This window comes from Colius striatus, chromosome 30 (assembly GCF_028858725.1).
Source record: "Colius striatus isolate bColStr4 chromosome 30, bColStr4.1.hap1, whole genome shotgun sequence".
Classification (NCBI taxonomy): Eukaryota; Metazoa; Chordata; class Aves; order Coliiformes; family Coliidae; genus Colius; species Colius striatus.
This window is the reverse complement of record NC_084788.1, coordinates 350,738-639,095: the sequence shown is the minus strand read 5'-3', so window position 1 is coordinate 639,095 and position 288,358 is coordinate 350,738. Positions and strand designations below refer to the sequence as shown.

At 38.4% G+C, this 288,358-nt stretch overlaps 2 protein-coding genes across 4 annotated transcripts; one reads left to right on the top strand and one right to left on the bottom strand.

Moving 5' to 3' along the window:
- Positions 1-60,108: 60,108 nt before the first annotated feature.
- FBN2 (fibrillin 2) lies at positions 60,109-211,857 on the top strand. Its single transcript, XM_062016448.1, has 65 exons — positions 60,109-60,323; positions 61,155-61,237; positions 65,669-65,767; positions 66,329-66,424; positions 68,714-68,809; positions 87,166-87,363; positions 97,193-97,318; positions 108,436-108,561; positions 111,313-111,465; positions 112,233-112,460; positions 113,280-113,417; positions 120,685-120,804; positions 121,376-121,501; positions 122,140-122,262; positions 123,300-123,422; positions 129,025-129,177; positions 130,075-130,128; positions 133,908-134,033; positions 136,858-136,983; positions 146,447-146,566; positions 151,174-151,311; positions 152,565-152,615; positions 153,045-153,170; positions 156,019-156,246; positions 157,238-157,363; positions 159,817-159,945; positions 161,642-161,767; positions 162,412-162,537; positions 163,300-163,422; positions 163,550-163,675; positions 164,797-164,922; positions 166,082-166,204; positions 167,381-167,503; positions 167,981-168,106; positions 172,012-172,134; positions 172,540-172,662; positions 177,361-177,522; positions 178,528-178,596; positions 179,228-179,353; positions 180,457-180,582; positions 181,126-181,278; positions 184,588-184,656; positions 185,190-185,315; positions 186,143-186,268; positions 186,677-186,802; positions 188,364-188,480; positions 190,399-190,527; positions 190,830-190,949; positions 194,350-194,475; positions 194,684-194,836; positions 195,401-195,466; positions 195,736-195,861; positions 195,968-196,087; positions 197,235-197,357; positions 197,794-197,925; positions 199,143-199,268; positions 201,358-201,564; positions 202,226-202,351; positions 202,914-203,036; positions 203,188-203,304; positions 203,966-204,094; positions 205,755-205,874; positions 207,996-208,227; positions 208,946-209,105; positions 211,483-211,857. Exons 1-65 carry the CDS (start codon positions 60,109-60,111, stop codon positions 211,855-211,857), a joined length of 8,682 nt encoding a protein of 2,893 aa, XP_061872432.1.
- Positions 211,858-225,438: 13,581 nt separating this feature from the next.
- SLC12A2 (solute carrier family 12 member 2) lies at positions 225,439-286,644 on the bottom strand. 3 transcript variants are annotated; one of them, XM_062016463.1, is made up of 27 exons: positions 285,973-286,644; positions 270,286-270,405; positions 268,416-268,491; positions 267,713-267,808; positions 265,839-265,978; positions 264,268-264,378; positions 258,680-258,788; positions 258,112-258,239; positions 257,940-258,024; positions 254,858-255,006; positions 251,231-251,338; positions 250,138-250,261; positions 248,666-248,767; positions 246,625-246,780; positions 245,516-245,615; positions 242,446-242,557; positions 240,269-240,409; positions 239,945-240,051; positions 237,982-238,061; positions 237,455-237,592; positions 236,731-236,778; positions 235,097-235,216; positions 234,811-234,922; positions 234,338-234,424; positions 230,709-230,844; positions 229,153-229,220; positions 225,439-228,252 (listed from the first exon to the last, which is right to left on the bottom strand). In XM_062016463.1, exons 1-27 carry the CDS (start codon positions 286,537-286,539, stop codon positions 228,117-228,119), a joined length of 3,456 nt encoding a protein of 1,151 aa, XP_061872447.1. In that variant the 5' UTR covers positions 286,540-286,644; the 3' UTR covers positions 225,439-228,116. The 3 variants fall into 3 exon arrangements, with proteins under 3 accessions (XP_061872447.1, XP_061872448.1, XP_061872449.1); XM_062016464.1 differs by having other exon boundaries at positions 237,455-237,589; XM_062016465.1 differs by lacking the exon at positions 267,713-267,808.
- Between the last annotated feature and the right edge of the window lie 1,714 nt (positions 286,645-288,358).

Here is a 288,358-nt window from a genome sequence, read left to right as displayed (position 1 = left end):
CGTGAGTAAGTTCTCTCTTTGACTTGGACAGAGCTTCCATATGACCATCCATCAGCTTTCTCTCAGGTAAAAGAATTGTTATCTTTCTTGTAAAACATTTTGCTCTTTCAGAGTGTTTGTTAACCAAAGTCTTCAGTTAAACTTAATTTTAATTCTCTGCAACCATGTCCCTTATTTAGAGCTTCCATTTTGAGTAACCACAATGTCAGTCTAACATAATTTGAGAATAAGTACTTTCCTTCACTATTACAGTGGATATAGTAAGACGCATTAGATGATTACATGAATAAAATTGGTTGAAGAAAGCCCTTGTATCTTAAAAAGTTAAATACCTTCGTCATGTCTTACTCAACCTATAATAGTAGTCCAAAACCATGGCTGTTTCTTTCCATTACATTATTTACAGCAGCTCAGTGTGCTTATTTTCTATTTTGTTCCAGGGGATTTGGTTTACCAAAGCAGTAGGTGCATATTAGTGAGCTGGAAAATGTTTATGCTTACTCTTTCTAACACATCAGGCTAAACTACTCTGGTCCAACATACAGAAAGTGGTTTCAAAACTAAAAAGTTTATGCAATGTTGGAATGCAGTGATACATGATAGAGTGATCCCATATCAAACATTGTCTGGTTTGGGTTTTTTTCAACCTCACATTGAGGTAGCTTTCGATCTACTGTGGGTAGCACATTAGTGTCTTGATTATCTGTTATGAAGAGATTGTTTTAGTGAAGACTCTCATTGCTTCAGTGCACTGTTAAAAAAGGAGCTGCTGTTTGAAAACTACTGCCAAGGTCTTGTGAGATCTGGAGACATGGTGTCGTCACTGAATTGTGTGAGACATTTGTGTGTGTTTCCCTCATCAACCAGATGAGGATAGAGAACTAATATTGACCATAGGTCTAAAGGAAGTAGATACCCACTCTTGTTTACTGAGTCTAGCAGTTGCAGACAAAAGATTCTTCGTCCATAGACAACAATGTAAACATTTTTAGGTGAGATACATCATTCTATATTTTACCTGTTTTCACAACAATATCCTACAGATTCAGTTGGGCTTTATTGTAGTATTTTTTCACTTTAAGATTATTCCCATAGTGAAACAATATCTTAGAATAATATTGTATCTTTGAGAGGTTCCATTAGAAAATAGAAAATAAAAGCAGCTTACTTTGAAGCATAAGCCTGTGCTGCCAACTAACATAAACACAAATCCAGATGTTTCAGCAAGCAAATGTGAAGAAAAAGCTCTACAGTGTTTATTTACACTTTATAGCAAATATTTTACTAGGAAGAAGTGAGGAATGTTGACATTCCACCACATAGACCCCAGGCAGAACAATGTCATGAATGCCAAACTGTCAACATTCATTGCAGAGTTTCCCTCACATCAGTATCCTTATTTATTTATTTATTTATTTCCTGATGGCTGTTGTACAAGTGAAAAAGTGAAGGCAAGATAATTCTCATTTCTGTTAGCTACACATCTGTTTTCAGCTGTCTTTTCACCTATTTGGGAAAAAAAACCCACCAAAAAACAATTACAAAAACCCCAAAGCATAACCTCAGGTGTACATATTATGCTAAAATCCATATTTGTTAGCTGTAATCTATAAGTCATACATTCCTTGTAGACTGCAGATTTTTTCTTACAATCTTCATTCCTTATTAAGTTTTGTAATTCCTAGATACTCTAAAATTCTTCTGGATTATAAGCAAAATTTATTTTCTCTTTGTTTTCCTCTGCATGACAATGTCATGGTCAATACTCTAACAAGAAGTCCATGTCACAGACACAGGTTAGGAAAGAGGCTGAACTGTATGCTCCAAAGCTATCAGAAAAACACTTTGGTTTTGGTTCAATTCTTCATGAAACTCACACAAGACAGACGTTCTATTTTTCCAGGATCATCTGGTACCAAATAGAAGAATAGTAGGAGACCCCTTTTCTATGAAAATCTTTACTGTTTTGGAGAGCATGTAATTTTCCACCTTTGCTCTAATTCTATAGTTTTGAAATACAAGATACTAGCACTAATTTTGGAGTAAAATTCTCCTGGTTTGAAGAGGAAGAGAGAAAAGAAGCTTCCTGCTTCTTTATGAGCCATAAAAATGAAGACATGAGGTTTGGTGTTTAGTCTAGCTTTTTGTTATGAATGGATTACCTTTGTCTGTATTTTCCCTGATAACCTGACTGCCCGAAGAGCCAGTTAATAGTATCTGTGTTTCTGAAAAGTCACTATTCTATTTGCAAACAAAGTAGAAAGAGACGCAAAGAACTCATTATTGTATTGTCATTACCATATGCTGTCTCATTGCTCATTTCCAACAGACCATTTCTGTTTCTCTCATATGATGAAAGGCTGAGGGAGCTGGGGCTCTTTAGCTTGGAGAAGAGGAGACTGAGGGATTACCTCATTAATGTTTATAAATATGTTAAGGGCAAGTGTCAGGAGGATGGAGCCAGGCTGGTCTCAATGATGTCCAGTGATAGGACAAGGGGCAACTGGTACAAGCTGGAACACAAGAGGTTCCAAAGAAATACAAGGAAGAATTTCTTCACTGTGAGTGTGAGGGAGCACTGGAACAGGCTGCGCAGCTGGGTTGTGGAGTCTCCTTCTCTGGAGACATTCAAAACCCACCTGGACGAGTTCCTGTGTGACCTACTCTTGGAGGTCCTGCTCCGGCAGGAGGGTTGGATTAGATGATCTTTCAAGGTCCCTTCCAGCCCTTAAGATTCTATGATTCTGTGATTCTATGATAGGTAGAAATTCTTCTGAATTCTTCTTCAGGACTCCTTTTTTCTAACTGTGGGAAGTCTCCAGAAAGAAAAAGAAATCCAATCATGGTATGTCAGGTTTGTGTCTAGCATTTTAAAACCAGAAAATGTTATGAGAAATATCTATCTTTTTCTCCTTCAGAATTTCATTAACACTTGTTTTCCTTTGCGTGTCTGCAGGTTGGGAAAAAAATATACAATGTAAAATATTGCCTCATAACAGAAATTTCTGTGGGGAAAAAAACCCAAACTACCCCACCAAAAAAAAAAAGGAAAGAAAAAGCAAAATAGTTAAAACTAAACCCCACCACTTCACATAAAAGGTAGCAATTTTAAGATTTTTGACTTATGAGTCTAGAACATAGCCTGTGAACGCTGTCTGCCAAGAGCTGGTAGTTGCAATCTTATGAAAGCTTTGAATGGTTTTATTTTCTTTTAAAGAGAAACTATCTGGATGCTTAAGGAAAATATATATTCTGTCTCACCCCTCTGTCCATGGCTACCCTCAGAGATGGTTTTCAACCTTTGATATTCAGCAAGGCCAGAGATCAATGTCAGCCAAACACTGTCCATGCAGTTGCCACTTCTCATGCTGGTATTGCAGAGCGCAGCTTGGGGTGATTTGCACAGATAGTAAACATTGCTGTGATGAGAGTTTGAATTGCTGAGGATGTCTGGGCAGCAGAGGAAGATGTGACTGTACCAAGAACTTGTGTACCTGCACAAGCCTGACTGATGAGGTGTTAGCAGGACATAGATCTTGCACTGCAGTGTAGCTGGTTAGCACATGCTAAATGGCATACACAAACAAATATCTGCCATTATGCACTCTAGCTTTTTATGTTATACCTCACTTCAGTTCTGCTCAAGCCCAAGCTGTCCACACATTTCAAGGCTTATTGTAGTTTCGGTGTTTTTCTCAAGCATGCCACTCTCACATCTTCTTTAGAAGGACATTGAGACCTCAGCCTCCTCCTGCCTTCTTTGTCTCTAGATTTGCTTTTATCCTAGGCTCAGAAACAAGGAGGATAGACTTTTCAAGTTAGGATAATAGTTGCTCTTTGTTGGTATCCTCATTGCTTTCTCAGTGACTCTTGATATTCTCAGCCCAGCCCTCAGTGTTTTGTTTTATCATAGTCATTACTCATTGTTGATTTGCTGAATGTTTCATCCCACAAGAGCCCCTGTTGAATTAAGATACAAAATAGATCATTTGCATAACCTTTTCATAAAAATAAACAACATATAGTTCATTCCTGTCTTTGCCACAGAAGCCTTCCTTACTTAGAAGTTCTGACATCACTACTGGTCTTCCTCGTGATCAGTATCTCATTTAAGTAGAATAAGCAGCCTGGGGAAATGTCATGTAAACTGGCTAGTTGATTATTTCTCAGCTTGTGCTTTTCAAACAGAACTGTTGTATCACCACAACAATAAACCAAGTGGATGTCTGCCATTCCTCTTAGTCATCTGAAGATTCTTGTCTGAGTCTGAAATACGTTAATTTGTTTTAATATCCCTTTTGCTTGTCACAACGAACTGTGAGAGGTTCAGGAAGTTCTCAGAGCCTTTTTCATGTATTTCATAAAATTGTTGGTTACCTTACCTTACCTCACTGTTAATGTTTGCAAAGTATTTTGTATTTGCAGGATTTTATTAAGGTCTTAGCAAATTTGACATTTTTCAAGGCCCAGAAACTTTGCCTACCTTGTCTTTAGAAGAAAGTAATATCAGGTTTCCTACACTTCAGTATGAGTATTTTTCTAAAATTTATATGTGATTGTTTTACCAATACATAATTTAATCTAAAAACTGTTTTAATTCCCTTGTAGATAAACAAAGCAAAGAAAAATTACATTGAAAGTTCTGGAGATGTAGAATAAGATCTTGCTCACTCCTGTAACTGGAGATAACTACTTTTAAAATGTCAAAATTCAGATTACTATATATTTATTAATTTCATTCTAAATGCAGTACAATTTATCATGTGCTAGTAAATAATAAGACAAATTTTGTAGCTGATTTTTTTTTAAGTTAGCAAATCCATAATCTTTGAATGATCTAGAGAACAAATCTGAAAAAGAGTGACTGAGAGAGCTGGGGATAATTAGCCTGGAGAAGAAGAGGCTCAGAGAGACATGATCACTCTCTACAACTACCTGAAGAGGAGTCAGAGTGAGGTGGAGGTCAGTCTCTTCTCTCAAGTAATGAATGATAGAACACAAGGAAATGTGTTTAAGTTGTGCCAGTGGAGGTTTAGTTTGGACATTAGGAAGAACTGTTTCACTGAGAGGGTTATTAAGCATTGGAATGGGCTGCTCGGGGAGGTGATGGTGTCACAATCCTTGGAGATATTCAAAAGATGCGTAGATGAGGTGCTGAGGGGATATGGTTGTGTTCCAACTACATCCCATTACCCCTTGTCCTGTTGCTATCTGCAATAGAAAAAAATGGACGCCCCAACCTCCTGACACCCACCCTTTGGATATTTATAAATGTTAATAAGATCACCCCTCAGTCTCCTCTTCTCCAGACTAAACAGCCCCCGTTCCTGCAGCCTTTCCTTGTATGAAAGATGTTCCATTCCCCTGATCATCTTGGTGTCCCTGCGCTGGACCCTCTCCAGAAGTTCTCTGTCCCCCTTGAGCTGAGGAGCCCAGAACTGGACACAGGACTCCAGATGAGGCCTCACCAGGGCAGAGGAGAGGGGGAGAAGAACCTCCCTTGACCTGCTGGCCACACCCTTCTTGATGCATCCCAGGATGCCATTGGCCTTCTTGGCCACGAGGGCACATTGCTCCCTTATATTTAGCTTATTATCAATTAGGACTCCCAGGTCTCTCTCTGCAGAGCTGCTCTTCAGCAGTTCGAGCCTCAGCCTGTCATGGTGCATGAGGTTGTTCCTTCCCAGGTGTAGGACCCTGCACTTGTCCTTGTAGAACCTCATGAGGTTCCTCTCTGCCCAGCTCTCAAGCCAGTCGAGATCCCACTGAATGGCAGCACAGCCTCTGGGGAATCAGCCAGTCCTCCCAGTTTGGTGTCATCAGCCAACTTGCTGAGGGTACACTCTGTCCCCTCATCCAGGTTGTTGATGAAGATGTTGAACAAGACTGGCCCCAGAACCAATCCCTGTGCCACAGGCCTCCAACTTGACTCTGTGCCATTGGTCACCACCCTCTGGGCTCTGTCATTCAGACAGCTCTCAATCCACTCATCCAAGCCACACTGCCTGAGCTTTCTGATGAGGATGTCCTGGGAGACAGTGTCAAAAGCCTTGCCGAAGTAAAGGTAGATGGCATCTGCTGCTCTCCCCTCATCTAGCCAGTTATGCACATTTCCCAATTTTTCCTACAGCCTGTTCCATATTTGGAATGGAGCAACACTGCTCCTGGCAGTTTTCCACAAAGGGCTGAAGCCACCTAATGCTTGAGAACTTTTCAAAGCACAAAGAGAGAGACATGAATATTTACCTCTGTAGCTTATTCCTATGCTCAGCAATGTTCTTGTGGGGCATTGGTACCAAAGATACTTTTTAGCTAGAAACTAAAGAGATTGAAGCAAATACATGGTGGATTCTCTTGTAGCTTTTAAGCCCAGCTCTAAATTTAGGCAGTGCAGGACTGCATCATCCCCAAAGGAACACTATAATGACATTTGCCTCAATAAGCTACAGTGCCTTTCAGACCTCCAAAATGTAGCGGGGAAGTGCTGTTTAATGGCCGATTTTCAGGCTGTACATAATCCACACATCTGTCGTACAGCCAAGATGTAAAGAAAATGGTGTCAATTTGGTACCTTCCAATACCTTCAACCTGTTTTTCGGTTGTGATATTTACCTGGCAAATCAGGCTTATCTTAGTATTCTTTCTCTGTCACAATTACCTGATGCATATAAATCATTCCAGAAGAAGTCTGGGTAGGTATGTTGTTCAAGATGCAAACAGAGGTCCCTGTCTTTCAGATTCTTTTCAGCATTCTTGCATTACTCATAAACTGAACCATGTAGCTTGCTCTTACCTTCTGTTTTTAGACACATACGTTGTTTTGCCTGTTGCCAACCTAGAGATACCCAGTCTTGAAGAAATGCTGGAAGCAATACGGTTGTACCATTTAACTATGACAAAGGAACTTGATCAATCTGTGGCCTAGTAAAAAAGTATGAGCAGAATTTTTAGAGGACTGCACTTGTTCTTTCTTCACTAAAAGGAAAGTCAAAGTGACCAAAACTCACTGGGAAAGATTTCTCTCAAAAAAAAAAAAAAAAAAAAGCTTCTAGAATCTTAAACATAAAATATATATGCTTTAGTTGTTTGGGTTTTTTTCCTTAGTGAAAGGGAAATTGAAAGATCACTGCATCCTGAAGGTTAGGACAGCTAAACCAGACTAATCCTCACACCAGTCCTATTGGCAATGCCTTCAGTAGTTCTGGCAGCCAAATGAGGATCCCGCCAGCAGCACAAAGAAATTCAGCCAGGAAGACAGCTATAGTCCCGTATGTTGATGCTGGAAAAAAGTGCATTCCAGAGCTTGGCGTCTGTGCTGCGCCGCTTGCCAAGCACACCCTAGGAGTGGCCACACATGTGCTGGCTTTCACAGCAGAGGCGCAGAATGAAAACGGGAGAGCTGTGTGAGCCACGGTGCAAGCAATAGGAAACACGTTGCCATAGTCCATTTCTTTCTTTTCCTGAGAAGTCAAAGTGAGCGTGCACATATTTTGGCTAATGTGCAGGAGGAAGAATACTTTTTATTTACATCCAGAAATTTTATTTTCAGTTCTACTGAAACAATTCTGATCAGTTAGGACATTAGAGCTGGGTTACCCAACATCATTTAAATGGAAATTAGTTAAGATGAAAATCCATACCTGACAAGCTGCAGCATTCAGACAGCATTCCAAATGTCTGTCTGCTGCCATTAAAAGGGATTTGACTTTTATGAAAGTTTTTACCTACATATGCATTTAAGATTATTCCAGTATAAAAGTTGGAATGGTTGCATTGTTCAGATCACAGAAGGTTCCAGTGTTTGGGCTGACTAGTATCCTGCCTCCAACACTGACCTGGCCACAAGATGATCATTGTTTGTGGAAAGTTCTGGTGCTGCATATGTATATTTTCTCTTTAATCAATCCTGCTTCACGCTCAGGAACAGACATAAACTATCCTCAGGTTAGAAACTGTGAGTCAGAAACTATAACCAGCTATCAGAAACTGAGAATGTATCCAAAAGACCAAATGACAGAGCACTGACAATATTCGACAGCATCTGCTGAGGCTCCCTCCCTGCAGAAGTGGCTGTGTCAGATGACCTGTGAAACCATCCTGCACTAATCCAAACCACAGTCTTTTTTTCTCTCTTTTTTTTTTTTTTTTTCCAGATTTGCCAGGATCATAAGCTGCACAAATATATATCAATGTAGAAGCTCCAAGTAGCTATGGTACCCATAGAGCTGTTTAAGGAGGTTGTTGTAATGTTGATGATCCATCGTGTGTTACTAAACTGTAGTTTAATAGCTCAGCTACTGAGGATCTACATCCAAGATCACAAAGGCATAATGATGGTTTAGAAGCACAGCTTTCACCGAGGTATTTAGTGAGTTACAGCTGCTGTATTGCATCTGTAAGAAACATCAACTCCAGTTGATTTTATCAACTGTATTATAATTATGGATGTTTGATCTGAAGCAACAAGGATGACAGCTATCCTCTACTGAAAAATGGAAAAGAGAGTTTGGAGTTTTTCAGAAATAAAATGCTGGCAACTTTAGGTTTCAGCCTTATACAAGGATTGCATTACATCCTATGAAGGACTGGACTGACTTTCTGTCATATATAAGGGACGTATGGGGGGCTAATAGCCATAGTCAGGAACTGGTAGAAGTTCTGATGTCAGTTTAGACTTTATAAAAAATAGAAATTATAGGGTTCATGTAATCTCAGAGAAATAGCTATCCCAGACACTCAGAAAGGCAGCCCATGAAATCTGACTATTTCCTGGGGATGAATTTGGTGTTTACATGAAGCTTATTTTTAGCTATTTTATTGCTTCAATAAACTTGAGTTTTTTGTGAACACAGACTTCTCTTTTGTTCTGAAACACTGTAAAGTGTTTTGCTAAGAACACAGTCTCTAGCTTTCCTACTGTCTTTTGCAGTCAGAACTACAGGCAAATCTCAGTGTGAACTTGATGCAGTATCAGCAGCTCTACCAAGAAGAGTTAAAAATGTATTTTTGTGTCAGCAGTTCCATATCACAAAAGTAACTTGGTTTTATTATCAGAAAATAAGTGCTCTCTCATCTACAAAAATTACATACTTCCAAGGATTCAACCTATTGTAATAAAGTCTTCACAAATTAAGCAAAAAGATACAGGCAAGCAATATTTCCCTGCAGTGCTGATTTACACACTGTCACCTCTAAATTTTGAGCATCTTAAGAGACAGTAAAGCGTAGTAAGGAAACAGGTACATTTTCAAGTATAATATCTCGCTGGGAGGCAATATGGAAATTAGAACTACTATAACAGGCCAACGTCAAGGTACGTTGAATACATCTTTATATGAAGTGGGAATCTGATTTGATGGAAAACTATTTGCAAAATGCAGAAGTTGTTTATCTACAGTGTGTGGCTTTCATTGACTTCAGAATGTAACTGAGATGGCACCCAGGGTTATTGTTACCGTAACACCACAAGCCTGGTTGGCTTGTCATACTCATAAATGACTCACATGCAAGTAACCACTCAAATCTACATTCATCCCTGGGAGTGGGCTTTCAAGTTTATAAAAGCATAATGTTGCTTCCATAATATGCATCAAAACACTGTAGTGGTTAGTTATCAAATTACTTTATGTACAAGTTCAGGAGATTGCTTTACAAATAGCACTGAGAACATTTCAGTAGAAGTGATTACCACAGCAAAAAGCCCAAATTAAGTTTTATTTGCCAAAGTACTTCTACAAGACTAATCAAGTTCTTGACAATTCTTTTCTGTCATGAAGAAAGCCTTAGTGAATTACCCCTGGCAACAGATATCAACTTACATTCATTGAACCTCAAGAATTTCTGAATGGAAAAAATATTAAATACAGACATACTTCTATTTACTTTCCTCAGGACCATAAGGGAAATAGATGGGTTTAGGCCAGTTGTGAAAGATGGCTACAGAATGCTGACCTTCAAGGGAAATCCAGAAGCTACTCTTTGTAGCTTTATGTTAGAGCTATGTAACAGTCCAATATATTTTCCTTAAAAACTATTGTATAAGAGATACTGTAGAAAGATAAATTAGAATAATGTGATGAAGTGTGATACTTACAAAAAATATGACTACAGTGAGAGCAGATATTTTTCTTGTGTGATATATGATAATGGGTATTATAAATTATTTGCATGCAAAAAGTAAAAAACAGAGGGTATGTTTGAGGAGAGAGAACAGAATACCAAAGAGTGATTTAAAATGACCATATTGAAAAGTAACTTTGAAGCTACTCAGATAGCTCTTTGTAGTCATTGATTAAGATAACCTTAGTAACATAGCAATAAAGATATAAAATTATTTTAAGAGAAAGAGAAAAGGCATCATGTTTCCACCTTTATTCAAGGCAAAGAAAATAAAGTCATAACTAAACCCATTCCATTTCAGTGATCGTACAAAGCTGAAGCTATTGTGGGGAATCTTGTCTGCTGGCAGAAGGCAGGTGGTTTTAGATGTGCTTGTTCATCAACTTCTCAGACACCTTTCCAGGAATAAAAAACTGTCTCATTTCAAGTGCTGGTAATAGTCTGTCTTGCGTGCTGGATTGTTTTGTGTTCTTCCAGATAGTCCTGGCAAACATCCATTCTCCGTACATACTCCTTGAACAGACTTAGCACTGAAAATATGTTCTTGCTCTGTGGTTTTCTTGTAAAACTATTTAAATCTCTCTACCCTGGATATACTTTTCATTAAACAGGTAGCCCAGTACTTAAAACAGCTAGAATACAGCAAATATGTTTTAATCAACTTTTTACAAGGCTAGAGTTGATAGATCTACATTCTATTTTCCCAGGGAAAAAGTATTTTCAACTACTTGACAGCTTGAAGTTTGTGTTATGCTCTAAAAATGCTTTGATCATAGCAACCAGTCACTTTCAGGATCTACCTGCTATTTTAGATTTGTGGAGATTAAGAGGCTGTTCTTTACAAGATAAAGGAGCTGATTACAGCACCGGGAGGTTTACAAGCAAGAAGTAACTCTAGTTTTAATATTTTGAGGTTTTGCTTTGGCAGATAACCAGATTGTTTGGATCCAACCAGCCTTGATGCTTTTGGAGGCTACTGAGCATGTTTAGGTGTTTTAACAATTAGGTTTGGCATGGCATGTCTCACTACAAAGAGCTATGACAGATTACTAAGAAAGAAGATGTTATTTAAAGGATTTTGCCTTTTTTTTTTTTTTTTAACAAATAAGTTATCTTTCCATATGATTGATGAAAACTTAGGCAATTAAAAAAAATACATATATTCTGCAGTTTCTGTAAATTGCTTGTCCTCTGCCTTCAGGAGAACACAAGTACACCTGGAGATGTCTGATGGAGCATAAAATTGAAAAATAGTGTGTTAGCACCTCTGTGCAGCTGCAGTCATGGCCAGTCACAATTTCAAGCTTTCCTATGTGAGTACAGCGTAATGTTATGGAACTTGATTATTGACAGAGTAGAATTTGACAGACAGAGAACAAAGGGAGATGAAGTAGGAATTATTTCAAGGCTCCATACTTTTCTCTTTTTTGGAAGTTTCAAAAATCTATTTGGAGTAGTTTCTGTAGTAATGGGAATACAAAATAATTGGACTTTGTACTTGGTATGGTACAATACTATTAGTGTGCTTTACTGATTTGGAAGAACAGCTCCAAGAACTCAAATTGACTTGTTCTGAGATGGAAAATGAAGGAAATATGAAGGCTAGTTATTTTTACAAGTTAAAATGGTGTGGATGGTCCGTGTATGTGCCTCAGTGTACATTTGTCTAGCTGGACCATAGAATCACCAGAAAGCCTGGCTTAGTTGGCAGACTGTTCAAGACTAAAACAGTTAAGTTGGTGGGAGTGAAAATACAAAGCAATAGTTACAGTGGCATCCATCATGGACACAAGTCAATGTTGTCTTTGCTGCATAATCAAAAGAACTGCCAAAATCCATTAAAATGTTTGATTTTTTAGTAAAAGACTCTTGTCCCTGAACAATTTGAAAGGAAGGTAGTTGTGTCCACAGAGGTGGATTACTTTACTTTTTTCTTAGCATTAAATAATTGTTTAATTGTCAGATTAAATACCACTGGCAAATATGGCCTCACTTCTCAAGTGAATTCCCTCAGAATTTGCTCTTGCAGTTATGTAATAAATAATGGGAGATTACACAAATTTTGAAAGCTCATGGTATCAGTTTTCTTTTTCGATAACAAGAAAAATAGCTATATCTTAACTTTTCAGATATATTTGTTTTGTGTTAAATAATAGGAGTCAAAACAGTTTCTGTCAGACAGTTTTGTTTTTCTCGATATATCCTAGGAAATTCCTAAAGAGAGAAACAAGTTTATTTTACTGGTTATAAAAACACAAGGGGTTTTTGTTGTTATCTAACAAATATATCAAATAGATTAGATCTTCACTACTATGCCTCAGTTACAATAGCTTACGATTGCAGTAGGTGTTAGTCATGCAAGACTGATATGAGAATCCTTTAGAAATTCCTCAATGGCTGGCAATTTTCATTTCATTTGTCATTTACACATCAATCTTTAGTACTAGTAGTAAGTTGTTCGTTACACAAATAGTGATGGACAGACTAGTCTGATATCAAAGGATTTTTTCTTCTCTTAACCACTATCATCTATCCCTCAGATCTTGTTCATTCAGTGTTTGCTTTCAGTCTTTCTTAGATTCTAAAGCCTTGCATTTTTCCAAATGAATTTAAGCCTACTAGCAATTACTTGCTCTTAGTTACCTTCAGTAGATCCCACAGACTGCTCACAGAATGTCAGCAAACAACAGAAAACAGCTTCATGGATGTGAGAAGGACATCTTTGTCAAACAGAGAGGTAACCTACTTCCTACATATGTTGGTGAAGGTTATCAAAATGCAGTGTTTGGTGCAGTGGAATACAATGCTTCAGGTAGATCAGAGTGTGCCCACAAACGTCTTTCCTGGTTTTGGAGTATGCATCAGGGCTCAGATTTAACAGTATGGTTTCCTTTTCTGACTAAAATTTTTTCATGTTTTGGCACTAATGGTAGTATTGCTTTGCTTTCTGGTAATAATGCTCTGAGGAGGCAAGCAAACAACATCTCTCTGTTTATTAATTTCATATTTAAATGATATTAAACTCTTAGGAAACAGAGCTTTCACAATTAATTTTAATATCTTGTTCTAAGCCTGGAACAGATGATCTCTGGTTTTATCCCATAGTCCATGTGAAACATGAAAGAGTTTAAAAAAATGTAAAACACAAATGCCAAGAACACACACAGTCATAAAAGAGCAATAAAATATACCAATTGTCTATCTGGAACAAGTCTTTCATGTAAAGATCTACTTATAGCATGCTCAATATGAAACTACAAATGTAATAAATTGCAGAGTGTGTCATTTTCTATCTAGAGCGAGTCTACTATTTACATATGTAGATGAATTACAGATAGCCTACTCTCCTTAAATCAGAGCAGGCAAGTACTATGGAAAATCTCTCTCTTGAAATCCTACAAGTTAGAAAAGAAAAGGATTTATTTAGTTTTTATGTCCATCTTCCTGGCTAATGAGTCTTTTCCTGAAGCTCAGTCTACATCTTCCCCTTTCAGTTACACCCTGATCTATGGCACTATTGATGGTCCTATGCTTCATTTATTTGCAGGCTCTTTGCCTATTTTCTGCTTAGTTAGTACTTCATCTCTTTTGTCATAGGTCAATGTTTAAGTCCTCAAGACACTTTTTTCTTGGGTTTCCTCCATTAATTTCCCAGTAGCTTTCGTCCTGTGTGTTTGTTGAACAGATTTCATGATTTCAAGAGCGGTCATCGTGGCTATGTTGAGAAGATTCACCTCCTTGATTTATGGTGTGCCACTTTCATATGTGAGGACAAACACATCATTTGTGTATTGGATGCTGTCTGTTCAAACACCTATCCAGTATAATGACAAGGTCCAGCATCATGGAAGTCACAAGAGAGTGAAGAAGGGCCAAACAAACAAATCCAAGTAAGTCTCTAGTAATTAGTCTTTGCTAGCTGTCCAAAACAAGGGACTGTTCCTGGAAACAGTAACATCAGTGTAGCTGAGAGCAAGCAACTATAGTAGTGAGTAGTGCCTTTAATAGTGTTCTTCAGCTTTTGACATGACAAACTCCAGTGCATTCATTCCAAGGAATTCAGCAGAAACACATGCATAGGATTAAGCTGGCATATAATTACATGTTTTCCCACTACAAGGAAACAATACAGCTAGTATTATATGTTAGTAGTAGTATTAATGTTCTGTGTTTGAAAAACTTGCTGGCTGGGACTTTCAGAAGCACACAGGATTGGCATCACACTGTTGCTCTCGAAATTATGTTAACTTCTACTGGATACTGCTCAAAATCCGTCCCACTGTGTTCATTTACATTTGACTGTTAGTTTAGTGTCCTGGTTTAGGCCCATCAGGGAACAAAGACCACGATTAGCCTCAAGTACCGAAGAGGCTGAGAATTGCTCAAGGGCAGGGAGGGCTTAATTGCCGCTTAAGGTCCAGGACAAAACAGACCAGGCTACTCGGTTTGGAGAAGAAAACAGAAAATAATTTAATGCAACATCAACTAAAACATACCCACAAAAACCCAAAACATAACCAAAACGAAACAACACAGAGGAATACGTCAATGAAGAGTCCAACCAGCCTTTTTAAGAACACCTTCTTGCCACACCTCCCCTCTTCCCGGGCTCAGAGCCCTGATCCCGGTGTTTTTACCTTGCCCCCCCCTGAACGGTTTGGCGGGGCAGGCAGTGGAGGTCTCAGTCAGTCTGCTCCCAATAGCTTCTGCCGTCTGTCCCTCCTCAGGACGGGTGAACTCCACACCAGTCCTCCCTGCGAGTCCGTGGGGTAACTCACACACACGGCAGCCCTGCACGGGCTGCTCCGACGTGCACCCATTCCAAAGGCTGCAGCTCCTCTCTGCCTCTCGTGTGGGGCTGCTCTGCGACGTGCAGGCCTGGGCCATGGCCGTCTCCCCACACAGTCCCTCGCCCGTCCGGGCTCACTCACATGGAGCTGCTGGTGGCTCTCAGTCCTGCCACGGATCTCCACAGGTTTCAGGGGCACAGCTTGCATTCTCGCCACGGCTTGCAGAAGGGTCTCCGGTCTACTGCTCCTCCTTCCTTCCTCCTCTGGCTGAAGGGTCCGCGTGGTCGCCTCCATCTTGTATCACTCATACACCTCCTGCCTCGCATTTCAAATTGCCATCCCCTAAATAGTGATGGCAGAGGCGCCAGATCGGCCCAGCCGGGCCGGAGGTGGGTGTGAACCCAGGAGCCGGGGGAGGGTCCGCAAACTCTTTACCGGGTCTTCACTGCAACCCGCTCCCCCTGTTACTAAGCCAAAAGCTGCTCCTTGCTAAACCAGAACATTTAGTAACAATATAGTGGTCTTTTTGTAAAGCCAATGTGAATCAGATAGCTGGCCCTAAAATGAGGCCAGTGGTAAAAATCCATCCTTAAATCTTATCTCAATCTCACTTAGAGATATCAAATGTATTAACATTACTTAAGATTCCACAATATTTTTGAAGCAGAGCTAACGGTTGAACAGGTACAGTTTCTCTTCTTTTGTAAGCATAGTATTCCTGGTAGAGTTGTAGTTACTGAAAATTTCAGAGCAGCTACACCAACACTGCATGTTCCAAGTACCATGTGTGAAGTGTTATTTAAGTTACAGAGAGTGCCAGAAAGGAGGAAGTCAGACAACAGCTGTACAAGGTTCTTAAGGCCTCACTGTGGTGGAAAGGTGCCCTAACCAAACAAAATCAAAATATTTCCAGTTAAAATAATCACAGAATCACAGGAGTTAGATCATCTTTTCCACAACGTCAGTCTTTGCTACAGTCTAGTTGATTCTAACTGACTCAAGTAAAAGAGTTTCCTTAATAAACCGTTCCACTAGTAGACTTCTCAGGAAATATTGCTTGATGTTTAGATTAGATTCTCTTTTCAATGACTTTTGTTACACTGTTTCTGCAGGTTCTTGTTTGTTGGTTACGCATTCATTTCTTTCCTTGTTTATGCCATTCAAGATCTTTCATGTTCTTACTGTACCCCTATAGTTTATGATTTCTCTAAGTCTATCCATGCCTTCTGGTCTAATCTTCCCCTGTATGGGATGTAATTAATAATTGACTTGATGCATCACCTGTCCAACTTCTTGCTATACTATTAAGAAAGTATTAACTATGCATAACTTTCAAAGAACAATGTCTTGTGCTGTAACAGAGTGAGCTGGGAGTTTTGTGTGTCAAGCTGTTAAAGCAACTTTTAATATATAACTATTTTAAAAATAAATTGAGCTGGTATTGCCATATTGTTTATTCACATTGGTAAAATTAATCCAGGAGAGTTTTCAGCAAACTGTACTTCATAGTGCTTGGGATCTCCTTGAGGACTGCATGGGCTGACTGCTCACTCTCTACAGACTGTAGATGTTACTTGCACACCACTGTGGTGACAGGAGGTTAGAAAGAGAGGCTACGGTAAATGAAGCTACATATCAATTATTTACACCTAAAGAAAAATCTGTAAGCATGTGTTTTTAAAAGATATTTCCATAGTTCAGTTTTGTTGTGTCAATTTTTTAATCATTGATATATAAACATCTTACAATCAACTTCTGATATATCTGAAAGTAGCAGTCAAATGCTGAATTGAATGCTTCTTCCATTAGATGCATTTTGAATTTACTATCTATCTGCTACACAGTGGCTATGCTTAAATAAACAATGAAAAAGTACCACTCTCTGATGCACATTCAGGTGTTTTCATAGCGGAAAACATAAAAATTTTAACACTTGATTAATGTATAAATGTAGACCTTCTTTAATCTACTGCTCATCTTTAAACTCACCATGAAGTAAACTTTCAGAAGTAGTTTTCTACAGTTTGAAGAGTTTATCAGACACATCAGTCAAATGTTGCTGACATAAAAATAACTCCCAAGAGAAAGAGATGGCTCATATGTACTCCATTCAGCCTTCACAGTGTTCACAAGCAGGCTAGAGCTGTCAGTAAGTCAGAACAGTTAGTGGAATAGCTTGTCAAAGAGCCAGATGCTGCAGTTGGAAAGATACCAAGAGCGTCTCATCTGCATGGCTCTGAGGATTGGAAAAGGAGTCAAGGCAGCCAATAAGGGAAAAAAGCTGCCTACATCTTTGGTATTGTTCAGAATTGTAATTCAAATGACAACACTAGTTAGGTAAAGCAGAGTTGTCATTTTCCTGTTCTCATAGAATCATAGAACCATAGAATGGTAGGGGTTTGAAGGGACCATTAGACATCATCTAGTCCAACCTCCCTGCAGAAGCAGGTCCACCTAGATCAGGTTGCACAGGAACACAGCCAGGTGGGTCTTGAAGACCTCCAGGGAAGGAGATTCCACACCTTCCCTGGGCAGCGTGTGCCAGGGCTCCCTCATCTGAACAATAAAGAAGTTTTTTATGTTTAAATGGAACTTTTTGTAATCCAGCTTCATCCCATTGCCCCTTGTCCTGTCACTAGATACAATAGAAAAAAGTGATGTCCCATCCTTCTACCTTCCACCATTTAGATATTTGTAAATATTAATGAGATCCCCAACTCAGTCTCCTCTTCTCGAGACCAAACATCCCCAGTTCCCACAGCCTTTCCTAATAAGGAAGATGCTCCATACCCCTGATCATCTTGGTGGCCCTGTGCTGGACTTTCTTCAGAAATTCCCTGTCCCTCTTGAGCTGGGGAGCCCAAATGGGACAAGGAACTCTGGAGAGAGTCCAGCACAGAGCCATTGTTCTGTGGATTTATATGATATTATATGAAACATAAAAGAAGCAGCAATGACAGGTGAAATGTTTCATTGAACTTTATATTCCATGACAGAAGCTTGAAATAATACTTGATTGTTCCAACCAAAGTTAGAAATTGCATCTGCTCAAAATAGCTTTCATTATTTTATTTAAGTAAGCTTTGATGCAGTGATATCACAAAGGTTTATGCCAGATTCTCAGAGAAAAATGAGGATATGGCTGATCTGTGTCTCTGAGCTTTGTCAGGCTCTGTATTTGTGGAGCAAATAGTGTAAAGCTCTATCTATGGTACTGTTCAGTGCCTGATTACAATGTGTTGTCAGTATCTTCTACTTTTGATCCATAAAGACAAGAATGCAAATGGGAAAGGAAAATAGTGAAGCATAAATCCTACAGTTTATATGCTGAAGTATTTGAGAGTCTGGTTGCACCACCAAACAGTGAGGGCCAGGGTCTCCTAATTTGCTTTGTAAATGTGGACTTTACCTAACAATGGCCTGAATGAGTGCTCACTAATGCCTGTTGGCCTTTCCTTCTTGCTTTTTAATGCTGTGTGTTCCCTCCTTGCCTTCCTAAGCACATGTTCTTCAAAACTGGGGAGAGGATCTCAGAGAGTTTTATCATCTGCTGCTCTTCAGGTGCTCTGAGAAGCTCAAGCAGTGTGCCAGAAGAACTGCATAACAAATGCAAGTGGCCTTTCTCCTTCTACAGCTTTTGAATAATTCAGGTGGTAGGAAAGTTGGTCAAAAATATAGCCCAGCTTGTTGACAGTTGCTTTCTGACTGTCTTGAAAGAGAGACTTAGTCACTCTTTTTCCACATCAAGCCATGTTTTGCTGGATGCTCCATGTTTCCTGCTTACCTGCAGACTCCATCCAGGAAAGGGTGACATAGCTAACACCTCTTTCACATATAGGAAACCCTATGACACAGTCTTCAGAGAGACAATTTAAGCAAAAAAGCAGGAACATGACTACACTTTCCTCTGTCCCCTACACTGCAGGGCCCTGTGCATACCCCACCATGCCACTAATTGCAGCCAGACTAGTATTTGTATCCACGATTTCAGATGGGGATATGAAAAGTGAGAGGAAGAAGGCACAGAGACAAAGAAGCTGAATGCATGACATGTTTTGGGAGAGTGGCACACATGTTAGCATATTGACCGAAGAGAGAAATAGTCATTTGGAGAAGTGTAGCATGGACTGGATCACACAGCTTGAACAAGCCAAGGAGACAGACTCCAGAAAAAAAAAAATTAACAAAGTTACCTTTTCTAGTACAATTTAGGATTGTCTGTCTTATTGGTGATATCTCAGCTGTCTTAGCATTACATAGAAAGGGAAGCAAAGGAATAACCTCACTTCCTTGTTGCAGTTTTTGTCAGAGTTCTTTTTTTATCTTTTGAAAGAACTCTTCTGAAACTTCTTCATTACCTCTTCTTGACAAGTTTTGAAATTCTGTTCTTCCTCTTTTGACTGTGCAGTGAGTTATGGGCCACTGCAGTTTAATCAAAAGCAAAAAATGCAATGTTTATCAATTCATCAAATTCTTTAAAATAAAAAACTTGCTCTGCTCTCTGATTCTAGAACCTGTTCTCAGCTGCCCTGCCTGGGCTCTCTATCTAGGCCTCACCAGCCGTCCTTCTACACCATATAGTAGTTGGCATTGCATGCAAGAGCATTCACTAAAGCTCATACACACCCTCAACACTGTCTGCACAAACGAGGACAAAAGGGCACAATGTGTTTTCTTATTGTAGGAGTTAACAGTTGAGATATATTAATCTATTTGAGAAACAACAAAAGGTGTAAGCTGTGTCCATTTTTAGCCTTTTCTTTTTCATGTGTTTTTTAATTGCTCTTGCAGGTGTGTGAGCATAAGCCTGGAGGTCAGTGAAAGATACATAGCTGCTCTCCTGGCTCCAGGTTGTCCAGGGTGACAGGTAGCAGATGAGCAACTGGCCAGGCAAGTGGATGCCATTAGCCTGAACACGGCCAGTGAGACACTAACCTTCTCTCAGGTCAGAAGTGACAACAATTGGAAAGAATGGTAGGTGAGGAGGTACCATTTGCTGTGTGGGCTTTTAAAACTTAAGTTCCACTGCTGTTTTGTTTGAGGTTTCTGTGTATTCTATCTTTAGGATGGTGGTAAGATTCAGCAGCTTTGGGAATGTGTATTGATTTAGGTGGCTAGCAGGGAGGGTAGCAAGGGAAGAGAAAATCCATGTGAACGAAAGTCTCACTAGGTGTAACACTTTTGCTTTTATGACACATTGCTCTACGTTCCTGTACTGTGAGACGGGTTGGAAGCTGTATATCTTTGACTGTTGTTGCTTACTGTACGTGCAATTCATTGCTTTAGCTCTATGTGACAGGCTGAAACTGCAGCAAGTAGTGACATTCTCATGCTCATTTCTCTGAACAGGTTGCCTACCAATAAAAAGTGACTTGCTGAGTGTAGTATACCAGTAGCAAGACAAGTTCAGTTGAGCTTTTCCTAGGGAATGCTTAATTTTTTTCCATTTCTTACCTCTTCCCTATGCCTTGCCTCCTTGGCTTTCCACATAGGAAGACATTTGTAGGCTTCCGAAGTGAATGTGTAGTTAGATTAGCTACCCTCTCAAGATAATAAATACAGGATGACATTTTAAAGGTTAACATTTTAAAGCATGTGAAGGAAAAACATTGCTGAGCTCTTGTTGAAATATTCACTGCTCACTCTCCTTATTAGAAAGCGGCTACACTTGTAAAATAAGGAGAATTAGTTCCCAAAGTCTCTTTTTTTTCTTCCAGTTGAGGTACCTATACATATAAAAATAGTTTGCTTTCTTCTGTCATGGTTTGTTTTGCAAAGCCATTTTATTAAGCTGTTTCTTTAACTGAAGAATAAATTCTGTCAAGCTTGATCATGTATAACAAGAGGTTTATACAAGGCTATAAACTAAATACAGATTCTTCTAAAGGACGTTGGCAGACCCTCTTTGTCATACCTGAACTACAAATTTAAAATGAAAAGCAGGGGGAAAGACTTTTATAGTCTCTTCAAATGCCTCAATGTCCTCTGCATCGAAGGGTGGCCAAAAAAAGAGAACAGTTATCTGTTTTCCAAAACCCATGTGGGAGGGATGGAATATCATAAGAAATGTTGTGTAATTCTTTTCCCTCAAACAAGGGTTTCCCCACGGAACGTTTTACTGCATTATGTACTCTGTAATCTCCATTAGTAGCTGGAAGCTAACATTTTCTTTTTCCATCATTTTTTTGTGACAGTCTACTATGTCTGAAAGCTAACATTTGCAGTTCACAGTGATAAACTCTCAAAATCTTATGTGTTTGTTTTCCAGTAGTAACTTTATGCGCACACACATATGGTTTTGTAATATTCCAGTACATTCACAGAGTTTCCAGAAAACAGTCAAACAGATATATACTGTTCTAGTAGTAGAGGAATAGACTATTCCTCTTCTGATGATGAGTTTCTGAGACTAGTCAAATTCTTCACTTTTTAATCAGTGTATATTGTTTAAACTGTGGAGGAAATCACTCTTCATAGAGGAACATTTATGAGAGACACCTGTAAATACTATACTTCTTATCAGGAAATGGCTTTCCTCTCAGTTTCTGCTATGAAATATTTATTCAGCTTATTCTTTAATTATATGAGGGGACTATTTTTCCAAAAGAACCCTTATTTATTTTTCCTGTCTACCTGAAGTCTTTAAGACGTCACAAAGAGCCACACGTTTCTAAGTGGTACCTTCCAAGGGCTCCTCACTCACTCTGCAATAAAGCAAACAGTCCCTGCTTTTATAGACATTAATGAACATCTTTCAATTGCTTCCTTGCAAGTGAAAAAATAGAATCATGTCATTTGAATAAGCAAAGTTTTTAAAGATTAATTCAGTCAGTGATTTATTTCAGGCATCTTATTCAGTGTAATCATTTGACTAGGCACAATAGGAGTTTTCTTGCTGTCAGCTTGAGCTTTTTAGACATCTGTCAATCTGGATTAAAAATGTTGGTTTCCTGTTGCATTGTACTAGTGTTTAAAGGTTTGGTTTCTGAGATTCTGTGTATTAGCATTAAGAATCTTCTTTCTTGTGTGGCAAGGGAGTGAAACAAGAGGTGATCCCTTCAACTGTGGACTTCATAAGCAAGCATCCATCTTTCTCTAAAAATAACTCCTTACAAAACAAAATACATTATATATTAGTAACTGGTGAAGGACTTGCAACATGTAGGTTTTCTTGCCTTCCTTACTTCTTCACACAAATAAGTCTCCCATGCCTTCTAGCTTTGCTTTCTCTGAAAGACTTAGATAACACCTTAAAGCACTGCTTAGGCTTCATGAAACTAAAAGAGCTTAAGGTATTATAGACAGGAACAATATGAAGTGGTATCACTACCTTTTGTTGATGCTCACAAACCATATTTACTCTGTGGTGGTGTTTTAAATCTTGCATATTTCCTCTATATGTTTGTGTTTGACAATTCAACATCTTCATCAACAACCTGGATGAGGGGACAGAGTGTACCCACAGCAAGTTGGCTGATGACACCAAACTGGGAGGAGTTTAAAAAAACTCCGATAAAAAAAAAGCCAGAAGCTAGATCTTCATACACTTCCAAGAAAAAGTTTGCAAACTGCTCCTTGATTTCTAGAGGTCCTTGGTCTCTCAATTTTCTCACAGTGGCACTTTAAGTGGTTCTGAATTTCATTACTGTAAATGTAGGAATAGCAATTTTTAAAAATGTCCTTCCTTAAATTGAATTTATACTCTCTTAACATTAAATTTGTCCTGGGATATAAAATGGGGCTTATGGTTAAAAAACATTATTTCTTTTTCACTATGTAGAAGGAGCCTAAAACTTTGAAAACTTTGCTTTAGGCTGCAAATTGAAAGTTTCATTTTATAATTTATTACTGGAAAGTGCTAAGTAGAGTTTCTTATCAGCTGTTACAATGATGATCATAGAATCATAGAAAAGTTTGGGTCATAAGGGATCTTAAAAATCATCTTGTTCCAACGCCTTTGCCATGGACAGGGACACTTTCCACTAGACTAGGTTGCTCCAAGCCCCATCCAGCCTGGCCTTTAACACTTCCAGGGATGGGGCACCCATCATTCTTTTGGAAACCCATTCTAGTGCCTCACTAACCCTCACAGTGTACAAATTCTTCCACTCATCCAGTCTAAATCTGTCCTCTTTCAGTTTAAAGCCATCACCCCTTGTCCTACCACTACATGCTCTTGTAAAAAGTCAATCTCTGGCTTTCTTGTAGGCCCCTTTAGGTGTTGGGAGGCTGCTCTAAGGTCTCCTTAGAGCCTTCTCCAGACTGAACAACCTCAACTCTCTCAGCCTGTCTTCACAGGACAGGTGCTCCAGCCTTCTAAGAATCTTTGTGTCCTTTGATCTCAATCCAACAGGTCCACATCCTTCTCATGTTGGGAGCCTCAGAGCTGAATGCAGAACTGTAGGTCGGGTGGAGAACCACATCCCTTCTTCTAGAAGACAGGTATCAGTCATATTGACATTTTTAATTTAAGTAAATATTGATTGAAGCTTATCATGGCTTCCAGAAAGAAACTAGGATGACATCTATAATTTTAATCTAAATCTAAAAAGAATTAAAGTATCTTAAGTAACGTTACTAAAAACTAAATATTTAAGAAACATAGTTTTAATTTTGCAGATAAAATTTGTCATACTTTTTTTCTCAGAGGCTAATATCTAGTCCTACTTTCAAGGAAATTATGTTCTACATAAAATTATAAGAACTAGGGACCGTATCCAGTAATGAATATTTAGTCTCTTTTCAGGTGTCCAGATTCCAAGTGGTCTAAATTCTGGAGGTAGACTAGGGTACTTCAGTGGAAGAAGAGACATGAGACCAATGAAAGTAGATGAATAGCAAACAACTCATGAGTGCAATGCCCATGCCATTTTGAGCTTCTTCCAAGTACCCTCACTGTAACAGTGAAGTAGGTGAGGTGATGCAGCTTTGGTGGATGGATGGAGACCATTTCTGTCAGAGTATGTGTCTTGCCATATCAGCAAACATATTCTTCATATTAAGCAGCAAAAACTTCTAACGTCAAACTGGTGACTTGTATTATCTGCTAAGTAGGAAGCAAGAGAATTAAACTTCATTCATGTTTGACACTGAAATAGAAAGGATTATGTATGCAGAGTAATGCTACTCATATTTTTGAGAATATTGAGAAAAATTGTGTGTTTCTGTGAGTGACAAATGTTTGGTGGCAGGCAGATATGTGTGTCATCTCCACTGCAACCCCATCCTCTCCAAAGCCTTGTTTTCCCTTAGAGAATTGGGAAAACAACTTTACATTGCTTGATGTAGTGAACCATGAGGTTATGACATTTATATCTGCTTTTGTCTGCTGATGTATTCAAGAATAAATGCCTGGGTTTGTCCACTTTTCATGTGAACGATTTACTTACTACCTGTGTTCTCTTGAAGGGTGAGATAGTACACCACTAAGACTGACAATGTGTAAAATTTGTATTTCTGTTGACTAATATGAGGTTTCTTCTACAAATGCTGTAGCAAAATAGCACTCTCATGGCCATGAGTCATTACCCCCCAAATTGTGTTCTTTATTAATTACTGGTATGTTTTGATCCCTCCACTCAGGCAAGTGTGAAATACTGTGTGTTTTTTTAAGAAATCATCAATTCAAGATCTCTGGGAATAATACTATCAAATGAACTGTGAACTAATTATTCAAGCAGACTTCTGGCAACTTTTGCCTGCCCTTCCAAAAAAAAAGCCATAGGTAGAGTTTGAGAGGATTTTATCGGGATTGTAGCAGTATCTTCAAAGCTTTATACATACAATATACAATATTGTACAATATTGTATACAATACAATATTCCCATATACAATGAGCTTTCTCACACAGTAAAAACCTTTGGAGATGCTTAGCTGGTTTCCATGGGTTACACTAACAGGCATCGTATCTGTGTGCCATTATGAAGACTGTATATTCTCTCATATTCTCACAAAACATGGTGGAATTACTAATTTCTTTCCCAGTGAAAATCTTTCTGTCCATAAAAATAGCTAGATTTCTCAATAAGTATGTTCAAGGTCAAGTAAAACATGAGATGAACTTGAAAAAGGACATGGTATATAAGGCTCTTCACACAATGGAAGCTGTAAATGGATTTTACTTCTGTCTATAAAAGATAAACATGTTGTAAACAGCAAATGTCAGCAAAGCCAGCACTAGAAAGCAATGTAAATTAAGAATGAGGGACAACTGTGATGGACAAAGTCACATTTGGATAGCCCTCACAAAAGTTTTTTGTGCTTTCCTCTGGATTTAGCCAGTATGCAGGATTGTTTTGTATCTCTTCAGTTTTCTATTAACTGCAGGAGAACACTGGAAAGTGAACCAACATACACAGGATTTTATGCAGGAATCAGTCATAGTTGTTGACTTAATGCTGCATTGAGCTCTATAGACAAACAGATTTTTGGTCTTTATGAACATATATTTAAAATATATAAAGATGTACAGACATAGATCCTAAATTTTGAATAGGCTCAGTAGACCTATCTATTTGATGAAAAAATTTGGACAATTTCTGTAGCTCGATTGAGTTCATAATAAAACAAGTAAAATGTTGGGGACCTTTTTTGTTCCTCAAAATAGCATGATGGAGATTTTTAAGAAGTACTTTTATCCGTGAGGAAGAGACATCTTAAAAGAATAAATAGTAGCCATATAGTCAAATGGTTTCAAATGCAAATTGGTACCTCTAACAGTCCTTATCGCTCAGTTGCTTGAGTAGTTTGGATGCCGGAATCAACCTTCTCACAAAGGCAGGATAAGTTCTGTGAAATATTTGTTTGCTTATGCCAAATTACTGACTTTTTTTCAGCAAGACATTCTGCTAATATTTTAATTAAAAAGTTGACAATTCAATGCCTGCTGATTATATCAAATTGTTGTGGGTTTTGAACAAGACCAAGTCTTCAATTTTTTGGCTGGTCCATGCTCTCTCTGTGCCTTTCACATAGGTTAAATACAAACAAAACCACTGACTTTGGCCAGCTGTTCATTTACTGCTGCTGGATTTCGTGATTCCAGATGTCCTTGCACTAGAAGACTATGGAGTCTACTGGAAGTCATCTGGTAACCTGTTGAGCTTCAACATACTTTTTCTGGTAATGACAGTGCTTTTTCCAAGGCACAGATGGCTCCTCACATTATCTTTTTCCTTCCTATTCTAGAATAACAATTCATTTTAAAATCAGTATTGTGACCACCTGCCAATCTCCACTCTATAACCCAGTGCCAACTCTGCCTGTGTTCCCATGATGCTGGAGTAACAGAATTCCAACAGCAGCACTGTGAAGAGTGTACCTAAATTCCTTGTTCCTAAATTCCTTGAGATTCTCATCGGCATTAGGACATCCTGTTCATCTATAGAACAGTGATGCTCCACTCTCCAAGTCAGGCTTTGGAATGGAAACTACAGCAAGAACTGAGGAAGAATACTTCTGTTTCAGTAAAGAAACAAAAATACGTACACAAGGCACCTGAATGAAAAATGATAAGTCAATGACAATCTGTTCGCTTCATAGAAGAGAGGTGGCTGCAGACAGAGACACAAATATGTTATCCATATAGATAAAATTTAGAACCAACAACCTTGGGATTTTTATAACTTCTTAAAAGGGGTAATGGAGTCAGAATCAGGGTAAGTGCATCAGACTTGGTGGTTGGAAAAAAACAAGGAGAGGAAAGTTTTTTCAAAATTAGAAATGAGTATCACCAAAATTGGAAATACATATATAAAGAACACCTTTAAAACCCTGGTGGGAGGCAGGGGCTAAGCTGATTTTGTGGCCTACTATGTTTTCAATCATAACAGCTTTTTAGTAATTCTAGGCTGTATCTGGAGCTAAATAAGTATGTTCAAGATTGAGGTGCAGTTTAATTGCAGCAGTGCACACTCTCATGATGTGAGTTTGCATTCACATGATTCAATGCATGGTCATGCAAGCCAGAAATTACTCGGTCTCTGAGCCATGCTACGCACGATGTACATGTGCCTTTGGAGTGAAGAGCAAACTGCTAAATTATAAATTGAAGTAGTTAGAGGTTCAGAGTTTTTTAATGTCTTGTGCAGTACAGAATTTTCCTATGCCTCTTGAGAAAGAAGAAAGACTTGTCATTTTAAGTTTCGTAAGGTTAAATTAAGTTTTATTACTCATTTCTTGTCAGACATCCTGATACATTTTTTGCTATCGTAAAAAATATTTAATGATATAATACTATCACAATTTTATTGCAGCAGAATGTGTAGCTGAATGCCCTGGGGAACTCAAAACCTTAAGGAAGTTTTAGCATAGACTATAAAGACTGTTACTGAGAAAGTAACAAAACAGTCAGCCTGACTCTATGATGTAGATGCAAAGCAAACTGGATGTTGTAGTTTACAGAGAGTCTAGTGAACTTTTACACTAGATATTCAACTAGATGCTGGAAAGGGAAATGCTGAAAAGGAGACAGCTAAATAAACAATATTTTATAAATACAAGCAAGGAAATTTATTGTTTTTGTGAGACAAATTGGTGTGGCAACATGTAACTTTCTTGAAAGTTAATTATTTTCTTTTTTTCCAGATTTTAACAGGTCATCAGATATTCTGTAATAACTTAGTGTTTATTTACTGTTTTCAGATTGCAAACTATATCAGCTTCTTCCAGCATTTACAGTGGCAAAGATGATTGTTAGCAAGAACTTGCTAAGGATTAGGATGCATCAATAGAAAACAGTGATGTACCTGTATATCATACCAAGGCATTGTAACTTAATAAAATTGATACGGGCTGAAAATGTGTGAGCTTATGACTTACCAATTTTTGGTGTCTGCTCAGCATGAAAAAATGAGTACAGTGGCATTACTTGTAACTGAATGTGCTTAAAGACCACAAGCTGAAACTTGGAAATATGTCCTGGACTTCAGTTATAGTTCCCTTCCATGCTATAATGAGATAGCTGAAGGGTGACCTGCGAGGACATTGTAGGTAAGGGGTAGAGGAGAGGACTTCACGTCATGATATCAGGCAGGGATTTGCTTCCCCTGTGAAACACACCAGCCTCTGGCCGTGCAGCAAGCCCAGAGGTGGGCAACACTGTCTGCCCAGGGCTTGAAAGCTGCTTTCCCTCCTCCTTTTCTCTTGCAGAAAGGCTTTGGGTGGTGTGTGTTGAGTCTTTGCTTGCTTTCATTGACTTTATGCTCTGCTGTACTAGTAGGTACTATTAAAAGGTGTTTTTAAAGTCATAAATATAATAATAACCAATAAATTGCACAAAATGCCATTTTCTTGAGGTTTTATAATTACAATCACAATTTGTTTCAATAAATGTAATTTTGCTGTAAATCATACCATCAACATCAGTCTGAAGCCTTTGGCAGCTTCATTGTAGCATTAAAAGTTTGACAATCTACTGTCTTGTTTTACAGGAAAAACTTTCCAGGGTGGAAGGGCTTGTTGGCAACTGTTTCTGAATGACTTCCTACCTTTTTTTAGTGCATCTGGCTGGCACAAGAGTGAGCAATCTCTACACTGTCCATGATTTAAATCATTCAAGGCTGTAATCCAGAAAGCAGTATCATTTATATACTGACCACATCATATAAATGAAGAAATAAAGCTTTTCTGTTCTCTTTTGTGTGTGTGAAAATTAATATGATTAGTTTCTGTCTTATCAAAGAGCCTGTTTGATGCTGAATCATTTTGCAGTTTCTGTCTGTGAAATTAAAGCTAAAAGTAGTTCAATTTTATTTGATGCTTGAGGTTTGTTTTTGGGCTTGAGTAATTTTTTGATAGTTTGTTTCTTTGTTTTTCAGGAAAGCTGCATCAATACGTGCTCCTTCTATTAAAAACTGCAGTCCAGAAGCACTAATATTTCTCTGACTCAGCAAGATTTAACCATAAAATATTAATTCCTCTGTCATTGAAGAAATGCATTTCCTTCAGCTGAAGTAGTAAACAAAAATTTTGTCAAAGAAGCTTCTTACCCACTCTGCAACTTGTGTATGCAGTAAGAGCAGTTTCTATAGCTTGCTATAGCTGTCCTGCTAGAAGTAATAGCAAATGAATTTTTAAGGAAGAAAAATGAAAACTTAAATTGCTGCGATTATGTTGTTTATTCATTCTGACAGAGACATTTTCTCTTACATTATGGGTGAAACTATATGAAGGATTTTGTGCAGGTAGTTTTTACATGAGAAAAATAAAAACCAAACCAAAACAAACAAAACAGATTTTTAGCCAGTTGTGCTGTTTTCTAGCACTACCTCTTTCCTTGGGGTTGTCTTTTTGACAAGCAAACTGACATATCAGTGTGAAAATGAGGCAAAGTGTATATGCTCCATATCTCTGCTGTGTTGCCTGGCCTGAGCAAGCTGATTCTCATTGTAGTTTCTTAGGTTTGTGTTCTGAATTACATCAGCTTGGACAATGTGGATGAAAGGCACAGCATCCCAGGAGCACTCTGAAATTCAGCCCAGTGTCAGAACCTAACAGTAGAGGTGCAACATAACAAATCCCACTCTGTATAGTGATCTTAGCAATGTGTTAAGGTGACCTTTATGATATTAAGGAATTTAGTTTTCCACAAGATAAATGTGAAAAATAACTTGTTTTGCAACTCTGCAGAACAGTTTTCCATGAAATATTGCCTCAAAAGATTAATGTAGCCTAAAACTGTTAGGGATGCTTATTTGATGTGACCACATAATATTAAGCAACCACCATAGCTGCTGTAGTGAAAAGCTTCTATATTCCCATCATTTGTGTCTCCGAGGTGAATGGTGAAACACATGACATGTTTACTGGATTATGGTTAAAGTAGTTGCCTAATTTATAAGCAGATAAGTCATACTTGCTTATGTATATCTCTCTGGATGAATTTTTTATTAATAAAATAATTTAGAAATATTCTATTTGACTTATTAACTAGATTGATCCATCCTTCCTTCCTTCCTTCCTTCCCTCCCTGAGTGCAAGGTTGTAGAAAAGCATAAGATGTGTTTTAAACAAATGCCAAATATCTGCCAATACTCATCTATATTTAGAAGTAATATGTCCAAAATGGACCTGGCAATCTTCTCTTTCCCATGATGCAAAGTTTCCTGTTCTGGCTCTGGAACACAGTGAGATGTGAAACTTTTCTGTCGTGCTATCACTTCTAAATGACAACTATTTCAGCTATTTATGAGTGTGGAAGCTTGCTATCTGTCTCCCTGAAGATGGTTTAATGGGCGCAAAATAGAAAAAACAGCTACATAGAAAAATTATCAAATGGTTTCATGTAAGATTGCAGGTGACAGTTGTGTAGTAATTTATGTATACCTCATAGCATGCCTGCAAATGTAGCCAGGCAACATATCTTTTAATTTATTTTCTTCTTTTTTAGGACATGGAGAAAAGGCAGTACACTCTCAAAATCTGGCTGTACCTGTGCTAATCACAGCTTTAAGAATACAGCTCTCTCAAACTGTAGGTCAAATATCTGTTTGAGTCTAGACTATGCAGCTGAAATAAGGACTGTCCTTATTACAAGGAAGAGTAAGTTATGGCAATCCTGTAAGGATCAAAAGTTGGGTGCATAATGTCACTACAGTGTGCAGATATTCATTGTCCATTTTTTTTTTAATTTGTTTGGAGCAGTGGAAAATTGTCAGCAAGTACTTGTCACTTTCTGCTTAGAATTCATTTATGTGGACCTGCTTCTGCAGGGGCATTGGACTAGATGATCTCTAAAGATCCCTTCTAACCCCTACTATTCCATGATGATTCAATGATGATGATTTTCTCAGAGATAGTGAGAGCATGTTGCATGCCTGTGTATGAGCCTATTTTGCTCTGCCTCAGGCTTGAACTTCGCATGACAATGACACTAATGGTACTAATGTGTGAATGAATGTTCAAAGTGTACATATAAAGACCTCTTCACAGTTACAGATGCTGTTTTCTCAGATCTGTAAGAGATGAAAGCATGTTTGGTAAAAGTTGGCCATATTAACATGGCGTTGGCTGCATCATTTTGTATGTAAAATGGCTTCAGTAGCTTGGCAAAAACACTTCCCTGGAAAATAGCTGATTAATTATTTCCTAAATGTATATATGCTTTTTCTTTGTTCAGTAATTAAGAAGAAGAAACAAGTTAACTTCAGCACATCATCACTATCAAGCAAGTTTAATAGTATGCTTACACAAAGACTAATCAGAACATACATGATGTATTTTAAAAACATGCAGGTTTTATAAATTGCTCTTAGGGCTAAACAGCTATATAACTTCTTAGAAAGTAATAATAAAGAAAGGTGTTTCATACCCAATAGCAACATGAGAATTGACTGTAGCTTTCCAGACAGTCTCAAAGTTACTAAGACTTTTCTTAGAAAACATAGTTCAAATGTAACATAAATTATTTCATAACGTTGTATTTGTGAAAGGAAGCAGTCTCTTCAAATATTCAAATATTCAAAGTCTTCAAATGTTACTGGGAATGCAAATCATTTCTCAGAAGTGATATGACCAAACTTGAGGAGTTAATAAATTTCTGGACTACAGTATTCAAGAATTTCCCAAGATTACTTTGAGTTCAGAAACTATTTTCCTTGTTATAATTGAAGACATTATTACAAAGATAGCAATTTTTTCTTTTAGAGTTAAGTACTAGCAAATTTAATTTGTCAAATTGTTCATCTTCTCTTGAAAGAGAAATTTAATATACTATATATATCCTTCAGGTTGAAAACCTGACTTATTGTTGGAGGAGATGGTATGAGTTTCTCAATTTCTTATAAGCTTGTTTTGCATCCTTCTTTGCCCTGAGTACATAAAAATTCACTGCTGATGGCTTCTCTATTTGAGCTAAGTACTATAAGCTGCATAGAAAGACTGTTATGGTGGAAGAAAAGACACCACAGGAATCCTTAAATAATTTATTGTATTACCAAAATTAGTTTAGGAGTCAGAGACTTGTATGTGACATTATTTTGTGATAGGGAGAAGGCATCTGTCCATAGTACAGTCAGATAGTTTATTGTTCACTCTCTTTTCTGGTTTCTCCAAACATATCTTTTCTTATTTTCTCATATGGTCCTGATAATCCATTATTTGTTTGAGGAGTGGCACATATTTAACAGTTTTAGTCTCAAATACATTTTCTTGAAACTCTTTACAATTCTGAATCAAGATCTGCAGTTTCAGATAAGAGAGACAAAAGTAATACAAACCTTTTCTGCAATCCTATTTCTACTACGCTGAATTTCTGACAACAGTGCTGAGTCAATCCACAACATCATATGCACAGACAGTCTATGCTAATGATAGCATCTGCTCCAGAGGAATCCTACATTTTTCATTGACTACCTTCCAATGTTACTTGTGAGACTGTGAAATCTAATTCTTATGTCTTGGGACTGCTGAAATAAAATTGCAATTAAAGGTGAGGAAAAGGTGACCCCATTACTATTCAGCAGTGTTCAGTACAATCTTCCTGGGCTTGTTTAAGCACCTGGCTCATAAAACCATCTTGAGGGGGGAAATCCTCAAGATTTTATCTTCCGGGGAAAGAGCAACACGGGCAAAACCTGCCTTTCCATCACACTTTGTGAGTCTGCATTAGATCAGCTACAGGAGTATTTCCAAGCCAGGATACAAATAACTGTTATTACAGGAACAGGAGATACTTTTTCTCTGAAGTTTGCGGTCCAACTGATCTGTGGCTTCTTGTCTATCTTTGATGGTGAGGCCAGGAGGAAGGAATGCTACAGATGGATTGAGTATGCCTCTGTTCTTCACATGCAAGGATGTTGTGCAGCTTCAGTGGGGTCTGCCTGATGGTGATTAGGAAACTCTTTGAGCCTGTGCCCAATGCAGTGGCATTTCAGGCCCCTAGCACACAGTGTGTCTCTCTTCTGCTTTCTGTGGTGCAGTATTGTGGCTAGCAACAACTCAGGGCTACAAGTTGTATTTGAAAGATTTGCTGAAGAACATTTGAGGTACTATGCCTCATTCTGCAATTAATTCTTGTGAAGGAATTTATTAGGAGCACTTTGTCATCTTTTTCATTCCTTTGTGAATGCAGAGAAGCCTTTTTGTGCCTGATTCCATAGGCTGTAACTGTTGATACTGCAAAGTTTCTTAAAGACAGAAGTCTGTGGGACTCCACAGAAAATGGAAAAAAGAAATCCTCAGATTCCTCAAGTACTTCTCAGCAGCTGCAGTAGTTGGCACTGACTATGAGAACCGTGCAACATTAAGTTTTATGGTTTTCTAAGCATTTCAGGTACCATTTGATACCATTCCATTGTATCAAGGTTTCCATTATTTTTGGCAGTACATCCTAAGGAATGTCTGCATCATTCAAAAGTAGTGCTCGTGGCGGTCTCAAACTGGGGTGAAAAGAGGAAGATAGGGTGGTTGGAGCTGTGCATGAAGGGGATACCACACTCATAAATCACCCTAGGCTTATGAAGATGCTCACTACATTCACCAGTCACCTCATGTTTAAGGAGACCCTGATTTTTGCGGCATGTTGAAGTCACTTGGGAAATTCAGTGGCTTTTATTTGCCAGAATTAAGGGCTTTGCAAAAACATTCGTTCATATAATTGCTGTGCTTTTCTTTTTTCTTTTTTTTTTTTTTTTTTTTGGCTAATATAGGAATCTAAGCATCACTTAGAGTTGGAAAACTGGCTTCACTCAATTCAAGGAAAGAAAAAAAATCTCTGAATAGCTCTATTCCTGAAGCACCTGCTTTGGGCAAAGTTGCATAACGTAAGACTTTGGCCTAAAGTGTTTTGTAACCAGCAAAACTATATTGGTTTGGATGATGTTAAAAGAACTTTTTCAAAGATGTTTCTTAGTTTTATGTCTAGACTTCAGCTCTGAGGTCACTAAGTGGCTGTATTTAGTAGCTGTTGGCACCCTTTGGTATTTCAACAGAGGCCTGGACAAGGAAACCTAAAGACAGTATACTGCTGACACTGCTTTAAGACACTGTTCTTGTCATCAATAAAGGTAAAAGGGTTAATTGTGAAAATGCTGCAACAAGAAATGCAAACACTTCTTTAGCTTAGTTACACCATCATCTTGGTAGAATCCAAGCTCCTCTAGTTCTTCTAGGTAGAACAAGAAGCTATGTACACTGATGCATGTTTAAGGTTTTGGTGGGCATTAAAAGGGAGATTTGGCTTGGAAATGGGCAGCACGGGGATGTGTAGTTGAGGTCACAGGTTGCTGGTTGTTACTTTCTCGGAAGGTTTATATCTTGCCAGTTTTCTTTATGTTAACATTTAGTTACTCTTAGAAACTGTTAGTTATTACTATACTCCAGGAGCCATCTTGTTGAAATCTTTACAACTGTTCATATAGTTACAGATCAGCTTGTGTCAGTATGCCAGCACCTGTTCCAGATAGAAAGGGGAAATGACAATGAGACGTTTCTCATTCCAGTTAAGAGCAACTAAGAGTGAGGACTGCGAGTGAAGTAAGGGAGGGTAAAGTTGATATTGCCTGATGAGGGCAGAGTCCTTGTCATCTGCAATGGACAGGATAGTCCTAAAAAAAAATCAGCTCAGACTGACTCTATTTGTTTCCCAGTTCCCCATACTTTACCAAAGTAACGGCGGTATGAAGGGGAAATATTTTATACATTGTTCTCCCTTAAAAATCTTGAACTTCTACTAGGTATGTACAAATAAAAGTTAGTATCAATTGGAAAGAAATCAAATGGATTTGTCAGAAGCTGAAGATTTCCTGTCAGTATCTTATCAATAACAGATATTAGTTGATAGTTGATTGGTCTTTAGGATCTGAAATAAGACCTCCAGGAACTCTTCTGTCTGACTTGTTTCTCTGAAATGCTGCCTTCCATGGCAATTTCATATATCTTTCATACTTGAGTAAATGAAAATAATTTATTTTTCAGGCTAAAAGCATATATTGTGAGGATTTATATGTTTGCAAAAGCTGACATCTTTTGAGTGATCAGTCCTTCCAAACCATAGATATATCCCAGGAATAATAAAATATTTTCATTAAAAACTTTTCCCTTCTAAGAATATGTATGAAAGTTTAAAATTCTTTGAAAGTATTTTGTTATTATCTAAAACACTTTCTATTAGAATAATAGTGCATATACCTTCACTTGGAAATACTGGAATGTTATCGTCTAAAGAAAGGCTATAGTTCCCTCAGAAGCTTTCCTTTAAAAGTTCTGTATGTGGATGTGATGTTATATCTCCCACCTATGATATGCTACAGCCAGGACCTCGACAGTGTCAACTTTCCCGTTCATTAGTACAGAGGGTTAAAAACATTCTAGAAATATAATTTGATATCTTAACCTTTTTCAAACTACTTGAAAGTACATTGACAAAAAATACAGACACAATCTGTAAACATCAGTGATATTTTCTGTAGGACAAGAGAATAAGAATGCTCTTCTTACCAGCTCCATTACTGTTAGCTAAGAACTGGAGTTTCTGGAAGTTGTACTTTGATGTTAGTTCAGATCTTACACTTCAAAACAGTATGTTGTTGGTAGAAAACAGCATGCTAATATTGAGTGTAAAAAACAGAATTTTCTTGAGACAAGAGTTCATGTGTCACCATTTGATAGCTGCGTCTTAAAAGGATATTTCCAAGATGGTTAAAAATGTGAAATTACTTTGGTCTATGATAGCTACATACATGACGCTGTTTTAGAAAAACTTCTTATTTAGAATTTTGGCAAAAGCATTTACAAATCCTATTATACAAACTTGCAAGTATTCTACAGCTGTTATTTTGAACAGAATCAAAAATGTCAAAAGGAAGGGCCTCCTCACAGGTACAGACTAATCTGTTGAACTCTTGTGTGTGTGCACTTTTTTCTGTGGGAACCTGGTAAGTTATTTTCTGGGGTTTTTTTTACCTATCCTTAAAGACAAAGTTTTAGAGGGTAAAGAACTTGAAGACTTTAATGATTTTAGTATCTCTCAACTACAATCACAATCACATTCACCTATTAGTAATCTCTAAATTCCAGATGTTACGCTGCTTATATGGCAAAGATTGTCTGCACTGGTTTGGCTGGATTAGATTTTCTTAATTTCCACACACATCTCCCCCCTCCACCTCCTTCCTCCCACCCACAAATCTAAAAGTAAATGAATCAGAGTACTCTAATATAGTACTGTTTACTGCAAATACAAAATCACCAAGTTTACTGCAATCACCAAATGCAAAAGGTGACCAAAGCAACATTGATAGCACCCATGTGCTAGTCATTGTTGAGCAGGCCTTTCACAGCATCAGGACCTTTTCATCTGCTTACCCTGCTCTGCCAGTGAGCAGGCTGAGGGTACACAAGAATTTGTGAGGAGATACAGCCAGGACAGTTGATCCAAGCTGACCCGACATATCACGTCATGCTTATCAATAAAAAGCTGGGGTAAAGGAGGAGGAAAGGGGGACATTTCAGAGTTATGACATTTATATTCCCAAGTAACATGTGACAGAGCTCTGCTTTCCTAGGGATGACTGAACACCTCCCTGTCCATGGGAAGTAGCAAATTAATTTTTGTGGCTTTTGCTTTCCCTATGGAACTGTTTCTACCTCAACTCAGGAGTTTTCTCACTATTACTCTTCCAATTCTCTCCCCACTCCCACTGTGGTGAAAAGAGTGAGCAGCTGTGTGGGGCTGAGCTGCCTGCTGAGGTTAAACCACAACCTTATGGAATAAAACATTACAGCATCAACTACACTGTCACTTTTCAGCTTTAACAGCCAAAGGTCCTTGAACTTCACTTAACTTTGTAGCAATGGCTCCCAAATACATTGCACCAACTTCATTCTTAAACCTCAGTACTTTCATACATCTCTTTCCAACTTTATGCTGCAACTAAAGTCAATGAAACAATTAAAATCTAGGCATTTTAGTGCTTCAAGTAGTTCTGTAGGACAGCCACAAACTAATTAGCAGTTACTTTACAGATCAAGTATGGCAATCACGGGCTTAGACAACTGTGGAGAGTTTTTTCACATTCATATTCAAAACTCTCAACATGCACTCATGCACTCAACATGCCTTTTCACTGAACACTTCAAACCAAACAGTGTGTAACAGGGGTGCAGAAGTAGCAGGGACCAAGCATGAGCTGGAATGGGGAAAGCATTCTTAAGGAACATCTTGCAGCCTGTGTTCCTGGGAAACTAGACCCTGATTTGTCTATCTTCTGATAGGTTTTTCCCTGCCTGACTTTTGTAATTCTCTCAGCTGCAGGCTCATGATTGGCTGCAACTTGTTCTTCAGGATACATGCTTTCCTGCTCTGGAATTCTCATATACACTCAGGACAAAATGCTCATCATTCCTGTCAATATATATTTAATCTCGTACTATACCTGCCTTGCCAGGGCAGTATCTCTTGTGGGGTCATCTGTTGAGCTCAGGATGTATTCTGTCAAGCAGCTGTGGGCAGCACAGTTTGTTCACATGACTGCAAGGGTAAGACAAAGTACAAGCACGATGGAATGCAGGGGAGAGCTTTAGTTTTGCTCCTTCATGAAAATGTAATTACCAAACATAAAAGGGGACAGATATTCCACCCTAAGTTCACTGGGCACTCTTAGTTGTATTCCTTACAATTTCCTAGATGCAGGGTTTGGTGAACAACAGAAATGCTCCTAGTGTGGAACACAGGCTTGTTTGACTCCTGTACATACCAGGCTTGAAGGAAGCCACAAGAAACTGGAGAAGGTGGCAGGGTCAAATTGTTTGTGGATTCTGGTCAGGTTTTGCTGGTGATCTGTTTCCTTCTGTCCTAGTGTTTATGCCCATCTAACGTGACTGCGAAGTTGCCAAACTAGGCAATGTATGAGAGACATGTAATCAGTTGCACAGCTGACTCAAATATCTGCTATACGGTGTGCATTTCACCCATTCCAGAAGTTCCAGTTGTCCTTTTTTGGTGGATTTCTCAATGTCCATCACTGAATTCCCATGCATTTAGCACATGTGAGCACGTTGAAAAGCACTGCATGTCGCTGACTCTGGAGTATTTGAAATGCCGATTTCAATGCAGTCAGCAAAAGCAACAGTTACATTGCACAATACTTCCATTAATTTATCTTAATCATGTCAAATTTTCAGAATTTTTACCCAGGGGGAAAAAGTATGGGTTTGTATGACCTTCTATTTGTTCACTTGGTTTTCTTGTTTGTTGAAGCTAAGGCAAAAAAAAAAGATGTTCTATTGACTTACAATAAAAGTACAGAGAACTTGGAATAAATATTAGACCTTGTTTTCTACCACTTGAGATCTAAATAAATTTATTTGGAGATGGGAGAAAGAAATGGTAGTTTGATACTTGCTAGCTTAAAAAGCAGTTTTACCAGATGAGTAAGACACCAGAAGACAGAAACTGAGTTTTCACTTTGCAACAAATGAACAAACAAATTAGTCCTTCAACATGCTGAAGTCAGTGGCTGACTGTTGAATAAACTTGCAAACTTCATATGTGTGTAAAATCTTAATCTGGCCCTTGGGAATGTAATCTACATTGCTAATTGCATGCATTTAAGTAGCTTCTGTGTACACCATTATTCTCAACAGGTGAGGGGCAAACGCATAAGCTCAGTTGTTTCAGTTCCCCTCATAGAAAGTCTAGAGGCCTGTGAATCTGCTCCTGACTGCATGCCTCTATCTTTTACAGACTTCATAGCTTTCCCATTTCATGTCCCTGGGATGGTGTTGAACCTCTTTCTTATAGGTCATCTTTCATAAAGCTATGAAGAAGCTTCAGTCTGTCTGCAAAAACTGCTTCTCCCACTTCAAACAAAGCTAAATACTGCTCAGGTTTTGAATACACTGCAAGATTCCTTTCAAGCTACCGAAGAAAACCTTGAAATCATGTCTTCAAATTCATTACTTGTCACTATGTGAAGATTCTTCATTACACTTTTTAAAGTGAAAACGCTTTCACTTTAAAGGTGAAAATAAAAGGGTCTACTTGGAGGCCTGGGTCTAGTGGAGTCCCTCAGGGGTTGGTGCTGGGACCAGTACTGTTCAATCTATTCATTAATGACCCTGATGAGGGAACAAAGGGCACTGTCAGCAAGTTTACTGACTATACTAAACTGGGGGCAGCAGCTGACACCCCAGAAGGCTGTGTTGCCATTCAATAAGACCTGTACAGGCTGGAGGGTTGGTCAGAGAGAAATCTAATGAAATTCAACAAGGGCAAGAGTAGAGTTTCATCTGGGAAAGGTGAACCCCATGTACCAGTACAGGTTGGGGAATGAACTCTTAGAGAGTAGTGTAGGGGAAAGGGACCTGAAGGTCTTGGTGCACAGCAGGGTGAGCATGAGCCAGCAATGTGCCCTCATGGCCAAGAAGGCGAATGCTATCCTGGGGTGTATTAGAAGGGCTGTGGGTAGTAGGTCGAGACAGGTTCTCCTGCCCCTCTACTCTGCTCTTGTGGGACAGCATCTGGAATATTGTGTCTAGTTCTGGGCCCCTCAGTTCAGGAAGGACAGAGAGCTGCTAGACTAAGTTCAGCACAGGGCCACAAAGATGATGGAGTGGAGCATCTCCCTTACAATGAAAGGCTGAGGGAGCTGGGGCTCTTTAGCTTGGAGGAGACTGAAGGGTGACCCCATTAATGTTTACAAGTATAGGAGGATGGAGCCAGGATCTTCTCAATGATGGCCAGTGACAGGACAAGGGGCAATAGGTATAAACTGGAACATAAGAGATTCTAAAGAAACACAAGGAAGAATTTCTTCACTGTGAGGGTGAGGGAGCACTGGAACAGGCTGCCCAGATGGGTTGTTGAGTCTCCTTCTTTGGAGACATTCAAACCTCATCTGAATGGGTTCCTGTGTGACCTACTCTAGGTGGCCCTGCTCTGGCAAGGCAGTTGGACTACATGTCCTACCATTAAGATTCCGTGACTCTGTGATTTACTAAATGGGAACACATCCAGTAAAAAATCTGTCAAAAATAATCCAAAACTATCTTGCTACAAGGAGATAGAAAGAATTTATTACAGATGAAATTAAAATGTCAAAGTAATTTTTAAAAAAGACTAAAAATTTGAAGATATGACTTTCTGCCTTAGTGATACACAGCAAGATAAAAGTGTTCTTCACTTTTTTTGAGACTTGCTTCACACAGAATATTGAGAAATTGTTTCCATTTTCTGTCATCTACAGATACTTTTCACTTATCCAGGCATCAAGAGTCTTAACTGGCAGTCTGATTTATTAGTATCTTCAAATTAGAATGCTTTAAGATGTAGTCAGCTGTCTAATTTGGGTGGTGTTCTTGCTGAAACTCGTCAGTCCTATTCTGTGAGTGGTGTGAAGCCACATTGAACCCAGGAAAGCAACTTTATCTCTTGCAGATATATTCCTATCTTGCAGTATCTTCCTCTTCTTTGCTAATAGCCTTTAAAATGTTTTGGTTCTCCTGCATTTCTTCTTGGATCTTAGACGCCCTAATAGAAAAGAAAAAGGCTTTTAAAGGTAACTACTCCAGAGCAGGTACAACAGATATATCATAGTAGAGCTGGCTTGTCTCTGTGCTGCCTATACAGTATTTCTTTTCACTCAGCATTGCCATGTACAGGATAGACATAATACAAACAGGAATGGAATGGAATGGAATGGAATGGAATGGAATAGAATAGAATAGAATAGAATAGAATAGAATAGAATAGAATAGAATAGAATAGAATAGCTTCATTTGGAAGGGACCTAAAATGATCAAATTTTGTGATCATTCCATTTGGTTGAACAAAAGATCATAGAATCATAGAATGGCAGGGGTTGGAAGGGACCTTTAGAGATCATCTAGTCCAACCTCCCTGCAAAAGCAGGTTCACCTAGATCAGGTTGCATAGGAACATGTCCAGGCAGGTCCTGAAGACCTCCAAGGAAGGAGACTCCACAATCCCTCTGGGCAGCCTGTGCCAGGGCTCCCTCACCCTCACAGTGACAGAGTTTTCTCTTATATTTCAATGGAACTTTTTGTGTTCCAGATTCATCCCCTTACCCCTTGTCCTGTTGCTGGCTACTAGAGAAAAAAGTGATGTCCCAACCTTCTGAAACTGACCCTTTAGATATTTGTAAATGTTTGACTCTTATGGACAACGTTCTTTGTAATAGACTTTATCTTTAGACAGGACAGGTGAGGTGCCTGAGGACTGCAGAAAGGTCAGTATCACTACAGTCTTCAAAATGGGCAGAAAGGACGACCCAGGAAACTACAGGCTGGTCAGCTTCACCTCCATCCTTGGAAAAGTGATGGAACAACTCATCCTGAATGGTATCACTGAACATATGAACGATAAGATGGTTATCAGGGGGAATCAACATGGCTTCACCAAGGGGAAATCCTGTCTGACCAACCTGATATCCTTCTATGAGTGCATAACTGGCTGGCTACATGAGGGGAGAGCAGCAGACGTCATCTACCTTGACTTCAGCAAGGCTTCTGACACTGTCTCCTAGGACATCCTCATCAGAAAGCTCAGGCAGTGTGGCTTGGATGAGTGGACAGTGAGGTGGATCAAGAGCTGTCTGAATGACAGAGCCCAGAGGGTGGTGACCAATGGCACAGAGTCAAGTTGGAGGCCTGTGGCCAGTGGAGTTCCACAGGGATCGGTTCTGGGGCCAGTCTTGTTCAACATCTTCATCAACAACCTGGAAGAGGGGGCATAGTGTACCCTCAGCAAGTTGGCTGATGACACCAAACTGGGAGGACTGGCTGATTCCCCAGAAGGCTGTGCTGCCATTCAGCGGGATCTCGACCGGCTTGAGAGCTGGGCAGAGAGGAACCTCATGAGGTTCAACAAGGACAAGTGAAGGGTCCTACACCTGGGAAGGAACAACCTAATGCACCATGACAGGCTGAGGCTCGAACTGCTGAAGAGCAGCTCTGCAGAGAGAGACCTGGGAGTCCTGATTGATAATAAGCTAAATATGAGGGAGCAATGTGCCCTCGTGGCCAAGAAGGCCAATGGCATCCTGGGATGCATCAAGAAGAGCGTGGCCAGCAGGTCAAGGGAGGTTCTTCTCCCCCTCTCCTCTGCCCTGGTGAGGCCTCATCTGGAGTCCTGTGTCCAGTTCTGGGCTCCTCAGCTCAAGCGGGACAGAGAACTTCTGGAGAGGGTCCAGCGCAGGGACACCAAGATGATCAGGGGATTGGAACATCTTTCATACAAGGAAAGGCTGCGGGAACTGGGGCTATTTAGTCTGGAGAAGAGGAGACTGAGGGGTGATCTTATTAACATTTATAATTCAATTATGATTCCATTCTGAATTCAATTACTGAAAACAGAATGCAGTAATGAAATCTCATCTGAACTGACTGTGCACTCACTATCTTGTATGATTTCAAGGTCACTAAGACAGAAGTGATGAAAGAGTTGCAATGACTCAGATCCAAGAAATCCTGATGTCCAGATGGGTTTTATCCAAGGTTGTCAAAGATACTAAGAAAGAAAAATGTAGACTGGTGGCAGTAGTCCTGGAAAACTAGATTATTGTGAAGAGGTTTTGGAAGCTACAAGAGAAATAAGACTGACGTACAAAAATGTAGTGAACAAAACAAAACTACTTAAAATGCACTCAAAATAAAGCAAGCAATTTGCATCTAGTATGAAAACATCTACTAAAAATACAGTCAGATAATAAATAAACCCCTCCATGAGATGAGGCTTAGCTAAAGCCACTCAGTAGCAGGCTTCCCACTCTGAAAAGGAGATCCTCTCCTCAACCTCATCTTCACCTTCACCCCACAACCCCCATTTCCAGCCAAGATCATCCACAACTGCTTTGAGAGAATGCAGTTGAATCCTGCCCCTGGGGCTGAAAGGAAGCAGTCTAGGACCTTCCAGGATACCTGCAAGAAAATGCATTAATAAAAAGAAGGAGGAGGACCTTTGCACTGCTGTTTGTATTTCTTCCCCAAATGATCCTCGAATTCTAGGAACGAATGTTTTAACAGTTTTAGGAGATTGTATGTGTCATATATATAAGGCACAGGAAAATCAAAGGCAGAGCCATGTGTTTTTCTAGTGTCACTTGCCATGTTTTCTTATGTAGGTTTCATTAGGTCTACCAGCATCAAAATTCTGATTTTTTAATTACAGTCTTTGATAATTACTTTCTAGAATAATAGAGAGTAAGAAAGAGCCTAGCAAATTACAGAATGGTTCCCTGATTGTTAGGCTTCCTGTGGTAAGGAATGGCAAGTTCTGACATCACATGAAGGAAACTAGTAAGAAACCTTTAAGCATATGGGAGGGACGAAGTAGGTCCAGGAAATTTTGGGAATTTGCTGTCTGTTTTCTGAGGAATGCTGAGGGTTCTCAGGACACAATGAGGAGAGTGGCACACTAGTAGAAACAAATGTGAGGTGTTTTTTTTTGGGGGATGTTGGTGGTTTGGTTCAGGTTGGGTTGGGTTGTGGCTTTGTTTTGCTGATCTCTAACTTTTATTGTAGGTTTGCATAAAATTTTGTTGCTAAGCCAAGGTAAATCTCCTGTGTCTGCTATCTTTCAAAGGACCTATATTGGTCACACAATGTGTTGCTTTCAGTATCTAGCTATTGTTCTAGTGTGTTAATGTGATAAAGCAGAGATTATACCAACAGAAAGAAATACAGAGAAAATGAGTGGTACGGAACATTTACGAGAAAATATTTACATAAAAAGCTAGAGATAATAGGAGGAAATTTAGATTTCATCAGTAATTAGAAAAATTCTGGCAATAATCTTGAGAATAATATGCAGTGATGAGATATTGCTCACTCAAAAACTGAACAGATAGATACTAAACATCATCTGCTAAAGTAGTTTCTTATATCAGTTATTTCAGAAAAGATGTACCTGAAAGTTTCAGCATGGTTAGCCTTGGCAATTTCTGCTACACTGAAAGAGCAGGGAAAGTTTAGGTCTGTAAAAAAAAAAAAAAAAGGTCAGTACTGCTGAACATAGATTCATTAGAACATACAATCCAGTGGATTTCAGGTTTAATTTCAGAGTTAAACTGAAAGTAAGCAATTTAACAGATTATGCAGATTTTGAATAATGAAGTCTACCTCAGCAATATAATTAATACTTAATGCAGTTATACATTGTACACACACTATATATAAGTAATTCTAATTGAGGTATTTATGTGGAAGACTTATTTTGGCAAGCATCATACATTGCAGAACAAATGGATAAAAGTAACTGCATGTGCAATAGTTTATCATCTGAAAGGCATCTAATGCCATACTATGTAGTATCAATCAAAAGATTTAACAAAATGTAGTGTTCATAAAGCATAGCATAACATCAGATGAAGGACTTAAAAATTCAGTTATAATGAGACTATTTTACTGAATATTAATCTGAAGTTTACTCTTTTTAATTAAGCCCTGCAAAGATCAGTGTCTGCTAAGGACTGGTACTGACACTCACACCTGACCAGGTAACAACCTGGATTTCATGTGATTAGAAGCTGTGTAACACTTACATACAAAGCATCTGGACCATACAGTAGGATGAGAATTGTACTTGGGAAAGCACAAACCAGAAAGACTGTAGGAGATAATCCTACCAATACAAATTTTCTCTGTCTGCCTACATACAAAACTATGGTGAGAATAGAGAGATCATAGCACTGTTTCGATGGCCCAGCTGAGGTTCTTGAAGGCATTTTTTACAAATTAAACAGCCTAGCAAATGGAAAGACGAGAGAGAGAGAGTTTAAAAAAAGGAACTCTGTTAGTAAAGTACTGGTTAATTTCATTTTTAAAAGATGGTGCTGATTGAGACTCAAATTTTGATTATACCTGTAATTAGATCTAAGACTGTCACAAAAGTGGGGTGGAAAGCATTCCAGGATATCGAGTACAATTTCTGATTTTTGAGGTGATAATACAAGCTTTAACAGGTTTGTTTAAACTGTCCGTGAGTTGATTTATATATCCTTTGGACTGTTTACTTCATCCTCTGAGTATTTTAATGTCTTAATCCTCTGGGTAGTTAATGTCTTTACTTTGACTTAGTAATTTCAATGTGGTATAGCTACACTTTTCTCATGTGCATTACTAGGAAAGAAAAGATTATTTAAAAAAAAATTATAGTAAAATGACCTAAAAATATATATATATATAAAGAGATTTGGGAATAGTTATAATGTCTGAAATTAAATACATTTTTTGAAATGTAGTAAATATCAATGAGATAAAAGAATAAAACCAACAAAATAACTCCATACAGACAAAGCATGAGGAAAACAGATAGAGAGTAAATGATGCTTCATATGAAAAACATGGTCTGAACATAAGTAGATTTGTATTTCCTCAGCAGAAGTGTGATAAAGTTATTTCATTATCACAGTCGGAGTATGGCTCTGGATATATCTAGCTGTTGACCAGCATAATCCCTGTAGTTCTTAGGAAAGTCTTGCTGAGCTGAAGCAAACTTGCCTGCTCCAGTAAACAGAGTTTGTAAAATATCCCAGGTCATTGTTATGTAATTGATAGGTAGATTTAAAAAGTGACGGGCATATCTAACTACAAACAAGAGATTTTCCTCCACTGCAGAAGCAATCAAAGGTAAAACCCATCAAATTAACTTCATATTTGTGTATAACAAATTGAGAACCATGTTTGCTCAATGAACTTCTATCAAGAGGATGAAGAGATTGCTCTGAACACACTCAGATAGGGATGAAGTCTGTCCTCTCTGAACTGTATAAAATAAACCATTAGGTATAAGGATATGCTATCAAAAAGCCACCAGTAAAATAATTAACTTGAAGACACAGTAAAAAAAATCCCAAACCTAGCTATTTAAACTATTTACTAAAGCAAGAATAATAAAACTTTAATTAAAACTAGCTCTCATTTCTTTTTGTACTGCTTGTAGAATCCTAAAGCAGTTTAGGTTGGGCAGGAGCTCAGGAGCTCCCTGGTCCAACATGTGACTCTCAAAAGGGTCAGCTCAAGTCAGACCAGTCTGCTCAAGGCATCCTCCCTCCAGCTTCGAAGCTTCAAAGGATGGAGCCTGTGAAACTCCTGTGGACAATGTGCTCCACTGTTGTTAAGGGAAAGACTGTGTCCTTATCCAGTGTTAAGGATTGAAGCATCACTATGCTAATGATCTGCATGAAAATAACCTCTGATATGGAAAGCACTAGCTGCCTGCTATTATCATTCTTACCATGAGTTTAAGATACACTGTCTCTGAATGCAGAAGATCAAAGCTGGTTATGCTGTTTTTGACAGAAAAGGATCATGGTAGCAGACTTAATGAGGGTCTACATTTCACAGATACAAAGCCAGCACAATCATTTAGATAAGAGCTAAAGAACATGCCAGGGATCATAGAATCATAGAATGGTAGGGGTTGGAAGGGACCTTTAGAGATCATCTAGTCTAATCCTCCTGCAGAAGCAGGTTTACCTAGATCAGGTCACATAGGAACGTGTCCAGGTGGGTCTTGAAGACCTCCAAGGAAGGAGACTCCACAACTCCTCTGGGCAGCCTGTGCCAGGGCTCCCTCACCCTCACAGTGAAATAGTTTTTTCTTATATTTAAATGGAACTTTTTGTGTTCCAGCTTCATCCCATTACTCCTTGTCCTGTTGCTAGCTACTATAGCAAAAAGGGATGTCCCAGCTTCCTGACACAAAGAGATCAAAGGACTGTTGTACAAATCAGATGAAGAACGACAGCCTCCAGTCTGGAGAGGTCCTGTGGCCTGTTACAACAAATGAGAAGAGGCAAGGATGCTTAAACTGAATGTGGGCCTTCCCAGGAAACCAACAGGAGCAGGAACTTTGGAAAGACTGCAGTGTTACTGGAGAATGGGTTCCTTCCTTTCTTTTTGTGGAGAACTCAAATCTTGCAGGAAAGAGACAGTGATGGGCATCCCTAGCTCTGAGTAACTTCGAAATAGCACAATTTATCAGAAGTAGCCCCTGGCCTCTTTTGTTAATGCTATCTGTGTCTTGCTCTGCTACTGTAAAGGCCATTTTCTCTAAGAGTTAATACTGACCTCTGTCTTTCCCTTTACAATTGGAATTTTCAGTGCCAGGAAAATAAAAAAATAAATTAATAACATTTTCCCAAAGCAACGTGTTAGATTGGAGTTACAGAAAAAAAACCCCAAACAAAACAAAGAAAAATGTTCCCCTTTCACTCTTTTAACCAAATGTTTGAAGAATATGCCCTAAATTAGTTTGTGATACTTCCCAGAAGAATGCAAGTGTATGAAGTGATACGTTACAATTTTCTTGATACTTTCCTACACAGAAAGACAATTACTTATGCTGAGACAACTGTGGATGCAATTCTATGGACATAAAACTTTTTTAAGATGTAGCTTACATCACTGTTACCTTAAAAGTAATTAATGGAAAAAAGCTAGTTTGTTTATTTCTTGTCCTCTTCCAATTTCTCTGCTGAGATGCTTTTGTAGATGACTGTCATTGTTTATGATGCATGGAGAGGGTTAATCTGCTCTTTCTCAATTGTGTATTCCAAGTTAGACAGTAAGGAGATGCAAAGGGTGCAGGGTGACAGGGCAGGGGTCAGTTTCCTGGGATTAGTATCTCAGATTTAGAGCCACCAATTTGCCCCTTGGTACTGGAGAGAGAATAAAGGAATATTTTAAACTGAACATCTAACTTTGAAGCCACATGGCTACATTTATTATAGGAATTTGTATTGTGAAATCAATCCTTAAAGTATCTTCCACTACTGAAGCTCATTTATAGATTAAAATAACTTCTCTATAATAACTGCAAGCTCTCTTTCCTAATTTCCTAATTCTGTTGTCAAAATGGGACAAAAGAATTTTATGCTGTATTAATGCAGTTGAGAATATGTTGAAATAGAATTGGGGAACATGAATCTTAACATTTCTGAGATGATGGTATCTGAGATTAGATGAGATGAAATGCACTCTTTAGCCTTCCAACTTTATTTTAAAACCTCAAAAGTCTGTTTCTAGGTTTCTTATTTTTGCATGCTCTGCCTTTCATCTATTGATTATCATTTCCTGAAGAACTGAAGCTGTAGTCTCATTTTTGGTTCTTCTCATTTCACCAAAGTCTTTGTCCTCTAAACTAAATCTAGTCCTGTTTCTCTGATTTGTTGTTTTAGAATTCAGGCTCTTAGTGCAAGGTCTGCAGGGACAAAAGAAAAGCTAGCTGCTGTTTTTCCCACCTCCTTCCTCTAACTGTTTTTAGCAGGATTGCCATCCTGCCTGTCATTCAAGCACATACTCTGGCCATCATTTGAGTTTGCATCATTTGCACTTCATGCGATGGTCCATCTGTATGACTAAAAGTGTGGTTCTGGCTGTCATCGCACATGCCAGTGATGACCACTCTTTGCCTAGTGCTTCAAAATGCAATATAGATACAGATTGCTAATATAAAGACAAATTTCTTGCATCATTTCACGGATTCTGTCTTTTATTATATCAAATATAGGTTATGTGATCTTACTTTCTGAGACTCTTGCAGTCACTCCTCTTAGGGATCAAGAGACTGACTGTGTCTGGCCTTAAAAATTTTATCTGTTTCTGCATCTGTCTTGCTCACTTTCCTCTTTAGAAAAATAAATCCTGAAGGCATCTGTCAAGCATCCTTTTCCTGCCCTTCATTCATATTTCTTATTCTTTTGCCAAGAGCTATGCCAGATGCATATTGAATCCACCTGTCAAGTTTACCAATATTTATTCTATGCAGTCTCTCATAGATAATTCCTGCCTCTTTTCTCACGATCTTAGCATTTTCCCATCAGGAAACCTTCATTCATATCTTCACCCCACGCTTGCCAAACACAATCAGGTCCAGTAATAAAGCCCCTACATGCCACTGTAATAATATTAAAACCACTCACAATTGTAAACAGTTGCAGAATTGTTTCACAATTGAGATGATCTTGAATGATGCTCAAGTAAGGTGATAATCAATGAACAGATTAGGAAAAAAAGAAAAGGTGTTTTGTAAGTGGGTGAACTTCAGGGATATTACATAGATCAGTATTTTGTGCCCTTCTACTGTTCTAGTCATTCCCATCTTTGGCTGGGTCTATGAATTTCCTCAAGCATGAAAGATGGATATTGGATCTTTTCTACTGTCGCATTCACATACATTTTCCACTACTGAAAGTCTCTTTAAGGTCTGTGCCAACGGAAATCAGTGGAGAATGTGGCTTGGTTTCAGCTGCTGATCTGAAAAGCTCTATCATTGTAGTCTTACAAGACTTTGCCCTTATTCTGTGCAAAGTGCTTTCTAGGCTAAGGTAAGTATTACCACATTTTCTGTTTGGTTTTCTTAGTTCTAACAAAGAAGTTGTTACCAAATCCTTCTAAAAAATATTTGCATTTTACATACAGAAAACCAAATTTTTATATTTGCATGTACGAAAAACCATAAATAAGATTTCTGCCTAAACAAAGGAGAGCATCCAAGAGAATAAAGCTGTTAATATTTTTCAATGTGCATATTAAAAAAAAACACCAAACCCAGAGACCCAAACAGTAAGTTTCCTAGAGTGTTAAAAATATATGATAGATGAGATGCTTGAATTAGCAAACACAGGGTTTTGATTTTAAAAAGTCAATGGCAAGTTAAAAACAGAATATAAAAACTGACCAATGAGATCTATTACTATTTTTCTCTGAATGCAAAACACATATGCAATCTGTGAAATGTTTTGCCGTAGGCTGAAGGGGAAAGGGGTGTAACTAGCATTTCCTTTTCAGTCTGAAAATTTACAGGAATGCAACAGCACATCTGTATGGAATTAGTGTGGCCTCTCTCCCTAATACATTGAGATTCATGTGACTGCAAACCTAGCGTCTAGTCTTGAGTCCAGACTGGTTGTACCTTAGGGTCTAATAGTTAAAAGGACTAAAATTATATCTTGAAGAAAGTAAAAAGTAAATCAGACAGTTGTGTAGTACTTTTAAGCCCTTGCATCTTTAGCTTTCCGTGTGAGGCTGTGTGTAGCAGGCTATATACCAAACCATGTGCCTATACTTCCAGGCAATACAGCTGGATTTGAGACCATCAGTATACTCAGAAAATTCCTTCCTTTTGGAAGGCCACATTACAAACTTTTCTAATGTCTGCCAGTTTTCTTATGGAATTTGTGTTTGAGTGAGGCCTATTCTTTCTCCTTCCATTAGTCTATTTGAAGAGCACGCTGTATATTAACATGCCGTAATTGCATCATGCTGGCATAGCACTGCTGAAATATGTTAAAGCAAAGTTTGAATTGTTCTCATTGTATGTAGTACCATCACAGATTTTTGAAGTATTCCGTAATGTTAGAATATATGTATAATGTATGTATAATATTCTACATGTATAATAGTATATATTAGACTATAAAAATAGAATATATTGCAGATGTTTCTCTATTGGCTTTGAGCATGGACCTCAGGAACCTCAGGAACAATTTTAAGTGTTTATAGATCAAGATTAGGCTGATGTGAATGTCACATAAATCTGTTTCAATCTGCACTTGAGGGGAACTTAACAGCTTTGCCTTTCATAGGTATGTGCCTACATAAGGAACTGCCATGATAGCTAAGCAGCAACTTGACATTTGCATATGTCTAATGGCAAGCCATGAATCAAAGTCTACCAGTATTTACATGCCACAATTTAACTTGGTAAAAATAAAGTTTGTTTCTAGTATGCAAAAATAATGGGCTCATGTCCATCGGAGAGGAAGAACACAAAACAAACACAAAAGAACATTGTTGTTTATTAATTTCTTGTTAAGAATTGTTTTCATTTAGATAGTGCTACTGTTTACTTAGGCGCTGAACCAACTTCACTGTTGGTTTAGACAAAGAAAACCATCTCAGTGCACAAAGTAACTGTGGAGGTGTTGTTAATGTGCTGCCTCGTAAATATTTTGTATGCTTTTAGGCAGATGAATAGCTACAGCAATGTATATTTGAACATGTCATCTCAGTGAGATTTAATATACCAGAATCCTTTCTTTTTAAAGATGTTGTTAAAGAGAAGCTGAGTCAGAAAATAATGCTTGTAGGAACCTATAAAAGAACAATTACTTTAAATCACACAGCTATAAAATTCTTAATGTATTTAAATAATTAAAACCATGTAGTCCAGGGCTTAATGCCAGATGAAACTTCTCTTGGATTACTGAGCCCTTTTATGTGCTTCACCAACAGACTCCCTAGGGTAGAGTTTCTAGAGTGAAGACAAATCAAAACAATACTAACTATGGACATCTTCCTGGAATCTAGGAAGTAGAGCAGCTTTATGTCCTTTTTTTTTTCATAGACAAAACAGATTATCCAAGAATTTGTTGTGTTTTATATTTTACTTATTTTGACTCATTTTAAAATAGATACTGAACTGTTTGAGCTCTACAAAGGGATGGTTTCAAACTCCTGTTTCACTTAAGATGAATACATAGATCTTATTTCTATTGCTAATTCTTGCACATAAAACCTGCTTAACCTTTTCTGCATCGAGGAAAAAACAAAGAGTGTGTTTCATTGTGGGTTTTTTCTTCCCTTAAAGTCTTCTCTCTGATAGATTTTGGAGCTTCATGTAGAATTTAATTTCTGGTAGCTGAGATGTCTAAATTAGGAACGTTTCAGGATTGTTTTTTCTCACTTAAAACAACCAGAAAAATGAGTACAGAGTGGTCCACTCTACCTCTCCCTTACAAATAAAAAGTAATACCCAAATAATATGAGATTTTACAGGCAAAAGGGTCAAATCAGCCCTGGAAGGATGTGCAAAGATATTCTTACAAGCTTACATTCTTGTAGGAAACATAATGGTAAAGTAGGTGTCATCTTGAAGTTGCGACTCATTTTCTCAGGAATCAGACATTCAAAACTGAGTTATCCTTTTGTAGATGAAGATTTGTAGCTCTGAAAGATTTTGTGTTTAATTGCATAGAATAGTTCTCTTATGACATGTCCCAATATTGTGATGACTTTTTTCGACGTGATGCCTTATTTTTTTATGTATCTTCCTGACTTTATTTTGTAAGTCCCACTTTTTGGTTTAATTTCTTGTTTTCAATAATCCTTGGTTAATGTATACTTTTTCCCTCCCATCTGCTGTGAAAGCATTACTTTGCAACCACTGACACACAGTTTTGAATTATATAAATGATAAACCTGCATCTCTGCGGGATGGTTCATCTCTGCTATGTGAGAGACTTTCTGTTGAGGGACAATACCCAAGGTCATAGCTGTAGAGCAACTATAAAGCGAATTAGTCAAAAACGTGAAATCAGAATTGCCTCTTAAATGGTCTAGTATCTTTTATAGGCATTGACATTTTACAGATGAACACAGACATGGAAGACATCATAGCTATTTAATTATTCCTTTTGCCTGCTAGTTTTTATTTGCTTGCCAAACCATGGGCATACACCAAACAGGGACATATGTTTAAAGAGAGGAAAAAGGAAGTTAGGCCAACTAATCTAACTTCCTGGCCTGAAATAATGCTGAAAAGAAAATAACTCAAGTTCCCATGTGAAAATAAGAATATCAAAAACAACCAAGAGATACCTGTCAACAACAACAGAATGGACAGAAAAGATAAAAACTCTTATGTTGTCTACCTGACTTTAGTAATGCTCTTGAAAGAGTCTCAACTGACATCCTTCTAGGCAAGCAAGAAATCATGGTCTACATTAAGTCACACAGTAAATATACAATTGGTTAATTAATTAGAGCAGTTATCTATAGCTATTGCCAGGGAGGAAGCAAGCACTACGTGTCAGCTTCAGACAGCCTTTTACCCATTACTTTTCAATATGTTCTTCTAAAGAGCAGATGATAGAATATGTAGCAGATCATCCACAGTTCTGCAGAATTCCCTTACCCAGGGCACAGGTTAAATGGTAAATTTGTAGGAGACAGGCTGTAGTTGGGGTCTTTTTTGCTTTTTTGCTTTGCCATGACTGAACAGGAGAAGATAGGAAACGTGTATTAGATCCAGTGGAGAAGAGGGAACAGCTGCAAAGAGATGGAGACAGTGAGCTTCTCTAGTTATATTTCTGTCAGCAGTAACCCCAAACAGGTTTGTAGAAAGAAAGGCCAGAAAGGAGAAGGCAGCGATAAGTAATATGAAGAATTGGATCCACAACATCAGGGTTTTTTTATCTAGGTAGACATTAGTGGATGAGTTCCTGTGTGATCTACTCTAGGTGGTCCTGCTCCAGCAGGGGAGTTGGACTAGATGATCTTTTGAGGTCCCTTCCAGCCCATGAGATTCTGTGACTCTGTGACTACCAACTGAATGTGTACTTTTGGGAGAGGACATAGTAAAGGATGACACAAACTAAGGAACAGAAGCCACAAAGCTAAGGAACAGAAAGTGGTAAGTTTTGTGTAGTTCTGGTTTTGTTTGTTTTCTAGAGGAAGAGGAGGATTGGCTTAAGATGACAAGTCCAAAACCTCAATTTTTACAATGTTTACTTTAACACAACAGGTAATTCACAGGAAGGTGTCTGAAGGACAAGATCATAGAATCATAGAAGGGTGGGGGTTGGAAGGGACCTTTAGAGATCATCTAGACCAATCCACCTGCAGAAGTAGGTTCACCTAGATTAAGTTGCATAGGAACATTTCCAGGCGGGTCTGGAAGACCTCCAAGGAAGGAGACTTCATAACCCCTCTGGGCAGCCTGTTCCACTGCTCTGTGACCCCCACAGTGAAATAGCTTTTTCTTATGTTTAAATGGAACTTTTTGTGTTCCAGCTTCATCCCATTATCCCCTTTTCCTGTTGCTAGCTACTAAAGAAAAAAGGGATGTCCCAACCTCCTGACACCCACCCTTTAGATATTTGTAAATGTTAATAAGATGCTCTCTCGGTCTTCTCTTTTCTAGACTAAACAGTCCCAGTTCCTGCAGCCTTTCCTCATATGAAAGATGTTCCAGTCCCTTGATCACCTTGGTGGCCCTGTGCTGGACTCTCTCCAGAAGTTCTCTGTCCCTCACAGGACTCCAGATGAGGCCTCACTGGGGCAGAATAAAGGGGGAGAAGAACCTCCCTTGACCTGTTGGCCACACTCTTCTTGATGCATCCCAGGATGCCATTGGCCTTCTTGGCCATGAGGGCACATTGCTGGCTCATGTTTAGTTTATTATCAATCGGGACTCTCAGGTCTCTCTCTGCAGAGCTGCTCTTCAGCAGTTCAACCCCCAGCCCATACTGGTGGAAGGGATTGTTCCTCCCCAGATACAGGACTTTACATTTGTCCTTGTAGAACCTCATGAGGTTCCTCTCTGCCCAGCTCTCAAGCCGGTCCAGATCCCGCTGAATGGCAGCACAGCCTCTGGGGAATCAGCCAGTCCTCCCAGTTTGGTGTCATCAGCCAACTTGCTGAGGGTACACTCTGTCCCCTCATCCAGGTTGTTGATGAAGATGTTGAACAAGACTGGCCCCAGAACCGATCCCTGTGGAACTCCACTGGCCACAGGCCTCCAACTTGACTCTGTGCCATTGATCACCACCCTCTGGGCTCTGTCATTCAGCCAGTTCTCGATCCACCTCACTGTCCACTCATCCAAGCCACACTTCTTGAGCTTTCTGATGAGGATGTCCTAGGAGACAGTGTCAAAAGCCTTGCTGAAGTCAAGGTAGATGACATCCACTGCTCTCCCCTCATCTAGCCAGCCGGTTATGCACTCATAGAAGGATATCAGGTTGGTCAAACAGGATTTCCCCTTGGTGAAGCCATGTTGACTCCCCCTGATAACCATCTTATCGTTCATATGTTCAGTGATACCATTCAGGATGAGTTGTTCCATCACTTTTCCAAGGATGGAGGTGAAGCTGACCAGCCTGTAGTTTCCTGGGTCATCCTTCCTGCCCTTTTTGAAGACTGCTGTGACATTGGCCTTTCTGCAGTTCTCGGGCACTTCGCCTGTCCTCCATGATTGTTCAAAAATGATTGAGAGAAGCTTAGCAATCACATCAGCCAGCTCCCTCAGCTCTCTAGGATGCATCCCATCAGGACCCATTGACTGATGAGCCTTAAGCTTGGCTAGCAAGTCTTTAATCTCTTCCTCTTCCACCCAGGGCAAGTCCTCTGCTGTCCAGGCCATACTGTTATCCTTGCCGGACTGGGCTTCCCAAGGGTCAGCCTTGGCTGTAAAGACTAAAGCAAAGGAGGCATTCAGTACTTCGGCCTTCTCTGCATCCTCAGACACCAGGGCACCTTCAGTGTTTAGCAGTGGGTCCACATTCCCCCTCGCCATCCTTCTGCTGCTGATGTACTTGAAAAATGCCTTATTACTGTCCTTAACATCCCTGGCTAAATTGAATTCTAGAAGGGCTCTAGCCTTCCTAGTTGCACCCCTGCATGCCCTGGAAAAGTTCCTACACTCTTCCCAAGAAGCCAGCCCCTGTTTCCACCTCTCATAGATGGCTGCTTTTTGCCTGAGTTGTCCCAACAGATCCTTGCTCATCCAAAGATGCTCATCCAATTACATGTTAAGCTAGTTGAAGGAGAATAATTTATCAGAAATGAATGGTGTTTATGAGTCAGTAGCATGCAGACAGGGGTTCACTCAGATGCCTCAGTTCTTACAGAACCCAAGATTCACTCTGGCACATTTCCCATACGATTTAGTGCATAGGAGCTGGGGGCCTATTTGGAATCAGCAACTACTTCATAGCATGCTTCATTAAAAGTGAAATAAAACAAAGGAAGTGCAAACTGCATTTCACAGACATTCCATTGAACATGTCTATAATTTCACAATGCAGTATCTCCCAGTGTTTTATTATTTCTCAGTGCCCTCTGCCACATTTCAAAAAATGTTTGTGTTTGGAATGGTCCAAAATAGTGGTGGCAAAATATCAGGTGAGATGATTTGCCCTCTTGTCCAAATAAAGTATATGGAAATTGTATTGAAATAGTATGTTTAGCAAGTGAGGAACTTGTTTGTACAGAACAATTCAGTTATACAGGTGTAATCCATGGTGCAAATAGAGAAGGAGAAAGTCGAACGTTTACACATTCTTGAATAACTAGATTTTTTGAGCTTACCTGGTCCCTTCCAACCAATTTTTGCCATTTGAACCACTTTTATCTAGAATAGAAGCAGATCATCTTCAAAAAACTATTCAAGGGGTTTTTTTGTGTAAGAGGCAGGAAGCTCGTGATGCCCCAAACCTGAATGCTTCCTTCTGTACTTGGTTTGAGAGGCACTCAGAGACATCCCTTGTTACCTCCTGAAATGTACAGAAGTTTGTAATAATACCTTTTTTACTGTAGTGTCTCACCCATGACACAAACCAATAAAAAAAGAAACAAAGAAACAAAATTGAGGAAAAACAAGAAAAAAAACCTTTCTCCTACAGAAAATCCCTTTAAGGCAGGTATATTCTTTTCTGTCAAGTATGTGTTGCAATTTATGTGACTTATGCTTTCAATTTATGGCCTTGGGTAAACAGATGGGCCCAATACTGCAGCCTCCTTCATTAAGACAAAACTCTCCATAGGAAAGAATCAATCTGCAACCGTTTCAACTCCTCTTGGAAATAAGGAAAGGAAAATAGGAAGAGAAGGAAAATAATAGCACAGCAGTTTGGAAAGCAGCATTAAGGAAACAAAAATCGTGTTTTTTAAATCTGACATTCTCTATTCATTTGTATTTTTAATACCTGCACTGACCTAGATATTCACTGGTGGGTGCTTTTAATGATTCAGGGTGATGAATAGCTGAGGATGTTTTTAATTGACAACCAAATGTGGCCATTGAAAGACATAACTTTTAGGACTAAAAGAAATTATTGACATCCAATAAGTCTAATTTACTTAGATTTCGCTTTAGCAACGTGAGAGTCCACATTTCTACTCTGTTTCCAAGCGCCAAAATAGTAGGAGTACCTTTGCTTAGGATTAACTCCCATCCTTGTTTGGAAAGAAAAATGTCAACCATATGGGAAAAATGTGGATTCTAAAATAATCCACGTTATGAGTTTTTCTCTGAGAATACTTTGTGCATGTAAATGTAGACTTATATGTTTCTTGAACATCCACCATATATAACATTTTGAACTATTTTTATCACAATTGGTCAGCTTGAAGTAGAACTTCAGCTACAGCAATGCAGACATCGTTCATCTGTGACATGCATCTGTGACATGATGTCTCTGTATCATGGCATCCTCCATAAAAGAAGCTGCTGTATTTTAGAACAGCCAGGGAATTATATGGAAGGGAACCTCTGGCACCATTGAATTCAAATGCTTTTTAAGAGGTGGGAGACACAGCCTACAACATTTTTCCTAAAGAGATCTACTTTCATCCTGAAAATATGTGTACCTTTAGGTTCTACTTTTTCTAATGCAGAGTCATGTTCCTGTCTTATCTAAGAAACTACTCTAAATGCAGCACTAGTGTGAATTAGTGTTACTTTATCTTTCCACCTCCTATTTTTCTTCACTGTTTTTTAAGAGAACTTCTGTTGGCTAAAAACACAATCCCTTTAGCTGTGATTTTCTTCCCTCAACCCTACTAGTGACTTTTACATGCAGGTATCCCAAATTTAACCTTTTTTCCAATGTGATTGATCAAATCACCACTTCACATGCCTGATCAGTATCTTGTACCCATAAAATGCATTAATGCTTCCTTTCTTAATGAAGACAGCTTTGTTGGTAAGTACTTCAGTTGTACGCGTACTTAGTTGGACTATTTACATTGCAATCTTACTAGAATTAATACTCTTTGCTAATGAATGTTTTGCTGGTTTGCGTGCTATATCCTTTCAAAATTCCAAATGTTACCTAGCCTTCTTCTGTTTTGAATGCATCAGGGCTTCTGAGTGTCAGAAATTGGTTTGCAAATCACCAGTAGCTGCTGACCATATGCTTTTGTTTCAGCATCTTAGTATCTATAGTTTCAATCTAAGAACACTTTAAAAAGTGTTGGCTTTGAACCACAACTTTTTTTGCCCTAAGTTTTAGCCTACCTCTGCTGCTTCTTTTTTGTTGTTTCTTTCCCTGGTCTTTTTTTTTTCACCTTAGGATTTTCTTCTGCCATTCTTTTCAGGATGTAGCTCTGCTTAACTTCTGGGAATTACTTCTTTATCTCTGTGCTTCCTGATATCCTAGGCCCTAAGCTTATCTCAGATCAGTTCTTCCCTTTTTGTTCTTTATAGCTTGCTGCCTTATTCTTTGCATTTTTCTGGGTAGTTAGTCACACAGGCATGGAATCCTTCTCTCTCCCTGACTGTGCCTCGTTTACTGCAGGTTTAACAGCTTCTGTTTCGAAGAAATTCCATACCTCACCTATGTTCACAAGGTTTCTGAATTATTCTCCTCAGTTGTCTTTATAACAGTTCCCTCATTAAACATTTGCCGTAATCTCAAGGTTTTCGTTTTAAAGATCCAGATCCTTCCATGCAAGCTCATTTTTGCTAACTTTCCACATCTCAATAAATCAGCTTCTTATCAATCGAAATATAGCTCTGTAAATGAAGCCTCTGTTAGTGCCACTGGACCATCAAATTAGGACCGTGGCTTGAAAAAAGGAATGGTTTCATGACCTCTTAGCTCATGGGTTTTATTTCAGATGTAACAAAACATCGCTCCTGTTACTCATTCCAGAAATGGAAATTACTCTCATAATAAGCACATGGAGCTAAAAGAAGCTGCTTCACATTTCTAAAATTGTTTTAAAGCACAAAAAAAGAGTTTTCTGTTGTCCACAGGATGCCGCTTGTGTATGAAGTGCTCAACTGTACAGTTTTAATTCAAAGGGATGGATCTTCTCTGAGGACAAAAACAGAACTGTGCCCTGTTGTCATTAGAATGACCCCCAGAGAGCACTTGGGGCCTTGAAGCAGGGAACTGTATGTCTTCAGGGTTTGTGCCCTTTTTTAGTATAGGCAGTGCTTCAGCACGTCTGGGTAAGTGCTGGGTTTGGGTCTTAAAAAGAAGAACTAACTAAGCTGGGGTTTTTCGCCTACATTTTAAGATGCCTACGTAGAGAGAAACGGCAAGAGAAAAACAAGTAAGACTTTGAGGTTTGAAACAGCAAAAACTCCTATTTAAAAGAAACTGCAAACTCCCTCAGCGCAGTGTCCCTGCTCTTGGCGCTCTCTCGCACCACGGAGACGGCTCAACACTCAGTCAAACGCGGCGGTGCCTGAGGCGGAACCGGCGCGCGAGGGCGGGAAGCCCCGGCCCCGCAGGCCTCTCTCTGCTCGGCGCTCTGTGCCGCCTGCTGCTGCTCTGGCAGCCCACGCCGCCCGCGCGCTGTGCGGCGCCCTCTCGGCGTGCTCCGAGTCCCGGTCTCACCCCGCGGGGCCGGGCTTCGTCTCGCAGCTTGGGCAAGAGCCGGGCTTTCGAGCCCCAGGCTGGACTGGTCCACCTATAAGCACACGCGGGACCCTTCGTGCGTCCCAGTGCGGTCCCGGGGGTCTGGGCGGGGAGGGGGCGCCACAGTGAAGCGCAGACTCTGCCGCACCGCTCTCCCTCGGCGTACTCCGTGCTTGCTGGCTCTCCAGCAGACTCGTCCCTTCCGTCTCCCACTGCCCCCTCTTCTCGGCCGCCGTCGCAGACCCCGTTCCCCCCGGCCCGGCCCAGGCCAGCGCGGCCCAGCGGTACCAGCGGCGGAAACGGCACCCCGAAACGGCACCCCTCACCCGCATCCCCCATCCCGAGGAGCGACTCGTACCCTCCCCTTGGGGCCGCCGCAACCCCAGCCCCGCCTCCGGCCTCTCCCGCCCCGCCAGCCCGTTGTAAAACCGCCCCTTGGGACGGGCTCGGGTGCTCGCTCTGCGCTCTGTCCCGCTCCGCGTGCTTGTCTGGAGGCGGTCGTTGTTAATTAGCAACCTGCTCTAGTTTTCTCTGAGGAAAGTCAACGCGGTTTTTTTCAGCTGGACTCCTTTCTTCGAAGGGAAGAAGGAAAATCCCACCTAGTTCGACTTTCATTTCTTGTCTTTCCCCTCTCTTTGGAGAGAGAGGAGGGGGGATGCAACGTGGACCCCGCTGCTGGTATCGCTGCGTCCCGCTGGCGGCCGCGGCGGCAGGGCAGGCTGAGGAGGAGAGAGGAGAGCGTTTCCGCGGCTGAAGCCTTCTCGCGGCGAGGAGCGGAGCCGTGCCCGCCCCGGCGCTGCGGGACAGGCGCACATCTCCCCGGCTCCGCGCCCACCTCCCCCGTTTTCCCCGGGGCAGCCACAGGATGGGGAGGCGGCCATGGCTTTGGGCGCAGCGCTGCCTCCTGTGCCTGGGCTGCCTAGCGCTCTGGGCGCCGGGAGCAGCTGGGCCGCCGAAGCCGCCGCCGGGTCGCCCCGTGGGAGGAGCGGGCGCCTCCGCCGCCGCGTACCGAGAGGACGGGGCCGGCGGCGCCGCCGCCAGCCGAGCCCGCAGGCGAGGACAGCAGGACGTGCTCCGCGGGTAGGGACGCGCAAAGGCGCGCTCGGGCCTCTCCTGCAGCAGCCGCGGGCCCCTTCCCCTGCCCTGGTCAGCGTCTGCTGCAGCTCCCCAGCCAGCAGCCCCCTCCTGTCAGCTGCCCGTGGCCCCGGCCCGCCGTCTCGCTTCAGCCGGCGGTGCTTCTCTGTCCCCTCCCCTGGTGGGGCTTAGAAACCGCGATGAATTTACCTGGGTGTTTTGTTCTGGGCGGCGAAACATGGTCTGTCAGTTTGTGGTTGTGTCCTGGGTAGACGTGATGTAGGGCTCCGTGACAACTGGCAGATGTGCCACATTGGGCTTTTTATTCAGTGTGTTACAACATTAAGAGGCTTTGACGTTCACTGTGCTTTGGCTTCTACTGAGAAACGATGTAAAACTCGGTGTTTTGTTTTTTTGGGTTTTTTTTTTTTTGAACGTCTGAGGAGTTCTTAGTGATTTGAGTAGTCTTTATGACCTTCTGTCTTGCACCGGATAGCAGCATGAAGCGAGGTTTCTAAGACTGCCTCTGACTGCAGAGCCAAGCTTATCCTGTGCGTATCCACGGTGGTTAAACCAGAGATGAATGTGGCCTGCTATTGCCTCTCCTGCTGCTTCTCTTTACGCTGACCAGTTGAGCTAACTCAAAATAAAATTTGGAACTCCTTACAATATAGGAAGGTTTTGTTCCTCTGGGGAGGACTGTAGACGATGTCTTAGCTATGTGCTGCTTTTGTTTCATGTGTTGGTTCCTTCCTTTTTATGTCCATAAAACTTTGGGTTCTATTTATGGTGATTTATATTTCTGTATAGACATTGATTTGTTTGTCTGTGTGGCAGACCAAATGTGTGTGGCTCTCGATTCCACTCGTACTGTTGCCCTGGATGGAAAACGCTCCCTGGAGGAAATCAGTGCATTGTTCGTAAGTGTCTGACTCAAGTTTCTAATGCCCTAGGGATAATAATAAAAGTGAATATTCCTCTGTGAGTTACTGCTCCATTCAGTATGAAAAAAAGAGAATTGACTTCTGTGTTTTGCCTTGTTTGTAAAAATAAGTAAAAAAAGATGAATTTACAGGTCCACATTTCTTGTAATCAAAAGGTTGGTCCATTGCTATCTTTTCCTTCATGTCTTTGTAGGAGACAAGTCTTTGCTTAGTTTTTTAAAAAGCAGAACATGGCAATGAAGAAAAATGGGAAAAAACCCTTCCATAAATAAAATAATCAACTATATAGTAACAGGAAAAACAAAGCCAAAAGGTCTTGATGTAAACAAAAAAAAATGTGAAGTTTTGTGAAACTTTGTGCTAGGCTTGGAATTACAGCCAAATGGAAAACTATTTTACATCTATGGTACTCATTCTCTGGCATGAAGCGTGTCGAGTCGGATTTTTGGCTGGTCACAATAGCTGCTGTGCTGACAGATGTGGCTGTTGATATGACTTGGCAAAAAAAAAAAAAAAAAAGAGGTGGAAATCTGCTCAATGCTCTGGTTAGGGAACGTCTACCTAGAAAGAAAACACAGAATTAAGTTCTGTCTGATAGAAAAAAGCTGGTCTTAGACACACACTTCTTACAGTCCTTAAATTTTAGTGTGAGTCTGTTCCCATTCCACCTAACCTGTCACCATCTCTTGCTCATAAGCATGCTCAGCTTCAGAATTGATGTTCATGAGCATATTGCCCTTTGTGTGTGCAATTAAGGTCTTTGTGATACTATGTCCAACAAACTAGACAGATAGGTTGATCTTCAGCTGGGGAAGGGATAGGTGGTAAGCCAAGATCTGCCCAACTTAGAGTTTAGTTTTGGGCAGTTGCCTTGTAAATGGACTCAGCCTGGTCACATGTATTTCTTTTACAGGAGTAACTTTGCCCTGCTAGTATTTCTTAGAACTGTGCCATGTGTGACTGATTTTTAGCTAAGGTTATCATAGAATCATAGGGTTGAAAGGGACCTTTAGAGATCATCTAGTCCAACCCCCGTGCAGAAGCAGATTCACCTAGATCAGGTCACATAGGAACAAATCCAGGCGGGTCTTGAAGACCTCCAAGGAAGGAGACTCTACAATCCCTCTGGGCAGCCTGTGCCAGGGCTCCCTCACCTGAACAGTAAAATAGTTTTTTTCTTATGTTTAAGTGGAACTTTTTATGTTCCAGCTGCATCCCATTACACCTTGTCCTGTTGCTAGTTACAACAGAAAAAAGGGATGTCCCAACCTCCTGACACCCACCATTTAGATATTTGTAAATATTAATAGGATCCCCCCTCAGTCTCCTCTAAACTAAACAGCCCCAGTTTCCACAGCCTTTCCTTGTATGAAAGATGTTCCAGTCCCCTGATCATCTTTGCGTTTCCTAGCAGAGGTTAACTGTGCCAATCAGAAGATACTGATATCAGTAGTGTGGAATAAGAGAAGCTTCTCAAAATATTCAGTTAACCTTTATAATTCCTTGCAATATTGGCTTCTGTAAATGTAAACCAGAGTTTTAAAAATGGATTTAGATTGCCTAATATGCTGTTCAGAGGTTTCTCAAATTCAGAGGAGTATCTAGGTCAAAGGAAATGAGTGAGAGGTGATGATTTAGGTGCTTTCAGAAATCTTAATTTATTATCCTTAAAAGATCTCAGTCTCAGGTCTCTTCACATACAGAATAGTCTTTGACTTGCTATTAATGAATGTGCACAAAGGACTCCTTCTAGTTCATGTGTACTTACTGGAGCTTAATTGCAGCTCTCTAACATGATTTTGCGAGACCATCTGTAGGATTGGCTGTAACATGTTTTTATTTGTGTTTTTTTGTGAGAGTTGAAGAGTATAGGTTTCTGTGTTCACATTAAGCACTTGCTAAGATGATGGTCCCTCTAGCTAGAGCTGTTCAGCTAGACAAAACCTGTACAGGACACCAGACAAGCTAGCATATGTGTTCCTGGAGTAGCAAGCTTATGTTCATTATAATTAGTGCAGAAACTAGTCACGTTAAAGTATTATTTGATGAAGAAAGTTGTACGATCTCATGGTAGGTCAACGAGAAACCATTCTGACCTTACTATGTTTTCAGTTGATAATGTGATGACAGTGGTTGGCAGTTTGTGACATTTATGATTAAAAGTGATCTTTTATCTTAAAAAAAAAGTCTGATTGGTTTACTTTTTCTTTAAGTAAACTGTGTGATGAAAGCATATTCTAAATAGCTATTAAGGCTTTCATCTACTACAGAATTATTCCAAAACAGATAATAAATAACAAGATGGTATACATGTAGACCTTGCTTAACCAGGAGAGTCAGCTGCATCAGTGGCCTGAACATTGATAAAAGGAAAACAGCCCTGTTCCCTACATCTGCCAAGGGCTCTGTGTCTGAGTCCTGTTTCTCACTTTTACATCTGCTAATGCTAGTGGTTTGTCTCTAATTTCCTCTAAATGATGAAACCTTGAAAAGTTTTTCACCTCTTGTGACTTGACAGGTAGGGCATAGCTCTAGAGAAACTGAGCAATAAATATAGGTGATCCAGATGGCGTCTTTTTAATGCCCAGAGAGTGGGGTCAGTGGACCACTAGTGTGGTTTTGTCTGCTCATCTGTTGTACAGAAAATATGGCCTTTATTGGTGTATGTCAAGGAGGTTGTGGGTTTATGGTATCTATTCTGGTTTAGTCATGTTTGACATCACTATAGAGCTTATGATTTGATGAGAGAAGGGGTAAAAGGGAGAATATAAAGTTTTCAGGCTGCATATCTGAATTCTCTAATGGGCCAAGAAAACAATTTGCCTCCTTAGGGGAGCTGTCTCATATATACATGTTTTTCTAAACCAGAAGCGAAGCATTCTCAGACAGATCTTCTCTCTGCTGTCTGTGTTTTGGGTTTTTTATGGTTTTTAGGTAGTTGGTATATTCTTGGGAAATTACTTACTGAAAGTATTTGTTCTTTTTTTAGCCCTTCAGTGGTGATAAGCTTCCAGATTATTGATTATTATGCAGTTATTTGCAAAGAAAACTGTTTCTTGCTTGGGTATTTTTGCTTTACCATCTGTTTTTTGCACGAGATGTGGGTTTTTTTGAGGTACTCCTGTGCTGCAGTGACTCTCCATCTTTCAGACTCTTTTGTTCCGATTGCTAAGACAGCACATTATTTAGTCATGTTCATTTGACTCCCCTTTGCCATTTGGATTTAGCCTTTCACTCTTCTCTCTCTCTCCTTCTTCTATGCAGTGGAGCTCCCTCAGCTGGTGAGGGAGAAGGGAAGGCACAACTTTGATGCATGAGAGTGCAGCTCAGCAGTGTGCACCTGATGGTTTGGGAGGTCTTCCCTGATATTTTTAGAAAGTTAGTTTCTAAGTGACAATGTGGAAATACTTGAATACAGGAAAATATATTTAGATAAAGCCTGGGCTTTGGACACTGACTTACCACACAACACCCTTGTGTAGAGTATGGATGATCTTAGAAAAAAAGTAGCGATTATAAGAGAGAAGCCATACCATAAACTGGCATTTGTGACCTATACTCACAGAATCTCAAGGGCTGGAAGGGACCTCCAAAGATTAACTAGTCCAACTCCCCTGCCAGAGCAGGACCACCTAGAGTAGGACAGGAACTAATCCAGGTAGGTTTTGAATGTCTCCAGAGAAGGAAACGTAACAACCCACCTGAGCAGTTCCAGTGCTCCGTCACCCTCATAGTCAAGAAATTCTTCCTTGTATTTCTTTGGAACCTCTTATTTTCTACCTTATACCCATTGCCTCTTGTCCTATCATTGGACATCATTGAGAGGAGTCTGGCTCCATCCTCTTGACACCTGCCCTTTACATATTTGTAAACATCAATGAGATCATCACCCCTCAATCTCCTCCAGGCTAAAGAGCCCCAGCTCCCTTCGTCATCTTGGTAGCCCTGCACTGAACTCAATCCAGCAGCTCCCTGTCCTTGAACTGAGGGCCCAGAACTGGACACAATATTCCAGACGCAGTTATGCAATCATGGATTCTTGGGAAAGTTTTCTACAGGTCTTGTGGTCTAAAATATGTAGTTTTCCTAATTTTGCATTACTTGTGTGTTAGACTGGTGTTTCTAATTAGGGAAGTTGATTGTCTGGTTTCAGTGGTTAGACCAACATTGGAATATAACATATTTGATTCTGTTTAAATTTGTGAGAGATACCAATTATACCAAAATTCAGTTTACTGTATTTAACTTAGTTACTTGTGCCTGTATGTTAATGATCCTGATGAACTGGGCATTGAAGTCTTGGTGAGCTGTGTCCTGTTTGTTAGGGTTTTTTTCTTTTTAATAAACCATTAGTTGAAGACTAAAATTACTGCTAATCACTGTCTTTTAACTTGTGTTCTTCCTCAGCAATTTGTAGAAATAGCTGTGGTGATGGATTTTGTTCCCGACCTAACATGTGCACCTGTGCAAGTGGACAGATATCACCTAGCTGCGCATCAAAGTCTAGTAAGAACTTACAGCATTTATTTTCTTTTTTGTTCTAAGTATATCTCTTTGTCAACTAAAAAATAAATACTGTGTAAATTCTTCAAAAATAACTTTTCATTCCTGTGTACATGCATATAACTTACAGATTGGTGTATCTAGGTTTTTATAAAGTTTGATATTCCATTGGTGCATGTTGAATCTTTGTGACAAAGTGAAAAAAGTAGGTGTCTAAAGAGATAAGCAAGTTTAAATATAAATGTGTGGTGTAAACTTATTGAGTATGTTTGTAAGAAATTAGATTGTACAGCCTCCAAGATAAAAAGAGTTCTGAGTCACTAAACTTAGTAATGGAAAACTCTGAAAAAACTCTTTACAGCTGCGTTTAAACTCATGGGTGACTAGCAGCAACAGTTTGGATGGACTTTGCTTACAAGAATACCTGAGCGTACACTTAACGGCATAGCAGAAAGTGTGTGAAGCACATGCCTTCTGTCTGCTGTCTCTGTTTTCATTCACATTTGCTTTTTGCTGTGGCATTTTTGTGTAACACTGGTGTCTCTCTGCCCGGCTCTGCTGTAGTCCAACAGTGCAGCATCAGGTGCCTGAATGGTGGCACCTGTACGAACGACCGGTGCCAGTGCCAGAAGGGCTACGTTGGAGCATACTGTGGGCAGCGTAAGTAGCAACATCTGAACTTAAATCCCCAGAAGTCCTGCAAATTAGCCTGCTTTCTTTGGGGAGAGTAGGAGGATAGAATGGTCAATATGTTGAAATATAATGCAATGTCTGAGAAATGTACTGCTATTTTGGGGTATAGTGTTTACCTGGAAGTCAGTTCCTGCATGAATGGTATTTGCATTCTTTAAAATTCAAGTTAGGGATCAAATTCACCAAAGAGTTTTGGAAAATCCTTTGAGAGCAATGGCAGTGTACAGCCCACTCTCCTTTTCTTAGCAGATGTTCACTGATTTTTCATTGTCTCAGAAGAACAGCCTAACTCCTAGGTTAAAGCATGTGTTTCTGTTCTGTGCTTGACTAAGGAAAAATTAAGTTCAAACTTTTGGATACCTTTTTGATATGGCAGATAAGCTAGAAAGTCAATTACTTGCACAGCTCTACCTGACACAGTACAGTGTTTTCAGGCTGTGCAAGTGTAGGAAACAGTAAAATTCACAAAAGACTGCAGGGATGAAGGACTCCAAGTGTATTCTGAGGTCAGCTGGCTACTGATTAGCCAAGAAATTAATTACTGAAGTTAGTCTGAGGGAGAGACAGACAAAGACAGCTATGCAAAGAGCAGTGAGACTGAATAGTCTGGAAGAACATCCTTTTCTCTTGTTCAATTTTTGCAAATGCTGGAGAGCAGTCTTGTTCTTACTTTGTTTCTCCTCGGATAAAATTCTCTAAAGTTTTAGGTAGTAGTTGTAATCCTCAATATGACCCGAGTCAAAGTCAGATTTACTTTCAAGAGTTGTTAACCTCTTCCTGCTACTTTTGAATTATCGGGTCAACATCTGAATACTTTCAGGCAGGTCATATTTCCAGTGGATAAAAGAAAAGAGGACTGGGTTTTCAAGCAGTGACTCTAAAGCAATGCAGAAAATCAGAACAAACTGTGGAAGCTGATCTCAGGGTATAGGATAGTTAACATTTCAAGCAAGATTGTATATTGTCTTCTAGACACAGTATGGAATAAATGTGTGAAAAATGTAAATACATCTTCCTCCCTTTTTACTAAAATGTAGTTGTGTTTTAAATCTGCTAAAGTTAGTTGTCTCACTGAAGTGTCATGGACTATTAATTCAGTAATGCTAACACATGCAGAAAAGTGTCTTCATTTTATGCAGAAGTTACACATTCTCAGTAAAAAAGAGTTTGATTTTGTAGTTCTTGATGCATTTTATTCCATATGACAGTATTCCCCATGGTGATATAGGAGGTATGTGTACATTTTTTTCCAGTTTGAAATCTTTACCTTCTCTAGGCTGCTGAGGTTGTTTTTCAGTGAATACTGAAATATGTCAGAAATGCCACCTTCACACTAGGCAGACTTTTGTCGTAAGGCAGCTTAGAGACTTCTACACCAAAATAGCTTTGCTGTTGTTCAGAGCCACTTAAAAATGGTGGAGCTGTCCTGTAAGGTGAAATACTTTGTTTTAGACTGTGTGCTAATCCAAAACAAGGCCATGGATGCAGTGAGCCTGAAAATAGAATTAGTTAGTTAAAGCGCTCTTTTAATGGTGGTTTGGAACCTCTCTGAAGAAGTGTCTTCCTTTCAAATTGAGATTTCAGTATTGTGGCAGGAGGCTTTGTTCTTGATTCAAACCATTGATATGAGTGAGTGCACCCAAGTTCCACAGCTGTAAAGCACCTTCTCCATCTATGTATAGTCTGTGTTTATACTTGCCCAAATCCTTTCATTTCTTGTTGGGATTTTTTAGGAAACACGGTTTTTGAAGGTACTTAAAGAAAAGATAAACTGGTAAATCTTTTCTCTTGCTCTAAACATCACTTGGTCTGCCAGTGACTCTGAGAGCTGAGTTATCTGTCTCTGTCTCCCCAAGCCTCCCTTGACAGGTTTGTTGCTGTTGTGACTGAATAACACAACTTAATGTGCTTAAAAACTCTACTATTTTGAGGTTTATATCTGCTAACTTTTGATCTTAAGTTCTTATGATTAGTGACTAGAGCTGCACAAGTGCTTAAAAGTACACTTAAGTCAAACATCTGCTAAGAATCTGTGCTAAATAGTATGAATTAAGCAGCTGCTTGCAATGAGAGCTAAGCAGGTACTAATGGAATTTGGACTAATGGAATTTGACTTCAGCAGTCACGTTTGGTCAATTTGTGTCCAGAAAGAGAGCAGTTGAGAAGAAGAAAAATATTTTTTAACATCACATATAGTAATCTTTGAAATACCATCACTGTAACATTAAAAACTTTTTTGTTGTTGTTAACTTAAAGCTGTCTGTGAAAGTGGCTGCCGGAATGGAGGGCGGTGCATTGGACCTAATCGCTGTGCATGTGTCTACGGATTTACTGGCCCTCAGTGTGAAAGAGGTAAAAGAAATAAATAAGGAAAGAAATGCTAAACAGTTGAATGCAACAGTACAGAACCTACATATTTTATGCTGTGGGTTTTCTGGCTGAGCGAGAGCTGCTGGTAAACCATTTATTACTCGTAATTATTGAAAGTGTCTTCTTTGTTCAGTCTGGCCAGCATAGTTCAGATTGGCAAGTACAAAGTTGTTAACACTTGGTAGGAATGTGAGCTAATTTAGATTTTTTATTTTGTTGGTAGGATAGTTAAAAGATGTGCTATCTTTTGCTCTCAACTATGTGAAATAAGACTACAGAAAATTGCTGATGGTGTTAGAATTGTGTAAGTGAAACTTTTTTAAGATTAGACTATATGTTTATCACACAAAGAAAGTCCATTAGCAGAGACTTATAAGAAGCCTGCTTCCATTATAGGAAATCTAGACTGTTTAGTTGAACTTTGTATTTTGAAGCCAAAACAGAAGAAATACAGTAATGTGGAACTGCTCATCACTAATATATTTGTGAAACATACTCTGTGTACGTCATTCTGACAAGTGTAACTCAAATTACTGTCTCTTTAGAACAAATTTTTAATGAGTGGATATGGTGAATATTGCTTATCAAAACAATAATATCTTTCAACTTGAAGGTTTCAAGAGTCATCAGTGGTGGTGTTTTAGCAGGAATATTATCCTTTGTCTTTCTCCAAGTTAGTCTGTTTGCAAATACATGTCCTCATTAAAAAGGGCACTGAGCAACCACAGTGTGAAATGCTGCAGCTTCTATGCATTGCTGTTGAACTCCTTTAAAATATTCAAAAAATCCTCAATACTAAAAAGGGAGGTGATCTCATTTGCATGAATAGCAACTAGAAAGTTACATTCTTAATTCACACTGGCAATTGACGAGGCGCCCACTTGGGGCAGAAGTAGACTTCATTGATTGATAAAAGAATAGAATTCAGGAAGAGCCTCTACAGGCCATCTAGTCCAATACCTGCTCAAAGCAAGTATAATAAAATCAGCCTCATCAGGTCCATGTCCAGTCAGATTTGGATCACCTTCCAGGATGGGTATTCTACAACATCTCTGGACAACTTGTTCCAATATTTGACCACCTTCATTCTAAAAAAAAAAAAAAAAGAATGTTCCCTATTACAAAGTCACAATTTTGCATGTTTCAAGTCGTATTTGTTGCCTCTCATCTGATCACTGTTGCCCTCTAAGAAAATTCTGTCTTCAGTTTCTCAGTATTCTCTGAACAGGCAATAAAGTCCCCTGGAAACCTTCTTAAGGCTGGATGAACTCAGGTCTCTCAGCCATTCCACACACTGCAAGTTCTGCAGCTTCTACTTTCCTCAGAGTATTTTTCAGACAGTTGCTTTTCAGTCTATGTTGTTATATCAGGTTATTCCATCACAGATGTGAGACTTGCTTTGCTTTTGCAGAACTTTATAACTGTCATCCCATTCTTTCTAAGCTGGCAAGGTCACTCTGGTGCTGCAAATTTGGTACCATCTGCAGTCCTGCTGAGAAGGCACACTTGTACCATCTTGTACCAGGTGGTTAGTGAAGATGTGAAACTGTTACTTGTGCCAAGACACAAACCTGAGAGGCTAAATTAATTTTGTGGCCTCTAGATTTTTCTAATCACAACTCTCAGTGCAGCCAGTTCTCCACTCCTTATCTATTGTTTATTCAGCCTGTATCTCACTAATTACAGTCTCTCTGTGGGAGCCTGTCTTGCAAGCCTTGCTCAAGTCCATCTGCATCCACTGCCCTCTCCTTGTCTTCAGCATTGATGACCTCAGGGTTGGAAGCAGTGATGACATTTGTCCTTGGTGAACTCATGGTGGCAGCTCCCAAACACCTTCTTGTCATTCATGTAACTGGAAATGGCTTCTGAAGGGTATCCTGTGGAATTCTCTGTTCTGAACTGCTCGGGGTTGTACATAAATTGTGAAAATGTTTTGTGCCATTGTTTTACGTTTGACTGTGAAATGGAAATAATTGCCATGGAGATAACTTAACCAAACACTGAAAAAGCAGGAACTTGTATTTGCTGTTAAAGGCTGTTTTGTATACCCACTAGATGTCATGAGCAATAGAGAACTGTAAAGTATGAATTTGTTTCTTTGTCAGTAATTGCTTGTTGCTTTCATTACTAAAACCAGGTTTAGAGATTTCTATTCATCACTGTTGCTTTAGGTTTTTGCTGTTAAATCCAGCCCATTCTCTGTATTTGCTTCTTAGGAACCAAGCTCAAGGACTCAGATCTTTTATGTTTTGGTTAATGGGATATAGGAAACATTATTCTGTTCAAATCTCTGTTACTATTTACAGCCATTTTCAGAAATGTCTTGTAGAAAGTCCACCTGCCTTCCAGCTAAAATAGGAGACTACCCAGTCTTCTAGTTTAGGATGGATTCTCAAGGGAATGGACAATGTCAGGTTGCTGTATAGTTTGAACCTTAGTTCGAATAGAGTTTACATTTGCCTAAATTCAGCAGTCTAACCTACATTTCCAAGATGGGTGATAGTTACAGCTGAACTAGAACACAGTAGAATTGTAATGCTAATTGATGCCTATTTTTTAATGGTTGATTGCATTAAGATTTTTTTTTATTTTATGCCAGACAGCTTGATAAGCTTGTTTTTTGTCCCAGATAGAAGCAATTGTTCTGGTTGAGATCTGCTTTTATTTTTTTACTAGATTGAGGGGTGTGAAATTGTGTTAACACATATGAGAGACTCCAGCTGTGATGATCACTCAGCGTTTTGAATAATGATGCTTATACTTTGAATAGATTTACTTGTTTAAAAGTTTCTAGAACGTATGTATATTGTTACTTCACTTTTGTGGCGATGAAAGCATTGAAGTTTCCTGCCTCACAATCAATTGTGAAACCATAAGGTGCAGAATTCAAGACACCTACAGGGCTAAGTAAAATTTCACCTAGCCTCTTCTCTTGGTGTTGCATAGACTTTCTTATTCAAAAAAAGAAGTTGATAATTTATTGTACTAGTATTCAGTTAAAGAAAGATGACTTCTGTAGTACATGTTGGTAATGACTATAAAAAGGCTCCAATATAGTAAGTGTAAACATTAATGTCTTTATACTTTGCACGAGCTGGAGTACATGAAAAATCTGTAATGGTCCCTGAAATGCCTCTTCTGTTCAATAGTAATTTGTAATTTACACTTTTATCCCAATAAGAGTTTATGCTTTCCAGTGAAATGAAAAAGTAATGATTTCTTCATCTATTGGTTGCAACAGTTGTCTGTAATACTTGACAATAAGAAATGTCACTGTAGTTTAAACTTGATTTTAGCAACAGTTTGTAGCTCTTTAACTAAAATGATCTAGTTTAAGATGGTGTGGACTTCTCTTGCAAATCACTCTGGAGATAGAAGAGATTTTGTTTGGTGATGTTTTTTACATCATCTTGTTTTAAATGCATACTTTTTATTGTTCTTTTAATTAAGTTCTTTTAAATAAGGTATTTTCTTCCTAATATAGAACATATGTAGCTTTCCTTCAGATTGACCTCCCAGCCTCAGTTACATGATGAAACGTGACTGCTTGTTCAGCTATCTGGGCTCAGAGCAGGCTAATTTCCGGGCTAGAGACAGCAGGCTGAACAGTAACTAATGACTGACGTGATTGCAGTACTTAACTTGAGGCTTGCTGCTGGGTTAACAAGAAAGCAGAACCTGTTTGGGAGCTCATGCTTTATTCTTTCTGATACATACAGTGACGTTTTATATTTCCTATAGAAGTCTGTTCCTTTGGTCAGCTTCTTGTCTGGGTCTTGTAAACACACAAGATTCAACTACTTGATTTTGTCGTATTGTGTTTAGGGGTTTTTTTAAGAAAAGAACAGATACTGAAATTTTGCAGTTTTTCACAGTGAAAAACCCTTGGGGGAAAAAAATAAAGGAAACAGATTTATAAGAAGCCTCATCCTCAGTTTTTTAAGAACAATTTTTTAAAGCACTATCAGTGGTTTTTCAAGACTGAGCAAATGGTAATTGCATTACCTCATGTGGCCTCTGATTTTTAAATTGATGATCTGCAGAGGTATGAAGCTATGGAAAGGGAGTGATTATTTCTTTTTTCTTCATCCTGAGTAAAGGGACCAAGAAGCAGTTTGAAAGGAGAGTCCCGACACTGGTCTAAGTTTGCCTTCATCCCATGTAGAAAGAGCCAGCAAGCAGTAATTACTTGGTTTGTGCTTACATGGCATATCATGGGAAGCAGAAGTGTTTGGATTGAGTAGAAATGCATGGATTAGGAAGCATATTCTTTTGAAGAAGAGAGCTGATTTCAGATAAACAATCAAGCTTTAGCAGGTGGGAAAGGAGCAAAATGACATAATAGTTGAAAATAGTGTGAATTTCTGAAAGGGGAGAGCTGTTGGGTTGTAAAATCACTGCCAATGTGTCTTAGCCTAATGTGTTTGTTGCATTTGGTATTCTGAGTACAAGTATCTGGGCACTTTCTCTGGCCATCCGAATTTTGGAATTCCTGTCAAAAGACTTGAGATTCCCTGCCTTTTTGACAAATGCAGTAAATCAGTGATGGGGGTATCTGCCTCTCTGCAGGGTTGCACTGGGATAATCAGGAAGATCCTGCCTAGGTGCAGCACTTTGCTGAAGGTGGAGGTAGTTCAGTCTTTAAACCAACAACAAATGGATGAATATGTGGAAATTGCTCCATGAAAACCAGATGGTGGTCAAAGCAGACATGAGCCAGGGGAACTCTGAAGAAAAGCCTGTTTTATTTTTGGAAAAGGAAGTTAATGGCTTTGAGCTGCAAAACTGCTAAATCAACACAACTGCCACTAGGGCTGGGACAAAGGCTGGGCTCAGTGATCTTAAAGGTCTCTTCCACCACATCTATCAGGACTTAAGATGCTTAAAGCCAAGATGACCTGCATATGTGCTGTCTTGACAAATTCTGCTCTGCAGTACTCTGAGCTTATTTTGTCCTAGGAGGAAAAGAAACAGGGTGAGTGAAGTGTCCGTGGGGCTGGAGAACAGCATGTTGTGAAGGACAATGAGAGAGATTTGAGGCAGAGGCTGCAACTGAAATAGAGGTTTATTTTGTTTATCTAAACACAATGGAAGAAAAAAGAGGAAAAAAGGTGGTCTTCTTCAAGGTGGGAAGAGCATGAGGAAGCTAATCAAGAGCACAGAGTAAGGGGCAGGAGAAAGCAAAAAGCATTCTAATTGGAAGTATATAGTAATTGAAGCGGAAGAGGAAAAAACAAAGAATACAGCTGAAATGGAGCTGTACTGAAGGAAGTGATTGTCACTTGAAAGTGATAAAGATCGTTTAGGATAATGCCTAAGAATGACATTAAGCTTATATAGCAAATTGACACAATTATATCTAGGATTCAATACTTCTTAGGTATATTTTCATTTTAAAGAAAACATACACTTCATCTTTAGTCTGCAGTGCTGCTGAAGATGCTTATGTGTGCCCAAGTGAAAGTGATTGAGTGTATAGGAAGCAAGGAGGAAGCAAACCTCTTTAAGAAACTACTATTTCCTCTGACAAGTATTCAGAAGATCTATTAACTTTACATAACTCTTAATGATTATGAAAGGACCTGGATTTTTTTCTCAGGTTGCTGGATTCATTTTAACTGTCCCTCAGGGACTGTAAGCTTTGTTCAGGGGCTTAACAGCAAAAGTGGTGTTCCGATCAGTGAGCTCTTCTCTTTGTGTTAGAGTTGTGGGAATGGAACTGTTAAATTTTGCTGGATTTTGCTTTGCAGTGACTGCTTTTAGCCTGAACTGAAATAGAGATTCTTTTTGTGGGATCAGATGTGTGTGTATGTGTAACGGGTTCTTCATCCTTCAGAATGGAGAACTCTCTTCCCAGCCCCCAAGACAGGCTGAGGCACATGAGGTTATTCCTTGTGGAAGGCTGAGCAGAGAAGCCTCAGCAGACACAGCACTCAACCAGATATCCTGAGTTTCAGTCCAAGGTTTTAACTAGGGGTTCATCCTGCCAGTTCTAATTAGGTGATATAAGACTGTTGAATTTTGCATGCTCTAGGAGTGAGTATAAATGAAAATACAGGGCATTTTAGGAGAAGCTGGGAAGAACGGAAGGCAATAAGTTTAGTAGTTTTTAAAAATTACTGAATGCTGCTTTCGGCTATCAACCAGCATTATTCTTCTTGCCACAGGTTCATGTGTCATGGTGCCTTTTTTTCAGTGCATAGTAGGTGGAATACTTGGTAAATAATCATGTAATTAATTTTAAGTCTGCTTTTAGTGTTTGGAAAGTGGAGCATATGATCTTGAGATTTTCTGCAAGTTCCTAAAGGAGTTGTTCTGGGCCTGTTGAATGAAGGAACAAAATACTAGTTCTCTGTAGCATACTGTAACTATATGTTTCAGTTCACAGTGGGTGTTAATCACTGCTGGGATAAACACAAGAGTTACATCAGGAAGGTGAAGTCTAATTTAACTAAAATCTAAGAATAAGTTAGCAGTGGTTTAAGGCCCTACAAAAGGTGAACCTTCCTAAAATCTTCAGTTTTCACGTCTTGTGGAGGCGAGGGAAGATGATATCTTTGGGAAATTCTGTCTAATCTCTTTCCTTTCTCAGTGAAAATTTTACCCTTTGTCAGATACATAAAGTATTTTTTTAAAATTATTTGAGGAGTGAGGCTATAGGAGCTGAGCAAAGCCATAATGGCTTTTTTAGAGTTTAGGAAGAAAAAATAATTTCTTTAGAAAAATGAAGAAAGTTATTAATTTATTAAACTAATATATCCAGAAAAAAAAATCTAGAGATATTTGCAGAATATCTGTGTCAGAGATCAGTAAAATTGAGATACTTGTCAACAGGAATCATCTTTAACAATGAAAGTGCAAAGTTCTCTGATATACTCAAGTGAACAGGGAAACTTCTCTTAAATTCAGCAAGTGCTAACATTTTGTATGGCTTAGGTAGGCAGTTTTTGACAAAATTTAAAATTGAATAAAAGCATATTTATAAAAGTGTATTTTAAAACCCAGTTCTGCAGTACCCTTGGAATGGAGAGAAAATTAAATTACTTGCTTTTGTGATTGTGGAATGCATTAGGAGAAATCAAACAGATTTACAGATAAATTTACAAATACTGTGTTAGAGGAGACTTGAGAGATTCCAGAGGAATTCAGGAAGTTGCAAATAGTTACAAATGTCTGAAACAGTGTTGTATTTCTGTATTACATACAAGTTCTTGGAAAAAAAACTTGGAAAAAAAATCTGGAAAAAACTTGGGAAGAAACTACCCATAAAAAATCCTACTGAAGTATAATGTGAAATGCTTTTCAAGTTGTATAGAGGTTTTTATTATTCAGGAACGTTAGATAAATGAAAGAAGGTCTTGAAAATGCCAGTAGAGAAAAAGAAAGTATATGAGAGAGCTCTCATACAAAATGGGGTCAGTCAAGCCTCAGGTCCTGTTGCTGCCAGTAGCCAGTTTAACAGGAAAAGTGGCATTTCCCTGAGGTTTTTCCTGGGGTAAGATAATTTTCTGGCTTAGGATTTTTTGGAATAAGTGTCATTGCAGTTATTTTTAACACTCACTCATTTATTTTTATGCCGTGCTTGTGACCAACTCTGTCCCCTCACTCCTGAGATCACTTAGGAACATGTGAAAACATCATGAGCCCCAGGATTCCTTCCAGTTTGAAAACTAGTTACATTTCCCCATTTTCCATTCCTTACTCATGTAAAGAGCTTCCCTTGTATTTCATGTCTTGTTTTATGGAAGAGCCTGTGGTCAAGGACCTTTAAGTGTCCTGCTAGACTGTCTCTGCTTCTACCTAGTAGCTGTGTTTGTTAAGGAGCCACACAAGGTATGGGGTTTGATTTTTCTTTTACAAAAGCCACACTGATTCTTCCACAAGGAATACTTAACAGTATTCCGGTGTTGATTAAAACCTAACTCATTAAGAAAGGAGGTGTCATGGCTCTAGATGTTATTTAAATTCAGATTGTTGTGGTGACAGGCTTAGAAATGGAAACTACAGGAAGTCCGCAACTTTTTTTCAGGTTTTTTTTTTCAGGTTTTTTTTTTGGTGTGAAGACACGTGAATTTCTGTGAACTTGATAATAATGTGCCCTGGTTCTCTTGGATCTCTGTCTTCCTCTTACGCGCTGACTTAATCTGCTTCATTGGATTATGTTAATCTTCTGATTTTTAAACTACAGTCATTAATTCTTTGTATAGAAAGAAATAATCTTCTTGGGAATGTTCCACTTCCTGCAGTTCTTCTACATATTTTTTGTTAGTAATGGCAAATTTTGAAAAGATGTCTTCAAAAGGAAAGCTCTTAACTGTCCTTAGAGTATGGCATGAAAATGCAAGAACAAGATTTTCTCTGTTTTCCAGTCTGTTTTCTGAATATTTTCAAGTCTCATTTGGGTGAACTGAAAGAATTTTTGTTGCTCATCCATCAGAATTTTTTAAAAAGTCAGAGAAGAATTAAATGCATCTTGTTTGGTGTTTGGAAAGAAGCAAGAACATGGCCAGACTAAAAAATGTTCCACAAAGCAATTAACTTTGTGTATTATATATAAAAATATAATTATATATACTATTATATATCTTATATTTTATCTATTTATATAGTGAGAATGAATGTTGGACAAGAAAGAGATTTGCTTTGAGTCCTTTGGGAAGTAATGGGTTTTTCCTCCTTTAGAAGTATGCTTAGACTAATTTGCTCTAGAATTCCTCACAAAGTACCAGTGAAGGTTCTAGTGGTCTGGATTTTCTGGTTGTTCCAAATGCAAGGAAAAGTGTGTGTTACTTGCTCAAATTTTTTACCTAAGGACTTCAAATTTTATAAATGATAGACAGACGTGGATGACAGATGACTGTCTTTCCATAAAGTGAAAAGTGAAGTGTTAGCAGAGGTCAAAAATAGCTTAATTTATTAGTAATAACTCATTTTATAACAAGAAAATGATTTAATTGTAATTATTTAGATTGTGTTAATTATGTTTCTGGCTTGTATAAGCCTGTAGCTAAGCTTTTTTTAAAATGACTGTTCACGGAGAAGTTATTTCACTATTTAATTGCTACCTTAAATTAGCTAACTAATAGTCAATGATATGCAAGATGTTCAAAGTGTGAAAAGCCCAAAGGAAGAGCAAAAGAAAAGTGAATGGAAATAACAAAGTAGGAGTTGAAATATACCTTATGAAGCAATAGACTAATGAAAACTGTGGAAGACAGTTAGAAATGAAGCTGAATAGAATAAAAGCAACATGGGTAAAGAGTAAAATTTGCATTAGATAGGGACTGACAAAAGGAAGACACTACTGAAGTACGGTTTGTAGACTAAGTTTCAACACCTAGTGGGTTCACAGCAGTGTAGCTATACACGCAATAACGTTATCAGCACATTTGAAAAGGCTGTAGTAGGGTACTGGAAACCTGGATGTGTTGCTAAACTTGTGGAGGTGTTAAAAGCTGTGCAACAAAAATTTTAGATAAATTTCCAGAAAAACAAGGGAGCTATCAATAACATCAGTTCTTACTGTTCTTAAAGTGGAAAAAAAATGGAGAGGTAATTATAATCCTTATAAAGGAAATACTTCCTAGAAGAGGAAGTAAAAAAGCTCTTTTTGTATCTTTGGTTGCTCTGTGTGCCCCAATAAGGACTCTTACCTCAGTATGTGGTTTGGGTGATCTTGTGGCAATCTTTTGATACTGTGGCTGCTATTTCTTTAGTGTCTTTGTGTGTTTTGCCATTGTGGCAGGAGATTTATTTTTTGAAAAATAAACTATTGACTACTTATATGGCAGGATGTTGGGCAGAGCACTATTGTGGTCAAGCCTTGTTGAGATATGAAGGAATTAAAGAATATAGTGTGCCTTGGTCCAGCTTTCAAGAATCCAAGTTTTCATGAGAAATATCTTTTCATTTTCATCTTATGGGCAAGTCGTGTCTGTCAATAAAATGTGAATACAAGGTTTTGTGCAGGGTACAGAGTTTCAATGTCATTGAAAGTCATCTGTCAGGCTGTGACATGAAATTTTCTTGCACTTCCCTGTTCTACCTACAAAGTTTTGTTGGTGTTGTGCGAAGGATGAAAGCTTGATGTTTGCCTGTCAGAGTCCCTTCCGGGGACTTTCACTGAAAGCAGTTTTTCAAAGTCAAGAGTTAGAATTTTGATTATGAATCACAATTTTGTACATTTGAAAAATTGATAATTTATTAAGGTGACAGGTGACAGATTTGAGATTGCCATTAATAAATACACAATGCAAATAGATTGCATTGATAAATGCAGGAGTGCTGATATATGATAAAAAAGCACTATGATTACCAAGAAGGCATCCTTGTCTTAGTGGAGGAAGAGGAGTACAGCCTCTCAACTGTCTCTTCTGGATCTTCAGTCTTTTTCTCTCTGTTGCATTCTTGTCTCTCTGAGTCAAGTAAGAAGAAACAGAGCGAAAATGCTCAAAAAGCTAAAGAGCTCTCTGCTCCTCTCCCTGGGGACTTTTATACCCTAAACTTCTCTGCCCCCTCCCTGAGGTGATGCTTAATATGATTTGGGTGGAGAGTTGAGGAACATAGTCATATATGTTTAGCATGTACTTCTTTTTGCTAATTATCATACTTAGATATGTCAAAGAGGTGTTAACTTTAGTATTAATATTATGGTTAATTAGGCAAGGGTCTCACTCCTGGCACCATGGTCTTGCTGAAACTGTTTTGAAGCTGTTTGTCAGCTAAATTGTGTGATTTATACACAAAACAGGCCTGTCTTGCCTCCAGAAGGCTTCCTCCTTTGGCTGCTTCTCACGCTGATCTCAGGCCTCTTTCTCACAGGTCTGCACAAGAGATAAGCAGGCACTGGCACTTTCAACCCTTTATGTGCGATTCCCACAGTTGGCATGCTATCACAGTGAGGATTTAAGCGGACTTGGCTTCACTATGGCCTCTGGTTTTTGATGGACTTAGATCTTACTCTTAACTATATGGTGGAGAGAAAAATGTTCTCCTCCACTAAAGTTTTGAGGTTTGGCCTTTGGGGACAGGTATTATTTGTTATGCTGTAGTAATGAAGGAGCCTACTTGTGAACCAGAATGCCAATATGCTGAGAGTTCCTCTAACTCAAAGGAGGAACATAAGAGGAGAGAGCAATAGACAGCACAATAACAGTTTGTTTACTGCCTTGAATTTTGTAGGCATATCAGCAAACCAAAGATGTGAGACCCTAATATTAGACTCATGAGTGTGAACTGCTGAATCTTGCGAAAAGTTATCCTTGTGGTTTCTTATCTCCATATATACTTTGCACAGGGGTAATTCTTGAAAGAACTGATGATTAATGTTTCATTGTATGACTGGATGTGTGTTAAGTATTTGTTCAAAGATGCATTTCATTAGAATCCATTATCCAAACTTAGCTGCAAACCTTGTATAGTAGCAGGGCTTGTGGAAGTATAAGTATATATACATATACATACTTATACCAGAAGCTCTAAACAAATCAAACTTTACTGGAACCAGGATTCAGGTATATTTATTTCCTAGCTTTTATTTTACACTTCAAATTTTATAGCAGTCAGCGTATGGTGCTGCTCAAAACCGCTCAAAAAGCTAAAAATCTGTTGCCTATGGCAACAGATTCTTCCAAGAAGTTTGTAAATATATGGAAATACTTTACTTATAAAAACAACTGAATTCCATAAATGATGTAAGCGAAGTATTTCCATGTTTCTGTGTTTCTCTTCTTTTTGTGTATGTATATTTTTCAAAATGTTTCATGTTTTAAAATATTAGAAGCATTTTCTTCAAAGTTCAGATTTATTACTGAAAGTTGCAGTGTATTTCAGCAGTATTGTTTATCATCTGGTACCTCGCCATTCCTTTGCATGTACTTAGAAGTGTAAGAGTGAATTATGTTAAATTAAAAAAAAAAAAAGATCTGCAGATAATACTATATTAAAACTTTGTCTGCTTAAAACTGGCATGATATCAGTTGTATTAAGACGGATGTGCAAACTGCAGAATGTTGTTTTTGGAAAAGAACAGCTTTCACTGTTCCAGCAAGGGGAAAATGAGAATGTGCTTAGAATGGACATGACAGCAGTACTGATGAAAACTGGACTTTTGCTAAAAGCTACAAAGCTACAAAGACTACTGCATTAAACACTCTTTTTTTTTATGTATTCCATTTAGGGCTGCCCTCCCCTCTCTTTGTAATTGACGTGTATGTATTAAGTTGCTTAATTAATCACAGGAGTTTGTGTGATGGAAGGTATTGTGTTTCAGGAGCTGGTCAGTAATTGTAATTGTGGGACCAGTAGAACACTGGTAAAAATTCAACTTGAAAATGAAACCTATCAACTGTACAGGAATGTTCAATCCTTCATGATATATTTACCATAAATGTTCAAAACCTTTTTCAAACAAACTGCTCTTCTTCACTATTACATATCAAAATAAGTTTATATAAAAATCATTGCTTCAGCCAATGACTAAATAACCTTCTGGGCTTGTATCTCAACTTTGAGCTATTCAAAATTTAAACTGTTTAAAAGACCTTAGTGTTCGTTGTTTGCATTAATCATACACTTAACTGTATTAAACAGTTAAAGGCTTGATACACAAGTTTTCTTTATTAAAAAAATGTCAGGAGGAGACTCATACTTCATTATTTGAGCTTTCATTTACATGGGCTTCTTAATTTAAATAGCTGTATTGCCCATAGACTGGTTTTTTCCAAGTTAAATTAGCAGCTTTGCCAAGTCTTTTTCGATTTCCAGGAGACTAGCTCTCACTTTGAGCCAATGATCTTTTTTTCCATAACTTTTTGAATGTCACCTTTGGAAAAAATGCTTTTTATTTATATCAATCCTGAATCAGTGCAGTTCAAATAACTTCTTGTTACCTTTGAAACCTCCCTTATGGTGAACTTTCAGTGTTGACAGCTAAGCATTACTGAAAAAAGAACAATTTTCCATATTAGGATAGCTAAAGTATTGAAGGAAAACCAATTTAAACAAAACAAACATATGTACCTTTGTAATGTTTTGATATCTTTTTGCATACTGTGACTTACGATCTGCAGATGTGGGAGTTTAGCAAGAACAAGCATATTTACATATGTGTACATTTCAGATCTGTGATGTGAACTCAAGTACAACTGTCAGTATGGCAAACCCTTTCACATTCAGATGAAAAGTCATTCAAGGAAAGCCCTGATCTCCTATTTTTTTGGAAACGGAGATCTAGGCAATGCTGTCTTTGATCTAGAATCAGTGGGAGAATGGGGTATGCCTTGTTCTTCTGATCCTACTGATGTAATGGTAGGAGTCACGTATAGTGGAATTTCCCATTGCAGGAAGGTGGAGCTCAATTACTCTTTCAATTATTGAAATGTTTAGATCTCACATTGCAAAAGAAAAAATTTGAGTACAGTTTCTTTGAAAATATTATTAATAATCAAGGAGCTGGTGCTGCAAGAAGTAGCAAAAATAAGTTTCAGGTTTCTGGAGACTTCCGAATTAGTGGAAATTATGGGGAAATTTGCTACAGCATCCTGCCAGAGGTGAATAAAGAAAGTTCCTTCTCCAACATGTTTCCTGTTGGAGCATCTTCTATCATGGAAAAATTAACTTAACATCTTTGCCAATACAGACTTAATCTCTCCTCTTTGAAGTATCCCTGGTGTGGAGTCCAGTCAATTGGATTTTCACCTGCCATGCTAATTTTTCTTTTGTAAGGGAACAAAATTCCTGCTAACCCTAACAGCAGGTACTACTCTCCAGCATTCAGGCCCCACATATTAGGTTGCTTATGTAATAATGCTGATTTATGAAATGGATTTTTGAGGTATCATTAACAATAATAAACTGTTTATTATGCTTGAGTTTGCAAGTGAGGTGGTACAAGTTGAAAGCACTTATTTTCTCATCTCTTCATTAATATTTACTAAACCATACTTACAGGAGAGAGGTTGTATAAAATGTCCTTATGAAAGGCAAATCTGCTTTGTAAGGAAGTGAAACAGATTTATCAAGTATTAGGTTTTATTCTTTAGTTGATGGGAGTGGGAAGGCATATCCAAGATCATCTTATGCACTCCTCCATTTATACTGATCAATGTGCATAATATTTTCAGTATTTTATTTTTAATGGGAGAAGTATCAATAATTACTTCAAGACAAGTTGCTTCCTTATTTAGTTGTGGTTCTAGAGAGTTTTGTTTCAATAAAAACGATGGAAAGAACTTCACAGTTCCTTTCTGCTATTCTTCCTAGTACTGACAGACATGAAACATGGGATTTCTGGTAATATGCTGCTCTAGTATTGCAGTCTGTATTCTTTTACCCTACTGGAGCTTTGACATAGGAGACTGCCACTACACAGAAACAGTATTTTGGTATTGGGAACCTTCAGTTAAAATTTTAGTCTATGCTTTCCCATGAAAAGAAACTTCCGAGTTTTCAGAGTCTTCCAGTTAGCTTGCAGTGGACATTCTAACACCTAGACAAAAAGACTGGTTGGCTTTTTACTTCTATTTTTCTATGTGTCTGATTTTTTTTAGTTACTTAATAAGAGATAGAATTTCAATGGGCCTGAGTTGTTAGTTGACACAGTGTGAAACTATGGAGGTTGAGACTAAGACTAAAATTCAAATAGAAATTGGATCCTTGTATGTGTACCAAAATACTGTAATGGTCTGTACTGAATGACAACAAATGGCACGTGGGATGTTAAACATTGTGTTTTGGGTTTTGAGCTAGTGGATATTAGACACCAAGAGGAAAATTAATGTGGCAGACAGATTATCTCATATCTACTTATAGCAGGCTTTTTACACCTTCATCTGAATCATCTGGTTTTAGCCAGAGGTACGGGAAGGACAACAAAATGCATGGATATTGGGACATACCCAACAATAGAATTCTTACATCTCTAATCCTTGTGGTAGACTTCCTGTTGAATAGCCTTTTTAAAATTACAGGTAGAATTTGAATAGGCTTATAATTTTTTTAAAAAAGGAATTAATGAGAAAGATCCCAAGAGCTGTGGTAGTTGAGTAGACCAATTTGTAATTATCAAATGCACACTTCCATGAAAAAAATAAAATACTGTAGTGTAGTTAAATTTAAAACTCCAATATGCTATTTCCAGGGGTTTTTAAATGTTGATGCCAAGAAAAAAAAGCACTTCTGATTAAATTTAATTATATTAACAATTTGGATTGTTGATAAATTCTTCAAGCCATGATGCAAACTGAATATCATTTTCTAAGGTTAAAAAATTGTGCAGCGTGTATACTCTGAAAATCACTTTTTTTCACCAAAGCAAAAAATGATTTATAACATATATTGTAATGTATGTTCTTTCTGGCAAAATTATTCTGGCAGCAATAAGAGAAAAGGAGAAAGTGAAGAAACACTTAAGAATAAGATATGAAAACCAATACAGAAAAAATGATTCATTCATCAACTCAGGGTTTTTAAGGTCAGATGAGATTATTGTAATAATGTAGTCTGACCAACTGTATCAAACAGATCATAGACTCTCACATGGTAATTTGTGAATCAAATACACAGCTTCATTTCTCACTGCAGATCATCTTTAGAGTGGCATCTAGTTTTGGTATGTTTGCTTCTGAAGTAAAAATATGCTATGTGACAAGAGACCTTTATGTAAACAGCTGCACTTGACTATTAGCCCAAACATTACTGCCTTATTTCATTTTGTAAAATCTGTCATTTTCCTCTTAGGATAGAAGACCAGCCACTATTCAGACTTTGGACTTTGTTTTGGTTAAATTGAATGAATAAAGATTTCTAAAATGGATACATTTGTTATGGATAGTATTTTTAAGTACAATATTATTTTAAAATATTGGTATTACTGTAAAAGTGTTTATGAATTCTTAAATTATTCTTCTGACTGTTTATATAGTATTTCCAGTTTTCCAGCATCTTGTCTGAAATGAAGTTGCCATAGCTGTGCAGAGGACCACTCTTGATGGATACAGATAGCAGGCCACTTCTACATTGCTGTCTAGAGATGATCTGCTGCTAGGTTTCTGCTCTAGAAGCCCAAGGTTATATGAACTGTGAGTTCTCTTAGGAGTTCAGGATCAGTTGCATGTATGTCAACAGTATCAGTCCCAGTGAATGCAAGCTTTGGAAATTTTAGTGATATATAATAAATCATTATTGGATGTCATTCTGAAGGTATTTGCCCATGATGAACTGGATTCCATTTGAGTGCATGGAGTAAGGAATGCCATTATGCTTCAATCCTGCAAAGAAACTGAACATTGAGTAGCCCTCCAGGGACAGATCTGTGCCTCCCTTCACTGATGCAGAATACAACCAAAGAAGAATGACAGGGTTTGGTATTCACATACAAATCTTTGTGGATCCAAAGATCATGCACTCTTGCACTACTGGAAATCTTACTTTTTCGCTGGTGGCTCATAGATGATCTTTTCAGGTTTACCCATACACATCCTGTTGTCTTTCTCAGCTTCATGTTTTTGAAAATCTCATTCATGAGGAGTCTAAAGTAAAGCTTGATTTTCAAAAAGGAATCAGAACGTTTATTTATCTGACAGCAATAATTGCTCGGGTAATAATTCTGCAATGTGCTGGTTACAGTTAAACAATCTGTTTCAAGTAATAGAGCAGACAATGGACTTTCTCAGAATCTACCTATTATTTGTACATCACTCATAAATGAGAAAGTGAGATGAGTTGACTCTTCTTAGTCATATGTGTTACTGTGTAGTCTATCGTGTATTCCCTTTAATAATTCTGACACCTGAGTAAACTTTATGTGAAAGAAATACACAATCATAATCTGTGATGAAGTATTTTCCTTATCTTTACTCCTTGACTAACCTCAAGAAAAGATTAGAGTGAGGAGTTACTGGAATTAAAATCTTTGATGGTTGGCATTTGTGTTTCAAATATTTGTCATTCTCATATAAGGCTCTATCTTGATTGGATCACTCTCTTCTGCTACGTCAGGAACTGTATCCTGTGTTAAAAATTCAGCTCTCTGATTTGGCAGTGGCTTTGGGTGTAATTAAACCTAGACCATTGTAAAGCTTTTTGTCTTCCAGTATTTTGGATGAAAGATCACTGAAACCTTTTTCTAATGGACAAGATTTTCTTCCTGTAATGTACATATTTTACTACAAGTACTGTCTTTGTTTGATGGTCATAAGGGAAGCTCAAAGGTATAGTGCTGAAGATTATTTTCTAATGAAAATCAAGTAGAAATTTCGCTGTTCTTACTCGATATTTAAGAACTTTGAAACTTTTATTAGGCATTTTTGTGGTGGATATTCAGTGCTTATTTAGCTTTGTGTGCAGTTGTCTTTCCCAGACTGATACCTGAATGAATCTTGTCAAAGATAGGTAGCAAAACCTTTTATTTCTATTTGAAACAGCTTTTACTTTGAAAGTTTTGTGTTTTACTGCAAAGTAAACATAAATTGAGGTCTCACTGGGAGTCCACTTTCTCCCTTTCCAAACATATCAAAGCTCTTATTCTTCATAGAAAGTAACAAATTCTAGAAGACACTGTCCTATTTTTAACTTGATTGTGAGATTGATTACACAGTAATGAAAGAGTGCAGAAGACATGTAGCAGTATTGGAATCTGCTTTCAGAAGGAAAGAAAACAAGAAGAGGACAGGATAGCAGGGAGAGAAACTGTAACCCCACTGTATGTCTTCTTTCATGTGACTGTGTCTGACGTGTCTTCTTCATTCTTCACTGCCCCCCCCCAAGTTTCCATAAGGATGTGAAATCTGGCGTAGGGTAACCATCTGTTTCTCATTTGTTCATAGAGAATTTCAGTTAATTGTTTTTCCCAGTTTATATTGCCTCATAAGGTCAAAAAAGTGTTTTCTCTTTATACAAGTTGAACCTTAATGTGTTAACTATTTACAGGAATTTGACTAGTAGTATGTTTTCATATAGTTTGTAGCTACATTCATTGAACTCAGTACAGCTAGAATAGGTTGTATTATCTCATGTTATACGTCTGAAAATAAATGGTGGGTTACCAATTAGTCCTTATAGGTAGCACTATTTTACATTAAGCATTGCAGGAAGAATGTTGATTCTATGGTGGTTGCTGACAGGGACATTGATGTTGAGTGAAGAAATATGTGGCTATGTGATCTGTACTTCACTCACATGAGTTCTCATGAAATAACTTAGGAACAAGAAATCCCCTTCCCAGTCCTTATTTACTTAATCTGATCTGCTCAGATATCAACTGGATTAAAAATTGACTCCTCTATAATTACTGGTACAATGTCTTCTGTAATACAGTAATCTTTCTCTTTTTTTTCCAGACTACAGGACAGGCCCATGTTTCACACAAGTTAACAACCAGATGTGTCAGGGCCAACTAACTGGAATTGTTTGCACAAAAACCCTTTGTTGTGCAACCATTGGGCGTGCATGGGGTCACCCCTGTGAAATGTGCCCTGCTCAGCCTCAGCCATGCCGTCGTGGCTTCATCCCTAATATTCGCACTGGAGCATGTCAAGGTAAGCCTTCTGGTTTAAATTGTGCATGACTGTTGTTTTGCTGATATGCATTTTGAATAGCTTGCATCTACTTCAAATCACTGCTTTCCTTGTATGTGCTCTGTGCCTTACTTTTGATAAAATTTGGATATGCTTTACTGCTTCCAGATTTTAGATAATATGCATATAGAAAAAAACTCAAGTGCACAGAAAAAAATGAAAACCAATCAAAGAGCCATAAATACTGGTGGAAAAAGGTCAGAATGTCTGTTGAGCGCAGCCATGTGTTGCTGCAGTAGAGCACCAATCAGGCAGCTGGCTTAGGCTGCTGTAGTTATTAACTAATATATACCTCACTCATTCTACTGAAAAATACACTGTTTCTTGCTACTGAGTTTGTTTGTTTTCTTTCTAAAGTGCTTGGGAGTTGTTATATAGGGTTTGATTTTTTTTCTAATTCCATCATTTAGGTAAAGCACGTAGAGAACTTTCTCAATGCTCTGCTTGAATTGTGTACAGGGATAGAAAAATGCATGATTAAGGAAAGATTGCAGTCCTTTATGTTTACATTCGTAAATGTTTGAGTGATGGGAAAGCCTTCTTGTCTTATCTAGTGTCTCCTTCCATGATGACTTGCTACTCCTCCTCTCTATAGTTACTGCAGTCTGCCTATCCTGAAAAATTGGTGTCTGTTCTGCTTTAGCTACTAGGCTAAATTTTAGAACAAAATACATAAGATTACAATACTAGAACTTCCTGAGTAGAATGTACTGCTTTTCTGATATAGGCTGTTGCATGTGGTCAGTTTGCAAGCTATGTTGGCTTAGAACCTTTTTAAAAGCAACAGAAACCAAATGGGTGCTCCATTCAGACTCCACACTGCTATCCCTTGAGGGAATATGGTTCAGAACTACAATAGTCTGTTGATGGGCACACACACTCCACCTTGTTTGACCAAGAGGGCATCTAGGGTGTCTATTTTGCATTAGCATGTCTCAGCTGGAGGAGAGTATCTCTGATGATATTAGTTACTATCTGGAATAAATCAATCAACATCCACTCTGTCACGATTTCAGCCATTGACCCACACTCATTTCTTCCCAAGTAAGTAGTTTCTGCTTTTCTCGGTAATTATGTCCAGTTAAACGATGCAACATGGGGCATCTATTTTCTAATGCAAAATAGAATGATACCTAGAGTGCAGGCAGGTTTCATTTTTCTGCCTGTCAAGCTGGGACAGGCATATTTGTCACTACACAGCCATATCATACCCAGAGACGTCTGAGCCAACATGGAAGTATTCTTTTCCCACTTGAATAAAGCACGATGCATGGTATGAGACCAGATGATATGCTTGTCTTAAGGTGAGTCGACGCATTTAAGCTCTTGGACCTTAAGTAATTCTCTGTGAGGACATTTTGGTTTTCTTTCTAAGTGAGTGAACCAGGAAACATTTTGTATTTGAAAACAAGGAATATGAAATGAGCCACTTTAATGCCTCTAAATTGGAGCAGCCAACATCTCTCAGAGTACTGTTCATGTTTCACCTGGGTCTGTCGTATCACATTCTTGCATTGTATAAGAAACAGATGCATTAAAGTGAGTTAAATTAATCCACTGCTTGGTGGGGTCCAATCCCAGTCCCAAGGACAGGTGATGGTGTCAGTGATCCAGCCATCTATCCCTTCCAGGTAGCTTTCACTGTCATTTAGGCTCAATCACATGAGACCTGAATCTGGAGGTACACAACACATCTGAACACCTCCAATTGTATTAGAAGGAACTGCGATTTTGGAAATATTTTCTAATAATTCTGATGTGTCAATGACTGCCTGAGCCATAAAGGTGTAATGATGAACTCTCATCTGATGTCAGATGGACAATACAGACAGAAAATGGACCATCAATGATGCCCACATCTCTTGCAAAATTTTAAGTTGTAAGACTACCTTACTTTTAAGCCCTCACTAAGTTGAAGCATCTGTCTGTGGGGCTGTGGTAATGGCTGTCAGGAAAAAGAGGCCAAGCCACTTTATATTGACATGGTTCAGTGACACCACTGCAAATGCAACTGGTTACTCACATGCTACCTGCGGAAGCCGTCCACCAGTCCCTTCCAGAATAGAGCTGGTCTTGCCTGCCACTGGGAGTAAATGTTATTTGATACCTCTGTCTTACAAGTGTGGTGCTGCATGCTAAACAGATGCACCATAAATGTAAGAAACCTGCATGAACCTATACTGACCTAGTCACCAGGGACAAACCTCTGCACTCCCTCCTATAAGTCAATTAACACCCCCAAGCATTCCTGCTGTGTTGACAACAGGGCCTCAGTGGAACACAAGGACCACACAAGTGAACCAAATTATGCTGTCCTGAGTTGTAAGTTGATCCATGACCTTCCTGTTGAACAGAAAACTGTGTTGATCAAGAAAGGCTGGGTAGTTACCCTTGGTTCCACTGGTGAGGAATTTTTAGGGTCTTAACTGTCAGGTATCTGAATGCTCCAGATATTGTTATGCATGCCTGAAAGGAGGCACGGTTTAAGCCCCTCCGTGGGGTGGGTAAAAAATACTGATTGCCCATCTGCAGGTCTTGGGGTGTTCCTGGGGGACTTGACAGGTTCAGCAGGGGCAGTCCAGGCAGAAAAGCCTTGCAAAGCAGTTGACTATGCACGCCCCTGTGGAAATTTACTTTGGCTAGAGCTGTTACTAGGCAGCTTCGCCAGTTAGGTTTGTGGAGTTGTAGTGCATGTTTTAGGTCAGGAACAAAATCAACTTTAAGTTGGCAACAGCTCTTCATCAGGGAAGTGCAACACCACTCAGGCAGTGGACATACTGAGAGCTTGACTGCCTTGAATGTAGACACATGCACAGGGAGAGATACCCATGGTTGCCGTTAAGGGGGAAGGACAACAAAAAAATTGGGCTCCAGTGGCAATCAAACATCTTACAGAGAATCTATTAGGCCCAGGCCAATAACGACACATAGATCTTCCTTGATGCCCCACTTGAAAAGCTTTGGACACCAAACTGCTGTGCCTGGACACCAGACAGTGTATGGATCCTACTAGTTTTCCGCCAGTGGGACTGTAGCGTACCAAACAGTGTTTAGAGCCTCTCTGATGTCTTCATAAAATGTGTTGGGAGTGGTGGTCTGCACCCTTGCTACACCAATCGACTTCAAAAACAGCTTGGACCATGGCCCCTAAAACTGCTAATGGGTTTCTTATATATTAATTTTACTGAAAAACTAGGTCTAAACCTTCTCTCCACAGCCTGATTCTCAGCTCTTTCTACCTGAGGATTTAACCCAAGGTCCAACAGGACCTTATTTGAGGGTTCTGGCCTCTTTTGTGAGGTTTGTTTGGGTGAAATCTTCATCACACCTTGTCATTCTATAATTTTCTGTTAGTTGGTTTATGAACCATCCCCAGTTGTTTTGCCCATTTTACATTGCATGGGCATTACTAATTAAGATTACTATAAGGCTAGGTTCTAATCTTTGTGTGAGTGGTCCTGATTTGTCAAGGTTTGGGATCAGATACAGTGGTGAATCAGAAGCTTCTGTGTTGTTACTGCATCCCCTTTGATCAACAAACGGTTGTAAGAGCCAACAGCACCCATCTGTTAGCTGTTTCCTGAGCAAAGTGAGCATAAATATACGGTTATTCTTGCACCAGTTTAGGGACACTGACAAATTCCAGCTCCCCAGCCTTCCTCCTGAGCTTCCGGTTGTTTCAAACGGCTCCCATCTCACAAACTCATTTGACCCACTTCATTACAGACTCGTCAAGACCTGGCTAATTACAGAGGGAGTTTACCAAACTCCCTCTGTAATTAGCCAGGTCAGGGTAGGGAAAGGCAGTGGTCTTAACTACATTCCAGGCAGGTTTCCTATTTGTTCCCCCATATATCTCATATTTCATAACAGAGAAAACTCCTCACATGATAACCATCAACATAATTTGCCCAGTCACCTGGCTCCTCAGGGAGATTGTTTCAAATGTCCTCATCCCAGTGCTCAGAATCTCCTACTAGGACCTGCACTTTAAGGGCATCCAGAATCTCACTCCATTCCTGCAAGTTAGCATTGGCCATCTGTACTACTTTGTCTTCTAATCTTTTCTCATTTTCTCTATGTATTTTTAAAGTTAGACCTTGCATTGTCAGCTGCATCTCTTGCCGTTGCACCTTCTCCTTTCAATTCAAGCAAGCATCTCCTTCTACTTGTCTTCCTTTCACTTCATTACATTGGGCATGGTAGCACACACCCAACACAGATGATGCATTTATCTTTTTCATTTTTAACTTTTCCCCATGCCAGGTCTGTGTAGCCTTTCACCTTGGCCCACTCAGACTGGTGGTCTCAAATGCAAGTACTGTTAAACTGAGGCTATGGGGAAGGAATTCCATGCTTACCCAAGTAAACCTCTATCTTGTTACCCTCAGACCCTGCTCGCTGCTGTATTTCACTTTACTGTCAGGTCATCTGCCACTGTCTATCCTTTGAAGGAGTAAGGTTAGAAATCAAAACTACAGAGTGAGGTATGTTAGGATGAGGCACTTAGTAAGTGGATAACAATTGCACCATCCTGTGAGTGGGGACTATTTTGCTTCTATTCCAAAATTTCTCTAAACTACCCAGTAGGTATCACTCAGTTCTCAGGAAAGTATTCAGACTTGGCTTCCCAAGCGAGGGGAGACCACCAGTGTGGACCTGCCCTTTGTTGGGAGTGCTCAGGTCAGACTCTTGGGGAGCCATTCACATGATCTTTCCCATGATGTCTTTTTGGTTTGTTTTCTGATTTCACAGCATGTCTGTATACTGTTCTCTCTGTGTATCTGTATCTTACAGTTTCCACAGTCCATTAAGACACCACCACCAGGGTGCTGCAGGCATTGCATGTATATGTAGATCTCTGACAGAATTAAGATCCTTGTTAGCAAAGCAATGAAGTTGACCAGAATGACCTCTACATTTTTATATAGATGATTCCACGTAGTCCTGGAGAACTTTCCATTTTGATTCTTTAATCACAAAATAAAGCATACAGTAGCATGGTTTGCCTGTGTGTATGTGTGTGTTATCAAGAATTTCTGTTTGGTAAGATGCTGGTCTATGGACTGGATGAGCAGCAGACAGTGAGGTGGACAGAAAGCTGCCTTAATGGCTGGGCCCCGAGTGTGGTGATCAGCAGCGTAAAACCTAGTTGGAGGCTAGTGACTAGCACTATGCCCCAGGCATCATACTGGGCCCAGACCTGTTTAGCATCTTCATTAATGAGCTGGATGATGGGGCAGAGCATACCCTCAGGAAGTTTGTAGATGATGGCAAACTGGGAGGAGTGTCTGATATACCAGAGGGTCATGCTGCTACTGAGAGAGACTTTGACAGTCTGGAGAAATGGGCTGGCAGGGAGCTCATGAACTTCAACAAAAAAAAGCATGAAGTCCTGCACCTGAGGAAGAGCAGCCCCAGCACCACTACTGCTGTGTGATGACAATCTTGAAATTTACATTGCAGAAGAGGACCTGGGAGTCCTGGTGGGCACCAAATTGAACATGGGCCAGCAGTGTGCCTCTGCACTACACAAAGCTAATGGTATCCTGGTCTGTGGAAGAAAGAGTATTGCTAGCAGGTTGAGGGTGATTCCTCCTCTCACCTCGGCACTGGTGAGGCCACGCTTGAGTGTGCTGTGTTGAGTTCTGGTGCCCAGAATAAGAGACTGATGGAGCTACTGGAGGCAATCTAATGAAGTGCCACAAAGTTGATAAGGGGACAGGAACATCTCTCTTCTGAGATAAGACTGAGAGAGCTGGGACTTTTCAGCTTGGAGAAGAAGAAGGTCAAGGGAGGGGTTCTCATCAGTATGTACAAATAGCTCAAGGGAAGTTGCACAGAGGATCAGGCTCCTTCCAAGGAGCGTCCAGTGACTGGACAAGAGGCAATGAGAACAGGAACAGGAAGTAACACAGGAAGATCTTCTTCAAGGAAACATTTTCTTTCTGTAAGGATGACTGAACACTGACATGGGTTGCCCAGAGAGGTTGTGGAGTCTCCATCCTTGGACACATGCAGAAGCCATCTGGACATGGCTGTTGTCAACCTGCTCTTGGTATCCTTGCTGTAGCACAGGGTTTGAACCATTTGAGCTCCAGAGGTCCCTTCCAACCTCAACCAGTCTGATTCTGTGAAAAACATTTTGATTGAGGCAGTTTCTGTTGCTCATGACACTGTAAAAGATTTCAGGAAAGTTACTCTTTCACTGCTTCAAAAGAGGCTAAGTAGTGTCCTTCTTTTCTCATTTTATTTCCCTGTTCTGTCTCTTGCAAGCTTCTCTGCAGCTTCATGTATTGCAGCACTGTTACTAGCGACTCTTTCACCTACACTGCATCACAGTTCAGTGTTTAAAACTGCACAAATCTAATAAAGTTGGTTATCGACTGGATTTCTCATCCGTAAGAGTTCTTCATGAGACTCCACTGTGAACTTAGTTGAAAAATTGAGAAAAAAATCAAGGCATTGTAAGATTTTTTAATTCTTATAAATTAGAACTTGATGAAACGTGTTTTTGATTTTTCCTTCAGTTTGCATTCACACAGTGATATGGTTGACCTAAAACTACAACTGGAGCTATTAGCTCAAATTTTCTTTTACGGGACTCCTCACAGCACTATTAGCATGAGAAGCTTTAAAAGAACTAGTGAAGCAAACCCAATCCAAATTTAAATTGGTTTTGTGTGTGTGGTTGGGGTTTGTTTTTTTCCCCTAACAGTTTCTATTCAGTCATTTCCTGAACAGGACTTGTACCTATTCAGTTATCCCTCTTCCCTCTTGCCGTCTTCAGGCAGGAGGAACTTTAATGTTCCTCTCCACTTTTACCACCATTGCTACACAGCCTTAGGAATAGCATAATGACAGAAATCCTGTGCTGAACATTTTCTCAGTTCTTCCCTGCATTCCTCAACAGTCCATGTCTCAGCTACACTCTTTCCCTTCAGACAGTTAACTTTTTGCACTAGAAAGAGGCAAATAGTCAAATAGCTTTTGAAAATATGAAGGTTCTTCTTCATCCTACTATTACTGACATTGTTAATTATATATAGCTGTTAGAGGAGATCATATCCTCAAAAATCTGTTCTATATTAGGAACACACTATACTGAATATTCAAGGCACTGATGTGGACTGGACAAAAGAAAGCAAGCAGATGAAGTTTCAAATTCACAATGAAGAGTGATAATAATTTTTAGATAATCTAGTGTTTGGAATTAATATGTCTGGTTTACTGACAGTACTAACAGTGTCATCCTACTATCATGAAAAAGAAATATTTAAACAGGGAAAAAAGCTTAATATTATTTCTGTTGTATGTTTGTATTTGTAGCTTTTCAGTAATCTGCAATGCAGAGGGAAAACCAAGAGTTTTCCATTGTACTGACAACCAAAATTACTTCTTAGTTTCACATGCCAAAGCCATTGCAAAGAAACTCTCCATACATATTAGAGACAGAACGCAAGAGAAAATTTGTATTTTCGTGATTGTTATTGCAACCACAGTAAATAAATCTGTGCTCTCCAAAATTTGTGTTAAAATTTAAGAGGATTTATTTTTCCCAAGCTTTTTGATTTTTCAGTTTTTGGAGAAAAAGGGAAGCTGAATTTGGCTGTGAAAGGTACATGCTTAAACCTAGCTATGTAAATCCAATGGACATTTTGCAGGGAAAACACTAAAAAAGCAAAAACCCTTTTTCATCTTGTCACCTGTTACCAAGCCTGTGAACAGATGCAAATATTCTGACTGATCTGTAGCATATTGACACACCATATACAGAACTGTGTCTAAAGAGTTACTCATCTAATTTTCTGTTCATGACAAAAGGTAGTTCATTGTGTTAATGTGGTTGGAGTCAGTGGGTAATTAGTAATGCTAAAACTATGTGGCTTAGTAATGAGTTAATAAAGTATGCTTCACTTCAATTTTTTTGTTTTTTCATTAAAATATCTTACTTCTTAAAATGGCATTTAGGAAGCAATTCATTAAATAAGCCCTTTTAAGAAAAATATTTTTGTCCTTTCTGACTTTTCTCAGTTCCAAACTGTTGATGATAAATTAAAATGAACTTGGGTTTTCATCAAAAAGTTGATACCAGAATAACCCAACAGGCCTGTAGTGGGTATGTATGTTTTTAAGCTAACATGGAAGTTGAATGTCCTTATTCTCTTTACATTTAATTGCAGCTTAAAATGGATATATAAACCCTCACAAATTAAGACTGTTATTAGCACAGAAAAGTGAGATATTGCATGTGATTCAATTATTTTCAGAATCTCGTCTTTAACAGTGATAATGTTTGTCTTTTCTTTCCTGGACATGCATTGCACTGCAATTGGGATCAGCTTTTCAGACCTTATCACAGATTGAAATCTATTTGTACTTTTAAAAGTATAGGATTGGAATCAAAAGAAATGAATGGAATTAATAGATGTTAAAGTTTTGTTCACTTCAAGGTTTCAGTGATACCTTTTCTGTTTTTGGAAAATACTTATTTCGTGCTGCTACCACCTTAAATTTACTGTTACTTGACATCTTTGACATACAAAACTGTGAAAGACACACAGTGGTTATTTGTAACCACTGATCTGCTAATCCAGTTGACTTAATTTTAATAAGAGTTAATAGATGACACAAGACACACATGTACTGTGAGTGGTAAATACATTTTGAGACATGAGGGTCAAAAGATAAAAAACATACTAGTTTTACAAAGAATGCTACTAGGGTGGGAATAAATGATGGAAACCATCTTCTCTCTACATGTTGCTAAGTGGTGTCCAAATTACTTGAAATGCTTCAGAGAGAAAAAGTTTGCTTTCCAGGTAAACTACATTGTACATAGAACTAGTTACTTAGAAAGATTCTATGATATGTATAATGTACTAGTCTACACCCTGTTCTCTCATCTCTTGTATACAAAGAGTTTCAATTTGCTTTAGCACCATTTATTTCATAGAGGCGTCTTTGATCCTTGATATTACCTTAACTGTTCATTTGCACGTACACATTAAGTAATGTCATAGTTTTGTATAAAAAAGCTGAAGAGATACAGGATGTTTTATGCATTAAAAAAATGAGAAGGGTGAACAAAAAACCCAACACAATCTGAACTGTAAATAGCATATAATAAAATGCAACAGAAAGTTACTAAAAAGAAGATGTAAAGTGAAAATAGGAATATATTTTCCATTTCTTTTAATATCAACAGTGCAGCCTAAACAAATCTGTGAAATGCTAGTAGTACCTATTACTTCAGTAAATAAAGTTATGACAGTCATTTGCCATACAGCTTATCCTGGATGAGCAACACCTATTTTCTATTGATGTGAGTAGTGTGACTTCTGTCTAGAAACAATATCCTGCAAGAGTTATCATATCTAGTTAAAGTGGACAAGAGACTAGATTCTATGTACAGGTAGAAATCCTTTCAAAGTAAGAATCAGTGTTTTGTAATGGCCATATATAAGGAGCAGTCTGAGGGCTTGACATACCAAAAGCAAATTGTACAGTTTTGACTTAAGTACATTTCTTAAAAATGTAGAGCTATGTAAATTGTAGGTCAATAAATGTAATACATCTTGAACTTGTGTGAAATCAAATATAACACACATGAAAGTTTAGACCATGTTACTGCTCTTAATAGCCCTATAGTGGTTCTGAAATGGAGATATGTGCTGAGATGTGCTGTGGTTATTTCTAAGCATAATTTCAGAGCTCTCTGTCTATTACCAAAAGCCTTGATGAAATTTTGTATCTTTTGTCAAGTAATCCTTCTTTTTTATCTTTGCAGATGTTGATGAATGCCAGGCTATCCCTGGAGTCTGCCAAGGAGGCAACTGCATTAATACAGTAGGTTCATACGAGTGCAAGTGTCCTGCTGGTCACAAACAGAATGAGGCAACTCAAAAATGTGATGGTAAGTGATGTCAGAGAACATACCTGAAAAGTGGTCAAGCATTAGAGGATTTTAGTAATGAAAGAAAAAGATTGTGTCCAGTCTGAAAAGACAGAGTATCATTGTACTGTGCTCTTTATTTCTTCTTCACATAGCTGTCTGTTTCTACTTTGCTGTTCATATTTTTCATAAGATTTTCAGGTTTTGTCTGAAGCATGGGTTAAGACAGTGTTTATACTGTTTTCAAATTTAGGTCTATCGATAAAGTGCACCTGTCAGCAGCATGTAACTGCAGCAGAGTTATTAGAATTTTACTTGTTTTCTCAAAAATGTCCAAAATATTCTAGTACAAGTGGGTATTTTCAGACTACTGACTGTCATATGAAAAGCAAACGTAGCACTTCTAGTAACAGATGTAAGAAATCACCACTATGTACAATTTGTTCTGAAGAGTCTGAGTAAGTGAAATATATATAGGCAATGTTCTTTTTCAGTTGAAAAATCAAATAGAACATGTTAAGTAAACATAGTTTAAGAAGCATATACTATGTTTATTTAGTAGACATATTGATACAATTAAGAGCAGCAATGCTGTATAATGTGATGTGATAAATTGCTGCGTTTTTGTGTATTTGGAAGACTTCATTGATTTGCGTGAATTTGCCACGACTTCGAAAGGATTCAGAAGTCTTGAACTTCATCCCAACCAAGGTTTACCTTCACATTCAAGTACAGAAATAAGAGGACTGCTTGTTCAATGCTTTGTCTTATGGTTAGGTGGCAATTCACATTTTACTCAGTATTCAGTTACAAATAAAATCATACATGGTTTGTAAACAATTTTGAAGTAAGTCTCAGACTTTTCCTTAGTTTTTACCTACAGTACAGAATTCACAGAAAAAAATAAGTAGTACAATCAGTTTGAAAATCTCATAAGCAAAAATATTACATCTAATGTTGTTGCATGTAATACCACTGAGTAAAAGAAAAGTATCCTAAGTGATTTTTCTTGCATCAGGTCATAGGAATAGCCCTGCTCTGCCAGTGGGGTTGGACTAGTTGATCTTTCAAGGTTCCTTCCAACCCTTAAGATTCTGTGATTCTGTGGTAGGAAGGTGTGGTGGTTTAGAGCCAGCTGGGTACCAGATGCCCACCAGGTCATAATATCGCTCCCCCTCCTAAACTGGACAGGAGAGTGCAAGAGGTTTGTAAGACAATGACAGGGAGCTCACTCAGCAATTAGCGACATGGGCAAAACAGACTCAACTTGGGGAGATAAAATGTTTGATTTATTAATAAACTATAAGAACAGGAAGATGAGAAATAAAACCAATTCTTAGAACACCTTCCCCTACCCCTCTCTACTCGCTCTCCTTCCTTCCCCCCAGCAGCACAGGGAATGGAGGATAGGGGCTGTGGTCAGTTAATTGCAGATGGACTTTGCTGCTGCTGCATCTCAGGGGGAGGCCTCCTCACACTTCCCACTGGTACGGTGTGGAGTCCCTCTCACTGGAGACAGTCCTTCATGAACTTCTCCAACATAGGCCCTTCCCATAGGCTAGAGTCAGTTACAAACTGCTCCAGCATGGGGCCTCCCACTGGGGCAGCTCCTCACACGCTGCCCCAACATGTGTCATCTGCCAGGAGAGCAATCCTTCAGGAACAGACTGCTGCTCCAGCCTGAATCCCTCACAGGATCACAAGTCCTGACAACAAATCTGCTCTGGCATGGGCTTCTCTCTACCCACAGACTCCCAGGTCCTGCCAGGAACTTGCTCCAACACAGGCTTCCCACAGAGTTACAGCCTCCCCACAAAGTTACAGCCTCCTTCAGGCATCCACCCATTCCGACATGGGGTCCTTCATGGGCTGTGAGTGGGTCTCTGCTCCCCTGTGGCCTCCATGGACTGCAGGGGCACAGCTGCCTCACCATGCGCTGCACCACAGGTCACAGGGGAGTCTTTCTTTCAGGGCTTAAGCACCCTCCTCCCCCTCCTTCTCCACTGACTTTGATGTCTGCAGAGATGTTTTCACATTCTCACTCCCTGTTGCTGCTGCTGTTCAACAACTTCTTCCCCTTCTCAAATAAGTTATTCACAGAGACGTTACTTCAGTCACTAATTGGCCGGGCATTGGTCAGCTGTGAATCCATTTTAGAATTGACTGGCATTAGCCTTGTCAGCTATAGGAGAAGCTTCTGGCAGATCTTTGTTTAAAGAAGCCACTCCTGTAGGTCCCTCCACTACCAAAACCTGGCCCAGGCAAAACCACTGCAGAAGGAAACTTGTGATTAGAAGAAAAGGAAGAGGACAGGGTACTTTGTTTTCCCTCCTTTGGGCTTTCACAAGTTGGAAAAAGTGGAAGAGAGTATCTGAGACCATGTATCTCCACTGCCCCTGCTCTTTTTAGAAAAGGACATTGGCCTTATCAGCCTGTAACTTGGCTTCTTTCTCCTCTCCATCTATGTGGAAAGAAGCCCAGAGGATGAAAAATCCCTTTCCATTCATTGTTAACTGCAAGAACCTCAGCTGCTGTTGAAGTTGCTCAGCCATTGTCCTGCTGCTCCTGAACAGTTCTTTTTTATTTCCTTCTTGAGTGGTAGTGCCAAGAGGTGCAGAATGACTATAGAGCAATGTCTGGTACTACTCTCAGGTCAGACATGTTGCTGTACTGATTTGGTTATACAACTTACTCACCAAAGCTGTCTTGTATCCTACCAGTTCAGAGCACAGGCCCAGTGAATTTAACAGGTAACTATAGACACTTTAAATCTGACATATACCTGACATCATTAATTTTTCTATTACCTTAATACTATCATTAGCTTCTAAGCAATGTGCATCTGCAATATTTACAAAACATTTAGGAAAGGAAAAGCATCTACTGTTTGCAATTGTCTTTCCCTAAATAGCTAGTTTTACCATAATTTTATGTTACGTCTGATGTAAGTACAATTACCATGATTTTGAAAAATTCTGGCAATACAGTTTATCTTTAAGTAGAATGCAAGATTAAGTTTACTGAGCATCACAACATAGAGTATACAAAATTCAGAAACATGTTCTTGCAGTTATGCCGTTAAATATAAGCAACTTTTGGGAAAAAAAATCAGGTATTGGATGTTTTTAAAAATGTGACTGTGATGCCTTATTTTAAAGAGTGGATTGTAAAATGTTAGAACTTTAATCACTCATCATTTTGAAGCTGTAACAAAACCAACTGTAACTACTAAACAGAAATGTAGCGTATTTGGTCATGTAGGCAATGTGTAGGTTAGAAATGTGTGTGTTGTTCTTACTCATCTTGGATTTATGTTGTCAGTTTCAAGACAGTTGGAAGGCTTTTATTCAAATTAGTATTCTTTGAATTCCGTCTCTTTCAAGACTCGGTTTGAGACTGTTTAGAACTTTTTATAGTGTTAAATGTAATGATTAGAGAATAACTTTTTGGGTTTTTGATGTATAGTTAACTTATCCGTGTTCATTAAGAGTGGACTTGGATTTTTCATTCTCTCAATTGTAGTGTATTTCTCATTACTGTATGAGACTTGTGCACAGTAGAGCAATAGCGCTTTTGCCCAAGCCAGCTATTGAGGTGTTGGTCCTAAAAAAAAGCATTTCTAATGTGGTAAAATGTCATCAGAGCATTTGGATGTCTGTTAAGATGGACTACTGTGTCAGTTCAGTAAATGAAGTCTCTATTCTGATGATGTCTTTAATCTGCCCACGTCAGTACTCCTGCTTTGCTGCTGTTAACCCTACAAGGAGACCTAACACCTCCTCTTAAGTAAGGATGCAGTTAATATGCATCAAATATATGTTTACACAGAGATTAAAAAATTCAGGTAGTTTTGTATATGTTATGTTGTTTGTATGTGTTATGTATCTATTACATTTCTGCCTGACATCTGCACTCTAGCCTTGATGACAAAAGGTGAGCATATTCAGTGATAAATTTTCTTCGTTCTGAAAACTGACTGGTTTTGCCTACAAGTTCTTTAACCTAAAGCTCTGCTTTAATTTTTAAAAATGTTATTCAGTAGTTCTCCCCGATAGTGTCCACAGGAAAAGGTGAATGCATGGTTAACATATAGCTGCTTGAAAATCTGTGATGCTTATGGGACCATGCATAATGGAAGTAAAATATCACTGCAGTCTGAAATATTTGCTGTTATTTCATAGTTGAGTAATCAGTGGGTTTTAATTTCCTGCTTTGTTGGCAGCCTACTACAGAATCATATGCTCTGGTTTTATTTCTTCTAAACCCCTTCCACTTCTGTCTGTGGCAGAAGTTAGGTCCTAATTAGTCTGTGGTCATAGCTTCGCCACTAGCTTCCCTAGTCATATAATTCCGTATCTACAGTGTCCAGTTTGTAGAATTTTTTTCTGTGAAAAAAAATCATAATGAAACTGTGAAATCATAATGAAAAATCATAATGAAACTCCATTTCTCCATGCTTCAGAAACAAGTTAGTAATGCCAAAATTGTTCCAGCCATAATGCCATGCTTACATTATTCCAAGAGTGGAGAAGAGTATGAAATCTAAGCCATAGTTCTGTTGTTAATAAAGGCTTTGAGAGTTCTCTTAGTGTGAGATTTCTAGGATAAGACTATAGCCAGTCCTTCAAACAACAACACTTTCAGCTAGTGGAACTAGTCATTTGAGTGAAGTTACATCGGTTTTTTTGGGCTGTTGGGAAAGATAAAAAGAATTGGTCTCCTGTGATTCAGAACCTGTGTGCAGACAAATTAATTCATAAAAATTGCATTGTTTTAATAATTTTTTTAAAAAAACATTGTATAGAAGTGATGTAGTATGAAGTATTCTGCTCACTCCTTTCCAGACCAGATATTACTTGCTGGCTACAAAGGACAAAATCCAAGATGGAGTCAGTAACCAGGCAAGACTCCAGTGTTAGAGGCAGAAGCTGTAATCTTTCACAACTATTCAGACATTTTTTATTTAGCAATAATTCCTACTTAAGAAGGAAGGATTTGAGGTCCTGTGCTATATCTTGCCCTTAAATTTCACAATGTATTTTTTGAGTTAGTTTTTTTCCCTTCTGATATTCCTTCTGGAAACAATAGCTTTTGTTGGGATAAGTAGGAATGTTCATGTTGTGCTTTTCATGCCATAATGGATTTTGCTAGAACTGTACTAAGCAAAAAACATTGCTTTGCTAAGCTATGTGCTTGTGTTATGTTCCCATGTTTCTTTTCTGAAAAAAAAAAAAGGGTAAGAGGCAGATAATTGGCTTATCAGATATTTTTTTTGCTTCAGTTTACTGAGACTGACCTTTCAGAAATTAATGGCAATTGTACCTAAAGAGTGTTTAAAGGCTTTCCAAAGCATGGGAACAATGTGTATGTGTAGCTATGTGTGTATGCCTTCATGTGTGAAAGTGGACTGTTTGGGAAAATAATACTTTTAAAAATTAATCCAGCTCAGAGTTCAACGTAGCTGATTTTATTTATAAACTTTTCTATGTTCTTGATTTATAGACGTTCCACAGTAGACAGGAAAACTGTTCCCACTACTAGGCCAGTCATGGGAAGATTCAAGGAACGGGCACAAAACTGAAAAAAATTGGAAAAGGCCATTATAGGGATTGTACCAAATTCCAGGTAGCCGGGGCACTGGTGAGATGTCTTAACTAAATGAAAGAAAATTGCAAGCTCTTCTCTTTTTTGGCCTAAGAGTTTTGATCTACAAGATCTTGAGGTTTAATTGTCTTTTAGAAATAAAATTCTGATGATTTTGAAGATGTAATCTTCCAGAATAAATAGAACTTACATCTTTGGCTTGTTCAGAGACAGACTGTATATAGATAAACTTTTAAATTATGCTTACTGGTTTACATAAGAGGTGGACTTATTAGTACTTCAAGGATCTAATGTGTTCCACTTACTCTTGTCAAACTGAAAATTCATCGTACTTCTTGACTAAGTGTAGGTAGTTATGATGCTCTTTACAGTCAAAGGCACTCAAGGAGTTAGACTGCCTCTGATGCTCTTCCATAGAGATATGTTGCTTTACTATTGACATCAAAGGGTAAGATTATGTGATGCAGGCTAACTCCTCTTTCTTTAAAATGTGGCACCAAAATGCAAATAACCTTTCAAAAGAAGCAGTTCTATTATTTATTTTCTGGCTTCAATGTATAATTTCATTATACTGTGTGTTATTCATATTCAATACTACCAGATATTGCTATAGACCAAAATTGTTTTCAAGAAACCATTTCTCAAACTCAGCAGTTGAGAGACCCTATTCTTGCACTTTTAATTCAGGTATTCATAAAATCGTGCTTACTGTAAAAGTCATGAATTCTGGATGACAGGTAATGAGGCTGGGTTTTTTTGGCGTAAGCTATTAGTACTCACACCTGCAAAGTTTATGCCACACATTTAAATTGGTTCTGACACTGGAACTGGCTTTCATCTCATGTGTAATATTGAATTGCAGCCATCCACATCACCAGTATTTTACAGCTTTAAGACAGGACCTTCTCTTAGTATCTTTGGAGTATTTTCCCTGAAACTGGTGATTTATGTATTTTGGAGGGGGAACAGGAGGAAAATGAGTAAATTTTTCAATCGGACATCCTAAAAATAGCTCTTCCTGAAGTAAAATGTCAGAATTTCCAGTCAGAGGTAACAGAGATTTTGTTGAAAGAGTTACACACACAAGAACCAGGGATGGGGGAAGGAGAAACAGAGATGTAGCTCAAAAACTAATGAAGCTAACAAATCTACTGAATTGATACCACTCCAGTAAGAGAATGGTTCTTCCCTGAGAGTTCTGCATGTTACTTGGTTTAAGAAATGTTTTTCTCTCAGCATGGAGAAGACTGTGAGGTCTTCCTTCCACTCTGGTCGCTGCTCAGATTTTAGGAAGGTACTCGCTCCCTTCCCAGTTCCTTGTAAGTCTTGGACAAGAGCCCAAAACAGTGTTAAATTCCTATGCCTGCATTGAGGTGAGAGGGATGGTCTATGCCCTGCAGCTTTGCAAGAAGGGGCTACTTGCAATGTCTTTCACTTGCCATTGCTACAAACACCACTTACGTATAGCCTCAATGGGCTTTCTAATGCATGAGCAACTAGTTTGGAGTTTGGTTTCCTTTGGTAAAAGATCAACTGTTGTGTTCATATAATTAAGATTGCTACCTTTAAAGCAGCAGGTAACTGTGCTAAAGAGCAAAAATGAAGGGAAAACTTACGTTTTTTATAAATTCATTTATCGTGGGTTTTATTTTTCTTATGTACAATAGCTGCCGCTGTACTTCAGTTATCAAAAAAGAAAAGCTATGAAAAGACTCTTTTTAAGAGTGACCGAATGAAACAGATATTTTGAAAATACTATGTCATGGTTTAGGTCCATCTAGGGACAAAAGACCACAAGTACCGTAGACTTTGGAACTTCCAAAGTGTTTAATTGCCACTTATGGTCCCCGATGAAGGACCAAGGCTACTCAGCTTGGGGAAGAAAACAAAACTTAATTTAATCTGCCTTCAACCAAAAAAAAACCCCAAACCGAAGCAGAAATATCCAATGGAAATATCAAACAGAAAAAAAAATAGAGTAGGGCAAATGATGGAAGTGCAACCAGCCCTTTAAGATCCCTTTTTTCTCTCTCCCCTACTCTCTTCTTGAGCCTGCTATCATTACCTCTTCCCACCATAAGCAGTGTAGGAGGCAGGGAATGGGGGGTGCACTCAGTCCTTTCCTGATGTCTCTTGCCACTTATCGCACTCCTGAGAAATGCCCCTCGCCAGCCCTCCTTTGCACCAGTTCGGGGTCTCCCACACACCAGACAGCCCTGCACAGACTGCTCTCACGAGCCACTGCAACCCCAGTTCATCTTCTCCAGGTTAGAGTCTAAACTGCTTGCTCCCTCTAACCTGGAGTCTCCAGCTCTCACCCTGTCACAAGGTCCCTACTTCTCGTTGCAGGCTGCAAGGGTGTCTCTGGTCTGACACCATTCCTTTTGTCTTTTCCTGGCTATGAGATCTGTGTGGTCACCTCCATCTTGCCTTTCATTTCCGTCTGCCTCCACACATTTCAAATTCCTATCCTTAAATAGTGATGACAGAGGCGCCAGATTGGCCTGGCCAGATCCAGACCCCAGAACCAGGGGAAAGTCTGAGAACCTTTACTGGGCCCACACTGCAGCTCCCTCACCCTGTTAATCAAGCAAAAGGGACTCCTCAGAAAACCATGACCTACTAGTTCCTAGCACAGAGATTCTTAAATTTAACATGATTACCTATCACTGGTGGCAGGTGCTACAATCTTTGTGCCATCCTGTTGTGTGTACAGCTTTTGCATCTTCAGGCAGTTATTTCCATGACAGTAAATTGTGATGAGTATGCTGGTGATATATTTATCAAAGTTTGTGTGCCTCTGAACTTTAGCATTAGTCTGGGAGTTTATTTTTGGAATCACTACAGCATTGATGAAAAAGGGTGATGCAGTGTTTCCTAGAGATTGGAAGTTTGCTTCCAGAGATGGTAAAATAAGGGAGTTTTCTTGCATGAGCATCCCAATGGCACACTCTGCCATCAGGCAGGTGTTACTTTCCAGAAGCAGTAATCTCTTCCTGCAGACTCCTTATTTTGTCCAATTTTCTTGCCTGTCTGTCTGATGTGATTTTTCAGACTGTGTGTGTACTCAGTATTTATGTTTAAAAGGCTTGTTGTGAAAGGGTTGTGAAAGACCTGTACTTCATGAAAGATCTCAAAAAGGGTACAGCCAGTTCCAGTTCTGTTCCCATTTACACAAATGGTTTCATTTTAGTAGATTGAATCAGATGGTAAGCAGTTCACCACATTATATATATATATATATATATATATATATGTCTTTAATATAGTAAATTAATGCAAGATTTCAGAGATTTCCTGGGGAATTATTTGGTTTTGATTTATACCATCATTTAGAATTCTGGAATCTCTGCAGTGAGTTGCTATGAAGACTAAAGTGAAAGCATTATTTCTTAGAAATGTTTTGATTTAGAAAAAAAGACAGTTTTGTACATAGTTGAGCAGATGTCTGAAGTGTGGGGAATAGTTGTCATCATGTTGTTTTCCTGAGTTTGAAAATGTGTTACCTGTAAGATGACAGTCCAAGTGGCCTGTCAGTGGGATGGGTAGTGTTTTATACCTACTTTCACTTTACAAAGCAGTTTCCACGTTCTCAGTGGTCTTGTGACAAAACATAGTTTTCCATTGAGTACTTGAATGTACTCTGTAGATTCATATCTAAAAGGAGTTCGTCGTGTATGGGAATTCCCATATTGGGGAGTTACCTTTCTAATTTAGTGCCTGTGCATGCCAGATGTCTTTGACACTCTTTCTTCTCTTTGACGTTTCACAAAGTCATCGAATGGTAGAGGTTGGAAAGGACCTTTAGAGATCATCTAGTCTAACCCCCTTCTCAAGCAGGTCCACCTAGATCAGGTCACACAGGAACACATCCAGGCAGGTCTTGAAGACCTCCAAGGAAGGAGACTCCACACCCTCACTGGGCAGCCTGTGCCAGGACTCCCTCACCCTCACAGATTTTTTTTATGTTTAAATGGAACTTTTTGTGTTCCAGCTTCATCCCATTACCCCTTGTCCTGTCTCTAGATACAACACAATAAAAGGGACGTCCCAGCCTCCTGACATCCACCTACTTACTTACATCCATCTACTTACTTAGAAATATTAATGACATCCCCCCTCAGTCTTTTCTTCTCTAGACTAAATAACCCCAGTTCCCACAGCCTTTCCTCATAAGGAAGATGCTCCAGTCCCCTGATCATCATGGTTTCAGTGTAAGATAATGTGGCAAGGCAAGGAGCAAAGTGTTCGTCACATAAAAGCCTCCTAAGAAGTAACATCTGCTAAAATTTTTCATCTCAAAGTAGTCATTCATCTTAAGAGAATTCCTAGAGTGACAGATACAAGGAAATGCTAGGTCATTGTTAAAGTGCATAGAATGGTCTGTGGAGTTCCGAGGCTTTCTTACAAGAAATGTGAAGATCTTCACAGTTTCATGGAATCATAGAATCATAGAATGGTAGGGTTTGGAAGGGACCTTTAAAGATCATCTGGTCCAACCCCCCTACTCAAGCAGGTCCACCTAGATCAGGTTGCACAGGAACACATCGAGGCGGGTTTTGTAAACCTCCAGAGAAGGAGACTCCACACCCCATGTTTTCTCAGAATGTCTCATGTTAAATCTGGGCCACAGTCCACATTCAGTTGAGAACAAGTCAAAAACCTAATTTATGGGAGCCAGTTAAAACCAAAATTAGATTACTGAAATGACACTAAAAGTATCCATAAAGATTGACACAGTTGGAGAATGAAGTTGGTTAGTTAAAATGGCTTAAAAATGATCATGACATACTCTTTACTCCATGCTGATCATCCTGCTTATATTTCTTCTATTCCAGTTTGCTCTGCTGTCGTTCATTTCTCTTAACAGCATGATCAGACTGCTTCTTCCCCTTGCTTCTCATTGCCTCAGCTCCTCATTTTGCTTTCAGTTTGTGCTGGGACAGCACACGGTGCTCTCAGTTCTGGTGCCAAATGCCCTAACTGCCCCTTGTTACACACAGGAGCTCATTCATCAGTTTGATTCCATCTCACTTTAGACGTGTTTACATACAGAATTGTCAGGGGGAAATAAAGTAAAAGTGCAACATTTAGTCACATTTTGAAGAAAATTCTTGCTTAAAGTTGGACTATTAGAAAACAGACAGATCTGATGAGCAGTATTTCTGTGGTTGCAGAAGCCCAGAGCTCTCAGGATTTTCTGCTGTACCATCATCCATCCTTCATCTGAAAAGCAAGATGTGTATTGTGGTATTGCACTGTAGCTGTTGTATGCTTCCTAGACATGGCACTCAGCATGCGTCATTTAGAGAAATCCCAGACTGCTTTTATGTGCTCTACAACATGAAGTGGTGCACACTTTGAATGTAAAAGGAAAGCGTCTATTAGATATCAAACAAAATTATTTGCAGTATGTAAGCACCAGCAATATGTTACTCTAAGTTGCATAACAGCTTCATTTCAGAAAAGCTTTTTCTCCTGTAATATGTTCACACTCTCTGTAAATGATCCTATTCCGTTTCATTTTTTGATAGATGTTGACGAATGCAGCAGCATCCCTGGAATCTGTGAGGGTGGTGAATGCTCAAATATCGCGGGAAGTTATTTCTGTGTCTGCCCATGGGGTTATGTCACATCCACAGATGGCTCCCGCTGTATTGGTAGGTATTCCACCCTGTACGCTTTTAGAGCATGCATAAACTCAGAAGGTATTTAGTAGTGTATATTGGAGTGCCACTAATTTGACTGGAATAGGTAATAAACCAAATCTTAGATTTCAGTAAGTTGCAACTCTTTCAGGAAAATTTATTTAAAACCTGTTTCTATATTATGAAAAAATATATATGCTTATTTTCTCTTGTGGTAATTTGTTTTACGCAGCTGCACATGTCAAATATGTCATATAAACCATTCTGATGAATAAACTCAAATTTTTCTAGATCTCTTATAGGGGTTCTTTATATTTCAGACATCTCGAAGTACTTAGTTCTCATTTTGGGAAAGGGATAGGAATTCTGAAGGAATTTCTGAGTTATAGGTAAAGGTTGTGCCAGTAGCAGTAAAAGTACTACAAGTGATTTCACATGGATAATTTTTGTTACAATGTAGCCAGCTTTTGTTATCTAGGTTCATCTGAGGACTGCCAAACTTCAAATATATTGTGTCTGGCCTCAGGGATACTTTGAAACCATGATTTCCAATATGATCAAAACTTCTATAAATTTTCACAGAATCACAGAATGTTAAAGGTTAGAAGCAACCTCAAAAGATCATCTAGTCCAGCCAGCCCCCTTGCCAGAGCAGGACCACCAGCCTGGTTTCTGAAGGCAGCTCTCAAAACCAATTGCATACAAATCACATGCCCTAGTCTGCTAAGGCACGTTCTTAACATCACAGGGTCTCCTTCCTGAAACTGAAAATGTGTCTGAAGATCCTTGTGTTCTGACATGTTTATAGAATATAATTTTTCTAGTCTAAAAAAATTTCTCATGTACTTAAAAGTTAAGAATGTAATCATTATTAATACAAATTATTTTATTCTTCCTGGTTTAGGATAAGTATTTGCTTTTAACCAAAACAGGAGGATGTGCTTAGTTATTGTGATTAATACCATGTCTTTCCAAATGCAAGTGAGCTCTTCTTCTAGTAAGCATTCAGGACTGTGACCATAAAAGTTCTAGGATGTGTCCCTGGAGGAACTAGAAACACTGACATATTTATATAGTTTTCACAGACCACCACTGACAATACCATTGTATGTTCAGTCTGCTGAGCAGAGTGGACTGCATAGCATTTCTTCAATAGGCCTACACTAAAGAAAATTTAATTAAATTAATGTATTGATGTTGCTCTTGTTATATGAAATATCTTGATATTTGCCATAGTAGGATTTTTATATATTTTTATGTAGTTTCTATTTGTATTGCATTGTACTCTTTGTTTTTTCATCCGTATTTCCTGTTAGTTTGAGCAGGCTTCAAGATTGCTTGTTAAAATAATACCAGACTAATATTACTGCAAATGTGTGATCCTGCAATAAACCAAATGTGGAATGCATTGGTGGTGGCTGCCTCAAACAATAATTGGGAGTGTCTGGGAGTATTTTGGTGGTTGTTTTTTGTGGGGAAATCCTGTCTGACCAACCTGATAGCCTTCTGTGAGCGCATAACCGACTGGCTAGATGAGGGGAGAGCAGCAGACGTCATCTACTTTGATTTCAGCAAGGCTTCTGACACTGTCTCCCAGGACATCCTCATCAAAAAGCTCAAGAAGTATGGCTTGGATGAGTGGACAGTGAGGTGGATGGAGAGCTGGCTGAATGACAGAGCCCAGAGGGTGGTGATCAATGGCACAGAGTCGAGTTGGAGGTCTGTGGCCAGTGCAATTCCACAGGATCAGTTCTGGGGCCAGTCTTGTTCAACATCTTCATCAACGACCTGGAAGAGGGCACAGAGTATACCCTCAGCAAGTTGGCTGATGACACCAAACTGGGAGGACTGGCTGATTCCCCAGAAGGCTGTGCTGCCATTCAGCGGGATCTCGACCAGCTTGAGAATTGAGCAGAGAGGAACTTCATGAGGTTCAACAAGGACAAGTGCAGAGTCCTGCATCTGGGAAGGAACAACCCCCTGCACCAGTACAGGCTGGGGGTCAAACTGCTGAAGATCAGCTCTGCAGAGAGAGACCTGGGAATCCTGACTGATAATAAATTAAGTATGAGCCAGCAATGTGCCCTCATGGCCAAGAAGCCCAATGGCATCCTGGGATGCATCAAGTAGAGTGTGGCTAGCAGGTCAAGGATGATTCTCTTTCCTCTCTACTGTGCCCTGGCGAGGCCTCATCTGGAGTCCTGTGTCCAGTTCTGGGCTCCTCAGCTCAAGAGGGACAGAGAACTTCTGGAGAGAGTCCAGCGCCACCAAGATGATCAGGGGAATGAGATCAGGGGATCTCATTAACACAAGTATTTAAAAGATGTATGTCAAGAGGATGGGACATCACTTTTTTCTGTAGTGTCCAGTGATAGGACGCCAGGGGTAGTGGACAAAAGCTGTCACACAAGGAGTTCCTCTTAAACGTAAGGGAAAAGTACATTCCTATTAGGGTGAGGGAGTACTGGAACAGGCTGCAAAGGGAGATTGTGGAATCTCCCTTCTCTGAACATTTTTCAAATCTGCCTGGACATGTTCCTGTATGACCTAATCTAGGTGAACCTGCTTGAGCAGGGAGGTTGGACTAGATGGTCTCTAGAGTCCCCTTCCAACCCCTATAATTATGTGATTCTGCTTCTGTTTGTTTTTTTTTTTTTTTTAAATACAAGTATTTAAATATTGTAGTCCTTACCTGAACTCAATAAGGGAAAGTAATTTTGTTCATGTTAGTATTTTTTATTTTCTGTTTGATTTAAATTCCAGATCAGAGGGCAAGTACGTGTTTCTCCAACATAGTAAATGGCCGCTGTGCACAGGAGGTTCCTGGTAGGTTGACCAAAAGGCAATGCTGCTGCGAGGCTGGCCGGTGCTGGGCCATTGGATCTGTTCCAGAGATGTGTCCTGTCAGAGGATCTGGTCAGTGGCTTTTTGATTAATGGCTTTTTGATTAATGGTTTTCTCCTTACTGTCCACTCTAGCTGGGATGAAGGTTAATGGAATATTTAAAGCAGCTTCAAAATGTAGGCTAAATGGAAAGTCAGGAATTACATTATTATTAATTCTTGTGTTTTTAATACTGATGTTACCATCTGTGAACCATTTTTTCTTGGTCCATGGTTGTTTGGGACTAGTTCCTTTAATGTCCATTTGTTGATTTTGGAAGTAGTTTTTGGGAAATGGGAAAGATTTTGTGGTCAAGCTTAGAAAGGAAATGACTTTGAGGGTCCGTAGTTCATTTTGATTTAAAGGAACAGTTGCTGTCTTGTTCCACTAAATTTTGGGTTACTTTGAAGTAGAAATGTGTTAGTGTTTCATTTATTCTTCTGCACATAGAACAAGTCTACATCCCTAGTGAAATGTATTTTGAGTTTATCTATATCAAGATGTCTGAGTAACCAGGGAGTTACTCTGCTGCTGGCAACACATCAAAAAAAAAAGGTGTCAACCAACAGTAGTAAATTACAATATTTCCTTTTATTATTTTCAGTGTCCTTTCTTAAATAACATATTTCACAATCATTGGATAGGCCTGGGATTAGGAGTGGGAGAAGGAGAACGTAACATCAGAGAAACCAGGCATTGGTGTTCTGACTTGTGTAGCATACATAGATCTGGATCGTCCTATGAGCGGACTTCAAAGGATTGACTTGCTTGGCACTTCTTGTTGTGTTCCTGTCTCACAGATGAGCACCGTAGACTTTGTGTGGATGGTGCTGCAACTGGAGGTGGTCCCAGAGGTGGTGGGACGGGAGGAAATGGGTTCCATCCTGGTGGAAATGGCAATGGCTATGGCCCAGGAGGAGCAGGATTCATTCCCATCCCTGGTAGCAATGGTTTCTCCCCTGGTGTAGGCGGAGCAGGGACAGGTGGTCAAAGTCCCACTGGAAATGGCCCAATAATTACAGGGCTAAGTAAGTATTTGCATGTGTTGTTTCTCTCTGGTTTTGTGTTTGGGTTTTTTTTTTAATTCCTTCCATTTTTTCCTTTTTTTTCTCCTTAGTTTTTAGTCTGGAAATTATATGGTGTTCTTGACATGGAAGAATGCCTTTGCATCCAGACACATTTAAGAGACCTTAGCTGATAATGTTACGAAGTTCAGGACCTCTTTTTTTAGCAAGAGTTCAGATGTAGAGATTTCATTCTTCACCTCATTTCTAGAGTCCTTGAGCCTGTGCTGTCCCTGCTGATCTGTCTTGGTCAGCACTAATCTCAGAATTTCTATATGTTTTCAAGAAACTACCAAGGTTTAAAATAAACTGTTCCCTTTCCTATTCTTCCAAATATAAATCTTGCACTGCACAAACATTACCTTCACCAAAAGCCCAGAATGAATAATGTTCAGAGGAATCTCTCATATGTGGCTTATAACATGTGTAAGCATGTCTCTAGGATCAGATCCTTAACATTGATAAAATGCAAGAGGTATTAAAATAGTAACAATATTTTGGATAGAAAATAGTAACAATATTTAGGAACAGACAGCTTCAGCTTTCACCCAAGTTGTTCTTTATTTACGAGGTCACTGAGAATCTCATCAGTCTCAGTTTCTGAAAGCTACTTTGTGTTAGTTTGCTGTTAGGTCAGCAGGTGTTGCTCAGAAAAAATACATGGTTTAGTGGATATATTTATGCACCTGATGAAATGCTTTCTAAAGTCAAGTGTAATCTTCATATTTACTTCTGTTTGGAAATATGAATATTTACTTTGTGTTCTGTGGGTTTTTTTGTTAGCAATACTCAACCAGACAATAGACATCTGTAAGCACCAGTCCAACCTTTGTTTAAATGGACGTTGTATACCAGCCCTTTCTAGTTACCGATGTGAGTGCAACATGGGATATAAGCAGGATGAAAATGGGGATTGTATTGGTAAGTGCACACTTCTAAAATCTATTCTTCACTTCTAAAATGCTAATTTTTGTTCTCTTTAAAAAGAAAAACACATGTTCTTCTTTTCCAACATAGATATTAATTTTGATGATATTGCTCTTGTAAAAGAGAATGCAAAGACCATGCTATTACTTACACTAGAAAAATTTTAAATCGAGAGTTACCTGTTTCCTTAAAAAACCTCAAAATCTTTAATCACAAATATTGATGTTGAGTATTCCTCCACTTGTTGGGTATTGTACATTCTTATCTTCAGTAAAGTCTGTTCTGTTCTTTTTTGTTGTGCTTACATAGGTCAATTTTTGCTACAGGGACTAGCGTTGAGTTGCATTCAAGATAATGAAGGGCAGAACTTATGTTTTACCTACTTGCAAGGATAGCAATAGCTGGAAAGAGATAATGTAATTGAAAAAAAAAGCCGTAGTTAACTTTTGGTTATATTTGTATTTCACAGGAAAATACTGAATTCTAACTTTTTCTTTAAAAAGAGCTGTGTTTGAGATTCTGCACTTTTACTGTGGACTTCACTCTTGCAGTGTCAAAGGCTTATCAGATATTCCAAGGAAGTTACAATGTTTGGCGCTCTTGTGGAGTACTTGTGTAAAGAAGAATCCTATATTCAGGATGTAGTTTAGTAAACATACCGCATCCTAAACAGAGAGATGTGGTTATACTTCTTAAAAGTCTTTTCCAATCAAAAGGATTTTATGATTCTGTTTCTGTTTGAACACTTGCTTACTGATTCTCTGTAAGAGGATTTGAGATCTGCGAATGAAAAGTATACATGAGCTTATTAGCAGTAGGCTTTCCTTGCTGAAATGGTACTTTTAGAATCAGTTTTAGGGTGCCTCTGGATTAGAGGAAAATATAGAAACAAAAGAATGCATAAAGTTACATCTACATGAACCCTTAAAAACATCTAATCCAAGACAATGCAGTTTACAGTATGCAAGTGAGAACAGCACAGTCAGATTTTTACATACAGGCAGCAGAGTTTTACCTAGAATCTGAGCTTGGAACACTGCAACTGAAGTTGCAAAATCCTCTACCTCCTGCTGAATTGCAAACTGAGTATCATGACCTACTTGGCTTGGCACCCACCATGACTTCTGGAAAAGGGAAATGCAAAAACTGTTGAATTGTACCTTTCCAGTAATGTCCCAGTTTCTTAGGATGTTTAACCTGTACCTTTCTCAAATCAATATACTGCACCTGAAAGTTTGAAAGTCCACTTAGTCTTGCATCAGAGAGGTCAGTTACAGTAAATCTCAGTTGGAGATGCCACCGTGTCCCTGGGCAGTTGCAGTACTCCAATAGTTGAACTTCCAGAAAGTTTTCAGAATATCTCATCTAATTTAGACACCATTTAGCAAAAAAAAATCAGCTAATTTTTTCTCATCTTATTTGTAGTATATAAGGAAAGCATTTCAGTACTTTGCAGTTTGTGTACTTTTCTTCTTGCAGTTCTTCTCCCAAATTGTCCTTTGTAATACAGCAAGCCCAATCTTATCAGGTTTTCTTTGAGGAATGAGAATTTTCTGTACCTCTGATCTCTGGCTGGGAACTTCAAGAGGCTTAGTGTCTTACTGCATCCTTGGGCCTTAGAAGCTATAAGTGCATTATAAATAAACTTACTATCAATCTGTCTTGCATGACTATTTGTTCTTTATAGTGTATGGAGAGCCCTGGCACTTTTGCTCCCAGCACTAAATTTTGCATTGCTGAAATCAGTCATAATTTTAGTTATGGTGGACCTTGATTTTTGAGGAACTGTCTTGAAATTTGCTGAACATCTTCTGAAAGACGTTGTATTAAATGACGTTTCTGGATGAAATCTAGTTTACAGCTTGTATCACTTGGACAAGTTTAAAATATATAAAGCATACAGATGTTTGTTAGCTATTTGATAACACACAATATGTTTATTAGATTTTTATTCTTTTTACTTTCTAAGTTCTAATGAAGAAATAAAGATGGTGAATGATAAAAATCTAAATATGTGGTTCTTCAAAAGCTAGCAACTGAAAAAGTGAAAAACCTTCCTAAGCTGTACTTTTTGAGGCAACCATGCTGTATTTGAGTCACTACAAAGCAATGATAAATAACATTGTGGTAGAGCATGATTATAATAAATGCTTGCTCCTGCTTATAAAGAATTATTCTATGTGAGGAAATATATTGAAAGGCTGTAAGAAATGCGTGTGCATAGCATGGAAAGGCACAGTGTCACCTGTCCCCAAAATCATTTCTTGTTAAGGAAAGACAAATTTGTCTGAGCTACTTGGTGCTTCCTCGCAGCAGATTAGAAAAGTTGACATGTGATTTAAGTATCACTTCACTGCGTCGTACAAGATCTTAACACTGCTGGATTCACAAAGTCCTCTGTTTAACTTGCAAAGCATGGAAAACAAATGGAAATGAAGAGGTAAAGATTAGTTTTGATACTATTACTTGCATTCAATCATTAATGAAGTGCATTTATTGGTAGTGTGGCATATGCAAGTTAAGAGTCTAGGACAAAATGAATTGTGGAAAATAAAAAGTCAAACCAAAGCAATTCTTGATGTAGGTGGTAAAGTTATCTCCTAAATAAGAGGTAACTCCAGATTAATACTAGGAATTAATAATAATATGAAATTTTAGGTAAGTAGATAAACCAAAGACCTCACTTCAGCCTGAGTGACTTCTGCTTTCAGTGAATACCTGTTTCAGTACCCACTGGTACAAAATAAATGATCCAGTGCCTTTGGCTCCTTTTTGGCTTCCCAGTCTGAATGACTAGGTAGTAATGTACTAATTTCTTCTTAGAGGGGCTTTGGGAATTAGTCCACAACGGGATTTAAACTCTGTGGTTAAGCCTATTGTATGAAATGCTTCATTCATTCTGTTTGTTTGCCCCTTTGTATTTGGATTACAGCAAGTAGCTCTATACAAAATTAATTTAAGCCATTTTATTTTTCAATTCTCATTGAAGAAATCTGGTGTGAGAAAATAAAGTAGGACAACCGTCTGTGGTTTCAAAGGCCAGACTTACATGTCTAGGTGCTGCAGTGGGTTGACAGATATAACATATTTTTAACAGCTGTCTGGCATGCTGTCCCATTCTCTTCTGTGGAGCCACCCTGTAGGCCACCAGCCTTACCATTCATCTTCCACTCCTAGCTTATGTGATAATAGTGAAAATATATCTGATCTTCATTTTGAGGTTGAAGTGCCTGCAAACTGAGAGTCTAGATTTATACGTGCACAGGAAAAAAAAATATGTTAACCTGTTCAATTCTCTAAGACACATTCCCAGGAAAAAGGTGTAGTCTTAACTTTGTAGTGAATACCTCAGCATCAAATGGTAGTCTGAAAACTGGATCAAAACAAAAACTTCAGCTTGTTAACAAAAGCAAAAGATGCTATGCGAGGTACAGTAATGTCCTGGACTGGAAGCAGGGAAAAAGCACCACTAATGGCTTCCAGCAAGTTTGTGATTTGGCCTGTTTTTTTGTGTGAAACATATCAGTCAGTAGTTGCTAATTATTTTGAATCTTCAGTGGTTTGCCTTTAAGTAGCTGCTTTTATTCAGAAGACTTTTTGTCAGAGAGTGTACTTTATGAATATTTATCGTAGATAACACAGTGTTGTTTCTCTGATGTTTTCTGATTTTATGGTAAAGAAGTAGCCAGAGTATCTCAAGTGTCACATGGAACTCCTGGTTTGTGAATTATATTTACTGTAAAGCACGCAGGCAATTGTCCTGAGAATGAAGGCAGAAACTTAACTGCATGGAATTTCTGTAGGTACTGATGCGTCTTAAATAAAGCTAAATGCCTGTTTGAAGCTCTTGGATACTCATTACGAAAAGAACAGTCTTGGGGCATGGGGAACAGTTATATTTCACCATATGGAGTAAGGATAGTGGAGTATAAATTAACACTGCTCTGTACTGCTCTATCTCTAGGTGCCTAATGACTATGCAATAAATTAAGAACCCAGAAATTGTTAGATATTTTTGTATAGAGTTAAATAAAAGTCTTGTTTCAAAGTTATCCTGCGAAATCAAAACAATGGAATTGCATACTGCGCTCTGACCTCAGCTTGTACTATAACACTCTCATCATGGTGGGTCAAGGAGCATAAGTGTTCCATGTGATCTGACACTGCATGATCAGTCTCTTTCTGCAAACTGATGGACAGTTGTAATATTACTACTTTTCCTTGTTTCATTGTATTTATTAAAACTGTGGATAAAACTGTAGACTCTTTGAAAGTTGTAGGAAGCCTATAGCTCTGCAGTGTTGAATTTTAGTTGTTTTATGAATACAGATCTTTGTATTTAAAATTTTGTAATATATCTTAAAGTTCTATGCAGTAAGTCTTAAGGGGATTTTGGAAGTTCTGTATGTGTCTAGTGAAATTCTGGCAAACGTAACACATGAAACACTGTAAAGTGGAGATAAGTGTGATGCAAGTGGTGAAAGAGAAATATTTGACACTGAAGAGGGGGGTGCTGGGAGATAGGGTAAATGGGTTAAGTGTGTGTCTCAGATGTTTCCTGTTTATACTGCTGGAATATGCATGCTTTCAATGCAAACTCAAAGCCAACTACTCTTTTTTATTAACATATATTTGCCATTTCCCTCTTTTATCAAGAGCTTATAAAAATAAGAGCATCTTAAGATGCATATTTTATGTGGAAATCATCTGATGCACATGGCTTTGGAAGGATTTTCTAAGCTTAAGTCAGCCATTTCGTAGAGGAACACTGCATTCCTACTATACAGTTTATAAATTCATGTACAGCGAGATCCACTACCAGCATGAACATACTTACTTTAACGGATGAAACAAGTTGAAGCCTATTACAAAGTCATAAATATCATCCTCTGTAGGAAAATTAAGCAAAATGGATGAATGCTATATTTAGTATTTACAACTTCCCCCATCCTTTCTTGCACTAAAAATAAGTAAACCATATCATCATTTGAACTAAAACATTTGACATTTTCATGTGAAAATGTGATCTAGAGTTTGACATTTTGTTGGTAGCTGGGGACTTTTTCCTGACTGGAGTTATGCGCCTATCCTCCTTGACCCCTCATATCAGCTGAGCACTGAGGTAAAAATATCCAATCTAGTACTCATGAGCATCAAAGCAGCCAGGAACCAGAAGAGAGCCATGGAAGCAGGAAACTACTATAATCACATAGAAGTCTGCATTATAAAGAAACTGTTTCTGTTTTCTTCACTGTATTTGACACTCTGAACTTTTCTTTATCTTCCTTCATTCTTGTGGTTTTACTGGAGTGATACGATCAGCTGCTCTCCAAATGTAAATGAGCTAAATAAGCAGGAGAGGAGGTATTTGATTTTTTCATTTGCTTTGCCTTTATTCATGTAACTGTTCATTTAACTATTTACCCAAAACAGTTTCAGTGTATCTAGGCACCAAGACTGCTGTAAACCAGCTTATTAAATCAGTGATTTCAGTACTGATACTAGTGGTTTTAACTGTGTATACATTAACACAATAAATGCTGTGAAATGTATGGACTTGTTAGTAGTTGAATTAGAATGAAACTTAACCTTTTGCTATTTTTTAGAGTCAGGTCGTTCATGGCACAACAATTTCTAGAACTACACATTTATTTGAGGGTTAAGCATTGGAACAGACTACCAAGGGAGGTGGTGGAGTCCCCATTCCTGGAGATACTTAAAAGATGCATAGATGAGGTGCTGAGAGATATAGTTTAGTTTGATGATGGGCTCAGCAGTGTTAGCTTACTGGTTGGACTTGATGATCTTAAAGGTCCTTTCCAATTGTGATGGATTCTATGATTTAACATATTAGTGTTCTTGTAAGTTTAATTTCTCATTCTATCCCACTATTTCCAAAATAGAATGAACTAAGTTTTAGGACAAGACCTGATAAAATGCGAGTACAAATGATCAGCGAAATTACCTTGTGTTTTTTTCTGATACTTCTAGTAGCATTCACTGCAAAATGCATGGAAATAGCATTGTTCGGTGGTTTTACTTATCCCTACATTCCTATAGCAGTTTATATCCAGATACCAAAAACCCCTGCAAATCACCATTGGCTTTGTGGTGTTAAAGCCTACCTAAATGAAGAGATGAGTAATTTCCAACTTGTAAGTGCAATGGTGGACATAGCTGGAGGGGGAAAATTCAAATTAGAAAAGGTGATTAAGGAAAAAAAAAAGTTTTCATGGAGGGATCCATTTTGTTTGTCTCCTGTGAGTTTAACTGTAGCAAAGATGAAGTGCTCAGTTCATTCTCTGGTAGTTTTGGAAGAGACCAAGCCACTGGTCCTGCCTGCCAGACCAAAGGGATGTACTCCCTCTGCTCCCTGGATTGCAGAGAGCAAGGATCCTGGGAGGATTTAAAGCAGCATAATGGGGAAGAACAATCAGTGTTCATTTAGTGCTCAGAATATCTATCTCTGGCCAAAGACACATCTGAGTCATTGGTAACCCCTGTGAACAAATTCGGGAAGGGTTCTTGAAAAGAGTTTTCAGAGCCATGTGTCAAATGAGAGTTACTTCTGAGCAATTACTTAAGATTTAAGGTGGTTAAAGTGTGTTTGGCGTCACCCAGATACCGAAAAACGTTTTGAAAGGAGAGTAGGGTGCAATATAGAGCTGGGTTAGATTGAGTCTGGCATTACTCAAATGCAAAGACTAGGGTTGAGGATGCAATGGGACATAAATAATTGAAATGTGCTGCACAGACTGTGATCTCATTAAGAATCTTTCCTGCTGGTGTGTGGCCCCTCCTCACATTTCTACAATAAACTTCTAATGTAATGGAGGGATTTGGATGGCATGATTTGCTCTGATTTTAAAATACTAGTTTTGATTTGTCTTGGTTTTATTCTGAAGAAGAATGAATGGTCATTCAGTTAAACTGTTGAATAAAACATTGTTCACTTTCAGTAGGCAACTGCCAGATAACACGTCTCAAAATCCTCATACAGTTTTTTCTTTTGTCTTCTTAAGACACATATAAATGATGTAGTAGCATTTTACTTCGTTAAAATGCCTGCTTAGTTGGTCTAAGAACAGCTCTATGTTCTTAGGAAGGTAATGATATTGTCCCAACAACAAGCTGTAGTATTTAGCATTTGACCGTTAGTTACTGTCTTTTTCATATAGAAGCTTCTAGACTTTAAAAAAAAAAAACAAACCAACATTGTTTACATTGTGAAGTCAATAATGCTCCTCTGTGCTGCCAACAGATGTTGATGAATGCACATCAAATCCATGCTCTAATGGAGACTGTGTCAACACACCTGGTTCCTATTACTGCAAGTGCCATGCAGGTTTCCAAAGAACTCCTACCAGACAGGCTTGCATCGGTAAGAAAGTTTGTTCCACGTGTACCCACATTGTGCACATTCTCAGTCCTTATGTCAGATCCCATTGGAGTTCAAAAAGTAATTAACAATGCAATGTCAGTAAATACCAATGGTTCTTATATTAGTTGAACTGCTAGTTCTGGGTTACCATTCCATTTGTTCTGTTCTTGTCCTTTAACTTTTATCCATTAATCTGGAATAACTGCTACTTGGCCTGGGAATTCTCCTGTCAGAAGTTCTACAAAAAAAATCAGGAAGTAGACTGTTAGCATAACAAGTGTATATTTATGTATTTACATAGATGAATGTCTGAGTAGGATTCTAAAGGTATTCGTAAAGTGATTGCTGAGCATCACAAAATGGAGCATTAGTTGTACAAGTCCATAAAATAATCTTTTTCCTGTCTCTGATGAGATGTGGATAAATTCTTACCTATCTTTGGAATTTTTTAATGAGTTCCATTTAAATAACATGCAAGTGTTTTTCAAAGCAATAGTTGTCTCTCTATATCTTTTTATCTTATAGTAATTCTCTGACTGATTGATTTTTTAATTTGTTTTTTTGGCCTTAGATATAGATGAGTGCATCCAGAATGGTGTTCTTTGTAAAAATGGACGGTGTGTAAACACTGATGGAAGTTTCCAATGTATATGCAATGCTGGGTTTGAACTGACTACTGATGGAAAAAATTGTGTGGGTAAGAACTTTGCTAGATAATGAGCAAGCGATTAGCTTGATGATTCTAGAAACTGTACTTCATACTACAATTAAGGATCATTAAGGTCTATATTTTTTGAAATAAGATATGACTTGAGGTAAACTTATAGCCCTTGCATTCAAATATTTATTACACGAACTGCATGATTTCAGGTAAAACTTGAGGTAATTTTTGGTTTTGAAGCTACATCTCTTCTCAAGAGTCCCAAGTAACTCAATGCCAGGAATAGGGTTTTTCTGTAAAGTTTCGTAGCAGGTGCTTCATGTATCAGCACTGCTGAAGAAATAAATGTTGACTGTGCTATGTCAGAAAAAACTTTCTAGGTAAAGAACAAGTTCTGAATTCTGTCAGCTGATTGAAGCTTTTTGTCCTTTCATATAAGAAGGAAAGGTACGCTCACTTCTTCTGTATACAGTCTGCTGAAACATGCAAAGCTACTGATCACAATGAGGAAAAGAAATGCTGCTTTGTCTGTATACTGACAACTCGTCAGGTACTCCATCAGAATTATGAGTACAAGTGAAAAAAGTGTCACATCAGCCCTGGTCATTTATTTTACTGTGTCATCTTTTGGAAGACGAGGAACTATATTCACTTTTCTTTGCAATATTTTGCAGACCATGATGAGTGTACCACTTCAAATATGTGTTTAAATGGGATGTGCATAAATGAAGATGGGAGTTTTAAATGCATCTGCAAACCAGGATTTGTTCTGGCTCCAAATGGGCGTTTTTGTACTGGTATGTAGAAATGAGGGGTAACACATTAAGACAATCTTCATTGAAAATAGCTTTTCCTGTCCATTCATTCATGCAAGAATGGAAATCTCATCACAAGAATTTAATATCATAGCAAATCCTTACTAACCCATTACAGTAGATTTCTTAAGCTGCCTAGAATTGAAATAGGTCTTACAGAAATTAGTAACTGAATTATTTAATAGTATTTTGAAAGATACAACAGACGATAAATTGGCTTTTGAAAAGTCTTGGAGCATTGTAAAGGCAGCAAAATATGCAAGTCTTTTATGAAATGGTAAAATGAGCAGCAATATGGGAAGTTTAAAAGATTTTACATTGGTGAACATGCATAGACTTGTTTTGCACATCATTGTGGCAATTCAAAGTGCATAACATTTAGGACACCAGCAATTTGCAGTGCCATATTTGCCACATAGCATTACAAAACTTTTAAAGTGGGGTTATTTAAAACTTCCATCATAAGAATAGTCTTATTTAGTTTCAGTTTAAGTAAACAAGTAGAAGATATCTGTTACTGCCAGTAGAAGTAGATTTGGGCTTTTGTAATTTCTAATAAGTGCAAAATCATGTTAATTGCTAGTTTTCTGATTTGAAATTGATCCATTTCTATTAATTGTGGTTTTCTTATTGTATGTACAGCTGGGCTATTGACTTAGGTAGACATTGACAACCACTGAAAAGTCTTTTATCATGAAAACTTAGCATCATATTGATATGCTGTGATTAGTGCTTTCTTAACCACATTTCAAAGTTACAGTATCATGAGATGGACAAAAGGGAAAATTTATTATTAATTTTTCTTAATGTAGAATCTGAACTGCTTCTAATCGTACACTTTTCCTGGGTTGGCTTTTTTTTTAATGTGCAGCTGGAATTTTGATTAGTGCAATTCCAAGATGAGTTTTTTACTGGAAAAAAACCAAAGGATATGTTGGTGATTCATCTGCTAACATAAAGTCATTGGAGAATGCTTAAAAACAGCAAATTAATTGTTGAATTGTGTTGCCTCCTGATAGATATTGATGAATGTCAGACACAAGGAATTTGCATGAATGGTCATTGCATAAATACTGAGGGATCCTTTCATTGTGAGTGTCCACCTGGCTTGGCTGTTGGAGTTGATGGTCGTGTGTGTGTAGGTAAGTGAGATTTATTTTTATATTTTTTTAAGAGCAAATGCAGTTACTAGGTTGTCAAAGTAGTACTTCAGATGACATCCTTCTAGGTAATGTTAATGTCAAACCAGAGGTGTGTTCTAGGATAAATTTTAAGTATTTGTCTTTTGTTACACTTTTTTCTTGTGTTCACATATGTGCATGTGTCTGTATATATATATGTGTGTATATTCATATTTATATTTAGTTCTCATTATCTACTCCAGATCCCTGAAACAGGTCTATATTTTGTTTATGACACTGATATTTTTGCACTTCCCTTTTAATTTCTGTCTGTAATCTGAGAACATTTCATTTTCCCTGTATCACAGTATTAAAAAAGAACTACATCATCTTTTTCATTTTTAAAGCATTCTAGTCTGCCAATGAACAGTCTCTTGTCATATAATCTGAACTACAGTTTCCTATCCCCTCAAATGTTACTAGTTGACAGTTAAGGGAATCTTCACCCAACTCCACCAGAAACTATCACAGTGTCAGAGAGCTCACTGGAGCATTTTCTACCTGATGAATTAAAAAGGTGGAGGGCAAGACACATTCAATCTCTTGTTTTTTACTGATGACAAATGAAGAGGGTGAAGAGGAATATACATTTTACAAAAACTCTAAAGGTCCCTTCCAACTCCTACCATTCTGTGATTCTATGATTCTGAGTGCGAAGGGACTGCAATACTGCAAAGTTCCTTAAACAAATTTAGTCCATAGGAAGTGCCATCTCTCCCTTATTCTGCATGTCTAAACATTGATACTGTGTCTACTCGGTTTCTTATCTCATAGCTCATGAAGGTATCCATCATCAGAGATATTGCTGACCCAAGGCTCAGTTAGTTGTTAGGCATGGCATTAAGCTTCATTAAGTGTTCCTGGACTGGGACCTCCTTGAGTGAAAAGCAGGCCTGTAGCAGCATCACAACACATCAGCTTCACTTTCAGTATGTGGCTTAGATGCTGCTGGTTACTGGACTGCCATTGGAGCTGCTGTTAGGTCAGGCCCGGTGGTTATGTTGTGGTGTTTGACAGATTCATGAAGCAGAAAAGGCAGAGAGGAAACCACTGGCTTAGCTCTGCAATTGTTTTTATTAATGACTGTTCTTGCTGATGGATGCATATATGCCCTATCTGCCTGTGTCTTATCTTCATGCATCCAGATAAAGGAAAGACAGACTTCATCACAGTGTTTGGAGGTTCTCTCACAAGGAGATGTGACATACTACAGCTTTGTGTTGCTGTTATAAAATAATTTAAAATAACACTTTAAATTGTGCAGAAGCTCATAACTCTTTAAAGTAAAACCTGGTGCAAGCATTCCTATCAAATGCCTGCATAAGCTGGCCCTTGCTGTTAACACTTTAGTTTTAAAAAAGGTACAATTAAAACTCAGAGTGGCTTAAAAATAGCCAATAAAAAGCCAAAACACCTTCTCAGTCTCTCATTTGAAACCCGGGTATTTGTTGGTTTAAATAAACAACATGTTCTAGTAAGAAAAACTATACTAAAGATTGAACTGACAAAAGTAAGGTTTGTTCTCTCCCATGTAGAAGACAGATTGTTTTAAATATTTGGAGAGAAGCAGTGAAAAGATAAAACAATGGAAAAAGCCTTAGTATACTGTTTTTAGCATAGGAATTTCACTGTTTAGTGGCAGAGCAGCAAAACCAGATTTGAGTACAAACTGTGCAGTACCTTTTCTGTGGTCTGAGCTGGCCTCATCTTCACCGCTGTCACTGATACAGCTGCAGAGAATCAATGCAGTGCTGAATTTTCCATACTTTCATTTACCTAGTGCTACCACATTGCTAGCGGCTAAAGGCTTCACAAGTTTGCCATCAGCTGTGAACCCTATTTTTTATTTGAAAACACTGCCACAAGTCACAGAGCTGTGAGTTTTACCATATATGCTTGAATTTTCAACAAGAAATGTCCTTAATATGACCAAAATCATAGAGCAGAATCATGATTTATTTGGAAAATTCATTTTTAAAAGATGATGTCATTATTCCAGGCATAAAGTAGCATAGGAAATTCCAAATATTGCATAACAAAAATATCCACGTATATGAAATTTAGGATAGAAATTCGGAGCCAATCTGCTGTTCAAATTTTTCTCTGTGTGTATATATATGTGTGTGCATGTGTTTATATATACATGCTGTGTTAACTACAGGAATTCTTTGGCTATTCTGTCTCATATACTACATGAGCTAAATATTAATACTTTTCAAACGTTCTGGCTGCTAGAAGAGTATTTGTAGTCTGAAAGTTACTAAGTTACATTAAGTTACTAAATTACATTGGTCCCCCTTTTAGCAATCTACCCACGTATGTGCTTGACAATTAGTAAAAATAGAGACTTACAGAGCCTACAGTACAATTCCCTCACTCTTTGAGATGTATTTTACTTTTGAATGATGCCATTGACTCTGGTGGGACTATTCATAGAATTAACTCCTTTTTTATTTAGTTTAATAAGTATGTCAGAGTCAATCACAAAATGTGATATGAGTCTGGAAAAAAAAAAAGGACGTCAAGGGGGAATAAAGGCTTGGAAGGGGAAGAGTTAGGTGAATACTCAGAGCCAAAGTAGTATTTGCAGGCATTTCAGGTTTGGCTATACTAACTGCAGCTCCATGCTTGGATACCTCATCTGGCTCTGTGTATGTGTCTGTCTGTCACCTCAAAATTTGTACTGAGCTATGGCAATAACTGCACAGGGTTGTTTTTTCTCTGCCAAGACACTTTTAATTACAATTCAGTCTGCATTTCACGTCTCTGCCCAAAGCTATGGCTAAAAAATAGCTTTTATTTTACCCATATTGTTTTGCAGAACCTTACCTGTCATGAGCATTGCATGATTAGACCTTCTAAGGCACTTTGATAAATGCAGTAACTTTCACTGAGAACAGGTCAGCTGCTTGTCACGTAACCTTGACCACAAGTACAGTGGTAATAACATTTGCAGATGTTGCAGTGCTGTACTACATAAAGAGTCTAGAAATACTATTCTCTGGGAAACAGTGGAGTTTCCCATAAACAAGGACATGGTTACAGCAGCACCAATTCTAAACACGGGTACAGGGCATAAAATAAGTTCTCCAGTGTTCTAAAATTAGCAGCCAAAGGCTGATCAGTCTATACATGGGGGGCAGTGCAGTTTCACCAGGAAGGTGCACACTTTGAACTGTCATGACATGGGGAACCTTAGCTTGATGGGGTGTCTGCAACAGCTAAGCCATGGACAAAGCAGTGCCTGTCGTCATCCTTGCTCTCAGCGTAGGAAGCACTGCCTGGGGAGGACATATGATCACTATTTTGATTCTGGGGGAGTCAACTTGGTTCTTCATCCTGCATAGGCTTTGTGAATCACTGACTATGTAGATAAGACTGTTTTCCTGTCACTAGTTAGACTATCCTCTGCAAATTCCCTCAGTTTCTTTTATAAAAACATTGGGGTTTCGAAGTTTAGAGAACTTCCTCTCTTCTTATGCGGAGAAGTTGCTGAGTGCATCTGTAACTTCCTCCAGCTGCTTCCTACACCTCACATCTTTGAAATCCCTCACGCTGAGTGTATCTTTCACACTTTCCAGTCTTTTATTCCCCTACAGTTTCTCTCAGTGCAATTTCCTTCTCTTGAATTGCTTCTGCCTTCTCTCTCAAACACACAACAAGGGGGATGCTGTCTGTTCTGTGACAGCCCCTTTATTCATGGCAGAGTAGCATCTGAACTTGTTAGAGATGCTAAGAATGTGATGCAACCAATTATTTTACGGAGTATGTGAACAAATGTGCAAAAATTCTTGATTGTTGTTAAGCATAATGATCTTTTTCTGCTGTCAAGTTCAAGAAAAATGTACAGGCTTCATCTAGACTCTCGGCAAGGAATACGCCCTCAAATCTAGGCCACATTTAACTGTGCTCCAGAACTGTCTGTTCCATGTGATACCAAACGCAAGAGGAAAAACATACACAGAGGCTACCCTGTTTTATAGAAGCCAGACAGCTTACAATGCTGAAAGAGCAGGCAGAACACATAAGGGTTGCCAGTTCTTTTTAGGATTGGCACCAGATACTCAACTGTAAGATTTTTCATGCAACTTTGTGGGTTTGGGTCATGTGTTAAGTAGGTAACTGTCTGGATTCTCTCAGACCTTATTCAATTCCTGAGTGCACTGATGCTCAAGTCCAGGCCACAATAAAGCCATGTTCTGGCCTGGTTCATAAAGATGCCTGAAACAAACAGTATTTCTGTAGCTTTGTGTCTTTAGAATTATAGGAGTCAAAACTAGAGGCTGTTTGCTTCATCCACATCCTGTAGTTCTCAACCATACATTTAGGTGGACTGTCTACTTATGTCCTTGTCAGAAGATCTTGACTGTTAGCTTATAAGCAAATATGAAAAAGATATCTAACCCTGGAATGACCAACAACAAAAACCAAGCTGTTAACAAAAACACATAAAAAGCAGTCTAAGAGACATTATCATAGTTCTTGGGTGAGTATAGCAAGTGGCTATACCCTGTCTGCAAAGGCAGAGCTGAAGGTCTGCCTTGAAAGGTGCATCTCACTGGTTAAAGTCAATCAAATTGATTTCTATGGCTGTATAGCTGCAAGATTGGCAGTATGCACATGATGAGTCCTACAGCTGTGCAGTTGTCCTGTATCGTTTTTCTGCTGTCTTTTATGGCATGATTTTAGAGGTTGGAGAGCTTCCAGGTATTATCTGTTTTCTTTGTGTAATAGGTGGTGGTTTGTCCTGGCCATTATTTCCAGCCCTCTTCCCAGAGGTGGCACTGTAATTTCCATAGTGGCCTTTCAATCACAAATCTCCAGAAATTTGTTATGTTCTAGGCAGTACTGCTGCTTTCCTCACTACCTAGTCATAGGTAAGAATTGCTAAATTGCTGTTGCTAGACCTCTTTGATATTCTAACCCTGATTCAGCAGTGGTGTCGTTTTAGGTATAAATGTATTAATAGGATTAGCCAATTCACGTAAAGGCCAGTCTGAACAACCTGCCAAAATCGCATTTTTGTTTGGAACTTGTAAATACAGTAGGAAGCTGTGCTCCTCCTCTTGGAAACAGGTAGCCTGCCATTTTAGCAGCCCTGGACTGCAGTTGAGTTATCCTACACGAAGATCCATTTTGGGAGTACATAAGAGATCTGTGTTTCCAGGTTACGGTTGTAGTACTTCTCAAAGGGAAAAAATAGCCACCATATGCTGATTCAAGCCAATCTGTGTTTCTTATTGAGATATATGTTGACAGATTTATGAAGCTGTTCTGGTGTGTGGGTTATCTTTGCAGAGTCCTGTGAAATGTTTCTAAATTTGCTCACAATATTCTACTTTAAGTGGATTTAAAGTAATCTGGAGAGAGCTTTCAGGAGCTAAGCATTAGGAGAATTTGCCTTGATGCCATCATGATACTGTAGCAGAACAATGAAGATGTAGCCAATGTAACCATTTCATTGAATAAAATTGTTTGGTTTTAGCTCTCATTGAGATAGTATACAATACATTTCGCTCTCAGCCTACAGAAATTAATTATTTCTTTCTTTATCCTTTCACAGACACTCACATGCGTAGCACATGTTACGGAGCCATCAAAACAGGAGCGTGTGTTCGTCCTTTCCCTGGGGCTGTGACAAAATCTGAGTGTTGCTGTGCCAATCCCGACTATGGTTTTGGAGAGCCATGTCACCCCTGCCCTGCTAAAAACTCAGGTAAAAATTTGTATTTCTTTGAATACTGCAGTGAACATATAGACTTTAAAAAATCTTGTTCAAAGCAGGCTGTTCCTTTATTTCTTGCTTTAAAGAGGAGTGAATATGGTACTTAAAGGAAGTGTACCCTGATTCTGAAAATGGTTTCTACTTTAAATAAAAACTCTAGTAGTTCACATTGAGAGTTGTGGGTTTATGCATTGTAACATTTGAGGCGAACCTAGTTACAAAGCTGGCCAGACTGTGACAAAATTCCAAGACAAAGGACATAAGTATGCTGTTGGTGAAGTTGAGTCCCTGAATTAAGTGTTGGCTACAAGTAGTAATACTTAAAGAGAGTAAGCAGAGTTATCAGATGAATCGGTAAACTCAAATCAGTCCCTTTAAAAGAGCAGCCTATGTTAGTTCTGAAAATCTGTATTTTATTTTATAAGAATCAGTTCTCCAAATAAACGTGGGGATTGTGTAAAAAAAAAAAGTCTCTTGAATATATATCTTTGGTAATGTATCTTCAATATTATTTCCATTCAGATAATTTCTGAGATATCAGAAAACTATTTAGAAGGAATAAAGTAAAACTGGCATTATGGTTGAAAGCAGTAACTTGAAGAGATAGTACTGTCTAGACCATAATGAAGTCCCTTAAGTGTTCAAGTCTTGTTATCAAATTTCAGTTTTGTATATATGTGAAAGTTCAGGGTAGAATGCTACTTGACATATAGGTATGTTATCTATAAATAGTTACTTCATGTGAACATTGGCGTTTTATTAGTTACATTATATAAAAATAGTTTTTATAAGAGATGAGGTGGATTTGGTTTAGGGTTAAAGAAGGTGAAACACTGAAAGTAACGTTTTCTTTTTTTTCCCCCAACATCTTGTGCTTCAATTGAGTAGCAGAATTCCATGGCCTGTGTAGCAGTGGAATAGGTATTACTGTGGATGGACGAGGTATGTTGCTCATTTTCTTTGATGTGTATGATTGAAGGTTAAAAATATATATATACTCAGAATTATGTTCTTCTTTAAATTACTAGAGTGAAACTTTTTGCCTCAAGTTTAATATACTGATTTTAGTATTTTCATTATCAAAGTACAACAATTGAAGTTTGTCTGAAGAAAAGACCAGAATTAAGTCTCTACCACATAGGATTTTGTTTGACCCTAACAAGGAAAAAAAAATAATTCATTTAAAGGTTTGACGTATGATTAATTTTTTTAGAATGGGCATAAGACATTTTTCACTCATTTTGAGAGTGACAAAAGCCAGTTGCATTTCACTTAGAGTCAGCTGGGATAGTAATAGAGCAGTTTCTCTCTTCAGATACAGTGTTCACGTCATGGATTGTTTCCATTGAGAGATCATTTCTCTAGTGAGTTAGAGTTGGAAAGGTGCTTACTAAAAAAGATCCTCCTAAAAATGGTCCTGAAATGGTGCAGTTGCATTTAGGACTGGGAACTGTAAAGCTCCAGCTCTTTTTTTCTAGTACCACAGATAGAGGCATTTTAGAAAGAATAGCCAGGCATGAAGCAGGGGCGATTCGTGCTGCAGCTGCCAACTGGAGTAGAGTGTGTTGAAGAAGGAATGGTGGAACACAGTGTTATGATTTATTGCTAGATAGTTCCCTGATGAGTTGGTAAAATTGTGGCCAAATTAAAGTAGATCATGTACACTTACTATTTCCAGGCACTTGATTTGGATAGCTTTCATCCTTGTCAGCATTCAAGCTTCTATTCAGTTCAGGAAGAACAGAATGAGACTTTGTGATCGTCAAACTTAGTAACAGCCTACATAACTTTTTAAAAAAATGGTCTAATAAAATAAATTTTGTTTCTCTTCAGTACTATATGTGCATAGTTTTTCTTCTCTGTGAGCTCATTGCTGAACATGATGCCAAACTTAGAAGTAATTTGAAATCCATAGTTCGTAAATTCTCTGTTTTCTCCTCAGTGAATTATACAAGGTCTGTTTGAAAAATCTCTAAATCTCATGGAGAAATAATGGCAATGCACCACAAAATTATTGTACCAACAGCGTCCTACCCTGAGAATTTGCATGTAGTACAGTTGCAAGGTTTTAATGTTCTTTTAAACATATGGAAAATACAAAAACATTAAATCATTTGTGGTCTCTACTGGCTGCATGATCAAATCTTTGAGGGATTCACGTCTCAACTGAAGTGCGTCTTTGTTTAAGCTTCTAAAGAAAACCTTAGTATTTTCTGCTTATCTTGTGCAGACCTTGCAGACAATTTTCTTGTTGCTACTCGTATCACTGCTTATAGCAAGGGACTTTGTCAATTCTGTTTCTTATAGGAGGGAAATATTATTCCCACGTTCAGTCCCTAATAAAAATTTTGTTGTCTTCCTCTTGCATTCTGATTTTCAGGAGTGAGTGGGAATACACACTATGGGTGAAGGTCTTGTCGTGTTGAAAAATCTGGTTTACTATTCAGGTGAGGGAGCCCTGGCACAGGCTGCCCAGGAAGGCTGTGGATTCTCCTTCCTTGGAGGTCTTCAAGACCCGCCTGGACATGTTCCTATGCGACCTGATCTAGGTGAACCTGCTTCTGCAGGGGGATTGGACTAGATGATCTCTAAAGGTCCCTTCCAACCCCTACCATTCTGTGATTCTATGATATTTTACTTTCCCTTTATTTTATTTGACTTGTAGTTGATACATAGCTTGTTAAACTAACAACACGTCCGTACTCCTTTTATTAAGCTTGTGATTAACAAGCACAAAAGAGAGACATCTGGACATAGGTGAGGACAGATTTTGCAGTCTGATTTGATATAGAAACTAGAAGGAAGGACTGGACCTTCTGAAATCATTTGTTTGATAAGGAGAGATAGAGTCATTAAGTTGTGTGAATATGAGCAAGTTTAATAAGCCACGGAAAACTTTTCTCAGAAGAAAACAAAGTTGAAATACTATGCTAATTCGTGTTTTCTTATGGAATTTTCAGGCATTTCATAGTTTAAGCTGGGGATAGCAGCATTTTTCCAAATGCTTATCTATGTACATCATGATCTCAACTGCACTATGATTAAAGACGAAATGTCCTTTATAAAAAGCTGTGCAGTACAAGCATAAAACAAGCCCTTTATGAAGTCACAGCTAGGCCAGCACTCCTAGTGTTCTTTCCAGGATTTCAAAAGGGAACTATTTAAAATAATGGGCTTACCGTATGGAAAGAAATAACTTAGTATTGAAAACACCTCTTTTCCTCAGAAGCAAAAAAATATTTCAACTAGCCTGTTCTTATAGCTCATATGAATATTTTTGAATTTTCCAACTACAGCAGAAATTCTATATGGGACTGTTCATTCATAGAATATATCTCATTCATCATCCTGTTCTGTAACTTTGAGAAAACATTTAAATTTCCAGTAAGTGCTGTAAATCCAATAAGACTGAGTATGCTGTGACATTGACCTGTGCATTAGTTCTGTATTAGGAAAAGTATTTGTGTCACCTAATAATTCATGGTTTCTTACCTAGATCCTCAAATCACAGGCACCGAGTGCACAGGATAGACATTTTGCATCAAAATATTCTTGCAAACACATAGTTCCTTGTTGATTTAGGTTGGAAAGCATATCTGTCCAACCCAACCTGCTGCTTAGAGAAGGGCTAACTTTAAAGTTGAATCGAATTTCTCAAGGCCTCACCGAATGCAGTTTGTAAAATCTCCAAGGAAGGGGTTCCCTTATCCTCTCTGGGCACCTTGCTCTACTGCTTAACGACCTCAATAGGGAATAAATGTTTTCCCAGTCTTCAGCTAAAACTTCCCCTGTTGTAACTGTTGTCTCTGGCTCTGTCATTGTATATCTCAAAGAAAAGACTGGTTCTGTCTTCTCTATAACCATCTATTAAGATCAGAGAGCTACTATTAGATGTCACTCTCATCTTCCCTCTTGCTGGCTAAAACAATCCATTTCCTTCAGCCTTTTCTCATACATCAGGCACGGATCCTGCTAGAGGACTCCAATCACACTAACATCTGCTGCAAAAGAAGCACAGCATGCTGTGTGTGGTTCAGGAGACTCTTGGTGGATAATTTCTTAATCCAAGGGATAGACAGCCTAACCAGAGGAGAAGTGTTATTGGACCTTTTGCTTACCAACGATCTAATAGGGAGACTAAGACTGATAGCAGCCTGGACTGCAATGATCGTGCCCTAGTGGAACTCCTGATTGAGAGGGATATGGGCTAGGTGAAAACTAAAGGCAGGATCCTGGATTTTAGGACAAAGAACTTTCAATTATTTAAGGAATTTGTGGATGGGACCCCTTGGGAAACTTCCCTCAGAGATAAAGGTGCAGATCAAAGCTTACAGTTAAGGACATTTTCTATAGATTGCAAGAACTGTTAATTCACATATGTAAGAAGTGATTGAAGTAATGCTGTTGAACCTCTTCATCGATGACATAGATAATGGCATTGGGTGTACTCAGCAAGTTCGCAGATGACACTGAGCCAAGCAGTGCAGTTAATTTGCTAGAGATGAGAGACCATCTAGAGCGACCTTGATAGACTTGTGGAATGGTCTCATGTGGACCCCATGAAGGGGTAGGGAAAAATTATTTCAGCCTTCTGCATGCACTCTTGCTATACCCTTGGTTTTAATGAGAACCCCAATGTCCATTGAGACAGATATTGTCCACATCTATCATAGGACCAAATTTTCCAGTATCTGGTTATCTTCTCTGTTGTGTTAATACAGATATTAATGAGTGTGCATTGGATCCTGACATTTGCTCCAATGGAATTTGTGAAAACTCACGGGGCAGTTATCGTTGTAACTGTAACAGTGGTTATGAGCCCGATGCATCTGGGAGGAACTGTGTGGGTAAGTTGCTTGATTTTTTTTATTACTGTTGAATAATTTATCACTGTATTGACGCTAATTTGAATTGACAGAATTTTGATTACAAGACATCTGATTCTTAGAGCTACAATGAAAATGCAAAAAAGCTCTAATGAAACTGCTTTTCTCAGTCACTACAGAGCTAGTATTCTTACTGGTGTATTTTCTGTACTTTGATGAGGAGATATTATTTCAGAAGTGTAAGATGGAGAGATTATTGCAGGTTAAGATTTAATTTTCTCAAAAATGTGGATCAGTTACTGTTAAATTTTAATGTACAACATTTTTCAATATATCTGAAATGTACCTCTTTTCAAGGCTGGATGTTGTGGCGCTTGTACATAATCTGTGCATTATATAATAATTCATTATGTCCCCAGTACAGCAGCATGGAGTGCTGCATGCTTAGGTCTTTAATTTCTGAAAGCTTCAACTCATGAAGGAAGCAATGACCCAGTCTTAGGATTTCACAAATCATGTCTGAACAGCGGACTCAAGTGTAGCAGCTATTCTTTTATGTTTCAGAATTTCAGGTCATCAGTATATGGGAATGATTCACTTCTAATTTTCACTTGTAGTTTGGTTTGGGTTTATACCGGACATAGATACATTTGCTGCAATTATTTAGGAATACCTAACATAAGATACATATTTTATTTTTTGCTCATGGTCATACATGAAATTCACTAGTTTTTTTTTTTCTTTTGGAAATTCTTATATAAAAAAAATAGGGATGTTAAACCAGAGGTGCATTGTACAATGTCACTTGCAGTCCTGCAAGTAGTCCTGACAACTTAAACAGAAAACTGAAGTTTGTTCTTATTGAAAGCTGATCAAACTATATCTCAGAGTCTTAAGTATCATCCTACCGTCTGATGTGTTTAATTTGAGGAATTATTGCTCTCTACACTTAAATATTTATTGACATACCACTGGTATTTGTGGTCTACAAAACCCCACCATTTTTGGTAGAGAAGACCTGGACTGTATAACTGTGGTTATATTTTAATACCAAACATTCCTACCCAGTGATGTAAAGCAAACACAGAATAATAAAACTGTTTATTTTCATCTGCTTGACTTAGGGTATTTTACTGCTAGTTACTTTCTGAGGGCCCTAAAAATGACATTTTGGCAGGAAAGGCACTGCTGCAGAAAACTTATCAGTAGGTTTTTTTAAAACATTTCACATAGTATTAGTTTTTTAAATGAATATTATGGCAAGGCATTTTATTCATCTAGTTATGCTTGAGATTATGTAAGTGCTAATATAGGTATATGCCTATTAGTTAAATAAAAATACAGCATACTGACTGTGAGGAAGCATTTATTCTTGCATAAGAAGACTTTTGCACAAAATAATTATGAACATTCACTAAAGGGTTGAAATATTTTAATGTTAATGATCTAGATTAGACCTGCCAAGGAAAAAAAAAGTCATCAGACAGAATGCACACAGTGTTTTTGTCAGATTTAAGTGTTTTTAGAGCATGAACTTTATGGATCTGTGTTTTTACAGTGCATATGACAATTGATTAGAGTACAAATCTGAAATTATTCAGTGTGCTTCTAAGGAAATAAAGTATTCCTAAGACAACTACTTTGAGCTCAAGAATTATATGACAAGCTCAAAATTAAAATCTATTGCTCTTGAAAACGCTCAATTCCAAATCCATCCTTTTTAGTTAAAGTCAAATGAGGTTATATTAAGGACAGGTTATCTTAGAAGAGCTTCTTTACAGCTGCCAAACCTTAATCTTGGATTCATTGTCTGGGGAAATTTAGATTTTATTGTCTGAGTCCTGAAGGAACTCATTAGCATAGGTTGCAAAATCTAGTGTAGTTGGGAAACCAAAAGCTTCCAGATAGTAATTATGTGGCATTCTTGGTTTTCTTATTTATCTTTAAACTTAAATTCTCTTTAAAATCCAGTTTAAGTCTTAGTTGTGGTGTTAAGTTTGGATAGTCAAGCAGTCAAAATATAGCAGGCACCTTGAAGCAGGATCAAGTGTCAGGTTTGTCATGGCTGTTAGTATTCCACAAATTTAAGAATCTGTGACATGTGATGGGCTTTATAGGGAAGCAGTTTATTTTTTTTTCTTTTTAAAAATACACAGTAGGGAAATGAGGAAGATTGATTGCTTTTTATTAGTGTTACTTACAGCTAGTATAAAAGGAGTTCAGGGAGTAGTAATAATTTATTGTTTTCCTATACAATGTGCATGATATCTTGATCTTAATTGTAGGGACGAGTTAAATACAATATACTTCTGGAGGGGAGGGCATGTATTTGTACTCTCGAGATGTCTCCCATGCATGAACTGTACAATTTAGATTTTAACACACTTGTTCACTTCACAAATAACAAAATCATTTCTTGCCCATTAATCAGGATTAGAAGAGTAATCTAACACACTGTTATTCATGTGTTTAAAAAAAATTCAAAATACTAGTTTCAGAGCAAATAGACCTTCATGAAGTTGTCATAAGTTGTCATGCTGATATAGTCCTACAATTGGCAAAGATGCCAAGGTTGTTCCAGGAAAATATACTATTTTAAGACTAACCAAGAGCAATTTTTAGAGCCTTTAATCTTTAAAGCAGAGTTTTTGGTAATTGGAATCTGAAAATGCAATTAGGCTTTTGAAACTAAGAGTTGCCTTTTTTCTTGCTCGATCAGTGTTGTATAAAACTGCATATTGAGCAACATGATTGTTGCTGTAGAAAACAGTAGAGGCTGCTAGCGGAGGTGAAGGCATCTCATGGAATTTGCACTCATTGGCATATCTTAACTGTCTTTTTGCAGACATTGATGAATGTTCAGTGAATGGACTGCTGTGTGATAACGGGCTCTGTCGAAATACCCCTGGAAGTTACAGCTGCACGTGTCCAAAGGGTTATGTGTTCAGCAGTGAGACAGACACATGTGAAGGTGAAAAATCTGCAAACTGTATTCATTTTATTGCTAATTATATGACATTAAGATCAGAAAAGAGTAAGAGTGTTGATGAATACCAGAGGAAGAGCTAAAATATTGTCTATATCATGTTCCTTTTGTAATTTCTCTGCAGTATTTTTTAGTTTATTGGGTCTTGCCACTGAATTTCTTTCAAAATAATAAGTTCATTTAAGAAGGTGTTTTCTTATCCTTGGATATATTCCTTGGGTATATTGTCCTCAGAAGGTATTTTCTTTTCCTTGGATAGAGCATTTTAAAGTTAGAATAAAGGAGAATATATGCCTAGCTTTGATCACGTAGCAAGAACATCTAGTCTATCATCTAGGAAAGTCTGCAGGACTTGGAACTATTCAGCCTGGAGAAGACGGGGGACCTCATCAACGGTTACAAATATTTAAAAAGAGTTTTTCAAGAAGATGAGGTGGCACTTTTGTTAGTTATTTTGTTATTTCCAGTGACAGGACAAGAGGTAATGGACAAAAGCTGGAACACAAAAAGTTCCACTTAAACATAAGGAAAAACTACTGTGAGGGTGGGGGAGCCCTGGCACAGGTTGCCCAGGGAGGGTGTGGAGTCTCCTTCTCTGGAGTTTTTTGAAACCTGCCTGGACACATTCCTGTGTGACCTGATCTAGGTGGACCTGGTTTTAGCAGGGAAGTTGAACTAGATAATCTTTAGAGGTCCATTCCAACCCCTCCCATTCTGTGATTTAGGGAAATACATCTATTTAGATAACAGTTTCTTTTGGATCTTTAATCTATGGTAATTGTTAATTCTAGATCGAATTACTATATTTGTGATGCTTTATGTCATGTTTGAATTCTGGGATCTGGATATTACTGTCTTATGATACTAAAACTAGAGTTTATTTTTACAATGTGATCAAATTGCATTCTCTTGTTACTATTGAACACAGTTGTTAAAGCTATGAAAATGTTACATGGCATAAACTACAATGAGGTTTTAATTATTTTTAAAAATTAAACAAGGCTGTATAAGAACAGTCAAAGTAAAAGCATTAGGTTTTGCCTCAAATTTTACTTAGTATTCAGAACAGTAGAATTTTGCTGATCTTTTGGATTATTTTTTAATTGGTTCCATGATCTGTCCATCTGAATGTGTGTTAGCAGTAGAAAGTTTTCATAGTAAATAGCCTTGCATTTGAGTCATGGGAAAGCTGCAGTCTCTGGTTATGGAATATCTATTATGTGAACCAATGTCATTGTCCATATTTATCTGTGATTTGTCAGAAGCAGTAGAACACATTATTGTCTTCAACTGCTTATTATCATGGATCAGACAGACATTATTGCCATACAGCTAAACAAACATATAGAAAGGAAAGTGGAAGCTGTCTGTAAACCATTCTTGCTGTGTGAGATCAACCGGGTTAACTTACACAGTTTCTTTAGCAGTATGTGCTGAATGTGTTAACTTTGCACTGAAGCATGTGAGGAGCACTCCTAACGTGCTTTTTGTCAGTTTTCATCAGAGAAGTAGAAGCAGGCCACATTGGGGGGCAATAGTATTTTGAATATCTCCAGCTGTTTGGAAAGTGAATGTGTGTTTACACTCAAAACATCTAATGAAATGGTTTAAATTCTGGCAATATCAAGTCGTTTACCTCTTCACCCCTTCTGTTCAAAATTAATTATGTTTCTTTATATTTTAATACATATGTGTTTCAGAGGTTGCTTTTTAAAGTGTGTTACAAATTAGTAATACTTCTTCAGAGTAGAGTTATTCTTACATCATATCCTGATGTATTTATAATGCTTTCTCTGCTAAGTTGTCTCAATAGCTGGTATCTACCCACAACATCCACGTGGAATTTATTCTTCAAGGTTTGTCTGGATGTTTAGTTTCTGTGCAGTGAAAGATCTGTGGCTTTGAAAGTAGCCAACTGTGTGCCTTTAGTGTCCATGTTTCTTAAGGAATCTTCAAAACAGAAAAACTTGAGTAATATGATAAAAGGAGGTGTTCATTACCAAGATGAAAATGCCATGAACTTGAGAGCAGAATGTTGACCAAAAGGTAGATTAATCATAAGTCAGAATGCAAGCCACTTAGCAAAAATTAATTGGGATAAAATGTATCTAGATTTTCAAATACAGAACCTAGATTTTATTTTTGGTTGTAATAATAAGAGAAATATTATTATATAAGGACTCAAAACAAGAATTTTTCAATAACAGCAAATTAGTTTCATAGTTGCATTGACTCACTACAGCCTTAGGAAAAAAGTGATCTCTTCTGTCTTCCGAACATCCTTATCATCATTGCAGTGTGTTTTCTCATGACAGAAGCTGTTTGGGGGCCATGATGTGGTGAACTAGATCTGTGAGTTCTGCATCTGAGTGTTGTCGTGGTTTAGGCTCAAGTACGAAAGACCTGAGGATTGCCAAAGGGCAGGGAGAGTTTAATTGCCGCTTAAGGTCCAGGACAAAACAGACCAGGCTACTGGGCTTGGGGAAGAAAACAGAAAGTAATTTAATGCAACACCAACTAAAGCATAATTATAAACCCTCAAAAACATAACAAACATAAAACAACACAGAGTGGTACAATGATGGAGAGTCAGACCAGCCCTTTAAGACCACCTTCTCCCCACTCCTCCCCTCTTCCCGGGCTCAGAGTCCTGATCCCAGTGTTTTTACCTCCTCCCATGCTGAACGGCCCAAGGGGGCAGGGAAGGGGGGTTTCAGTCAGTTTATTCCTGATAGCTTCTGCTGTTTGTCTCTCCTCGGGGCAGGCAGGCTCTGCACCAGTCCTCCCTGTACCTCTGTGGGGTACCTCACACACATGGCAGCCCTGCATAGGCTGCTCCAACGTGCATTTATCCCAAAAGCTGCAGCTCCTCTCTGCCTCTCATGTGGGTCTACTCTGCGGCCCACAGGCTCTCCCGCATGCCCTGTGCTATGGCCACCTCCTCACACAGTCTCTGCCCGTCCAGGCGCCTTCACCCAGAGCTGCTGGTGGCTCTCAGTCCTGCCATTGCCCTCCATGGGTTGCAGAGGGGTCTCTGGTCTGGTGCTTCTCCTTCCTTCCTCCTCTGACTGTGGAGTCCACGTAGTCGCCTCCATCTTGTATCACTCTTACACCTCCTGCCAGCACTTCAAATTCCCGTCCCTAAATAGTGATGGCAGAGGCACCACATTGTCCCAGCCCGGCTGGAGGTGGGTGTGAACCCAAGAGCCGGGGGAGAGTCCAAAAACTCTTTACCAGGTCTTCACTGCAACCCGCTCCCCCTGTTACCTAGCAAAAGCTGCTCCTTGCTAAACCATGACAAGTGTTTTTGTGAGATGGTTATAAATAGAGAAAAACACGAGGGAGAGAGATTCCCCATTGGAAATTAATTCACTGCTTCATTTTAATTAATCGTTCATTGATGAGAGGATGGCTTTTTCAGATAGCATTGCCAACTGATAATGGCTGCAAAACCATAGTAGCAAAAAAGTAAGAGTTAAGATAAAACAGAATTGACAGGAAAGGGAGTGAAGATAAAATACTGTCAGAAATTCAAATGGTACCTCTTAATGGCCTGTTGGTGCACTTTCCTAAACAATGTGACCTCTTTTAGATTTTGTCTAAGGGAATTAAGTGCATTCCTTAAATTACCAGTTCATTTATCAATTCTAAAAACATGAGTAAAGAACCATTATGATTCATTCAAATTAACATGTTACAGTGCCTCTGACAGTCATCTAGTATATAGGAATTGATGTGTTTCACAACTTGAGCCAGCCTGAGCATGAAATACAAAATGCACTCACAACATATTTAAGCAGGTTGGTATGTAAATTCAAATCTATTCTCATGTGAAAGAATAATTACTGACATGATCATTCAAGCTTATTAAGTAAAGCCGTTTGGGTTTCTATTTGGTGGATTTGGTGAGATTTAGTTTGTACGTATACTCCCATTTCGTTTTTTTAAGAAATTCAGAAAAGAACATGCATCTGTACATGTTTTCAGTATTGTTAGTGTGATTCCTGCAAAGACTAATGACAGAGTATTACTTGATCTTCCCAAAGATTCTAAAAAAGGATAAATCTGTGCCTCCTCACTTTTAATGGTAGTCATCAGGTTAGCGTGTTTTGAAAAGGATATTTTACCATCTCAGTAGAAAAATAGTGACTGTGCATCTCTTGGGTATATTTTATAATCCTGTATGTCTGCTGAACTATGAGCAATGAGCTTGTGATTGGTCATGCAGTAATATTTAAAATAATAAACTGTTTTATAATGTGGGAAAAAAACCCCATTTTCTCATTTGGGAGAAAACAGCAAACAACTGATCATTAGCTAAAGCTTCAGATTTGTAAGAATAATTTCTTTCTGAACAGAGTTCACTGTAAGTAACCAAAAATAATTCTCTTTTTAATTGTCTATACAGAAAAATCTGAAGGATTTTCTTTTTTTTTTCAATAACATTTTCTATAGTGACTTAGATACATAGATCATTAAGAATCTGTCATCTTCATCTTGAACCTCATAGTTAGTTTGATGTACAAAAAATGATCAGGAAGGGGTTGACATAAAACTGTAAAAGAAATTACAGGTATTCTATTTTTTCTGATATTGAATGGGTTAGCAGCAGAGGAACAAATTCAGCTTTTTTCTGTCCAAATTGTGTTTTCAAAGAAACACTATGTAACTCAGTTTGGAGTTACAAGTTCACTAGTTGTAAAAAACTTCTGTAGTCAGAAGTTGTGTGTTGTGCTCTGAAAATCCTCTTACGCTGGTTATTCCCAGTATATTTTCAATTAGTATAACTCTCATCAGTATATATGAAGAAACGACAAAACCTTTCACTGTTTTCATTTATAGTTCACTTGAATTTTTTTCTATTTGTTATGGAGAGTGAGGGAGTTCTTTAAGTCTTCAGGGTCTGTGAAAGTTGAGAGTTTTGCAACAAGATCTGTGGTTTAAATTGTATTTCCAATGACAGAACTAGTTAAATGTAAACCAGATGTGCTTTGAAGTTTATTTCCAGGAATGTACAGTAGGCTATTTAAATTCTTGTTTCTCTGACATTTACAATGTACACTCACTTCACTTAAGGAAAAAAAATGTATTTAAAAAACACCCAAACTGATAAATATTTTCATACATGGTGGCTTTTGTTTTAAAATATGAAACAGTATTAAAATCAGTTTGGTTTTATGCTCAGTCTTGTTAAAATTAACATTTAGTGTTATTATAAGAAGATGTATGGAAAGAATTTTTCAATTTTATTTGGATTTATGTGATTCTTTTATGCCTCATTCAGCAGAGCACTAATACTGAAGTGCTTCATCCTTTAGTTATTTTTCTCCTGAATGGTGATTTTGGGGAATAGTTTGGGTTTGTTTCTGTTTTTTAATTTTTTTTTCCTAGGATAGGGCTGAAGTATGTCAAATGCAGAAAGAAACAAACTATTTTTTTCATGGCTAGAGGCAGAGACCATAGTCACAAGGTCATTTCAGAAACAACCAGAAGTTAATGCCTCCAGATATGTGTACCCTAGTCCTTATTGAAAGGTACCATCACTCTTTCTACTCCATAGAAACAAATGGGATGAGTATTCCTTCACCTGCATCAGGGCAAAGTGAAATGAGAAAGAGTCTTGACTATTTCACATGTAATACCTCTTGCCTCAATCCTGGTCTTGGCGTCTCAACTTCTGCCATTCTCATCCCAGAGGATGGAATGTTTGTATAGGGGATCAGTGAAGGGCTGACACTGCCACTTGAGAAGTGCAGAAACCGAGACTGAGAGAACATCCCCTGTAGATAGCAGCAGTCTAGCAGATGAAGTCAGCTATTTTGCCAAGGAACGTGTTTGATGCAAACTTGAGTGAGGATTTAGACTAGATTGTCAGACTTTGAGTTGAAATGAACAGGCAGTCCTCTCAGCCTAGAAAGTGGTCAGCTCTGACTGGTATATCACCTTTCTATTCTTCCCTGTTTTTGCTCACCATATGCTCAGTTTGTGTCTTTTTCTTTTTTCACTGTCTTTGGGCAAAGAATGAAGAACATGGCCCGTGAAATCAAGATAACTACCTCACTCTTCACAAGGTGTTGAACTTTAGATGCTTTGGCGTCTCTTTCTCCACTAATCACTTTATCTTTGGTTGTAGCTTTGGTGACACTGACTGCTAGGTGTGGCCCTCAACTGTTTTTTCTTAGGTTAGGTTTTCTTGTTAACTCTGAAAACCCAAAATACAAGACATGTTTTACTAGGAGAAAATTGATTTTAAACCTAACCTGGAAAACATCAGGGACAATTAAAGATAGGCATGGTAACCTGATATTATATCTATAGATGTGAATTATTTCAAGTTTCATGCATTTTTTTATATACTGAATAAGATTGGAGTGATGTTTTGGATAGCTGCAACTATCTGCACATTGTCTTGTATATTGGTTGTAGTCCTGTGCATGGATGTGCTGCTGTATTAAAACTATGTGACACTTTACATAAAAATCATCTGTTTTCAGCTATAAATATGTTCAGCAAGAACTTGACCTGCAGTTTTCCTCACTGGGTGTCTGAGTCAGACTAGATTTTAGTTTTGCCTTTAAAAAAATCAGACAAAACTGTTAGTTTCCAAGAAAATGATGATCTGTGTATGTAGAAACATGCAAACCTTGTAACCTTTTCTTTAAAAAGCTGTAGCTCCTCTGTGCTGTTGCAGATAAAAAATTTCCTGAGTATTTTTGATGTCAGGATAGTGCCTCTTTACTCTGAAAATTTGCTCAGATGTGGCCAAGTTGTAGGATTCTGTTTGCATGTGCTCAGATAAACCTTTTTTTTTTTGTGTCCAAAAGCTTCAAAGATTCTGTCACAAATTACGCCTGATTCATCTTGGGAACTTCTCTGAAGTTTCGTCTTAGGTAAAAGCAGACAAGAGCACTGGCAGCTGACTGGACAGAGAATCGTATCTGCATAAAAGCAAAGACATAAATGCAGACTGATCAAAGATCTCTGTGACCAACAACAGAGATTTGACACAGAAGTGGGATATTTAGCTTGTACAGACCTTAGTGAATTTGTATTCCATGAACTTCTGCAGACTGCCATTGATTCTTTCAGCATCCTAGGGCAAGGATTTCCAGTTTCTCTACCTATTGTGTAAAGAATAATTTCTTCACCAGTTTTACTACCAGCCAGTTTCATTGGATGTCCCTTTGTTCTTGTACTTTAAGAGACAGTGAACATTTGATTCCTTTAACAGGGAGAAACTAAACATAGCTTAAATTTAATTAATTTGTCCTGTCTTTTCATCTCTTACAATTTTTCCAAAGCCAGCCAAACTATTAAAAGCAAGATGTCAAATAGAAAAGAAGAGAAAGTGTACCTTTCTCCAAGAGCATTTCTATACAGAGAATTGAATTCAACATACAGTGCATAATCAAGTTCGCTTCTTTATCTCAGTGTGATCTGTTTCTAATGGAGGGAACCAGGTATTTGGTTTCTCTGCAAAAGCAGCGGAGACTACCCTCCACTATAAGGTACTGCTGACTGAGGAGAGAGTGGGAGGTAGGGAGGATACTTGGATAATAAAACCTGAGATAATAATGTGTGAAATGTATTTACAGGGAGAATGAGAGTTGCAGAGCAGATAAGTGTTACTGAGATCGCCAAATAGCCAGCTTGGATACAGATGGACTTAAAACTTGCTCTCTCAGGAACGACTGGCTGTCCAGCTATGTGTGATCAGCACTGTACAGCACTCCCCAGCACACCAAGTCAGTACATGAGCAGTGTCATACCTGGCCTGGCGCTACCTGCTCATGCACTGTGCATAGTCATAGTCACTGTACATAGTGAGCTGACTCAGGACTCAAGCTGAGACAAACCAACCTGAGACAAAACAACCAACTGTGTCTAAGCAGGCTGTTTGCAGAGAAACATGGAATCTCTGCCTAATACTTTATGGGACTGCCAGCACAAAATAGGATGAGGTTTACCAGCTGCCAGGGTGCTGCCGACATAGTCAGCCCAGCACAGACAGCCATGGAAATTGTGTGTGTTCAAGTAACATCCTGTCTTGACCCAATAAGACTACCTGGGTTTTATATCTCTGTATCTGTTTATGATTAATGTGTAAACTGAGTAATCCACAAGTTTAAGAGTAGACTTCACAAATTTGCCTGGCACTATTCCAAAAGTTCCTGATATTCAAGGACAGGTCCTATTTGTTCTTTGTAGGTAATTCCATTAAATAAAAGGAGTGTGAAAATTAGCTTTTCATTTAAGTGCCTGCTTTTGGCATGGAAAGAGAGATGACAGTTTCCTAAGCTTACTGATTTCTCAACATTTTTCATCTCTCTTTATTCATTCTTTTTTGAAAATTATGTTTCCGTAATTTGGTGGGTGTTTCAAACATGTATTCATTCCTGTGACTCCAGAAGGTGATGAAAAAATACAACTTCAGTAAAACGAAGAGTTGATGCATCATAATGTATCAAATAGCAAATAGTACCTTTTTCATTACTTCTGAACAATAAAGAAAATATTTTAGTTTGTCATGAAAATTATCTCTTGGTGCTATAAATGTTCCTAGTGCTTAACTAGATCTTGCACTAATGTATAATTAATTTAAACCATACTATTTTGGCTTATGATAAGACATTATTTCACAGACACTACTAGCACTAAACAGTTTTCTTTCTGGCTCACCAGAACTGTCGAGTTGGATGAGAATGTATGGCTTCATTCAGGACCCAAATCAAAACATGAAATTGTTTGAGTTCAGGAAGAATGCCGAGTATACATCCGCAATTGTTCTTTGAACGCATTTGCTAGTATTATTTTAACCTTAAAACTGATTTAACTTTAAAAAAATCAGCAAATAATACTGTCTGCAGGGGTTCTATTCTTCCATGTGAACAGGCTTAAAAAACTGTCAGTGGCAATAAACAGAAGGAGTTTGGGGATAGAAGGAAGTACCGTTTTACAGTAATCCCGTTTCAGTTCCTATTTCTTGAATGCTTTCCAGAAAAAAAAAAAAAAAGAGTTGCGGCCAGCATTGTAATATTTTCCTTCTGATAGGGTTTTCTTAATTCTTCCAAAGCCTCATGGAGCCATAAATGACAGAAAGAATAAGGCCTTTGTACACTGCACATTATGGTTGGGAACTCATTGCATTCTAGGATGAAAGAGTTTTGTTTTCGCGTGGGACAATTATAATTGATGCTGGAAAACTTTATAGTCCAAGTCATTGGAAATTACTATCTTTGTAAAAAAGAGCTAATTAATTAACACTTTAAATATATGTGCTCCTATACACTTGTATATATGTGCTACTTGCCTGTCCATGTATCTTTTGAATGTCATGCAGAGAGGAGGGGACAAGGGCAAATTATGATCCACAGCAGCATTTATACTGTATAATATTTTCCAGAAGCACATTGTAGTTCTAACAGTGTCTTTCATTTCTGGATTATAGATATAAATGAATGTGAAAGCAGTCCATGTGTCAATGCTGCCTGCAGGAACAATCTTGGATCTTTCAGTTGTGAATGTTCACCTGGCAGCAAGCTGGACTCTACAGGACTCATATGTATTGGTGAGTAATTCCTGCTGTTACTTTCGCTTTTTCTTATTAACTTGAAAACACTGATTGTTTAGATTAATTAAGCATAAAATAATGTATTTGGGTCATTTCCCTGTGATATAAGACACTATGTCTAGTTATGTACATGAGACCAAACTAACATGTACTAATTTGATTGCTCCTATGGGGGCAAGAACAAACTGAGAGGAAAATAATTCATGAGGATGCCCAAACTATGGTGAAATTGATGAAATACAGGTATCAATAGGTGGGAGAAAATGCAAATGTCTTATTATTAATAGGAATTATCTTGTCCTTGGGGAGAATGAAACTGTGAGTACAGCTGTAGATGACTAGTTTGGTATTTGTGAAACCATAAAGCAGAAATACCCATGCTATTCTTTGCCCACTTTTAAATCAGAGACAAGAAAGCAAGTAAAACTGGAGGAACATGTACTCATACAGTGACACAGGACAACCTGTAGTTTTTAGGGTTCAAGATATTCTTCACAAAGTGTGAAGACTGACTTTACTAGTTAAAAGAAAATGTTAATGCTTTTGCGTTATAGCACAGTCTCATATTTCTCTCATTTTGTAGGAAGCTGGTAAAGTTAAGTTGGACAGATCTGAGTTTGCTATAATAGCTGCCCCCGGGGAAGACATGAGTGCTCTCTTGGTTTTATGTATACACAGTGTGTATAGATATATAAAATAAGTACTGTTAGCATCCTATGAGGATTCTGTTGCATTGAAAAGAAGCAGAGCACTGCACAGATTTTATTGGAGCTAGCACCAGTAGTTGTCTGCAAGATGTCATTGTTATGTCAATGTCATTCCAACAATAATCATTAGGAGCCATTCATAATTGGTTTTTTTCTTGCCTTTCCAAAAAAAATCACAATAGATTGGAGACATCTGTACTTCTCAGGTCATCACAAGCTACTGTTGTTTCATCTTGTTTGTATAATATAATTGAAGTCATTGTAGGAGATAAGGGATAAAATGAATCAGTGTCATTAGTAACTAGATGATGCTAATTTTAAATATTTCTTTTAGATGGATTTGTTGATTGTTCTTGGTTCAACTTTCTTGCCTGCCAAGATTTTCTTAATACAGGAAACTGAATGCAAAGACTTAAGTTTCCATTAGCAATGCAGTCTCTCCATGCCTTAATATAGTTTTTAAGTGAATGTTAATTTTGTGCCTAAGCCTTCTCTTAGATTTGCTTGTAGCATCACTGGCCAGTAATGTTTGATGTTCTTTTTCTCTTTTTTTATATTATGTTAATTTATTGCTATCACCACACTAAGCTATGCTTTTTTTGTACTGCTTATTTCTGTTCTTATTGTGTTGTCACACCTGAGCATTACAGGTTCACTAAGGGACTACTTAGAACGGGTTTCTGGTTTTATTTTGCAAATGGTTTCCATTGGAATGTTTTCAACATGAGATTGCATTTGGCCTGAATATTAGTAATAATGAACATAGAATCATAGAATGGTAGGGGTTGGAAGGGACCTTTAGAGATCATCTAGTCCAACCCCCCTGCAGAAATAGGTTCACCTAGATTAGGTCGCATAGGAACATGTCCAGGCGAGTCTTGAAGACCTCCAAGGAAGGAGACTCCATACCCTCCCTGAGCAGCCTGTGCCACTGCTCCCTTACCCTCACAGTGAAAAAATGAAATTAAAATAAACATAAATAAAAACATAAATAAAAATTAAAATAAAACAGAAAATATAGACACAAAAAAACCCCTCCACGTGGTAAAATAGAAACAAATGAGAAAAAAAAAAAAGAAAAGCAAGTAAGAGCCATGTGTACACCATGAGCCTGATTGTTTTTCATGTGTACCAAAATTGTGTCAGGAGGAGTTTTCTGGACTACAGATGAGAATGTTAGGACTGAAGGGTTAGAAATACCGTTAATGCAAGACATACATATTTATACTACTAGAGGCCACTTGTATGTGTTCTGCCTTGGTAAAATTTCCATTGGAGTTGATAATGATGACAGAAGGGTAGACTGGCGTGTAAAAAAGTAAAGTGGGAAGTAACAGGTAGTTTACTGTGCAAAAAGCTTGCAGAAGCTCCTGTTGAATGTATACTACTTTAAATCTCTACAGTAGAGCAAGTTGTTTTTTGCCATTACCATTGTAGTGAAAGACTTGTATATTGAATGTATCTGCTTTAATTTCTTTAGCAGATTGCTCCTGTAAAACATTCCTGTATCATCAGATAGGACAAGCATTTGCCAAAACAGAGCTATCTGGCTTAAATACTGTCATGTTTTGGGAAAGTGGTGTATTCTTTATAAGAATGATTAAAGTAAGATAATGCAAAGTTATTTTTCACCAAACTCCCCTCTGGTTTTCCTTTATTTTCAGATGTGTTCTCATGTCAGAACCAGAACCAGTCCTTCATTACAAAAGGTTTTCTCTTGCTTGCTTGCCTACATCCCTGTTTTCTTGCCTCCCAGCTTTCTTTCCTCCCTGCCTTCTTTCTTTCCTATCTGCCTCCCTTCCCTTTCCTTCTCGCTTCCCTCCTGCCTTCTCCCTTCATTCCTTCTTCTCTCTCTCTCATTTTCTCTCCTTCTCTTTCCTTCTCTCTACTCCTCTTTCCTTCTCCTTCTCTCTTAATGACCATTAAAGATATTGAAATTGAAAATAGCACAGAATTTTTAAGTAAAACATGTGACAACAATATTAGAATAAGAAATTATTAACATCACATCACTGTTAATTTTATCTTTTAAGACTTGTTGCTCCAATGTATTTGTTGCTACTTGGTCTTACTGCTGATTTTCACCATCTTGTGGACTCAGGTCATGTACTGCATGTTAGACTGATCTTACACAGAGGTGCTATATGGCTGATGCATGTTCTTTACTCAGTTTGTGAGAAGACAACTTCAGTATGTCAGTTCCTCCGATTCCTTTGCACAGTTTGTCCTGCCTCAAGGCGGAAGAACCAGGCAGCCTGAGCCATTATCATCCATATTACCTGTAGAGATTGAGCATAGATGTGAGCCATTTGTATGTCTTCTGTAAACTTTCCTGGAAGAGAGAAAAAGTGACTTGCTCAGATTAGAGTCAGGATTTAAGTCAGAACATTTGTGCTTAAATTTTAGCTCAAGAATCCAGCAAATTAGAGTTATTAATTTAGCAGTTACAATAAAAGCATTCAGAAGAAAATGTTGACATATTTTGCATTTATTTTGCTTGCACATTGACAATGTTTACAATAGTGAGGCTGCACTCAGAGGAGAAAAAGTAGAATTGTTTTTGAAATACAGCTTTTTTTGGTACAACTATTGCATTGCTTGTAGAGTAGGGATACTGCTGTTTGTGCTTTTTGAGTTAGGCATTTAATATATGCTTTTTATGCATACTTTAGTCATGATTTGTGGTATTTATACAATGCACAGTAAGTAGGCTACCATCTGCCTGTAGTATGTGTATATTCTTCAAGCCAGAATCAAAGAGATACATGCCACAGAAAGAATGCTTTGATGCTGGATAATAACTTTTTCAACAAAGCAAATGTCCATTGTAGATTTATATAAAACACAGAGAATACACTTACAGCCTAAAAAAGATAACCCAAGCAGACTCTGGTGGGATAATGTAGATGCAGTTGATGTGAGGAAAGTCACATGCTAATTTGTATAATTTAAATAATTTTTGAGCTGTTCATTTGATTTTTTTCACCCTGTAAACTTGGCTTCTAAAAGAAATAATACTGAGCTCAAGAAACTTCTAGCAAATAAGGCAGTGGAAGCATTTACATTTTGGTAAAAAGCAGAGACACCAACATGTTGGCAGCAAGCTGGATGTGGCAGAAAAGAACAGCTAAAGAACCTATATTCCCTCTCCCCATGTTGGTTTCCAAATGTGGGACATATGATGACCATGGACATGCTCATCCTGTTACTGGCTAAGAGACAACCCAGCTAATGACTGTTCAGGATTTGTGTTTGGTCTTGCTATGCTGACCCAGGTGTTGACTGTTAGCTGAAAGCTGATAAAGGAGTGGAAAAGTTGCCTTTTCCACTCTTCTATACCCATTGTTGGTTTGTGCACTTGTGTAAGTTTGGTGTTCTGCCACGTTTGGTGCCACTGTTAACCTTACCTAAATCTTACAACTGGTTTGCACTTAACTGTTAAAGAAGTCCATTGCACAGTTTCTACGGCTGACAACCTAGGAGATTCAGAGTGAGAGAAAGGCAAGAGCGCCTGGATTTCATAATCCACTGGTTTAGGCAGTCAGCTGGAAGGAGGTGTCCTAGGTTGTGATACCTGCTTTTCTTGTAGCTGGTTTATTTTAGACTAAACAGTCACTTGATACAAAAATCTGCTGTAGTATCTGGAGGAACCCTGTTAGCTGTGAGACCTGAGTTATTCTATGAAATGCCTCAAGCAATGCGCTCTAGTGCTTACTTTTAATGATACTGCTATTCTTCTCCACCACTTCTAAACTAAAAATGTGTACCAAATCATACTGATGGAAGATTTCCTTGTAAAACAGAGCCTGTGCTCTATTCTGTCTACTGATGGCACAAAAATGGCCTGCCAGCGTGTTTGGCTGTGACAGTTCCCTATTGTTTTCTCTTCCACTGCAGATAGCCTAAAGGGGACTTGCTGGCTTAATATCCAAGACAGTCGCTGTGAAGTCAACATCAATGGTGCTACACTGAAATCTGAATGCTGTGCTACCTTAGGAGCAGCTTGGGGCAGCCCATGCGAGCGATGTGAATTAGGTACGACTCTTATATCCTGCACCTTTAGAGAGAAGAGGGGAAGTACTACTGGATAGATTCTTCTCATTTTCTTTACAGAAAACAAAGACACAACAAATAATACCCTATGAAATTACATTGTCTTATTTAGCAGCATTTGTGACCTCCACTATCAGAGATTATTGTAATAAGTCTGAAGCTACAAGAAAATAACACGAGAATAATACATATGTTTTGTCTCCAAAGGAATTGTGTATTGAGGTAGGGAAGCAAGGACTACCATATAAAGTGAAATGTTTGGTAAAGTCCTGAGGACTTTTTATGTTGCAGACTGCTAACACTTTTTCCAGCTGTTTTCAAACAAATAGCTTATGTACAGTTATTGCAGGGTAGCATGACTATTAGATTACAGGGCTAGGTCAAGAAGTTGGAAGTAGGAATGCTAACTGTGTGCTCTAGTTTGTCGAAAAAATACTGTTCTGCATTCTCCTCATAAAGTTTAAATAATGCCACTTGCAGATGGATGTTTTAGCCTTCCATTTATAACAATAACTGTGGGCTTGTGTATCCCATGTAACAAGCATGCTGCAAACAATATCCCACAGAAGTCTGAAATGTGCAGCACTGCATCAAGCAAAGATACTACTTTAGACTCCAGGAAGCAGCAGAGTGAGGTTAGACTTGTAAAACTAATAAAAATGTAATCAATCTAGATAGCTAATTATCTCAGACTGGGTAGACTTCATATTTAATTTCCTGTTCTCTATCTAGCTAAATTTCAGCAAGCTTTCATATGACTACATATGAGACTACATTTTACATGTGAGGCTACATTTTACCTGTATATCCTAAAATAATGTCACAGCTCAGATGCTTTATATAGCTATGGTGGAAGAAAAGCCTTTAGTGGTAACTGACATCACTAAAGCTTTAAATCTTCAGACTACTTTACAGGAAGTTTACCTTCCAGCTAGATCTGAGTGCAGTGATTGATATGATTAGATGCTGAGCATTCTGGTCTCCACTGAGGAGAGCACATGAGAAAGTGGCTGTCTAAGATCTAGTATCCTCAACTATTCCCTTGTTTTAAGTAACACGTATGAGTTAGTACTTCTCTTGATTGAGACTAAAGCACTCACCACCTTGTACAATTACCAAATTATCAAATTAGTACAAATTATCAGAGATTTCTGAAGAGACATTTATTTTAAAATTATTTATGCCTATGTTCTGTTATTCTGAAGCAGTAATGTATCTTTCTAACTTGATTCCAGACACAGCTTGCTCAAGAGGATTTGCCAGAGTGAAGGGTGTTACCTGTGAAGGTGAAGTTTTTGTGTCTTACTCAAGATGTCACTTTTTTTTTTCCCTTTGAAAATGAGATTGAAGGGAATTTATTATGTTGGTTTTGTCAGATATAAGCATAGTGACCTGAGATAAATGCCTTCACAGTTACTGTTTGCAAGTGTTTGTGGGAGAATATCAAAACTGTGCAGAGAAAATGGAACTCCTCCTTCAAAATAATTAAATTCCTCTAGTACTTCTCTCGGCCTTATCCATCATCTTGTCTTAGAATGTGGTATCTTAGTGCCCTGTGACTTGAATATCTTGCAAGAATCCCTTGAGACTGAGCCAGGTGCATGTTCAGAACCACATTCAGACACTAATACGGTATAGATGTAAGCCTCTTACTTTCTTTCATGTAGCTTAAGTTCTCAATAGAGCTGTCTCCCAACTCTTTGTTTCTCCAACAGATGTAAATGAGTGTGATGTTTTCCCTGGAGTTTGTCCCAATGGGAGGTGCATTAACAGCAGAGGTTCATTTCGCTGCGAATGCCCTGAAGGTCTGACACTGGACGGAACAGGGCGAGTATGTTTAGGTAAGAGCACACTCAGTTCTTCCACCTTTTCAGATGTGTCCATCAGTTGTCCCAAATTATTCTAAAAAAGATGTGAAAGGATGTTTGGTTCATTTCAGAATTCCTTCAGAAGCAGTTTGTTAAGCATATATTTTAGTGTATGCCTGCTTAGATAGCCAATGATTGTGCCAGTTCAGGGAGGAGCTGTGAATCCTTCAGGGGAATATGAATATTTGTGTTAAGACTGCCCTTATTCTGACTCCCTTTGGTGGGCAGAAAGACCTAACTCAGGTTGAGAAGTAGTCAGCTAGTCAACCAGCAGCTTGTCACGCAATGTGAACAGTTCTCTTCTCTACTTCTGTCTAGTCGTTTTGTGAAACTTATACTGCCTTGTAGCAGGAATATGCAGGGACAAACTGGGCTGTTTGAGAGTTGTCAAAATGTAAATAAAAATAAAACTTGATCTTTGTTCTACAGATTAATATCTAGTACAGACAAAACATGATGTCTTAGAAGATTACATTTATCTAGGAAAGGCTTCAGGTATAAAAAATACTGAACACTTGAATAAGTTTAAGAAGACAGGAGTAACCATTCTGTAGCAAAGCAAATACAGTGTTATTAATCTGCATCTTTAGAAATGGTCAGAAATGTAAAAAGACAAAGTCAAGTTACTGGATGTTTAGCATAGCTTCTGGAATTCATGTCAGTTTTTCTTATGAGTTCTAAGGACTGTAAAATACTACCACTGACAGCATCAGGCCTTGCTCCATGTCAAGAATTTCCCTACTCTAATCATTACTTTTTTTATTTCAACAGTGTTCTGTTTCCCCGAATAGATGCAAATTTAAGCAAACACTTTGCTTTAATTACACTGTGTCTTACCAATAGCTATTACAGTTACAAAGCAGTGAGGGGGTTTTTTGATATTAATGTAATTCTGGAAGTGTTTTTAAAAGAAACAGAATTTAAAGTGAAGCAGGTGTGCATAATCAGCATGAATGTCTCAGAAAAAAACCCACAAAAAAGCTCAAAACCAAGTCATACCATACAGCTTTGCAACTTAGCTTTTACTTGATATTTCACCCCCCACACTCCAAACTTAGCAATTCTGTAGCCAACCAGTGGCATATGTGGCCATCAACCCTGTATTATGTCTCAATGAGAAATTTGATAAGGATGGTGTGGCTTTAATTGTGCTCCATAGATAACAAAGGAGCCACTTTCAAAGAAGACACAGGATTCCTTTACCCTCTGAGTTCCCTTTTTATAATTTTAATGAAAAAATGAGCTTTTATATTGCAAGGTAGGTGACTTTGCCTTTGCTACACAAGTGCTGTGCACTATGTCGTGTGGTTTTGATATTTATTTCCTGCAGGATCTAGTACAGTGTTTTGAGTGCAAACAAGTATTTACTAGCGGTATGTTTGCCAAATCTCTGGAAATGAGAATAAGTAGGATCTTGATGTGAGATAGCTTACGGAAAGCCATGAGTATTCTTTGAACAACTTTGATTTCTTATACTTACTTCAAACTTCAGATATGCGCAGGGTTAATTTGTATTATAATTCTGCACAACTTTAAAAGGGTTACGTGGAGAACATGTAAGCAGCTCATCTGTGTTATTTTTAGACCTCACATCTTTTCCAAAGCTTTTTGCACTTAGCACTGAAGAGTTCTGTTAGGTTTGCTAAAGCCTAACTTCTAGTCCAGTATATCATATAAAACAGTAATGCTTGTATTTATCCTGAAGGTATAGCTTGACCTCCAGTCCATTTCAGTCATGGCAGAAGGCTTTAGAATATGTCCAGGAGTTATTTTATTAGACGTAATGTGTCCTTGTGAACTTCCTTACAGGCTGAAAATAACTCTCTTTTCCTGAGTAGTGTTTAAGCTGCTAATAAATTTCTGTTTAGTATCACAGGCACTGTCTCTAGCACTGCTACAACTGATTCTGTCCATTTTCCATTATCGGTATTATTTGACAGATTTTTTTAATTTGGGTGTGGAAATTCTCCTATGTTGCAGGAATTAGCATGTGAAGACTTAGCTCATTTTTTTAATACAATTTTTTTTATATTAACAAGTGGTGAAATATTTTCTAAAGATGTGAAACTATTTATTGAAATAGAGGAAAAGCATGGAATCTACTGATACTTTCAAATGGGTTGTTATTGTTTTGTACTGTATGTGAGACAGCAAAACTGTTTTTCCTGTGTAAACCAGTCTGTGGGACTGTTCCTGACAATTGGATATGCAAGTTCAGGTTTTGCCTGCACACTTGGTTGATCTATCTTTTGACTGACCCAGTTTTCTGCAAATATGGGACCCTTGAATACGCCTATAATTAATTTTTCTGGAAAACATATTCTTTTCTTCTGCTAACAGGTGTTAAATTGAGCCTAACATTTGTCAGCATTTCTTGTCTGTGTACCTTATGTTATCAAATTAACTTGATATTATTATTAAATTAATAATACAAACATATATAGGCATTTTTTTTCCATGAATGCAGCTAAATTTGGAAACCGTAATATGTGATACAGTAAAAATATACGTGTTTCTATCCTATTAAATACATGTTGAAAAATATAAAGCACAGTCTTGGTCAGAGTAATGGTATATACTAATATTGGGAGACAACAAAAGACACGCTTGTACTTTTACATGGATAACAGAGGTCAAAAAAGTTTTAAGTACCATGCACTATTAGCAACTTCAAATGGTTGAACATTGTGCAGAAGCGATGAGTCTTGAGCAGAAACCTGTCTTCTAGAAAATAAGCCTCACGTGTATTCATGCTTCAGAAGTAGATTCTTCTGAAAAACAGAAGAGGTAAAATGCCTATTTTTTGTTGTAAAATGAGCAGATATTCGCATGGAGCAATGCTACCTGAAATGGGATGAAGATGAGTGCATTCAATCTGTGCCTGGCAAGTTTCGTATGGATGCCTGCTGCTGTGCTGTGGGGGCTGCCTGGGGCTCTGACTGTGAGGAGTGTCCTAAGCCTGGCACCAAGGAATATGAGGCCCTATGCCCCAGAGGTCCTGGTTTTTCCAACAGAGGAGACATTCTAACTGGCAGGCCATTTTATAAAGGTAAGAGTTCATTCTTGAATCTAAAATTATAGGTATATCTGGATGAATATTCTAAGCAAATGTCAGGATTTGTGTCTATGTATGTTATGTACTTGAGAGGTGTTATAAAGGTGTTTTCCTGAAAAAGCTGACCTTACAGGTGAGGAACTCTCTGCTTGCTTGATATTTCAAGAGTGTTACAGGAGCCTAAAAGGAAAACATTCAAAGTTTGAATTTGGTACAGAGAAAAAAGAAATGGCGATGGCAGGATTGAAGGGAGGGGAGCCCTAACAGATGATGATAACAGAAAACATGTACCTTTTTAAGGTAGTGCTTTGCAAAGAGTGAACTGTGGGTCAGATGAAGTTCCATACAGTCAGGGAGTTGAGATGTCTCAGCCTCAGTATGAGTCACTCGTGTACTGCTAGTCCCTGTGGGATGTTCCTTCCTCAGCATGGACTACCTACAGGTCACATCCCTCAAGGACCTCCCTACCCTAGTGTCTGCACGTTGGTCAAGATTCCTCAGAAGTGTCTCTGCACCACCATGCATCCTTCATTGGCCACTATCCCTCAGGCAGTTCTGCCCCTGTCACTTGTAGGCCACAGTCTCTCAGGCATATGCCTGTCCTGGCATCAGTCACCAACAGCTGCAGTCCCACAGGGGTATCCCTGCCCTCATGTGGGTCTTCCACAGGCTGCAGTCCCTTAGCTGTGTTTCTACCCTGACACAGATCCTCCAAAGGTGGCAGTCTCTCAGGGTTTCCTTCTGAGATATGGAGTTCTGCTTTCTGAGTATCTCCAATAGTGTCTCCAGCGATGTCCTGTCCTGCATGCTGCCTCATTTTCTTTTTTCCGTTGTCCTAATGTGTGTAGGGGGAGGCCTTCCAGTCCTCTGCAACCTAAACGCTGCGTTTTACACCCAATTCAATTGGTAAGAGGGAACAGGAAGTACCCCTTACTTGTGATTTTTGTGCCTAAGAATGCTCTTCTCTTTTGTTTTTATTTCACAGATATCAATGAATGTAAAGTGTTCCCTGGTATGTGCATGAATGGTAAATGCAGAAACACAATTGGAAGTTTCAAATGTAGATGTAACAATGGGTTTACTTTAGATATGGAGGAAAGAAACTGTACAGGTAAGTCTTGCATTTTTCACAGTTTTTCCTAGAATCATGGAGTAGTCCAAGTTGAAAAGGACCTTAAAAGATCATCTTTTCCAACTTTTTGTGGGAAAAGAATCCTAGGTGTGATTATCTAGCACCCTGTCCATGCTGAAACCATCCAGTCGTGGTCAGAGTAATGATGGAGACATGTCACATCCCTTGGGCATTTTAAAGAAACCTGAACTTGTTGTATAACTTGGTGATCTGGAAACTTCAGTGTCTAAGAACTTAATATTTACACCGAATGACTGGCTATCTGAAGTTTGCATTTCAGAAAGTGATTCTGCATGTAGCATTCTTCTTGTACACATACATTAGCAATATTTTTAAGTGGTGCTAAAGAAGCCTGGATTATTCTGTCAGTACAACCTGAAAAATCAATAAGGATCAAAACCAAGTTCAGTGTTTTAAGTGGATTAACTTAACTTCCGTTCCTTACTCTCTGGTCATTGAATTAGTAAATGAATTTAGAGACTCTGCTGCAAATTAATTTTCATTTAGATCTGATAGCCAAGCACAGAGAGTCACCTCTGCAATTCTGATATCAATGCAACATTAACTCAAGGAGGGACATGCATTTAAATTAAACTTTAATATTTTATTTACTGCCTGGAAAAACTAAAATAGAAGATAAACTTGATAGTTTTCTGGTTACGAGAATCTGGATGCCTGCATTGTGGGTGGCTCTGTCCTGAAAATGAAGGAGGTTTTGTTATACCACACAAGCATCTACGAGTAATATGAAGTGTGGGTGGTAAGGCATGTTAGCTGAGGTTGGTCTGGATGTTAACATTGCCCTAACTGGTGATTTCCGTATTTTTATAGTGATTGCATTGATGAGAAATGCCTTTAACAATTTTTATTTCTAAACTAGCAAGACTAGGTCAGAAAAAGTCTCCCTACAAAGCTTTTTTCTGTTCTGTTTTCATTGAAAGTTTGTTCTGATGAAAATGTTCTTCTAAGCAGCTGTACAGAATCAAGTTATATATTACATAGAAGACTTTTTTGTTGGTTTAAATTAGCAATAAAATGTTTTATAAGGTCTGCAAGAGGCCAGATCCTCTGTAACATCCCAGGCCTACCACATGGGTTACCATCCAACACCTCCACACATCTGTGTGTGAGGAATGAGCTGTCTTCACCCTCCAGAAGCCTGGCCATGGCAAGTGACATAGAGGCAATGTGCTGAAATAAAATAACTGTTTCTAACGTTTGTCAGTTTCTTTAGTTAAGAGTATACTAAGCCTTTCCTCAACCTCTTACACAAATTACTTTACTGCTGAGCTCACCAACTTACTGCAAACATGTTGATGCTCTTCTCTGATTTCTTGCTACCTGGGCTTCTTGGACTACAGAACCTATTCTATGTCCTATCATGGACTAATGTCTTCATTGTCTCAAGTATTCTGTTATTCTCGAAATAACTTCACAATTTATAGATAGGTAAAAACTAATGACAAATTGGTTAATGAAGCTGAATGTATAGTGGAGAATATGAAACGAGGCATTGGACCCTACTTCACAAAAACACTGAATGGTCGGTAGAGTAAGAAAGAGAGAAGTCTGGAGAGATGTGAGGAGACAGTAGATTAACAGGCTACTAGTTCTTCTTTCAAGTTGTCTCCTACAACAGTGACCTATTTTGCCAGGTCATATCCCTATTACAAATTTCTTTTCTAATTTCTTGTCTCACTACCAGTATGTCTTACAAAGAACTCTGCCTTCTCTTTTAACTTCTACAAGCCTGCTAGAGTTCTCCACAGGAAGTTTCATTCAAACTTCATTCAAATAAAATCACCAGTGAACTGTAAATCTAACTTTCAAAGGAACTGCTTTAATTCCCAATGGAAAGGATACATTATAATGTTTATAAAGCTAATACTGGGTCAATATCTTTATAAACAATTTAATATCAGTGAGTTGGTACCATGGAGTCAGTTGGTGTCTCTGGAATAATAACAACTCAGAATTTGTTAGTAATTTCCTTAAAAATCTAACCTTAGATTACACTTAGTGGAAGCTTAATGTTGTATAGTTTAATCCATAGTTGAGAGCTCTGAATCAAACAGAATTACAGAACCTTAAAAAGTTGGAAGAGATCTCTAGAGATCATCCAATCCAACTTCTCCTGCCAGAGCAGGACCACCTAGAGCAGGTCACACAGGAACTCGTCCAAGTGGATTTAGAATGTATACAGTGAAGGAGACTCCACAACCCATCTGGGCAACCTGCTCCAGTGTTCCCTCTCCCTTGTTTGGGTCGTGAATCTTTCACAGTCTGTTTCACATAATCAGATACCTATTTAGCTATTAAATTAATCTAATTTTCTCTGATTATTTATATCCTAATTTCTATAGATGTAATTTACCAAGTGTGCACTGCTGAAAAAAGCAGGATAACCTTAAACTCTTATTTTTCTAAAATAGACATTGATGAGTGCCGGATCTCCCCAGACTTATGTGGAAGTGGTACTTGTGTCAACACTCCTGGAAGCTTTGAGTGTGAGTGCTTTGATGGTTATGAAAGTGGATTTATGATGATGAAGAACTGTATGGGTAAGTGTTGCCAGGATGACCTGGAGTCTGTCCATTTACTGCACAAAGCCTCACTGTACTCTGTACTACACTGACTCTGCTCCACTGTACCCTTCGTATGTGTAATTATTGTCACTTCTTGAACAAATGAGACACAGATAACTGAACTATGCATAAAGCTTTACTTATTCTTTTTTGTGCTAATTATTTTTATACATTTCTGTATAGATATTTCAGTATGGCAGCAACTACACATGCATGTAGTTTAAAAATGGCTAATGAGATACCCAGACATTTGGTAAAGTTAGGAATAGAAGGCTGGGTTTTCAAAAGTAGCATGATTTAAATTTTCCTTGATTCTTCTGGAACTTGAGAGAGAGCATCTCCTGAAAAATCACATCTCCTTGATATGGCCAAAGTTGTGAGAATAGGTATGGAGACACCAAAAGTTACTAGTCACCTTAAAAAATCATGCGTCTGTGTTGTGGAATACTTCATGAAATACATTATAAAATACATAGTGAAAAAGCTTGAGATTTTCATCTAGATATGTGGCTGAGTAGGTTCTCTTCCTTGCCTTTCTTGAAGAGTGGATTAACATTTCCGCTCACCCTAAAAATCCTTGCCTAATTTCCATTTTCAAGAATGGTCAGGAATGACTTGAAAATTATATTGGCAAGCTCCTTCTCAACACTCAGTGGATCTTTTCCATGTCCTTTGCCAGCAGTTCCCTTCTCTCGTTTCCCCTCATCTTTTCACCGCTGCTGCTACACCCTTCACATTCCTTGCCAGGGTCAACTCCTGGTGACTTCAGCTTTCCTAATGCCATCACTGCACACTCAGTGCCTCTGTACTTCTCCTGCATCATTTGTCCCTGCTTCTGACAATTTTCATGCTTCCTTTTTTTGTTTGAGTTTTGTCAGGAGATTTTGTACTTCTAATTGAACTCAAATAAGTGGTCCTATGCTCCTGTGTGCCAGAAGGCTGTGCATACCTCCTGTCACTTTTTCTTGATTTCCTGAAGATTGTTATGCTTTCAGACTCCAAAAGTCTGATAAAAAATCATTGTCTGAATCACAGATGAACATAACAAAGAAGCTCAACTGTGGAAGCTGGATAGCTTGCATGAAAGACAGAGCACTAATGCAGAGAGTCAATGGTGGAGGTGTGTTATCTGTAAGATAGAGGCAGGAAAATAAGATGTCACATAAATAAGCAGAGAGTGAAAAGATAAGAACAGAAATGAATTCTTGAGACCCTTTTGCAGGAGCTAAGAAAGGGAGTGCATAATGTTCAGTGAAAACATTTTGGAGCTGAGAGGACTATAGATGTCGAATTCTATCATCAGAGAGGTTTGCTCCTCATGTGAATAATCTCCAAAGCCCCATGATTAGCTTTTGTCTGGGTGTTTTTACTGTTTTGAAAATTTCATCACATGAATACATCGTTCTAAATGGGAACCATCCAAACAGTTGCTGTCTTGTCTTGTAGAATACTTAATTTTGAATGATGAATGGCTGTTTTTCTTGAGGGGAAAACCACCTATTTTTGGAGTTAATAATGTATAGGTTTTTTGTTTGACCAGCAGCACTGCTTCACTTAAATCTTTTTATTTATGACCTTAAGATTTTGTCATTTAGAGACACTGAAGAACTGGTTTTCTCTTTGTGGCTCCTCAACAATGATTTTGTATTTGTTTATTTTGCTCTCTTTGCAGATATTGATGAATGTGAACGCAATCCTCTGCTGTGTAGAGGTGGCACGTGTGTGAACACCGAAGGGAGTTTTCAGTGTGATTGTCCTTTGGGGCATGAGCTGTCACCATCACGTGAGGAATGCATAGGTGAGTTTCAGCTCAGAATAATAGTCTTCTGCTTTGAAGAGAGGTCATTTGTGCTATGTAAACTTCTTGTCTCTGGCAAGGGTGAGGTCTCAGGAGTATCTTCCACAAATTCATACTCCTCCTATAAAATCTCCAGTGCCCTTAAGGCTGTTGATTTCAAAGAGCTTCTTAGGGATTATTTAACAACTCAAAGGACCATATATCTCATATTAGCAATTTACAAGTGAAATACATGGAAACAGAAAGTAAACTTGTGGTCACAAAAAAGTATTGTCCCTTACTGAAATGCAGCTCTTCTTTTTGCACACAAAGCCCAAAAAAGGTGGGGAAAAAAAGCAAAAAACATTCCATATGTTATCTCTTTGGTTGCCATGTTTGATGTGTAGCTGCTTCAAGAGTTAGTTTAAGCCAGTGGATTGTGCACTTAATGCTCACACACCAGAAAAAAACATGAACCTTTGGGCACTGGCTTAAACATACCATTCAAAGCTTCATGCCTTGAACCGGAACATGCTAAGAACAAGAAAGAAATTGAAAATGCCTTTAAAGATATTAGTTTAAAATATTACTTCTCACTCTCTTTCTCTTGACATTTGAGTAATTAAAGTCTTAATTCTTAATACGAATGAATTATTCTTTTCCAGATGTAAATGAGTGCTCGTTAAGTGATAGTCTGTGCAGAAATGGCATGTGTGTGAACATGATTGGAACATACCAGTGTTCCTGTAACTCTGGATACCAAGCCACCACTGACAGACAAGGCTGCATAGGCAAGTGTTGTATACCTTCAGCTATGTATTTATGCTTCAGTGTATATTGTTTCATTTGTTTTATTGTTTTATTTAATTTCATACCTTCCTTTTGAAACTGAGCAGGGCCATCTTCTCATCTGCTGTTAAGCCTGTCATGAACTACTGCGGATCCTTCTTTAACCTTAGAAATACACAGAAGACATGAAAAGATTTTACTGTACTGAACTTTGCAGAATACTTCAGGAAAAAATATTCTTAATTAAAATCAGAGGCATGATCTGATTTCTTGATCAAGCAAAAACATATCCATACATTGATAGTTCCTCTTTCATTTCTCTTTATTATTTACATCTGTTAAATCTTTCACTATAATGCTGAATTATGTAGTTGTCATCACACTGGGAAGGAGAACAGAGGTATTGTATTTGGTTTTCTTTTAATTTTTTTTAATTATGTTTGTGCTACATTTCAAGCTTTAATGAAACCTAAGTTTCAGGACTTCCCTTTCTTTCTTTCTAGATACTATACTTTGCACTTATAAGTAAGTATAAGTAATAGTAATGAACAGAAACAAGAACTAAAAATAGCCATTTGCTCCCACAGATGAAAATGCAGTGGAGAGAGGGAAAGCTCAACAAAATATAAGTCAATCAGTAGAGTGAAAATAAAAATTCAGAATTTCGTCACTGATAAACTGTTCCATTGGCTAAGTAGAATGGCAAGAGACAATGACTTTTCCTTATAAAGGCATACTTACTCCTACTAATGTTACTTCCCCAGATATTGATGAATGTATAATAATGAATGGAGGCTGTGACACCCACTGCACTAACTCAGAAGGCAGCTATGAATGTAGCTGCAGTGATGGCTATGCACTAACACCAGATATCAGGACATGTGCAGGTAGGTACCACCATCTGAAGAGTGCTAGCATCATTTCTTTCAGCCAGTATGAACATGATATTCTTTCAGCCCATCCATACCAAATTGACAGAATTATTACAGTGCCCTCTTTTTCCCCCTGCCCCAGATATTGATGAATGTGAAAACAATCCAGATATCTGTGATGGTGGGCAATGTACTAATATTCCAGGGGAATATCGTTGTCTCTGTTTTGATGGATTTATGGCTTCTATGGACATGAAAACTTGTATTGGTAAGTAGCTGTATGTACCAAATTGAATGCAAGTCTAAAAATTCAGTGGGTACCGTTTTAGGATGTTTTACTGACTCCTTGAATTTGAGTAGTGAAACTATGTGTATAAGAAAAAATATGTGTAGCTCTTTCTTGCCTATGACCATAAATGTCAGGGAAGTTAGAAAAATTCTTGCAAAGTCCATAAAGGTGAATCAAGACACACAGTTCCAAAAGTGACTTAATTGTAATGACAGAATTCTCATAAAACATCTCTGTTGAGAAGAGACTATGTGAGTGCCCCAACATTTTCTTCTGTGTCTTGTGAATATTTTAGTTATTCCCTCAACTACAGAAAGTTACTATGAGTAATTACAAAGGAAACTAAAATAAAAGTATGTCTTCCAATGAACATAACCTTTTTAGTTTATCTTGGTATTTATGTAAAGTACTTACTTTTTACATTTACTATTATGTTTTATGTGTTTCATATTTGGCTATGCTAGTAACATCTTTTTATACTTTGTAAGCATCTGTCAAACCTTCACTTTACTCTTGTGCACACTCACACAGACAAGTGCTGAGGAGAAACTAGTTATTTGTAATGCTGAGCAAAGGTGTTTTGTCTCCTTTCTTCACAGAATTGCCGCGGTTGGAAAAAAACCTTTAAGATCATCAAGTCCAACCAGTAACCTAACACTCCCAGGCCCATCAGTAAACTAAACTAAACCAATACATATCTGTCAGTAGATAATATCAGTACAGGAAAAGTAATCATTTTACTGTATAAATGCTTTGAAAGAAAATTACAACCCTACTGTGATTGTGAATGTGTTTTTAAAAAATACTTTAAATTATATTTGTAAGAAGTAATGGGCTTCTTATCATCCAATAATTAGCATTCTAAACAACTTAGAAAACAATTTATTTGGGCTACACGTTCATCCTTACTTTTTTTTAGCGAACTGAGAAAATATGGAATGAAATGGCAGAAATATGCTATGGTAAAGATTAACAAATGGCACGTGTTGTAGTGGTGGACTATGCTTCTGGTATTTTCAACTGAAAATATTCCAAAAAGATAAATATCCTCCTACATGACAGTAATGTTCAACTAATGATGGATTTATGTGCACTTACAGATGTGAATGAATGTGATTTGAATTCCAACATCTGTATGTTTGGGGAATGTGAAAACACTAAAGGTTCCTTCATTTGTCACTGTCAGCTAGGATATTCAGTCAAGAAAGGGAGCACTGGATGCACAGGTAAAATTAATTTCCAGTATATATGTCATGGTGTGTACATTTCAGGGTAAAATAAATTGAACAGATGTTCACATATAAGTGAAATATTAGTATGTGTACGTAATAGTAAATATAAGATTAAGCATCTGACATTTGTCAACACGTATCCTCAGTTTGAAAAGATATGTTCTTTGACAAATGTCAACATGATATGAGAGACTCCTTATAAAACTGCAATTTTAAAGGCTTTTGTCAATATAGACAGGGAAATATCTGTGATATAAAACATAGCTTGGGTGGGCAAAGCAGCATTTTTATTATATCAGAATTTTATCAGTGCTCATTTGTCATATATACTTAACAGATGAGCTCATAGAATCATAGAATATTAGGGGTTGGAAGGAACCTTTAGAGATCATCCAGTCTTATCTTCCTGCAGAAGCAGGTTCACCTAGATCAGGTCACACAGGAACACGTCCAGGCGGGTCTTGAAGACCTCTGTCAACTAAATCTGTAGGAATGTCCCTCTAGTCTTAAGAACAGGACACAAGGAAAAAGAAGAACAAAAAAAAACATTTAAAAAAGATGATGTAAAAGGGAAGTATGTGACATCCATGCTAACAAATTTTAAAGATTCATAGTCAGTCAGTTGCAAACTCTCTGAATTCCTGTGATAGTTAAGCAATAGCATGCTGGGTCCACTGCATTCAGGAAGCTAAGTACATGCAAAATTATTCTCCTGGAGAATTTGACAGAATTTCTCCTGTATTTTGTTCTTCAAGAATTAATTACCAAAACCTTGGACTAATCATTTTTATAACTGAAATGTGCATCTGCTTGTACACCCAAAGATTACATCCCACTTTGAGATATATAAAAACCAACATATTTAATATGTCTGGAAAATAGTGTTAAATTCAAACTGGAAGGCAGTTGCAGGAAGGCAGGCTAATTTTGTCATGTTTGCAAACAACAAACGAAATGAAAATACAATTGTAGGTATATTTTATTAATGTATTATAAGAAATAATTTGGTTGAATTGGTCTGTAGTCTTAAACATTTGTTTCTTAAAGGACTGCAAACCTATACAGTGGAAATAAGCAACATGTAAAAAGCATATAGTTTGTAATACTCAGATGCTCCTGATGTAAATAGTAATAGTTTATTTTGTGCTTATAGATGTGGATGAATGCGAAATTGGTGCTCACAACTGTGACATGCATGCCTCGTGTGTCAACTTACCAGGAAGTTTTAAATGTAGCTGCAGAGAAGGGTGGGTTGGAAATGGCATTAAATGTATTGGTAAGTGTACAGAAAATAAAGCTTTTTTTCTTTTTCCCCTTTCCTCCTTTTCCTTCTCCTAACTCTGTGGGTAGGTGAGTGTGCAGGAATCTTGTGTTTCAGGAGTTTGGTTTTCTGAGGAAAAAAAATTATTTTCTCTCGGAAGCCTATCTGTGCAAAATCTTACTGAATTAACTATGTATTTTACAAAGTTTACATAAAACCACTAGAACATTCAAAATAAAGAAAATGAGACAAAAATAAAGTGGATTTTTTGTTATTTAATACCATTTGTGCAAGTGTCCTGGAGTGTATCTATTTTATAGACCAATGTGGTACAGGAAACTTGATTCTACTTTTGGCTGCTTGACTAGCATCGTATCCCCTTGCCTTCACTTTTCAATTTGATGTGCAAAAGATGATAATATTTACCTTTGTTTACAAAACATTTTTGTTAAGATTTTTAATATGTATTTGAGAAAAAGGAGAAAAAATATGTGAGATTCTACTATGTAAATAAAAAGTCCCGTTTGAATGAGAAAACTTGTAAAAGTTTTTCTGGAACGTTCATAGTTAGAATAGCTCCTGGGTATAAAGTGTTCCTCCAGGAGACCTCTCAGGAGACAGGCAAGAAGGGACTGTCACCTACCCTTTAGCATTGGCTGATGTGACTCATGTCATGGACTCCTGAGGCCATGCCCATCAAACCTACCCTTGAAGGTAAGGAAGGTCCCTTCTTTTTCTCTTTTTCATTTTCACTTCCTTTTCTTTTACCTTTTCCACTTCCCCGAAGTCGATATCCAAGTAAATAAGAAAGTTTGCATTAACTTTCATGGCATTACATTGTTGTGACATCCTTCTTTTGTTTGAGAAGATTCTCAAAATGTATGACAAATTTTCACTCACTGTATTTGAGGGGTTTTTTTTTTTAAATTCATTTTGAATTCAAGTAGTTCGGATATTAATGTTCCATCTGTTACTTGGAAACATTTTACTCTGTTGCATACATTTTAATTATAGGAAGAATATTAAAATTAAATAGTGGTAGATTAACCTGTATATTGTAGTTAGAACTTCATATATTTATGGAGAAAGAGATCATATTTGCAGTTACACTTGTTAGCTTGGCAGTTCATTCTAAGACAACTGTAATAACCACTCTGGTTCTGCTTTCTCTCTTTTACTCCTGGTGTGCAGATCTTGATGAATGTTCTAATGGTACCCACCAGTGCAGTGTGAACGCACAATGTGTGAACACACCGGGGTCATATCGCTGTGCCTGTGCAGAGGGATTCACTGGGGATGGATTTACTTGTTCCGGTAAGAAGTTTCTATGAAATCTGACTTGTCAGTGATTGTTTCTGTTGTTAGGTTGTGGATCCTGGTGCAGAGCAGGATGACCATGAGCCAGCAATATGCCCTCGTGGCCAAGGTGGCCAGTGGCATCCTCTAGAGTTATATACCAGAAGGCAAAGCTTTGATTTTGTAAGCAAAGTATTCAAGTTATTTGTCAAAGTTGATAGTACTGAATCTAAAAAGCTTGCATTACTAAAAAAAAAAACAACATAAATCTGTTTTTGAAAAACAAGCAGTAAGGAATCATGTCAGGGTAAAATGTATAATTCTGGAAATTACATAATTTGCTTTTCTGAACTCTTTCAATTTACTTCATATTCAGGTGTAAATAGTTTATATCAACAATACTCAACAGCACTATTATTTTAATCATCAAGATAATGTTAATTGTATCTTGCTAGTGAAATATGCAGTTTCAAAGACATTTTCTGTCTCCCACAGATATTGATGAGTGTGCAGAAAATGTTAATCTGTGTGAAAATGGACAGTGTTTGAATGTCCCTGGTGCCTACCGTTGCGAGTGTGAGATGGGATTTACTCCTGCCTTGGACAGCAAGTCATGCCAAGGTAAGCCACTGGTACTTCAAGTTCTGAGTTTGCATTGGCTGCTATAAAGCAAACAGCAAGAAGTGCTGGAAGCACCTCAACCTGGAAACAGAGTAGTCAGCACATGCTTCACAAAAATTTCTTCAAGCAGGGATTATTTTGCAGTGTGAATTATGTTGAAGGTAGCTTTCATCTTTTTATGAGGCTTTCCAGGCCTTGATCCAAAAATTACAGAGGAGAGGTTTGGCTCAGTAATTTTGGTTTTTTAATTATTTTTCCTCTTTTTGTCATTAGTGAATAGTGTGTGGAAAATCTTGTGCTCATCACTGTTTTACATAGTGTGCTTACATAGGAGACTGTATTAAGTGACCTCATTTTAAAATAAATGTCTTCAGGAAGTAGTCAAATCATTGCTATATTTGACAACTTTGTAACACTTCTTAAAATGCATCTGGAGACTTTTTTATCACCATTCTTTCATTCTCAATATTGTACCCTAGCATTTGAAGTGCAAAAGGAGTTATTAACTTTCTAGTACAGTTCAGCTTCTATACTCTGTCATGTTCCTATGGGTTTTTGGTTGTGTTTTTTTTTTTTTTTGATAGAAGAGCATTTTATATTAGATAAAGTAGAAGAGCACTGTAGATAAAGTCTTTTTAGCTGGTGCTCCAAAGCTTTTTAGCTAACTTCATATTTAATGACGTAAACCTGGTAACATCTTAGGAAATTAAAATTCTTGATAAGACATTCAAAACAGTTTCATCTCTAAAATTCAGTCCATAACTTGTCATGTTCAAACAGTCAGGTGCATATGTATGAATCAGATAAAAATCACCAAACAGATACCAGCCAGTCAGTGTTTTGAAAAACATTATATCTGTAAGTCATGGAACAGAAGATCACCAATATTTGGCTTTTCAATATTTTGGAAAGATGCTTGATGTGTTGATATGTTACTGTGATTCCAACAGAGATCTGAAAGTATTCCAGAGATTAAATTGTGCTATTTGTGAACTATAAGATCTGGGGACAGAATACTTAGAAGAAATTTTCTTTCTTTTCCTTTTTTTTTTAAATTAATATAATAATTTTTCCTGTGACGAGTGGATTCCTTCTTTTGCTGATTTCTGCAGTCCAAAAATTCTGCAGACAAAATCTAGAGGCTGGATTTAATACAACAAATGTAATACAAAATAATTAATCCAATTTCTTCAGATGTACCTTGAGATCCCCCTTCAGAAATCCCTCAGAAGTCCCTTGAGATCTTCAAAAAGGACAAGAAAGACCACTCAGGAAACTGCAGGCCAGTCAGCCTCACTTCCATCCCTGGAAAGGTGATGGAACTACTTATCCTCGATGTTGTTACTAAACATATGAAAAAAAAGATGGTTAGCAGGGGAGTCAACTTGGATTCACCAAAGGGAGATACTGCTTGACCAACCTGATATCCTTCTATGAGGGCGTAACTGTCTGGCTAGATGAGGGGAGAGCAGCGGATGTCATCTACCTTGACTTCAGCAAGGCTTTTGACACCATCTCCCACAACATCCTCATCAGAAAGCTCAGGTAGTATGGCTTCGATGAGTGGACAGTGAGGTGGATCAAGAGCTGTCTGAATGACAGAGCCCAGAGGGTGGTGATCAATGGCACAGCATCGAGTTGGAGGCCTGCGGCCAGTGGAGTTCCACAGGGGTGGGTTCTGGGGCCAGTCTTGTTCAACATCTTCATCAAGGGACAGAGCCTCAGCAAGTTGGCTGATGACACCAAACTGGGAGGACTGGCTGATTCCCCAGAGGCTGTGCTGCCATTCAGCGGGATCTTGACTGGCTTGAGAGTTGGGCAAAGAGGAACCTCCTGAGGTTCAACAAGGGCAGATGCACCAGGACAGTCTGGGGATTGAACTGCTGGAGAGCAGCTCTGCAGAGAGAGACTTGGGAGTGTTGGTTCATAATAAACTAACCCTGAGCCAGCAATGTGCCCTCACGGCTAAGAAGGCCAATGGCACCCTGGGATGCATCAAGAAGAGTGTGGCCAGCAGGACAAGAGAGATTCTGCTCCCCCTCTACTCTGCCCTGGTGAGGCCTCATCTGGAGTCCTGTGTCCAGTTCTGGGCTCCTCGGCTCGAGACACAGGGATCTGCTGGAGAGAGTCCAGCACAGGGCAACCAAGATGATCAGGGGACTAGAGCATCTTCCTTATGAGGAAAGGCTGCAGGAACTGGGGCTGTTCAGGACGGAGAAGAGGAAACTGAGGGGTTATGTCATTAATATTTACAGCTGTCTAAATGGTGGGTGTCAGGAGACTGGAGCATCACTTTTTTTCTTTTGTATCTAGTGTCAGGACAAGGGTAATGGGATGAAGCTGGAACGTTCCATTTAAACAAAAGGGAAAACTATTTCACTGTTCAGGTGAGGGAGCCCCGGCACAGGCTGCCCAGGGAGGATGTTCTTTGGAACATCCCTAATGTCTTGTTCTTTGGAAGTCTTCATGACCTACCTGGACATGTTCCTTTGTGACCTGTTCTAGATGAACCTGCTTCTGCAGGGGGATTGGACTAGATGATTTCTGGTAGGGTTGGAAAGGACCTTTATTCTGTGATTCTATGTCAGTATATTAGCTTCTCAATGATACAGTCTTTTCCATAACTATAAAGCTTATCTAACACAAGGTATGTTCCTGACCTGATATAGAGGGCATTCCATGGCTGTAGACCAAGGTTTTTAGAAACTTTAATTTCCAATTAAAATTTCTTCACTACATTTATACATTAAACAGTTTTCTTAAATTTCATTTATCTTAAAAATTTATCTCTTTCTTACCCTCAAAGTTAGTGCTGCTCATATGTTCCTATAAAGAGTCATTAAATCACTTTTTCAGCTTTGACTCGGGCAAACAAGCCAAGCTTGTATTTCATTCTTCTAATAATTTTAATATCCCTTTTCTGCACCTTGTCCAGTTTTAGTTCATCGTTCTTGAGCAGAGCACTGAACACAGAATTTGAAATGAAGATTTAGAAGTGCATGTAAAATGGTATTAATGCTTTCTAATTTCCAGTCTCTGCTAAGAATAGCTCGCTAGTACATGCCAGAGCTGCATTAACCTTTTGCAGAATTACTTTACTTTGGCAACTTAAAAGTCTTGCCATCAGAGTACCTGCAAAGTTTTTCCCCCTTTGTATTACTTATCCTTAGCTTGCTCGAAGGTCATTTATAGGTTGTGTCAGAAACCATCACTTTATACTCTGTGCTGTTAATATTTAACTCCTTTTCTAGCACTATGGTAGGCAACAAATGTCATCTCATTTTCTATCAATGTCTTTCAAATTTATAGCATCTTCAATTCACATGAGCACACAGGCAGGCCTTTACATGCATGTACTTACTATGTAACTGGTTTAACGTGGGCTTGAGAAACTCATTGATAATTCTTAGTTCCTGTATTTGTTTTCCCTATATTCTTTCTCCAAGGAGATAAAAGTAACAGTTGATGCCTACTCCCCATCTCTCTTCTTCATATACTGTTTTTTAAATTGAGAATGGATATTTTGAAAATCTTACTTGCCATTAGTAAGAAATGTTGCAGACTATGAGCCAGGAAATAACTGACACCTCTACATGGTGTTATGCTTCATTGTGCTCAGTGCACATTTTGAAAGGAACTTACTGACTTTTTGACTTAGCTCTCATTTTGAGTCTGAGAAGTCTGGTTTGCTACTTTCACTTCACAGTAGTACAGGAGTAACAAGCAGCTTAATGAGGAATGCCTCACAAACCCCTTGCTATGGCATTCTACCCACAACTGAAAGCAATTAGTCAGTGTTGCTTAAAGTTGAATGTATTAGCATTTGGTTTTAGTAGTACAGCAGACTATTGTGATATCAATATGGTAATGATTTGTAACTTTCTGTTCTTGATATATTCCTTCAGATATCGATGAATGCTCCTTCCAGAACATATGTGTATTTGGTACCTGTAATAATCTACCAGGAATGTTTCATTGTATCTGCGATGATGGCTATGAACTAGATAGAACTGGAGGAAACTGTACAGGTATGTGTTTTCTCTTCAGAAATATGTCAATACTCTTTTTTCAGTTGCACCAATTTAAAGATGAATCCCAAAAATGTGCAATGATTATCAGACAACAATGAGAGTGCATAATATGGAATGGCATGCTTTGTTGCTGGCCTAAGAATGGAACGAAAATAATGACTTCTTAAATATGCAGCTGTACAAAGATCTAGGTTGACCTGCTTCTGCAGTGGGGTTGGACTAGATGATCTCTAAAGGTCCCTTCCAACCCTACCATGTTATGATTCTATTGGGGGTTCTTTTGTTCAATTTCTGTTAAAATTCACTTGCATTTGAAACTTTCTTGCCTTTTGTCGTAAAAGTAAAATTTTTCTTCTTTTCTGTCCAGTGAACAGATTTATAAGTTTAACCTTCCTGTTACAGATATTGATGAGTGTGCTGACCCCATTAATTGTGTTAATGGTCTTTGTGTAAATACTCCTGGAAGATACGAGTGTAACTGCCCTCCAGACTTCCACTTGAATCCTACTGGAGTGGGTTGTGTGGGTAAGTGAAAAATACCTTTAGTTTAGAAATCACAGCCAAGGTGACTATTTCGATGTAAATGAGGGCAGCAAGATAAAATATATTCCTACGTGCTGCATATCCTGTTGCATGGTTTTCTAGAGAAGGCATTAATTATTTTAACTGATGGTGTTTATAGTTTCTTTAAAATACGCTTTTTAAAAGTTTTTTAAAACGTTTATTTTCTGCATTTCCATTCTTCTGAAAGTAAATAAAAAACCTTTTTTTTTTTTAATCATAGATATGTCTTCTGGCCTATTTATATATTTAGTTTAAGACTAAACTGGAATTGAAACTGATTGTGGTACGCACTTGGCTGGAAACAAAGTAAAAGGCACATTTCACTAATCCTCTCCGGCTCACAAAGTCTTAAAGTGATTTTTCATTTTCCCTCATACTACATGATATAGGACTGTCTTATGATTAGAGTATGTACTAGCAGTTTGGGGAGGTTTGGAGGAAGAGAGGGGATAAGATTCTGCCATACAGATTTGTGTGTGATCCTGGGAAAGCCTTCTAACTTTTTATTTGTAAGATAGCCTTTGTTTTGATTACCTTGGGAAGACTGAAATTCTCATAAATTGGCAGTTAGAACTCTATACATTTTCTAAATAATTTTATAATAATACTACATTGTGGTGGCAAGTAAATATACTCTAAGAAAATCCTTTCTAAAGGAACACAGATGTCCTCCAGCACAAATTTTATTGGTCATCTTTTCTGTGTTTCTCCATTTTCTGCCTATGAATATCCTCTATTCCTTCTCTGGATGCTAGAAACAAGTCATTTTTGAGACTTTTAAATGTCCACAGTTGACCAGTTTATTCTAAAACTCTGAGCTGAGATTTTTTAAAGATGAAGTGAATTTATGTAATCTTTTCCCATTTAATTGGAAACTTGTGTTTCTGTCTCTCATAAACTATTGTGAGAATTGCTGCCTTAATCATTTTCTTCTGCAGTTGTAGTCTGACTTAAGCTTTTAGCTTTGCCTCATCTTAAGTTCCAGTTGCAGCAATGAAATCCTACTTTTTGATTCCCTGTCTGCAGCACATAACTACTAAGATCCTCATTCTTTTCTACAGCCAGACTGTGAGTATAGTCAGCCCTGCAAGCTCGGAATTACGACCAAAGAATTTAAGTGATCTTTGGAGAAGCTTATGAGAATGAATTATCATTCTGCTAGCTGAGTTTTGTTTTGCTAAAAGATGGAAGTTTGTGTTCGTACTGTACTTTGGGGCCAATCATCCCAATGTCATTTTTTGCAAGGGTCTCACATTTCCACAAGGAAGCACGTGGAAGGGAACCTACTCAAGGGTAAGCCTAGCAGCTCTAGAGTCCCAAATGAGAGACAAAGGCCTCCCTTTCTGAAACAAAAATGTTGAATGAGGAAGTATTTGACCTTTCCTTACTTCTGTCCTGAGGAAATTCTTCTAGAGCTGGCTCTCTGGTACAAAGACTCTTCTCCTTTCCCTTGTAAGATGCACTTTTACTTTCTCAGTGATTGATTGTACAGAAAAGAATCTCCCAAGTCTTAGCCCCCTGAGCAAACTTTTGGTTTTTGTTGAGTTTTGGTTATTTTTTTCAAGTTCAGTTTCAGATAGTGGCAGAACTGGAATCCACTCATCTACCTGTGGGAGGAGCTGTGAGCCCTGGATGTAAACTTTCCGTCTCTCTACGGCCTGATTCTATGACAAAAACCACTCAGTAAACATTCAGCTTTTGGTTTTGACAGGGACAGGCAAAGCTTCTGCTTCCCGTGGAATATCATCAGAGAAAGACAATAAATAATAAAGCCCTAATCCATTAATGAAATCACATTTTAGTGACCTTTTTTTAGAAGCTCTCAAAGAGACAGGCACCATGTGCAACTAAAATCAGTTATTTTATATTATTATAGGCATTGTTATGTTTCGAACTTTTTATTTTTCACCAGCAGTTCTCATCTGTAATATTTCCAGATGTTTAAATACTTTTGCTTGGGAAGTGGCAACAGAGTTGCCATTCCAATGCATCCATTCTAGTTCTGGTTCTAGATTTGGTATGCTTCGTATATGCCTAATTTACTGACTTACCAGTTCAGAGAGGGAGGAATTGAAGATCAGTTTGTTTGTTGTCCTTTATAGTCTCAGGACTGCAGTTCCAAATGGCAGCTTCACTTGTGGCGATGTTTGTGTCACTGGCAAATGGTTAAATATTACAGTTCTCACTCTTAAGCTTGTAATAATTTGGAGAAAAAAAAAAAAAAAAGAACACAGAGGCTAGTAGGCCTTGCTAAGAAAAAGTAAACTTTCTTGCTTCTGGAATGCATGAGTTGTGCTGAAAAATGTTCCAGAAGCTTCTTGTCAAAAGATAGCAGCTTTTGTTTAATAGTACTATCTCTTGCACACTTGAGCAAAATAGGTGGAGGAATTTAAATTTGAATTCCAGTTCCTTTCAGAAGAGACAGAAATATTATCCTTGGCAAAGAGAAACATGGTACTGTGTTAAGACAGTTCACGTGAGGAGTAAACCAAAACGTGAAACTCTTGATGGACTCAGTATCCTGCTAGAGAATTCCAGGCTCTGCCTTTATTCCAAAGTCTATCATCTGTTGTTAATAATGGGTCTGAGGTCTTGGGTTTAAGCAGTCTTCCAAAATGGTAGGATTTTTTCGCATTTCCCAAGAGGAATGAAGCCAAATCTCCTCTTGGCTTTTCTTAAAAAGTCAGAAGTTTTGTGCAATCACAAATAGAGAGAAGCATGCAGTTTCTCTGAGAACAGAAGGAGACAGGTATTCTCAGAGTAACCACATTTGTGTTTTTTAGCTCACATCCATGGTAAGGTCAACAGCATGTGTCCTTTTAAAAAGGCTTTTTTTTCTAACATTGTCTTAAAAAAACAAAAATTACTTCTACTCTAACATTTGCTGCTCTGTGATCTTGAGTAAATCTTGCCTCTAAAGATACCCTGTCTGAAGTTTTCTTAATTTTGCTTTCAAGGCTCAGAAGTCCAGAGAACATATGCCTCTGCCACTCAGCTCTTAATTGAGTATTCTAGCTTTGCATTAGTGTGCATTTATGGTGAGATACTGAAATTTTTGTAGAATATGTGAGGCCCAGGAACACCTTCCTTTTCCACAATATGCTGCAGTATGCTCTTAAAACTGTGTAGAAAGATTCACCTAAAATTGTCCTATCGTGCTTAAATTTGAATAAATTTAAATCCTTTGGAATGCTGGAAGATTTTTTGTGATTCATGTTAATACCCTTTAAAAGAAGCATTCCGTTTTAAAATTAGTGGGAAGTTTTGGTTTTATGTAATTTAATTAACTTGAGACCCTTGAAAATAAGGAGTTTCTAACAATTCAGAAAGTTGCCTTTGAGATTTTTTCACAGATATGTCTCAAACCTCTGGATGATTTAAAACAACTAATCATATCAAGACATTTGTTAAACTCTGAAAATGAAATTTTTTTAAGTGGGAGCTACCTACATTTATCATCCTGTGTTCATTCTACTGTGTACAAATTGCTACAGCTGTAGCATCTGGCACTCGCTGCAAGTAGTAAATTAAAAGTGTGGTATTTCTTGGGAAATCATTCTAAAATTCATTTATAAGTTTCTTAGTCATGCCTTTAACAAAAACATTAAAAATGCAAAAACATCACAGCTTTTAGACAATTAATTTATCAAAACAAGAGGCAAACTTTAGAGGCAAACTTTGACAGCAAGTTAATTCATAGAAGTGATTTTTAGAATTCAGAATAATGCTACATCTTATTTGGCTGTAATAAGAAATATTATAGCAATTTACTGTCTTCTCATTCCTTATATTTGTAACTCACTGCTCATTACTTTGTATTTGTAAAGAACAAGGAAGCACTATGTGCATTGATAAGAAAACTTGTGACTTAAGTTCCTTGTTCATGCTACTGATGCCAGCAGTTCTGGAAATCATTAGAGTTTGAGTAAAGTATTAAAATAATTGTCTTCAAACCTATTGCATGTTTTAATATTAATTATTTCTGGAATATTTCTTCATTATTGGAAGAATGCTTCCAGTGACATAACTTTTTTCTGTGATTCCATACGAAAATGTATAAGTTCTTCCAGTTCCACAAGAGTCATAGCCTAGTCACTGTCCATTTAAACAAAACGAAAAGCTATTTTACTCTTCAGGTGAGGGAGCCCTGGCACAGGCTGCCCAGGGAGGATGTGAAGTCTTGTTCTTTGGAGGTCTTCAAGATCCACCTGGACATGTTCCTGTGTGACCTATTCTAGGTTGACCTGCTTCTCGCAGGGGAGTTGGACTAGATGATCTCTAAAGGTCCCTTCCAACCCTACCATTCTATGATTCTATGATTCTATAAAAAAATATTAACAGCAAACTGCAGCAAGGTTTCTGATATTTTCCTGGAGTGAAAGACTGGGAACTGGCTACATTTGAGCATGGTGTGACTTTGGAAGGTAAGCAAACATTTTAAACTCATCTCTGAGTACTTAGGAAGCTGAAGCTACATGTTTTCACTGCTGTCTCTCTCAACATCATTAACTGTCAGGGTACATGAATGTTTTGAGCTTGCCAATGACTCCAAAGGCACAATGTTGTCTGAATTCCAACTTCTAGATATGAAATGTGAAATTGAATGCCCTTTATCTGTATGATTGTGTGTAGCTATAGTCATATGTGCTCTTTATGTAGATAACCGTGTTGGTAATTGCTACCTCAAATATGGACCACGAGGGGATGGAAGCCTGTCCTGCAACACCGAAATTGGGGTTGGAGTCAGTCGTTCCTCATGCTGCTGCTCTTTGGGAAAGGCTTGGGGAACCCCTTGTGAGACATGCCCCCCTGTAAACAGCAGTAAGGAAATGTTCTTTTCTTGTCCCCCCACCCTCTTATTATAGAAGATACTAACAAAGAATGGGAAAAGTATCTGAAATCTTTTACTGTATTACTATACAGTAATCATTTAAGAAACCAGTCATCTTCATAAGTCAGTGTTCTGCCACAAGTGTAAAAGAAGAACACCCTACTGCTGTCAGGGAAGTGGTGGAGAGATACAGACCTGAGTATCAGAAAATCTGACCTTTAGTCTTCTGTGACTGAATTGGTGTCTGTTCTCAGAGTAATAAATCAGTGATAACTTTAGAAGGCACTTTCCAATGGTCTGTGTACTTTGGGTAGTTTGGGGCACTTTATTTATTTTACTTTTACTTTTCTCTCATTAAAATAAAAAAGTTAGTTGTGAATATGGTTGTATGTCTTTGAAAGTAGAATGGATTGCATGGAAGTTTACTCAGCAACTCGATGTTGACAGGGAAATAAATTAACAATGCTTAGAATGCCTTTAATTTGGAGAACTGCAGTAGTCCTCAAAGGAGAATTATGCCCTGAGTATTTTCAAAAATATTGCCCAATGATACTTAGAAATTTTGTAGAGCTTTGAAGTTCTTTGAACATATAATGCAACAGAAATGTCAAGTGTTTTGTTAATCATAGTCTCAGTATGAATTCCAGCTTTAATACATATCTTTATTGATGGTACAGTGACATTTCATATCAAAGAACTAGTCAAAACAGAAAAAATAAGTAATATTATTTTATTTATAAATAAAGGCACACTTCAGAGAAGATAACACTGTGCCAGTCTTAAGAGGTTCTGAGGTTATGGTAATGTTTTAAGCAGAACTCTTAATCTTGCCTTGGTTATCTACTAATCTAATGCCCTTCCTGTGAATAGGTCAAGAAGAATAGAAAACCAATGAGTGTAGAAGAGTCATTAAAAACAGAAATGAAGTTTTACATTACTGTTGTTAGCACTTTACTCTTCATATGACTGATGTGCTCTCTCTTCCTACACTTTAGCGGAATATAACACTCTCTGTCCAGGGGGAGAGGGATTCAGACCAAATCCCATCACTATTATTTTAGAAGGTGAGTTTATCATAAGTCATCACGATGGCTGGTAATTTAAAAAGTCATCTTTGGACGTATATATACAGGAAGTATATATTTTGCAGAAATCATTACATTTAGTGCAAAGCAAAACCCTCTGCTTACAAGAACTGGACAACAATGTCATGAAAAGGCATTCTGTAAAAGAATGTTGAAGGAGTCCAGCAACATTTAAGTAAACAAATATCTTGACGCGTGCCTTTTAGGTGCCTCCTTAATGAAACTGGCCTGTGAAATTGGCCTCTGAAGGATAGATAAGTCATTTATGAAAATTACAGTTTATCAGTGGAAGGTATAGTTTTCAATAAATATTCATTGGTCTAAGAAACTCTGGTTATAATGAGTGTGTAGGATTAAGGAATTCAGTGCAGTAATGGAAGTTGAATTCTATGGGATTATCAAGCCAAAACATGCACCTGAAGAGCTATTCAAATGAAAGAGAGGGGGCATCTCATCCTTGCTTTCATGAAGTGCAATTTGGAAGCAAACAAAAAAATCCATGTAGCGGTTGAAAGCTACTATATTGTAAAATTTCAGGGAAATGCTTAAAGTCTCTTGTTCCTTTTTGTTCTGGAATGAAAGGATCGTGTGGTTTGTTCTCTGTTTTCAGACATTGATGAATGTCAGGAACTGCCAGGTCTCTGCCAAGGTGGAAACTGCATCAATACTTTTGGCAGCTTCCAGTGTGAATGTCCAAAAGGCTACTACCTCAGTGAAGAGACAAGAATCTGTGAAGGTTGAGTACCTTGAAGCCTCCTTCTTTATCACAGTGCAGTTATTTTATGAAAACCATTGTCATTCATAGCCTTAAATCCATAAGTGGATACAGTACCCACACCCTTTCCTAAAATCTTCTTTACAATTATTATCTTTGGCAACAGTGATTAATATAAAACTTGAAATGCAACACTTGAATATACTAATGCTTATTTCTATATGATAGATCTCAACTATTTGTATGCAGTCAACTAATATGGTTGTTACTAATTTCTGGCTTCTCACTTCAATATCTCATATATCCTCCTTACTTTGGTAGGCTTCCTGTGTTTTAAATGAGAAAAGGTGTCCTCTCCACAGTATTTCAGAGTAGCAGTTTAATTAACGCAATGTTAATATCTTCCTTTTGTGTTTGAGATTCGTTATAAATGTTAAAACCAAAAATTTAAATTTGACCCAAAAATCCAGTGTCTTTCATTTCTCCTAGTTTTCAGTGTTAAGTCAGCTTCCCCTTCTTCATACACTTTGTCGAGGGGGAGGGGAAAGAAAATCATCACCTTTCAAAACAGATTATGAGTCCTGAGGCTTTGCTAAGCTCAGGTGGTGAAAGCTGAACAAAATGAGTTTAAAATAAAAGTTACCAAGACAAAAAAGGCTTACACCCCAAATATGTTAAACAAGAAGATCCAAGGTTGAAGCTGCAAGACTATTCAGCTTGCTTATTTCTACATACAGTACTTAAAAGTTCCTTTCTTAGTGTAGTAAACACATTAGCAAAACTTGAAAGTGACAGTAACATTGCTGTGAGAAGATGTTGTGAATGTCTTCTGTGGAGATGAAAAGGCTGTAGTTTCAGTGGTAAATTCAATGACATGTAATTTGTTTAGGGTATTCTCTTGCACTTCACTGGCTGGACTTTATAGATGTTAACAATATTACTTTTCAGCGGCTGTTACAATAGTTACTTCACCTAAATCTGAACAATACTTGCCAAACTAGCTTTTAAATTAAACAAATTTGTTGTTTTTGTGTGGTTTGTTATGATCATATTTCTCAGAAACATTTGCTAGGATTTGGTCCTCATTTCTGTTATTATTAGTCACGTTTTCACTTGGTCTCTAGATATTGATGAGTGTGTTGCACATCCTGGCGTCTGTGGCCCTGGCACCTGCTACAATACCTTGGGGAACTACACCTGCATTTGCCCACCTGAATATATGCAGGTGAACGGAGGACATAACTGCATGGGTATGCAAAGTATCATCTTTATTAGAACTATCTGCATATGAGACTGTTTTGGGGGCAGACTTTCTGCTTAATTTGTTTTAGATGAGGGCAGTTCTAATTTTCCTACCTTTAACTCCCTGGTAGTTATGTCATGCAGGAAAGAGACCTCAGTGACTGGTGTCCAGTGTTCAAGTGTTCTTACTCCTTAACAGAACTCAGAAATCTTTTTTTCTTATTTTCACTAGTCATTTCAAATGGTAGGGTTTACTACACAAATGAATCTGTTGAGCATCTACAGTGTATTTTGGATTTCTTCGTAATTTTCCGCTTTGTGTCTTTGAATGAAAACCGAAAATATGTAAAATCTCAGATAAGTCTAAATCTGTAGATTGCTTCAGTCCTTAAATGATTTTTAAGTACATCCATGAATATGCTTGGATTGGGTTCAGATTCTGGAGTTAACGACCCACTGTCTTGGTACAAGATTGATATTTACTTAATGGTAAATTAAATGGTAATTTACTTTGTTGGTTACTTCATAAGTGATTCTTCTCTCACATCTAGACATGAGGAAGAGCTTTTGCTACAGAAGCTATAATGGAACCTCCTGTGAGAATGAACTGCCCTTCAATGTGACCAAAAGGATGTGTTGCTGCACATACAACATTGGGAAAGCCTGGAACAAACCCTGTGAGCCGTGCCCAACTCCAGGAACAGGTAAAGCCTACTGTAACATTTTGTTACTTTCTTTGGTCTGCTCTTTTTATCTGTTAGCTAAAGTTAACATTTCAAACCCAAAATTCTTTGCTGTACTCACAAAGCAGAATGATAGTACCCTGCCATCCTGTCTTTGTTGGTTTAAGTCTCATAAAATTCTTTTCCATAGTCATTTATCTCAGTGCCATAAAATTGTCATCATGATTGCAACATGGTGAAAAAAATACAACAAAGTTTTATGCAATTAATATTCTTGGATGGAAGAAAGAATTCTCCTTTCAAATTGGTACACCTGAGGCTCAGAAGAACTTCTGCAGCTTTTAAATATTTATTGAGACAACTCCACTTAGTCTGCAGGCAGTTATGGGGTTAAAATGTTTCCTGAAATGTTTCAGTATTGCCTTGTTAGCCTTTCTAAATGCCTTTACTGTATTTGGAGACATGGTTGAACCCTTTTCACCATGAAAAGAGATTGCATGAGGGATCAAACTGAAATCCAAGTGTAAATGGTTGAATAGCTGCACTTATGTGGTATAATCAGTTGCTCTGAAATCTGGATGGGGGCTACACATTGTAGACAGGGGTTATGATACACTGACCTTAACCAATTTGCAAGCCTGAGCCCAGTAGCTTGTTAAGAGTATTATTCTGCTCTGATGAGAATTATACTGTTCCTCTAAATGAATTTCACATGCCAATGCCTTGGCATTTATTTTCCCTCTGTGAGCAGAACTCTTTCTTCCTTTTCATATATTTATGCTTAGTAATCAGTCTCTATTTGATGATTTTAGGTAGTTAAGACTGTATTTATGTTGCTGGGTTTTAAACATTACACAGACCACAACCATCACCAGACTATTAATTGTAAATAATTATTCTTGTTTGTTTTTTCACCTGAAGAAGTGTAAAAAGCTGCTTCACTACTGAGAGGAAACCAAGTATTTACAGAATTCTGTCATAGTTTGGTCATTTCAGGAACACTTGACCTCAGGGGTGTTTTTCCTGTCATATTATAGATCTTCTTGTCCTAAAAAATAATACAGTGACAAGTATATGGGGTCTTGAAATATTTTTTAAGCAACTGATGCAAGTTTTCAGAAAGTAAATCTCTGACATGTTTGTGGATAATTTGTCACTGTGTGTAAATGCATTCTAGTACAGTCCTTAGCTAAATATAAACAGTTTTTCTACACAGTAAAAACTGAAAAAAGTATGGAAAACTCTATTAAATGGAATGCATGGAACACGTACAGTGTGTAACACAGAATGAAAGAAGAGCTGCAACCCTCAGAGCCTCTCCTTCATCCTCCCAGACCTGATGTGTTAGCTGTAATCACAGGAGTATGTTATTGTTGCCCGTGGAGTCAGGGTAATGAATACAAGGCCCTGTTTTTAACTAATACTTGTATTTCTCAGGTTTACAGACAGCAGTAAATGATATAAACCTCCTTGCAGAAAGAACCTTAATCTCTTTCTAACCCTCAAGTATAAAAAAGCAGAAAATTGCTGGATGGTAAAATAACTGTGGCAGGGACCTCTACGGTCCAGTATTTTGTACTGCAAGAATCACTTCAGTAGGCATTAAGCAGTCATTAAACTGTAGGACAGAAGAAAGAGGAAAATTATGAAGTTCACAGATATTGCATCCTGCTTGGCTTATACAGGAAATAACAGAGTGTTTGAATGTGAGAACAACATTTTGCCAAATCTTATTCTTAGCAAAGATGAACTGCATTTGCCTAAATTTTAATAAATAAGAACTTTTGGTGTAAGGGAGACAAGAATTATTCAAGTTATAACCCCAGTGATTATACTTTACCAAACTATAAGCTACTCAAGAGCTGCCATTATAAAGTAGACAATCAAGACACTCCACCTATAGTTAGCCCAGAAAAAACCTATCAACGCTTTAGATTAAAGATAGTAACTCATGGGGAAAACAGATCTCCTTTGCCTTTTTCTGGTGCTAGAAAAAATGCCTAATAATTGGTCTGCGTTTCAGGTTGCAGGTGAGTTGAAGGTAGATTCTGTACACTTCCTCTCATTGGATAGGTAACGTTTCCTGTAGGTTCTCAGCAGCACAGTGGACAAAGCACTCATGGAAGTCTTGAGATTTAATACTTCCAGAACTTCTTTGAATTTTATGTCACTGAGACATTTTTGTAAATTTTATCCACATTCTTTAGAAGTCTATTTTATCTTGGCTTAATACCCCAAATGTACAAATATCTACTGCATGCTTTGGAATTTTCCTTAACAACAGTTTAGAAAATTAATATTGAAAGATACTATTTTTTCTGCAAAATTTGAATGCTGATATGCTCTAAAAAGATGCTGAGTAGCAGCTGTGTGATTATTGTTGCCAAACACACACTTAAACTGTTCATTCTAACTGATTGTGTCTTCACATTGGAATTGATTTACTCCCCTCAAACAAGTGGTCTTTCAGTACACAATTCTACCGGTATTCATTTAGGATTTTAGGCCTGTCATGTTTCATATTTCTACCTAGATTAAAATTTGTCAATGCACTGCAGATGTGTAATACTGTTTTTTTCCTGGAAAGCACTGTTCTACCAGTAAAATCTCATGCCAGCATAGATGCTCCATAAGAAATGCTTTTTTAAAAAAAAAGTAATTATTTCTTACATCATGCAATAATGAATAGATTCTATGCTAAAAGTTTTGGGGTGTGTTACAAATCTGATCAAATTCATGAGTCTTACCTGGAAAAACATGGATTCACTGACTCTACACTGTGCATTTTCCATCCTCAAGATACTCTGAAGAACAGATATAAAATGAGCATACTAAAACAATGCTCTTTTTTGGAGCATCTCTTTTTTAAAGAAGAGTGTCCATTCTCTTCTACAGTTTAGTTGAAGTAAGCTACAGTAATCTCTGCAGAAAAGAACAGAGAGAGCCAAAGAAGGCTAGGTACTGGGGATTTGTTTCTCATATCTGACACTGTTGTTACAGATTCTCTCTACAGATGTCTAGAAAGCAGGACTTAAACTTAAAAAGTAAGTTAAGGAGTTCTATTTAAAACAAAAACTGAAGTGCTGCTTTGTGCATCCGGACATTTACTCATGTGCCTAGGTGCAAAGATTTGAGAAAAGAGAAGTATGAATTAGTGTTTCAATTTCCATTTATTTATGGGCAATCTGAATTTTCAGTACAATTTGTACTGAAGCAATGCCTCTTCTGAATAGACTTGGCCAGCTCTTGAAAAGCTCAGAAGGTTACAAGTAATTCTTGGGAGATTTATAAATATTCATTAAAAGTGCTTTGTTGTCCGTTTTGCTCTAGCTGAATTCAAGGATATATGTGGGAATATTCCTGGCTTCACTTTTGACATTCATACTGGGAAAGCTGTTGGTAAGTTTCACTAAATTCATATTAACTTAAAACTGTTTTGCATAATGTTGTTGAAGCTCCATAATTGTACCAAAATGAACATGTCATTTAATAAAATCCTGCTTTTATTGTGAAGTTACAGTGGTGACATAAATTGTGAGACCAATTTTTGTGTAAAGTATTTCTGATTTACATTTTTTGATTTCTACATTTTGTTATGATCTTTTTGCTCACCATCCATCCTAGTTCACAGGTTTGAGTCTTAGCTGATAAGAGAAAAGGTTTTGGCTTCAAACATGTTCTGAGACTTACCTTCACCTTTGTAACAGTTCTGTATCTTTTCTGATTATTTGAATAACTCAGTTTTTATTACCTCCTGAACTTCACATAGTTTATTTTCTCTCATAATGAACATACATTTAGGTTTATATCCTGTATGCAATTTCTGTAGATTAAAAGGAACTTATCAGCTCAATTTTAAGCACAGTGAAACTGAGAATCTAAGCAGTATGTAAAGCCATGAAGTACCTTTGACTAGCTCATCTCACTTACAGACATTGATGAATGTAAGGAAATCCCGGGAATCTGTGCAAATGGTGTTTGCATCAATCAGATTGGCAGCTTCCGCTGTGAATGCCCCACTGGATTCAGCTACAATGACCTACTCTTGGTCTGTGAAGGTGATTTGAAATGACGTTATTTTCTACTTAGCTTCCATAAGCATGTTTATCTTGAAGGGAAGCATTTAATTCACATGTTTCTTCCATAATCTGAGACAGATTGTGAGAATTTTTTTTGTAGGACTCAAATCTATAAATCAGTGTGTGACTTGTCTTTTAATACATACACAAATGCACTTAATAGAATTTGTAGTAGTTTAGTGTCAAGCAATTCAGTGATTCCTAGATAGGTTATAAAGGAAATGCTTTTATTCTGTTGTATTCTATTTTATTTTGTTTTAGTGAGGAAATTTCATTCTTGTTCTTAAAACTCTCCAACAAAATTTTCCCTTATTTTTCTGTCTTGTGTCTGTTTTTCGACAGTTTTGTAGATAGGAATATTCATAGAAGCTAGTAGTGAAATATTGTCCTAAAGTCAATAGGAGTTTTATCATTGATATTCAAGGGGCTTGTGCTGACATAGGCACCTTAAAAAGCTAACAAACTGTGCCACTTACTGTTTTTGTTCAAAAGCAAAGATGAACATATTTTAATACAACAATTAATTTAGTTAGCCAAGTATTTAAAATTACAACGCCCGCTTCAATGTGTAGTAAGTTGGATTTGTAGAATCTGTCTTCATCCAAAATGTTCATTGTGGATGAAATTGCATTGATTCTGCTTTTCATTTGCATTTTTGGCACAGGAGACTGAAGGTCAGAATAGTTGTCCTTTGTTGAAGAACACATGATTAATCTTTTATAAGACAGACAATACAGTCTAAATTCCAGGCAGAAGTGCATGCCTCATAGTTTCTGATGTCTGAACCATGACTTTTGGTATTTCAGATATTGATGAATGCAGCAATGGAGACAATCTCTGTCAGAGAAATGCAGACTGTATAAACAGTCCTGGAAGTTACCGCTGTGAATGTGCTGCTGGTTTTAAACTTTCACCCAATGGCGCCTGTGTTGGTAAGAAATCAACTGACTTTTCTTGTCTGTTTGGATCTGTTTGTCGCTAACCAGTGGTATGTGCATGACTCTCAAAGTGTAAAAGCACTATTTTCTGTTGCCTTTCATATGCTGCTGTTTGGATTTTACTTTATAGCACTGTTTCCCTGTAGAAGGAGAGAAAAGACAGGGTAAAATTTTTAAAGCACATTCTTGATGTATCAACCAAATCCTAACAGTAGTTTTGACCTCAAGGTGTATAGGCAAGAAGTTCCTATAAAATGAAGTTTTGTTATTAATCTATTTTAGTTATGGATAATTTTGAGTCTGTTTATAATAATAATAATAACAGATTGTAAAAACATGTTTGTTTAAAATGAATGAATAATAAAAGTCAATGTGTACCATCTGGCTTATGTTTTGTTATAGATCGCAATGAATGTCTGGAAATTCCAAATGTTTGCAGTCATGGTTTATGTGTGGACATGCAAGGAAGTTACCAGTGCGTATGTCACAATGGTTTTAAGGCATCTCAAGACCAGACTATGTGCATGGGTATGGAAAGAAAAAATCTTTTGTATGTGGTTTGTTTGGTTCTGTTCTTTTGGTTTGCTTTTTTTTAAAAAAAGAGGAAGTGAGTCTAAATCTGGAGATTATAGTGACATTAGAAGACTGATTCGTACATTTTTGGGTTTTTGTGAATAAAGGCTATGAAGTTGTCCTTGGAGTGGATGTATTAGTTAGAGGAAAAAAAAATCACAGTATTCTCAGAGGTATGCAACTTGTAACTGAAAAGCATGTTAAGCCCATCTTCACAAAAATACATCATAGTAGGTTATCTGAGTGAGAACTTTGTAGGAGATATCACAGAATGATGTAATTTAGAGATGTTAAAAAAGACAGATTTTTCCATTATTTGGAAATTCATTAAGTTCATATTTCATTGAAAAAACAGACTCCCACTGTTAATGTAATGTAAATCTATACTCATATTAAAATGATGACAATAGAGATGATAGAAGAAATAAGAAGATTGCAAAATAAGAGTGTTTTTCTTGTTCTATTAGCGTTTTGTAATCGGTTCTACAGGGTTTTAAAAAGAAAAGGTTTTGCATTTGTGAATTCAGTTCTCTTTGAGAAAAATAGCCAAAAAAACATATTGGTTTTTGAAATGATGGACATCCAAATGTCAGTTCTAAGAAATCAAGAAGTTCAATGTCTTCTATAGCATAGGTGTATTCCAATTTGAACTTTAAACAGACATTTTAAATCTATTCACATTATATTACATATTTATGTATGCCTTTACTGTTCTCATATTAGGGCTAAATCGTATTTGTATAAAGCACCTGAGGAAGATGTTTGGGAAAGTGACTTGGGATAATACTGCAAAATTTTGAGAGCCTGATTACTTAAAGCCATAAGTTAGATCATTTCAAAAGCAATTCTAAAAATGTATTAAATAGAAAGCTAGATAAGGACTGCTTATGGGAGTGATACATATGACAAAACATTTACCGTCTGTAAATAAATAAAATGTTTCAGAAAGTCCAAAAGAGCTAGGAGAAAAAGATCTAAATACATTCCAGCTGTCCATGAATCTTCAGAAATTACTGAAACACACAGCAGGAAACATTGCATTTTAGTATCTTTTTAAAAATTAATGTTTCCAAGAGTTTGTAAGCAGTCTGCATAATTCTGGATGTAGTAGTGACATATTTACGTATGAAAATTGTCATGTGAATAATGACATAAAATTCCTTGATTAAGAGTTTTAACAGGTTTTTATGAGCTTAAGAGTGAATATGTGCGTAAAACTCAAGATAGTTCCAGGGCTGTGATGCACAGTCCTTTTTACTAAGTTCTGATCACTAGTGTTCATTAAGGAATTACGAAATGTTAGTGTGGAGAAGAAAAAGACAGAATTTTTTGATTCTGCACAGGCACTTCTATCTTTGCACGTAACAATATCCTTTATTTTAAAATACATTTTAAAAATGTATCATGTAAGACTCTGAACTGAGATTTAGAATATTGTCACTCTGCAAGTATAACACATTAACACATACCTGAGAAAATCAGTTCCCACATGCCATTTTGTTTTTTCTCTTTGCAGATGTTGATGAATGTGAACGCCATCCATGTGGAAATGGAACTTGTAAAAACACAGTTGGATCATATAACTGCCTGTGTTACCCAGGATTTGAATTAACTCATAATAATGATTGTATAGGTAAGTTATATAATCCAAACCTTATTTTCATTGCTACTGTCTTGATATACCAAGGAGCATGACATAGAGCTGAAACTGTAAACAGAAGACAGGTCAGTGTGGTAAGAAAGTTAATTGAGTGCAGTAACTGATACTGTTACCAGCCCTAGAGGTTAATCGTTACTATCATTTTTTAAAGTCATTGACAATATGTTTTACTGGACAGCTTGACATAATATAAACCCTAACTCTCTGGAGCACTGGGTCAGCCTTACTGTTCACTAACATTATAAATGCATCTCTCACCTCCATTAGGTTTCCTGGATGGTTACAGCACAGGTCCTTGACTGCTGGCACAGTCCATAGGCACCATTGTTAATAAGCGTCTATTGACCGATGTTGCCTTATGAATTTAGAATAATGTATTTATTTCAACATATTATTTGACCATTGCATGCAATATGAAGTAGGAAGTGGACCAGCACTAAGAAAGCCAATACATCTAATCCACCAAATCTGCTCTCCTAAAATGAACTCTGCTTGCAGAGAATTTATACAGGCATTGTTATTTCCTGTTCCCTAAAGCACAGGACACCAGAATATGGGATGGATTTGGACAATTAAAATTCCTGGGTACTTGTGGTAAAGCACATAAAATCTTCCTGGTAGGAAGAACAGCCACATAGGTCTCTGGAGATCCTTTCACTTGTGTGGAGTGTAATGCAGAAGAGTGGAAGGCTATACCTTCCTTTCTGCTACAGACAAAGACAGCACAAAGTCTTCTGGTTTCTGTGTGGTTCAGGAGAGAACTGAAACATCTCAAATAAATATTTTAAGTCTTTTCCTTGTTCAGGAAAGAGAAAATTAAAAACTGGGTTGAGAAGAGTCTGCTGTCAAAAAGTGGCACTAGTTGCCAAGGAGGTTCTTTCCCTTGGATATGAAGCTGCCAATCTAATGCCAGGAGCACCCAGCACCTCTGCTCCTAGTTGTGCCTTCAAGGAGGCCAAAGAAGCCTGAGCTGCCTCAGAGACTTGGCCTTTGTTAGCACTCCCGTTGACACCTGGACAGGCTCAGGCCTTTATTCCAAACTATCTCAGACGTTCAAAAGAAATTTAGCCCATCCCAATAGACCCCAAATACTTTGGAGATATTTCTGCTCCATGAACTGAAACACGGAAGAAATGCAGTGTGGAGTAAAGTAGTTGCAAAGGCACGGCTGGACGGGCTGAAGCAGATGGTACATCTTTTTTCAGCAGCTTCCGAAGATTGAAACTTTTTCAGTAAAACTGATGTTAGTCTTCATCATTCAAATTCAAGTACTGTAAAACAGTGTAGTTTGTTCTTACACCATGTTGCTTATCTGATCTCCTTTTCACTTATTTTGACACTTTCTGATCTGTATTTTTCCTTATGCAGTGCTCCTTTAAGCCACCATTATTAAAGTAACTCTACATGCTAGTAAACATTTTCAAACCTCATTTTCAGAACAATTATGAAGGAGAGAATCATCCTGCAGAAAGCAAATTATGTGTTCCAAAATTCAAAAAACGAAAAAGCAGGTTTTAGAAGGAAACTTGAGCACACATAAATCCAGATAAAATCCAGAACCCTCCATGTAACATCATCTTTTCTATGTCTGAAATTAGAATCATATAGTCACTTGGCAGTAATAGTATGTCTCCAGATGCAGTAGCTAAGATAATGCTGCAAGTTTGAAAATCATAATATCCTATAAAAAGAGAGTGTTGTTTAAATAGAAAATACAGCTCAATGCACTTGAGTAAGGGTTTCTTTCCACTGTCTGTCAGCTGTTCTTGTATTGCTCCAAGATGTGGCTTTCCCACAGAACTGCAACTTGAGTATGTTTATAACATAATGTATATACTGTACTGGGAATCACCTCTCACTTCTGGGAGTTTGTTTTGTATGTTTTTTACAGATATCGATGAGTGCAGTTCGTTCTTTGGTCAGGTGTGCAGAAACGGACGGTGTTTCAATGAAATTGGTTCCTTCAAATGTTTATGTAATGAAGGATATGAACTTACTCTAGATGGCAAGAATTGCATTGGTATGTATGATGTGGAGATCATGAAGTAGTGATGAGTTGAAATAACCAAATTATTAGCTTCCATCTAGAGAGAAGCACTACAGTCTGAGTATCTAAGTAGACAAAAATCCAAGACAGCAACTGTAATGAAAAAGGAGTAGAAGTAACTGGGTTTTGGAATACCTGTTCATCTTCAAGAATTTAAATGGCTTAGAAAAAGAAAATTAGAAAAGAACTCTACATTCTTTTTCATGAACAAACATGTTTTGCCACCATAAGAATTACATGATTGTAAACTTTTGTTAATTCCATCTTTTGCAAAGATACTAACGAGTGTGTGGCACTACCCGGTTCATGCTCACCTGGGACCTGTCAAAATTTGGAAGGATCATTCAGATGTATCTGTCCACCAGGATATGAAGTAAAAAGTGAAAGTTGTATTGGTAAGGCAAGTTATGATTGTTGCTTCTGAACATTTTAACTATTAGAAAAAGTATCTGTTTCTAGTTTGGTGGAAAGGAGTTGTAAAGCCTCATGTCTGTGAATGTTTCCCAACTTAAAATCATGGTCACAGGGAGTAAATAAGTGGGAAAAGTCTTCAGGAAGAGGTTTTAAAAATGGAAGGCAAGATATTTTGTACTGTTTTGTACCATATTTTGTACTTTAACCTCTTCATTAATGTAAGCAAAAACATTTACGTTCTTAAAAAGTGATATTTTATCTTTCTTTTGCTTTCGTTTTGAAAAAAAATATTCATAAACCAAAGCAACCTATGTACATTTACATAATATTTACAGAAAGGTAATTATGAACAATCAATGCATGAACTAAGATTCTGGTTTCAGAGAGCTGTGAAGTTTAAAAATCTGGATAAAATTTCTTCTGATGTTTTTTATAATGTCTCTCAAGTGCTGACATTGAAGGGGGAGGAAGATAGTACAAGAGACCTTTAATCTGTTTGCACATTCTTGTTCAATCATGTATGTTGTTTAAAGCCTTAAATAGCATTAATGATGTTAATTAATGAAAGGAATTAACGTTTGGGAGAAAATGAGAAGTAAATCCAAGTTACAGCTTCATTCTGCAGCAAAGCACAGGACTCCTGTTATTAACTATGCAGGCTTTTAATTTCTGCATAGTTGGAGGACAGAGTAAGCACCTGTCTCTCTACTGTGTCTATATTAAGAAATCTGATTTTCAACTTAAATAACTGAAGTTAGCTGTTGTGACATCTCTGACACAGCAACAGATGGGCTGCTTGTCTTTGTATAGACTGACAAAAACACTGCTGAGAACATAAAGATTTGGACTATAGGCACCTAATTTGTGTCAATGCAGGAACCAGATCACAGGAACCTTTTTGAATTTTTGTCATGAACAATAGAGTGCATTTTGTGAGCCTCAGAGTTCTCTCATCCTTGTATCATGCCACTACAGTCAGCTTGCCTGCCAGCTTTGTTGTTTCTTTTTGCACAGCCTTCGGGTGAATGAGCCAGTCCTCTCAGTGTCACTGATTACACCAAACTGGGAGGACTGGCTGATTCCCCAGAGGCTGTGCTGCCATTCAGTGGGATCTCAACCAGCTTGAGAGGTGGGCAGAGAGGAACCTCATGAGGTTCAACAAGGACAAGTGCAGAGTCCTGCATCTGGGAAGGAACAACCCCCTGCACCGGTACTGGCTGGGGGTCGAACAGCTGGAGAGCAGCTCTGCAGAGAGAGACCTGGGAGTCCTGGTTGATAATCAACTGAACGTGAGCCAGCAATGTGCCCTTGTGGCCAAGAAGACCAATGACATCCTGGGATGCATCAAGAAGAGTGTGGCCAGTAGGTCAAGGGAGGTTCTTCCTCTCCTCTGCCCTGGTGGGGCCTCATCTGGAGTCCTGTGCCCAGTTCTGGGCTCCTCAGCTCAAGAGGGACAGGGAAGTGCTGGAGAGAGTCCAGCGCAGGGCCACCAAGATGATCAGGGGAATGGAACATCTTTCATATGAGGAAAGGCTGCAGGAACTGGGGCTGTTTAGTCTGGAGAAGAGGAGACTGAGGGGGGATCTTGGGACATCCCTTTTTTCTGTTGTATCTAACAACAGGACAAGGGATAATGGGATGAGGCTGAAATACAAAAAGTTCCATTTAAATACAAGAAAAAAACTATTTCACTGTGAGGGTGAGGGAGCCCTGGCACAGGCTGCCCAGAGGGGTTATGGAGTTTCCTTCCTTGGAGGTCTTCAAGACCCAGCTGGACATGTTCCTATGCGACCTGATGTAGATGAACCTGCTTCTGCAGGGGAGTTGGACTAGATGATCTCTAAAGGTCCCTTCCAACCCCTACCATTCTATGATTCTATGCAGCTGCTGTTTCCATATTAGCAATTATATTTTAGATGAATTCAAGTCACCTATAGTTGTAAAATCATTGATTTAAAATTAAAGCTTTTGAGCTTCCAGAAGTATGACTGTTTATGACCACTTTATTGTCTTCACAGAATCTCTTGATGTTTTTGACAGCCAAACAGATTTTTTCCCCAAATGACTAAAAGGGACTTAATTGCATTCTTTTTATTCATTCTGTCATATGTCCAGAAAATTTACAGCTAAAGTTCCTACACAATGTCTAGATAATCCCACACAATTGTACTGATATTGTGATTAATATTATGACAGCTCTTGCAACGCATGTTCCCCGTTACTTTCTATTGATCTTATATACAAACAGCGTTATAAGAATTCATTGCTTCTCTCTGTAATATGAAGATTGGCAGTGACTAGATTACTTTTTGAGCTCAGGATGATTGTAAGAACAGATCGGAGTGACAGAAAAATCCTTGGTTTTCACCTACCCATTTAATAGATTTTCTTTCATTTTATGGTAATGAAGGGGAGAGGACTCACCTTGTTCATTATGACCACTTCCACTTATCCCAAGTCATTCATTAGAGTAATAATCAGTACTTTAAACCAGCGGATTTTCCATCCCAGTACTGCAGGTGAATTACTGAGCTTTGTATATTAGCAACTGCCATGCTAGGTAGGAATTAATTACCCTTTTTTTCCCCTGAATTAAGCTGACTTAAAATGCTTCATATAGTAAGATCCTGTTCATGGGAAGCTTCTGCAGAGTCTGATCGTATGCCAGATTACAGTGATTTGTTCATGTGCTATGCTGAACATTAACTTCTGAAACCAGGTAATAGTTCTCAGAAGGAATGTCACAGACTGATAGATATAACTGAATATGTAATCTTCGGTCTCCCTCTACTGATAAGTTGTTAAATCACAGAATAGTAGGGATTGGAGGGGACTCCTAGAGATGATGTAGTACAATCCCTCTGCTAAAGCAGGTTCACCTCAGTCAAGTTGCAGGGGAACACCTCCAGGTAGGTTTTTAAAGCCTCCAGACAAAGAGACTCCACACCCTCCCTGTGCAGCTGTTCCAGGGCTCCCTCACCCTTACAGGAATGACGAGTTTTGTGAAAAAAAGACCACCTTTAATTACAAAGAACACCCAACATACAGATTTTTTTAAGTTCATCTTTGGATATTTTATGTTTACAGAATAATATTTTTCTTACCAGAAATACATCATCTGTTCTATTCATAAAGCATTTATTTAATGTCTGTGTTATAAATATGGCAAAAGGAGAGAATGGTATTGGGAGTGTAAAGTGTATGCCAGTGAAAAAATCTGTTTTGAAAGAGTTAGTAGAATCTTCAGGCTGTTTTATCTCTTGGGGACCTTACCGAAGGAGCATCTCCTGCTGAAGTTAGTCAAATAAATAATCAGTATTTCTTAACCAAGAATTCACAGCCAATGGGATTACAGTGAACCCTTTCTGTCTCTATTTACAGATATTGATGAGTGTAATGAGGATCCCAACATCTGTCTCTTCGGCTCTTGTACAAACACCGCAGGAGGTTTCCAGTGCATCTGTCCTACAGGTTTTGTACTGTCTGATAATGGACGCAGGTGTTTTGGTAAGTTTTTGATTAAGGAATACAATAAATTATTCTAACAGATAATAGCTACTCTGTAGAATCAGTTGCTTCCAAACTGTGTCATAATGAGTGCTGGAAAATGCATTCAGAATGGTGAAGGCCCACTGTTACTCCTTTCAGTGTTAGACTGTCACCAGCTAACCAGGTAGGAGCTGCTAGCTTCACATAACTATATTTTCTTTCATAGATACTCGTCAGAGCTTCTGTTTCACAAACTTTGAGAATGGGAAATGCTCAGTGCCAAAGGCTTTCAACACCACAAAAGCAAAGTGTTGCTGCAGTAAAATGCCGGGAGAAGGTTGGGGTCATCCTTGTGAGCTCTGTCCGAAGGAAGAAGAAGGTACACATCAAGATTTTTTAAAAAAGCCTTTTTAGGTGGGGGAAAAGGAAGAGCACATTTGTATTGTACCTTTTGCATTATTAGGAGAGATTTTTTTTACATTCTCTATGACCTTTTCTAGAACTGTTTTCAGGTCAACAAAAGGAATAAAGTTAAATAGAAAAAACCACAGGAAAGATAAATGCCGAGTTCTTGGCTTTACTCTCTAGGGAAATGAAATACTAACTTCCATCTACAGATCTACCTTGCTTTAGGTAAAAGAAAATAGCAAACAGTGCCAAGAATCTCTGAATTCATCAACAGCTTTCAGTTCTTGGTTTTCTCCAAGTGCAGGAAAGGGAAGGCACCAGGCACAAGCACACAGAAGCACAATGAGTTTTAGTGCTGCTTCTTCTACCTGGACACAGTGTTACTTTTGCATCACAGACGTGTAATGACCATGATTTAAAAGGTCAGCAGTTTAGAAAAGTGTGATGTGAAAGATTTTTGATAGGCTTTGTCCATTTGTCATGGTTCTCTCTTTTTTTTTAAACAAAACATACCTGTTTTCATACCTCTGTTCAGTTGCTTTTCAGGACCTATGTCCTTATGGCCATGGAACTATTCCTGGAATTGATGACACTCGTGAAGGTAGGTATTCCCTTTCCTGATAAATAAAAAATACAAGTTTATACTTATATTATAGTATGTGATGGCTTACTCTCCACAGCTCCAGCTGACAAGAGGCTGACCTTTACTAAACCTGGACCATTACAGTATGGTAGTTAAAAGATTGCCTTTGAAATTGCGTGGCTAGAGACAAACAGAATAAGGCTCTTAGTCTTTTCTAAGTGTTCTTTTAAGGCTTGACAGAGAAACACATAATCTAAGTGTTTGCTAATACCTGCTCTGCTTTGTAGATGTCAATGAATGCCTTGAAAGCCCCGGGATTTGCTCAAATGGTCACTGCATCAACACCGACGGGTCGTTCCGCTGTGAGTGCGCCATGGGCTACAACTTGGATTTCACTGGAGTGCATTGCATCGGTGCGTCTGTGTTTCATACATTACAAGAATTATAATACTTGAGTTTAAAATACAATTGGGAATGTGTCCCAGTTCTCTTCAGTTCGCTTTTATTCATCATGTGCAGATACTGATGAATGTTCAATCGGCAACCCATGTGGAAATGGTACATGCACTAATGTGATTGGCAGTTTCGAGTGCAACTGTCACGAAGGTTTTGAGCCAGGCCCAATGATGAATTGTGAAGGTAACTTGTCCTCTTTATGTTTTTTCCTTTATTTTTTTACTAGTCCTCATTATTCAAATTATTTTATTAACCAATTTCTCTACTTGAAATACATCATTGAAAAAGAAGTCCTGAATTGATTTAAGCAGCGTTTTTAGTTTATCATAGGATTTCATAAACTGCATGTTGTCGTATGGTACTTTATTAAAATGTATATTGGGAAGGGCAGGGAGAGTAACTCCTGAGCTCTGAAAATAGCCTCATAAACAGTAGGATTAACCATGGCAAAAATGCCTGAATTTGCAGTGTCTTTCTTAAGTGAGCTAGAGCACTTGTTACTGTAACTGTGATGAGTGGGTCACTCACAAGGGAGTTATACTGAATATAATAAACTGAAGTCAGACCTCTCATCATCGTGTCCATTATTTCATCCCTTACAGTTCAAATGCTAATTCAGGATACAAGTATAACTAACAACTTTCTTCAATTCCCTCCTCAAATACAAGAGCTGAAGATATATGGAAAATATTGCATAATATTATGCATCCCAGCAGAGTGAGTTTAGTATCCAGTTACCAGATGTGTTGTCCAAGGATCTGTCCAGTACAGTCTTGAATTTGCTGATACCATCTGCCTGTTGTGGCAGCAAGATCCACAATGTCACTGGTTCTCACTGCTGAGAGAAGTATTTTCTTTCACCTGTTTCATCTACTTTTCATAGCATGGGGATTGTGTACAGTCATTCTGCTCTCATCGGATGCTGATCAGTGTGTTTCTTACAAATTTTGTATTTTATCAGTCATAATTAGCTTGCTTTCTGAAGCAAGAATTTTTATTTTTTTTTTTAGATCTCGGGGAAAAAAGCTGACCTCTCCAATCACACAAAAAGTCATTAAAATATGCTCGTATAATAAAAATCTGAAATAGGCCTGTTGCAATGTGTTTTTCTAAGCTCAAGTATTTCCATATTTAATATGCCATTATTTTAAGCAGAGCTTCAATTAGTTTTCTCTGGCTCCTTAAAAACAAACATCCACAAGTTTCTATTTTGAGTTACAATGTCTCTAATGCTTTTTAGATGGCAAGAGAAGCACAGATATAAGAAAACCTTCTTGGTGATTGTTTTAAAATTCAGTGGAGAATGATAATTCTGTTTCTTTTTGTTCAGATATAAATGAGTGTGCTCAGAATCCCTTGCTGTGTGCCTTTCGCTGTATCAACACTTATGGTTTCTATGAATGCACATGTCCTGTTGGCTATGAACTCAGAGAAGACCAAAAGATGTGCAGAGGTAGTGACTGATATATAAACTTTTCTCCAGCTTCTATCACTCTGTACTGACCAAAGCATAACCCAAATATTTCTGTGCCTTCTGCATTCATCCTTTTGGTGGAATGTAGCACACAGCCCAGCAAATGATGATTTACTCTTTCAGAAGTCATGTAAGACCAGTGTCTGGTGTTTTTGCTGCCAAGCGTACCCCTTGAAGGGCATTGTAAAGCCAAGAAGGTGATAGTAGTGAAGTTCATCTTAATCCTGACAAAATTATATAGTTCACAAAGTTTAGGACAACTACAGTTAAGCATAGCTCTCAGATTCTTCTTCAGTGCTGTTAGATAGGGAAGTCTGTATGTCCTTTTCCTTGAGAAAATGCTAGTTGTCTGCAGTAACTGAAGCTGCTGGAAGGAAGATCCAAACACAAAATACATGTTGGTTTTTTTTGCCAGATCTAGATGAGTGTGCAGAAGGTCTCCATGACTGTGAATCAAGAGGCATGATTTGCAAAAACTTGATTGGTACTTTCATGTGCATTTGTCCTCCTGGAATGACACGGAGACCTGATGGAGAAGGCTGCACAGGTAAAGCATTAAAAAAGGAAAACATTTACTGTGCAAAAGGGCTACCAAGATGGTCAGGGGACTGGAAAGGCTGGAGGACCTGTTTAGCCCAGAAAAGAGAAGACTAAGGGAGACCTCATTAACACAAGTATTTAGAAGATGTATGTCAAGAGGATAGGGCAACACTCTTTTTCTGTTGTCTTCAGTGACAGGACAAGGAGTAATGGACAAAAGCTGCAACACAAAAAGTTCCACATAAACATAAGGAAACTTCTTTCCTGTGAGGACAATAGAGCACTGGCAGAGGCTGCCCAGGGAGGGTGTGGAATCTCCTTCTCTGGAGATTTTCAAAACCCGCCTCTGCATTCCTATGCAACCTGATTAAGGTGGACCTGCTTTAGCAGGGAAAGTGGACTATGTGATCCCTAGAGATCAACCCCCTACCATTCTATGTTTCAATGGTACTGAAATACAAACAAGCAAACAAATGAAGAATTCTCTATACACTGTATACAGTAAACTGCAAAATAGCAGTTCATAAAGGACACTTAAGATAGCTGATGAAGCACAACATCTTAAATTTTTTTTTTGAACTTTACATGAAAGTAGTTCTAAATAACTAGCACGTATCTCAGAAGAGAATCTCCCACTTTTGTTTCTTTCGTTGTACAACAAAAGTTTTTCAGACACTTGTTATATATAAAAAACAAAGTTACCAAACAAAAGAAATCTCATTTGATGAGTAGGAACAAAAATTGCTATGAATAAAAAGTTTTCCTTTAACATTAATACTGTTTATTAATAATGTGGCAGTTTCTTAAAGAATTAAAACTAAGATTTGGAAACAAGATATAAAGAAGAGCAAAAGATGTGGAAATTGCAATAGTTCAAAATAATTCTCTATCATATATGTAAGCAGCTTTCCTCCATCAAATTATACTTCCTTCTAGTACATAAAAAAAACCCCAAGACCACTCCAAAGTTCTCTGTGTACAGAAGCAACTGAGGTTGCTGTTGCCTGAGAGGAAGAAAACAAACCCTATCAATCTCAGTGAATGCTGAAAATGAAAGTGTTATAAAACAATGTTCCTTCACAAGAGAATAATGACTGTCCTTTATGGTGTTTTTCAGGCAAAATGATCCGTATTAACAAGAATTTGTGCTTTTTGCCATGCAGTGCTGCCTTTACATCACCTGAGGCTTTTCTTTATTATTATTATTATGTTTTTGTTATAAAGATGAGAATGAATGCCGGACCAGGCCAGGTATCTGTGAGAACGGTCGTTGCGTGAACATCATTGGAAGCTACCGATGCGAATGTAATGAAGGGTTCCTGTCAAGTCCATCAGGCATCGAGTGTCTTGGTAAATGCCTCTTTCATCTACATCTCAGCTTACATTAAAGTATAAAGGCTGCAAAGTGTAAATTAGGCTGCTGAGTACCTAACCAGTCTGATATCTACAGAAATTCAAGAAAGATCCTTATTAATTAAGCAATAATATGATAGTAAGTAGTAGTAGGAGTAGGGAGCATCTTGAGAGTGTCATCTGAGTCTAGCAATCAGGGACTTAACTCTGAAGTGTCCAAAAGCCAGAGGACATAAATACAGTGCTGAGCAACACTATCCACACCAAATACAGGTACTTTTGAAGAAGCAGCAGAATTTAATTACCTTAGACAAAAAAGTGAGGTACAGAGCAAAACTTAAGAGTTTGGCTATTCAGAACACAATCTTAAGCACCACAATACCACAACTAGGCATCTGAATTTCCTGTACCTTTAATTCAGTGATTTGGAATACAAAATACTAGGATTTCAACAAAAAATGGCAACATATATTAAAAAGTTTTGAGCCATGCCTGCACATTCAATGCTGGTGAAGGGTTTTCTCTTCATTAACCTGTATTTCGTTTTGAATATGTTTGGACTTGTGATCTGCAGTATAAAATTAGTTGTGTCCTTTTTAGAAATGAAACAGCTGCAAAACCTTACTTTTTCATGATTGGCATTCAAGCGCAGATTCTTCAAAGTGTTTCACAATACTGAAAATGTATGTGCAGCATGATTGCAAATACAGTTTTTGGAAAAAAGTATTATCCATTATTATGTAATTGTGTATTACCTTACATAAGAACTATAAAACCATCTCGCTGTAAATTGTCATCAGAAGTGTGCTGACTTCATGGCAAAGCAATAACATTGGGAGTGCAGGGTATTTCCTAAGGATTTAGAACAGACGGGAAGAGGATGCCGCAGTCTGTTAACCCCAGCCAGTCATTAATGACAAGGAAATACCCTGCTTGGTTGTCGTTATTGCTTTCTTATATTTAATATATTATTTGTTATTAATTTCTGAAAGCTGTGTTGTGGGTTTGATTGCTCATTGCTGCTTTTTGTTTTAGTGTTTCCTGTGTCAAGAATTAGATTGAAAAATGAGTCTGGCAGAAACAAGTGTTTCTTCAGAGCTAAAGCACAAACATGAAGTCTTAGATTACATTATTTTAAATATATTCTGCAGATCTTTATGTTCTGTTCACATTAAAATTAATTCCATGTCTCAGATCAAGGACAAAGCATTACATGTCAAGTTATATAGCTATATATGTATTGAAGTCATAATGTGCATAAAGACCCACACAGTAGACTTGTCTAGGAGAACAGAAATATGCAATGTCTTGCAAGTTACTTTAGCATATATGCTGTTTCATACAGCTGATACTTTCAGTGAGGACTGTTCTGTTTGATGTTAGACGCCTAAAGTAAGTTTCAATTGGCACTGGAGGCTGAGATCTCTGCTCTATTCAGTTGCCTGTTTGAAGAAAACTTGGAAGAACTTAAGGGCTCTGATGTCTTCCTCCTCTTTCGTGATTGACAGGTATTAATGAAGAGCTTTAAAAATTAAGGAAAATATAAAGGAACAGGAAAGGTTTTTTTTCCCCCAGCAAAAAAGCTGCTGAAAAAGTACTGAGTTGCACAGACACTTAAGTGCTAAGGATTTTGCTCTTTAAACTGCATCATAATAATTATAGGCGATCTAATATGCTGTTTTGGCCAGTAAAACAAACAAACAAACCAAAGCTTTCTAGCCTCACTCCAAGTAAGTCATTCAAATGCTAGTCAAATGTAGGCAACTTAAGTGGAATCTCAGTTTGGCCCTCAATCTCTTTTAGTATCCAGCAAGCTCATATATCACAGAGCACAACTTTCCTAGAAGTAAAACTCCTATCCAATTCATGCAGGTACTGAACTTTAGAGATGTCTGGAATACACTTGCAATGGCAGCAGATATCAGAAGACACAACAGATCTGAAAGACTAAGTCAAAATAGACTTCACAGACCTGTTACTAATAAGCTTGAAATGCTTGCATGTGTTGATAGGGAGCCAGAACAGTAGATGGGATGCATAATGGGTCAGGTATTGATCTCTTTGTCTCTCTGCTTCTTCCTCACAGATAATCGGCAGGGATTTTGCTTTGCTGAAGTTTTACAGACAATGTGTCAGATGGCTTCAAGCAGCCGCTATCTCGTCACTAAATCTGAGTGCTGCTGTGATGGAGGCCGGGGATGGGGTAATCAGTGTGAGCTCTGCCCACTTCCCGGAACTGCACAATATAAGAAACTCTGTCCACACGGACCAGGCTATACTACCGATGGAAGAGGTATTTGAAGGGATGAAAAGGGGAAAGGAATATGCTCACATATTTTCAAAAATGCAGAATTCTCTTTAAAGTTCCTTTGAAGAACTTCCTGCAAAACAACAGTTTTATTTTACAAATGCTGATGAGACCAGAAATTACAAACAATAGATGCAACCAGAATACTCAGAACTATGCAGAGTTTTTAGCATTGGGATCTAAAACAGGAGATACTAACGAGTATGATTCTAAGAGTAACTAAAAGCTAGAAATTATCCCAAAGCTTTCATATGCTGAAGTGTTCCATACATGGCAAAGGCAACAACAGTTGCTCAGACAAGAGTATCACTGAGTGCTTTCCACATTGGAAGCAGGAGTTAACATACATTTTTTAATCATGGTAAATAATTTTGACATCATCTAAGTGATTGTAAAAAACATTTATTTTGGTTTTGTATTTTGAACTACCACAACTGGAGCCTGAATGTCCACTGAAGCAGCAGAAAGGTTTCAATATAAAACCCAGTAGTAACCATTCGTAGGATGTTTGAATTCAGATCTCTCTAAAGAGAAAGGATAAAGTTCCTGTCAGAAGCATGGTGATGAGGAACTGTGCAAAAATGCAAGAGAAAAAAACAGTCCAATTTAAAACTGAAGTATTACATATTTCATATTTTCTGTATAGATATTGATGAGTGTAAGGTCATGCCAAACCTGTGTAGACACGGACAGTGTATTAACACCATGGGCTCCTTCCGATGCTTCTGTAAGGTTGGCTATACCACTGACATAAGCAGCACATCCTGTGTTGGTAAGATTCAGATTCTTAATTGTTGCGGGGGGCTGGAATTAAGTGGTGCCTAATAACGTATCGACCTCTGTAAACCTTTGTATCAGAGCAATTTTTTCTCTTTATCTTTTTTATCTCTCTTTGTTTTCCTAATATGCAACTCTGTTTCTGGTTTTCCTTTGGTAGTGGAATGAGCACTGAATTACTTTTCAGCTGTTTAACCATTTTAACTGACACACCAGCTCATTACTTCATAGTCTGTGTTTTCCCACTTTCTTATTGGTTAACACATAACAAAGATACAATAGTATGCCAAAAAAAAATACTTAGTCCTTAGATGAAAATATTAATGCTTTTGTCAATCACTCTTTCAAGACACTCAGTTGATCACTACAGTAGCAATCTCCATAGAAACTCCACAGCAGCACGCCAGCAGAGAAAGAAATAGCAAGGCTGAACAAATGTAAATTGAGGAGTTTCTCTACAAACATTTTTCTCTTAAATACAGGGCTGGTTAGACAACACGCTTTGAAGACAGACAAAAATGTCGATTAAAAAGATACTTAACATTTTTTCTCTTTAGACCTCGATGAGTGCTCCCAGTCTCCTAAACCATGCAATTTTATCTGCAAGAACTCAGAAGGCAGCTATCAGTGCTCGTGTCCTCGGGGCTACATACTTCAAGAAGACGGCAAGACGTGTAAAGGTAAAGAAAGTTATACACAGTAGCTTTTAATTTTATTGCACCTTGACTTGAAATAGTTTAAAAGTGTGATTTTTAAAAATCAAGTTAGACTACATGTACTACCTCTTCTTTTGTTGACTTTTCTTAAGATAGCAACATCTCTTACTTTCAGATCTTGATGAATGTCAAACCAAACAACACAATTGTCAGTTTCTCTGTGTCAATACCCTTGGAGGCTTCACATGCAAATGTCCACCTGGTTTTACACAACATCATACCGCCTGTATTGGTAAGAAAAACATCTTGCATCAGTTTTTCTGTAAGAACATTCCAAATTCTCATTCATTTCTTTAGACCTGTATAGACAGCAATAACACAGAGTAATAATGTCAGGCATCCGGATAACAGATTTTGTAAAGCATCAATTAGAGCTAAAGAAAGATGATAGTCACCACTTACATTTTTTTGCTTAGTAAACAGTTGCACATTCTTAATACAATACAACTTCTTATGTTCTAAGTAAAACCACATGGAAACAAAGTCATAAACTATTAAAGTCTGATTTTAAATGTAGGTAAACAAAACCAGACTGCATTTTCTTTTTTAATAGACACAGATGTCTTTAGATCTTAAGCATTTGTATGAATCTTGCCAACTGAAACTGTTTTAGTTTAGCTAATACAGAATTGCGGCATTTTTCCACTATCAGCGATTACATATACGGGTGTTTCACACCCTTTAGTTAACAACTTGCATGTCCAGTTTATTAATTTCTAATAGCTCTGCACGAGCTATCAGGTCATCTGACATTTAAGTATGAAAACCTACATTTTCAAAATAAACTATTGCACCTCTTTGGATTTCAGCTTCTTAAGAAATGTTGTATGAACATACCTAAAATCATGCCACAAAGTATACCAACCTTCCACTCTCTCCTCTGCATTTTTAAGATAACAATGAGTGTGGTTCTCATCCATCTCTTTGTGGATCAAAAGGAATTTGCCAAAACATCCCAGGAAGTTTTACCTGTGAATGTCAAAGGGGATTTTCTCTGGATTCTACTGGATTAAACTGTGAAGGTAACTAGTGAAAGGCAATTTTTTTTTTTTATGGTGCAGATCCTTACTTCTGTGTCTAGTGAATCCTGCAGTGTCAAACACAGGTAAAACACTAGACATAGGATGAGCGAATACCAAAAATAAGTGGAAATTTGAGTAATTTTAAGCACAATTTTATGTAAGAACACACTACACAAATTAGAATGAAAGTTACTTCTTAGCTGAATTCTTGTGCAACTGTTTCCCGGATGCCATTTCAACTTCACGTAGGTTTGTGCATCTAAAAGTCTAGTTGTTTCTTCTTTGTTTTCGTACAGTCTAAACAGAATCTCTCTACAGTTTTTCGTTAGGTTAATTATAGTCATCCACCTTGAGGATATTGTAAGATTCAAATCTAAATTCAGTACTTTTAAGTCTTCTACCTTAGAGGTTCACGTTCAAAGGGTAATTCACTACAGGTAAAATAAAAACTGTTGTTGAGCTTCATCCCTCTCTTGGCCCAAAAGGGAGCCCCAGTCAGGAATTCTCTATTTGAGAGACTCTTCAGTGGGCATCAGATACTAAGCAAACTAAAAATTAAAAGGCAATACTGGGTCACCTGACTGCTGAGAATTAGAAATACAGAAGGATATGTGCACAGATTTATGACATCTCAGAATGTCAGCTACCTTAATACAGCATTTAAAACAGGAATTCATATATAGAGAGCCTTTTTCTAGGGTAACAGTGTGGAAAAAATGCAGATAGAAATCTGAGAAAGTAACCTGACAGAAGAGAATTCTTTCTTCTCATAAAGTAGGTACATCCTTATCATGTACTTTGCCCAGCACCTACAAAACAAAACAGTAAATTATACATATTAAAATATTCACAAGATACATACACAACTAGCAATTCAGAACTGCTCTTTTTGCCATTACTGATAAAATGACAGCTTTCAGTTCTTGATAGTTTCCTGCACCTCAGGCTTCCGAACACCACACTTACAAATGTGTTTCAAACTGTGGACAAGTGGAATGTAACGTAGAGTCTATGACATCATGCATGAGATTTTACTTTCTCCTAGAACTGCATCCTGCACCTGATACATTAAGCTGCTTATAATCTACTATTTGTTATTGCAGACACTATTTCAGATGACAGAAACTCTTTGGTTTTCCTTTGTGACATATACCTCAGAGACTTTTTACACAACTTTTTCTTTTTAATTTCAAAGATAAGAATTTGCATCCAAATTTGGTGTGTATTCCTCATATTCAGACACTTCAATATGTTCCAGGAAACTGAAAACTTAGTCCTACATAGTTGGATTGAAAACTGAAATAGAAAAACATGCCAGTCTAAACACACTATGTTTGATGAATGTCAAACCAAACAACACAATTGTCAGTTTCTCTGTGTCAATACCCTTGGAGGCTTCACATGCACACTATCGTGTGCTTCAGTGTTTGTTCTCCAAATCTGGGTAATTGGGGTCAAAATCTCCAATCAAATAGACACAAAGAACACTTGACTTTCAGTCTTTCCAAATGACCAACCTGAATGATGCTTCCATCTTAATGCAGTCTTCCTTTGTCATAAATACTGGTGTATCAGTGATCATGATGAAAGTGAGTAGTATATTTGGCGATACCTGTAATTTTGTGTTCTTTCATGTTTTACTTCCCTCCTAACTCCAAAGATGTGGATGAATGTGATGGAAACCACAGGTGTCAGCATGGCTGTCAAAATATTCTGGGTGGATATAGATGTGGATGCCCACAAGGATATATTCAGCATTACCAGTGGAATCAATGTGTTGGTAAGGAAACAAACAGCACACACAATACATTTGAACAGCACAGGTGTCATAGGGTTTATCATGAAAGCTGCCAAGTGAAGCCAAGAACAGGCAGGACCAAAGGTATGCAGGTGCAAATCTTTTTTTACTCTCTTCCCCTCCTTCCATACACTTATTACTCCTAATATAAATCGATGACATCAGGTAACAAGAAACTCTGTGTGACAAGGTGTTTTCCTAGTAAGTTCCTGTGGTGGTTTAGCCCTGGCTGGGTGCCAGGTGCCCACCAAGTTGTTCTATCACTCCCCCTCCTAAACTGGATAGGGGAGAGAGAAATATAATAGAAGGTTTGTGAGTCAGGATAAGGACAGAGAGATCACTCAGCAATTAGTGTCACAGGCAAAATAGACTCAACTTGTGGAGAAAAAGGTTTGACTTATTAATGAACAATCAGAACAGGGAGATGAGAAATAAAACTTGAATCTTAAAATACTTCCCCCCACCCCTCCTTCCTCCAGGATTCTCCTTCCTTCCCTCACAGCAGCACAGAGGATGGAGATGGGGATTGCAGTCAGCTCATTACAGATGGACTTTGCCACTGCTGCTTCTCGGGTAGAGGCCTCGTCACACTTCCCACTGCTTCTCCTTCTCCACTGATCTTGGTGTCTGCAGAGATGTTTTCACATTCTCACTCCCTGTTGCTGCTGCAATTCAGCAATGGCACAAAAACTTCTTCCCCTTCTCCAACATGTTAATTACAGAAGCATTACCTCAGTTACTAATTGGCCCGGCCTGGCTCAGCTGCAGGTCCATCTTAGAACTGACTGGCATGAGCCCTGTGAGTTACAGGGGAAGCTTCTGGCAGCTCTTTGTTTAAAGAAGCCACCCCTGTAGCCCTCCCTCCACTACCAAAAACCTGGTCACGGCAAAACCACTACAGTCCCAAATTGTGACTCTCTTCACCCTTCTTCTTTTTCCCCATCTTAGAAAGGAAGAAAATTTTCATTGACTTCCTGGAAGCATCAATGTGAATACTTCTCCTGTGGAAAAAAAAATTAAAATCCTACCTTGTATCAGTAAGAATCACTCAACTTTGTCATGAATTTGAGAATACTCAGAATAGCATCTATAGTGAACGGGAGAAAAAATATCAATCGTTACACGTTCCCAACTTCCAAAATACCCTCAAAATACCCACATTAGTTTTTTGGGCAGAGTACAGGGACAAATTAATCAGTTCAGCAGTTTTATTGTAGGTTTAGCTTATCCAGCCCATCATTTCATTTATGTGTTTGTGGAGCTTAGCTAATTCACAAATTAATTGTGGAATTTTTTTGTTCAATAACAACTAGCTCACACCCAAACAACCCTGCCCTGTTTACAGGGCAGCATAACAATACATTTAGCTGTTCAAATTTGTTTTCATGGTTCTGTGTCAATGATGTCTTAATCAAGAAGATGGCTGTCAGCACTGCCATACATTTCTTATAGGCTAGTCTGAACTGTCCTGATCCTAGACATATAAGTGTATTATACCCATTTTATATTAAGTAGCTCTCCTAGATTTGGCTAGAATAGCGTTCATTTTCTTCACAGTAGCTGTCACAGTGTTTTGGATTTAGTGTGACAATAATGTTGATAACACACTGATGTTTTAGTTGTTGCTGAACAGTTTACACTAACTACAGACCTCTTCAGCTTCTCATACTGCCCTGCCAGCAGGGAGGCTGGAGGGCACAAGAAGTTGTGAGTGTCACAGCTGGGACAGCTGACCCCAGTTGACCAAAGGGATATTCTGGAGCACATGGCCTCATGCTCAGCAGGTAAAGCTGAGGCGAAAGCTACCTGGAGGCCAGTGCTCAGGAGCTGTCTGTCATCAATCGACAGGAAACATACTTTAAAGGAAGGAGGAGCATAAAGTCAATATGATGTTAACAGTATCCAAAAGTACCTTTACAGTCCAGTTGTGTGGGATCTTTGCCAATGTACCTTTTCTTCAGAGGCCAGGTCACTATGGCGTAATGAGATCAGGGATGTAGCAGAGCCCTAGAACTCACAGGTATTTTGATTTGTTAACTGCATGATGCTGGCCTGACGTCTATCAGATTAGAAGATACCAATATACTTTTGTTTGTTTACTAGATGAAAATGAATGCTCCAATCCTAACACATGTGGCTCAGCTTCTTGCTATAACACGCTTGGAAGTTACAAGTGTGCCTGCCCATCTGGGTTTTCTTATGACCAATTCTCCAGTGCATGCCACGATGTGAATGAGTGTTCTTCTAGCAAGAACCCCTGCAATTATGGTTGCTCCAACACTGAAGGTGGTTATCTTTGTGGCTGTCCACCTGGCTATTACAGAGTTGGACAGGGGTGAGTATCTCCACACAATCATTCATCAAAGACACATTCAGAATCACAGAACAGTAGGGATTGGAAGGGACCTTAAAGGTTATAAAAATGCTAAATCCTAGTCAGACAGAAGAACAGGGATGCAAATGAAGGACAGGCTACTAAATGGGACTTTCTACTCCATTTGCACACAATATCCATAAGGTAGCAAAAAGACATATCTGTACATGCAGCATGACGCCCATTGTAAATCTAATATATAAATGGCATTAAATTAGTTCTGCATTCTCCCTCAGTATCAGCAGAAGAACTGTTTCACGAACATGCTCAATGAGGACTTTTAAATAGATAAGAATGGATACTGTCAGTGCTGAGATAATTAAGGGTTTTGAACCACACTGGTCAACCCAGAACATGAAACATAGATTAGCAGTTTTCTGGCACATGGCAATGGCTAAATTCTTCCGTTCTTAAGTTCGGGGAAGCTTGTTTTGCCTTGTTTCTTTGTGAAATTTGTAAGTAAAAATTGGAACAGCCTACAGGCCTTCAGCCAACGGTTGTGTCTCATTTGGTGTACCGCATTGGAGTGAAGAACATTACAGCACAGACTTCATGTGAAGGAAAGGGAAGGAAGGGGATACAGACACTGTGGTACAGATTACATGCACTCACTCTCCATTTAATGGGACAGTTCATAAAACTACAAGAATTAACTAAAACAGATGTTTTTATTCAACAGCCACTGTGTCTCAGGGATGGGTTTTAACAAAGGCCAGTACCTGCCGCCAGATGGAGATGCTAATGAAGAGAATGCTTTGTCCCCTGAAGCATGTTATGAGTGCAAAATCAATGGCTATTCGAAAAAAGACAACAGGAAGAAGAGAAGTGCTAATGACACTGTAGGTACCAGGATAAATAAGCACTATAATGTACTTCGAGGTATTTTCAGATATAGGATACTCAACTCTATGAGTAAATGGAGGGAGTATTTTAACAAGACACATTCAATGGGAAAAATCTGTTTTCCCCTGTTTCAGTAGTTTTCACACTTAGGTCCTATTGGCAGGAATGATGTGACAGTCACAAAGACACCAACAACTATGAACAATTGAAGTTTTTAAAGTTTGTAAAGAATCCTTTGTAGTGTGAGATGTGGTCTAGTTCCTCAAAATATATTCAGGAAAATCATTTTCTTGTAATTACAGAAAGCTGGGGAAATGGTCACTTCTGCAATCTGTTCTGCTTTCAGGAGATTGTTCTGGGACAGCTAAGTAGATCTTCTTGGAGGTCATTTTATTCTAAGTCTATTCCATAGTTGCTTACAGTTGTGAGGGACCAGAGTCCACAACACACTTAAATCCAATATTTACAGAATTGTTGACAATACTAGGGAATTACACTTCAGACTTACTTATGGTTTTTCTTACTGCATTTTGTGGGCTTGTAAAAATAAGTTCTAAGTTATGTCCTACTCAGGACAGCCCTACTACTTGCAGCTTTGATATGAGTTTACGCCTTACAAGAGTATACCTGTATATCTGTAGGATAGGATGTTGTCTTGTAGTATTGTGCCTGGTCTTGAGATCTGCAGTAATGGGAAACTGACTCAGTTTAGAGTTGGGGACACACATAGCTCTTCCCTCAGTGGTACCAGAGCTGTGTAATGCAAACAAGCAAAATGTGTACTATCAACTAAAACAGTAAGGCATGCTAGCTACAGGAATTACACTGAAAGAATGGGGAAACAAGCCTCCTTTCTAAAAGAGTAAGGACACAACACAATCCAGAAGCTCCAGCCTTTCTTAGTATATGCTACTTTGGATGATGCCATCAAAGCCAGTTCTTGTATTAGCAAAGTTTCTAAAGAAGCCAATAATCCTGTAATTTCTGCTAAAATATGAATGTTCTATTTCCTCCCACACATCAACACTTCCTACAAATATCCCTTTTCCCCCCTACTGCCACTCCCATTGGACCTGTTCCAGTCTGAATTCTGTAGTCAGCCCACCACAGAAATACAGGGATGTTTTGAAAAGCATCTTTTCTATTACAGTTATTTTCATATCTAGTGCATAATTTGTATCTTGTTATTATAGTTTGGTTTTTATAGCATCAACCTTTTCATTTTCTAGTACTAGAACTACCAGAGCAGTAAATATTAAAGCTTTCACATCTATAAAATTGAAAAAAAAAAGAGAAACAGTCATCACCAATGACATCTGTGAGGTGCAGTATTTAAAACACTACAGTACTTCATCCTGCACACAATTTTTCCCTGTTCTTGCCATATGTTTATAATTACATAACATACTAGTACATATATGTGCTCACTTGTGATTGGAATTCCCTCTGAGAGAGAAATCCTTTGCTATTTTTACAAGTGTGAAAGGATCTCAGCATGTAGGCTCTGTCCCTCACTTATCAGGTTTGCTAAAGAAGACTTATCTCAACATATATTTTTCTGTAGAAGCACTTTCATAAGCTGTTACTTGTTAGATGGCTTTCCTAGGAATGCACTCATGCTCTCCCACTGCCTCCAAGTGTGTTCACGGCTAACACCTCTGGACAAATTCACACGTGCAGCAGAACTGTACTGAAGCTCAAATTAAAAAAGACCACTAACACTGGTTAGTCAGAAAAACAGTGCTGGAGCTTTTCCGCTCTCCTTTCTGTGGTCCAAATAGGATGTAACTGGACAGTGGGACATAGTAGCCCTTTCAGTAGAAGGCTAGCAGCACAGCAGTTCTTACTTCAGTTTCCTTTATTGTCAGAGTTGCTTACATCATTACCAAGTGCTGAGTCTGCTTGTTTTTAGAAGCCAGGATTCATTAGAACAGTTTTACCACAAGTTTCAGGGAATTCCCATACAGTGTTGTGGTACATGTTTTCTGTAGTGTACCTTCCTGAAGTTGATGGTAAGAAAAGATTGTGCCTCATGTACAGTCTTCGCTGCAGTTGTAAACATAGGTTCTTTACATGGACCTTTTCAAGCATGAAGTTACACAGATTCTGAAAAGAATCTGACATGTGATCTGCCTCTGCAGACCTGATGCTGTAACTTTAATTATCCTGTTAAAGCCTGCGTGAGAAGCCTTTAAGACTGCCAGGGTGTGTTATTATAGAATCAAGCAGGTCTGCCAGGAGGAAGGGATAGATCTTCTTCACAGGTAGACTTTGACAAATGCAGAAACTGTTGGTCATGACATATTCTTCTCTCAATGCAAGTGAATATCTGCTTCTCTTCTGCTCTAAACAATCCTTCCTCCTCTACTTCAGATTGAGCAGATGAGCTTGGAAAGTCTAGACGTGGATAATCCTTTGAAGATCAGAGTCAACATTTCCAGGCTTGACAACAGGGAGCACATCCTAGAACTCTTGCCAGCCATTGAGCCCCTCACCAACCACGTGCGCTACGTCATCTCACGTGGCAACGATGGTGGCCTCTTTCGAATCCATCAGAGGGATGGACTGAGTTATTTGCACACAGTGAAGAAAAAGTCAATGCCTGGAACTCACACACTGGAAATCACTAGCATTCCTCTATATAACAAAAAGGAGCTGAGGAAACTGGAAGACAGCAGTGAGGACAACTACCTCCTAGGAGAGCTCAGGGAAGCTCTCAGAATGAGGCTGTGGATAGACCTCTACTAGCCAGTTCTTCAGTCGCTTCCATTGGCCTGTCTACCCACCTGAGCACACCTGCTTCTGAAAGGCCTTGAAACAGCCCCTGACTTTTGCGGGAGGAAGGGAGAGGGGAAAACCTCTTCCTTTTCACCCTGCCGAGATTGCAGAACCACCTGTGCAGGAGGGTAACTTAAACTCAGCCACCACCAAAACTTTGGTTACAATGTCAATCATAGTTACTATATCTTTTATATAACCTCAAATTAAAGTATATTAAGAGGCTAGACTTCAAGAAGGCATCATATGGCACTAAATGGCAAAAAAATTTGAGCTTTTTTCTTCATGTTGGCAGTCTATAACACTTTGGGTATTTTGCTATAGTTCCTAATTAAAAAAAATATAGAAGTTTATTTATTTTTAATGCAGTAATATATGAAGAAAATAACAAATTATGTAAACAAAAAGGGAAACTTGCTTGGTTTTCTTTAGATTTATAAATTTGAGCTATAACATTTTAGAGATACTTAATTTAAAAAGAAAAAAAAAAAGGATTTGGAAGATCTTTCCTTTTGTATTTGGGCCAGTCATCCAAACAGCATATAAGTAATTTTAAAACATATCAGAGCTGAACGAGCACTGTAGGACATCTTCTGGATATTCTGAAGTGCTCTTGCTAAACTCTGGAGTATTCAAAAAAACAAAAGGAAAAAGAGTCTTAAAGGACAAGAATTAACATATCGTATCAGTCTCTGCAGAGGTCAGACCACAGCAGCTCAGTAGGATTGTACTGTGAATCACCCACATCAAATAATGGAAGAGGAGGCACAGCCACTGTAGCAAAATACCTTGACTGCTTTTAATACCATTAGAACTGCAGAAGCAAACTGTACTGTACTTCCTTCACATAACCTCACATCCAGCCACACCTCATTCTCAGAAAGGGTGCTCTATGAACCCGCGTCACTGCAGGCAGCTGGAAAAAACGTCTCTCTGAAGGGAACGCATGGTGTTTCACACTGTTTGGTTCTGGCTTCAATTAATGGTGCATTTGCTAAAGACTTGAGAGCTGTATCAGGACTGCCATATGTGCAAACTCATTATGCAGCGCAGACAGGGAAAATGTGTATTTGAAATCCATTTGCTAGAGTTTTCATTAATGCTGTAGTTATACACCATACGCCTCATTTTATCATAGCTTTTTTTGTAAGAAAGATGTTTGTACAATGAGTTGACATTTAGTTTACTGTAGTAATTTTCTTTAAATGTCGTCCCATTATGTGTTAAGTGTATGTCTCAATGGTGCTTCTTTTGACAGCTGGTGCCTGTAACTAGTGAAGTAACAGAATGTCATATGTGAAAATAGCCAAAGCACGTGCTGACTCCAGGATTGTTTCAGTCGCATATCAGTGCTGACCAAAGATTATATCAAGTTATACTCAGTGATTTTTTTCTTTTCTTTTCTTTTGTTGACTTTGGGGATTTTGAAAAGAAAAAGAAACTTTGTACATTTTTAATCAAATGTTTGTAAGGAAAAAAAGGTTTTGTTTTAAGGTCTGTATCAATAAGACAACACTTTTCTTGCAATAAAGCTTATTTTGGGGTAGTTTTTTTCCACAGAATACCTATGTTCTTAGGTATCTTAGCCTCTAATTGTAAATCTAAAGGACTTCAAGGCAGAAAACAGAGATGATATAGTGAAAACTCTTCTTGACTCACATTTGAGGTTATGCAGCATTTGCTGACTGAGTTTCTGCATCATGACAGAGCTGAAACAGGAATTTACCTGTACATACAATGTTAAAACCCTCAGCTCTCTCTAAATATGTCATATATTAGTTTCAAGAGGGCTGGCCTTGCAAAGGTTTTGCCTATCCATGTAATGAATGTTGATGGACCATCACAATAATAATTCATCTCTAAAAAAAGAAATCCCTGCACATTTAAGATTAGGAGTGTAAAACTGAGTAGCAAATACCTAATAACACCATCAGTGAAAGTACTTCTGCTTGCTGACAGTCCCTTAAATGCTCTTCATTAATTACACAGTCAAACCCAACAGTGCGAAAAATGGTTTTTTTGTGAAGTGTGCAAGACTTCATTACATAAGCTACATTTACTTTTTATTCCATTCAGAATAAACTGGTGATTAAGTAAAAGCTAATACTAATGACTGTGTGTTCTTGTCACAGCAGTGAAGTACTTCCTTACATCTAATCTAAATCACCCCTTTTCTGGTTTAAAGCCATTACCACTTGTCTTACCACTAAATGTCCTTGTAGAAATAAAATATTTATAAATGTAAGATGTAGTCTGCACCAACAGAACTAGCCCTACATACCCAAATGCTCTTCTTCTGGAGGAGTGTCTATTCACAAGTTAATTGCATTAAAAGCCAAGTTCCAGGTCTAAGGTGGGTGCAGTAACACTGAGTTTCTCTAGGTTTTGAGAACTTTTCAGCATAAAATTGCTCTACCCCATGCTCCCAAAGATCCAGGCTAACATGTCTCTTGCCACCTTGCTTTACCTCTCTCCTGAAATATTCATAAATTATTACAAGAAGTACAAGCTTTTAAAGGAATCATACATTTCACTTGTGAAAGAAAACAACCATAAATTACAGCATTGTAGTTCTCATAGTTACTGACTTATTTGAAAGGAGTTACTTGCCTTGAGTATTCCCCAAAACCTATATATGTATTCAGGTGTGTCTGACTTTTAGTAGCGCATCAGTTTAAGCAAAACAATGTGAAATTGCCTAGATCCACGTTACCTTGACTGTGATTGTGCAAGCTTCACTCTGATTCAAGGCTGCTTCCCAGTCTACCACAATTAAAAGATCTCTAGAGGTCTGATAAATATATCCAGTACTGCATTACCTTAACAGCTCTAACAGATAGTTAGCAAGAAGGCTGCTCCCTGTCCAAAATGTGAGCTCTCCAGGAAACAGTGGGAGAAAACACCAACAGGCTGAACCTACTGCGGCATTATCTGTTGCTGCCAACTCTCCAAAAAGAAGAGAAAGAGAAACAATATTCTTACGAATTACTCCTCTGACACTGCATGTTCTGGAGGGTTTGATCAGTAAAGAGAGATTATTTGTGTGTGCTGTGCACGCTTCGTAGATTTAAAGCCTTTTTTTTCCCTAAACTAGAAACTACCATCAGATAACACCTGTGTTAACTAAACATACAGTAGGCACAAACTACAAAAAAACTTTATCTCTTTAGTAGAAAGGCAGCACAATCCTCTACCATCATCTTAAATGGCACAAGCCAGTTACACACAATACCCAGCTTCAAACCCAGATGAAAAAATATCTTGGATTAAAAAACAACAGCCCAAGCAAGAGATCCAAAACAGAACCACTACATTTCACCTCGCTTACCATAGGGGGAGGGTTGGAATAGGGATATCAAATAACCAGCACACCATAACCTTGAAGTGGTTTTTTTATTATTATTATTTAAAATAACACTGAGATTAGTCCTATCACCAAAAGGCACAAGTTTCAGTGCTGTTTTGTGTGTTCTGGAAAAATACTCTAACAGAAGGCTGAAAATAAGCAAGTGACAACTGATTAAAATGTTGCTAATTCATTAGAAAGCCTGCAAAACAGTCCATGACCAAGCTCAAAAGGTAATTGCACTGTGCTCTCCCACTTGCATGACATTTCTGAAAGCTGTAAATTTTTAAAAATCAGAAATAAAGGCAATTGAAAACATTTGAGGAGCATGGCACACATGCAACATTGACAGACAGAAGTGAGCTAAAGCCAGGGTCACCGGTAAACATTTAGCATCAATGAGGAAAAGTTGTTTAATCCAAATGCAACACATCTGGTGTGCTATCATGAGATAGATGCTTAACAAAACCTTATTTTTACCTGAGTATGTGCACAAATAGCCATGATCAACTCTGACAGAAATCGTACAATTCCAACATCTTCAAAACTGGTTTTTAATATCATATAACCTTCATATCATATATATATATTTATACATAATATTTACAAGTAATAAATTGCGGATGTCAGGAGGCTGGGACATCTCTTTTTCGTATAGTAGCTAGCAACAGGACAAGGGGTAATGGGATGAAGCTGGAACACAAAAAGTTCCATTTAAATATAAGAAAAAACTATTTTACTATTCAGGTGAAGGAGCCCTGGCACAGGCTGCCCAGAGGGGTTGTGGAGTCTCCTTCCTTGGAGGTCTTCAAGACCTGCCTGGACGCATTCCTGTGTGACCTGATCTAGGTGAACCTGCTTCTGCACAGGGGTTGGACTAGGCGACCTCTAAAGGTCCCTTCCAACCTCTACCATTTGATGATTCTATGATATCATATGCTTAAGCTCCCAAAACTAAGGTAAAATTGCCAGCACCAGTCTCCCTCACAACCTTACTGACTCAGCGCTGCATAATGCATAGCCCTAGCCTGCTCTTGCATTCTCAGCTTGTTCACAGCTCCTAGTTTTATGGGCAACCACAATCATGAGCTTCAGTACTGAAGCAAAGTCTCCATTCCCCGATGATCTGGCAGTCACAGAGTTCCTTTTTTTTTTTTCCTATCTAAATTACTCATAAATTATGCAATCACTAATTTAATTTCTGTGTCACATTTTTGAAGGCCATTCTGCTGTAAAATTACTGCTATTATTTGGCACAGTGTTGCTTGCTGCCTTATTTTCATGGCATTTATTCAGATACACAGCTGAAGAACCTGATGTGTTTATTCATAAGTTTTCTGCAGTCTTTATTTTTTCCCTCAGTATGTCTTCTCAAAACTCTCTTTACATTTCAGATGAAGCTTGCAAGAGACTAGGCCACTGCACATGCTAAAATTATTTTCACAGAATTATAGAATGGTAGGGGTTGGAAGGGACCTTTAGAGATTGTCTAGTCCAACCCCCCTGCAGAAGCAGGGTCACCTAGATCAGGTCGCATAGGAACATGTCCAGGCGGGTCTTGAAGACCTCCAAGGAAGGAGACTCCACAACCCCTCTGGGCAGCCTGTGTCACTGCTCCGTTACTCAAACTGAGCTTCCCAACGAGGATGAGATTCAAACCCATACGTGCAGAGCACAATGGATTAGCAATCCACCACCTTAACCCCTTGGCCACCTCATCACAATCCTGACTTCCTTTCAAGGAAGACTTCTTCTAAATTAAAGTTTATACACTTGGATAGTGAAACTATTACAAAAAATCAACTAAGAAATCTGAAGGAAAAATCCGTCCCTACTAACAGCATCATCCTGACATTTTTATGAGAAGAAAAAAAAACCCAAGGCTGTATGATCTTCAATTATATTTGCAGTTTCTTTCAGTTAAATTTTTGTAGTTTTTCAGTAGGCCCTCAAGAGCCACAAAGTTTCTATTTCTTCAGAAAATGTGCAGGCACATATGTGAGGGAAAGTCTCCGTTTCCATAGAACTTGCAATATCCGTGTTTCCAATTTCAGTACTGGGCTTCGTATCTTCAACTTCTTAACAGCTCCTGTAAAGCTAAACCTAAAATCCAGCCAGTAACTTTAAATACTTTAATCACTGTAATCATATTTTTGTCCCTTTTGCAACATTAAGTGAACAAAAGCATCTAACCTATGGCCCACTTTTCCTGACTAGTCTAAAAAAACTTTTAAGAAGTTCTCAACAAAGAATGGAAGAAAAGGGAAAGTTAAAAATAAAACATCTTCCTTCAGAGCTTGTATTGTAGTAGATAGTCACATCTCCTGTCATACCAGGTGTTTCAGCTAGTTATTTCTACTCTAAATTTAGGCACATGAGTATCAGCAGCCTTTCGTGTTGAATTGCCCCACCTTTACCTTTTATGTACAAGTCATTCTTTCTGACACTTATTTTAAGTCAGTTCCCTCTATAATTTCCATGCATGTCTTGCTGTTTTCTTTACAGTGCAAAGAATACTAAGGGGTTATATCATGCATGCTGAAGTAAACTCATGCAGTCATTCCTACCTTGGAAGGGAGGGCTGAGAAAGGTATTACTTTAGACTTTATGAGCTCATATACATCACTCATCAACTTCTAACAGTTTCGTATCTTAATACAAGTGCTGATGACATCAGGTTATAATGTCATCATTGCTACCACAATAATTGAAGACCCTGTCAGTGTTTCCCAAATGAAATCCTGTATTCAATCGTCTTCCTGTTTGGGTCAGGTTTTGGTAGCTGGGGAGCTACAGAGGTGGCTTCTTTAAACAAAGAGCTGCCAGAAGCTTCCCCTGTAGCTGACAGGGCCAGTGCCAGTCACTTCTCAGATGGACCCACAGCTGAGCCAGGCCTGGCCAATTAGTAACTCAGGTAACACTTCTGTAATTAACATGTTGGAGAAGGGGAAGTTTTTGTGCAGTTGCTGAACTGCAGCAGCAACAGGGAGTGAGAATGTGAAAACATCTCTGCAGACACCAAGGTCAGTGGAGAAGGAGGGGGAGGAGGGTGTTTATTTCCTGGAAGAAAGACTCTCCTGAGACCTGTGGTGCAGCCCATGATGAGGCAGCTGTGTCCCTGAAGCCCATGAAGGCCACTGGAGAGCAGAGATCCACTCACAGCCCATGGAGGAGCCCATGCCAGAGCAGGTGGATGTCTGAGGTAAGCTGTGACTCTGTGTGAAGCTCACCCTGGAGCAAATTCCTGGCAGGACCTGGGAGTCTATGGGAAGAGAGGAGCCCAAACCAGAGCAGGTTTACTGTCAGGACTTGTGATTCCTGTGAGGGACTCAGGCTGGAGCAGTCAGTATCTGAAGGACTGTTGTCCTGGTGAGTGACTCACGTTGGGACAGGGTGTGAGGAACTGCCCCCATGACAGGCCTCATGCTGAAGCAGTTTGTGAGGAACTGTAGCCATCAGAACTGAGCTTAGCTGGGATAGCTTCTCACACAGCCCATCTATTAATATTGCTCTATGGGAAATACGAAGTATTCCAGACATGTTGGTAATTAAATGGATTGAAATTCCTTTGCCTGCTTGCCATGTGATGCAAAGAAACACTATTTCAAAGCATCCCACAGAATAGTAAGATCCATTCATTCTCAAAACAGCTGTTTTTTGGCTAAATAGTAGCTCTCCTGCAATCCAGTTTTAAAGCCATCATATAAAAGGTAAAGAAAACCATTTGAAAGGAGATTTTATAGTTATAAGTAATTTTCCATCTGCTGGAAAAAAAAATATGCCCACTTAAAAATACAGGAGTTGTGCAATAAGGAGCTAACCACGGAGGCGTCTTGTTTCCTTCTGAGCAGAGTGAGTCTCATCCACTGCTCCCTCAGTCTAGCCTCCTCTCCTAAGAAAAGAAGCAACATTCCCATTCTATCCTTTCTTTTTTAAATGGACTCAGCTGGCTCTTTTGTATTGTTGTTTGTACTTAACTTCTTATCTACTTCCCAACCTCTTTCAGTGGAAGGGAAGCTAAGTAACCATGAGGACATGTGTTCTTAGGGAAAGCACAGTCCAGAGGAAACGGCCAAGAAAAACAAACCGCAGTAACCAACACTTGGATTGAGCATCTGCAAAGCAAATAACCGACAAGCTTTTGTTCCCATAAAGCTATATTAAAAACCCACCAAAATACCGCTGATTGCAAGACAAAGGGAAGCCAAAAGAGAACATGAAATGGTCCTCAAATAAGTATATAAACTTGATACAGGTTAAAAAAAAAATGAAACAAACCAAAACAAACCCAGAGTCACCCTCATTTGAGTAAGACCCCACATCTGTACTTCCAGGTATCCTGTAATACTTCTGCAGTGCCTTTTAATGTCAATTTACCTTTCCACACAAGACCTTCATTTCTCTCCAGAAAAGTGAGAGGTGACAAAGATATGCCTTCCTTTTCTTCTCCTCAGCACTCACCTCTTTACCCCCATTTCTATTCCATGACTCATGCTCCTTCTTAATATATCCCTTGTAAGGGATAAGTCTGTCCTTACCCTTTGAGTTCTCAGTTTTCTTCTTGCATTTGACCATCTCTATAATGAAAACTTGTAATTTGAACACTAGAATAGTCACACAGAGAGGCTTGGAGATACGGCTAGATGGCTTCCACAAATGTCTCTCAAAAAAGATTTATTTTCCAAGTATGAAAATTCCTCCCAGATAGAGACAGATATCTTAAAATCTTCTATGTGTTACTTATTCCTTTAAAGAACTTGGAGCTTTGCTTTGTACACAGTCCTTAAAAAAACAGCAAGAACAAACAATGTATGTACCCTGTCTTAAGATCACAGCTTTCTTAATAAAGCAAGGCCAGGAGGGCAGGAAGGACAGTGAAAGAATGTCTCTAATGCTTTTTAAAATTAAGAAGCAGAAATTATACTCTACCCATAAACGACTGCTTACTAGTGGCTTGCCTGCAGGAATAACGATACGGGCTTCAAAAGTCTGTCAAACATGACCTGACTAGCCCTACCATTACCACTGCCATCAAGAAAATCTTACGTCTTAGGAAAAACTTTGTCATTCCTTCAAGCTCCACATTCCGTAGACTAATTTAGAAGATCATAAATTTTAGTGAAGCAAATGAAACTGCATGATAGGCTTTCCTGCCTTCGGTTAAATTTAGGAAGTAGATAGCTTGGACCTTACCGTGTGTTTATGAACTGGGAGAATAAATAATGTTGTGCATTTGATTTTTCATTATCAATAACAATCAATTATCCCACAATACAGTCATATTTTAAAGTTATAAGTAATTACATACAATTAATCTAAAAGCATTTTTCACTAAAGGTAAGAGGGAATATTCCAGTTTTTCATAACAAACCTAGAAATCAGGATTTGATCTGAATTCCCAGTCTGCCACTAAGTCACTTCTGGCATAAGAGCTGCCATAGAATAGGGTTAATTAGTGTCAGAACAAGGACAGGACTACGGACCTGGAATCTCTTGCCCTTTTTACATAAGGCTAACTTCCTATAGTCATAGTTAGGAGAAGACACTTTACTAACTTTACCTAATCCTGGGAAAGGGAAAACTTCTTGATTATGATGTGTTTGGAGTGATGGCAAAACAGATACATTTGCAAAGACATATTCCAAATCATAAATAAACGGTGTAGTACTTTGTGTCTGGGACACAGTGACTTTTCTAGAACACCTAAGAGTTTCAAGCTTGGCCGATAGTACTGGATAGAAAAGGTCAGATCTGTTTTCTGGCTAGGGAGGATGCTCAGTCTCCAAAGTTAACAAGTAATCATAACCTCTAGGAGGATTTTTTTAACTGTTGGAATTTTTGCACCATGGTGACACTCAGGTCCCAGCCAACTATTTATTGAGCTTCATGTTTGTAGCTGTGTACAAATACAGCAATACCAAGAAAGCAGGAACACTGAAAGCCTGTAACGCAATTAAAGTATCGTGGATGAAGAGTGCCTAGCAAGGTTTGGCATGTATTTGCTAAAGCTTGAGTTTTCACAATAAATCCTGCCATGCCTGAAGTACTACTATTGCAAGTTGAAGTATACAGAAAGATTGAATGAGAATAAAGATTCTTAATATTAACAACACTCAACTGTGCAATCGAAGGTAAAATAAAATTCTTTAAGAGATTAGCTAAAACCCTGTGTGAAAGCTCACACTATTGTGTAGTAATACTGGTATGACTGTGTGTGTGTATATATATACACACATATTGTATATATGGTAATACTGTGAATGGCCATTGTTGATTGCATAAAATGTCATATCCTTTGAGGTGTAAGCTCCTCTTGGTAGGCATTGTGCTTTGAGCTGCTGTAATTTCTATGTTACTGATGCTTAAAAACTGCTGTGTTTACTACCATCAACAATGTCTAACTTTTGCTAAGCATTCTATTTTTGCAAGTGATGTTTGCTTGGATTGCTTTTTTTTCTTTAACCCTGCTGCTCATCATGGATGAATTAATCAAAATATTTATAAAATACATAGGCTAATGTTGGATTACTTGATGTGTTCTTTTGTACATGTATCTTGTCCTCTGCTTCATGTATAATCTTTTAAAATACTACTCTAAATGGTAATCTATGTAACTGGTAACAGTAGTACAGGGCAAGAGTCCCTGTAATTTGTAACACTGTGGTTAGCTAAACAGCTGGTTAGTTTGGTCTAAAAAAAAGTAATGCCTATACAGGGCTGGGAGTGAGAATGTTTCAAGGCTAATCCTAGCTCTCTAATTTTCATCCAAAGCCTGTGGAAATCCTTTGCTAGTGGCTCCATTTTACCATCTGTTCTGCAGAGGCAAATTTAATTGCAGTGAGATGTTCCAAGATTTGGTTACCAGCTGTAAAACACTTAAACAGAGTGATAAATTAATTCTAGGATTAATAAGCTTGGAAATGATGAGTGCTACACTATTCAATTTCCTCCAACATTTAGGTAGCAAGTATCAGGATCTTTTGAGATGACACAAAGCTTTTATTAACTTGCTCCTTCCTCTGTCCTTGTAGAAAACGTTGCATGTCAGTCTTGTTTGTCATTTGTGAAGCACAAGTACCTTGTTAAAATGTTATGAATCACTCTGAAACTAGATGGGACATGCCAATCTGTTTCATTTTCTAATGTCTTCCATCTCTCCCTGCAGAATTTATCCCTCTGCTCTCTAAGGTTAACACAGCTGTAAATTGTCACTGAAGAAAGCAAGCATCACCCAGCGCTTTGTGAAATGGTGGTTATTTGGTGGTAAAAAGTCTGTTTGAACTCAACAGACAGCATCTGGATGGAGATTTCTGCCTCCTTTAGAACAAAACCAGACTTTTTTCCCACAGAGTGTGGGGTGAGGGTGTTAATATTAAACTTTTCTCCAATCCACAAACCAAGTTATGGAAAGAATGAATGTGAAAGAACAGCGTTACACTGATCGGCATTAAGTTTACCCAAAGAACGGTGGGGTCTGGCCCGTGAGGCCGGAGGCAGGGCTCGCGTTTGGTCTGGCTGCATTGCCGGGCACAGCGTTGGCAGACAACAGTGAGCGTGGTGCCACGACTGCACCTTGGGTCCCAACAAAACTGCAGAGAGACCATTTGCTGTTTCCTTCACTCACAATCATGTTGTGCTTAACACAACACACAGTTGTGTCACAGTCACTGTGGACAGGAACTATGGGACTGTGAAGACAAGGTACCTCCACCCAGAACCTCACACTAGAAGGGGTTTTGGCTCATCAGGGTCAGTTTTCCCCAGATGCTGACAGGGAGGGAGCAGAGCTGTGAGCCCCTGCCAGCAGATTAATAGTAATCTACTGCCAGTAGATTACTATTAACAGTAGAACTTGAAAGATTGCAGTGAAGCAAAACAAAATTACCTTTCCAGCACATAGCAACCTTGACACCATTTTTTATTTTTAGCTTCGCTGTGAATTCAGCTAATGGCACTGTGTCATTATTTAGATTAACTGCTTCTGCAGCAAATAGGAGAGTCTAGAAAACCTGCTACATGCCTTTTACCTCCATTACATACTGAAACAGGTTAGAGTCCATGCCATAGAAGCTGGCAGTGGATTTTTAACAAGTGTTTCTTACTCTCAAGGCCTAGATTTAAATGCATGGAAAAAACTGAATCAACAAGTATTTAGTAAATTAAGAAGATATAGTATCAGTCAAAATGTATTAGAGGTTAATTATGCAATAAAAGTTCTCAGTTCATCCAGCTTCAACGGGAAACACCAAAATCTATGAGGTTAAAAAGTATCATTTGGTACTAGAAAACAACTTGCCCTTTCTCATTACACTCATAAACTTAGATCTTCAACTCATTTCTAGTTCTATGTGCATTAGCAGAGTTAATACCAAGTATATCTTGCTTATATGTGTGTGATGAGTTTGTATTAAGTCAGTTTTTTGCCTGGTAACAGAGGGGAGAGGGCTGCACTGTTGGCCCCTGTAAACAGTTCCCAAAACTTCCCCTGGCTCTGAGGTGGACCCACTTCCAGTCTGGTCGCGCCAATCTGGTGCGTCTGCCATCAGTAGTTTAAGGGAAATTTGTAGTCCTAAGGAGGTAGAGGGGTGGTACATGATGGAGGTGACCATGTAGACCCCATAGTCAGATAAAGAGAGGAGGAAAGTGTTCGGCACAGGGCCACAAAGATGATGTAGTGAAGCATCTGTCTTATGATGAAACGCTGAGGGAGCTGGGGCTTTTCAGCTTGGAGGAGACTGAGAGGCGACCTCATTAATGTTTACAAATATGTAATGGGTGGGTGTCAGGAGGATGGAGCCAGGCTATTCTCAATGATGGCCAATAATAGGACAAGGGATAATGGGCATAAGCTGGAACATAAGACGTTCAAAAGAAATACAAAGAAGAATTTCCTCACTGTGAGGGTGAGGGAGCACTGGAACAGGCTGCCCAGATGGGTTGTAGAGTCTCCTTCTCTGGAGACATTCAAAACCCACCTGGACGAGTTCCTGTGTGACCTGCTCTAGGTGGTCCTGCTCTGGCAGAGGGGTACGACTAGTTGATCTTTCCAACCCCTCCAACCCTTAAGATTCTGTGAATCTGTGTTGGACCAGAGACGCCGCAGTGCCCCACGGTGAGAGAGCAGGCTGTCCCTCTGCACACACGGAGGGGAAACTGAGAGTCACCAGCAGCTCCAAGAGCACCCTGTGCCAGAAGATGTGAGTGACCCTAGATGGGCAGGAGACTGTATGAGGAGGTGGCCATGGCACAGGCCATACTGGAGCGCCTGCGGGCTGCAGAGACACACACAGGAGGCAGGGAGGAGCTGCAGCTGGTAGAGGGACCCTGCCCTGGAGCAGGGGAATCGTGAGGAGTCCTCCTGCTCTGAGGTGAGAAAAACAGCAGAAGCCATTGGGAAAGGACTGGCTGAAAGCTCCATTCCCTGCACCCCTTGGGAAGGTAGAAGTAAAGACAATGGGATCAGGGCTTTAAGCCCAGGAAGAGGGGAGGGGTGAAGGGATCTTAAAGGGGCTGGTTGTTTTGGTTGGTGGTAGATTCAACTACTTTCTTCCCGAAGTTGAGTAGCTGTGTCTGTTCTGCCTGGGACTATAAGGCCTCCTTGGCCTTAGGGAGCTCCAAAGGCCCTTGGTTACTTTTCCCTGTCTCCCAGGGAGGCAAATGAGCAAGCAAGCAGTTGCTCATGGTTCTTTGTTCCTGCCTGGGCCACACCAAAAGAGCTTCTCAACTCTTTTTTTCCCAATGTGTCTCTTCCTAGTCCAGTGGAGTACCATTTTGAGGGAGAAAGAGATGTTAACAGTCCATCACTGTACTCAGAGGCAAACCAAAATGGCATATGTAATAGGGACAAACTTGCAGATACTAATATTCCAGCTTAAACACACCGTGTATTGCAGGTTGGTTTGCAAGTTTGGACAAGTTTTAGAGTGTGAGACATGAATTCTTTTTCTTATGCACTGTTCCTAAACCAGCAGCAGCAATCACCCCCCTTGACAACAAAACCACATGTCTTCATATATCAGATGCCCAAATGGCTTTTGGTCTACTCATGGTCCTACACAAATTTCACAATAAAGGTAAGGATCAGATGCATGCAATGAGTATACTCATGTATCAGGAACTATTTTCAGCATTACTCTGTTAAACCACCAATAAAAACAGGCTTTGTTGGACAAGACTGCTGTATTGAATTCACTTCCTTTTATTGCAGTGACATCCCCCTGGTACAAAGTATTAACTGCAATAATTACGTTAAAACATTAGAAAAGCATTTGTGTGTGACAGTTACAGTACAGTATCAAATCTTACATCGTCAAACCAAGTGGGTCATTGCCCACTAACACTCAAATCTTTAAATTATTTTCAGTTATTTTTAAATATGTAATGTCAGAAAAAGCATATAAAAAGAATGTATGTAAAAGGAAACCTAAATACAAACATAAGTGAACAAATAAATAACTGATTTCCTCCAGGTATTACTGTCCTTCTAAACCCACAGAAACAAAACTAATCTACAGAAGGTATGAATTGCCGTGATTTCATTTTTTCAAGTAATTAATAATGATTGGAACATAACTAAATTTGGTGTGAAAATCAAAGCAGAAGTTGGAGTGACTGCCACTAATTGACATGTGTCACAAACAATTACCATTAACTGTTGAAATTTTAGTGTAGCAAATAATCTTGAGACTTGACCTCATGCCTAGCATTAGTGGACTTCTGAGAGTGCATGTGAAAAGCATCCTATGTTATTTCACAGACATTACCTTAACTATCCCCATATGCATATTTAGATATATTTTATATAATTTTATACATATATATGCATGTATACACACACTTCATTTGGTTTCTGTGTTACAGATCACAAGCAATGGTTTCCTGAATAGGAAAAAAAAAACCCCAATCTTTTAGTAAGTGTACCTGTGCACATTTTATTTATTTATTTAAGATAGCAGCACTAAGTCCATGTCTTACTGTTCATCTGTTCAAAAGAATAAGAAGAAACATGGTGATGATTCCCTAATTCACAATGTGACATCCCTATCCCCCCAAAAGCACTGTAAAAACTGCAATAGGTATGTTGGTAAGCTTGATTTCCCCCTACAGCTGAAGGAAACAGCACTTTTACTGCTAACTGTCTTGTCTCCATGTTTATCCTAACAAGCTGGCTTCATGCTGGCAGCCGTTAATCTCACACTTAGCAGAACATGCATGCTTGGTTTTGTGGGGTTTTTTAAAAAAAGCAGAATGGTTGAACAGTCTTAAAATCCAATTGACTGAAACAGCAAATAAAGATTTTTTTTTTTAAAGTTTACCAAGAACTTGACACTATACTGCACCGTGTAGAATATTTTTGGTCTTCAATCACAATCACCTGAAGCTCTACCTTTTGTCTTAATGCTTTGTACTTTGAAAGGAAGTCTTGAATTTTAATATGATTTTGTTTTTAGCGCAAAAATACACCTTTTCTGTGCATCCTTAGATGAAAGTCACTCAACCACGGGTAAACTGACCCAGTAGCATGTCCATTGCTAACACCAAAAGCTTGTGAAATGTGTTTTAGGCAATCCTTTCTATCCAAAATATATTAGGAATTTAAAAAATGGTTCACATTACTAACCTTTACACAAAGGCTCAAGTGGAATTTCTTGTGTAGGTGTAAATGATGGTTTTCAAAATATACAAGGAAAGGGCACACAAGATTGGCAGTTTCTTTATTGAACATAGAAAACATATAAAGTAAGATGCATGGAATAGATCTAAATTGCTCAATGACCAAACCTGAGTATTATTTAAGAAGACTACATGTATTTTCCAACATCTGAATGAACTGACCTAAAAACATCATCTTTGTTAATTAGTGGTCCTTTTAACCATTTGTTGAAAAATGCAAGAGAACACTGAAGGTCCCTTCCAACTATTATCTATGATTCTATGAACTGTAGCTTTTACATTTCATATTGGATAGCAAGATTCCACATAGTGTTTACTGTGTTCTGTTAGATGGCATCACATTGCTTATGTTATCCCCATTCAAACCTTAAGTTCAGTTTTGTTTCAAAAATAAATTGAAAGTGACACCAAAACATAATATCCAGTATCCTTCAACAAGGTAGCTAATGCTAGCTGTGTATCTTAGACCAGCGCCAAAGTGGTACACATTGTGAAATTTGGGAAAAGGATCCTCTCTGCTAGTACAGTTAGCTTTATGTTACAAAATTTAGGAGCACAAAGTCTTGACAATAGCATCACAAATTTTAGCTCAGCTGACCTGCCCCAATTCTCACCTTTAAATCTAATAGATATAATGATAAAAACAGAAAACTTTGACAATAGAAAACATACAGTACTAAGAACTAATAGCTCAATGGAAGACTAAAAAGCAGCATTCATTTTTATTGTCATATGGAAGAGATTAGAAACTAAAGGAAGTCTGGTCTAAACTCTTAGTTGAAGGCAGATTTTGACATTCTATATAAATTTACAAAATAGGATGTATGGATGAGATTTGGTTAATTTCAGAAGGCACCTCAAGGCTAAAAGGCTTTTATAAATCTATAATCCTTTCATTGATCAAAAATAAAACATTTTATTGCTGCTATTCAAATAACAAACAAAAAACTTGTCTTGTTCTTCAGTCTAACACGGAATCCTCCCCCATTAAGCAAGATTAAATTACAGAAAATATAGGATCAAACTGAAGATGTCACAACTTTAGAAATACAGTGACTTTCCTTGTGTGCTTTCAAGTCAGTGAAATAGTGAAAGAACAGTCACTTTTTGCCTTTGTGATATTAATAAATGACAGACCATGTCGGTCACTCTCCCCTGGACACTGAAGTACCATTTTGTCATAGCTGTCCCATCATCGTGTGCAGTACTCTTAGGAATAGAAGGTAAGAACGCTCTGATGATTCCCACGAACAAGGAGGATGGGTGGCAGATCTTTAGAAAGAGCTTCTAACCAGGCCATGTACAGTGCACTAGAAACCGCTCCTTTTCGTGCAACTGGCAGACTCCTACAATGCACAAGGGGGGAGAAAAAGGTATTCAACAATGGCGAAATCTGCTAGAGTACGAGTCACATTATGCAAACATCAAAGCATGATTCTGTAAAGAGGTGGACATGAAGTCAAATTTCCTAACATTTCTAGGTTTGGTTTTCTTTTTCTTCAGATTCAGTTAACGAGTGGAGAGTGTGTGTCTCTTAAGCATGACAGCCCTTTACATCTAAGTGTTACTTTTGGCTTCCTATTCTGTATTCAGGTAGTTCCATAGAGAATTTTTCTCAGTTGAAGAGAGTTTCTTTAAAGACTCTTCAAGATTTTAAGACACACCTTTTTCTTACTGACAGGTTGGTGCAGTGTAATATTCCTCCTCATAACCCTTCCAAAACATGCTATACTACTCTAAGTCAATTTACTCCTCACAACTTCACTACTTGTAGTAATACTCCACAGAGTACTAAAGAAAAACACAACAAAGACCTACAATCTGCATACTATTTATTTACACCAAAACCAATTCCGTGGAAATCCATCACTGGGGTGATGATCTAACTTCATCTAGAGATATTTCCTAGAAAAAGAACCTAAAGGAAGGACCTGAAAGAGAGTGGAACAGTTAGCATGCGGGAGTGGAAGGAATGTGAGGTCCTGAGCTGCATTACCAATGTGGAAGTTACCACCAAAAGCAGTGCATCAGAACTGCAAAGCTACACAACTCATCTTTTGATTTTCAGTATAGTAACTCTTTCGATTTTCAGTATAGTAACTTCATGCTTCTAGTTTTGGCACTCACATCTTGATTATTTCTGTACTCTAATGCCAAGGCCCAGGCTTTTTCCTAACCCATATGTACATATATTTCAACTTACAGTTCTACATCAATTAGGATAACAGTACAGGTAATTTACTTACATGACAATTATGTTAGCTGTACTTGAATGTTCTTTCAGCAACTCATTTAGCCTAATCTGGCGATAAGTCTGTAATAAAATGAAATTTGTTAGGATTATCTTTTATGTAAAACTACAAAAAGCTGATTTATTCAAGAAAAACAAGACACTTGTGATCTGCTGGTCTCAGTCATTTACAGAAAGCATGTACTTCCATCTCAGTTTGACAACTTGTTCACTTCTCTGAAATACCTAAGGCTGCAAGGCTAAGAGAGGAGAAAGCAAGAAGCTTAAACATGCAAAAAACCCCAGCTACTATGAAAGCTAAATTTAAGACAGTTCCTCTAGTAAGGACACTATCCTTCACAGCTCCTAGAAAAAGGAGCCCCTTAAGCTCTCTTTGAGGTTCTTTTCACTGTATTCTATAAGCTGATAGTGAGCAAGACTTTGGCACGTGAAGCCTCACGTTCATTTGCTAAGTGTATCTCCATAATGGGCCTCCTTTTTACCTACTCTATCCTGTCTTAACATTTGAGGTAGTTTCCTCAGTAATTTTCAGTTCTTTTATGTCAACTGACTTTCTACAATGTGTTTTGAGTTGAACATTTTGTATAATTCTGTTGTTTTCAGATGAGCTGAAGTCTAGTTAGCCTGCAGGCTAGTGCCTGAAGAAACAATTAAGCTAGCAGCAGACAGAAGAATGAGTCACTTCAGTTGTCTCACTGAAATGAGTTTTGGTGGTGTTGGTAGACATGAAGAACAGAAAGGGATCAAGAAGTTAATTAGTGATAAAGTAACTGTACTGTATGAATTATGATCTCTCCTCCCAGACTTTGCTAATACACAGTGTGGAAATCCCAGCAGCAGCTGACAGCCAACCTGTACCCACCTGTGAAACTGCCTTCCCCCTGACTTTTCTTTTTACACTTACAATGCAGAATGACCTGCTGTTCCCATTTCTTCTCTATTGCAAATCCTTACAGAAGTTGTAAAAACACAGAGCGCACACAAAAAAGAAGGGTGGAATACACTCAAGACCATCTTGAAGAACTTTATATCACTGAAACTTTAACCACTCTGTCTTTAGATACTTGTCTGTATCTTAATTCTCTTATAGGATGCTCCCTGAGTCTCCTCCATAGAAGCACTTGAGAAGAAATACCTCTGATGAAAAATACCTCTGATGTTTCCTCCCTGGGAAAAATATTAAACCTTTAATTGCTCCTTAGCGCTACAATTAGATGTGGTGTAGCATGGATTTTTTTTCATTAACAAAGCAAAAAATGTTGCTTAGGTCACAAAAACAACTGAACATATAGACTACATTATTCTAAATTATGCTGAAATACTGTATGAAAGCAGTTAATCCACTGCCCTCACCCAATGCAGAAACATTCCTGTCTCTTTTTTGGCGAACCATTTGAATAGTTTCAGGTGGTGCTTTCCATCAGTTATTCACAAAACAGCTATGAACAAGAGTATAGCAAGAAGAAACTTATTGATATCACATTCACAAATGCAGCAGGAGAAAAAAAAACTTTAAGAATATTTAGTATAATGGTCTAAAAAATACAGAACCTTTGTTTTGTAAAGCTCAAGTTCATTATCTGTTATCCTCCATGGTTCATCCTCCTTCATTTTATCTGCAACTTCTTGGTCTTTATCATCTTCATGAAGTCGAAAGGGCTCTATCATTTCTTCAAAAGCTGCAATACTGGAAAGATTAAATGAACACACATTAAAGCAGGTAAGAGTCTGTATGCCAGCAAAGACTTTCACAGGAACAGAAATCTACCATGTAAAAATACAGTGACCTGGAATTTTTTCCACTGCCAATTGCAGTTAAGTCAAGTATTTGTGTATGCAGACATTTTAATTCAACAAACAATTAGGAACACCTGTAGGAGCTTTCACTGTTTGACATGCAACTAAAAGTTTCAGCGAGTTAAAAAAAAAAACCTATCAAGTTGAAGAGCATTACCTTGGAAAATGTATAGTAACTATCAGTGGCTTCTTCAGAACTAAATTTGAAAGAGAGGTTTATGTGTTCCACTAAAAGAAGCTATCAAGTGTCATGCTAGTACCATTAGGATTTTGGCTGTGATTTTGATTCTGATTCTTCTGAATCTTTCCAATATCGTCCAAGAGCCACATTCAGAGGCAAATAACTGCAGCCATCTGTGGAATAACTGCTAGAGGTGATATATTATTGGGACACCTTGAAACAAAATTTATAGCCACATTTTAAGAGAAGCAAGAGCGTTAAGGCAGCTTTGGAGGTGGAATGCAGGAAACTTCAGGAATCTCTAGAGAGTAATTTCATATGTTAACATGCTTATCTCTGGCCATGTTATTAATATTCTTAAAATCTGCATGTGCTTCACAGACAGTATGTTAATCACCAGCACTCCACAAGAATCTGCACTTCTGTTGCTTCTGTAAACTGTTGTTTATTAACATAGCCACGACAGGTCTTACTGACCATGACCCAACTCCTTCAGTGTGGCTGTGTTGGTTCATGAATGCAACTAGACTGAAGGTGCATTGTGCTATTTGTGCATCCATCATAATCGTGATAGTTCAATATCACAAATTTGACTGGACTTACACCATCAAACTGGGAATCACTAAGGATCTAAATCCAGCCACCCCCAGGCCCTCTGATATCTGAGGATAAGCTGGAATGCAAAGGGGTTTACTTTCTGCAAAATTCGTTCAACACTGTCTTATTTAGTCTTTCTGTTGTACTTGTTAGGATGAGGTGTTATTTTGAGTTTACTTGAACTTTAGCTAGAACGTTGAAAGAAAACCTTCTGAAGACCAAGGTGGTATTCATTTATACCAGAAAGAACAATCTCTTACCCTACTTTCTCTACCAACATTAGGTTACTTGCACACCAAACAAAGGCTGCCACAAGTTAAGAAAGCAACCTCGTTTTGAATGGTCCCAGCATCTGAGACTTTTAGCTCAGACTTTTAGAACACATTTTTAGCTGAGACTTTTAGAACACATTGAAATGTATGCCTTATATTCAATGGCATAACTGCACTTCACTGCTCTTTGAATGTTTTTTTAATAAAAACGACAAGGTATTGCTAGTCTTATGTGGTTGCAAATTATGATGTGGAAAGGTTAACAAACACTAAGCAATACCTCTTAGGATATGTGTTGCATCAGTATGTGTTCAAAGTCCCAACCTCCACATAGTTAAACATGCCCTCATACCGATTTTGTAACTGAGGTGTTGCCTTTCTCCCTCCCAGGAAATCCCCACAGTACTAAAACACCAACTACTTTTTCTACCCTTAGTGGTCTTTAAAGTTTGTTGATAGAATGATTTCACCTTCATGAGAAGGGAAAAACCAAATGTGATCTGCTAATTTTCAGCTGAACAAAAAGGAGATGCATTAACAATCACAGAATCATAAAATAGTAGGGGCTGGAAGGGACCTTTAGAGATCATCTCATCCAACTCCCTTGTGGAAGCAGGTCCACCTAGATCAGGTCACACGCATCGGGGCAGGTTTTGAAGACCTTCAGAGGAGACTTCACACCCTCCCTGGGCAGCCTGTGCCAGGGCTCCCTCATCTGAACAGTAAAATAGTTTTTCTTTATGTTTAAATAGAACTTTTTGTGTTCCAGCTTCATCCCATAATCCCCTGTCCTGTCACTAGATACAAAAGAAAAAAAGCGATGCTCCAAGCTCCTGACATCCACCATTTAGATATTTGTAAATATTAACGAGACCTCCCTGCAGTCTCCTCCCGCCTGAACAGCCCCAGTTCCAGCAGCCTTTCCTCATAAGGAAGATGTTCCAGTCCCCTGATCACCTTGGTAGCCCTGTGCTGGACTCTCTCCAGCACTTCCCTGTCCCTCTTGAGCTGAGGAGCCCAGAACTGGACACAGGACTCCAGATGAGGCCTCACCAGGGCAGAGGAGAGGGAGAAGAACCTCCCTCAACCTGCTGGCCACACTCTTCTTGATGCATCCCATGCCATTGGCCTTCTTGGCCATTAGGGCACATTGCTCCCTCATGTTTACTGTCAACCAGGACTCCCAGGTCTCTCTCTGCAGAGCTGCTCTCCAACAGGTCAATTCCCAGCCTGTCCTGGTGCATGGGGTTGTTCCTTCCCAGATGCAGGACTCTGCACTTGTTCTTGTTGAACCTCATGAGATTCCTCTTTGCCCAACTATACTGAACAGAAACTGTTAAAAGCTAAATTATCTTCCTTCTCTTAGTTTACAGCTATTACTAATGCTAAACAGCATATCAAAAAAGTTTTGGATATGTTTTGAAGAATGTATCCACAGAGATACAAACAACTACTCTAAGTAACTCATGAATTGCTTCCATGAAATCAATATAATTCCATGTAATTCTACACGCTCAACTTTTTATGCCTAAATGCATGTAAAATTTTTACACATTTTATAGTAGCAGGCTTCACATCCAAAATCATCCAAGTGCCAGAACTGCTATTCCTTTTCAGTTACTTGATATATTCTACACATTAAGAAAAGGTCATTAAAATGCAGTGTGGAAATGAATGCATATTAGCATTTATCATTTACCTAACTTGTAAAATAGTATTTCCTAAGTTGCATGACACGTCAAGTTACTCGGATGCACGCATAGCCACGTAAAAGATAGTTTCCCCGTTTCAATATGCTAAAAAAGATTTAAAGGGAAAGTATTATAATGCTTTTAGATCTTACACATTCTGATATGTATTTGTACTGAAAGTGATCTACAATTGATATTTTTAATCTTGAAAAACAGGAAGATCACACATGTATGATCATTACTGTGTAAGTGAAAGTCAAAGCAATTTATAAGATAAAAAAAAAGATCAGGCTATTTGAAGCCCAAGCTTTGTTACAACAAACCAAGATTCCAAGTCAAGGTAAGTTTTAGTGAGCATTTCTATTTCTAAAGAAGATTGCTTCAGACAAACTGGATTTTTTAGAGATTTTTTTCTTTTTCTGAACTTGTAGTCCAAGGGACAGAGATATAAAAAATGCAGAATTCTAGGTTCTTGGATGTAGGAGTTGTTGCTTAATTTGTTTCCTGCCATTTTCTTGAAACACTGAATGTCATTAAGAACTACTCTATCAAACCTGTTATGTAGGAAAGAATGAAGTATTCAAAATTCATGAAAGGTATCAAGAATTCAACTAACAGACAAATTGTGATTTTGAGACTTACTTTTCCTTCTTTGGCTTAGTATTAATATCCCCAAGAACCATAATGTCCGAGAAGTCTATCCGAAATTTGCTGAGTAATGTAGCCATCCTGTAGCATAAAAAAAAGCCTTTACAAATTATCAGATTTTAAATTACTTCACAGAGTAAACAGATAGGTGTTTGGTAATAACAACACTAGGTTAAGGGAAAAAAAAGGCGACAAAAGGCAACTTAAATGTGATAGAGCTCTCCCTCAAAGACAAAGTACTTGACAGAGAAATTGTTAGCATCAGACAACACTGCAGAAAAATTAGATTAACTTGAGGTATCTCACCTAAAACAATCTGATGGAAATGGAACTTCTTATGGAGAAAGAGTACAGAATACACCTCACCAAAGAAAACTGAAAGAAAACTTCTATTGGGAAGAGAAAGTCATCTAATATGTAACATGCTGCATTAGCACTTGAAATTTAACCTTTAAAGGTAAACTTACGCTCTTCTGTCATGATCAATCCTGTTTATTTTTCCACCAATGAACACTCTGATCTTACAGTCTTTCCACTTCTTCTTGGTTGTAATAAGATATGGAATCAACAGTGTCAAACCTGCATTTTGACCAGCATTTGGAAATTATTCAGAAAACATAGCATCATGTTAGAGTTTAACAGTATAAATTTGCATTCTATGCATGAACTGATTGAAAGATATCTATTAACAATTAATTCAAAGTCTTTTTTTTTTTTTGTCAGTCTTTGTTTTTTAAGTACAGATCACATTACCTCCATCATCAAAGAGCCACCAGACGTCAATATTGCTTTTGCCTTGTTTCTTCTGAAATTGAATACTAGCATCAAGAAGTCTTTGGTCAGTCAAGTTTAAAGGAGATGGGCTTTTTGAATCTGGAAAAAATGTGATGAAATATCATTTTTTGAGTGTTCGACTTAGGTACCGAGAAATTCATCAAATGGGACTTTCTCTGTAATATCTCCAAGTTTAAATAAGAATTGTTTCCTCCTCCCCTCAATCCAACTCCAAATTTTGATTGAATGGATATGAACTGAGCTACACATAGGCACTCTGTAAACTTCAACAGATCTAAATTTTCAGTCATTTAGCAGACATTTGACCAGTAGAGGACATGTAAGATATTCATACAGTCATGTGCCTGGACAATTTAACTAGCCTGGCATATATACATCAGAGCATTAGGTCATGAACTGTTACTACCTCTTGCACATGACAAAACTTCCCTATAAACATTTAGGTACTAATTTACAAGTAAATATCATGTCAGTGTTTTTTTTTCTTTCCTTATATCTATTTTCTTTAAGCACGTGGTGAAAATAAAAGCTAGTTCCACGTAGCAGAATTCTGTCTTTTGGAAGAAGTACCATTTCGCATGTGCAAGACTCTGAACCACAATATGGACCATTTTGTGTAACAAATTTATTTGACTTACTGAGAACAAGCTAATGACAGCATTTTCAATTGGATTAATACAAGTAAAGATGTTTTAAAAAAATATATAGACAAAATTAAGCCCTTCCCCTTAATTAAACCTGAGTTGGAACAAAAGCCAGAAGTTTGTTATTCATCTCAGTCCTTACTTATTGAGAACTTTAAAATTTAGAGGACATCTGGAATTGATTGATGTTTAGTTTTTGCTTTACTGCACACTTCCAAACTGCCATCTTATGCTTCAAGATGTAATGTCACCTTTGATTACTAAAACAAAACAGCTTCTAGCTGTTGAAATTCTGAAGGAAATGACCAAGTTAAATAAATCTTAGTTAAAGCAAAAATATTTGCTTAGGTCAAAAAAAGGCCGAAATAAACCAGGAAGTGAAAATTGCTCAATTCACCTCTCAAAGTGCTGTTTATTTGAATAACCATTTTGCATTATTTCAGATGTTAATCTCATTGAGTGGCTATATCATGGCTTAAGTTACAAGCTATTGAAAAATTTCAAGGAACAAAGAAACAACTATGGCTTCGAAGATCTACTAAATAGACTGATGGAGCATTTCCACTGTACCACTAGATACTACTTCCCTTACTCCTAAAATCAAGTAAGATACCTGAGACAGAGAACTAAGCAAGTTCCTAAAGAGATTTCAAATGCTACTTCAGAATAAAACTGTATAAAGAAAAATACCCAACACTCATATCTTAGACACATGCACAATCCTTTCTCAGCAGCAACTTGTTCTCAGAATTTCCACAAAGCTGCATTTTTCCATAGCTTAATCTCTAAATATGAAGCACTTTCCGAAGCAAATATGAATAAAAATAAACAGTGCATGGTTGGTATTTTCCTCTCCCTCATATGTATGTGTAGAAAGGAGTACAAAAAGAAAACTGAAATTAACAATGCAAAAGAATGATTTAACACAAAAAGGTGGAAAATGCCTGCCTTTTTTCAACAGTGGTTGTGTTGGAGTCTTTCCATCCTCGTCCTCCTCTGGAAGATTTTTAAAGATACAAAATAAAAAGGTTAATTTTCTTTGTGATGTTAATGAAAGGACTATTAGTGTATATTAAAAAACAGAAAATAAAGATGTAAAATGAAATGGGTTTTCATTCAAAGAAACACATACAAATGCAGTCTACCAGATCCTGAGATTTCTTTTTAAAAAAAAAAAAAGTTTGCCTTGCTCACTTGACTATTAAGTCACTCCAAGCTTCTACTTTAAAAGGAAAAGGAACGTTGGTTATTTTCATGTCAAAGGACGATCCATATTTCTTAACATGCAAATAACACTCCAGCCTGAGGTGACAAAACCTTCATAAATTTAGCAGCCTTCAAATCAGACTTGTTACACAGACACGTAGCATGACTCTCAAGCTATTTTTAATGTCTGTCAAACTCATTAACAAAAAAAATCCATTGCATGTCATTGTCTATAACCTGTTTCATTTAGGAGACTAGATGTATATGACTTTACATACTGGTAAGCTCTAAACCAAAGTACTTAAGTGACTTGGCATCAATAACTATAAAAGCATGACACACTTATGTTCCACAGACAGAAATCCCTTAAATAATCCCTTGGTCATGGGAGAGAGGAACTGAGGAGAGAATGAGAAAGAGAGAAAAAGAGCAAGAATTCAAATTTGATTGTCAACTAGTAAGTTACCTTTACGTAGAGCCTGAGTTCTTTCACTAGATGGAGCAAAAGCTATAGAAGTGTCTGTCTCGGTCTTCTTGCTATAATCCACTTTTACTATGACATCCTTGGTACACGGAGATTTTTCTTGGGATGACAGTAACTCTTCTTTGAGAAAGCAAAGAATGACATTGTAAACCACTGAATTGTTCCAAATGGTAACAATAGAGATATGTGACTAGACTCAGATGGTTCACATTTCGTCTACTGCAACTAGTAAGATATGGCAAAGAGAAGGGGGCAGAAAAAGAAAGGCAAAAACCACTACCACCACCAAGACAGTTAAAAGAACTGCTTCAGAGTACAAAGAGGCTCCTCCTCTGAGCAGAGCTGTAATTTCCTGCAACTTCCTTCCCAGATTGCTGATTGTATTACCACTGGCTAAACAGAAAACAGAGCTAGCTAATACTAAGGAAGAGGTCCCTTCCAACCCCTAAGATTCTGTGACTCTGTGAATTAGATCAGTTGTTCAGTAGATGAAATAAAGTCATTCTTACCTTGTCCCTGAAGATGAGAAACATCCAGGCCCTCCTTTAGGCGGATGACAACTACACCATATTGAACATCAAAGGCATCACTAAAGAAACAAAATATTTTACAGCTTTTTCTTTCACAAAGGAATTGCTTTATACACTCTATTTGAGCAAATTTCAGTGATTAAATGCTGCCAGTCAAACTGCCAAATTGGGAACTGGTGTTAGAATTTCCATTTCAATGCAAAACTATCACCAAATTGAATAGCACATTCCAAAAAGCAACACATAGAGGAAGACTATCTATTTCCTCTCCTCCTCCTAAATAAACATCAATTAAATAAAAGCAACATGAACAGTTAAGAGCAGTCAAGTTCTGCGCACATGTTAAGATACACTGAAAAACCTAAATTTTTGTCTTCCTCCATCAATTAAGACTTTGACTAAATCTCTTTGACCTGAGAACTAAAAATTTGATGTCCTTCCACAATATTTGGGTATTAAAAACATCTATGAAGTTGTAATTTAGAATCAAATTAGGTATATTTTAACTATACTGCACCTATTCCCATTATATCTAAAGGGGAAGGAACTCAGTCCCTTAAAAAAAGCAACAAGGGAAAACTTCATTACTGTAGAGACAAGCAAAAAGCTTCAATCAATGTTTGAGTAAATGTGGAACAAAATGAAGGACCAAAAAAAACCCGTCCCAGATGTAAGACAGAAAGCCTTAAGTGTAACCATGTCATGCAGTTTGAATTAGCCATTAATCATCAGTCCCTTAAACATAAATACCTCATTACAAACAAGCATAAACACTTTTCTTCAGAAGCAGTAAGACTTTATCAAAAATGTTCAAAGTATCAGCATTTTTGTAACATGAAAAACTGAGGTTGATTTAATAAGAAAGTGCTTTGTCCATTACTGAAGATTGTAAAATAATTATTCGTTTTTAAAAAAATCTATACTGACTAGATGTGTTTCTACTTTCTGATTCAGAAACTTTCTGTTTTCCAGAGGTTTTCAAGAAATATGCTTGACCTACAGTTATTGCTTCCTGAGGTTTCACTTTTGGGATGTAGAGGACCACATGGCCTGTTGGCCTTGACAGATCCAAAATAATGGGCACCACTCACTCCAAAAAAAAAACAGGAAAAAAAGAAAAACCAAAATGTAACCAACATGTTTTCCTATTACTCATTGCATTTGGTGCTCCTGCTTTTCTCTTAAGGAACTGAGAGAGTGTGATTTTTTTTCCTTTTCTAATCTCTGCCTGTAATTCCCTCATTCTCTCCTTCCTTTAAATGCACAGTAAATAAGAAGTATAAAAGTACAAACCAAGCAGATTAAGCAGCACGTAAAGAAAACAAAAACCCTCCATGTAAGTTTAAGAAGAAGTTTTGGTGTTCTGAAGTGTTCATAACACCAGTTATTCTATTAAGTTCTTCAGCCAGAAGCGGTCTGTGTTTCAGTACTGTCAAATTATACTGCGATTTCCCTTTCCGTCTCTTTTCTAGCTCCTATACTACTTTGGGTGCCAGTGTTGTGTATCTTGTAATTAAAATAGTTTTTGTATACAAGAGCAAGGTTTAATGAAGACAACTTCAGCATAGGAGTTGATTCATTCTCTACTACACTTAGCTGTACAGAACAAATAGAGTAAAAACCTTGACTTTAATAGAAACTATGCTTTTAAAGAATTCAGCAGATTAGCACATAAGACACTAGTTTCATCTCTAAAGGTGGTAACTCTCCCATCTCAGACCACTGGCACAACACCTTGTAAATGCATCTGTTTCAACCATAGAGATTTGCTTATTCATTTCCATATCTGAAAAGTAACCAAGGTATTGACAACTGCTCTATCAGCAACATGGAAAATTTAAGTCTACCTAAGACAGACTTCATGCAGCTATAAACTTTCTGACTTCTTGCCAAATATACTGAAATGGAACATAAGAGCTACACCACTGCATTTTCTACTTACTGGAATAAATTGATATAGGTTTCAACATCTCTCATGTCACCTTGTCTCCAGTTTTTCTTAAATCCAACAACTAGGGTGTTAGGTCTCATTCTACCCAGACCAGCAGCCTAAGAACAAAGGGCATTTTTAAAACCATGTTATTGAAATGACTAAAGGCTCTTATTTTCTTAGGCAGAAAACAAAGTACTATCCAGAAAAAGTTTTAAGACAACTATGTGAAATGAAAATACTTCAAAGTATAAAACATTTCTAATTTCATGTTCACCTTCACTCTTCTCATTAAAATAAAAGTCAATTAAAAAAACCCAATCAAGATAAGCACACCTGCATTAAGTACTGCCCTCCGTCCCTCAAGTCCTCTGCATGCACTGGTGCATAGAAAGCCTTCATCTTGTTTTTAATTAGCCACCGCTGATATTTAGCCAAATCAGTCGACAGCTCCTTCATGGCTTGTCTCCGAGGTCCCTTTCAAAAATAATAAAAGAGGGGAGGAAACAGGATTTATATGTAGTAATAAAGCCCCCTTCCCTTTTTTAATTTCACTGCTAGAATCCAGCTTAAACTTGAAGAAGCTCAAAACATATTTCCACACTATAAAAAAACCAACACAACAACAAAACATTGAGCATTATCAGCAACAAAGAGTGAACCAGTTGGCTCAAGCTTTAGCAATCTTGTTCCTGCAGAGAACAACCCACTTCCCTAGCAGAAGGCCCAAGATTATCCTCCAAAGCACAATATAGTTTTAAAACAAAGGGCTTTGTAATGAAACATACACAACTATGAGATGACTTAACATTAGTCTTTATGGAAATACTTGTTTCAAGCTGTACCAGTGTGTCTCTGTGTGTACATAACGTTAATCAGAAAGCCTTTGTCACAGTAGTGTCACTTCTGCAGTTTTATGCTGCAGTCGAAGTCAACTCCTACTTAAATACTTTCTTATTATTTCCATCAAGATGAATCATTGTGTTCCTCCTAGACATCAAAAAGCAAGATAGGAGGTATAATACAGAATACAGTAACCCAAGTTTTGCAAAAAGATACAGTTTGCAAAAGGACATGGACTCTGATCTAATGGTCAGAGTCAGTGAAGAATAAAGAAGCATTATCTTTCTTGTAAGAATGCAATTTTAAATAGAGATAGCATATGCTCTCAGAAAATATCTAATCAGAATTGCTTTCAGACAAGAATGATGACACTACCTTATTCTTTTAATTACAGTACTACTTTTGGAAGAGAATAATTGCATCTGTGATACCTCACCTTTCTAGTTTTAGTCAGTTTGTTATTTTTACTCACTAAAATGTCGAGTTTGTATAAACAGGAATTAAATGAAATAAAGTTTCTGAAGACAAAACCAGCCAATACTTGCATAACAAAATGTATGTTCCATGAATTGTATTAACCTGGTTTGTTTCTTAGCTGCTCATTTGATCAGAAGCAAGTCAGAGCCAGTTAAGTGTGGTAAATTTAAGCATATTTAAGAGTAAACAGCTGTTGTGTGGAGGCTCACACTTGTCTCAAGGATGAAACAGAAAATGTCTGGCCTTAAAATATGAAGCTAAAGTACCCAATTTCAATATACTAAACTAACAGCCTCTCTGTAGCAGCTGAAGTTTTGGTACAGGTCACAGTAGGACAGCCACTTTATATCAACAGTTGAGACAACTCATGACAAGTATAATTTTGAAAACATTTTAGTTACTTGAAGCTTGCTTCCTTCCCCTCACTACAAGACCTCTACAGGTCTGCCACTTTTTTTTTTAAGTAGGAAGAACTGTTAAACACCCATCGTTGCAGAACAGCCCTCACACGGTCCTAACCCCAAAAACCCCTACATCTCTTTATCCTGCAACAAGTTAATGAAATACTGGGGGCCAGGCAGAAGGGGAACAGGACAGGAAATGGCTGTTCATATTACTCTTTCAGATGCCAAAGAAATTCATCTGATACCTGAAGGAATAAAAAACTAATTCAATGCTTAAGAGCAATTTGAAACAATTGCCTAAACTGATATTTCTCAAGAAGGTATATTTTAGCCCAGGCTTTTCAAGAATTCTGCACAGGAATTAAGCTCCCTGAAATAGCAACACTGAGAGGAAATCTAGCTGTATATTGCACATCATTTTGATCAACTGTCGTGTCCAAAGAAAGAAAAGAGTACATAAGACTGCATGACACAAGGATAGAAACAGACTCAGGCTGTAAACCAATGTCCACTTTACTCCTATAGAGCTTCCTCAGCATTTCAGCATCAAAGGATGCAAAGTGTCCCCTGTAGTACACCTAACTGGAGTAGTGACGATCCATACATGAGTAGATCCTACTCTAAATATCTCTTTTTGCACTTCTAGATGTCTATGATGCTTTCCTTTAAGAACAATAACAACAAAAAAAATATGCTGCTACTCCCTCCCCCCCAAAGCCATAAACAACCAGCAAGCATGTCAAAAAACCCCACAAAACCCAAGGTAACTTTAAGACAGAATACACTTACCATATGTACATGACCACAGATCATCAAGCCCACATTTTTGGTGAAAGCATGGACAAGGTGAAGCAAAGCTGGACGTGCATTTGGAGCACCCGTCATAATTAAGCACTGAGGTCTAGAATTGTGAATAGATGAGGAAAAAAAAAAGTTGGGACTCATTTAATCTGAAATTAAGGTGGTTTTATATTAACAGAAAAGTTTCTTCTAAATATTTGCCATATGAATATAGTCATCACTGCAGAGGTAGTACACATGGTAAGAATTGTCTTGTCAAGCTTGTTTATACAAAGTTTGCAACCCAAAATAGTCTCAAAGATGACAGGTGGTTGTAACACTAATCATAAGTTAGGTATTGCAAATTACTTAATACTAGCCTTTAGATTTTCACTAGGGGAAGTTCAAAAATTATTATTCTTGATACCTAAGCAACAAAAAAGTTTCTGAAAGTAGACTACTTACTGTTAACAGCATAGCCCGAGATAACAAGTAATACTTCAGAAGTAAGAGCTGTTTCATAATGAAACTTCTAGTTTTGTTGTATACCTACAACAGCCAACACTTTTGAGTTTAGAAGGGATACTATTAATACTTCTATTAACACATTTGTAATTTATCTTTACTGTCACACGCTTTTGAGTTTGTGCTGGTACCCATTATGATCTCATTCCACTTTCTGTAACAGTTGTGAACTACCTATGCTGTACTTCAAGAAAATTTAGTCACTTACAAGAGAAGCTAGGGGTTAGAACTGGAGTATTTTCCCAACCCATAGAAAATACCATACATCTCTTTGGAAACCTGTGCTGCTGCCAGGTTCTGCATTCTGGACTTAACCTCAGAGAACGGCACCTGATCTCACTGATCTCATTCCTTATTAAGTTCTGCCTGAAGGAGGCAAAGTCTCCCTTTGTACACAACAGAAGATTTTACTAGCTAGACCCTCGCGCTAATATGCTGAGAATAACAGAATAATAAACTTCTTAGAGCTGCAGTTCCAACGGATGATAGAGATTTGATAGTGTCAACACCATAAATCCTGTGCAGGACATCAGCAGCATGTAGGAGGGCAGTGGGAAAGAAACAGGTCAACAGAACCTCCATCCTTGTAAATAGTCAAAATTTGACTGGATATGGCCCTGAGCAACCTGATATAACACCAAAATTGGAGACAATGCATCTGGATCTACAGGAAATCAGCTGAGTTGCAGGCTGGACAACACCACACAGTAAAGTCGTGTTCAATCTATGATTCTGTTTATACTGAGGAATTTGTACAAGTCTACGGTTTTTGTAAAAAGTTTTTCTAAGCATCTTCTATAGTAGTTTCACAGAACCACAAAGATGCAAGGGACCTCAAAAGATCATCTAGCCCAACTTCCCTGCCAAAGCACGGCCACCTAGAGTTGATCACACAGGAATATGTCCAGGTGGGTTTGGAATGTCTCCAGAGAAGACGACTCAAACCATCTGGGCAGCCCGTTCCAGTGCTTTCTCACGCTCATACTGAAGAAATTCTTCCTTGTATTTCTTCGGAACCTCTTGTGTTCCAGTTTATATCCATTGGCCCTTGTCCTATTATTGAACATCATTGAGAACAGCCTGGCTCCATCCTCCTCACACCCATCCTTTATGTATTTTTAAACATTAATGAAGCCACTCCTCAGTCTCCTCTGCTCCAAGCTGGAGAGTCCCAGCTCTCTCACCGTATCATATCATAAGGGAGATGCTCCACTCTCTTCATCATCTTGGTGGCCCTTTGCTGAACTCTCTCCAGCAGCTCCCCATCCTTCTTGAAATGAGGGACCCAGAACTGGACACAATATTCCAGATGTGGTCTCATGAGAGCAGAGTAGAGGGGGAGGAGAACCCCTCTCAACCTACTGACCACAGCCCTTCTACTACATCGCAGGATGCCATTGGCCTTCTTGGCCACGAGGGCACATTGCTGGCTCATGCTCATCCTGCTGTCCACCAAGACCCCCAGGTCTCTCTCCCCTACATTACTCTAAGAGTTCATTCCCCAACCCGGCCTGGGACATGGGGTTCTTCTTTCCGGGATGCAAGACTCTACACTTGCCCTTGTTGAATTTCATTAGACTTCTCTCTGCCCAACCCTCCAGCCTGTACAAGTCTCGTTGAATGGCAGCACAGCCTGCTGGGGTGTCAGCCACTTCCCCCAGTTTAGTATCATCAGCAAACTTGCTGACAGTGCCCGCTGTTCCCTCATAAAGATCATTAATCAACAGACTGAGCAGTACTGGTCCCAATACCAACCCCTGAGGGACTCCACTAGACACAGACCTCCAATTGGACCCTGCCCCATTGATCACAACTCTCTGCCTTCTTCCCTTAAATCAGTTAACAATTCACCTCACTACCTGATCATCCAAGCCCACACTGTCTCAGTTTTGCTGTGAGGATGCTGTGGGAGATGGTGTCAAATGCTTTACTGAAATCGAGGTAAACCACATCCACTGGACTACCACCATCTATGCACCTGGTTACATCTACATAAAAGGCTATCAGGGTGGTCAAAGCTTGTTCCAGAGAAGTGGTATAAACACCACAGGACAGAAAACTACTTAATTGAGTAGGATCTTCCTGGGTAGCCATCCTGTCAGCCAAAAAATCAGTTCTCTTATTCAGCTGTGTGAAAAACAAGCATGTAGCCTGTTTGCCATTACCATTGCCTTTGCTGTGTACAATGAAAGAAAATGTCTAAATAAAACAGCTGATGTTCACGATGACATCCACAGTACATATACCTTAGGGATTTTAGGTTAGATCAGATTTATCCCAAGCACGTAGACTGGATGCTCACTGGCAGTTTGGAGCACAGCTTCCAATTCAGTTTCATTGCAGAAGAACACAGTTCACCACTCAAGATGCAAATCATGAGGCATCTAACAATAAGCAAGCATCGTCCGCAGCCTTGCTTCTAAAATGCACTCTTAATTATCACCCACAGATGAACAGACATTCACGGCAACCACCAACACAGCAAACTTCATGACAGTACCCTGCTGAATACATACATACAAGTAATTTCCTGTCTTCAATCTTAAAGTGTTACCTAAAATTTTTCACATGATCTTCCACTCCTGATAGCCGAATAGAATGCTGTAGCGCATTCAAGTAAGTCAAAGCTTGCGTTGAGGATCCCCAGTTCACATCTGTTGGAATATTTCAAGTTCCAAGATTTTATTTAAAGCTGTTCATTGTAAAACTACGTGGTCACAAAATAGTGAGTATCAACTGAACACACAAAAGGTTTAAGATGTATCTTGGTATATCCTACACTAGTTAATAAACCCTACAGCTAAACAAGTAATTCTATTTAACGATAACATTCCTTTTTAAGTTTTAGCAAACAACTTAAGAGTTTCATATTTTATAATTATAAGAAGAAAGAGTTGAAGTTTTTCCACAACATTCCAAAGACTGTGACAGCTTCAGAGTAAAAAAAAAAAAAAAAAATCACTTCAGGAGGTAAATGCTTTGCTTTGCTATTTTATAACAAAGGAAAACGTAATCTCAAAACATTGCCTTGAAGTCAGATAAGTTCAATGAAAAACTGTTAGATTTAGAAATTATTTTTAGACTATTGTTTTTGTTAGACAACGAAAGATCCTAGTATTATCTCTATTTGTTCCCATATACATCTTTTGATAGCTACAATGAATTTATCATCCAAATACTCCAAAATCTTTGTAGCCCAAGACGTAGGGTTCTCCATATTTCCAACTTCAGGAATACTTTTTTAGATCAGTTCTGCTCCATCTTGCACTTACGATCATTCACGTACTCTTAGAAGGAAGAAAGCGTACAAAAACGGCTTACTGAAAACATCACAATTCAAATCCCTTTTTAATTTGGAAAGGTAAGGTAGTGTCCTCCTTCACTTCTTATCAATACATATCATTCCCCCTTAGCCCCTTTGCTGCTGCAACCCAGGCTCTTTCCATATGCACCTTCCCCTCCAATTCAAATGTTTGTGCCTAAGTGCAAGGCATGCATCTTGATATACTTATATTTCATTACAATTATAAAAAGCCTGAAAGAGGAGTTCAAACTACTTGAACAAACAAAAATAAGTTATCTTTTTTTCCCTAAAAGCCATCAGTTTTTCCCTTCTATATCCCTTTCTCCCCCCCCACAACCAAAAAAGCCTCCTGCACATACCTGGTTTCTTGTAAGTGACATAGATGTAGAGACCAAGGACTATGACATATGTTAGAAGTGCTGCCCACCAATTAATGACAAACATCACAATGCAGCACAGAATAGCTCCAACAAGAGAAATCCACATATTGTAGTATTTGAAAGCAGGGCGCCAACCTAGTTAAAATATTTGGAGGACAGAAAAGAGGGGGAAAATTGATTTAATCATCACTCCAGGAGAAGGAAAGTGCTATTCCTCTTCTTCCCAAATGTTCACATTTCATGTGAATGTGTGACAGTTTCAGTCACGTACAAAAAGATTGAAAGCATAAATGTGCCAATTTTCCAACATCTTTTAAATAAATTTGCATCTTTCTTGCATAGATATATAAATGTTCCTAATTCTGCCTTCTAAGAGCATATCATAAAAGGAAAGTTTGAAGATGTTTGTACCAGTATGTCTATTGAATCAGGCTACATGAATCTTCGGCAATAGTTTGCTTTGACAACTGATTTTTGCTTTCAAAGGTAGTATAATATGAATCAGTTTGTGACTCGCGCTGTCACATACTGCTCTTTCTAGTTGTTTATTTTTACTGTTTTCACATGGACAGAAATTTTCACCACACAAGAAGTAAATGGAAAGAGATATCCAAGTAGGACTTGATATCATAGAATCATAGAATGGTAGGGGTTGGAAGGGACCTTTAGAGATCATCTAGTCCAACTCCCTGCAGAAGCAGGTTCACCTAGATCAGGTCGCATAGGAACATGTCCAGGTGGGTCTTGAAGACCTCCAAGGAAGGAGACTCCACAATCCCTCTGGGCAGCCTGTGCCAGGGCTCCGTCACCCTCACAGTGAAATAGTTTTTTTCTTGTATTTAAGTGGAACTTTTTGTGTTCCAGCTTCATCCCATTACCCCTTGGCCTGTTGCTAGCTACTAACAAAAAAAGGGATGTCCCAACCTCCTGACATCCACCCTTTAGATATTTATAAATGTTAATAAGATCTCCCCTCAATCTCCTCTTCTCCAGACTAAACAGCCCCAGTTCCCACAGCCTTTCCTCGTATGAAAGATGTTCCATTCCCCTGATCATCTTGGTGGCCCTGTGCTGGACTCTCTCCAGCACTTCCATGTCCCTCTTGAGCTGAGGAGCCCAGAACTGGACACAGGACTCCAGATGAGGCCTTACTAGGGCAGAGTAGAGGGGGAGAAGAACCTCCCTTGACGTGCTGGCCACATTCTTCTTGATGCATCCCAGGATGCCATTGGCTTTCTTGGCCACGAGGGCACATCGCTGGCTCATGGTTAGTTTGTTATCAATCAGCATGTACGTTATTGGACTGTCAGTGCTTTATAACCTTCTTTGTCACAAGTTTATCTAAAATCAGGTAAATACACATACACAGGCACATGTCCACTAACGCACCCAAGATGAACAAGTATGTTGGATGCCAAACTGTTGTGTAACCAGTTATGCACATGCTCAGGTAAGATAATGATATCTACCAGTTCAGCAACTTATGAAGCTTTTAAAGCTATTATTTCAGTGTAAATAGTGAACTCGGTATCATAGACATCTGTTCTTCAAGTATTGTGTTTTGGCTTATTCCTATGATTAACTAGCCAATCCAAAGCCTATAAAAATGTGGAAATGCCACCTGCAATTTCTCCCAGTACAAAAAACCACCAACCAAACCCTATTAACAAAGAAATCCAAAGGAGACAAAAGGGTGGTTTCTTGAACACCAGATGCTGAAATTGGCAAGAAAGCCATCTTTAAGATTTTCTGAATAAAGACTGAATTAGCTTGCATTTTCTCAGCAAAGATAATAGAATCAGTAGCTTCTAAGCTCTACTGCATCAATCAGTCTTCAAAATTTCAGAAGATCCAAGTACACACCATGTTACACTTGTAATTTATGACACCATGCACCATGACAGCTAAACAGATGTTTAGTAGCTAAATTTAACATTGATTTATATTAATACCCTTAAAATTCTGTTTATGCATAAAGAAACTGCAGGTTACATTCTCACACAAAACACAGAGTTCCTACCTGGTGATTTGGCAAGAGAAGCATGGAATACAGAGAAGTTAATCAAGGCATATGAGGCTAAGAAGAAGTTAGAAATAATCGGAGCAATGACGTTCAGTTCAGCTGTAAAACCAAAAACAAAGCAGGCTGTTATAAAAGATCATTTAAAGGCTTTATATATACCAGAGTAAAAAATGCACTACAACCAACCTTACTTTCTAACGTACAATAAATAAGGAGAAGCAGTTTGCCCATTCTGTTAAACAGAGAGAGCTATTATCTTAATGGTCTCTTATTTTCTAACCTATCTTCTAATAGTCAGGAATTGTAACTTTCCATTTTAAAAATATAAAGGTTTCCATGTTACCAAGTGTTCCAGACTGCCAGTTCAAAGCACTATGTGCTTTCTCAAAATTGTTAACTGAGAAAAAATTTTTCCCAACATGGCTTTATCATACACCGGCTTCTGAAGAATGCCAGAAACAGTAAACAACACGTTACTAAATCTACAGTACACTTCTAGCTCAACTCTCAAAGAGCAAATAACAAGTTTAAGAGATAATCAGTGAATGGTAACAGCAGAGAAAGTTTGTGTGAGTAATGTGACAAACATGTTCATCTCCCTGCATTTTAAATAAGTTGCATGAATGGTGTTAATACAGCACACTATTACAGACCAATACTACCACAACAGGGATGAGTTCACTCTCTTTAGTGAAAGAGAGGAAAGAACCTGATACTCTCCTTTAAGCAGCGTGGTACAAGGTATTTATAGGTCTACGCTCATCATAAAGAAAAGAAAAATTAAAATGCAGAATGTGCCACCTTGGTCTGCAAGTTTCTACTTGTTGTTATCAAGCCTCTAATCAGCATGCTGCAGTAAGGACATCATTGGTATATTTGTGCCTTAAGCAGACTCAAAGAAAGGATGAAAGAGCCAATTGGGAAAAGCTATCTAAAAGCACTGGTACAGGACCCATGGATGGACACAGCACAATTAGTTATCCATCCACATAGAACACATGTAATTCGACCCAGATGATCTTTACCTTTGGCAACAGCAGAATCAGCACTCATCTCTACTGTTTGTAACTTAACAGAAAAACACACTTTAAGAATTATTGTTTGTGCAAGTTTGCCATTTACTGAAGCTGTCTGTAACTATTAAAAAATCTGAAATAAACTTTCATATTTGCAAGATATAACATCTACCTCAAGCAAACAATGTACTCATTGATCAGCATCTAGATAGATATCTACAGTTATTAAGTGTAGCATTGCTACAGTTCAATTCAAACTTACTGCCATTCCAGATAAAGTTGTATCTAGCAGATAGGTGAAAGTAACCCTCAAAATAAACATATTTGTAGTGCTAGCTTAGAATTAAGTTGTGCATTAACTCTACCAACACCATCATCAAGTCATGACTTGAAATAAAATGCCTTGTAAATGACAAAGGAAAATATTCAGATTTATTGTAACTTCAAACTAACCAATTAGTATGAATCCAAGAGCAATTAAAAATGTTAGAAGATATCCTCTCAGTGGTTCATTGTTCTTCCCATAGCCTTTAGCAAACATCTGAAATCCTGGATAAATGTTGTCCTTGCACAAAGCCTAGGAAAAAGCAAAATTCAAGAGTCAGCATGCATTTTGTTCAAAATGTATCCTTACTAACGCCAACTTCCCCTGTGTATTATCCTTCTGAAGAAGGTTTATAGCCATCATGTACTAATTCTATTTTCAACTGTCTTGCATCTTGACATTTTGCACCTCCAATACAGATAAGAAATTACTGAACAACAGAATAAGAACAAGTCTAGTTTTTCTGTAAGCAATTGACTAGCTTACTGGTGTTTTAGAATCACAAGAACCTTTCTTTAGAGTCGCCGTCTTGTCATAAAGTGTAAAGTTTGCCCAATATATACACTAGTTCTCTGCACCAATACTTGTGTTTCTGTTCTGCAACAATATCCCTTCTATGTTTGACTTCCTACTGAACTTCTGGGAAAGAAGGTCATTAGAAGACACTAAAATTTTAGCCAATTTAAAACAACTTGTAGGACAAAGAGTGAGATTAAATGGTAAAAAAGATAAAGCAAAGTACATTCAGGAACATCAACAAAACCAATGTAAATGATTTATGCAAGCACTGGAACAGAACTGTTTTGATGATGTATTCTCTGAGGATTAAAGATTCCAGCACTACATTCTACTTCATGCTCTCTCCCTCCATGGTTATTTTGAGAAATTAACTAACCTGTTCTCTTTGTATGTGCTCCACTGTGACTTAAACCAAAAAGACATCTAACGGAGTTTGCAGGTTCCTGTAATGTTAGCTACACCACAACAGCTGATTTCTAAACTAACCAGAAACACATGAGTTCTGGAACAAATTATGTATTAGCTATATTGAGTAACACTAACACGCTGTCTTCTCATCTGAAACAACAGGTAAATATTATATCAATCTACTGATGTCAACTGGTATGAATCATGATGGCAGTATGACAGTCCCCTTCCACAAATTCTGATTTGAAAGGAAAGTTATGCTTCAAAAGATTACATTTTCGATTCTATACTTACCTGGAAGATCTTAGGTGCACTCACAAGAGATGCTAATGCAGAAGACAGTGTGGCTGAAAAAATACCTGCAGTAATGAGTGGTGCAAATCCTGACACCATGCTCATCACCTGAAAACAGAAATCAAGAATAGTATACAAATGCATGGCAACTTTGCGAACAGAAAAATAAAATGCCTTCCATTTGAAAGCTCATATGAATGCATGACATTCAAGCAATGAACAAACTGAGGACAAATCCTAAATTCAGAACATGAGAAGGTGGTTCTTCATACTATATGTAGTTCAACCATGTAGTTCTCAGGACAAAATAAACAATGGCAAAAGTCTCCACGGGCTTGTAGGAACATTAAAAATAAGTTAGATAAAAAAGACATTGGAATTTGTTACACATTTTGACTGGTCCACCACTGAATAACATGGTCTCAGAAAGCTCAAGTGACAATTAAAACTGGGAAAAATCTTGGGAAAGCTGACTGTCTTTCTCAACATCCCCATCACTCCAAGTTAGGCTTGTTTCCTATTCAAAACCACAAGAACAGGACAAACTTGCTTCCTATCTCCAAGATCACATACTAGGACATCTTTGTAACTGCACTGAGTGAAATACAATATGCAATCCTTGGTAGACTGGATGACTAATAAAATGATAAAGTGGGTAAAAAAAATGTTGATAAGAAAAAAAAAAAAAGAAAAAAAAAATCAAAATTAGAATCAAAGTGGCTTCTGTCTAACTGCCTGTTCTGCCTATAGCCTGAAGACCTTCTTCAACCATTCTACTGATTACTTCTCTACCAAAGCTCCCTCCAGCTTTGCACGTCAAGCTAATTAAGAAACAGGACTATATCTTTAAAAAGCAATCATTGTTTACTTGGATACTTTCTGAAACAAAAGTCTAAGCTGCTTGAAGACAATGTTTATGAATTTCATACCATCTTGAAAAATTTACAGTTTTAGTCATGGAATGGTGCCTTTTAGGCACAATACATCAAAATGAAGTTCTGCATCATTCACGTTGATTACCTTCCTCTTTCATCCTGGTAACCTCACCAGGAGTGTGAGAAAAGGAACTGAAGGAAGGGAAGAAATATCATGCAAATTGTCTACATTTTAAGTTACTATAACCTGAAATTGTAAAATCTTTCTAAACCAATCTTACTAGGCCAGACATGCTGCCAGAAACAAAACACTGGCAAGTGATGAGGTTTTATTCTTATTCCTAGGGCTAAAATAATGGTCAAATTTAGCATTTTTCTCTACATCAGACTGACAAAGATTGCTGGAACTAACTGGAACTTTAGTCACCTGAATCTCTATGCTATATCAGGTTTCTTTGGTCAGTTCAAAGCATTTCGCTGGAAAGAGAAATTACGTAATTGCACATGTATAAGATGAGAGTAAGTAGCTCAAATGCAGCACAAAGTGTACCAATGTTGTAAAGTCATTAAGCTGCGTACATCAGTAAGCTGCACTTTCAACCTCAGAACCTGCATACTTACAAGCTGCAAAACAAATACAACAATTCACTCACTTCAGGAATCAGTTTATCCTTGTGAAGTATTTATTCTGTGTCATTTAACCTCCTTAAATGTACTAAGAGCTTGAGAGTTGAAGCTTGAAGCCTGCCTCTTGCCCCCTCCCACGACTTGCACTAAAAAAAAACAACCCTCTCCTTACAGCTACCACTCAGATCTAACAGGTCGAGGGCAGTTCAGTTAGAAAACGGTCAGCAGTTTATCTATAGGTAGACAGCCTTACATGCAAACTATTTCCTTCCGACATCTGCAAAGATAGAATCAAATTCTTCTCAGAAATACAGAGTAAACACAGTGAGGATGAGAGAAAAAAAAAAAACACAAAAAGGGAGGCCTAAGGGGCACTGCATTCTCAGTGCAGCTCCTGGCCTAGCAAGTTACTTTTCCTGTTTGGAATCCTCTAGATTTTCCACAGAGAGAAGAATAACAGAAGTACTTGGACCAAATAGCAAGAAATTAGAACATTAATAACCAATATCAGAAGTACGGCCAACCATATGGAAGTCATGACCTCAAGAAAAAGATACAGTCAGAGGGAACAAGGTCTATGCTCTTCTCATGTGTTCATTCAAAGATATATACTGGATACTTTTAAGTTTAAATAACTGAGGAAAATATTCAGATTTTTCAAAATAATTATTTCCACAAGAGCAATTATGATATGTTTCTAAATACAGACTTTTACTAAATCATAACAAAGTAAAAGCACATTCAGTGTGTGGAATACTCAAAGTATTCCACTATAAAAATCTATTTTACTCTAATAGAATTGTCTGTGCTGCAACATTATTTCACCTTGTACAAAACCAGTTTTCCACTCAGCTTTATAGGTAACACTGTCAGTCTAACATGTAAGCAATAACTATCACATTGATAGTTATTGATTGATCACATTTGATTTGTGGATCAAAACCCACAAGCCAGACTTTCATTTTAACATCCAGCCAACTTTTTGTATGCCTCTTGGAAAAATCTGGGGCAAAGCTGTATTTCTACAAAGCATGTCTAAGTCAATTGACTGTAAGTATATTTTCCTTGATCTCTTTCAAATCCTTACCAATACCTCACAGACATCCTCACAGACAGTGAGGTTTGAGAGATTTTTTTTTAAATACAGTAACATCAGGTTTTATAAAACTGTGACAAATATGCCATAGTTTCTTAAAAAGTTGGTGTATTTGCTAAGAAACTTAAAATGGATGAACATGTTATTAACAGGGGCTATGATTACCATGCATCACTACTGAACAATAAGTACTTCTATTCACATCACTGAATGATGGCATTCAGGTATCTAAAAAGAGAAAGCTACAGTCCCTCCACCTAACTCAAGCAGCTTACTCAAGAAGAGTAAATATTTATATCATCTGTGTATAAACAACCAAATGTTTTTAAACGCTGTTTTGTTGCTCTTCTACATACTAGCTAGAGTGTACCACTTAACTACTCCAGATAACTTTATGGAGATACGAATTTTTAGTCTATGATTTTTCTTCATATGTGTGCTGGTTGTGGCTAGGATAGTTTATTTTCTTCCTAGTAGCTGGAACAAGGAATTGAAAACAGTGTTGATAAATACAGAAATGTTCTCCTTAGTAGTGCTTACACATGGTCAGGGCCTCTTCTGCTTCTCACTTCACCCTGCTGGGGGGTGCACAGGAATCTGGGAGGGGATACAGTTGACCTTACACAACTGAAGGGATATCCCACACCATATGACATCATGTTGAGCATATAAAGCTGAGGGAAAACAGACAAAGGGGAGGACATTTGCAATGATGGTGTTTTGTCTTCCTGATGGAACCCTGGTGTCCTTTAGGTGGTTGAACACCTGCCTGCACCTGGGAAGTGGTATATTAGTTCCTCGTTTTACTTTGTTTGCATGCATGGCTTTGGCTTTACTTATTAAACTGTCTCTACCTCAACCCATGATTTTACTCACTTATATCCTTCCAATTCTCTCTCCCTTCCCATTGGAGAGGAGTGAGCAAGTGGCTGTGTGGTTGCCAGCTAGAGTTAAAACTTCTACAACATGCAGTTCAGAACACCATCACATTCAAAAGCCAATAAACAGATTTAGAAGAAAGTTTTGTACCTGGAAATTGTTCATCAGTCCATACTGACACCCTGTCTGGCAGGATGAGAAATCATAGTTTAATTTGCAAGCTGCAGTAGTGCAATTTGTCAGCTCTGTGACAAAGGTATTATTAACATTCCCTGTGGCATCTCGAACAACACAAGAACCTAGAGTGGACATAATCATAAACAAGGTATTAACAGACCGAACCTGAACTTAAGCATGTGTATCATACTCATTTCCTGTTTTATACAAGCATATACTCATGGAGTAACATTTTAAAATGTCATTATATATTTTTTATACATTTCAGTATTAAGCACATCAACACTACAAAGAACAAACACAAACAGGCAAACTAACTGCTCTCTTGCCTAAGACGATCTTCATTTTTTAATAAATCTGAGTCTAATAAGGAAAGCTTTAGCATGGAGAAAAACAATGTTAATAAACTCACAAAAGCTTAACCACACAAATTTGGCTCAACATACTATTTCTCTGAATCATAAGTTCTCACACAGTTCTTTAATTGAAATTATTATCGTGCACCATCACTTGATCTTATAGTTCTTCTCTATCAATTTTCCTAGAAAAATACATATTTCTACTTGAACCACAGATGTATGTAGACAAGTATGCCTAGTGTTGCTGTTATTTCTTTTTCAGCAAATATGGCTCTGACATTCAAAAAAATGAAGCAGGTTGTCATGAAAGGCTGTACAAGCCATTTCCCAGCACTTAAACAAGCGACCTCCTATGTGACTGTGGTATTTTAAGTTAGTTTCTTGGTGGAAGACAAAGCTACAGTCTCATTTCTAAACACAATTTTTATAATTAAGTTTATGACTTAAACTGTCTTCATGTCATCTACACTAGACAAGAAAATGATGAAGATAGCATTTCAGAAGTACTAAAAGGCCCACAAGTCTTCTACTTTTGAGATTTTTTTGTCTCAAAGGATAAAAACTAGAGCAGACTAAGCATCATTTAACACTCTATAGTTAAGACAACCAAATTATTTGGACACCAGCAAATACTTCCAGGAACAGGAATTAAATAAGGAATGGGGATGAGAAGAGGGAAGTCTACAAAGCAGTAGCCAATGGAATTCTCTCAAGGAAGTCTTGGGAACAGAACCATGTGACTACTGAGATTCTTCTCTTCCACTATGCAACTATTTGTTCCAGCCAGCCAAGCAGTATATAATGGATGTGACAATACACTTTCAACTATTTCTCGGTAACTTTTTTTCAATAGGTTGCAGTGGCAGACCCATTAAGTCAAGTAACTCAATAAACAGCTACAGTCCTCCTCTTTCTCATTTCCTTTTTCATAGTTCAGATGCAACCAGTTGGGCAGGTCTTTCACACAAAGTACAACAGAAAAGGACAACAAACTTCATATGAGCTTTACTATGATAGAATGCAACATATAAGCCAGCTGAGCAGGCTAGAGTCTCAGCAGAAGAGTCCAGAGATTTTATTTAACCCTCATTCAGAAAAGTCATCTTCACTTGTAAGATGATGGCTACACTTTCCCTAAGAACCTCTAGGTCTTCTTTCCTGTAAAAACACAACTTTACGTTTCCATAGGCATTTATAAGCATGCTCTTGACCAAGTTAAAGTTTTGCCATGCAAACGCCTTAGGAGATAACTTTATAGATGGTCTGTTAAAGATCTAACTACATGCAACCAGGAAGAATTCCAGAGATACTACCCTGCGTCCTTCAGACTGCAGTTGAGAGTGCCTAACTTCTCTGGTGTTACAAGCAACTACACTTGGGCTATCATTAATTAATAATTAATTCTAATTAACAGAATTCTAACTAATTTATAGGAGGTAACTAAGGCAGGACATTTCTGTTTCATCAAATAATTTGATGTTCAGTTAGTTTTGTAAACTCTTCCTTTCACAGTAGAAAAAATGAGGCTTTTCATATCTAAAAGATGACCAAAATATTCCATTAAAAATGAATATTAATTAACATTTTACTCTCAACATGAGACCAAATTCTAAAGTATTCAAATTTGGTAGCAGAGGTCTATGTGGTCTATCTAATTAGGAAATAAATGTAGGTTATTGTACTGCATAAAGCACAGAGCAACTAGTTGGCAGAATGACAGTACAATGTTAGCCAACAGAAGCAGACTAGCAAGATTGGTATCTCTGGAAAGGAAGTATCATTAGTGGCAAGATCAATGGCACTCTTATAAATGAGAATTTCATTCAATAGACAGCACAGCTACGATAAGGCAAGGTCTTTTATATAAGAAAGCTGATTATTGCTGCCATAGACCAATTTTATGGGATATGAATAAAAACATTTCCAGTCATAGGCAAGAAATGTATGAGACATAACTACAGTCTTGGACTCTTAAGGTTACTGGAACAGAATTATTTTATGGGTGGGAAAAAACCTGTTGACCACCCAGCCTCTAAAGCAGAACTGATATATAGAGCAACAAATACCAAGGCAACATCTATAGAGACTCTCAAGCCATTATGGGGTGGGGAAGACAGGCTGTCAGAGACTCAGATCAGTCTGATTATTTCTCCTCTTCGCACATGCAAATAAAATTACAGACAATGTTTTTAAACATGGCATTTCTGATAGTGTGCTGGCCAGATGAAGGCACTACTCACTCTTCTCCCTTTACTGGAGAATTACTGCTCATAAACCCTCACATCAAGGAGCTGTTTGATCATCCCACAATCCACTTCAGACAACCAGCTGACTACTATCATCTTCAAACGAATACAGAGGTTTTTTTAGTGAGTATTGTCTGAAAATGTGAAGATTATCCCACTGCTAAACTGTAAATCTTTTAACATAACTGCAACAAATGAGGAAACATACAAATTAAGTCCTAAACAGACCCTAGTTTTAGAAAAGTATCAGTCACTTTAGGATTAATTCTAAAGCCAGCTGAGAACAGGACCTCCAGTAATAAAAATTAGAACCTCTGGCTATTACATTCCCATGCACGTAAGTTAGTTATGTAATGACTTTGTGTAACAAATTACCAAAAAAAAAACCCCAAAATACACCCTCAGAATGAACGTGAATGGACAAAGGACAAAAAAACCCCCTCTATTTACCTACAGATACTGCAATTCCTGCATAAACCAATGTAGTAATCAAGATGGCCAACAACGTTCCTTTAGGTATGGCTGACTGAGGATCCTGAAAGAAAAAAAGACAGTGTAGAGTGATGACAGAGATATGTACACTCAAGTGTTTGTAAACAATATTTGCTAATTCACTACTCACCGCAAGATCACCTGAGATATTTGCACCAGCAAGTATGCCAGTTGCAGCAGGGAAGAAGATAGCAAATACAGAGAAGAATGTTTCTTCTTGTCGGAAGTCTGGCCCAAAATTCTCCATAAATATTTCAGCTGTAGAAAAATATTTAAATCTATCAATGTTCATATAGAAGCTGCAGTATTAGCCCACTCTAGCCATTATTAGCTCTGTGAAAAAGCTGAAAATCACAGCTGTATGACCTTAAGTGTAGATATTTAAGTCCTATTTCATTGCCTTGACTCAAAAATCAAAGTCAACACAGTAAACTTAACACTCTCTGAAACCAGAAAGAGTACTTTACAGTACTACCCAGCTTTTAAAAGTTTAATGTAATTGATATTAAGCAGGCATGACATGGTTGTGGCCCAAAGCTTTAAGGAACAAAACTGCAGAAGTTTACAAGAACTAGGAAAAATAGTATCTCAATGTAGTTCAATAGGACTATAAGGAATTTTAGATATTAAATTGAATTATGATAGTATATCTCCTTTTTGCAAATATATTATTTACAATACTAACTGTTCCAACATACCTTTATAACCAAAGAAACCTTTAGGCTTCTTGCTATCCAAAGGAATAAATGTTCCTATGACAAAGTCTCCAATAGCAAGTATGAGGATCACCAGTAAAACTATCTGTGCCTGAAACATAATGACTTCAGTCAGACAGAAGAACTTGCTTTCTTTCAGTTTTAAGCTTCAATAATGTGTTGTAAAATGTAAAACATTTACTTGATTCTAAATAAAGCTTACTGATTTCTGCAAATAAATAAGGCAAGCTGGAGAGAACATATACCAGCACTTTTAATAAAGAAATAGGAATAATTTTTAAGTTTAATATCCATTAAAAAAGATACTTTCTGATTACCGCAGCCCTCAAAGTTATACTTCTAAAAACAAAAAACTTAAAAGAACTATTTTCTATTTAAGCCTTCCAGGATGAATAGATTTGAGCAGTCTGAAGTAATTCACAACGAGTTAAATCCACACAAATACTAAGAGTATTGCTTTATTTAACCATGATCGTAGTACTTTGCCTTATATGTTAGTACATGATTTTTATTTCACTATTAATTTTACTACATGAGGAATCAAACAGTTTTTAGTTTGCTATTTTAATACAAAAAACTAGATGATTTTGTTAGTCTCATGTGTTCAATCCTTACCAACTTCAATTTCAGACTGCCCCAATTATTCATCAATTTCCAGTTTTTGAGACTGTCTTCATTTGAGATGTTTCGCAACCTAGACTATTAGATGTTGTTCAATAAAACCCATTATAAATCCTACACTTGGAACAAGAACTGCCTCAAAAGTGTAAGTAAAGATAAAGCTAGGCATTGAAGAGACAGTTCATATTTTACATTTGAATAAGCAACCACACTGGCCTATTACCTTTTGTGTTACTTGATTCCTTATAAAACATATTATAGTGGCTTGGGGGAGCTATTTGTAGTCTGAGGGTTTTTTCAGACCTAGGATCAAAATTAAATATGCAATAGCACTGTGGTATTGCTGTTACAAAACAGTCTCCAGTTCACATAGTCTCAATAAAACAGGGCAACAGAGCAATAACCAGAGCACAATAGCCAACAGCAGCAAACTACCTGAAGAAAAGAGTTTATGTACCACACAGCATGGGGAATAAACAGGAGGAGCTGGAAGTCTGTGTATGGGCAAGGGGCTAAGATATGGTGGCTATCGCATAGACATGGTGGGATAGTTCACATGGCTGGAATATACTGAATTCTGTCCAGGTAAGGATGACAGGCAAGTTGAGAGTTTGGAGGTTAGAATTAAGGGGCAGGCTAGCATGTGTGACACTTGTGAGTGTCTATTACAGGCCACCTGATCAGGATGGGGAAGTTGATGAGGCTTCCTGAAGGCAGATGGGAGTGGCCTCAAAATCACAGGCCCTGCTTCTCAAGGGGGATTTTAACTACTCAGGCATCTGCTGGAAGACTCATACAGCTAGCCACTTACATTCCAGGAGGTTCCTTCAGTGCATTGATGACAACTTCTTGATGCAAATGGCGGAAGTGCCAACTAGGAGAGGAGCATTACTTGATCTTGTACTCACAACAAGCAGGGTCTGGTTGAAGTGGTCAAGGCTGCCCTCAGCCTTCACTGCAGTGACCATGAGATGGTGGAGTTCAGGATCTTGTGCGGTAGGAACAGAATACCCAACAAGATCGCAGCTGCAGTCCTCAGCAGAAACAACTTTGGCCTTTTCAAGCAACTACTAGGGGACATCTCGTCAAACAGGGTATTAGAGGATAAAAGGACACAAGGTAGCTGTTCTCTATTCAAAGATCACTTTTTCCAGGCTCAGAGCATCCCAGTTGGTAGAAAATCAAGAAAGGGACTCAGGAGACCCATAGGGGTAAACAGGGAACTGCTGGGCAAACAAATGGAAGAAGAGAGTCTACAGATCATGGACGGAAGGGATGGCCACTTGGGATCAATATAAGACTGTCGTCAGATGATGTAGGAAGGCAACTACGAAAGCTAAAGCCTCACTGGAGTTGTACTTTGCAAGGGAGGTCAAGGACAACAAGAAGGGCTTTTTCAAATATACTGCAGATCAAACTAACACTAGAGGCAATGTAGGGCCATGGTTGAATGAGGCAGGTGCCCTGGTGACAGAGGACACAAAGAAGGCAGTTACTAAATGCCTCTGTCTGTACTGCTGGAGACTGTCCTTGGGAGCCCCAGACTCCAGAAGAAGTCAGGTTAAAGAAGGAGTTTTGTTTGGTTGATGAACACCAGGTTAAGGATCAGTTGAGCAATCTGGATGTACATAAATCCACGGGCACCAATGGGATGCACCCACGGGTGCTGAGGGAGCTGGTGGAAGTCATTGCTAAACCACTCTCCAACATCTTCAGTAAGTCATGGAGAACAGGAGAGGTGCCTGAGGACTGGAAGAGAGCAAATGTCACTCCAATCTTCAAAAAGGGCAAGGAGCTGGGTAACTACAGACCAGTCAGGCTCAACTCCATCCCTGGAAAGGTGATGGAACGACTTATGCTGGGTGCTGTCTCCAGGCATTTAAAGGATAAGAGGGTCATTAGGAGCAGTCAATGTGGCTTTGGCAAGGGGAAGTCATGTTTGACCACCCTGATAGCCTTTTATGTAGATGTAACCAGGTGCATAGATGGTGGTAGTCCAGTGGATGTGGTTTACCTCGATTTCAGTAAAGCATATGACACCATCTCCCACAGCATCCTCACAGCAAAACTGAGACAGTGTGGGCTGGATGATCAGGTAGTGAGGTGAATTGCTAACTGATTTAAGGGAAGAAGGCAGAGAGTTGTGATCAATGGGGCAGGGTCTAGTTGGAGGTCTGTGTCTAGTGGAGTCCCTCAGGGGTTGGTACTGGGACCAGTACTGCTCAGTCTGTCGATTAATGATCTTTATGAGGGAACAGCGGGCACTGTCAGCAAGTTTGCTGATGATACTAAACTGGGGGAAGTGGCTGACACCCCAGCAGGCTGTGCTGCCATTCAACGAGACTTGTACAGGCTGGAGGGTTGGGCAGAGAGAAGTCTAATGAAATTCAACAAGGGCAAGTGTAGAGTCTTGCATCCCGGAAAGAAGAACCCCATGTCCCAGGCCGGGTTGGGGAATGAACTCTTAGAGTAATGTAGGGGAGAGGGACCTGGGGGTCTTGGTGGACAGCAGGATGAGCATGAGCCAGCAATGTGCCCTCGTGGCCAAGAAGGCCAATGGCATCCTGCGGTGTAGTAGAAGGGCTGTGGTCAGTAGGTTGAGAGGGGTTCTCCTCCCCCTCTACTCTGCTCTCATGACACCACATCTGGAATATTGTGTCCAGTTCTGGGCCCCTCAGTTCAAGTACAGGGAGCTGCTGGAGAGAGTTCAGAATAGGGCCAACCAAGATGATGGAGTAGAGCATCTCCCTTATGATGAAAGGCTGAGGAAGCTGGGGCTCTTTAGCTTGGAGAGGAGGAGACTGAGGGGTGATCTAATTAATATTTACAAATATGTAATGATTAGGTGTCAAGAAGATGGAGCCAGGCTCCTCTCAATGATGTCCAATGCTAGTACAAAGGGCAATGGGTATAAGCTGGAACATAAAAGGTTCCAAAGAAATACAAGGAATAATTTCTTCTCTGTGAGGGTGAGGGAGCAGTGGATCAGACTGTCCAGATGGGTTGTTGGAGTCTTCTTCTCTGGAGACATTCAAAACCTACCTGGACAAGTTCCTGTGTGACCTACTCTAGGTGGTCCTGCTCTGGCAAGTGGTTGGACTACATGATCTTTTGAAGTCCCTTCCAACTCTTAAGATTTGCCAAACCTAGATAACAGGTGAGAGGTGTAACGATGCAGCCTGAGTGCTTAAAAAGTCCAGTAAGACCAGAATTTAACATGAAGTCACCACGAGCAATTGCCACAAATGGATTTATCCATTAGCAAACCTAAGCTCTCCCTGAAGCTATGGGTGTTTTCTGTGTATCTTCCTTATATTTAAATGTCTCAGACTTTTAAGACTTCAATGCAAGGAGATGAGTGGTAAGAGACTCCAAACTCTAAAACATCACTTTCTTAAGCAGGTTTCCCTGGAATCTTTCTCTCTTAGCTTTTAGACTTACCTCAAAGACTATAAATTTTCTTTGTCCCATTCTACAAAGCACTCTCCAAGTCATGAGGAAGTCATAGTTAGGCACCACAGATACTTCAATCAAGTGAGAAGTATTAGTCTTTTGCTATGCTAAGCTGTGTATTAGCTCACATGAAGTGCTTGACAGGTTCAGTGGATTGCTATTGCTCCTATTTGCCTTCTTCCACAATGCAGAAATCAAGCCTCTGAACCTTGATTTTTGAGCATAGGACTTTTGAAAGCTACCTATTTGCTAGTAAGTGATAGTATAGTTCAGGTTTGATATAGAAACATTAAACCACAGAGGTATCTCTATGCAAGCTATTGTTATAGAGTTGCTCATGCTATAGAACAAAAGCAAGATACTTCTGACTTTAAATGACAGTGAACGGAGTTAGTAACAACTCATTCAAAGGAAAACCTAAATGATTGAGATACTGTCCTACAGTATTGTTAGAAGCTGGGTTCACAAAGATACCATTAGAAGTAAGTTACAGACAATGAAGGACTACTTGGGAAAGATAAACAGATTATTTTTTTTTAATCTTGGTTTTTAGGGCTGAAAGCAACAAAGAGAAAAACCGCTCTCATTTTGGTTATGAGTATCCTCATCATCTTGATGCAGGAGCATGATGCTCCTTCAGTTGTGTCTCACTACAGAAGATAAGAGCTATTGTGAAACAAGTATCAAATCAGAAGGGAGACTAAGGCTTCTCATTTTTTAAACACATTATTATTGACAGATATTCAGAAAAAGCCTACAAGGTACACAAAACAGTGAGCAAGCCACACTACCTAGTAATGCAGAGCAGAAAACTAATATGGCAATCTCTATATCAAGGCATCCTAGAATCTGCATGTGTTTTGTTACCACAATCAGAGCTGACCTAAGACTCTAGCCACAACAATGAGGAAAAGTAGGTTCCTTCTGCTACATGTTTGTTGCCACCAATGTTCACAACCCTCATTGCTGAGCTTAGTGGCAGCACCACAGGCTGGCTTGTTCCAGCTGAAAACAAAACCAGAAGAGAGCGGAAAGGAAGAGTAGTGGTTTTGAGCTAGCAGAAACTACACAACTTGAGATTGGCTTCAGCTCCAATCCTGTATTTTCCATCCACAGAACTCATGTGAATTTCAGAGACATGGAAAATTCCCACGCTAATGTTCTTACGTTCTCTTGTGCTGTAGTTACCCAGAACAGTGCAACAGCATTAACCCACCTGACAGTGTCATTAAGAGCAGATTATGCTGGTTTTTAGGTTGCCATAGACACTTAATCTTCCAGTTGCACAAAGTGGTCCAAGGTATGAAATGCTGCCCAGCCCAGCACATGCTAGTGCTAGACAGAGCTATTACATATAAACTGCCCTCTCACTACTACACATGCATTTCTGAGTGCACTAAACACATTACAGACAAATAAAAAAGATGATGTAGAAAATGGAAAGAAGTAGAAAATAGAAACAAAATTATGAAATAAAGAATAAAAGAGTTCCTTACTTTTGCTTCCCATTCCATTCCAGCAACAGAAATGCCCAGTAATATAACTACTGTGATAGCCCCTATGATTCTGATATCATTCATTTCATCAATCATCAAAGTTCCATTTTCCTAAGAAACAAATAAAAAACCCCATTGTCATATACTTTATCAAATACATATCATCCCTACTGCAGAATAGCAGCTTAATGACTGTAATTTGTTACTACATTACTACCTCCATACCACAGATTTACTCATTTTAAACTCCCTGTATGGATACGAGTGATTTGGTTGTTTTAAATCACTGATTCTTCTAAGTGGAAATGATCATTCACAGCCCATTCTTCCAACTGCTAGATAATTAGATCAGGAAGGCAACACTACTAGCTTACATTTATACATGTATTTTACTTGTTATTACTTCTAATTCTTTCAATGTACTCCACACTTCATCTCACCTACAAAAAGTACAGTTGAGCTCCTCTCAGTCCCACATTTAATTAAAAAATACAACAGACAAATAATAGATATGTTTAACAAGTAATTGGTTTTTTAACAAGCAGAACTCAGTTGCAAATGACTTAAAATAAACGATTATCAATTACAAGAAACAGTTTACTAGTAGGAATCTCAGCATTAACAATTTACAACACTGCATCATGTATCTGTACTGACACTCTTTCCAACAGCCAGACTAGACTTTACCACAAATTATACATTGTATTTTTTCAGGAAGATAACAGTGTTGCATGTTTCTACCTGACATGAATGATTTTTTTTTTTAACCAAAAAGCTACTGAACTGCAGCAGTATTTCACTGATAACACCAGTAGTAACTTTGTATCTTGTTCCATGTCTTTGAATTGCTCAGGGCAACCTCTGATGTCCATACAAGCTGGAGGGATGGAAGGATTGAGTGACTGAGCACAGCCTTAGGGATACTGAGAAGGGGGAGAGAGAAGGGCTGAGAAGGGCTTAGGGGTACTCTTATTTCTCTCTCATGGCACCCCATCTGCAGTCCAGCTCTGGAGTCCTCAGCACAGGAAAGGCATGGACCTGCTAGAGAAGGTCCAGAGGAGGCCATAAAAATAATCAGGGGGATGGAACACTTCTATGAAGAAAGGCTGAGATAGCCAGGATTCTTCAGCCTGGAGAAGAGAAGGCTCCAGGGACAACTTACTGCAGCCCTATATGCAGATGGGGCTTATAAGAAAGATGGGTTATGGACTTTTTAATAAGGTCTGATGTGATAAGACAAGGGGTAATGGTTTTAAACTAGAAGAGGGTAGATTCAGACCAGATATAACGAATAATTATTTTTATGATGAGGGTGGTAAAACATTTGAACAGGTTACCCACAAAGGTGGTAGATGCCACATGTGTGGAAACATTCCAGGTCAGGCTGGGCAGTGCTCCCCCCATGACTGCTTACTTAGTGGAAGACATCCATGCACACTGCAAGGAGGTTGCACTACATGATCTTTAAAGGTCACTTTCAACCTAAATCACTCTATGATTCTATCATTAAATGACACGTCAAATTTGCATAAAGGACAACATAATCAATATAATCACCATCATCCATATACCTTGAGTAGCTCCACAACTGTCTCTGCAAAGCCAACAACGTACATTGCTACTGCAACAGCATTGGCAAAGGCAAAAATCAGACCTATGGCACCACCAAACTCTGGCCCTAGACTTCTGGAAATTAAGTAATATGCTCCTCCTGAAAGACAAAAGATGAAAACACACTACATGATAGAGACTAAGAACGAACAGTCATGAGCAATTTAAAATTTTCACAAACAAGATGCTATGCATCTTCCCTGACATATTAGAAAGTTACTCAAAACCCAGTACTTAGTGACAGTCACAATGAGGTTGTAGGAATGCAATTCAGGTTTTTAAGAAGACACCAGCTAGAAAAAAAATCACCTGACTTACGCACCACACGATATTATTCAGCTATGTAACCAGTTTATGGTTAAAAAAAATAAATTGTAAATCACAAGCAAGAGTATAACTGGGCATTTTATTTCAAACTACCCAAACCATTTGTGCATAGTTCTATTACACATCTTCATTAGCTATAACTCAAGAAACTGGCAAAGCAGACTGTAACAAACCCAGTCAGGTTTCAAATCTCCAGGTTTCTTAAAGCTCTGTTAATGGAATTTTCTGCCCTCCAGTAGGCCTCTCTGAATAGTCACATAGACACTATTTTTCAGAACTTAGTCTAGTGGTTTTGAGCTTGACAAACCCATCATCTCAAAGCCCACACGTAACAAATGGAAAACTGATCATCTACAGCATCAATGCAAAGACTTAAAGACATAGCTAAGGCTCATTCCTCCAAGTCTAAACTTTCTAGAAGTAACAAAATTCTCCAGCTCCAGTCTGATGTAAATAATTTTGAAACAGGAAATCTGTAATTTCACTACAATTCTTGTGCAAAACACATGTAGGTACCCAGATTTGACATACTTTGCAAATGAGAAAGTTAACATAACTATCTCACTGTGATGTAAGATTGTATTCCAAAGTTGTTCCTACTAAGTATATCAAATTTTCTAATGAAGTATTATTTTGCAAGAGTGCATCTCAAAAGAAAAAAAGCTCTCATAAGAACAGAAAAATTTGATACATATAATGCAACTGAAAACAAGAAAAAGCTGACCCTTCCTATCAGGTGTGTATACTTTCTGATCAATGGGTTTTTCTCTTAATTTTCAATCAATACTATTTTATAAGCTGCTATTTTAATTTCACCACATTTTCTACTCCTAGCAGTCTTGGAATGTTATGAAGCAGCATGAGTATGTCAAAGGCACAACCATAAAACTATTTTGTCGGAATTGCTGATGACAGCATATAAACCACAAAAAAAATGAAAACCATCACTTCCAAGAAAGCTGGAGCTAATCAAGAGTTTGAAGAGTATATTCTGTGTATTTAAAAAAAAAAAAAAAAAAAAATCACAGGAGAATAAGAACATGCCCCTTTGTGTGTTCTCATCTAGATATACCTTATCCTTTTATAGGATATATTTCCTGTTAATAAGTTTTATTTCTGGACATGAAAATATCAAAGCTGACATACACACACATTACCAACCAGTGCAGATACAGAAGAATATTGAGACCCTATTCATTCCTGGATATGTCTCAAAATGTTTGCATTCTAAAAATCAAGAATAATTCATATTTTTACCACAGTAGAAAAGCAAGTCACTAGTCAAATAAAATTAGTAGGCTAATTTTTAACTTTGCATTAATTATATGACTGCTTACTTATACACAATAAGGAAGACTTCGCTCCTCAGAAAACTAATGCTTCCCTACCTTTTGTCCATATTGTTTTTCCCTGATGCCAAAAAAAGGGAAATAAATTAGCAGTTATATCCTTAAGGTGTACACTTCAGAGTGATTAAAGTTTAAAAAGCTTCACGAAAGTAATTTACCTCCTCTTACAAACCCATTTGTGGCTATTGCTGAAGTAGACAGTCCTGTAATAGTAGTGACAACAGTGGCCATTCCAATCACTAAGACAGAGAGACCTTTTGGAGTAAGAGGGGAAAAAGCTGTAAGTCTGGCAGTACTAATGTGCAAATCTTCAACTTAACTTATTTCAAAGAATTAGTCTTCTAAATACAACACAAATTTACTGTGTGTGGTCCCAGACATTCAAGCGAAAGACTTCTTCACTTTACTTTTGTACAGAGAAGTTTCCAGGATACAAACAACACTGGATAAATATCCTCTCTAATCAGCAGGGTAAAAGCTGTATTCTAGAGCTTCAAGGAAACATGTCTTTTGCAGATGTGAGATTTTCTGCAGTCCAGCACTACAGCAAGCCTTTGAAGAAAACTGTTTATATAGTACACAGTCTACATCCAGATTTTAATAACCACAGATCAAAAGCTTATCATCTCTACAGTACACTGAAGACCTACAGATGTCAATTTTCAATTACATAACTTATGTAAGTAACTAAGTCTAAATAACTTCATGCTGCTTAAAGTTTCAATAAGGGCAAATTACCTCAAAACCCATCAATATTAAGGTAATTTATACCCCTATTTAAGGTGTAAACTCTGGATTAACATTTCTTTTAGATCATATGTAAAAGTCTCTGAAACAAAATTAAAGCTTTAGTACACTTACCTATTCCAGCTTGTCCCACAATCCATGACAGTCTGATGAAGAGCATCACTCCCCAAATATTTAACATACATCGTACCTAAGATAAAACAGAAGTTTTACACAGCTTAGGCCTTCCTTCCAGTTTTTAACATTGTCCAAATTATTTTGCAGTCTTTCCTCATTACTTTGAAATTAGTCTGCAAGAATAGATATTTTAATTACACCAGTTCAGGTTTGATTGAAAAAACAAGGGAACCTATATTTGATCGAAAAGTTAACTACTTTGAATGTAAACCTGCAACACTTCAATAGGTGATACTGCAAGTACGTTTTGACCAAACAGTAAAAATAATTTAGACTGCAACCTTTACGATAAAATTCCTATTACAGAATACACAACTAAAAGTATATTCTTGAGGTAAGTTCAGATTCAGATTCTTCAGCCTAAGTTGAGATTTCCCACAAATCTCCCCTCCATTAATGCACTTAAGCAATACCCTACAAAATGTTTTTCTTTTCTTCTTTTAAAAAAACAATACCCACAACTTCCAGTCCTAGAACTTTTGTATCTCTACACTAATAGTATGGGAGTAGCGGTGTGTATTTTTTTTTTTTTAATTCAGGACTTTAAACACTTAGTCCTCAGTAAGATAGAATTTGCACTGTACAGAATTTAGACAGAAGACTGACAACAGGTCTTAGGTCTCTCTATTATCTAAAGAGTACAATATCAATACTGCAAAAAGTTTACTACGTCATTAGGACTACTAAGTAGGAGATAAGACCTCTCCAAATCACAAAAGCAAAAACTTTTCAGAGATCTAGAAAGTCTTTTGTAAAATTTAAGTGACCTGATCTGAGCTGGAAATATTCACCCAGGTGGCTTATGCATACCAGGAAATGCTAACTGCAACTTGCAAACCACTGAAAGGAGCACATCATCCTCCTTGAAACTTTTAAATAGACTTGGGAAGAAACCAGTCAGGAATATTTGTCTCACAATTCTTTATTATTTAGAACACTTCAATGCAGAATTTGGATTTGGAGCAATTCAAAGACAGCTTCATATTTGTTTTAAAAATAATCTGTCCTTGATTGAAGTACATCAATAGAAGTCCCTAATACACATTGTAGAGCTACCACAGGCACTCTCCAGCTCCTAAGGCCGTGAATGTGTCTACTCCAAGACTTATAGGAAAGTTGTTAATACATAGTGGAAACTTGGTGAACTTAAGTTAGGTACTCTGAACGCTCAAGTTCAGCATGTTTTAATCCAGTGTTGCATTTGCAGACACCACTATATATTCTTACAGCTCTGGAGAATACTTGTTAATCATGGTTTCTCTTTGCCAAAATACTTATTATATACCTATAAAATCAAATCTTCACATCATCATTAATTTTTCACTATTCCAAATGAGGACAGACTCGGTTTTTCCCCACAACTACACTGTATTTAGCATTAAGGCTTCCAAAGCTTAGGAGAAGACAACTTTTTCTAACAGGTTCAAGAAAACTTAAATACTTAATCCTGGTCTAGTTTTGCCATATACAAGTAGGTACTCTCCACCAAACATTATCTTTTGCCTTAAAAAATGAAATAAGTTTTCTAATACTTATAAACTTTACAGATCTAAAGTGAATACATTAACTATACTCTCTCCACTTGCATTTGTCTTTCTCACTTAAGATTAATATCTAGTTTTCCTACTACATATGGACACTTGTATATTCTTTTCCTTCTTGGAAATTATGCAACTTCAAAACTGTAATACTTTTGCTAAGGAATCACGATCCTTGCAAAATTTCAAGTCTCAAAGTATTTACGTCTTTAAAATTCAGTCAATTAGAAAGTCAATTTCTGTAAGAAACTGAGATACATCAAGCTTACCAATACGCCCTTTATCCAGCCAAACTTGACCACACCTTTGCTATCAGGAATGTAAGTAGCAGCTGCATCCCCAGCTGGTGTGCCTTCCTCACCATTTGCGTAGCCATCTTCAAAGGGCTCCTTGGAAAAACAAAACAGAATAAAAGTTTATGTTTTATGAGATTAACAGAGTAGACAGGGAATCTGGTATGTTGTGGGGGTAAAAAAAAAAAACCAGTCTGCTGCAAACAGATAAACTAAAGAATGACACAGTAGAAGTTTCAAGCTTTTCCTTTTTGCTCCTTGCATGAAGGACAACTCACAGATTCCAAGGAAATGAAAAAAAAAAAACCACCTTACATAGACAAGTTAAGTTTTCTGCTTCAGTTACAGCAAACTGTTAGCAGCCAGAGTAATGAAGTAAGACTTCTACAGCCTTAAAGAAACATCTGGTCTTTTAGAAAAAGAGCTAAAAGATTCCAAACGCAGCAACTTGCACAGCACAGCAAGTTTTACTTCTTAATCTGAAGGTGTACTGTTCTACTATAACTTACAGGTCCCAGCTATAGCATTTCCTGTCCTTCAGACTTAGGTGTAATTTGATCAATTTTTCAGGAAATAAATTATTTATTTGCCTGAAAACTATTCTACTATTCATTGTAAGGTGATGCTGCTATAAAGGAGGGTCAGAGAGTGGCATTTCAGGGAGAAGGAGGGAAGAAAGGCACTCTTCCCTATCTAGGGAAGGATGACAGATGCACGAAACGAGGCCCATGGAGAAAAAACAACTTACGACAATTCTTTACAATTCAACTCAGTCTTACAATGCAGAAATCTTAACTGTTTGCTATATAAGTCTATGCCTCTACTTGTTGCAGGCTTGCTTATCAAGACACAGGTTTTTTTTTTCCAAGACACACAAGCACCTAAACATTTTAACTCACATATTTCCTACACTTGCTCTACGAAATATGCAGAAAGGAAAGTATGTTTGTTATCCAAGGCAACAAGTATAAAGAATGAATATACTACAAAGACTCTGAATACCTTTTGGAGAATACTATTCAGGAAACTGGCTCAAGCAGTGTTTGTGAAGCAGCCTGCATCCCAGAGGCCTTAGAAAACATTTAAGCAATTAGAAATTCAATCCCATTGAGGTAAAGGGAAAAACTCTCACTTGTTGAAAAAGACACAAAATGAAAGCATAATATGGAACCGGTTAAAGAAGCATGCTCGGTACATAACAGCCACAATAATAAAGTTTAATGTGAGGCATTTTATTAAATCCTCCTCCACCTAATGCATTAATACCAAGTATACCATCAGGACAGAACCCAGAGGAAATATTTATAGAAATGTCACTTATGAAGGGTGTTATCCATATCCCTTTACAATCAGCAGTAAACATACAAACAGATTAAAAGAAAATCATTAAGTCAACCTTTTCCAAACATCATTAGCATAGACTCATGTCAGTTGTTTTCTCACTGAGTCTGCCTTATGAAATTCTCATAAAAACAGATGCACCCACAACACATCTGGAGATTCTGTATGGTATAAGCTTTCTACTAGCATGAAGAAATCATCAGTTTGCAAATCATTACCTGATAACTTTCCAAAGAGTACGTTTTTTTTGTCTCTAGAAGGGATTAAAAAAAGATACCTATCTATGTTATATACTTATTTTTTTAAAGTGTGTGTATGAGCCTACATACTGCCTAACTCCAATACCCTCGAGTACTCATCCTTCAAGATGGCTTAGAAACACAGGAATAAATCTGAAAACTCTTTCTAGGTAATGATGTCTCTCTCATCAGATTTTACTGTTTCCAGGAGCAGTTACCAGTAGTTTCTCCCTACTTCTCCCCCATGCACCTTCAGAAGTGAGGACAAAAAAAGGAAAAAAAAAGACAGATTAAACCAAAAGACAGATTAATAAATATGTTCACAACCACGATAACAAAAACTCCAATCAAGCACGTAACAGATTAACTGTATGTTATTATCCCTTCATATAAAATCCATTCTCATTTCTCACAGAAAAGCATTGCATTATACTTGCAACAAACTCGAGTTTGAAGTGTTGCATAAAGGCAGTCACATTCACAACATCAAAGCAGATTTTATGCTTTGGCCAAGAAAACTGACAACACTTGGTATCTTCTGTTTTTTACAAAAAGGTATGTCAAGTCTCTAATAAGAAACAATAAGATTGTTCTTTGAAAGACTGGTCAGAGAGGATAAATGAAGGACTAGAAGAAATCTGTATCTTTGTGTCCTAAAATAACAAAACATATACAACTAAAGTAGTTAACGTTGTAACACTGAGTCACAATACTTCAACACTAGTCTAAGAGTCAGTTATATATTTCAGCTAATGACCATGGCTAGCCAGGCCTTGACAGAAACTGCATACATTGTCAAGACAATCTCCAGAGGTTACTTCCAACCTCAACCACCTGTGACAGTAGCACATTTTGCTATAGTGCCCAAACAAGCCCATGGCTCAGCCTGTTGAATGCTGAGGAGATAATGGCTCACAACTGGTATTTTGAGTTATCAGTTACCAGATCAGCTCCCAGATAGGTATGCTATGAACACAAGAAAGTTTTGTTCTGTATGTCCTGTCTCTCCACACTATGCAATATTTCTTGGGAAAATATTTTGAAGCAAATACAAAACGTAATAACTGAAAGGTTACTGTTGGTTATCAGTGCTCGTGGGTGCCCAATAAAGCACCAGTGAGAACAGATATTACAGAGTGTGGGCACAAAAGAATTTCACTACACAAGGCTCCAAGCTCAGCCCTTTAAGGCATGATTAAAAAAGCACCACTGTGGTCTCAGCTGTAAATAAGGCAAGCATAGTATTTTTCATGTTTGTGCTCATAAGGAAACAATGCTTCTACTCAAGTTACATACTGAATGGAAAAAATGCACTACCACTATTTTAGTACAGCAATATATGCATGATAAGATCTTCATAAACAGCAAAAAACAGTAACGCACTGTGGATTTGGAGGGGGTGTAACAAAAGGGGAAAAAACAAAAGGGAAGATTTTAGCATTTCAGATCAGAAACACTCTAACACATTTTTTAATCAAAATAAGTGTATTTGATCTAACCATTCCAAAGAACATTTAGAATTGTGATGTTCATTATCATGTTAAAGTAAAAATAAGTTATTGACAACTTACAGGTTTCTAATTCCATCACACAGATAGGAATTTAGCCAAGAAATAGTTAAATTCTGTTCCTACACAGAAATTCTCATTGCTGTATCCCAGTGCACCAAAAAGTACAGATAATCTACTATTTCATCTTCAGTACTGGATCATAACAATAAGTTATTTGTGCCAACTGTGAATAGTCTCCACATTTATTAGAAGCGGATTAGGAATGAGAAAAGACTTGTTAGCTAGAAGACTTCTGAGATTTTTCACAGAGCTTGAAATCCACTGGTGCATGGAAAAAGTTTCCCATTGGTAAAAACTGCTATTTAGCTATACTGAGAGTTCTTGATAGTGGTGGATGTCATGCAGCACATTGTGGTTAACTTACCTAGATCCCTTCTGAAAGGCAACACACTTAACCTATGCTGAACTGTACGAAGTGGTACCAAAATAAGTACACATGAACTCTGGTGTTGTTCTTTACAAGTATGACAACACAGAAACCCCAAAAAGGGTAAGTCAACCAGTGAGTTTCTAAGACTACATTGGCCTGAAGAAAGCCGTAATTTTTCTTGTCTCTGCTTTGACATTTCCCAAGTAATTTCCTTAGCTAACCCTCTTGTGCAAAGAGAGGAGGCCAAAGAAGCACCTGAGACTGAGACCATTTAACTGCACTTTCTCCATCTATCAAGTTTGACTAGTTACTGATTTAGCACACGCCATACAGTATAGGCTTCTCCTCATACAAATTCCTTAGAAAGGCTTCACAACAGTAGCTTTTTCTTCTCGTAATAGGATACAGTGCTGAAGCTGCTTTAAATAACTAATGCTATCAAAGAAAATCAAGCGCCTCGTCTTTTCAAGCTCCAATTTCTGCAAGGAAATACAAAAATGGCATTCCACAACACTTAATCACAAGAATAGCTGCTTACAGTTAAAACTGCTTTGTACTTATTTTGATACTGAGAATGGTGTTATTATTTAACACACTAAGAAAAGGAAATAAGGAAAGCTTCCAGAAAGATGTCTTTCACGAACAGAAGTACTAACAGAACACATCCGTACAGTAATAAGTCTCTGTCCTCAACAGCTACACTTAAAGCCTCAACAAGATCACACTTTTACCTGCTAGGAGCTTTGTGGTTAGCCATGTTTGCAGCAGTCACCACAGACAGTGGAATCCTTTTTCACAAGAGTCAGAGACTTACATCTTCTGCATTCCTTCACTACAGCTTCCAGCATTATGGCCAAGCTGTTCACCACACCTTACCATAACAATTTCTTGTTTCCGTCTCCCAAATGTTAACTTTATAAGTACCATGATTTTTAAGGAATTCCATTTTTTGGGGAGTAAAATCTAACAATTCGGACATAGTATGCCAGTTGTCTCAGCAGTGGGAAAAAATATTACGTCTAGAGATTAAACTTGTAAATAGCTGAACTCTGTAGCTGCACACAGTTAGGACTATGGCAACTCATGTACAAAACTTGACATAACAGAAGATTTTCAGAGTAAACACTGCTCAAAACACACATGTAATAAAAGCTTATGAATATTTGGTTTTGCTTTGCTAACTCAAAAATACTTCATCCAGAGTTTGGATAAAATGATAGCCTGAAAAAAGTCATCAAGCAGCAGCAAAATTACTAAACATTCTGTCCCAGAAGATGTTAACATTTCCCATGATTTTAAAACAAATCTTTTATTGCATGAACAAGCCTTACACTTTGCCTTCTGGAATGGACTTTTAGATTCTTCCTTCCACCTCACCCGTGACACTTCTAACGATCTGAATGTAAAGTTAAAAGTGTTGCATGTATTCTGTGCAATAAATAATCCTGCCAACATTGGTGTTTACCTCTGATGCAACAGTGACAACTTTTGCAAACATCTTGTACTGGTATAAATAGATTTATGTGTGAAACTGTACTACCAAAGAAAAGTGAGCTATTAGATGTTGACAGTACAACACTAAACATTGTGTAGGACACAAACACATCTGTTATAACATTTACAGTCATAGAATTTCCAGTTTGGGTCTATGGGTCCTTGATAAAAGCACTAAAATATAGTAACAGTGCTGAAAGAAACCAAGAACACCAAGTTCCCTTTCCAACATGTCTAAATCTCTTTGGAATGATTTTAAGTATATTGTTGTGGACAGGTAAAAGAGACCTCTGATCAACACCTTATCAAGAAAAGTCTCAAATTTGACTATCTAGTTAAGAACAAAAGTATTTCAGTTCTTAAAATATTCAAGAGGAAAAACTTCTGACCAGTCTTTTACTTGATCTGGTGACACTAACTTTTCTTTGTAACAATTTTTCAACCAACCACTGTTCAAAATAGCTGACATACTGCTGTTAACTTTGCTCTGTAGACTAACAACAACTAACAGCAAATCTTTAATACTAAGATTGAAAAAACACTTCTGCCAGGTTTTACAGTTCTCAAGTGTTTTTTTGGTAAGGAAAATAAACAGCTCTAAAACAGAGTTAAGTATTGTAGGTAACTACCTTTAAAATATCTTACTCTACATAAGACTCTCTTAAAGAGCAGTTAGTACTGGCAAAGATAGTTTCTTTTCTAAACTAATAACTCTAGCAATACTACTGTGGATAAACAGCTATTTTCTACTCTACACTGTTCTGTTTCAGAAGTGCTAACCCTGAAGTTTTGCAGTACTGTGCTTATTGTTGGTATTGATAGCACATCAATGTTATGACTACTGCTCGCACAGCATCAAGGCTGTCCCTCCAGCATTTCTTCCCCCACCTTCACCAATAGCTGTGGGTGGGCATGATCTTGGGAGGGACTATGGCCATAACAGCCAACCCAGGCTGACCAAGGAGATAGTCCATATCATATGACATCAGCTCAGCAATACAAACTTGGGGAGAGGAGCAGGAAGGTGAGGGGAGTGGGGAGGGCTAGATTCATTTATGGCCGTCCAAAAGCAACCATTACACTTACCAAAGCCCTGCTTCTCGGGAGGTGGCCTGATATCGCTGCTGATGGGAAGTAGAGAGTAACAGCTTTATTTGCTTTTGCTTCTCTTCTCACTGCTGTTTCTTTATTAAACTGCTTTTATCTCAAACCACAAGAATCTCATCTTATTTTCTCCCTTCCCTGGCTTGCTGAGGAGGGGAGTGATAGAGCAGCATGGTGGGCACCTGGCATCCAGTAGGGTCAAATCACCACACCTGGTTGCTTTCATTTATGCCACAAAGAGTTTACCTAGGCCTCCATTCCATTAAAACACCACAATCCCAGAATCTTAACGGCTGGAACATCTCCAAACAAGGAGACTCAACAACTCATCTGGGCAGCCTGTTCCAGAGCTGTCACCCTCACAGTGAAGAAATTCTTCCTTATGTTTCTTTGGAACCTCTTATGTTCCAGCTTATACCCATTGTCCCTTTTCCTATCACTGGACATCACTGAAAACCGCCTGGCTCCATCCTCCTGACATCCACCCTTTACGTATTTGGAAACATTAATAACATCACCCCTCAATCTCCTCTTCTCCAAGCTAAAGCGCCCCAGCTCCCTCAGCCTTTCATAATAAGGGAGATGCTCCACTGCATCATCTAAATATTAATATCGAAACCTGACTGTAACAGTTGCTTCTTAAGAAAGGCAATTTGCTATTTAGACCTATCAAATGATGCAAAAGAATCCTATTAGACCTAGGAACTGGAAATTAACAAAACTGAAACTCAATGCCTATGAAAGCAAAGCAGTAATGAAAAAAACATATGCTGCCTACAACTCTCAGTATTCCTGAAAGAACACTCTTTCTGGCCTATCTTAAACACTTTAAGAAAACTATAATGTTATTATACAGTAACAGTTGAAGAGAAAATAGTACAAAGTCAGAACAATAATTCTGTAATGAGTAAATTAGAAAAAAACCTGCAGGACACCTGAACTTCAAATACTGCATGCAGTTCAAGTTCTTCCTCAACTGTCTTCTGCTGAAATATGGAGGGTGACAGGGTTATCACAACTCAGTATGGAAACAGAGTGTGCCCAACTTTTGATTAACATTTTGAAATAGCCTTCCTTCTGACAAAGTAGCAGGGAAAGTACAAATTCTAAAACTGAACATAGCTTAACACTTTCTACATCTTAATTACATGATTAATTTACATCTTACCAAGAAATGTAATAGTTTGAATCTTTGGTACTCACAACAGGGTGATAATCCAAGTGAATACAGTAAGACAACAACTGAGAGAAGGTTCCACTGACACCTTGAACAGTTTACAAATTCCTGATAATCTATTACTTAAAAATAAACTTCCCAAGTTAGCAAAACTGGTTCAGGTGCTCAGGTTTTTCAGGAGCTCAATGGAAAGCTTCAGTGGGAGAGACCCAGTCAGGCAGCACACAGAAAAGAAAACATGGCAGAAGATATGTTCAAGGCCTCTTAGTCTGACCAAACAGAATGATAGAATCATAGAATGGTAGGGGTTGGAAGGGACCTTTAGAGATCATCTAGTCCAATGCCCCTGCAGAATTAGGTCCACCTGGATCAAGTCACACTGGAATGTGTCCAGGTAAGTCTTAAAGACCTCCAGAGAAGGAGACTCCACACCCTCCCTTGGCAGCCTGTGCCAGGGCTCCCTCACCTGAACAGTGAAAGAGTTTTTCCTTATGTTTGAATAGAACTTTGTGTTCCAGCTTCATCCCATTACCCCTTTGTCCTGTTGCAAGATACCATAGAAAAAAGGGATGCCCGAATGTCCTGACATCCACTATTAAGATAATTGTAAATAAATATCTTTGTATCCATTGACAGGAATTGAGTGAATTCAGCAGTCATGTTAGGAACTGCTTGGTTTTAAATTAGGAATTACAGCAAATTTGCTAACAATTTATAATTCCAACTCTTTCTTTGAAGCACATGCTGTTCCTACACTGTGTTTCCAGCATCTTACATTCATGATCTATTAAAAAAAAATTATCTAACCCATTATATGGCACCCAGAAGTTACCTACAGCAACAGAAGACAATTTGCCCAGATAAAACATGACTTGTTCTTAAAAATCGGTATTCCTTGGAATAATACGTCAACAGCTTTAACCATTGGTTATTTGCCTCAAAGGAGATCCTTTCCAGGCTTGTAACTAAGAGACCAAAACTTAAGTACTTTGGCTGTATTACTTTCTCTACTTAAAATTAGGCAGCAAATGCTTTTGGCCTCCATTCCAGAGATTTTAAAACAGATTGCATCAAATACAGAATGTTAACGTTATCTTAAGCTGAAATGAAAGCCTGTTGTACTTTGATTACAGCAGAACCGTTTTAAACAGAAGAAATTTATAGTTACAATTAACACATCAACTGAAGAATTAGCCAGCTACATGTATCTGCCATCAGCTTGTATTTCAGCATCTTGCAACTAAATAGGGCTTTTAACAGAGAAATATAGTGCAACTTTTTTTGCCTGTATGTATACATATTCTGATTTTAAAAGCCATTTCATTTATGTTGAAGAGATAGAGAATCATCCATTCTTCCAGCTCTTTCAAAGCAGTAATATGTATTAATCAGGCTAGCAAGACTGTTTATCAAGGCATGCACGGTTGGACTAGATCTTTCAAGGTCCCTTCCAGCCCTTAAGATTCTGGGATTCTGCTATCTGCAGGCATGCAAGAACAGCATCTTAAATATAAATAGTACTTTTTTTTTGCTCTCCATACCAAAAACATTACTTAAAGAACAAGAACAAAAGCATGAAGATTAAAATAGAAAATAAACAAAATACTCTCTACGTCTTCACATCCAGAGTCATACATCCCTCCATAAGCACTGGATGATACAAATACTTTGGGTAAGCTGATCATGAGAATGAGAAAAACAAGAAAACACATCTGTTCAGCAGCTATGCAATGTAGCCCTAATGATCTGCTAATTTGAGGAAAATTCAAGAAGCAAAATGAAGAAGCAAGAGAAGTTTTGTTGTTAAAATGGCATTTTAGGAATATGATCTTTTTAAATCACCTTGTCCTTAAGTCAGTTAAGTTTATCATCCACAGATAATGCACCTTAGTTTTATGTACAAAAAATTCCAGGAAGTTTCAGGCCTAATTGGCCTGTTGAAGCATACAAATAAGCCATTCTATATGCTCAAGGTACAAGAAATGCACTGCATCACATCAAAAACAATGAAAGGCAGACAATTCTAAGTCAACTACATAAAAAACATTCTTAGTAAGTAAAGAATGATCATTTTGGAATTGCTATTATCTATACCAAAAAGGAAGGGGAAATGGGTTTGTGATTCTCATGTATGAATGTTGTAGGGAGATTTAGGAAAAAGTACAAAAGATGTAACAAAATATGTAGTACACTGGTTTTCATTACTCCAAGACATTGATCTTGCCAACATCTTCCCCTGCAAGGACGTTCAAGAATTAAAATCATCTGAGGTCTAATCAGAAGCAGTACCAAAAGGAAAAAGGTTAATATGATGATGAAACTTAATCCTGCAGCACCTTCCTCTTCAACCACTTCTGAAATAGCTTAAGCTGAAAGAAAAGCTGCCCTACTACAGAGAAGATATTGCTATTCTTTTGGGTTCTGGTCCTGAACTAGTCATTGATACTGACAATAGGTCAATTACGACTGATAGATTTAAAACAGAAAGCTCCTCCACACAAGCACTCCCACTTCCTGCTTTAGTTGTCTTCCTCTGGCAGATCACAATGGCTTTTCTTCTGCAGTGAGCACTCAAGAGGTTCACAGAGCAATGCAGCAGTCTATAAGAGGTGCACAGAGCAGTCTATTAGGAGCATAGGAAGATTTTTTTTATTATGTTAATAAAGTACAAAAATATTTCTGAGTGTTTATTGCACTTTGATTTTATCCTTTAATTTTTATTTTGTACTATACACAATATTAGTACAGAAATATGTGTATATAATTTTTAAGGAAATAAATCTACATAAATTAGGGGTGCACAGTCCAAGATTTTATTGATACAACTGTGCAGTTGTATGTGGAGACCACTAGCATAACGGATTTGGGAACCAACTCACCACAATCAGTGGAAGACTTTGCACTTGTCTGTCAATCAGATGAGTTCCTAGATCCAACTCAAAAAATACAAACATCACCACAAGAGAATGTACAAATGTTTGCCACTTCCAGCAGCAGCCCATACTTGTGCTGTAAAACTATAACCTATTAACAGCACTCTGTTACTTCCAACTTGTCTGGAGAACTAAAAACAGTATCAGCAGTTTAATGAAGATAGTTTGATATTCCATAGGTGTTTTGAACTAGAGACTTACTATAAAGACCATAGAAGACAGGTTCAAGCATCAAGCAACATAAAATTATAAAATACATACTGTCCTTATAAAACATAAACCCTGCAGGACTAATATGATTTAGCTGCTGCAAAAAGGGTAGTACATTTTATTTTCCCCTTAATGAATATGGTCATAATTAAGCAGGGTACGAGAATAAGCAAAGTGAGGATTCTCCACATAAATTGAAAAAAGCATAAAAGCACTACTTGGTGTGATGCTAAAAAAGCCTCATCTGACTACAGTTATATTGATAACTCTGTTTTTCAAAAGTGGTGAACATAAACAGTTAGAAATTAAAGGCTTCTAGGATGTCAAAGAGCACAGACATCAAGAGCATCTCTTACTTTGTTGTACTAAGTTCAAAAAGAAAATTCAAGTTCTGCTTACAAATATGAAGGAGAGCAAGAAGGAAAAGAAGCTATACAAATTAAATCACAGTAACTCAACTAAGAGATTTACTAACTGTAAGCAAGATTTAGTAAGGTAGTACAATAAAAACTATCTGCAAGAAGGTATCAGTCTTCTGGCAGAGAGAGAGAGAGCAGAAAGGAATTCTTAAAAATAGAAACAGATCCTACATAACATGGTCAGCTAACTTGAGAGTATAGAATTATCTAGAATCATCTTCAGTCTTTTATGAATCTTCAACAGAGCTGTTTTCTTCACAGGCTAAGCAGACAAACTAAGAACTAAAAAAAAAAAAAAAGAACTCCACAGGTTCTAAAGCTGCAACAGTCATCTAACATTTTCAAGATATATTGCTGGTTAAAAAGCAGTGCCACATGCAGCCTTTTCACTGCACTTCATTTGTTATCATGTAAGAGGAAAGACTGTAGTGTTCAAGAAAATACAAATTAAATAGCTTAGAAAAAATTAGTCATCTAACTTGAGTAATTCTGCATCAAGACTATCAGTAATGTCTTCTTTCTTATTTCTGTCTTCAAATCCAGAGGACAAGTGCAGGCATTTCTATACGTGGGGAAGCCTTTGAGTTTGTTTTGGTTTTTTAATTTGGGCTGGGAAGGTAGAGATGTGAAGATCTTCTTCTGAGATTAATACCACCTAAGCCTGTCAAGAGAATCAACCAGCACTCAGAATTTAACAAACAACAGAACAGAGACACCAGTAGAGGGCTTGGCCACAGAACATCTACTTCGTACAGCTGTACATAAAGGCAGATGGCACGTCCTTTACAGCTCTACTAACACATGTGGCTGCCCTGAGCAAAACAGATATTCCTAAACCATAAGACAGGTAAAAATAAAGTTACAAAATGCTAGAACACCATCTTTTTACTGTCTGAAGGCAGATGCCCTCAACAGGGCAGGGGACATCACTGCAGTAACAACAACAAAAATCTATCTATTACATACAGAAGCACGAAGAAAACAACATACTTTGTTAGTAACTATCCTCTTATGTCTACATCTCCAGAGATTAATGCTCCTGCAAAGCATCACCTTATCTATGAGATCAGCAACTATAACAGCATCAGCAAATTCCCTCTATCATCTCCCTAAAGTAGGATAAGATTAATGCACACCAGTTGGGTAAGGCACAGATTGATCACCTAAGCTATCTGCAATCAACGACACATGAAGACACGACCCCTCATTTAACATGACGGATCAAGATAAGTAGCAAGCAATTCACCCACTTCAGAGTATTGCAATAATCATCCAGGTGTGCTTCCACCACCAGGTTCAGGAACAATCCCCTTCTTTTCTACTAGGAAAGCTGTTGTTGGACTCACCACACCAAACTTGAGGTAGTTAGACAACTATCCTACTGGGACAGTAAGATAAACCCTTGTCAAAAGGTACCCCGTTCTGTACATGTACGTTCATCTTCCTCCAACATCACTTTTCTGCGAGAACACAATCAACAGAATGCTGTGGGAAATGGGGCTGTTTAGTCTAGAGAAGGGACTGTAGGGCCATCTCATTAAAATTTACAAATATCTAAATGGTGGATGTCAGGAGGTTGAGGCATCACTTTTTTCTGTTGTATCCAGTGACATGACAGGGGGTAACGGAAAAAAGCTGGAACACAAAAAGTTCCACTCAAACATAAAGAAAAACTATTTCACTGTTCAGGTGAGGGAGCCCTGGCACAGGCTGCCAAGGGAGGGTGTGGAGTCTCCTTCTCTGGAGGTCTTTAAGACTTACCTGGACACATTCCAGTGTGACCTGATCCAGGTGGACCTGCTTCTGCAGGGGCATTGGACTGGATGATCTCTAAAGGTCCCTTCCAACCCCTACCATTCTATGATTCTATGGTATGAAGCTTGTAAACTAAACCAAGGGAACAAAAAAATCTTTTCTGTAATTGGCACTAGCATTAACATTATTGTAACACTGCCTCACAACATTTATTTACCTTTTAAAAGAAAAAGAAATAGGACAATCTTTAACCACAAGATGAAATTGCTACATTCAAGCAGTGAACCACATAGGTAGTGAATGTATTTTTCAATCAATCTTAACCCAAAACAACTGCCAACTCCGATGCACCGGGTCAAGAAGCAGTGGTGTAACAACAGATATGTATGTAGTGCAGATTTTTATGTAACAGTACTAGGATGCTTATACCAGCTGCCTTACTAAATCTTTGACATACATGCTGTACACTAGTTAAGTCAGAAGAAAAATGACAGCTAACGAGGAGTTCTTCAAAGTCTGTGAGGTATCTTCTTTAATGCATAGTATCGTTCAACACTAGAGACCATTACTGTTAGTCAGCAGGAACCGAAGTTACTTTGAGAATGGAGACAATCAGCTCCTTCAAACACACTGAAAAAAAAAAGCACAGAACCTTTGTGAACATATTTAATATTAAAATGTGGCTCTATCATGATTTAAAAGTTACTAGCACCCTGGCCAGAAATCCAATACACAATCAGACATGGTCTATTTAATACTCCAGAGACTGGGGTGAATGTAGGTATCCAATGCTAATAGTAAAGATGACACACCCTTATTAAGGGGTTTTGTGCTCTCAACTTTATCTTGGAAACTGTTTGGTAAGGCTGAAGTAAAAACAATTGCCTCTCGTCTTCACATAAGCCTAAATGCTTGCTAGCATATTAATTGCTTTGGAAATTAAACGTTTTGCAATGGTTACTATATAAAACTTCAACTTAACTTCTGAGGTTTACACTGTGGTAGTTTTAAAAATTAATATTTAAATATAATAAGAAATGTAGCAGAAATTGCTTATTTGATCTTCGATCTGGGGGTAAGAGGAATCTGGGGGTAAGAGGAATCAGGGGAGCACAGCACATAGGACATCACTTTAAAAAAAAAACCTCCTCATATGGACCACCTCTCCACACTGATGAAAAAATTAATGACATCTGAGAAATTAATAATTTAACACTCACAATGAAACTGTTCTGATAACAATCCAGTAATTAAGGCTGTCTACAGCTCATCTATGCCACAATCTTCCAGGAAAACTGCTTGCCATGCTTTGAAGTGAAATACAAATAAATTAGACTTTCAGAAACTATAGTTCCAGGCTACATTAAGATTCCACACTGTAATGTCTTTAATGATGTCATGAAGAGCTTTCTTAACTGCTGCAGCATAAACACGTAGAAAACCTATCTGCCAAGCTAGAAACTCAAGTTCTTATTGAACAGGGCGTTTAACAACCTGGTCACTGCATCACAGATCAAGAGTTCAGAAACTGTGGAAAACACACCAGCGTGCTTTCAAAAATATTATATGCATTGTTTATAACTTATCTATCTCCATGTACAAGACAGTAACTGCTAACATCCATTCCACACTGACTTCTAATCAGGCTACAGGCCATCATTTAACTTCACCAGGAAGGGATCTGAAAGGCAACAGTAATGTTATGGCTAGTAATTATTCTGATATCTAATCTCAGATTTTGCAGGGAAGTATCCCTTACAGCACATCAAACAACTACTTCTATCCAAGCGGAACAAAAGCCAGCTTCAAACGTAAAACAAACCCAAACCACTTTTAAAGAATCACCACATCCCAAAAAAAACCTCAGAGCTAAGTGTGGACACACTGAGCTGCCCAATAATAGTGTGATACAGGACAATCTCAAAAGAAAATATATTTTCTCACGGAACTCCATCTATAAGCAGTGAAAGGTGGGATGGAAAAAAAGTGCTGTAAACAGTCTTTTTCACTTCATTAGGATGGGGCTCATGTGTTCTTTTATTTCCCTAAACCCATCAGAAAAACTCAACAGAACACAGAGGACAGAATAATTTTTGGATCGCTAAGAGGCAATTTTCAGACTGCAAGAAACCAGCATTGCAATAGTTTGATTTGGTTTTAGTTTAGTCACGGTAGTTTAATAGTTTAATCATGATCTCAAAAATGCATCAGATTAATTCCAGGTTGAGATAATACTGGCCTTTTAACAGCAACAACCTGCAATGCTAAGAGGTTTCCACAGTAACTCATGCCTAATGTATCAACTAGTCCAAAACAGAAGCAGCGTTACACGCCTCAGATTTCTGAAGCCTCGATCATGACACCCTCACATGCAGGGCTACTCAGCACGACTGAAAAGGCTCCTTAAGGAGAAGGAGCCCCGGCAGCTTTCAACAGCATCACACCAGCAGGCTGTTCGGTCCGGCGCTGCGTGCACAGGAAGAGGCAAGCCATTTCCAGATGGTTAGGGGACAAACCTCTTGCCACTGCTAAATGCGAGCGTATCCTTCTTCATTTTATTTAGCACCTCTTCCAAGCATTTTAGTTCTGCTTCCCAGGCTAATACCTCTGGCAGACCCTGAGCTCCCTATCGGCTAAAGGCGATATGAATCAGAAGTGAAAAACCGCTGTGTTGAGAACAGATCCTCTCGGATACGAGGAAAACCTTTACCCCGCAGAGCTACAGCTGCAATTTCCTCTCCTCAACGGGAAACATCTTCCAAAACACAACAGGGGGAAAAACCCCACTGCGTCACGAAAAAAAAGAAGAAAAAACAAGTGAGCGAGCCGCAAATGGCCCGATGCATTCGCACCGTCTGCGCCTCCTCGAGGCTCAGACAGCTTTTCGCCCTTTCCTCCCACACCGCCGTCGAGCACCCGCACCCGCTCGCCCCGAGGCGCACAGGCGCCGACCACACGGCGCGGGCACAAGGCGGGGGCCGGTCCCCGCCCGGCGCAGGGGCGGCCCACGGACGCATGGGGGGGAGGGTTAGTACACGGCGGCTGCTCACCTTGTCTAGCTCATCGTGCAGCTCGGCCAGGCTGGGCCGGATAAGCTTCTCGCCCAGGTCGGCGGCGGTGTGGCGGTAATGGTCGATGCGGGGCACGGCATCCATGGTGTTGTGGCCGAAGGTGCGCAGGTAGTAGGTGTTGGTGTGGGTGTCGGAGTAGTAATGGTGGTGGCCGCCGGAGTGGAGGCTACTCTCGCTGAGCACCGTGTCCCCGCCGTTCTGGAAGCTGACGTTGCCTCCCTCCGAGCTGCCGCCACCCGGCTCGCCAGGGCTCTCATCACCGGCCGAAGGGTCCACAAAGTTCACACGAAACCTGCCCTTGGCTTCCTCACTGCCTTTCCCCGTCGCATCGCCTTCCCCGCTGGCCTTATGCGGCTCCTCAGCCGGGCGGCCGGCGCCCTCGGCCACCAGGTCCACCTGGAAGCGGCTCTGGCTCGGCGTGGGACCCAGCGGTCTGCCCAGCCCACCGCCGCCCGCCACATCATTGTCTTCTTCCAAGCGCCGCTCCTCGGCCCCGGCTCCCGGCCCAGCGGCGCCGGGCGCCGGCAGCTGCTGCTTGCTCTCCATGCCTACCCCTCGCTAGCTGAGCTCCGCGCGCTGCGCCGGCCCCGACTGCTCTGAACGCCCCTCGCGGCGGCGGCTCCGCTGCTTTAAGCCGCCAACCAGCGCCGGCGGCCACTGCGCGCCGCAGACAACGCCAGGCGCCTCGCCCCGCCCCCCGCCGCAGCGCCAGGTGATGATGCTGCTGATGCAGCCGCCGCCCCCGCCGCGCGCCCCCCTCAGGGGGACCTGCCACCGCCCACCCGCCCCGCGCCGGCCGCCCGAGCCCCAGCGCACCCGCTATGCCAAGGCGCCGCCCGCCGCGCTGACAGCGCCACGCGGGGCGGGAACGGCCGCGCCGGGCGAGCGTACTGGAGTTTCAGCGCGAGGGCGCGGCGAGGGGCCCGCGGCCCGAGTCGCGCGGCGGAACGGGGAAGGAAGCCGCCGCTGTCCGCAGCCTCGCCGCCGCCGCGCTCCCGCTGCTCCACTCGATCCTCGCTTGACGGAGGCAGGAACTGGGCGGCGAACCGGCCAGTGCCGCGCCCGCTCGCTTCCCCGCTAAGGCGGAGGCGAGATGCGGGGGGCCGCCGGCACCGCCTGGCTCCCAGGCTCCGCCCGCTCCCGGCTGCAGCGGCGGGAGCGGCTCACCGGCCCAGCGGCGGCGCTCGCGGGGCGGGCGGCGGCGGCGGCGGCGGCTCCTCCCGGCCCACACTATGGCCGCTGCCGCATCCGCCGCTCGGCGGCCCGGAGAGGGGCGGGGGTCCGCGGTGCTCGCCCGCCCCCCGTCAAAGCCTGTACCCTGCCGCCACATCTCGCGAGAGAGGCGCCGGCGGCGGGAGAAGCGCGGGCCGCGCTGGCTTCGCGGGCTGCGGGGCGGCGAGCGCGCCGCTCCGGCGCTGCTAGCCCCACATGGCGGGCGAGGCGCCCGCTGCGCCGTTCTTCCCCGGCTCCCTCTCGAAGTGCTTCGAGCGCATGGGCCGGCCCGCGGGACGGACCCTCAGGGGCCGCTCGACGCCCAGCCCGCCGGCCCCTCGCTGCTCACAGTACAGACCCCAGCCACGCTTTTAGGCGCCTCGCATTGATCCTTGTCGCACGCCACTGAGCTGCTGCTTGGCGATGGCCGGGCTGATGCGGTCGGAGGCAGGGCTGGGATGAATAAGTGCGAAGATGAGATATGTGTCTGCGGGTAAGCGTGGACCGATAAGTGCCGGAGATGCACAGGAGTGTTTGTCCACGAGTACCTTAGAGGAGGAGTAAAGGAGAGGAGGAAAAGTAGAGGAATGTTTGAGGGCTGTTTCCGCCTTAAAATCTCCAAATCTCTTCAGTGTGCTTTAACAGCCATTTTCACTCCGTGTAATAGCACCAGTAATGTCTTTGTGTGTGTGTCTGACTTGCGGGGCAACTCTTACCCTTCTCTTAAATTGTATTCTTTCTCCGAAAGTGTCCGCGAATAGTTGTTTAACAAATGCAGTGGTTCCACCTTCTCTTTCCTAGTGGAGTGTAAATGTCTGGATAATTCAGTAAAGCATGAGATGTTAGCACTGAGGCTCTGAAAAAGGAACCGCAGACCTAAGTAAAATCTTTCTCTGTGCATCGTAAGAAAAAGAGATCTGCGATTGATTTTTTCATCTTGTGTTCAGGAAAGTGGTATCTCGCAGAATAGCAAGAGTTGGGCAACAGTTGCCAAGACAATTTTGCATTATTTACCTGCTGAAAGTCATCATGGAGACATTCACTTCAGTTTAGTCCTCTCGGGCAACGGCATCTCTTTATTTCAAAAACATTTCAGTTGTTAGGTTACAAATCTTTTTTCCTGACAATGTGCAGTTTTGTATATTTTTTTTCC

What these genes read in the sequence shown, in the direction of transcription:
- FBN2 (XM_062016448.1), top strand. Translation starts at nt 60,109, where the DNA reads ATGGGGAGGCGGCCATGGCTTTGGGCGCAGCGCTGCCTCCTGTGCCTG. An exon ending in GGAGGAAAGAAACTGTACAG is followed by an intron (nt 157,364 to 159,816) that starts GTAAGTCTTGCA and finishes TTTCTAAAATAG; the next exon opens with ACATTGATGAGTGCCGGATC. An exon ending in GGACAGCAAGTCATGCCAAG is followed by an intron (nt 168,107 to 172,011) that starts GTAAGCCACTGG and finishes ATATTCCTTCAG; the next exon opens with ATATCGATGAATGCTCCTTC.
- SLC12A2 (XM_062016463.1), bottom strand. Translation starts at nt 286,539, where the DNA reads ATGGAGAGCAAGCAGCAGCTGCCGGCGCCCGGCGCCGCTGGGCCGGGA. An exon ending in TGTGGGACAAGCTGGAATAG is followed by an intron (nt 267,809 to 268,415) that starts GTAAGTGTACTA and finishes TTACTCCAAAAG; the next exon opens with GTCTCTCTGTCTTAGTGATT. An exon ending in TTGAGCTTTACAAAACAAAG is followed by an intron (nt 229,221 to 230,708) that starts GTTCTGTATTTT and finishes ATTTTATTACAG; the next exon opens with ACTTATCGCCAGATTAGGCT.